We start from the raw sequence: 288358 nt of genomic DNA, 5'->3' as shown, positions 1-288358 counted from the left end.
GTGGGAACTTTGCCATTCATGTCAGCATTATTAGAATGTCACCTATGCATCCATCTAACCCAGAGATTGAAATATCAGTGTCAAATTTTGCAGGTTTGCCCTTGCACAGCTCTTTGATTTATTTCTGTTTAAACAAATTCTTTGCAGAACTAAGAGCCAGCTTATGTTATTGGAACCATCATCTTGAATGGAAACAAGCACAGCTTTGAGAGGAGTCAGGTAGTATGTGGATAAATACATGAGGGAGATGAAACCTGAAGATGGATTTCACAGGCTGAAAGAGAATAGATCAAATTGAATTACTCATCCAGCTCCAAACATTGATTAAATCCATAGCTGGTGACTGAGGGCTCAAACCAACACAGATTTACAACTGAATAAAATTTGCTACTAGGAATAGTTCCATCTGTAGTGTTTACAAAGCAAGCTACAGTTTCTCCTTGTCTCATATTTGAGATTCATTTAAGGTTTCATTATCTTGCTCATGGAAGGCAAGCGGAGAAGAGGATTTACCTTTTTTCCTAACCTGCAGTTCAAAGACAACATGTGCCTTTTCATTTTTACAAAGAGAAATCTATTTAAAATTGTATTTTTTTGTAATAACAGAAGTAACTAAATTCAAAAATATTTGGAGCTAGATTTTAAAGACAATGTTCCCTAACAATTGGATAGTTTATTGGGTAGATATATGGATAATTTATTTAAATTTTTGAAGCTGTGATAGAAGCAGGCAGAAGTTACTTTCTGTCTTTAACATTTTACAGTGGGCCACACCTTAATAATCACTATTTGCTTTCCTCTGAAATATTAGGTCATGGTCATTGTAGGAAGCAAGATATTTGACTTGATCAGTCAATAGTCTAATGTGATTCAGAAAGTTGTATGTCCCTATCTCCTTTAAAACCCATAGAGATACAAATGTTATACAAGTGGATCTGATAAAATCAGGCTACTTTCATGGTCTATTTCTAATGCACGATGCATGATACTATTGGTGCACCAAGCACAAACTCAATAATACTAAATTGTTCTTGAAAGATACAGCTTATCGTTTATGTTCTGTCTATCAGGAATTTCATTAAGAAAGGCCAGGTACTGATGAAATTGCTTTGCTTTGCACTGCTTTCTGAAGGCTCTTTCTCACAGGCTCCAGCCTGTCAAGCCAGAGGAGTAAGTGGCAGTAGAATGCTCTGCAAAGTGCTGTGATTTCTAGTACAAGCAGGATACATGGATATAACGAATTCATATTGAGATAACATTTGGGGTGCCAAACACTTTCCTGTGTTGTTGATGACAGAAAATAAATCAATAGGAGGCAAATCTATTGTGCATTTTTCAACACAGGCAATACACAGAAAATGTAAGACTTAACATGTGAGACTTTGGAAAGAATAGGGCTTTCCAAAGGATAAGATTTCATCCTCCAGGCTGGTTCTCCTCCTATTTATATTTGGTTTTTACTGGCAGAATTATGTTTGCTCCAGTGGAATCACCCTTTATTTACTCAACTGTGAGAACGAAGCAATCTGACTCCTCCATCTCTTCAAAATCAGCATTGTTGTGATTGAACACTTTTATGATTTTCAAAAAAATACCCTAGTCTTCCAAAAATTAGTCTTTTTAAAGTTATTTTATCTTGGTCGAGTTCCAAGCTTCATGTAATTTGTGTTGCTAATATTATCTCATTTTAAAACAAGGCTTAGTACATTTTTTCAACTCACGACCTTCCTTAATATAATCACTATAGCTGTACTTCAGCAAAAGCACTTGAATGCTTGAGAAAAATATCTTATTAAATCCATGATAAAGTAGGGACTGAGCAATTAACGCTGGAAGGGGAAAAAATCACCAGCAACTGCACATTACAAAGGTTGCAAAGTGCCTAGATGAGCTGACTGTGGCTCTCTGGTTGATGAACAACAGTAGATATGCATAAAAGAGTGTGAGTGCCTCCAGCATGTCTCTGCCTTCAGCGAAGACAGAGAAAAGGGAAACCAAAGTGCTTTACAGAAACCTGCTCTCTTGTCTGCCCTGATAGGCTTGCAAAATAAATAATATACACTAAACATAGGCAACTAGAATGCAGAAAATATATGTCATCATATACTATGCTTCAGCATATTCATTGAAATTCATCTCTTGTGCAATTTCTGTGGACCTATTTAAAAGGGACAAATGTGGCTCTTTAATAAATTATATTCTACTCTGAGCAAAATCAGCCACAATTGTTGTGTGAAAACCTGGGACTGAAATCCAGTCCCTTAATCACATGTGGAAAAGCAGTAAACCTTCATTTGAAAGGGTACCCAAGCCACCCTGCCAGAAGTGAGCAGGGGGATTACTACGAGTAGTAGAAAACAAGTAGTTCCAATGACAGAAGAGACCGAGGCTGAAATACGCTCTCTCCAACTATACTATGTTTGCAGAGGCAAGTACTCCACCTCTTTCCCAGGGTCCACAGGACAATTAGAAGTCTACCCCACATAATGTCTTTCCTCCCACACAACGTCTTTCCTTCCTCAGCCACCACAGGTGTGGAAAAATGTTAATCAAAAGAATTAAACAGGGAAGGAGAGCAGTGAGAAGCTGCAGAGCAGAAGATTCACCCTAAAGTAGTTCTCTCTCTTTGTACTGTTTGTACACACCAGTGCCCACGCTGCAAAACACTTTTGAAGAGCATTCCCTAGAACATGGCATTAGCATCGGCACGGTTTCTAGCAGAGCACCCCAGTATTTGCAACTGGTCTTTTCTAAGGGCTACATAGCAAATACGAATACAATCTTTGCCCAGTATAAAAAAGAGATGCCAGAAATGACAGGATTTCCAGCACAGAAGAACAAATTTTGAAGGCTTAGGTAAATAAGATGTTATATTTAGAATTCTGGAAGGTAATGGGTTTTTGTTTGTTTGTTTTGAGAATGCATAAAATGAGATGATGGAGAATTTATATTTGAACTCATTCATGCTAAACTTCCTTTCAATGTACCCACTGATTTCTTACCTACTTTCTGCTGTGTTTCATACAAATCCCACACCAGCATTATTCAGCTATAACAAGAATATATTTTGGGCTAAATTTTACCCACTACTATAGCAACTAGTCCCCCAGTCTCCCCCCCCCCCCCCAATAACTCCTCCAAAAAGGAATTGTAATTTTTAGCAATGTCCAGTTGTTCTCTAGAGTTACAACTTATGGGTCATGACTCACTACATGCTGCATCAATGGCAAAGCTCCACTGATTGGAAAGGAAACGTAGTAATACTCGAGAAAATCCACATTTCTGTTGGTAAAGAAATAAACAAGTCCATTGTCTGCAGCTCCAATATCTCAGAGAAATTCCTATTAAATTATTTCTGTAGCTTAAAAGTTAAACTCTCTGGTGACTCAAGAATATGGAGGATAAAATTATCACACCTGTTGCATGTCAGCAATGGAAGACCCCTTCCTGCTAGCTATAAGCATCTTTGTACTACTGTCTTCTCTTCAAATGATGAATAATTCCTGTGAAAAATCACACTGTATACTGCCTCCTTTATGATTTTATTATTTGCAAAGCTTTATACCAGATTCATTTCTTTTTAGTCCAAGTTGTTTCAGTATTTAATTGTGATCTGACCTAGCTCTCCCCAAACCTAAGAATAGCTGCTTTTATCAATGCATGGCCATTAAGAAGTATCACACCAAAATAAACAGTTGCTATGCTTTCAATTGCATGCTGCTGTAAAACGCAAGAACCCAAAAAACTTCTAGACTTGATAACTCAGTGGACAACTATTATTGTCTGTCACTCCCTTTTTTCCCTTCATATGATTTCAGTCAAACTTGCAAAAGCAACAAAAAACAATAACTTGCAAAAACAAACATCTGTAACCTTGCAGATGTTCTCACAGTTTTCCTAAAGCAAGTCAATTATCATCTGGGATTTTATAGCTGGAACATGACCCTTTTGTGCATAGATATGGTTCAAGGAGGAGATCAGCAATCTATAGTGTAGCCCGGTAATCTAAGAAGTTCTTCCCTTTGCAGTGAGACTAAAGGTATCTTGGCTTTGACATTTAGAAATCTAGATACTGATTAAAAATCTGGAATACTCTGACAGCAGCTGTTTTAAACAGAAGTTACCAGATGGTAATAGTTGTGTGGGTATCACTTAGTCTGGCAAGGAACAAACTAATGATGCACGAAATGCTTTGATGCACCGTCTTCAAGCAGTAAACTTAGAGTGATATGAGACTTTATAGAAGTACTCACCCATCCTGCTTTGCAATTATGTGTGATACAAATAATTGTTAACAATATAAGTGTATAGAAAAAGAGACAAAGTTATTTGGCAAGTAAATGTTGTTGGGATTAAAATGAGTACCATCCCTCAGGATGATTAATATTTGTGAACTTGTGTGTAAATTTTGCTGAAAGCTATAGATCACATTTTAGATGCACTACACTAAGGTTTCCTGGTGGGCATTTGGAACATAAAAAACCGGCAGTCATATACAGATTAGAATACCAGCCTCTTTCAACCATACTTTGGAAATGGAACAAGACAACAGTCTAAAACCAAAATTCAACTTAGTCAGTCAAGTTTAACACCACAGGAAAGCTCAGGAAATACTATTTATATGGGTATATCACCAACAAAAACAGACTAGAATATTTCCTTACAGAGGTTTTAAAGCAATTGGTATGAATGATGTGACTGACACCAGAAAAACAACAGACACAATAAAAGGATTTCTTGCACTGGTCTTGCAAGGATGTGTGAAGACTCAGAAGGTTCTAGGCACCACCTACATCCTGTTTTTTTTATTTACTGAAGAAATCCACAGAGCTTAGTACATGCAGGAATAAGAGAAGCAGCAGTATCTATTAAACTGTGTGCTGTTTGCAGAAATGTGTGTCTGTTGTCTACCTTTCTGCTCTTCCTCTAAAGCTGATGCACTATATTTATGACCAAACTGGCCAAGCAAAATGCAAAGCTAAAAATAGGCACCCAGATGCACCTCGATTTCACTTTTTCACTCCACCCTTGAGGACCTGCACCATAAAAATAGAAACCTATTTTAAGTACATATTTTTACAGGTCAGGGCTCAGTTGGAATCTCCCTGAAAATAGCATTGTACAGGTACCCTCCTGATTTCAATTGCAATGTGGAAACATTTATCAAAGAACACAAAATAATGCTGAGTGATTAGTTCAACATTTTTGTGTGCTGGAAAGCTCACTGAAATAGCACTGTGTAGATTCTGTTTTTTACTGAAAAGTAAGTGTAGCAGGCTTGTTTTCCCTTAAAAACTCTACTTCTCATAAAATAATTTTTTCATAAATAAGCACAAGTCTGTTGACAAATAACAGATAATCAAAGTCTAACCACGATCAGAGGTATTATGTTCATGAACATATATATCTATGAAGCACAAATATATTACTCATTAATATTATTTGCGCTCTTAGGAGAGAGTCCTTTAAGTATGCATATGCTAAATACCAGACTGTTTAAAATAAAGTGGAACGGAATTCATCATAGATGGCATAAGTTAAAGTAACTGGTCTGTGACTCCAGCGATGACCCTTTGTTCCTCTATCTTGCTATATAGGACTTCTGAGAAAGAAATTATAGTGATAATTATTGTCCCTAGAAATTCAAGACAGAATAATCACATCAAATCATATCAACTTATTTATGTATTTTTTTATTTGTTCTGTTGGATCATTTCTCTAGGACAACTATTACATTCAATATCCTCAGTATATTAGCATCCTGCAGTAATGTATTTAAGTTGGTCATGTTTATTATATTTATTAACCAAAGGACAAAAATAATAGAATAAGATGTAATAGAACGCATACATCTTTTGTGTAGTTAGAAAGCAATATATTTAATTGTTTCTCCTACATGTTTGTTGATTTAAATGTGGGTCAACAACAGGTTCCAAATTCAATGCAATTTACCTAGTACAGACCAAATTCTGTGCCAGGGGTCTGAGCAACCCTGAACTTTAAATGCTGCTGAGACCCTAGAAGTTTCTGCAGCAAAAGTCCTAAGTGCTCACTTAAGAGCATCTCTATGTCTGCACTGGGGAAGGGAGACATCTCCTACACTGCCCTGTGTCCATCAGCAAGAATATAGTCACATAATGGCCTGTCTACTTGTTGTATGTGGCAGTGACATATGAAAAAACCTGGCCAATGTTCTGCCTTCACTTTCCCAGCACCTGAAATGTGAAAACATCAAGAGTGAAAAGCCCTTGTTCAAGAGTGCTCTTGTTCAAGCACTCTTGTTCAAGAGTGCTCTTGTGTCATCTAGAATGAGTTGGGGGACTGAAAGTAAGTAAAAGCTACAAAGCACCCGTAGTGCCTGTGGTAGAAGGCCAAACCTCATCCTCTGTCAGGGGCTTCATGAGGTTAACACCCACTGACGCAACAAGTGTCTGAGACCACTATCACTGGCCACCACTCCTGATGTGAAGCCATCAGGTCAAGGACGTGAAATAGTGGCATGCAGTGTGGCCTAAATGCAGAGTGGAAAGGAAGCAGCTCGTGAACACCTCCACATCAGCCCAGACTAAAGGTCCAGTTAGCTCAGTATCTACCTTTGATGTCAGACATAAGTACACACATGGAAGTCAGTACAAGATCAGGGCAGACACAAAATTCTCTCTCTTGGCATATCCTCCCAGTTTCTTTACAATATAGTTACCTTGTTTTAAATGGATGAGTCATCATTGTTTTACCTTGACCTATTCCCATCAACACTTCTACTTTCCCCAGAGATGTATTTGAGCCACAAATTTGACATGCAGCTCTAAACTCCCCTGAATTTTCAAATGAAGAGATACACCAGGAATTTTAAATTTATTTCCCTGTAGCTGGGAAATTTTTCTTATAAAGCGATAGTTCTCTCCTGTCCAAATTCAGTAAGGGAGCACAAGTTTTATTCTCCTAAACTGTGCACAATTGTACAAATAAGCTGGTCCTATGCTGTTTATTTGTCATGACTTCACTTTGATTGCATATGCATGCTGAACTACCAAGCTGGCAGGACAACTGGCTTTCTTTTTAAATAGTAGATGAAAAGCAAAGAAAGGAAAAGAAAATCCAACATAATGCTCAAATTTAGATACAGGATAAAATACTTAAAATGCTGAAGGACCTTAGGGTCTAAGCGGCTCTCTTGTTTCTTGAATTATCATAGGATTTTTTTGAAATTTAAATGGAGCTGGCGTTTGAGACAACACAAAAAGTCATTTAGACCAGGCCTTTCAGTCTTCAAATAAAATTGTAAAAACTCTGGGGCTTGTCCTACCCTCATTAAAGCAAATTGCAAAATTGTTGCAAGTCAGAGGGAGCAGGAGCCAGCTATCTGATAAGCTAATAAATACTGAGCATTACTTAAAACTTTGCAATTTCTTCCATACTCAGTCTTCAAAGTAATTTGTCATACACTATCCAGTTAATCTTTGTAACATAAGCACTGCTTCTACATTTTGAAAACAGAGTAACTACAGGTAACGTAGTAATCCTTTAGCAAAAATGGGATAACTAAGTCTTGGAACTGTCTCATTCTTTCTGGCGCTGTGTAAATGTCAGTAACTGGATTTAAAAACAGTACCTGGCTCCTCTTCTCAGGACAATATCCAAAATACTATCTTACTTTCTATGCCGCATGAAAACAGAACTAAAATAATACCAGTGTCTTCCACCTTGTACTATGTATATCCCTTTCTTTTAAAAATATCTCATGCAATTATATCCAAGCTAAAACAAAAACACCTACAATCTGAATCAGAAGGTGCCAAGTATAGCATTCTCCAAGGTCACACCCTCGTTAGCTTTATTACATCTGCACTACACCACCTGCTAAAATAGTTACCCTGTAGGTTAACTTTTGGAGGAGTTCCTGCTTTTGCATATCTATTGTTATTAGCATGCAACAATATCAAAGTCATGTAAGCCTTGCCAACCTTTTGATCATCACTTTACACCTTGTGGCCAGACAAGTACAATCAACGCAATTCAATCCCTTAAGTCAAAACTGCTGAGATCCAAGAATTTCATATTTTTCTAATAGTGAATCCATCCTTAACCCACAGTACTGGAACATAAATTGAATATAGAGTAGGCATAACGCCTTAGCAAATATCCTAGATTAACATTTCAATTACTACCTTAATAACAAAGAAATATTAATAAAATACCTGCAGGATTAAGTACTTATTGTCTAATGTTTCTAGTCCTATTATAATTTCACCAAATCCATTACAGTTCTTACAGAAAGAAAATGTAACCCATTTTTGTTCAAACATAATGTATTATAACAGGAAGCATTTCTAGTAATGCATAGGTCCTAACAAAAACAGCATTTGGATAGGAACACAGGCAGTATGTTTCTTAAAGGCATTTAGCAAATGGGATTTTCATGTCAAGCTGAACCTGTCTTTTTTAAGTGACCCTTCCTGTCCCTCTGCAAGAATTAGCAAGTGTCGTTAGTTATTTTCCTGGGCTTATTGACACCAAAGTCTACAGATAAATGTAACAACCCTAAGCATGTTTCTTTTAACAGACCAATGTAAAAATATGATCCTCATTTATTTTCTAAAAATGCTTATAGGGCCTTCCATTTTGCCCATCTCTATTATCAAGATGAAGTATGAATTCAACATCAAAAGGAAGCCACCACAACCATTAAGACAATTACACTAGCCTCCTTTAAATTACTTGTTTCCTTCTCCATTTACAGTAGTAAACTGCATTAAAATGTGGTTTTCTGAGTTGGAGTAATCCATGTTTTGTTAAACACTTTGGATTCTAATATTTATTTTCACTTCAAGATCCCTTTATACCTTCCTGTAGAGGTAAACAAGGTTTAACACAAATGAAAGCCCAGCTCCAAATATAGACAGTTGTGTTTAACATTGCGGTTGTTACCACATTAATTTCCTGCATTCCTGTTCCAACATGAATGCCATTAGCCAGTGCACAGAAGCCTTGGTTGTAGACAGTTCATGAGGATGAGCCCCAGGCCACTAATATTCTGGGCAAAAAAAGTAACTCATTCCTTGGAAACCATGACATCTCTGGATGAAGGAAGATTTGTCAGCAGACAGGTAAGGATGCTAAGCATACTTCTTGCAGCAGGCATTCCTGGAATTTTCCCAGAGATGGCAAAGATTACTCTTTCTGTAGTATGAGTACTGCTATTATGTATCTTCATAAGCAAAGAAATGACTCTGGGGAACTATCAGTTCCTTTCCTTTACTTCCCACTACCACCAATGGTTCCAGACCCCTTTCATTGTTCTCGGCAGGCCGATCCCTTTTATCTCCCTATTTAAAATTGTGAGGGAGGAAAGAGTGTTTTATGGCTTCCAGCCATAGGAGGAGATGCTACACAAGGACTGGGGAAAGAGACAAGAAGGAAGAAAAAAGGTCTGTGGCAGGTTTGTTTTTGGTTCCCTAGTCTACACAATGGTCTGTAAAGATCCATGGCACAGCAGCATCACACAGCACATATTGCCTCATGTACAGTTAAAACATTTTTTAATTTGGAAACTTAACAATCAAGAATGCTTGCTGGCAGTACACAGCACTTCCTTCATCCAAGGAAGGATTCACATCTCCAAGATGGGCATATTCTTTCTGCTGCCAGTGGGCCATACTGTGTCAAGGAGTCTGCAAAAGGTCTGCCAGTCAAAATATATGGTGTATGCTTGACCACGCCATCCCCCCAGGCAGCTGCAAAATAGAGGGAAAACACATAGCAGCTGTGGAGGATGTGAGAGAGAAAAGGTGACCTCGAGTTCACTTGTGTGTGTGAGCATGGAGGAGAAATATGCTGCTTATCCCATCCTGAATGCACCTCACCCTCATGTCCATGTTCACCCATGTCTATACCAGCCAGTGCTGAAACCCACAAAGCAAAACGCTGCACTGCATTGCAGCATTGCATGCAGCCCAGTCTGCTCCTGCTTCCATCCTTCCCATGTTCATTTGGGAAGTGCCTAGAATGGACCCTACACTTCCTCCCTGTTCAGCATCACGCACAGGACTATCCCTCTCTCACGCTATCATTGCTACAGTTCTGGGATTTCCTAAAGTCTCCAGTTTTTCTCAGGTCCTCCATGGAGGAGAGGTCACCGTTGTACCATTGCAACTGTGCTATGGCAGCCATTCTTACCTTCACATCTTGCACCAGGGGCTTCCCCAGCAGCAGGTGACATTGGGGCTCATGTGACTCATGACCACAAGTCACATGTATCAAATGTAGCCCTGGTTTGGTTAAGGAGAAGCTTTACTTGGAAACAGAAGAGTAAAAAGACAAAGACACTCATCTCTCAGATATGTCTGGAGGTAATTGTTGCTGCAAACCAAGATTGTTTTTTTTCAATTTGTTTTCAGTGTTCGGGGTAATTTTTGGCCAAGAATGTTATTCTTTGACTGAGCTTCTCTGGAGGCTTCTTCTTCCTGTGAACCATGGACTGATTCACTGAGCAGCCTCCAAGTCCTGTGTGGTAAGCTATCAGTTCCAAGAAGAATGAGTCAAGTGTTTGCCCACATGAAGTTCATTCCCTGTTATTTTAGGAGGAGGCACAGAGGCTCCAAACTCATTCTCATCATTGCTGGGAAGTAATCACCAGGTCTCTTGCACAATGCAATGAAGTGGGCTTTCACAGTAATTTAGGCAGCATAATATTACAGTGAAGGTAACACATGACACAGCAATGCCATGGAATGTGCCGTTGTAATAAGAACCAAATACTTTACTTCGACAGGGATCACCCATCTGCATGCAGGTAGTGATTTGTTGAAAACATTACAAGCCAGTTATTGCTTTTAATTTTGCTAATTATTTTTAAACTAGTTAACAAAATAGTTAATTGCATTACTAAACAATGACAGTAATAATGTGAATAGCTGCCAGTGAATTAAATCCCACAGATATCTATCAACAACTATGCTGGTCATTTTTCCTTTGAACGAGAAACACTTAGAACCCAGCCAGCCCTGGGTTTCATTTTAGAAAGGTGAGACTCAACCTGCAAAACCAGATTTGATCTTGTCTTTCTCTACAAAAGACCAAATCTATGTCAAACCTTTGTTTAGCTGCACAGATGTGTATTCTGCAATGACCACAGAAAAGCGATACTCAGCAGGCAACAGGGTCCCAGGCTAAAGATGTTAAATTCTCCACTCTAAGCCCTCACAGCCCAACTCAACATGGGGCCTAGAGGTAATCTCTATCAGATTGCAAATGGGGATCTTGAGTGCCACTGCAGAGACTAAATTACTGCAGTGCTCCACATGGCAGGTGGATAGGTTGATCCAGCCTGAGGTATTTAATAACTGTAATGCCTAGTTAATGCATTAATTTCAACACTTCAGGACCTATGGAATCCACCAGGCCTGCTTCCAAACTCTACAATATGAGTAAAGCTACAGAGCCCCCAAACAAGGTTTAGAGTACAAACTTCTTGCCCCAGCTCCCAAATCCTGCCTTCCCTTACAGGGTAGGATTCAGTCCCATGTAGTTTCCTATGAAGAATGGAGGGATAGGGCCTGTTTTACAGGCTGCTGCTCTGCTGACATGGCAAACGATGAGTACAATGCCATAGAGAAAGCGAGTGGCAAGTGGTCACTGTAGCTGAAACTGAGGTTAAACTTATTTCTAAAGCTCCTCTGTCAACAAGCTATTTAAGGCTTGCCTCTATATTTTTATCCTTCCTGCCGGTTTGACTTTTTGGATCATTACTGCAAACTAATGATAAAGATACTAGTAAGATAGACTTCCTTCCAGTGGTTGGAAGCATGTGTTTTAGAAATGTGTTCCTCTACCAGTTTATTGCAGCCAGAAATTAAAGGTTTCCAAGAATCACACCAGGCTATTTATACATTAGATGAGAAACACAAAGGACAGAGATTCCTTCTTAAAATTTCAACAACAAGAGTAACTTTTAATTTTGCCATTAAGACTTTTGAGATAAATGAGCAGATGTAAGTACATTTATAATTACCAATCAGTTTAGATTGGTTATGAGTGAGAATGCAGATTTTGTACATTATGTAGTTTGTACAAAATAAAAAAGATGATGAAAAAAATCTCATCAGCAGCTTAATTCTGCAGTCTTTATGATGTGGTTGAACTTGCAAGGTGCACAGTCTCCACTGATGTTCACAGTAAGTATTGGCAGTTGGCTCGTTCTCTCAAGAGGTAATGCTTTTTCATTAGAGAGCACCCTAAGAGAATGGTCTCCTTTCTAAGGAATAGATTCATATGTGGCAACAACAGACAACAGTATTTTTAAATTCTTGCACTACAAGTAACTTTCACCTAACAGCCTGAATGTCACATTGGTTCAAATTGGATCCTTCACTAATATGGCTACTTCACAATGTAAGAGGTATGCTGGTTAAACCCATGCAATTGTAGTTTCCTGGAAGGAAAATATAGAATAGTAAAGCTACAGAAAACTGCACAGAAAACTTCAAACATATGTCAGTGACTAATTTATGATAATATCCACAGAAAGATACACTGAGGGAAAGAAAGCGTAACACCAAAGAACAAGATGAATTCCTATGAAAATCCCACAGACGCAATAAGATTTCCAAAGGTTTGGAATCCCTACTTATTTCTGGTAGTTATATTTCTGAAAATTGGGCCCTAAAGCCAACTACATTTAAAGTCTTACTCCAGTATTACCTGCCGTGGTTAGAGTAGCCCTATACGCCAAGATGGTGATCTAAGAGCATAGTCAGACAGCTAAAGAAGCTCTTTAGACATCTTTCTTTCCAGTGACTGAGCAGGAGGGAGACTTTCATAGATTGGCCTAGGTTTTAAGAAGGAATGGCATTTACTTTTGCCTTCCTCACCAATTCTTTTGAATGTACCATATGCAAGTAGAGAAAAATAAACATAAAAAAACTAAGTGTATATGCTGTGTTCAAAGCTGCCTGTTCTGCTTGAAGACATTCCTTGGTGTTGATCTGCTTGTGCTTTTAAGATATTAAGAGAGAGAAAAAAAGGGCAAGCTGCTTAATGTTTTTCTTTTGGCTTGTTTTTATGAGTCACTCCACTAAGTATTTGCATTAGCAGGTCTCCTGCTGTTGCTAGACCATTCAACTGTTTATTTAGTTGCTCTGCCTCTTGAAAAGTCCAACAACACAGACTTGTACATCTTCTTTATATTTTACTAAATGTTTAAGCCCTTAGAACCAAATAAGTTCCCATCATTGTGATTCCTATTGGAGTACTAGTCCCCCCAAACTCAGTGGTACTACTCACTTGAGTAAAGGTTACAGAATCAGACTGATATTTGTTGTTGCTTTTTCATATGTTGTCTCCTGATCAAGTTGTATTAGAAGGCAAATAACAACACAGCTGAAATGTCACAATAATCAAGTTTAAAGTTCAAAGCTTTTTATTCCCACTTGTGAACCAAAATAAAAAGTTGCTTAATGTTGAGCTACGTCCGCAAGCCCAAACACTGATTATAACTTTGATCAAATCATTTTGAAAGGGTTGTATTTCTCTCTTCAGGTAAGAGACTAATATTGCTCAGAAACATACCAAACTAGAAACCACATATGCACTAAGACTGCCATTGCCTTATTTTTGCCAAATAGGGTCATCAAAATACCTTGTTACTGAATAAACCAAGAGCGGGGCTACAAGCAAAGCTCTTTACCATGGCTAGCATCAAAAAAAGCAGCTAAGTCCAAGGAAAGCAAGCAAGAAAGAGCAACACCCAGCTGCTTCTTTCTTTCTGAGGATAACCAGCAAATCTCTGTTTGACCTCCTTAATCTCTTTTGCTTATTCCTCAACATTCTGAACTTATGAGTTTGCTTTCAAAAGCCTTTTGTTCCTTTTCAAGATTGCCAGCACAAGGGGAAAATACATTAATTAAATACAAGCTAGAAACCTATCCATTAGATTAAAAGGAAATAAAAGCATCAGAACTCACCTGTTCACAGAGAAGGATGGCTCAGACCAGAGATCTGCTCTAAGAGAGAGACTCAAGAGAAGCATTTGTAAGAGAAGCTCTTCAAAATAGCTCTGTATCTTCTCATGAGGTGCGAGATTTGTCTTCCTTCTCTTCAATCAAAGGGATGACCGATAGAAGAAAAGCGAGTGTTTAAAAGCTTAGCCCCAGCTCTAAAAGAATCAGCACATTTAAGAACAACTTTTCTTGATTGCAGACTTATCAGCTACGCAACTTTCTCTTAAGCATAGTTCAGCCCCAAATAGCAAGGGTGTACAAATGGTATCTTCTTACTTAGCACATCTGTTCCCTGTGTGAATCCAGAGATGCATGTGCTGACTTCAGGAACAAAAATACTTTTTTTTAAGGTTAGTTGTTATTCTTGCTACACCAGCATAACTAAGGGAATACGAACTACAGCTCTTGTGCATCATCAACACAACTATGGGATAATTAAAGGATTAATCAGTTATATGTATGCAAATTAACTGGCTAGGTGAAATTTAAAACATAGCTTGTCCTTCAGAACATTTCTCACTGTAGTGAAATCTGTCAGAAGTAGTGATCTGTCAGAAGACAAGAAACTCAAAGATAAAAAGTGTTTAGTTGCCTGATTTAGTCTGAAGACTTTTAGGGAGAATAATTATTGTTTCCACTTGCCACCTGGGTATATTTTAGTTTAAAGTTGCTGGAAAGATTAAAGGAAATTTTCTAAAGCTGCAAGTTTAAGCTTCTTCCTGTATAGCTGTTGCGTTCTTCTATATATATTCTTGTCCTATATGACACTTAGGCTCAAGACAGATTTCAGAGAGGGAGTGTCAGTCAGATGACTCTGGAACAGCAGTGTTACCCTCTATTTAAAACTCATAGTAAGACACTGCTTTAAATTGTGTTCTGCAATTTACACTATTTTTGAGAGTATGCTATAGATATTTAAGTGCCTTTAAGTGTACACAAGTAATATCACTGATAAGTATGTTTTACTCAGAGTGTCTTCCTCATCTCTTATTTAACAGCAGGTCTAACTTACTAGCTAACACTGAGATGTTCCTGTACAGTGGCTAGTACACAGTGGATAAGAGTGTATAACCAGCAGCAAATTAAAATATTCCTTTAGGTTAAGTGGTAAGAAACTATCTGGTCTCTGAAAAAGATAGATTTAATCCCTGCTAATAACCTAAGGAAGTATTTACTTCAAAATTACATGAGGCTATGCATTTGTTTGGCCTATGGTACCTGAACCTTTCTCCTTAATACTGCTGACTGTAATTCTTTCACTGCAGCTTCTTCGGTTTCAGTTTAGCTCTATGAAATAGCTTATTAACAGCTTCTTTTGGAGCTACATAATCTGAAAGGCAGGAGACACTGCAATATGGATAAACACATTTTTAAAGGAACTGCAGAAAACATCATAGGGTTTGAGTTCACAAAAAATCTAATTTACCCTTTGGTCACTTTTTCTGAGATGCACATAATGGGCCCCAGTGATGGAATGTGCATGCCCTGGGCCTTGCGCTGCTTCATTAAGCGCATACAGCTCCCTTTACGTTTAATGGGAATTTAGCATACCAGAGGAAGGGAGGGCATACCCTTCAGAGTGAATGCACATCCTCCGACAAAGCTAATGAACTTCTACAATAATGTCTGTTTCTAAAATAATGTTAAAGATTGGATATTGACCACTAAACATTTTTATGACTGACATATCTTCTTCCATTGTTCATATCCTGATCAATAACATATTATTCTGATGGCACAGAAATACGCTTTTCTACTATTTCCTTACTCAGCCAATCTCATCGTTAATATTAAATGTGTGGAGTGCGTGACTGTTTTCCAAATCTTGTAACACTTCTAAAGAGAAGCACAGTTAGGAAACATTAAAACACACATTTCTAGGCACCTTGCGCTGACCTGATCGTAAATATTGCCATTGCTGGTTGTTTTATCTTTCTTCTATAGCAAACCTTTCACTGAGGTTTCTGCCTGCAGTTCGCTGAAGCCTGAGCCGCAGATGGCAGGAACACGATGTTTGCTAGCAGCCCCACAGCCACTCTGAAGCTCTAAATTTTTAATCTGATGAACTGACAGGTTTTATCGCTCTTTCTTTACTGACCATATCCCTGACAGCACTCGGAGCCCCCTCCTGAAGAGGCGCGATCGGGAGGGCAGGCGGCTCCCCGCCGGCCGGCCACTCCCCTGTGCACCCGGCCAACCTTTTCTGCCGAAACTCAGGCTCAACTCTAAAAATAAAGAAGGCGATCTATAAATAGGAGTCGCTTCAAAAGCTTTCAAAAGGCCCTATAAACACCACCGCTTTGAAAAAGAGGCAGCGTATTGATGAGGCGCCCTGCGGAGACATGCAAGGCAGGGCAGGGCGCCAGGCCGGCACAGGCCCGGACATGCCCAACAGCTGCTGCTGCCAGGGAGGCCGGCGAGGTGCCACACCGGCGCAGGGCGGGCGGTTGGTTGCCAGGCAGAGCCCCACGGGCCCCAGGCTCACATCTTGGCCCCGGCGTGCTCCCTGCCTCTGCCTGCAAGGTAACTGCCGCCCCGGGGGACCGGGAGGGCTGCCACTGGCGTCACCCCTGGCTGTGGGCAGCCGTGTGCCGGGGGCCTCCTTCCCGGGGCCTCCTCTGCCACCTGGGCATCTAAACAAGGCCCTGGGGGCAGGAGGGAGGGAGGCAAGACGAAATATATGCGGTGAGTTAATAGCTAACGGGCCTTCAACGAGGCCTGAAGGGGACCTGGAGAGCCCCATGGGGAATTTGGTTGCGGCAAAACCGCGCAGAGGCTCGCCTGGGGATGGCAGGCTGGGGTTGCTGGGGATCCTCCCTGCAAGGGCTTTCAGGGTCACCCCTAAATTCAGCAAACGGTTTGTAGTTCGCTGCTGCTGCTTATCATCCTATGCCGGAGAAGGTCTCTTAGGGCAAACGTTGATTGCAACTCGCAGACCTCCAGTAGAGAGCTGCCTGTGCCTGAGGAGAGCGAGCGGCAGGGAATTGCATTTAATGCGTCCTTTTTTCAGTTCCGGCCTTCTTTCGGCAAGTATCAGCAGGGCTCCCCTACTTTGCTGTGTGATCTTGCTCTGCTAGCTAATTTCTCCTTGTAGCAGAAATGCCTTTACTTGTACAATGAAACAGAAATGAGTGCTTGTAAAGTCTGTCAATTTAACAGCGCTATAGTTTTAAACAATGTTGTTTTGTCCTGCTGCGTGCTCTGCTTGGGTTGTGATCTGACCTGTGTCTTGTATCGTCTAAAAAAGAAGAAAAAACAAGGAAACAAGACATGTTGGGGAACTTTCCTACTTCACCATAAGTCTTTCTTTGCGAGGAAGAGTAGCTGAGTATCCGTGATGAAGACTGCCAGCGTTCTTCACCCAGCAATAGTTTCCTGGCAAACTAGTGCGCTTTAAAAAACAAACACAACAAAAGCTAAAAAGGTGGTTGCATAGCCAATAGTACACTCTAAATGCTCATGCGTGTGAAGTTTCTCGGTCCCTCTTCAGAGAGATTCATAAGAATTAGGTACATTTTTTTATGTTGAACTACTAGCAGAAAGTTGCTTTTTTCAGAAGATGGAAATTTTATTTGCAATATTCTAGTTTAGCTATACACTTTGGAGGCATTATTTTGTAATGTCTTTATTTATCAGTAGTCTTTTTCAACTAAGCCCTGATAAAATTTGAAGAAACTGGTGGAGTACCTAGTTTCTCAGTATAAGAAGGAAGCACGGCCTCTGTCATGCAAACACACACATACCTGCCACACTTCTGCATGCCTCTTGCTTGAAAAACACCTATGAGCTTCCAGAGGCAATGTGTGCAAAGAGGATCAAATTGTGGCCTTGTTGAAGGCAATGTCAAAATCATTGACTTTGCTGGGGCTGGAACTGCAAGCAAGCCACAACAGTGATTGAAAACCAATATTAAAATCTTCTTCCTTATTACAGTAGTCATAAATGTGTTAATTATTTTACTGGGCCATTAATGGCCATTTCTTCCTAGAAATTTTTTAAAGGATAGAGATGATAACAGATTTTAATTTTTTTCCTACCTTTCTTTTTCTAATGAATTGTCGAGAATGAAAATATATAGAAAGGTGCCCTGATGTTTTCTTGACCAGTGTAATATGAGAAACATCAAGAAATCACAATAAAATTAAAATGTTCCTGTCCAAATAAAAGGAGTGTTTGCATATGTTGGGTTATGGAAACATGTTCATTCATGTAAGAATAGCTGTCAGTTGCCCCAGAATGTGGAGGCCTGAGACCTTTTCAGAGAAGCACCAAGGAATATAAAGATGCAGGTATGTGAATAAACACTTACAAAATCTGGCCTGAGATGGCAATCTGATCCTTCAATAGACTGAGAACTCTTAACTCTCTTTTAGTTATTTACAGTTACTTATGTTTGTGCACATTCTGCGTGTGAAATAAATTCTCACTGAAAGCTTTTATGCCTGTCACTCAAAGAAGCATTATAGTATCATTTTTTTCGTCCTGCAGTATCTTATTAGTCAAGTCAAAAATATACAAACACGTCATACCAACTTAACAACTAATAGTTTTCATTGGTCTCAATCTTGGCTGACGGCATCGTTAATATCTAAGAGCATATTTTTCCCTGTCTCTCAATACCACAATAAGCTGACAGTGTAACTTTAGATAAATTGAATATAAATCATGGGTTTCATTTTGTCTCAGTAGATTTAGATATCAATAGCTGTCTTTAATTATTTAATTTAAAATTTGGAAGTTTTTAATTTGGCCTCATTAGTTGAAGTATCACAGTATGCAGCTAGTAGAAGGATTATTTGGAGTATTTGCAAATGTTAAGTTAATATTACTTTGTGATTTAAAGCAATTGAAATGCTTTCAAGCAACTGCTGAAGTGATCGCTAATACTACGGATTATTGATGAATACCAAGATCTGCTTACTCATCCTTTTAATTGTGTATAGACAAGACACAAACTGTCATGTGTCAGCTGTTCTGTAATGAATTATAATAGATTTATTGGGAAGAATAATCAATGTCTTCCTTCACTCTGAAGGCAACTTCTAGATTTGAGACAGAAGGCCCAATATGAGGACAAGATTAGATTATTTTATATATATCGAATGAGGGGCTCTTTCAGCTTCCTGTGAAGTAGTGGCCATAAATGGAGGCCGTATGCTGAACTAGATGAACTGCAGTTCTGATACAAAAGAGCAATCATTTTATTGCCATATGTCACCAAAAAGCTACAGAAAGCTCAGTCTGTTGAACTAGCTATGTTCGTACCCTCAGTGATTTATGTTGTCTCTAGTTATTCACTGTGTTGGACTTGGTACCTTGTCCTTGGATTGTTTTCAGATTTAGAAACAGCCATGTCACTGTTCCTGCTGTCCTTATGCTAGAGGCTTTATGGATAGCTAGAGCAGAGCTGTTTTACAGACTCCTGCCCACTCAGAGCTTTTCGCCTGCCCTGGAGGAATTTCCAGTTTGCTAGCACCCAGTGCTTCATGGTCCCTTTTCACTTGTTGTAGTGTAGAATTAGCCACAGTTACAGCAGATCGTGGGTTTGCTTTGGGACACCTTACAGTGATTATTCCTCCCCAGTAGAGAATGTACTGTAGTAAGTTTCCTGGCAGCCTGGCCAAGTGCACAGCATGCCACTGAAGAAACATTTAAAAAAAGAAAGGTTCTCACATTTTTCTCCTCCCCTTCAACCATCTATCTGTTATTTCTATCTGTGCTGCAGCTGCTACAAGAAGAGACTGCATTACCTTTGTGAACTGTTGAAACTTATACCTAACTGCTGTGAACCAGCAGGTTTCAAATGTGAACTGCAGTTTCTTGTGAAGATCTTATGTTCGAGATGGTCCCCTTTGACCTACCACATGGCACATCGGTGGTGATTCACAGTCCTATGGGCTTAAAATGGAAAATAGAAATAATAGAATAATAGGAAATAGTATAATAATTTAATGGAATGAAATTTTTATGTTACTGAAGTCTTAAAAAAATAGAAATGATAGGTTTATTCATGTAGCTCATTCATGTAACGTTGTGGTTCAACAACTGTACTGAACATTCATTCAGTGGGCAACCCATTACACCTGACAAAAAGGGTGAAAAACTCAGTAATTCCTGAATGTATAGAACAGGAATTGGCTTTAAAATTTCTTGCTTTGTCAAGCAGTAACACATCATTGTCATGTTGTGTTACAAAAAGTAGAAGCATACTTGTTACCTACCAGTGCAAAACGATGAAGCAAAAGCAGAGGAAACCCAGTCAAGCAGAGGAAAAACTTTCTCAAATTCAGGGGAGAAGAGACAGAGAACAATTAGCAGATTCTTAGGTTAAATATTCTTTTCTGTGCTCTTTCTCATCCTTTTGATTTCATTTCTTATTTAATGTACATTGTTATTTTTAAATGAATACAATTAAGTTCAAAGTGAACATTTACTGCCATTCCTTGGCAGCTAGATCCTAGGAGAAAATTAACAGTAAATATTGCTGTATAAAGTACTGTTAGCTACTGGTGCATTTGCTTTTTTGTTTTTTTTTTTTTTTCACTAGGCATTACTTTCAGTTTCAAACCTTATAGACATGAGGAGCCCAAATGGTAAATAAAACATGCAACACCAGTAGAGTTTGTGGTGCTTCTGGGTGGAGGTAAGGAGCCCTGATGCAGTCTGCAGCTTTGTCTTGCTTACAGCAAGGGAGATGAGTTACCAGACCAGTTATACTGATAGAATAAACTGAGGCTGAATAGCTTTTTCTAATTTATAACTTCTTTCGAAACAAAAGTAACGAAGCCTATAAAGTGGCAGAATGTTTTACCAGTGCTGCCCAGCATCTGGCTAGAGGTCGATCGGTCAAATATCTTGTCTCCAATAGTAGATATCAGCAACTGCCTTGGAAAGTGTGAGAACAGGGCAAGAGTACAATAGTTTTGCCTAAGACTGTCCCTCCTCTCTTTCTCCTTTCTCAGCCCTTTGGGGAAAAATGTCTTCAATATTTGGCTAACCAGTGAGGTTGATACATAAACCTCAGAGTTTTCTAACCATCCATCTCGTGTTTCAATGCCGATTAGTACTTAGATAATTTCTCATGCCTTGCTGTTTGACAGTGTTATGTTAGTGTTTGAATCTTCAGCTCAGATCAAGTCTCACTGTGTAAGGCACATATCTACATAGCGTGACAGACAACTATTGCTCTGAGAATGTTTAAACCTGTAGTTTAATTAAACAAGGCAGATGGAGGCGAAAGAAAAGAAGGTATACATCCTGGTCTTCGATGCTCAAAGATATACACTAATTGTAAACATATTCCTGAAGTCATTTCCAGTCTGGTAGAAGAACATTGCTGCAGAGTCAGGGCAGCTGAACCCTTCATTCCAGTTTGAAGCTCAAGGAAATGTTCACTGATGCAGCGCTAGACCCTCCTCACAGGCAATAGTCTTCTGAGAAGACCTCTGCTTGCTCTGGGGGAGAGCTGAGCATGCTGGTTGAATAGGCTGCGCATCCTTGGCTGGATGAAGCTACAAACCTCCCAGCTGATAGAGAAAGGAGATGTTTCCAATCTGTAGACTGTGCCTAAGGTTTCTCTTGGGCACTGGTAGAAGGGAGAGACTATTGCAACTCGTGCCACAGTCAGCCATCTCCTCACTGTAGGGAGGAGAAAAAGGATTTTTGAAGGGGATGGAGGAGAAGTGATTTTAGGGCTTGAATTTTCAAACGAGTCTAAAATAAGTAGTGTGCCAGCAGCAGATTCCTGTCCATCAGAAAAGACAGCATAAACTTATTTATATCTTGCTTTTACTTGCCCAGGATGGGGCCGTATTTTGTGTTCATAAATGCAATGTGAAGTGCTTCACTTACAATGTGCTTATTTTAGAAAGTCAGAAAAGGGTCCCTGCCTTTATTGAAATAAGTTCTTGACTGTGTTGCCCACAGAAATCCTTTGAGCTTCCACAGCATGGCTGCATTGAGAGGTAGTTCAGTTACTCTCTCAGGCAATCAAGTCATTTGTTCTTCTCCAATTAGGGTTTATATATTAATGAATAGACTCCCTACTGGTAAGAAGTTCTCTCATCTGGATACTGTGTAAAGGATCACAATTTTCAGATGAGCTTTGGTCCATGTTCCACAGAAAGCCTGACAAGAGTGTTTCTCTATCCTGCAGGGCATGAGTAAAGGCTAATCAGTACTTGAGCAACCCTCAGCTATTTAATTGGGATAAAAAGACTGATATAATTATGGAGCTCTTTCTATTTATTTAAGATGCTTGAAAGTGGTATTAGGAAATTATGAATCTGTCCTGGACAGAGAAGAAATAATTGATACAAATGTAGCTACGCAGAGCTGACATGCAGAAGCGAGTGAAAAATGGTTAAGCTCTTGTAAAGAGAAAGGCAGCCTTCTAAAATATATTGCTAGTTAAATGGTGTTCTTTTAATGAAAAGAGATGAAGAATAAAGATCAGTCAGCCTCTACAGTTAATTTTCCCCCATCCTTTCATGGTTTCCTTATTATTTGTCTTCTGTTCTTATTTTTCTGCCTATACAGATACCCAAACTATAACATCTCTCCTTTACATCAAAGGGGTTTGATAAAGGACTGCCCTGATCTTTCTTCCTTTCATCCGTCTCTCTATGCTTCCCCATGTTTTCTCTGTAGCTACAAGTGGATACCACCCAGTGATAGCAAAGGCATTTGAAAAAAAATACCTTTGCTCCACTGAGGGGCCTTACAACTGACAAGCACACTGCTAAAATTGGATCCTGCTGATCAGTGGGAGTATGGCCTGGGTATGGGTTCATACATATCTTCAGATGGGCTCTCCAGGGTATCACTTATGTAACTGGAACAGTTGCTTATTTTGCCTCAAGTTCTTAATAGTTAATTGTACAGTCAAAAATACCAGATAAATAAATACCACAGATTCCAAGCATCTGACTGTTCATGTAATAGAAGTATGGCAGGTTTAGTAGAGTTAGTCCAATAACAGAATTTCTGTTCCATAGGAAGGTCCAAAATTAAGGAAAATAGATGTCACATTAGAATGTATATAGAATGTAGAATCTTTCATGTATAGGGAAAGAAATGGTAAAAGGTTTTTAAATCCTCAAAATGGTGCTTTTTTTTTTCTTCTTTTTAATAAATTGAGTGTGGAGGATCTGTTTCTTAGGTTCCCAAATCCCAGGGCTTTCACATTTTTTAGCTATTCTTATCAGAGTAGATCCCAGGAAACCCCAAGCAGAGCAGGGTACCCCAAGGTATCTAGGCTTTGAGTTTCACAGCACCTAGGCATAAGCCAAGTTCTCAGAGGTTTTATGTTACTTGCTGCTCAACTGGGAAGCAAAATGTGACATTTAGCTTCCATGTTCACAACAGAGAGAGGATGGCCCTGCTATTTCCGTGAAGCAGGCTGGCCTGGAAGCTACGGGCCCTGGAGTCGCTGCAGGCCTGCAGAGGGGCAGGCTACACCATGGTACTGCTTTGGAGCTGGGTGTCCTGGGAGCCTATGCTCTCCAGCAGCCCGCCAGGTGAATGGGCAGGATTGTTTGCCTGTGCTTTGTCTGCATTTTGATGAAACCCATCTGTTTGAGAAATGTTCCTATTTTGACAAACTGACAAAAAATGCCAAAAAAGTCCTCTTGTGCTGGAAAATTTCCAACCAGTTTGAAAGAGCTGCACACGAACAGTAGAGTTTGGTTAGTTATAGTGTTCTGGATTATGTCTGTGTATGCTGCCTCTGTATGGGGTACTTGACTAGGGACTCAGGCTAATTATTCACATATCAACCCAGGGTGATTCCAGTCCACCAAGAAATTAATGTGGATTTTAGTATGCTGACAAATATTGTGTATCTAATAATCAGTCCTGAGTGCCAAATACTGTATGTACATCTCAGGTGCTATGATTCTGTATTCCTATAAATGAAGATCCACTCTTTTCTACCCAAGCTAATTCTATAAATAGAAAAAATATAAATTCCATTGTTAAATACGTATTATTAGATCTGTTTCTGTTTCAGTGCTATATTAAACTTTGCAAATTTCCAGCAATAGGAAGAGCCTAATATGTGGCTAATTTGTAACCACAGCATAGTATGCACTGATAAATCTTTTAAGTGTAAATATGTGAAACAGGATACTCTGTCACTAGTGAATAGTACAAGAGACTAGGCTGATGATGAAACCAGATTAAAAATTACATTTGTCACTAACTTCTGCACTGAGAGCTAAATAGTGCAACACACATGGCACTGTAAGTTCCTGCTGATGCTGATATATATCCTGCTGATGCTTGAGAGCTGATGCTGCTCAGCAGCTTAAGGGAGGCAAGGACCAAGGTACAGAATCAAACCCCTTGTCCCTGGAGAATGATCTTCTCGCAGCAGCAGTTGCGTAGCCGTACATTTTAATCTATTTCTCTGTAGATCATTCAAAATATTCAAAAAGAGTCTGTCTCATCTCTTCTGTGAATGCCATTAGCAATGTCATGTTGTTCCTGTGCATTATTATTATATAGAATGTTAAAAGAGCACATCTTCTTTCTGTAACTTCTGTTCAGCACTTCTTCTGTCACCTTTTTAGGTTTGCTTTGTTTTATATTCAGTAGAAACAATTCCCTATGTAGCATTTTAGTATCTACCTGTCAGCTGTAAAAAAGACCCTATTTTTCTTCCATATAATTTATAGGCTGAATTTCCAGTTAAAAGAACTGTGCATTGATGTGAAATAGCAAAGTATCACACTTATTGATTGAATTGTTTTGTTATAATCCAGTAAAATTGAGGAAGTTTGGCACAGATGTGAGCAATTGCTACGGCATTTGCGTAGGGAGAGAGGTTCAGGTATTACAGAAATGCAGAAAACACAAAGAAACCAAACAGAGCAAGCTGACAACAAACCACATCATTAAATAAAAATGAGCCTCTGCTAGATCTGGGACATATTATCCCCTTATCTATTGACTGCAAAGATCGAGGCTTCGTAGTTTGGTTTCCAGATGGGTAAGTTAGCTATTGAGTATGCAATATAGATTCTCTAGTGTGCCTTATGCAGGTACACTAATTAACAGAGGTAGGTAGCAGATTCAGGGAAGTCCTCCTTTCTGAAATTATCACAAAACACAGCCATTCCTGTTACCACACTTGAGTTTAAGTAGAGACAAGGTAGCAGTTTTGCTGTTTCACAGTTTGCTACAGTTCAAATGAAAAGCTTCAGAAAAATTAACAGCATTCCTTCAAAAGCTATATATTATTTGTTTTCATTCTAAGAAAAGACAAGAACAGTTGCATCTGAATAGCTGCTGAATTATTTAGCAATGGTACTAAAATACGGTTTTACAGTCTGTGTAAAGTCAACACTATAAGCTTATGCTAAGGAGCATTATCAAATTATTGCTTTTAAGAGACTACCATTCTGATTTAGAAACTGTATATCAGACACTTTGTTGTTTCACTGTCAGAAACTGTTATGGAAAAGGATGTTCTTCTAATATCATTCGAGGCCTGATCTTGAAGTTAATTGGAGTATTGATAGTGGCATCACCTTGGATAGGCTCTGCCTCTGTTTGATGTTGTATCCCCACAATGAATCATTGAAACTGGAACACAATAGGTTTTATTAATTTCTATCTCTCTAGTTTTCAAGAGTGCCTCTTGCCAAAATCATTTCCTTTTTGTGTGGCTTTCTAAGGGAAACATAACATTCCTAGAAGCTTTTAGGACTTGTTAAGTCAGAAATGATTACAGCTACTGAAACTAGACTGTTCTTCTCATGAGAAAAAAGAATATTGCATATTAGATTTTTAAAATAAAGACATATGAAGGAAAAATGTCCTGTGGTTTAGGCATTGGTCTGGTACTCAAGAAATCTAGTATTCATTTCTCTGCCACTAACTTTCGTGACCTTGTTACAATGAACAAATCACTTAATTCTTTTTTAACCTCTAAAATGAAGATAATGCTTTTTCCCCACCTACTGTTTATGTATCTGGTTTGCGTACTTAAACTGTAAACTCTTCGACTGACTGTTTATTTGTACAGAGCCTGGGACAGTGAGCTGATTGAGACCTCAAGAAGTCACCAGAGTTCAAACAGCAACAGCAACATGATTGCATAAGTACATTAAATGCACAGGCACATGACTAGTTACTTAAAGGTCTGCCATTATTGTGACTGTATTCAATCATAACAATTGTTTATTGCCTAAGTCATATATTATACATCACATGCAGATATAAAATTAATTGTATTAGAGTCAAACAATTACGACTTCTGATCTATGTTTGTTCCATTTTCATCTAGTCCTCACTCAGAGAAGTTTCCCATGATGTGTTTGCACTTGAAATCGTGCTGTATTAATTGTGGAGCAAAGACGGTAGGATTGGACACAAGAAGATTCAGAATTTCCTTCCATTCCAAAATTGCACATTATTAAGCATTTTCTTCAGTATAATATCCTTTTATCTGTTATATCTTTCACAGATAGTGATATAAAAAATATATAAAATATATAAAAATATATATAAAATATATAAAATATATATTTTATTAAAAATATAAGCCAAAAGACGTGAAGATTTAGCCAGAGATAATGCATTTCGAAAGAAATCAAGAAGTCCAAATGATTATTAGTAATCCACAGTGACATGCAACTAAAATCACATGTTTTTAAGCCTTAACAGTATGTGAAGGTATGATCTATTTGTTCTACTAATTTCCAAAAAAAAAGAATAAAAATATTTAAGGAATATATCTAAATTAAAAAATCAAACATTTTGGTGTGTTACCTGGGATTTGAAAGAGGTAACCTCCTTTGTCTATATCCTGTTGTGACTACAAAGAGATGTTTTCATAAGATTAAAAAAAAAAAAAACTGACCTTTTGATGATTCTATTAACTTAGGTACACATGACAATTAGAAATATGAGCACAGAGGAAAAGCAATAAAATTTAATCATATAGCTCCCGTTTATTTCAAAGTGTGTTTGTTTTAGGCCTGTGGTTTAAGGTGGCAGAATTTGATCTAAAAAAGTACTTCTCATATCCTTTCTAGCTTTTGTTTTCTGAGAACACTATTATGATACTCTCTGCCTCTTTTATCAGTAAGAAGGCTAACCAAGACAGGTCATTTTGCCTAAAACTAAGTTACCAATGGCGGGGCCTGAACTTCAGAAAAGATTGAGAATGCACTCACTGAAAAAATGGCTCTTTTTCAGTTGCCACCAAATCGAGATCTGAAACCCATAGTCACTTTCTAAAGTTTTGCCCTGTAAGTTTTGGTTGTAGCTGTACAACACAAGGTTAGTGAAGTCGTGGCAATGCCTTTGAAAGCCAAAAGTTGCCTTCAAATGTGTGTATGTGTGTATGAGAACACACATGTGTCTAAGACTCTTAACATAGGAACTTTTACTTTTGAAATTGAGACTTGGCCCCTTAAGCTGTTAAGGCACACTGTAAAATTTATCCTGTAGCTCTTCTGAGATGAATTCAACTATCAGCAGTGGGACATACCTTCATAATACTGATGGAATTGAGTGTATTTGGAATTTCTGTACTTGCAGCTTGACCTTTATTTGAAGTTAGGGGGGACTAGTTTGCTTACTTTACTGAGTTGTGTCTGGCTTTTCTAGGTCTGACTTCTGTGCCTATATTATTTTGTAAAATATCTTTAGAAAATCTTTTTATGCTGTGTTTTTTTCCCCTGCTACTTCCCTTGGGCACAAGCAGCATAGTAGCATGCTGAGCTGCTCCTTCTTTTGCCTGAAAGATTCGTGTTTAGCAAAGGCGAGCTACCAGATTGCAAAATATGTGTCATTTGCACAATGTCGTGGCTCATTTTTGTGGCCTGCACAAAATTGCCCTGTAGGTGCTGTTGTAACAGGGAATTTTCTCTATAGTGTCTGGTCAAAAAAGTCATACTAATTGGTAGGGATCAAAACGGACAAAAATCATTTGACAGGGAAAGTAAACTCAAAAGTGCCAGCCTTTTAATACCTGCATCAGTTATAGCAGAGCATTCTGGCCGGGAGAGGACTCTTCTGTAATCCTCACAGAGCCAGGAGATAGATTAATCATACTTCCTAATACTTCCTTAATATATAACCAAGATGTTTTCTTTCCCTGCCAGGGGTAGCCATGATAGCCATGGTGCCTACATATTCCATGACGGGGCCTTTCAGAGGACACATGAGTCTCAAAAGTAGCCGTAAGTATTCAAATTATTACTTGAGAGGTGCCTGCATGCTCCAATGTTGGAATCGCAACTTAAATTTTATGCGTTTATTACAGATACAAATTTTATCATTGAAACAATATAAAGTGGATAAGTACTTATAATACCTGTTACTACAAAAATCTTATCTGCTTAATTCAGGCAACCAGCTTTCCCATTCAGGATCTTTGCTAAGCACCTGTAGAAGAGCCACTAAAAAGTCATTCCGCTGCCTGAAACTTCCCTTCTCAGAAATACTGTTCTACCATGCCTTCTCCAGATCCTTACAGTGTCAATTCTTGCTTAGAAGCAGGCAAAAAAACTCCCTCATTTTTGTCTTTTTGTACAAAGTCCAGGCACAGGCAGAGGCATTTCACTCTCTGAGTGTAAAGTGCTGCGTTTCAGGACCCACAGGGCATTATCCTGCCTTCCTCCTCTCCTCACCATGTCAAAGGATCCCAGAAGGACAGAGACAAGGACAGCTACTGTGTTCCCACCACAGTAGTCTGTTGTGCTGGTTACCTGTAAAAAGTGATATATATGTATTCTCTGAAGTCAGCAGAAACAGAGACACACCTCTTAGATGTTCAAAGCAGAAGCTAAAGCTCAATGCCTGCCAGTGCTTCCTCTAGCTGAAAATACGGAGATATACTTACCGTAGGAGAACAGCTTGGGATAATTATGATAAGCTGAACAAACCAAAGAAGAGGATCTACAACACAGTTGTCGGCCATTGACTAGGCCACTCCACTAAGAGATTGTCTCATTGGTTCTGTTTATTATCTGTACTGAAGCAGGGACCTGGAATCATAGCCATGGGCAAATGTTCTACCTTATGAAGCATGAAACATGCAGAGTGAAGAGGTGGTCCCTCTCCCCTCCAAATTTAGGCTCTACACACAAGATGGATACCAACAAACAGATGTGAACTACTGCTTATGATACTAGATAGCTGTTTCCTTGCTTTGCTAGAGGATATTTCGCTTCTATCAATTTACAAAAGGCAAAGCCAAGCCCATTGCAGAGCTGGTTTCCATTTACTAGTAATGTGACAGGTGGATAAGAATTTCATATTTCCAAGCTTCAGAGGCTCACAGTAGATGAGGTGTTGATCATCACTAAACATTATTTTTATATGTTGATTATATAAACATGTAATTTTGTCTACCATGTTCTGAAGTTTCCACTTGTAAGAATGAGCAGTTGGTGATGGTATAAAGATAAGCTATTTGCAGGATAGCAACACTGCAGTTACAGTTGTCTTTTAAAGAGTAAACTAGTTGACATGTTCTTGACTTGTATAAGAAGCCAGAAATAGGGGCTTTCAATTAACAGTCTGGTGAGGAGCAAAGTCACCTCTTGTGTTTTTCAAAACATATTCTTGTTTTTCAGCTACATGGAAAAGACATGTTTTATCACTGTCATTGTGTATCAGTCAAACTTTAATACCGCTACTACAGGATTTATGATATGAGATTATATCTCTGGACATGATATATCCTCCAGACATGATTTGCAGAAATAATCTGTTGCAATTCAATCAGTGGAAACTAGGTAAATTAGTCATCACACAACTACACATTCAAGACTATAATAAATTACTGGGAAGTCATTACAAAATAGGAAATAAAAAGAGTCAGTGTTGAGAGAGTTGTCACTGTTCTTTATAGCTCATTTGTGGATATGTGTTTCCTGGAGATCTTTCCTGATATGTAGAAGCATGAAGTAGAAGCAAGATGTAAACAACATCTTGAAGATACAATAGTACTCAAAGTTATAGAAAGATTTAGCAGAAGCAGGAAGCTTTCTATTAGAATTCCTGTATGTAAATCTGCACTCATACACAGAAAATGCTGAAATTCTTAAACGTTGAAAGCCTTGGGTAAAGCAATGAGCTGAATGTTGCATAAAGTCAGTCCTATACTGGACATCAGAAAATTCAGAGATTTGATTCTGTTCAAACATGAGCTTGAGAAATCTGCTTATCTGTATAGCACACAAAAGGGTTGTTCCAATTTGAACTGAAATATCTTTGACCCATACGGTATTGACAAAGCCTCATACAGAGTTAGTAAAATTCCTAGGGTATTTCTAACAGTTTCCCTCATTTTAATATGTTATGCAAAGATGTAAAATAAAACAAAAAACTGTTAAAAAGTGGGAACTTCTCAGTGTGCTCAAATAAGACACTCTCTCTACAGTCTTTTTTGTGGTATTTAGATGACCCCCTCATTTTAATGTTTTTTTATCCTCACAGCATCTCCTTTGAGATACAGAAGTGTTCTTATGTCCTCTTTTCAGAGGAGAGATTGAGACACAGAGAGAGGCTAAATGACTTGCCAAGGATCAACAAAAAGTCTCTGGCAAAGAAAAGAGCTTGACTTTTTTTTTCTTACATAGTTTTTCTTACATAAACCACAACATAGTTTATTGCACAATGTTAGCAATTTTCTGGACCCAAGACAGAGTTAGATTTTATGAAAGACAAAAAATTAAATTAAACTACTACTGCCTTGTATATCTTCAGCATTTCAAATTCAGGGCTGTAATTCATTTTGAGAAGAATGTTCTTTTTATAAATGGATTTTCCATCCAGTTTTAATCCTCTGATATTGTTTGGATTATCGCATTATTCTGTCACGCTCTCTTTTTCACTGCATATATTGAAATCATCCTGTCATTGCAGATCAGGGAAGGATTTGGGGCATTTCCCAAAATATTATTTTCTTCTCCTTAGAGAGAAGACTCTCTAGTTGTGATTCAGGGTATTGCTATTATTTGAACTCGACAGAGCTGCCACACTTTACACCAGCTAGGAATGTTGCTGGAAATTTACTAAAGGGCTTGGGCCAGTTACTTCTGCCAGCTGGAGTTTACAGAAGAATTGGCAAATCTCATGAAAAAAAAGTTTTCAACATTTTGGGAAATGATTAACTACCCCCAGTCTCAAGCACATAAAATCTTTTAAACAGAATAGAACTATTTTAACTATTTGATTTCTTTTGTATAGTACTGACACTTGTGCATGGTTTTACTGATTGAAATTGGACTCATCATAAATGCTCATGATTATAAGGTTTATGAGCTTTATGTTTGTCTGCTTCAAATATTGGATCCTGTTCTACTCATACTAAATTTCATTGTGACAAGTGAGAAATGCAGTTTGGTCAGCATTTTGCACTTTCTCCATTGTTTTTTAACAAACATACAGTCATTATTTCTCTTGATGTTTCTGCATGTGTTTGCTTGGTGGTGTAAGCACTCTGTCTGAGCTTACATGCTCCATGAACAGGCAGAACTGATGGCCCAGGAGGTGAGTTAGCACCATCTTTCTGCAGCTGATCATCCTGGGATGTGATGTTGCACCTGGACAGCCTGTTGAAAGCAGGGCTTCATGCTGATGCCCCTCTAGGAGACCTTTAGCTACTTGCAGGAACACATTGCTACCTAATACTAAACAAAGCAAAGAAATACGGCATTAGGTCTTTTGTGCCACTCTTTCTTACTGTGATTGTCCAAAAGATGACACAATAAATTGAATGCAATCACACTCCCTGGCAGTGAAAAATAGTTTGTAGCACTTTGCCACTTGGTAGGCAAGAGATTTGACAAGAAAAAACAACACAGCAAGAAAGTGGTTGAACCAAGGTTAGAAGGAATAATTCCCAGCCTCTCAGCCCGATGCCTCCTCTTCTTTCAAAATTCAATATAAAGTTTGAAACTAAGGCATTAACTAAAATTGTATGTTGGGGACATGAAGGATGAAACACTCAGTCATTTACTTCATTCTGTCACAAAGCCAAATCAATAGTTTGGACTGACTGTCTCGGTGTAAGGACTGTCCTACCTGTGTGGATGAAAGGCCAAAAGCAAGTTAGATTTCTAGTCTCCATTATTCTTTTTATTTTTTAATATTACTTGCTAACTTTCCATCTACAAGTGCTGTCTGATGATTTGAGAAGGAATCCAGAAATTATATTTTTGTTCAGAAACAGGTTGAAATAGAATGATGTATCTCAGCCTCACTACCAGTTTAAAATTTAAAAGAAATAAATGCTTATGTTTTTCTTGACTTTTTTGCCGGGTTAATGAACTCTCTGAACTCATATAATGACACTTCAGTCAGATATAGAGACAAATTTCTCACAAATATCAAAGTCTTCTAGGTTACAGATTCAGAGGAGTGTCATATTCAGTTTGTGCATAATACTTTCCTGTTCTACATTCTGGCTTCTTTTCTGGGCCCAGCTCTGTCTTTGTTTATATTCAGTCCATTTTTTTTCATGATAGAGTGGTAGAAATAGGCCTGGTGTTACCAAGATGTAAGATATTCATATACAGTTTTTACTTAGTTATATCATATGTTGTGTTACTTACTTTTTGAAAGAAATGAAAGAACATTGACTTCATTTTACTGCACGCAGGGGAGGATAAATATTTAAAAGCTTTTAGAGCCATTATTGCCTGTGACATTTTTTCCCATTGAATGAAATAAGTTTTTTCCCTCTCACAGCTTTTTCTCCTGGATCTTCCTGCAAACTCTCAAACCAGTACATCATTCAAGATCACATGGCTGCTCATTACAAGAAACTGATGTGTGCCAAAGGCATGTAAAATCTTTAATGATGACAATATCCATGTAGCTGGTAGATGAAATCATAGTCAAAGCTATGTTGGTTGCCCTCACTTTTGCCTGGCTGCTGAATTTCTCCTCCTTTCTTTCCCCACTCTCCTGTTCATTAACTGAAGAGGTGTAGTAGAATTTAAAATTGAAGCATAATATAGTATGTTCTAAAGGAGGAAATATGGAGAACACTTGATTGGAACGGTAACCTTGTCTTGGGAAAAGCAATCCTAGTTGTTGAGAGACATAAAGTCTACAGGGTCAAACTGTTTCACAGAATGAAATATTCCTGTCAGGAACGGAAATACTAATTAATTCCTTACCTTATTTTATAGTGGTTTCCTGGTGTTTACATGTGTATGACATTTGACTAATAAGAAAGGTAAAATTAGAGCTAGCCCAGGTTTGTGTTCATACACAGGGGAGAGCCCTGCGGAAGAATAGCAGTGAGGATACTGTTTTAGAAATCTAGAAGGTTACAGGAATGGTACTAAATAACCTAGAGGAAAATTCCCTTAGCATGCAAACTCAAAGTTATTTTTGAGAGAGATCTTCAAACTCTGTCTCTTCTGTAAATAGCTGCAAACTGCTAGGAGGAGAACTTGGGATTAAGAAATTTCCTCTAATTGTTTTCCGGTCTTGTCTGGAGCTATCTAAAGTTCCTGATGCTTCGGGTGCAGATGGGAACAACTGGAGTGAATGGCCATAGCCATAGTTACGTTACAGCAAGTCCTTGGGCTCCCAGGCTTCCTAAACAAACAATTCACTGGTAACGTGCAGTGAGCCTTATAATAGCACATACCTGTTGGACAATAGATCAGATTGCTGTTGCTACCATCTTTTCACAGGAGCCCAACCCTTTCAGCACTTTCCAATGCCAAGTGCTCTGCCTTAAACTACCTGGCTCAAATCCAGTGCATCATTTTATCATGGTATCAGAACCACCAAGCATGCTGCTTGCTATAGTTCGCTACCATCCCACGCATTTCGAGGCTTGTGGCTGGATTGCTGGCATATACAGTTGTACTTCAGTGACTTTTGCTCTTGCATGACTAATGTCCCAGAAACAGTGAACACTCAGGACTGTAGAATTCAAATCCTAGTACTTTGCTCTTAAATATACAGATACAATATATAAATATAATTGATATAAATATAGTTGAAGATCTTTTTATTATCAACTGGTGAAGCTGGACATCTTGGTTTAGCGATGTCTAAGGGAGTAAGTTCCAAAAGTAAAAGGAAGAAAAAAAACTCAAAGATGTTTTTAAATCTTTTTATCTATTATATTTTAAAGATCAAAAGAAAATATACTGAAGAAATTCTTGGCATAAAAGGAGCCACATGCTTTGTTTCTGAGCAGATTTCAATTTTCTTTTTTCAAATGTCAGTCCTGCTTGTCTGTAGCAGAATTCAGTCAAGGTGGAAAGATTTTTCATACAGTGATTGCTAATGAAAATTTCCAATAGCCAAAATTTCTAATTCTCAGGTGTTTCACTGTCTGAAGTAATAGTTCTCAAAAATCAGATTTGGAGTATATTAGAGCAGGAACTTATAATATTAGAACACATACTCTACTTATTATAATGCTTCATCATTCCTTACAGGTTTTCCTTGTGGAGCTAAACTTTCAGAGAAATGTTAAAAACTGTAATACTATACTCACACAGCTACTTTCATGATACCAGTTCTCAAGGGCCCACTTCCAAGTGATGATAAAACATCCAGGTTCTCTTCTGTATGTCTTGATGCTCAGAAGAGTGGAGCTGCCACATGCTCCAGACATCCTTGGAGGAGATAATAGGATTTTGTGCCTCTGAAAAATCCAACCAGAGTTGTCTAAAGGCCTTCTCCAGTAGCCTTCTAAACACTCTCAAATCTTTTTGAAATACAATCTATTTGGCCTCACTCTAGTCAGTAGCTAGAAGGCAAAAACCCCTACAAGTCTGAAACATCATTTGGAGCACTTGCACAAGCTCAGATTTGCTGTGACATTTAGCAATAGTCACCCAAGTGTCTTGGATGAAAATGTAGCCACTGCCCTTCAAATGGAACGGGAATATTGAACTTCCCCTAAGTGATTACTTTTTCCTCAACAGTCAGAAATAGTATTTCCCCACATACTGCAGCTATTTTCAGGTGTATTGAATCATGAATACAGCTCCATCAAGGTCCATACCATCTTCTGTATCGACTTACTGAAGAGTGTGCAGGAGTAGAGTGATGGGGCTTGGTTCCTTGAAGCTCACCAGATTTAACCTTTTAAAATGAAAAACGAATTACCAAATAGCAGAAAATGCAGTGTGCCAAACTATGTAATCATATAATCAAAAAACTTGTATTGCTAGAAAGGTGATAAAGAACTGATGACCTTGAGCTTAGGGACAACCTGAATCTTCCAGTTACAGCATACCATTTCCCCTGACTGATAGCTGCTGTACCATTCAGCCCTGAAATACAAGCTTTCTGGGTAGCGATAGATTCTGATACAAAATACATACAGCTTTCCTTAGCTTGAAAACTAAAAAGAAAGTTAGTAAAGCTAGCTTTACTAGCTCTTATTTCTATACCTAGGTAAAGAAGGGCTAAAGTCACAAAATTAATGTCCAGATTTGAGAATGAAACAGCAACAGCACAGCAGAGGCACTTATCCTAAGCTTTTACCTGGCTGAAGACAGGCTGTCAAATCCTCAGTTGGTGTAATATAGCATAACTCAGCTGATTTCACCACATTTCACTACAATTAAGGTAGCTTATGAGAGCTGACTGTTTGCCAAGAAAATGGCAGAGAACAGGGAGAAAATAGTATAGATCAGCAGGGAAAAAAATAGGATTTGGTTGTTTGTAAATATGCATTATGAATAACACTGACATTATGCAGAATGGTACCACATTTCCACAGTGAATTCAGCGCTGAGATGGCCAGTTTTCATCCCTATCCATTTTAGTAAAATTATTTGTGATGTCACTGTTTCACTGGACTGAACCATTTTTTTTTGTTGTTAATACAGCTGCTGTTGATTCATCTGCAGCAAAGAGCTTGCATACCAGTGTTAAATGTGAGTATAGTTTTATTTTGTTTTCAAAACATGTCTGGCTTCATTTGTTTGGTTTGGAAATATTTGTCTTCTTTTTTTAATGAAGGTGTTTTGAAGCAGCATATGTGTGTCAAAAATACGCATCATTCCAAGTGTGGTTAAGATAATAGTACATCTGTAACTAACAGTTGATTCATGTTTGCACAAATACATGCTAACTACCAGACCTTGGGACTCTTTAATATATATATAACCTTATATCTTTAGTATATATAACCTTAAGCAGCATGGTTGTTTGGAACAAATTGCTTGTTTAGTTTTCCAGCCTAAACTCAGAAATATTTTCTATGTGTATACTCCAGAAGCCATTGGACCTTTGAATTCCTTGATAATCGGCATTGTATTTTTCATTTCCTTCAGTGCTTCATGTATCCCTGGGCACCAGGCATACCACAGCTGAAATAGTTTTTGGTAAATCAGTGATTTTTTTGTTAAGGTGCCGTGCAATGTTCTCTTACGCCACCTGTTGGCTGAAGCCTGTAATAGCCAATGTGTAGGCGGATTCTTTCCCGTCTCTCTTGAAAGGAAGAAATGTTGATGGAAAGCAATAAATTAATCCTTTTCCTTGGAAACAGAGTATTTGCTGTGGAATGAACCTTGATTTCTTCATTCACCAGGTTGAGAGGCATATTCTGCTCCTCTGTTTTATAGTTATCTACATAGGAGCAAACACACTTTCTACACAGAAGACTTCTATTTTAAATCAAATTTTACAAGCTGGAAAAAAAGAAATCTTCTATTTTTCCACAGTGAATGCATTTACGCATATTATATATTAGAATTCTGCAGTAGGATACCATTCTAAGTGCGCTATAATGTGTTTGGAAGCCAGGACAGTCAGAACTGCTGGCCATGGTGAGACACAGGTGTTTGAGCAAGATACACACAAGAAGAAAAACAACTCTTTTCTGTAGAGTTCAGAATACTGAATCATAAGAGATTTCCACTATGGAAGAGCAAGAGAAAGGTTCAGGATTATAACACGTTGAAGTCCAAATTCAATTTTTTTTGTTTTTTAACTCCTCATTTTGGATTGTATATTTTTTCAATGCTGTCTTTCATATTATCATTTTAAGCTTAATATTTTTGATTAATCACTTTATTAAAATAGTGCTGCAGTAACAGAATGAAATACTGCAGAAAGCTTCTTAAGAATTTTAATGTTTGCCAGAGATGATACTGACGCAGAAGTGTGAGAAGAGTAGAATCTCATTTGTTTGAGAAGATCAAGAGGACATAGAATTTGTTCAACTACCTGTGATAGCTATAATAACAAGTTTTCCTAGAAGATGATGTTTCAGAAGGAAAAATCATCTATGTTACTTATAAAGGTTTCTTATGAAAGTATTATACCACTTTTATACTGCTAAGTAGTAACTGTATTGTTGTGTTTGGATTTTGTTACATTTAGAAGCCTACTTGAGTGCAAGGCTCCTGGTACAAACAGAAGCCATAATGTAAGATTCTCAGCTGGAGAAAGTGAGGACTGAAAATTACTGTTATCATTTTTGTCTTTTAACTATTACTATGTCACTAGGGAAATGTCAATCACCTTTGTAATTTAATATTTATCTTTACTGATGGATATCGTGTATCAGCTAAGCCCTTTTTCTGACAGGTTAGCTTCTGTTTAACATTTGCATATTCAAAGATACAAAATAAATGAAAGATGTTTTGCCAGTCTAGTAGAACAATATGAGGACAAAACTAATTTTCTGCTTAGTAGAAGATTACAGTGTTTTCTTCTTTTCATGTAAAATTCTCCCCCAGGACCATCTCCATCACTATTGGTTCTACTAGCTACTAAGTACAGTGCGCTTTTAAAACCTTGTTATTTATCAGAATGCACAAGAACTTTGACAAATGCACATTTTGATAAAATTTCTTACCAGTTCTCAATGCATGCACTCTTGTAAGTATATTCTTGCTTTCCAAATGTATGATCTATGTTGGATACCACCTGTTTCACCAGTGGGCTGCAGGAAGAAAATTCAGGTCATTCAATAATGATGCAGGCATGTGCAAACCTATTAAAGATAAAAATTCAAACAGCTGCTCAGATTAATTCTGAAAAGACAGAAATAATACAGTATACAGTGCTTTTTTTCATTTTCAGAATAAGTGCACTGCAGATAAAGCCCTGTGTCAGTAATTAGACAGTCTGAAAATTTACAAGATGTCTGTATTGTTGCACTTTAGATTAAGAACTGTATAGACAAGGTGGAAAACCTGCAATGTATAAGACTTCCTCCTGAATGCCTTCAAGTATATCTTGCTGAAATTGCATGGTCTTGTAACAAAAGTTAAAGAGAAACAACTGACACAAGGTCTCCTGAAGAATCATCTCTCTCCAGCATATAACTGGCTTTGTTATAACAATAAGACTGCCTCACTGGTGCTTTCATGCTATACTAGCTCCCCATTTTTCAGTTCTTATCAAAGGATGGAAACGTGTTATCTGTCCTGTGCCTTAAGCCTGGAAGTGTTAGCTGGAGATACATCAGAGATCAGGAATATGGGAGATACAGATCATCATCATAAGCATTCTTGTGGAGATGAAGTTAAGCAGAGCTGTTTAAAAGTCATGAAAGTGGCATGACTTAAAAACTACTGTGAAAACAGTGATTCAGTGACCAGCCCAGTATCGAAAATATCTGATGAGGAGGACATTTACTCTTCTCACTCTCAGCAGAAGCTATGTTTGCTATAAAAAGCATCTGATGTATGGAAAGAACATAAACTGTGTCACTGAACCCACCAGTGATCAGGTTTCATAAGAGTGTCTGAGTGATGAAAAATAAGAATTTTTGTTGCAGAGGAAATGCGAAAGTCCTGAAGGAAATCTAATTCCATTATAAGGCATTTGTTTTATGCCAATGAAAGGGAAAATCTAAAATCATTTTGTTTGAAATCAAATTTTTTTTTCAAAGCAAAATTGAATTTGAGAGTTAAACTTCTCTGTGACCCCTAGGAAGTCCTACAGATTCCTCAGTTATTAGGAATTAAGAGCTACAGCTGAATTACATTCTTGGAGCTTGGAAGCGTGAGGCAGAGTTCCCATGGCTTATAAATGCCAGAAGTCTCTTCCAACCAATATTTCTATGATATTACACTTCTGTGTCCCAGAACCTAAAATCCACAGATCTCAAGTTTGAGTCAGATGTCCTGAGGTTGACCAGCTCAGTTAGAAGGGCAGAAACCTTAGCTGGCCTGCACATGAAGCTGTCCCATATGAGCTGGCCGGAAACTAGCAAAAACTTAACACTTTGTGACAGATTGATTGAAACCATTCCTAAACTGGGGAGTCCATAAAGGTAAACTCACTGTTCATATAGGACAATGAACCACCCAAATCATTAGTTGATTAGTCCTGCAGTTCTGAAAATCCCTCACTGAAGCTCAGCTCTTTGGTTCCATCACAGACTCAGACCACCTGTCCCAGGAAGTGTGGATGTCCTGGACACCCTGCCCTAATTCTCTTCCTGCTCTTTCATTCCAGGACAGGAATGAGAGCATCTACACCAAGGCCTGCTCTGATGTATGGTTTCTGTCTGTTTTGCAGCATCTGCTGTGCTGTCATCAGCCATATTGGATGGCAGTCCAGCAAAATAAGATCACCAGCACTGCCAGTGGTGGAAAGCCTTGGTATGAAGTGGTCAGGTGCTTCAGGCTCACTCTGCACAACTTAATCTCCTGATTGAAAACCTAGAGTAAATCTGGCTCTCTGGGCACACTCTCGAGTCACCAAGTCCTTGGCATTAGGACAAAGCAATTCCCTCTCCTCTCTGTTGAGGTAGGATTTCATTGCCAAGCCAAGGTCTACTACTCATAATGTGAAGATGAGCTACTCACACCATTGTGTGTTCTGCACCATTCCCTTGCCCTTCCAGGAGTACAGTGTATACATTTCACCCAAAATGAATTATGAACAATATTATATTTAAGTAAATGAAGCTAGATATGGCACACTGTTTCTCCTTCATACATTTAATGGGTGTTGATTATATAATCAGGCTAATGTTGTGACTCATTTTTATAAATATGAAACCCAAACATGCATATAAGTGTGTGCAGATATACGTACATGCTTTAGTAACTGGAAAAAGAAATGAAGATTTCTTGAAGATGTCTTATTTCTCTGTCTGCCAATAGAGTACTTTAGTTTTTAGATATGGCACACTGTTCTTTTTACAAACTGTGTTTTTCCATTTCTAACTTTCTGCATGAGACAGACATTAGTCAAAATAATGATTTCCATTTGGGTTTTTAAACAGTTTAAAACTAAGTTTCCATGTCACTTTTGAGACAATAACACATGTAAAAAAAGAACAAGTTGTTTCTCCAAACAGTTCAAAGAAATATGAAATTGCAGCATTTTATCTCAGGAAAGTTATAGTTTGTGTGAATAATCTATACAATCAATTATGTAAACATAATTTTATCCTTATATGATGTACAAATTTTAGTTGCCACTAATCTTGGGCAATTGAATGGATCATTTAGCAATCAGTGAAAATTAATGTGTTTATATATGCAAACATCAATTTTCTATCATTGCAAGTTTATGGAGCATTAGTGAGATGGTTTTTAATACTAAATTTTGCAAACTGTAAAAAAGAAATGTGCATCAGTATTAAAAGGGGGCTGCAATGAAGAGATGAGATTTAGTCAAATGTATGACTCCACTGCATCATTCAGCTATTAATGATTAACCAACTTGTCTGGTTCATAAATTATTCTGCTCCCATTTCAAATTCTGTGCTAGTACTAGAGGCTCCGTTTGGGATCCGAGTTCCTTTGTGGTAGCCCCTGCACAGTCTAAAGACTATCTTTTGGGGATTTCTGCCTAAAGTTATGCATCAGATAGAGCAGAAGCAAGCATGTGTTATTATACTCTTTTACAGAGAGGAAATTGAGGCATAAGAGATTAATTAACACACCTGTGATCACACTGGAGCCTGTTATAGAGCTGGGAATTAAACCATGGTTTTCTGAGTCCTACTTCAGTGCTTTAAACACAAAACCATCCTTCCCATCTGTAACCACAAGGCAGGAAAGGGAGGGTCAGATACTGGTGTAGGGAGACACTCAAGGTTCATGAAGGGATAAACAGGATAGATTTAATAAAGGACTTACACTCCAAGCTGCGCAGGGGGCCCCAGGAACAGCACGAAGGGGTTGCTGATGGGAGGCTGCTGGATGCACAGGTCGAACACCCAGGCGGGACTCAACTTATTGTGTCCTAAGGGCCCCTTAAATCTACTATAACCATTTCCTTATCTCAGCTGTGCTAACCTTGGGTAGTTACTGGTTGCAAAGCAGCAAGACATATTGAGAAAACAGAATATGTATGTCCAGCCTTGATGGGTTTCAGTCAGCATGTAGAGACCCCACTCTGGGGCTGCTATCACGTACTCTGCCAGGCACCTGGCTCCTCGCCAGATCTTCCACAGGTGTTCTCACTGCACCATCAATTTCAGAGTCAGGGATGTTCAAAGAAGTATTTGTAACTGGGGAGGGAAAAGGTATTGGGAATGACTGGAGTATGCAAAGAGCAGGAGCCTTGTCATAACCATTGTGTATCAATGCTATTTTAATTTTGTGTTCTTACTCTGCTGCCAAAGGGGAAAGCAGCATACTTCAGCAAACAGTCGGTAGTTTAAAAAGGGATGAAGGAACCCTGGTATTTCTCTGGTACTCCAGCTTTTAGAATTCCATTCCGCCTTGCACACCACAACTACAATGCTGGTATAAAGTCACTGCCAACCCGTAAAGAACTGCCCTTATCTCTAATAGCTCTAATGTTCCTGTCAGTGATCTGCAGATAAAAGTAAGACTTCTACTTCAGTCTTGCCAGCTACGAGGAATGTTTTTTAATCACAAGATATATAGAATTAGTTCAATTAACAAGTGACTTAGCTATATGAAATTTTGTTCACCAAAACAATAAAAATTCTAGAATAAAATCTTTATTGCTCTTTGGCATACAGCAGGACTGGCAACTGAGTACCCCTTCACCCACTCCCTTTTGGCCTCAATTAAGTGATGAAAATCTGTATCTTGGTTAAAAGAGATTTTACCGATTTTTAGTTACTTAGGAGATCAGAATCTTGAAAAATGAAGAGCAGTGACACTAGATTTATTATTCTGTTGGACCAGCTTTTCACAGGTGTACACTATCATCGTAAATGTGTGCTCATACCTGAGGAAGGAAGATCTGGCTTCTCATATCAGAAATATGCTAAGCTATGCTTCAGACAAGAAATAGGCTGAAAAAATAGGAGGTGCTCTGCGTGTCAGAGTCTGCTCTTATTTGTTTACATGGGTGGTTGTGAATACCTACACGTTAAGAGGGGGTGGTAGTAACAGAGTGGTAAACCTCATATTTTGAATATGTCTAATTTATGTTGGTTGAAAGGTTAAGAAAAATGAACTACTTTCCCTGCACAAGTAAAACAAATGCCAAATCAAGTCATCACGTGCTAGAATGAGAGAAGGGGGTGTGTTCTTCCTTTATTTTGGTACAGCCTGTGAAGGAATTGTGTCATGTGCTGTCAGCTCCATTGATGTCAATGTTACTAAGTTGTTAGTAAGGCAGAACCAGTTGCAGCAGACATGGGTTATGGCTGAAGATTGCAAGGGGTTTAGAATTCACGGACTGAATGGTCTGTTACTGAGAGCTGCTTCTTTCTTGCCTTCCCCCCAGGGAAATTCCTGCTAATGCCTCTGTGAGCACTTGTATTACTAAAATGAGCAGAATTTGGCATGGAATTAGAAAACAACATGGTGAACAGCAACATTCAGTGTCACTTTGGAGCATTTACTGGGTATATCTGGCATTTTAGAGGCTTTTCTTCCCCTGCAGAATCATTGTTTCCACTCACTTTATACTATTGCAGCATTTAAATATAGATGAAAACAAGTAAGGCTGAACCAGAGCTTTGGACTTAAAAATCACCTACGCACTGTAGATTAATGTGCCAACACAGGCTTTTCACAATGATAGCTAATGTGGCAAAGAGCATCTGAAATCAAATCTAAGCATCACAGTCTAACTTGCCACTGCTTTCTGCTGAAGGAAATGGTCTTGTTTGCTCTGAAATGTGAAATTATGCAATCTCTACACCAGACAAACTACTGCCTGTGCAGGACGGCAGCATTTGGCCCATAGCCGTGAACATGAGTAACTGTACTTGTATGCCTTTGTATTGCACTGCCCCCAAATCAGAGATATCAGTTAACAATAGCTGTAAAAATTGAGGAAAATGAAATTTCTTGTAAGTTGATTGATAGGCAGTCCATAACAACTTACGTATGTTTCAGAGTTTCATAGATACAGTAAGAATATACTGTTGCAGTTATCTAGCCTGGTTTTTACCCTAAGTCTTCCTTGCCTTCATTCCTGTTTTACAGAGTTTTGGAGATTTTTAGAAATATATCTCAGCCTTATTTATTTTCCTCTCACTTCTCATTAAACTGTTCCAAAGGCTAATTTACCTCACTATGAGGAATGTATGCCTTACTTTTAGTATGAATTTTTCCAGCCTTGTTAAATCTTTGCTTGACAGACTGTATAGTTAAATTTCTGTTCTGTCTGTAGGTGCTTATAAGGAATCAAGTTACTTCTTAACCATCCTTTTGGGGAACTGCAAATATTAAGCTCCTTAAATCTTTCACCATGAAGCATGTTTTCCAGGCTTCATCACGCTTATGGATCTTCTCTGCATCTTTCCCAGTTTATAAATGCTTCTTTAATAGTAGAGTTTTAGAGGAGGACATACAATTCTAGCAGTAGTCATCCACTTGTCAAATGAAACAGCAGTAAAGGCTCACTGTACTTACACTTGATATTTCCACTGTTTATGGGCAATGATACTATAACAGTTTTGACTGCAGCAGCACTGTGGGAGATCGCAGGCAGCTGTTCATCTACTAGAACATACAGGTGTTTTTCAGCAATGTGACACTGATTCTCAGGTCAGACTCACTTCCTGTAAATAATAGTCTGGATTCTCTGAACTGAGATGTTTGGTTATCTATGCTGAAACACATACTGCTTCCCTATATCTACCTGACTGAGTGATGCAAATCGCTTTGTTACAGTAAACCATTCCTTTGCTATTCACAAATTCCCCAGTTGTAATTGTTCAGGCTTTATCAGAAATGATCTTATGTTTTCTTTCCAATAACTGAAGGAAATAATTTAACAAAGTAATATCAAAAATGATCCTTGCGTTAGAAGCACCTGCCTTGCAAGGAGTCCTCATTTCTAATTACCTTGTCACACCTGCCGGTTAGGCATTTTTTAAACATGTCTAATTTTGTAGCATTCTGATTTCTTGGTCCAAGTGTCATGCAGAGCAAAGCCAAATGGCTTACAGAAGTCTTTTAAGTAAATACTTTCTCTCACCCAACCACAACTAAGATCTGATTTTTTTTATCAAGTTAGCATGATGATTATTCATAAACCTTTTTTGATTGGCATTGTTTATATTATTTACCTTAGCTGAGTCTTATAACAGTCATTCAGTCATTATGCTCAGGACAGATGTCGGGCTGACACGCCTAGCAGGCATTTGCAACTTTTGCTATTATTTTTCCCCCTCAGTTGTTTGAAACTTCCCTTTTGTTTCAAAACTCATTAAAAGTTAAGCATCAGCCAACTCTTTTGTAACACTTGGTAGGAAGCTAGCCAGAACGCCTACCGGGGCCAAAAACGAAGACAGGAGCCAAGGTGTGGATACTGTTTATAACTATAATCACCGAGTTTTGTAACATCTGGTAAACAACTTGGGGGAAGCCTGTTCTGGCATTATTATCCCAGGTTCATGCCTAGGCCATAATGTTCTGACTTAGACCTGAATATCACCTGCTTTTCGAGGGCGGCTGTGGAATCACTCTAAGGTGTTTGCCTGCTCTTCTTGCAATTTAAAATTAAGATAAGTAGGACTGGAAAAGGCTAGGTTAAAAAAAAAGTGGTTTAGTTCATTTTGCTCTGATAGAACTTTATTATCTGCTAAACTGTTTCTACTATGCAGAGTAAATTAGTGTTGGCTTATTTTGTACACGGGCCTTTCACACAGCAGCAAGGGAGAGACAAGATATTTCTGTTAAGTGTAAAGCAACAAGAGTTGCCAGGAAAACAGAGTGGGAGCTACAACACATGAATCTTACCGTGCTTTTAAAAGGACCAGATTTCAACTAAATCCCTTTTATTTCTAATTTCTTGTTGCATTCACAAGTACCAGATACCAGTACAAGTACCAGTGAAATTGTACAATAAATGATAAATTAGCAAATAAACGAGCTTACCAGGAAGACTCTTGAATACATTTGCCTAAATAACTGCTGCACTGGCCATACCACGTGCTTGTATTCACTGAGAGGCAACAAACAGGTAGCCAAGAGATCCTTGCCATTGCTGGGATAAAAACAGTCACATCCCGTCAGGGGAGTTGGGGAAAAATGCTGAATCATGGTACTCTTCTACGAGTGAACTCTCCCCCCCCCCCCCCCCCAAATTAACGTTTCCAGGTTTGAGTTTAACCATGTGGTACAGCCAGTCCTTACACACTTCACCTAAGACATGGGATCAGAAAGCAAGGGATGTCTAATTTTTGCTCTTCCAAAAGAGGAAAAAAGACAGCTATATTTTGACATACAGAATTTGCATGTCAGTCTCTTTTTCATTTTTGGGCATTGCTAGTTATTGTAAGAAAGTATTTGGTGAAGGGAAGAGTGAGGAGGTGACCCTTTTTTCCCTGCGTAATTTGTGTTTATGAGCAACACATAAAACTGGCCCAAGCTGCTCAGTGTGATATGGTAACAACCAACTTTCATGCAGAACTTTAAGGAGCACATGTGAAAAGAAAAAACATGTCCTGGAAAAGTAATCATCTAAAAGCAAACCTGGATGTGCCGCAGGACCCCTCAGTCTGCTTCATGCTACCGAGGCACATGTAAAACCTAACAGTCTGGGAAACGAAACCTGTTGCCTATTAGGGAAGGGGAGAGAGAGTTGCTAAGAGACAGTCTGACCCAGGAGTTTTTGCTGACTTCCAAAAAAATAAAACTATAATGCAGTGGAATGGTAGTTGTTTGAATAGGCTTAATGCCAGGTGGCATATTTATAACATGTATTTATAGTAAAAATATCAGTGAAATACTGAATGAAGTCTGTTTAAAAGTTGTGGCTCTTTGACCTGGAACATAGGATTTTTCTTGTCCTTGGTAAGGTCTGGTGAAGGCTCAGCCATGCCTAGACTAGACAGTTGTTGTCCGGCCTCACCTGCACACAAAGCAGACACCCCATGCAGAAGAACAGAGAGGCATTGAAGTGAGTTTTTCCTAGGGCCTCACAACAAATCATTGGCACAGCCATGAAATAAGCCAGGTCTCCTTATTGTCAGTACTGTTGCTTAGACACAGAAGTGAGCTGCTTTGTCTATTATATTTTTATGATGACAGAATGCAAAGTCTTTAATCAGAATTGGGGTCCACTTTGACTGGGCACTGCACAAACATAGATAAAAGGTGGAGGTATTAATCTCTGCATGAAAGCTACTGAGTAAGTACATTTTGTTATTTGTTCCAGTGAGTTGTATAATCCTGCTTCCCAGTCATCCAAATAGGATTTAGCATTGTCAACATGTTTTTCTTAATAGGATGATGCTATGTCCATGCAAGCCTGGAAAGCCAGATTATATGCCCGGGAGACTGTATTTCCCCTGTTTTAGCTATTACTGAAATGTCTGTTTTCTCAATGGCCAGGCCATAGCTTTGAGGCCACCTTACAGGGAAAATGTCAAAAGATGGTGTGCCCCATACAAAAGCTATCACAAACTTCTGAGACAAACTGTCTAGTGCAGTATCTAGGTGCTTTAAAAAAAAAATTAAAAGGCGTATTTCCTTGCCACAGGGCAAGGAAATACTGAAGGAACTTCATTTTCAACACAAAAGAGCCATATGCAGCTTGCAGAACTTCAGGTGTCAACAGAGGTTGACACCCCTCTATGTAAGCTTTGTATGTGGATTGTTAGTTTTAGCTAGAACTGCTGCAGCAATTGTAATTTAAACAACATTTACAAAAAGACAGGTTTTGCTACACATCACAAAGAATTCCTATCCCTTTTCTCTAGAGCTGTGCTCGGAAGGAACATGGAGGGTGTAAAGGGTTGAAAGTTTTGGTCATGCACGATTCTTGTTTGCATCGCTAAAAGTAAGGTCCTGCCATGGGATGGAGAGTTCTGAGGCCTTGCATTATCCATGAGAATGCTTCCCTGAACCTCTGTGATCTTGGGTAGCTCATATCCTCTTCTTACTCCTATGTTTCTTCTTGGCTTGCATATTTTTCCTTTAGATTATAGGATCCAAAGGACTGGGTCTGTTTCTTTCCTTTTTGTGTGTGAAGTGCTAGCAAAAGTGTTGCCCTTCTCTTTTCAGCCTGTGTTTGACTAGTGCAGAAAACACATTTTCTTGGCGTTACGGTCTGCGCAGATTGCAGTGGCAGCCTGACTTTGGTCACTCAGCTCTTAATACTTAGACTTGAATCCTTATTTGATTACCTCTGCTTTTCTTCTGTTTTGACCTGCGTCAGTTCCTGTCCTCCTGTCTATGTCCTATGATCTTTTCGGATAGAGGAAAGAGAGTGGACAGGAGGCAGGAGCAAAATGTCATATTCTATTATCCTCCAATGACTCATTAGTTACTGTGTGAATGACTTAGGCGAGTCCTGGATTGAATTTCATTTCCAATAAGGATGTGTACTTCTGAGAAGCAGGAAGGACTTGCTCATGCCAACCATAAAAAGCAGAATAATTGCCATATTTGTATGCTACTTGGTATTAAGAGGAGGAGACAGCAGAGTCTTTAGAGGGCAAAAGAATGAAAAGTAATACTCTACTACTTGACCATTGTTTTAATCTTGTAAGGGTTGTGTTTACAGTCTTACATGTGCAGACAATGATCAGCAGAAAAGAGACAGACTAATTCGAGCCCTTGAAAACTATAAGAAAGATCATGCACGTAGTCTTTCTGCTTCACCATTCAACTCTAGAAGTGTTTCTCCAGGTCAGCAGAAGGTAAGTGATATTCTGAAAGGGAGGGACCTGTGACATAGGTAGCACAGAGTGACATCAAAGAAACCCATTTCCCCTTAGCTGTAGTCTGAAGCACTGGGGAATGCTTCTAACACAGCAGTAAGTGCAGGTTTATTCAAGGTGGCTTTTTATGTTCTAGTCAAATGGAGATAATATTTGACTCACAGTTTTGTCACCAATATAGGGTGGAAAGACATCAAAAAAACACTTTGTTCCTCTCACTATCTTATAACTAATCAACATATGTATCCTGAATGACCCACTGAGCTTGAAGGTTTTACCTAAGCTGCAATGACTTAATCATACTTGTTGCTAGCTATGGTAGCTATCCTCTCATTTAACTGTTATTATTCCTACATGGCTTCTCCAGTGAGAGCATGCATGTACACATACACTCAAAACCACACACATCCTCATTGTTCCTTTGACAAATGGAGATTGGACTTTAAGTTGAACTAACATTACTAATATGTTAATACTTAATTAGTATTACACTACATGGAGCATTACACCATTACATTAATGCCTAGAAAACAAAAACTGAGTGATTTCATATTAAATAATTTATTGAAATAATTTCATGAGGTGTATGATGTGTATTTTATGACATTCTTATTAAGAATATTTCTTGAAACAGCATGTGCAAAAGAACTAAATCCCAAAGATTTTCATAATATTCCCACTCAAATAACACAATGCAAAAACTTTACATTGTTTTACAGTATCCTCTAAATTTCATAATTGCATTTATTGAAAAAACAAAACACTAGAATAATTAATCCTCATTCTGTATACTCTGCCAGATATGCTTTATAACCTCATGCTAATGTGAGTAGGCCTGTTCTTCACCAAATTCTGCCAATGGACTTCAGTTTGCAAAGGCTTGCAAAATATTTCTATTCTGTCATAGTCCAGATTCTCTTTGCGGCAAAATTTCTTCACCATTTTAGATTTAGATCATATGGGGGGTTTTGTTTAGAGGTTTGGGGTTTCTTTTTTTTACATTTAGATCTCCGGGGAAGGGGGTTTAATGGCATTTTATTTTGTTTTGTTTACTAGGAACTGAATGAGGCTAGGTAACTTTACAGAAGCTATGCATTAGTATCAGTTACTGGGCTGGATACAGAAGGGCTCGATTAGGTTTCTTTATTCTCTGGGACACAAAAGGTCAGACAAGATGACCATGAGTCTTTTCCAAAATTAAATCTATGATCACACAGATTTTTCAGAAAGAGGAGGAAGATCAGTATAAGCTACTGTACCAGCATTCCCAGTCCTCCTTTAATTTGAAAGAGTATTTATTGATTGTAAAACTTTGTATTTTTTGAGAACTACAGTGGGTTTACCACTTGATTACCATCAGCAGTGTTTATAAAGTATGTCATCCAATTCAAACATCTGCATTATTTTGATTTATAAAATCTTGTTCCTGGTGAGATAAACAGTAAAATGATAGGCAAGGATTTCACCTACATTATTTATAACTATGAGGATAAGAGTGCTTCCCTGTTTGAAGTCAAATGCTTGAGATGTAGTTATGCTCTTACCTGCATGGGTATACGAGGAAGGAGAGTTGAAGACGCCATCCCAATTCTTTTGAAGAGCACTGTAAGGTTGCCATTGAGGCATCAGTTCCATAAATGAGAATGCACAAAATCCAAGAAAGGAGAAATCTGCAGTTCTCCCTCCTTGAGCCTTCCAAAACATAATGGAATTTCTGTAATTCCCCAAGACTACTTGTCATTAGCAAACTCAACCTTGTAAAGAGAAAGAAGGAAAAAGAAACTAGACAAGGGACAGGGTAGCTTTGCTCCTACTGCAGTGCCTAATGCTCTAGGAGTCATTTAGACTGCCTGAGACAAGGACACTTGCAGGGTTCCAGCTAAGGCACTGAGTCTGATGGCAGGTTCTTCAACTTCCTCCTGAGTGAATCAATTTTTAGAAGATGCTCTCTTCAGAAAATTGCTTTTGTGATTTTGCTATAAGTTATTTTTTTCTTTATCTGAGAGGGAAGTAGGTCACTGTTGGAAAAGAGTCATCTGTATTTGCAATCTGATCAGAACAACGGCTCCCTGACAAAGAGAGAGCAGCTCCCCTTTGTGCCTTTTCAGAAGGTCACTTCGAGAACTCTGTCACCAGCTTTTACTGCAAGAAAGACTATGCAAAATGCTGCTCAGGATGCATTGTCTCAAACTCATGTTCATGAAGCTAATACAGGCAGATTATCTGCTTCACCACTCCTGCAGTCTCATATGCATATGAGCAGTTGCAGCAGGAAGAAGACATTTCAAAACTCTTTTAATAAAACCTACTCTGGAGACCTCCTGGACAAACATTCCGTTTGCTTCACAGAAAAAACCCAACATTTTACCCCTCGAATCTTAAAGACATCACACCAATCTGTTCTTGTAAAACACAGATATTCTAATACTCCTCACAAAAAAAAAAACTTGTCACCTGGCAGACCACTACTGAGATCAGTGGATGTCTACATTGAAAAGAAAGGAGATTTACACAGGTACTTACTCAGTTTGTTTATACATCAATGCTGAAAGTTAAGTAATACAACTTTAGTGATTTCACTTTCAAAAACATCATTTTAAACTGAAATAATTGGCTTTCATTTTGCTTTTAATCTTTCAGGTTTTTAGAAGATGCACTTGTGAGACCATATTCAGATCACTTTTGTGAGAAGCCAGTTGAGGTTGGTGCACCCAGTTTGCTATAAAGAAAAAGAATGGAGATAATTATTTGTGTTCAAAAGTTGTCCTGGTTCTGTGGATAAGAGAAGGATAGTCTAATGGGCTTTGGGGAATATAGGTAAAGAACAAAAACAAAAACTTAAATCATGTTGTGAGAAGTCACTAAAATTGCAACAGAGGAATCTAGTATGTGTGGCTAGATAGGCTCAACAGACTTCAATGAATAAAATGGGAAGTAAAGTAGCTGGTCTCCCTGAAAAACACAAATAAGCATTATGATATATGAAAAAAAGTATATTCTAACACAAATCTAGTCTTCTGAAAGCAGAGTTTTTTCCTACCTGACTAACATCTTGCTGCACTTCAAGCAATCATATAAGCTTGTGGCTGATTTACTGACTTTTCACTCCATCCAAATAATAACTTAGTACGCAGGCAAACTTCCAGGCAAAGTGGTAAGCACTCAGCGTACAGTCAATACAGTAGTATGCCATACATGATTTTGCCTGAAAATTGCACTCCATTAGTTATCTGGATATTTAAAATGAAGGGAGATTCATTTAGTAAATTTTAGTGCTTTTAAAAATAAAATGGGTAGCAGTAGCCAAAGCCATGCATGACAGAGAGGTTCTGTGTGATTTTTTTTTTTTTTTTTTTTTTTTTTTTTTGGTCTGCTAAACCCCTTACAGGGCCTATGTTGGATCTCTACACAGCTTGACCAAGGCACTGTAGGCCTGATTTGTGCTAGCCCTATGCTACCTGGCTCTATTCCATACATTAATCCAACCTCCAAGATCTTCATTTTACAACATTAATAACAGAACCTCCTAAATTCAGTCCGATTCCCATCTGCTAATCCTCATGTACCTTGCATTGAAAGATAACTTCAATATCAATGTTTTGTATCTTTGTATCTTCCTTTACAAAGATAAAGATGTATTTTGCATATCCTTTGAAAGAAAAAAATCTTATTAATGAACTCTGCAAATATTTCCCCTTAGAATCTCATTTCCTTTATAATGTTTACATGATTTTTCTGAGATTATATATCTTGTTTCTGTTCCTGCTAACATGAATCCACCTAATAATAATGCTTTTTCTTTGTTCATACAAGTGATTGACACTCGAGACATTCATTTCAAATGAGCTGGCCTGTCACTTCAGTATGATGTTGTTGTGATTGCTGATATGTTATGGAATCAGATCATTGACCCCTAGAGCTCTGAAGGGAAATATAAAATACTAATAAAAATATAATAAAGGATCTACTTTTCCTCTTTACTTGTTTGTAGCAGAACCATGAATTATGGTTTACAGATTCTGACATGCCACTTTCTCCAAGATCACTTCAAGAAAAGTAAGTTAAATGTTTGTTTTTCCCTTTTAGCTATTTCCAAGTTTTATATCAAAATACTGAAGTCAGAACCTGACAGAAAATTGGAAACATGGCACAAGAGCCGATTAATTACAGACTGTATAAGGTGAACAAAAGTGACACTGTCAAGTTCAGCTACTTGCCCAAGAAGAGTGGGATCAGAAAGCTGGAAGAGATTTCTGAGTCATGCCATCCAGTCCCCAACTACTGTTGGCAAACTAAATAGGAGTCATTTCTTTCATTAACCAAAAAGTTAGTAATGGTTTGTCTCATGATACCTATGCTTTCTGTCCACTGCAACTATTTTTCTTGAATTGATTATTCATAAAAGACACAGGTATTCTTAATTAATAAAATTGATTGATTAATAAGTAATTATTAAGCTGACCAATAGGGCTGTGAAAATCGGTCATTTAAAAGAGTATAATCCTGGATAGTGAAAAATACAGACTAGTGAAGAGATTCCTCACTTTTGAATATATTGACAAAATTCTTTATTTGAATTAGTTTAGTTACTATAAAACTGCACTCCAGTGAAAATCCTCCTGGGATGGTTTTAGATATTTAAACCTTATTTGTATTATGTGAATGTTAAAGAAAGATGCTGACAGCTTGTGTATTTCTACAGAGCAGACTATCTTTGTTTTCTTGAAGATCTTACAAATGATATTTTGATTAGAAGTTGCTATCACAATGCGTAAGTACTTGGCATTTCTTATTATTTGAGTAAAGAATTTTTGGCCAGTCATTCCATTAGTGTAAAGAACTGGTGGTTTTAATGAGATTAAAGTGAAACTTGAAATCAGTCTAACCTGGTGCATACTTTTGTGATTGCACTTTATAGTAGTTATGATTTAAGCTGTGTAGCTGAACAGAAAATATTTTCAGTGAGCCTTATATTTCCCAATACCTTCTAGCAGAAGCATAGAAACATTATGTTCTCTTGCACTCTTCTCAAGCTGATTCCTTTACGGTGATATATATTATTGTTGCAATAGTCTGATTCCAGTTCTTATCTGAGTCAGTCCTGAGCTAACATATCATGGAGCAGCAAGGAGTCTTCCTTAGCAAAGTGCATCACAGCAAAAGATTTTGTCTTGAGATTTCTTTTTCCCTAATGTAAGAGCAAAATAAAACAAATCATAGTTCTTTATTGTAAGATATAGGTGTAAAGACTAGAGTCAAATATACTTGATAGTGCTGGTGTCTAACTACAGCATCTTTTAATGTTCTTGCGTTCTATATGTAAAATCCTGTCTTTCATACACCCACGTAACACCATGCACTCCTGTTCTGTCACATTTCTAATAAGTAATATTTAGAGGGCTGTGATAAACCACAGGTCTGTTTGTAGCCCCACTAAAAGCTACAATATTGCATCTTCCCTTTTCTATAGCACTTCCTGGCCTGCATCTTGAGTGGGAGACACTTTTCCTTTAAGAGATAATTTAACCCCAGTGTACAAGACTTAGTCTTCATCAAGTGCTATGCTTTGAGGCTGCAGAGTGCTAAACCCTGAAATCAATCATCAGACTCATTCTGACATCAGATTGAGATATTTCCCTTTCAATCTAGAGAAATCCAGTTAAAATCCTTAAGGCTCTTTTACATTTTTTGTTAAGAGCTGTAAACATGAGTGGTTGGGTTTTTTTTTTTTCTTTTTTTTCTGAGCAATCAGTTAAAGATACTGATTTTCTTTTTTCCTTCTAGGTATAGCAATTTTCAGACTAATTTAAAGTCTCATGTTAGAAGTAGATATACCAGGTTTCATTTTTAATTTTCTGCTTACACTGGGAGGAACATTACTGGCTTTTAAAAATACTGACTTACTGCACATTTAAGAGGTTGCTAAGTATCATGCACGCCCGTAGCTACAATTATAAGTAAGATAGCATTAAAATAAAATCTCAAAAAGCTTCAGAAAATATTTTTTTTTCTCTATACATAGTGAAAATGAAATGAGAGGAGAAGAACACAAACTTTTACCTTTATGATGTGATGGCAGCAGGGATCATGTGTGTGCTCCCATATTGTGCCCAACACAGAACACTGCTGGGAATGAACGTGCCCAGGCTGCAGTCTTGTCAGATGAAAGGACCTCTCAGATGATTTTAAATGGAGGTTGTTTAGATACTCTACACTTTTAACTCAAAAAATAAAGATTACTAAAAATACATGAATAATGATCCATTGTTTTCTTGGGCAGGCTCTAATAACAGAACTTAGTTTCTCTGCAGAAAAAAAAGAAAAAGAACAATAAATAGTGGTCTTTTATTTTAAATCCAGAATTTAATTTCTAATAGATTTTAGGGACAGACTATGAAAGGCACAACTGGTAGCTGTAGCTAATGTGTTGCAGGATTAAGACCTCCATTTATTTAGACCACATTCTCTACAGATAAAGCCTGAAATAGCCTCCCAATTCAAATATGCCATATACAGCTGAAACAGTCCTGCTGAGACCTCCAGTTCATTGCAGACTGTCTGAAAACACAATCATTGGGTTAGATTTGACAAAATTATGATAGTTGAACCTGGAGAACTAATCTCCCTAGTCAGTTAGGTCTTTATTTTTTTTACAGATGCTCATCACAATTAGTGCATCTTTTGCTTGCAGCTTATGCAACCATCATGAAAAATATTCTGAGAGCACTTTTTGAAGGCATGTCTTTCTCTAGCACACCTATTTAACAAAAATATGACCATGAAAGTTCAACCTTCAATGTTTCCGTGAAAAGTTACTGAAAAGGAGGCCTGAGTACAAACAGACTGTGCAGATGACCTTTAGAGATCTAAAGGTGTTGGCTAGAGGCAATTTCAAAAGTTCTTTTTGAGTAGTGAATTATGATGGAAAAGGAACTACAGCCACAAATGAGTCTTGGAAGCTACATACAGTAGTGCCCAGTGCCCTCAACAGTTTCCCCCGGTTAACGTGTGGTGGAATGACACTCACAGATGCATGTGGCAACAGAGGGACTTGGCCCCACCAAAACACAGAGAGGGACTACTGCACTGTGATGGAGAGCACCGACACTCTTGTATTTGAAGGAAAGCACACTATATTAAAGGTGGAAGAGTAGTTTGGAATACCAGACATGAGAGATTGTCCCCATCACTGTTCCTGCTCAACAGCATGCACTTGGAATGAGGCTATTCAACAACTTTACAAATACTTAAGACTTTATTTTTTAAATCCATTTACAGCTATGGTAGGGAAGTGGGGAAATGGAGCAAAAGTAAAGAGCTGGGGTGTCTTTTAAGTGATCTGAAAGACAGACTGAGTGGTATTTTTCATTTGGAAGTAAATGGGCTTTGAATAGTCTCTTTTTGCATAATGATGTTCCTTTTTATTCTTTTTAAGGGCATTAGAAGAGGTATTTCAAATGCACATTAAAAGTAAGAGGCATAACCTTGATGAGGTGAGCAAAAAAATGTCCATTATTAAATTCTCTGTCACCTACAGGAGAAATGTTGTATATCATTGCTGAGTAACAATTTATGGCAGATTGACTGCTACACAATTTAAATACAAGGTGAGAAGAAACTAATTCTATAAAAGCAGCAGGAGGAGTGTTTTCTATGGAGACTTGCTAGAGAGAGATTTTTCTGTATGTTTCTATATATTTTTCTAATAGGGCTTCCAAAAGATGGATAAGGTACTTAGTGTGCAGAATGGCTTTAATTACATAAAACCTATTTGTGAAGAATATTTGTTGCTGCACTCTTTTGCTGCAACTGCTCTTTTCTGGAGTAGAACAACAAGAGAGATTTGTAGTCTGTGGCTAGATCCAGTAGGAAAACCTCGCTCTGTAGTAACTCGCTTTTAGGAATTTGGTCCCAGAGCAGAATATAAAACTCCAGAGTTCAACACTAAAGCTCCCCAGGTGGTGCCTGCCAAGAGTTATACACCTTGCAACACTTATCTAAAAATCTCACATGATAAGAGAGGAGCAGTCTTGGGAAAGACAATAGGGAATGCCAGGCATGAATATGTGTCCTCATTCCTGTCTCTCGTCTGCAGATTTGGCATCATATTTAGGATGAATGAAAGCACCTCTGCCTGTTTTAATCCAGATCGTAGAGCCCTCTCCTGGGAGTAGGGCTTAAAACTGCTCTTTGAAAGATCTCTGTAGGACACAATGTTTTCCTTTTAAAAGTCATTCACAGAGAAAATGGTGTTAGCAGTGTGTCTTTGCTGTTATCTTTTCTCTAGCCCAGTATGGTTGAAACATTTGCCCATGAATTGCGGGAGTCAGGTTCAAATGCCTCCCCCAGACTGGAGAGGCCCAAATCCAACCCCACACCCTATGAGGAAGTACCCCAAATGGGCTTTTTGCTTTCCAGCTTTTGAAACTGTTCCACTGGGTAACATAAAAAGATCAAAAAGGGAGATACCAGCATTGTAAGTTGGGGCTGCAGCACTCATTTAAAAGGTACTGGTTTTTCCTCCTCCTCCATGACTATCAAATATGAATTTCTTTTTCTTTGCGTTCTCTATATTAAAAACAAAAAGAAAGACAAAAGAATCCCAAGAGCCTGGGGCAGAACTGTGAGCTCCACCGAGGGCACAGGCCTTAAGTCACGTTCTTCCGCTTTGCACTGCCTGCCAGCTGCTGGTAGGTGGGTTTCTGCTTAGCGCACAGAGTTTGGGTTTCGGTGCTTTTTCATCCCACAGTTCTGCCATGTCCTGTAGGGAGTGAGATTGCTAATTCTAGCCTTTAGGGATTTGACGCTTGAGTCCTTCCTCTGGTTCTGTCTCTTAGTGCCTCTGTACAGGGCAGTTTCATTAGGTTCAATGATCAAGAGGAATTAATGGCCAGAGGTTTGGACTAAAGCTCCTACTGCTGCAGCAGAGCGAGAGGGGAGCCTTTCTGAGGGACTGACAGCGTGGCATTTAAACAGGCTACCTTGGCTTGTTTGTTTCTGAAAGGTAACACTGCTATTTGGTATTGTACTTTCTTCAACAGTAGGCATGTGGGAGTTATGCATACGCTTTGCACAATGAATAAATAACAATCAAAGGAATTATAAAATAACTAGAATGAAGAAGGTTATTTTGTCTTTCAGAGTGCCTCAATCAGGATAGAAATGGTGTTTTGGTATCTGTTTAAGATGCTAGTCTGACTGACAGTCAGTAGGTAGCAAAAGTTTCTGAGGAACAATCTGAGCTGAAATTAGTGAATTTTAAGTCAGTTTCATGGAAAAAAAGTATTCAGAAGCAGTACCTCAACTTGAGAGGATTTGTAATTTACATCTGTCTAGCGAATGTTGAGCATGTATCTAAGGTCGACTCCTGCAAGCTGCTGAGTACCTTACAGATGCACCTGAGAATCCTTTAGTAGGAGACTGAAAGTACCTGATTCTTCCCAGAAGGATCTCAGCGCTTCTAAAAGATGAGTTATTAAGCAGCAGTGGATTTTGAGTATATCCTGCTGTAATATATTTGATATCTAGCTATATGTTGTTCTGCACTTGTGTAGATTTAAACCTGGAATCTCCATCTTCGAAAACTGAAGAAATTTGGAGAAATTTAGAAAAGAGGAGTAAGATAATTAGTGGAGAATGAATTGATCAATAGGATTTTTAGTCACATATTCAGCCGTACAGCAATGAAAGGGAAAAGACCAAAGCTGCCTTTATATGTTAGAAGGATGTAGCATGCAAAGGAGCATGAGGGATTCTTTGGAAGGATAATATGTATTATAAGTAAAGATTAAGTGAGAAAGGTGAGCATAATGTACATCAGGACAAGCTTGCTGGTAGTGAGGCTTATTAGAAAGGGAACAGTTCCACAGACGGAAGCTGAATTGTTCCATAGTGGGTGGACTTGAATGTCCTGCAAAATATTTTTCTTTTTTAGTTTCTATTTGTCTTCAAACCAAAGCCTTTTTGTTCATTATCACTGTTTTTTGGACCAGGTAGACAAAATAGTAACACGGAAACATTTTTCAAGGTCATTGCAGTGCTTTTTTTTTTTTTTTTTTTTTTACCCACACTAGATGTCTGCCAATGTGTTATTTGTCTAGTTGGGTACTTGCTTCCCTGCGCTGTGCTCTTCTAGGTACTTGCTATCCAAAACCAGTGCGCTCTCCAAGTCCCCGCTGGCATTTATTTATGCAGAATAGTGTCTGAGATCTGTTCACAAAGACAACCTCTACTCTGGCCTACTGCTCATTCATGCACCGTTGGGATGCATAAACCCAACTGGCTGCATTGCCCAACTCCATGTCTCTTCCGTGTACTTGTGCTTGGCCATGCCATGCGCCAGCCAGCAGCCCCCAGCAATCCCCCCTGCTGACTGGGAAATGTGCCTCGGTTGGACTTGTAGCCTCTTCTCCAGCTCTCAGGAAAAGAGAATAGCACCATCTCTCTTTGAGAGACAATACACATTGAAAGGGATTTTACACTGGGGATGGAGGGGGAGAAGGAAGAGAGTGATTGTGTAATTAGGTTAGAAAAGAAAGATGGTAATTGCATGGCTGCGAAGGAGAGTGTGAAGAAAGAGTATAGGAAAATACATATGAGGAGGAAAGGAAGACAGTCTCAAACACAAGCAGCTATACTTTTAAAACAAAAAATATTTAGCACCCTCCCGCTTATATTATTCTCGAGATACACAGATTGTATAGTTATTGGTGTAAAGTGAGGGCACAGAGGGCAGTTCTTTCACCAGACTCCAGCCCAAGGCAGCTTTCAATCTAGTTCGAGATATATCTGAGAAGCAATTTTCTTTGCTTTAGAACATGTAATTTCAAACTTTGCCCAGGAGAAGGCATGCACCGCTCCTCCCTGACAAGATTTATTTTTGCCTTTCATGCTGTTTTACTGCCTCTGAAGACTGCATTTTGCGGTCTGCTTGGAAATCTTCAGCTGAGGGTGCTTTTTACCTACCCAGCCCTGGAGGTTCATACATATTTCTTTATCTTTTAAAACTATATTTTTTCTCTCTAACATTTATTAAGAAACTAGAGAATTCTTCTAACAGATTTTTACAGAGAGAAAAAGTTTCCCCATTTTTTATACCAATGAAATGGTCTCTAATCAGGAACACCTGTAAGAGATTTTTTATCTGGCCATTTGCTCAAGAGCAGCATTAAGCAGGTTTTCACCTCCGGAAATACATGGATAATGTTTCAGCTGCAGAGTACTGGTCTCAGAAATCTCTTCTATACTCAGATTCAATTTGAGAAGCCATAAATTCCATGAAAAATATTTTCTTAAAAAAAAAAAATTACTGTTTCTTGCTAGCAGGTGCAGGTAAAAGAGTAGTTCTTAGAATCCAGGAGAGCAGAAAATGTCCCTCTTGGGCTGGAAATAACCCCTGAAATGGGTCTGTAAGTGTATCCCGTCAGGAAATTGATGAGAAGCTGCCATGGCATCTGCAGGGGTTGGGGGCGACACTGCTGCTCTGTCTGCCACAAAACTCTGCAAAGTAACTTATTTCCTGGAATTTTATCATATAAAGCCTAAAGCTGCTGTAGACACGAAGTGGTATCTCACACTTATTTTACGCCTTTACTTTTAGGTGGATCATAAAGTGTTCTGTCTCAAAAAAATGTATTGTAAAGGCACCACAGGAGTTACTTCTGGAGAGGGGGAGGTGAAACACAGCTGTTAAACAGCATCTAGCAGTGTTACCAAACATTTTATGACAAGATATGTGGAACAGCATAGGCAGCTGCATGCCACGTTGGTGTGAAAGTTGAGGAGCCATCTCCCTAGACCAAATAGAATGATTTACTTTGGTTACTGTATGAGTACAACGTCGATAATAAGACCTGGCAGGAAGTGGCATGGGCTCTTTGAGAGCCGCTAGTGGAAAGGATCTATTTTTACATTTCTTACGCAAAAACTCCTTTAGATTTACCAGACCCCAGCACTATCCTGGGTCACACCCAGAAGCTGATGAAAGCAACCTCTGTTTAATCCCTGACACCATCTCCTACATGTTCTTTGCCCATCCCTTCTTCAAGTGCTGTACCCTTTCTACTTAGCCCATCACATCTCTTGGGATTGCCTTAAAAGGAGATGTATCAGCAGATGAGTGCGGTTTGGGATGCTAATGCCGTAATTATGGGCTTAATCATCAAAGTGAATAAGCAATTTACCAACACAGTCACTTTCAACATTGTGCACTGTTACCATTGAAATCCACATTTTTGCAATATACCATAATTAGATACTGCACATGGGAAAGTTTTAAATGTAAACCAGTAAAAAATAAAATCACTGCTATGAGATTAGCACAGGACCTGAGTTTATCATTCTCACAGCAGCAAATGTCAGCCATCCAGTAAGTGGAAACTTCCCTCCAAACCAATACTGACCTGGTGGCCCAATCACAACTAGAAGGGAAATGTTCTGTGAGACTTGTTATCTTCTGCATAGGACTTAAAGTAGGAATCTTGCATGTTGGCAGAGTGGCATGGCTAATATTTTTAGAAATTCTAACATGAATAGTTTCATTTCAATTTCTTAAATTTCTTCTGAAGTTTCAATTGGACATAGTTATTTCACTGACTGCTGTGGCACTATATACTGCCTAGCTGGGTATGCTAAAATGTTGCTCCAGTTCTTCAGATTTCATACGCACATGCAATTGTGACTCTGCAGTGGCAAATACTGATTTCTTCAAGTACACAGATATCTGTCTGTATAAATCAGGGTTTGTGTATGTGGAGACAATTGAAAAATATGTGAAAATATAAACAGTTATGAATATCACTGAACTTTGTCTCTCTCACAGCCACAGGATACATGTACAATAAGATCTTCACTCTTGAGTGGCTAACAGCTTTGATTACTTCAGCCTCTAAAACTAAACATAACCTGTTCTCTGGATGATACTTTAATTATATGTCATCAAGCTTCAAAATCAGATTTAGAAGGGAAAAGAGAGGACAAAGTCACGTTCACATAGTTAAAACATAGGATCAAATCTGTGTGAAACAGAACTGGTGAGACCTGCACCATGCAGGGTCTAGGCCCAGGCTCTCACAGTCCTCAGGCTTCCATAGCCTTCACCGCCTTACTGAATTTTTTCCTTTTGTTGAAGTTTCCCTTTAGCAATCAGCTCAGCAAAACAAAATATGTAAGATATAAAATTACCATTTAATATCTACAAAGAGCAGTTTGTAGGATAGGTTTTAATTACTTTTACATTAATTCAAAAATTATGATAAGAATAGCTTCAGAGACAAGGAGGAGGTTTTAAAGTTACTCTTTTTGCTGTTCTTAATGCCTATCAAAGCCATAAACCTGTCAAAAGGAAAACAAATCTCTTGACGTTAAAGACTGCAAATGTCATCTGTCTGTTTGAAAATGCGTGTGCACAGAGAGATCCATTGGATCTCTTTCACTGGAGTTAGGATCACTCCATAGTTCTTAAGCCAACATGCTAAGCTAGAAGTGTGAGTTACTTCTGAAGCCCTGGATATTTTCCAGTCTTTCTATCTCATGGAGAGTGGATTATCCATCATCCTTAATCCATTTCAATGTGAAGAATTAGTTTTCTGTTAAAGTGCCTAAGATTCAGTGCCCACCACAATGACTTTCAATTTGAACTTGAATCTTACAGTGTTCCCAGTAAATTCCTTGGGATCTGCTGAACAGCTAATTCCCCCCATATTTTTTCCCTTTCTACATGACATGTTCTAGACTCCATTTTTTGTCACAAATTCCCAGAGGTCTATTTCCACAGGCCAAAAAGAGATGACGTGACAGGGCAATCATAGATATTATCTCTCATTAAAGGAAAATTCTTTGGGGATGCTCTAGTAATCCTAATCGATTAACCCATAATCCATTTTCCACTTGACTCATTCTTACTGTAATATTAATAATTTTTTCAGCCTTCAGCAAGTCAAACCTCATTGGACAGGGCCTCTTGGACCATTCTGCAATTATGTGCCATTCAGAATTTAGCCTTGTATTTTTCAAGACAGTTAGCAGTCAAAAAGTTCACCTCGCTGGCTGGAATCCAAACTGTGGGTCACATATTTCATCACTTGATCTGTTTTCCCTTCTTCTCCTATTACCATTATACTGGATCACAGATGTATTTAGCTCAACCCTCTTGCTTCTTTGTAAGGCTGAAATAGATAAGCATGAGGGTTACAGAAAAATGTGCGAAAAAAACTGTTTTTCCCCAGTGAATTTTAGAATTTCAAGCTTGTGTCTTACCTCCGAGGAATCTGTGCGCTTGCCAGAAATAACCTTGGATGATGTGGAGTCCTAAGGTGTGATTTAGTAGTAATGTTCTACATTATCCTTAAAAAAAAAAAAAAAAAAAAAATCCTGTCCCTCTGCTCAGCCCATCCCATGAGCTCCTTTTAACTTCCATCACCAACCTTCTGTTCACCTCCCTGAAGCAGGAGAACACCCGTTTCCCCAGCTTTACTGTGACTAGCACAGATTGCTGAACATGAGCTGCAAGCTGCTACTTCATGCAACAACGTTTCCTGGAGCTGCAGCTCCTCAACAGCTTACTGTATGCAAGCTCTTATCTTCCCGTGGGCACTTACCACACATCAGCTCACATAGAGGGTAGGGGGAGAAAGGTATGCGTCAATAAGTTTCAAGCAGTTACTTGCATTATAGGTGCCTAGACATTCCTGTACATATGCAGAAGTACCCCAATGTTGCTCAAGCATTGCTAGAAGTGTCACATTTGCAAGTGTGTAGGGCAGTGCTTTTGCTTCTAATGTTGTCTCATACATGGCATAGATTCAAACTGCACTTGCAACGGTAAAACCAGCCTCTTTGCTGCAGTTACAAGAATATTCCTGTAATATGTTGTGACCCCTGACTAACTGAAGTCTCTTGCTGAGTTACTGCAGCTTCTGTATTTCAGGCACGTGGCTTTTTGCCATGGTCCATTGAACAGTGTTCTCACATGACCAGTGGCGTTTTGCTTACTTACGCTCACTGCAGTTTTGGGTTGATACTGAGTTGCTTTTCACCACCTCTTCAGCAGTCTCGCCTTTCTGCTTCACCGCAGCACTGGCTGCAGTTTGTTCGGGACTTAGCTATAAAGAGAGAACCTGGACTGCAAAATTTCTTGCAAATAAAAGATAAAATCTCTGAGACTTCTTTAGTGAGCTAAAGGAAATAAATGAATGAGATAGTGGGGACAAAAGTGAAACACACACTTAACTGAAACTTCATTTCAATCTATTTTTTTTTTGCAGTTAATTAAGTATGGAGGAAAATGGATGTAGAAAGCACATTTTAAAGCAATCAAGCACTGCCAGAAATCAAACCAACAATTTGAAAAAAGAACAACACTGCTCTCTGGCATCTGATAAAATATTTGACAGGAAACAGTATGTGCAGCACTGGCTAATTGAGAGGCAAGGGGAAGAACAATCATAGCTGTATTACTGACTTTACAGAAACATCTCCTGCATATCACAGGGACAGTAAGAATTTTTGGAACCCTCCTGCCTTGCTACAGCAAGCCAGCAGTTGCTTACTTTCCCATCAACATTTTTAGAATGTACCCTAGGCAGCAATACAGAAATAGGAGCTGTAGTGACTGAAATGCAGAGAATTTTCCTTTAAACTGAGTTTAATCACACCCTTTCCTCTGCTGGTGAAGAGATGTGGGATAAAAAACAAACAGGCAAGAAATCTTCATTGAAGTTTGCTCTGCTCACAGCATCCTTTGTTGTAGCTCATCAATGCATCTTACGACCCTATACCAATTTACATGGAATGGAATAGGTCTATTCCAGTGTCAGGTTTGCTACAGATCAGGCTGATTGTGTGTTTTTTCAAAGTGTCAGTATTAGAGCAAGGGCTAGACTTCAGTTTCACTGCCTCCTAATTTTGAGCTGTAGCCAAATACAGTGTCAACTCTGTGCATGAACATGTTTACACCTTAGAAGCTCTGGCAGAAGTTTGGTGGCTGTAGTCTATTCAGGGTAGGTGATTCACGATCATTTTTTATGTAATTTTAGCAAATTAAAATGATCCTTACTACACAGGCAGCATGCTGCTTCGTCAGGTACCCAGGCAATTCTAGCAATGTGCCTCCACCCCAGCTTGCAACATTTCTATTGTTTGTTTTATACATACTCTAGAGGCAAAATCAGGCATTTGTATCAAAGTGAAGGAAATCCCTTTTTTTCCAATGATGACTGTGATTCCAAAGGTTAGAAGGACTGAGAAAGAAGTTTTGTGTGGATAATAAGAATATCCAATTATAACAAGCCAAAGTAGTAAAAACTCAGTACTTTAAAACTCCAGTGTTTTACATTTTTGCCAGCGTTCATTAAGACAGGAAGACCACTTCCTTGTGAAGTCTACAACTGCTTAAGTTTCTTGCACTTTTCATTGAAGAATCTGGAACTATACAGTCTTGAAAGCAAGGAACTAAGCCATGGAGTGGTGGGCTGCCTCAGCACACCAGTTCCTGCCTTCCTGGCTGTGGCATAGCTTCTTGCTTGCTGGTACTCCTGACATTTGCACTGTTCACATTTTCCAGTGAAGGCAGCAGTGGGGACTAAGACACCTGAACAAGCTTCCCATTCATACAAAAAAGGCTATGTAGCGGATGTGTGGTTAATTGAAAATGGTCACTTAAATGCTTTGATACTAGCCAGTCCTTCCACTTGTAACAGCCTAACTCAGTAGATCTGCTGAGCTGAAGATAATACCAGTAACCAGACAGCCAATGCTTAACTTAAAAACCAATCAAAGAGCAAGTAACAAAACTGAACAAGGAGTTAAGCAAGCAGGAGATAGGAAGGGCTGCAAGTCACAAAACAGATTCTTTCCTGCTGTAATTGCTCACAAGAAATTGGCAAGAAAAAAATCCAAAAGGATGGAGTATCAGTCTTCCTCATCACTGCCTGTAGCCTCCATAATTTGAATCTAAGTTAATTAAAAAGGATCCAAACTGTGCTTCTTAGGAGTTCGAATATCTGCAAATCACTCAATGCCAGGCAATGACTAAAGCCACATACATCTTTAAAAAATAGACAATAAAACTGAAAATGGAATATTTTTCCACAGGGAGTCAAATGAACATAGAACATTTATTTTTTTGTATGTGAAAAATCAAAGCAGTCCCTAGCCACAATTAATAGTTTCCAGCTCCCCTGTTTTGCCCCTAAAAGAAAGCAGTGATGTGATGGGGATCTTTCCTCACAATTCATGTGCTACTCGGCAGGGTTTCTAATGAAGGAACTCCAAAACACTACCCAATACCGGGAACAGATTCTCACTAAGCTTTCATCTACTTAATTTATGAAGCATGGTAGTAGAAAAGCAAAATATTGAAAGCTGATTTTTCTGTGCACCCATCAATCATCAGTGCATTCGCCTAAGTATCTGAATAGCTGAATTGTGAATACAGATCATGATTTTTCTGTTAAAAAAGCTTCCAGGAAGACAAAGCAATGCAAAAAGCTGAACAGATTTAGCTATTTTACAGCCGCATCCTGTTTTTCTAAGTTCTATAATAGCTTCTGAACTATATACACTGAAATAAGCACTTGGGTGTGCATATATGCACTACTGTTTTTTGCAGAAAATTATTGGTAGTCATAATGTAATTTGTGGCTATTCAGGACAAGGTGTTAAAAGCACAGGGAAGCAGAGCCATTTTAAAGAGGAGACTGCTTAAGTCCCAAACAGCAGGAGCTGAAACCAGTTCTGGGACAAATTTGGAGTGTTCCAACCAAAAAGAGGTGGCATCTGAACTATGGAGTGATACTACTTTCCCAGTTGTATGGAGTGTTTATGTTGTTCAGCTTTATTTCCATGTCTAAAAGGAACTCATTTGCAATGTATAGTACAAAAAATCCCCATTAGATATATGTTGCACTTCTCTCTGGCATCACCATCTAGATTTTAGGGTAGTATAATATTACATGCACGTCTGAGACTAGACAGATTTGGATTTGCAACAGCTCCACCTGGTATTTTTATTCTTCTATTTAAAGTATATTAATTAACATCAATTGTAGGGAGCATCAGTATATTAAGCAGGATAGTGAGAATGTGTTTCTTCTTTCAGCTCCCTCCTTCCCTCTCACCAGTTGTTCCCAGACTGGCAAGCTCCTCACAGCGAGCCTGCTGGGAGCCGACAAGCATTAATGACAGCAGTGCTGTACCCAACAGTGCAACTGCAGCGCAGTGCAGGGCACCCTCTGAATGCCAACTCCTCAGAAAGGAGCACAGACTGACGTTCAGTAAATGGCACTTACTCCTACTGAGGGAGGGTTTTTTTTTTTTTGGAAAAAAATATTATATAAACTCTGCCCAAATAGTAGTTGATTAGACTGCAGGTATGCCATGGAAAGTGCAGGGCTGGCTCAGGCCTGCCACTGCCATACTGCTCCTGCGCAGCCCATTTGAGGCCTGGGCAATTCCTATTCATCTCAGCAGTTCAGTAAGCTGCAGAAGTCAGGGCAGGATCTGACCTGGGAACATTTTAAATTCTGAAGTATGAGAAATCGATTTAAACATTTGCTCTCAATAACAATCCCAAAAGAGCAGCAGCCAAACAAATCTCATTTTATGTTTTTCTTTCATTACTAGGTAAAAATGAGAAGGATAGTTCAAAGCCTGATGAAAGAGCTGAACATCACAAATCAACCAGACCTTCCCATCAGCTGTAACAGCACATGACAAAATGATACCAGCATTGCTGCAGCATGCTTTTAGCCTACAATTTTTGGTATTTCAGGGAGCATTCAAAATTAGTTAGGACAGCAAACTAGATTACAAAAACACCAACTACAACATAAAACTTGGGCAAAGAGGCAAATAAGGAAGAAATGCATCTTCTGTGACATAACATAATATCACTATGGCAACAATCAGGTTAACATGCTAAGAACAATACCAGAGCACCAAAGATGGCATTTTTACAAGGCCTTTCTCAAATTAAAATAAAAGGCCAGATGCAAGTATTCTCTCATTTGTTACTGATAGCTGGCACTAACAAAATGCTTTCTATGCAACCTTCTTACTGTGAATTCTGATTAGACATTTTTATGTTATCCTGCCACACACTTGATTTACAGATAGGTTGGAAATTAAGTTTTAGATACAGCTTTCAGAAACCTAAATGAATTGTGACCCAAAGTCTCACTGGTTTGCAACAAGATTTAGAATACTAAGCCTCATTTTCAAGTCATTTAGGTATTAACCTAAGTAATTCAAGATTTCTTGAATATCTTATCTTTATTAACTGGTATGCCAAAAACTAAGATTAGACAGTACTACAGTACATACAAGTAACTGAAAATAATAAATATTGCTTGATCTTTCCAATACCTGGCTGGGGTAGGCAAGCATGAGCCATATGAATTATTGGAAAAGTAGTTTCTATTCAGTTGGATAACAGCTAATTTAGTTGATGTAACCCTTTTCTCTCACATAGAATATCTCTGGGCCACTAAGCAAGCCCAGTTAGACCTTTTAAATGAACATGTACAAGCTTGTCATGGTGAGCTTATTTGTAATGAATCATCCTAAATTCAAGTGCACAGTCATGAACTAGACAGAGTTATTTATTTATACTGATGATACCATAATTTTAGATGCTATTTCCAGGTGAGTCATTGCTATCCCTACTTTCTTTTGGGATCTCAAATAGCCTCTTTTCATCCAAGAAAAACCCTAATTCGAGACTTCATACCCAGAATTTTCTTGACACCTGACCATTTCTCTAACATACTCACTCTTGTTGTATCAGTTGTAAGTCAGTTATCTGCAATGAATTTCATATAAAGTGTCAAGTTTGAGGCCAAGAATTGTCAGGATGAAGGAGAAGACTTCCTGTAGAGAATCAACAAAAAGCCATTATTGATAGAGCTGGCACTGTTTGTCGTTATGGTATACTTTCCAGCCAGGTACCCTGGTTGCCAGCCTCAGCTTGCTGGGGATTACTAGCTCACCAAGGGCCATTTTGAAGAGGTAAAGATTAAAGTTTTAAGACCTTAAGCTATGCCCAAAGGGAGTGCATACCAGGAAGTACCAAGAGATGGATTGACAGATGCTTAGTTTCAGGGAAAAAAGTGGTCATCTCTGGATTTATATGGACCAGGTCTCCTCCCTCTTTGCACAATATTATTCCATCTGGGGAAAAAAAAGGACACCAAGACAGAGTGCACTATACCTATACACTGGATGCAATTTATATCTGGTTATATATTTGTTTTTACAGTTTCAGATAAAGTTGGTTTCTATCATTCAACAGTGTTCGCTTAATATTATTTTTTACAGATATACAAGTAGATTTCATTTTCCATCTGTAGATCATCTTTTGTGCGGCAAACTGAGAATCATTTATGTTGGAAATGTAATGGAGTATCTGTACACAGAAGGTATGGCAACAATGCAATATGTAGTTTACTTTTTCTCCTGGTTCAATTTTTCAACATGTTTTTGAAGAATTATTTACAGAAAATTCTACAGAAAATTAATTATATTACTTAACTGTTCCTTAAGTATCATTCCACAAGTTTTAGTGATCAGTAAACATTCAAGAAGATTTGCAGAACTAATACTTTGTTAATCATTTGATTAGAGAAAATGGTGCCCACTATAGTTTTGATATTTATTTGACAAACCAGTTTTTGACCTTCAGTTATTTTGGGTTGAGGTTAAGTCCACACACATTTACTGCACCTTACAGTTTTCCTGTTCATGTTGCTCAGGTAGTGTTTGTGCATTTAGGGAATTTTTGGCTTTGTGCACCATATGACTCTCACTAGTATTATCAGAAACATTTTTTGTGCATTGCTTATATGTGCAAAGCGGTGATCTTGAAGTGGACTTCATTAGTGGAAGAACTGTTCCTCCTGGTGACTGCTGCTCATCATTTACCTGTAACACAAACATCCTATTGGTTACCTGGTAATGCAAAACCTTGTTAGCTTTCTGCAGTAGGTCAAAAGACTCACTGCAAAAGACTTAGCATTGTGAATTTGCAAAAATTAAAAACAAAGGATTTTGAAGACATTTATCGCTTTGACTGTACAATACAGTGTTGGGCACAGAATAAGATCGAATATATGCTACACAGTTGGCAAGCTATTAGCTAGGAGCAGGAAAAAGCTAAACCAAGAACAGACAGTACTCTTAGTCTGCTTACTAATATATTAGGTATTGCATATTGAGATCTGCGTTTAATTTTGCTACTTCATAATGAAATGCCCTGTACATATTTTGCAAACATAAAACATAGTTCTCACTTTTTTGCTGACAACTGGACAGAAGCCACTGCTTTCACATTTTAAATGATGCGCAGTCAAAGCACTCAATTTAAATTCTACAGATCACATACGAAAGAGAATAAATTTGCATATGAAAATGACAGAGGGCACATTTTAAACATCTTAAAAAATGTTCAACAGTTTGAAACTGGCTGTCTTAAATGAAGTGCATACAAGTAGCTGTCAGGGAAGAGGAGGAAGCAAAGCTTATTTTACTTTTAAAATAAGACACACAATATACTGTTTTAATATAAAGCATGAAACAACATTTTTGATGGTTTCAACAAACGATGAAACAATACTATAAACAGTTCCTCCAAAGACTGTCAGATGTACATCTTCTAGAAATAAAACAAACAGTCATATTTAGTAATGTCCAAAAGAGAAGAAGGGTACAAATTCCTGGAACTGAAGACTTCTGCATGTTTACAGCTGGGGGGAAAAAAAAAAGCTCTGAAACCTTTATTTCTACTATATTCTCCTTCAGTGACTACAGTTTATATTTGAAGGTAAGGAGTAGCCTGTTCTTAGGCCTAGACAATACAAGCTCAGGCAAAGAGAAAAACTATTTGGGAAATCTCTCCCCCAGTTGTATTAAAAACAATGTATTACTGACTACTTGTTATCTGCTGTAACCTTGACTATGGTCACTGGGAGCCTACAATAAGCCTGCATGCTGGCAGATGGTTACATAGTAACTTTATGGGGCTAAGGCTTCCTTTTTCCACGACCCAGTTTCTTTACAAGCAACATACTCTATTTGTTTCTAAAGTTACAGCAAAACTTATATAAATGAGTGTAAATAAAATTTATAGGCACCACTTAATGAAACAATAATAAAACACAGACCTCCAATCACTGTCTGTAAGAAGCAGCAAATTTTGACAAGTTGGGGTAATTAATTAACCCTTGAAGCAACATGCATGGATGTAGTGGATTCAATATCACTTTAAAAATACGGATTTCCTAATGCTGTATCTCAAAAATAATAAGCTGTGATCCAACCGGTCATTAAATCGTGCTGTCTGGCCTCAGAATCTATAAATCCATGAAACTATGTGGATCTTGTTGACAGTCAAGAGCATACTCCATGTGCTAACCCAAAATACTTCATTAATACTCAAAACAACAGAATTAGTACTCTGTTACTCTCCATTACTTAATGGCTTCTCTTTTGGCTCTGTGGTAGACTACCCTGATCACCAATGGAATGCTTTTGGGTAACCTGGCAAAGTGGCAACCACTGGCAACCCTCATGTAAAGAGGTATCAATATATGATAAACACTCTCAAATTCATATTGTACAGCTTGAAACAATGTGGATAAAAACTTTCGAAAAGATATCAGACAACAAAAGCTTTATTTCTATCCTGAAGTTGGAGAAGTTTTCTATAGCCTGGGAAGTATTTGCATTGGCTTAGAAAGAATGTCTTGTTCTGATGTACTGTGAAATATTCAGCAGTGTGTCATGTGACTGAAAACACTTGCAAAGTTAACACAAGCTTCCTTAACCAACCTTTTTAAATAAAAATCAGCCTTCAAGACCTAATTCAGCAGTATTTTATTTATATTATTTGTTTGATATATTTATTTTATTTTAGCCTCAAAATTTGGTAACCAGTAACATTAAAGTCTAGTTCCTTCACCATCTAAATGTTCCCAATTTAGATGTTCAACAGCCTCTCAAATATCTATAAATGTAAACATTTAGAATCTGGAATTCCAAAAAAAGTTGTTAGTAGAAAACTTTTAGCCTCAACTCTGATTTCCAGAGGTTGCTTTTTTGCTTTTTACCACTTCTGAAACCTAAGAAACTACAGTATAAAGAATATCTGCTCTTTAATATCAATTACCTAAATTTTAAAATATACCTGTATTTCATTTACATTTCCAAATGGGTTACACTGTGAAGTCACAGATTACATCACAGGAACAATTTGTAGGTTTCTAGTATAATCCAGACCTCTGCTATTTTTAGTTATTCAGTATTTATGATCTCATCTTCACTATACTTCTGAGAAATTTAAAGAATGATGATATATCCTCAAACCTACTTGGCAAGATGAATCATATAGTACATTTCCTTATGGTTTTCATACACAGATAAATTTTTTAAAAGTCACCTTTTGTGATTTGCTGCCACCAGCTGTTGAATGAGAGAGCTCACCAAGATAATCTGATTTTTTTACATCTTGTGTAGGCAAAGACAATTTCTCGCTTTGGGAAGGCAGACGAAAATCTGTCCTTACATTTAGGGTTGTTCTACATAAAATATAAGGGCTAACCTTTTCGGCAGGAATATCAGCAAACCCTGAAAAATAAACAGCTTCTATTAAAAACAGCTCATTAAATTACACCGTTTCTCAAATAAGCATATGTCTTCTCTCTTCCCCCCCCCCCCCCCAAAACAGGGATTAAAAATAGCTGATTAAAATAATTTATTGAAGAAAATGAATCAAAAAGATTATTGTGCATATCTTGTGTATTTCAAAATTCATATGCATGCTCAAAGATGATAGAGTACAATAGTAATTATATACCAAAGTTTTTCAAATAAAAGTTTGGTTTTTTTTTTCTTTAAAGGTACACAACTATCTGGAGAATAATTTCTGTTTAAAAACATATCTACTTTTTTACTAGCATTCAATCAGAACACAATTCTGTTATATGATATTTTTGATTTTTCTTATTTTTCTCTGTGTAGAAGTATACTAACTGGTTTAGATTCTATTATCTCTATATGCAGCCTAGATCTCAAACATTAACTAGCAAATAAGTCCTCAGAATAGATAAATTTCCAGAAAAGATTTAGCGGTGACAAGAACAGGAAATGCGAATAATATGTATGCTAAAAAATCCTGACTTCTGGGAATGATCATTAAAGTTGAGGAGATTCAGTACCTCCACGTCTGGTCCCTGAATAATTGCAATTGTATTTATTACAAAGAGTCACTTAATGGGCATTTGAACATACAGTATATTGTTCAAGTCCTGATTTGTGCAACCTCCTCAATAACTTCTTGCTTCAGTGAATCTTTACTTGGAATACCAGGCTACCTAATTTCACTGCATTAATAGCAGAATGAAACTAAACTTTCATGAAGATGTGAATATACTATTAACATCCTCTTTGAACTAGTAAGGAATAATATTGAAGAAACTCAAGGACTAGGAGATGAACAAATGTGACTCCATCACAGCATGGTCTTTTAGTATTCCTATCTTTTGACTTTTTAAGAGTAAATCTACTCCATAGCTGTTCTCCTTTAAGTTTCAATTACTAGTTCAAAGAATATTTTTAAATGACTACAGCAAGTCTTGATCTAGCAACCAACTTTGTTGCTGGTACTTATCATGTGCTTTAGTGTTTAATGCATACATCACAAGAAACTACAAAGTTTTTACTGCCAATACCATTTGAATCTTTGCAAAATGATACTTACTAAACCAATGTAAATGTATCACAAAAGACTACCAGCACCGTTCCACAAACACTAAATTGGCATACACTAAATTGGCATAAACTAGCACTACCGTGGAAAGAGGGGAGTGCGCTCACTCCTACTGCCTGCTCCCATCTTTGTCACCACAAATGTTTGCATAGTCAAAAACTGACCCAGAGTAAAACTAATCTGGCAAAACAAAACAAGAAAAAAAAATCCATGCTCAGAAAACATTCTCCTTTATAAAAAATTATAAATACCTTTTTTCACCACTTCTGGAAGTCCAGCTAGCGCATAGTCCATGTTCTCCTGCACGAGCAAATTTTGATAGAGATCATCCTTCCTTTTCTTTTTTGATAAAGCCTCTGGCATAGGGGATCTTGGTTCTCCATTAGCTTTCCTGGTGTCTCCACATCTCTGCCTTTTACTTGAAAGCTTAGTAGTATCTTCATCTGACTTCATCCCCTTGACTGATTGATCATTAACTGTTACTGAGTTATCTGAATTCAGCAAAGGAGCGCTCACAGCATCACTTGTTGGCTGTTTCAGCTGACCACTCAACAAAGTGACTTGTGTTTTTAACATCTCATTTGCTTCTTCTAGCTTATAATATTTAACAATTAGAGAGCAGTATTTCTCCAAGTTCTCATCTGCCTCTCTGGTTTTCACTTCTACAGATTCCTGTAATTCTTCCAGTTTCAGCCTAGTTTCTTCTGTAATGGCATTCTCATCAGCACCTTTAAAGCAAAGTTATCATTACTCGTATAAGTTACTTAAAAGAAGATGTATATACAGGAATTTATAATGCAAAGATCAAACAACTGTTAATTAATTATATGTTCTATAACTGTGCAACCATAATAAATAAATAACTGGTAATGTAAAACAAAATCAGTAGTATGTTACCTATAATAATATATTTACTAAATAGGATACAAACATACAAAATTTGGAAAGAGTCATTGACCAGCGCACAGGCAAACGTTTTCTCTGTCATTTTTAAAATTCTGAATGCTCAACTTTGGATCTTTAAGTATATTTTACAATATATTAACAGACCTCCTGGACAGTGCATTTTGTCTCATGAGATGACTCACAAAAGAAACAGCAAAGCATGAGTCACACAGATCTTGAGGGAACGTGACAAAAAAAGTACATAAACATTTGTTATTATAAAAAATTCCACTTCTTCCTGAAGTCACTTTTAGCCACAAAGATGTAACATTAAAATATATATATTGACAACCTAGAGCTGCCTCTGATATTTAAGAAGAAAGAAGTGGCATTACATTCTCAAAAGGTCTGACTGACACATATTTGTAGTTGTACATTTTTATACCAGTTAAGAATCTCTCCCCTCTGTTTTAGAGCTGGATACACAAATGTACATTTTAGGGAAAAATTTCTTTTTACAAATTAATATATTCTTAAGAAAGCACTAAGATTCAGTTACAGTGACAACCTCTGTAACTGAATCAAGATTCAATTACATTTTTTATTATACTTTGACATACTTAGATTTTTCTTCTTTAATAGCTCATCACGTTCCACTATTTGTTTCTGCAACATTTCCTTTTCCTCTTCCATCTGTTTACAAGATTTCATCCACAGCTGCACTTTACTACGAGCAAATTCATTTTCTTTCTTTAGTTCAACTATACTGTTAATATTGTCAGCCTACAAAATCAAAGATGCAGTTATAACACTGGAAACGTAATTCTTCTGTCTAAGCATTACACTGTCTAATGGAACTCTGTTATGCAATATTAGTTGTAGACCACAGTTGTAATGTATACTCATTTGCTTGTTTCTGTACAACTTAATTTTAGCAGCTTCTTACCTGGAGGAGCATTGAAGTCATCTTCCTAGAAAGGTATATACATGTTGATTAACTTAGTAGAGAAAAACAAGAATTCAAATATCAATAGGGAGACTGTTATTCCCTACAGTTACAGACAGCAAATTATGAATGTTCAGATTACTGATGTCAAAATTAGCATCCTACCCATGAGAGTGCTCTGAGGTCTGAAACAGCAGTCTCTTTCACTTGCTACCACTTTGTTGACATGGCATAAGAAAGCATTGCTTTCCAGACAACAAATTTCAAAGCGGTACTCTAAGTTTTAAAGTATTCTCTCACAGTCTGAGATTCACTAGTCCTTATGTCCCTAATGAATTCTAGTATCACAGAGGCAACCCAGGCCTGCTCTGAACTCTAAACTGCAGCATAAAAATACTCTTCTGAGCAGCAGCAGATCACTCCTTTCTATCCACTGCCACTATTCTGGGCTGCTCCCTGCTCACCAGGTTTGGTGCCAACCTGTGTGCAAATACCACATGGCAAGCACAGCTGGAAGCCCTGCGTTCTGCATCTGCAGTACAACAGGTACTGTGTTCTGTCCCTGGCACACATCCTGGCACACATCATGGGACTGTTGATATTATACAGAATAATATAATACCACAATGTAGAGCATGCTGGAATAAAAAAACTTCAGATGTGCCAGGAGAATGTATTGCAATTCAAAGTTTACTTGACGATATATTGAAACTATCACGTTTCTTCAAGAGTGCTTCTGGTGAAGCACTTATCCCCAAAGCGAGAGCACAGAACTGGAGCTAGCAATCAATCACAGACAGATGCAGGACAAAAAAATGTAGATGAGAAAAATGTAGAGAAAATTAATAAACAGAAATTCAGTTACATGGACAGTTAAACTTTCCCTCTGCTGCTAGAGCACACCTAAGTTGTTCTGAGCTATCAGTTGTTCACAGTATGCAAAGCTCATATTCTATTAGTGAGAATACTTTTGACAAATAGAGAATTGCACTAGTTAATAATTTTGAGGAGAATTCTACATAAGATGGAATTTATAAACTCTCGAGAATCAAAAGCAAAGTATCAAGACTAATGCTAGAGACAGAACATGATATCTTTGATCTTCAAAGTAATTTACAAAAAGAAAATACAGGCACGGCAAAGTCACTTTGAGTGCATTCTAACGACATTGTAATGAAGTTGCAATATTCAGTGTAGACACTAGGCTACTGTGTTTAGTATCACATAAACCAATTATAGGCGATCTTGGTCATAGCATGCATAACAGAATTTTTCTAATGTAGATCAATAGTAACAGGGTTTTCTGTATGCTCTACGTTTTCATCAGTGAAATAAAAGCCAATGCAAAGTCAAACCAAAGCTTTGGAGCACTGGTTCCCAATCCTGCATTTATTTTGCTGCACTGTACCTTGTATCTGATGTAATTAGCAATACTTGTAGGAATTTTTCTTACCTTAATTTTTTGGAGTTCTCCTAAGGTCTGATTAGCTTCTTTAAGAAAATTATTTAATTCCTCTTTATTTGACTTCAAATGCTCAATTTCCAATTTTTGTGAACTGATAAAGTGCTCCAATGAATTCATTTTATCTTGACAAGTCTGAATTTCTACTTCCTTCTAGAGAAAGAAAATGTGCCTAACTACTGTGATACTAAAAAGGGACACAATTATATTTTGAAGATATACTTAAGATCATATTACTGCCTACAGGAATTCCATAGCAAATTTGCTTGATATGCTTTGAGGAGTAACTTAAGTATAACCTTAAGTTAACCTTAAGTATACATTTTGTGTACAAGAACATTGCTTCTAAGAGTTCTACCATTAGAAAGCCCTTATATTTTACTATAACTTGCTTTTAAATACACTTTAAATAATGAAAATTATTAAGATACAATTATAGCAAATTGCTTATCTGTGTCCTTCTGGTTCCAGTACATATTCATAGAGGCATACAACTTTTCTGTAGCAGATTATGGCTCTTTATATACAGCCTGGCTGAAGCAAATGCATTTCGAACATATTTGATCTTATATTCTTTAGCGGTTAATCTTTCCTCACCATTCCCACTTAACTAGCCTTTTCCTTGACTAGGAAACTGCCTATTGAAACATACTGTTGCTCTCCCTTCTTCATGTGTATAGTCCTAGTAAAACTATATGTACTTAACACTGACCAAGTTCTGTGGTAAATTCACCTTTTCCATATAGCAAATAGTAAAAGATGAATTTATTTCATAATTCAGTGTTTACATTTTGGAAATACTGATACCAAAGATATTTTCCTTTGCAATTTTATCTGCAAAAGTTTTGTAAAATACACAAACATTAAAAATTGAGGTGGAAGAGATGCACAGCACCATTCATCCCATTGTCTGATTTACCTTTCGGTTTACTTCTGTCAGAGCAGCCTGGTGATCTTTCTCTGCTTGATGAAGTTTGTCTTGATATTCTGATATTTCTCTTATCATTTCACTCTCTTTTTCTTGTAACTCTTTCTGAACCATCCCCAAACTCTTACTTAGTTCATTTTTTTCTGACATAGTCAGATGCAGCTGAATCTATGAAGAGAGACAGCACATTCTTTGGTATTTAAAATTTTATAAACAGAGAATTAGTTTACCTATTAAACTGCTTGACTTTACATCTGAAATATCTTTGAATGCAAAAAAACAACTCTGTAAGAAAAATGGTATTTAACAGTGGGTAAATAGACCATAATCGCAGCTGAACACAAAAAAGCAGGACAGGATGCAAACATGGGTCTTCTAAAAATAAACATTTCAATGTGAGGGATATGATGAGTGTAAGCCTGCCAACACTGTTAAACCATACCACATTGCTAAAACCAAAATTTATCTTTCTGAATGTATGTTTGTTTCCTCTGAGAGTGATTTCAGAGATTAAGAGTCACCTCTCTTACAATCTTAATGATGACGAAACTTTCTAAGCATTTTCATTTCTATCCACTTTTATGACTGTACATTTTGGATAGCTGGGCAAAAAAAAAAAAAAGAAATCCGTATAGAATTTCTGAAAGTTGCAGAAATCTTGCTTCTTTTCCCACTCAAAATCCTCAATGCTGCAACAGAAACAAAGACATGGTTGTAAATTTTTGTAAGTAACATTAGTAGGTAAGAAGCCCACTTAAACTGATACAAATGTAGTATTTTACACAAATAAACAAGACACCTAGATGGTAAGACAACCTTTGAGAACTAAATATAAACAACTTAAAAATAGTCATAATTTTTTTTCTTTGACTTTTCCCTGAAATTTTACTTTTTAAAAAGAACTTGAGAAATGTTACATTTTTATCCAGTATCCTCAGTATGATGATGGAATACCTGCAGCAAAGAACTCTTGTCACTAAAAGCTTTCTAGAGGAGCTGCAGCCTCTACTCCTCAAGAAATCAGCATTTCAGTAGACGCTAAGAGGAAAAAAGGATTTACTAATCATCATTCTATCTCAGACAGAATATTAAATTTTGTGAAACTTGGAAGTGAGAACCTCAGATACTGCACATTAGTACAGCTCTGTTGACCTCCACACATTTACAATAGTTGAGAATCTGGCCTTGAACACAGAAATATCTATTACTCATGCAGTAACTAACTTTGTTGTTTTCTGACTGTTCTTGAAGAAGTTGTATTTGTTCAGCAAGCTTGTTCCTTTCCATGGTAAATTCTTCCTGTAATTCGGAAATCTTCTGTTCAGTATTACTTAGTTTGACTTCCAACTCAGTACAACTTTCAGTCAATCCATTTACCTGAAATTAAATTTTCCATAATTATTTTTTTAAAAAATGTGTGACCTCTAAAGAATTTTATAAGTAACATGCAGATTTTAAGCTGGGTTATCTTATTCTGATAACTGGTCCAAGCACAACCAAGGGCCACAACAGATTAATGCTACTTTCTCATGGCAGTGTTCAATTGCTATTTCACTTCCTGTTGAGCTCCCTAACTGCTTCTTCTTAATATAAAAGCTCATTCTCTAGTTACTAGTTTGTCTTTCCTCCTTTTCTTCTCTAGGAAAGAGAAAGGTATTCTGCACTATACTCTATTACGTAAAGTTTTATCCCTACTTTCAAGCAACCTTTCCATTCATCCTACACAAAACATCCTTGTGAGTGCTTTCCAGCTCTGTAACTTTGCAATGAACTCTTAATTGCACTGAAAATAGTGTTCTAAAAATAGGATACTTATTGTAAAGATCTCAGATTAAAGTTATTTTAAGATACAATTTATTAAGGAAGTGGTAAGCCCAGAGGACATTTTATCCTCACTCCTAAAAAGGGAACTTTACAACAATGGAAAGGGTATTACCTTTTTACACAAAGTGGACTTTTCAGAAAGTGTAGATTCCAGTTCCTTTTCAAGGTCTTTATAAGATATTTTTAGAGTATTCAGGATATCCTGAAAAGTTTCATTATCAGAAAAACGTTTCACCTTCAGCTTCAATTCAGTGATCAAATTCTGCAGCGCTTTTTTTTCCTGGTGCCAACATTCATGCTCATGTTCCATATGTGTCAGCTGCACAGAAAGCTGCTCTGTATCTTTCACTTGCTTTTGAAGAGCATCATTTTCTTGAATCTTTTCATCCAGTTTTTGCTTACAATCCATAAATTGTTCAACAAGTATTTCCTTTGAAAGATCCAATTTGATATTTTCACTTTTTATTTCCTGGCATTGTTGTAATAATATTGTTCTATCTTGTTCAAGATGAGCAACCTGATTCATTAAGTCTTTTTCTTTTGCTCTAGCAACTGCTTGCTCCTTGCAGGAAAATTCTAATTTTTCACTTATATCTTTGAGTTCAGATTTCAGCAATATTACAGCATTTTCAAGCTCACCCTTGATTTGCATCTTTTCTTCCTCCTTTTCTTCTAACATTTTTACTGTAGCCAAATTTGAAGACTCTAGTTCAAGGATTCTTTCTTGCTTTTCCTTTAAATCTTTAGCCAAACACTCTTTTTGTGAGCTGAGGACATCAGTTTCTAATTCTAAACATTTTAACTTTTCAGCCATCTCTTCCATCTCAATTTTTAATGTTTCTGCTTCTGCTTTGGCAGTCTCTGATTGAACAAATGCATCTTCTAGATTTTCTTCTGACATCTGCAATTCTCTTTCAAGCTTCTCAATTTTGTCCAGAAGAGAATCAGCTTTCCTTTCACTTTCTCTCAGCTTTTCAGCAACATGACATTTTTTCTTCTCATCAGATTCAATTTTTACTTTCAGCTTCTCAATTCCTTGTCTCATTTGATGTACTTCTTTCTGTGCTGAGTTTAATCTGGCAGCAAGTTCGCCTTTTTCAATTAACAAGCATTCCAAAGATTTGGAGAGCTTGGAATTTTCCATTTCTAAAGCACTTAATTTACTCTGCATTATTTCAGATTCTCTTGCAACCAGTTCTTTTTCCTTGTTCAAATCTGCTGCTTGGTTTTGGAACTCTTCTCTTTCTAAGGTGAAAGACTCTACATCCGTTTCCAAATTTTGCAACTTTTGCAGATGATCTTTTTCATTTGATAACTGATTTACATCAGATTTTACAATCTCTAACAGATTTGTTTTTGTCATCACTTCATCCTCTAACCTTCTAATGAATTCAGTACAATTCATTTTATCTGACTCTAGGTCTTTTAATTTCTCTTGTAGTTTCTGATACATTTTATGCAATTCTTTTTTATTTTCAGACAAAGTATTTAGTTCTTGACCAATATGATTTCTCTCAGTTGTGACTGCAACAAGGTGCTCTTGAAGGCTACAAATAGTTTGCAGTTTAGCTTCTCTGTCCCTTTCTAACTGCTGATATTTTGTCTGAAGCATTTCAAAATCATTCTCTATGGACAAGGCACGGTTTTCAATATTTCCTTTATCAGATTTTGTCCTCTTCAGTTCATTTTCAGCTTCAATAAATCGTTCATGCCAGTCTTTGTTGGTCATTTCTACATCATCTAGTGTCTCTGTTTCTGTTACATTAGACAATCTAACTTTATATATTTCCAGCTCAGACTTTACGCTGTCAAATTCTTTTTCTAAAGACATTACTCTAAGAGATAATTGCTGCTTATTGACAGAAACTGGATCCAGTTTTTCTTTTATGTCACAGTTTATTTTTTTAAGCACTACCGCAGTTTCTTCTAGTTCTGCAAAAGCTGAACTCTTAGGAGTTAACTGTGTATGCTGAAAGTCCAACTGCAAGTTTGATTCCTTGACTTTCATTAATAAATCAACATTTTTACTGCTTTCCTCTGTCTCACAGATCAAATTCAGATTTTCAGCAGTTTGCTGTTTTGTTTCTTCCTGAAGAGTTTCAGTGCTTATTTGATTTTCAAAAAAATCCCCTACACTCACATAACTATTACTGCTGGAAAATGATAATACACCGACACGGTCCGAAGAGTCAGTGATTTCTTCTGACATGTTTCTACAGTCTTGTTCTCCACACAACTTCTCAGTACAGTCTTCTAGTAATCTTCCTTCAATGGTCTCAGTTACATTTTTACACACAGATTTCACTCCTATAGCCAGTTTCTCACAGGGGCTTAGTTCAGGTTTGCCATTTTTCTGTGCTGTGTTTCCAGTAGGCACTCCAAACTCATAAAAGCTGTTGTTTTCTTGTTGAGTGTTCTGCAATGGTTAAGAATCAGTAAATAACAAAAAACACAAACAAAAAAATGAGAATTAAAAGATTTTTTCAAAGCAGTAAAGCTCCTCTTTTTATGCAAAATAAATGGACTCTCAACTTTGTAATCTGCTTTCTAATGGAAATAATTTATGTTATTTATGCATGCATGCATCTTTGCCCAAAAAGTTTTAAAGATACTGGGGAGAAATTTCAGTCAAATTTACTGAAAGACCGAGTGCAAAGATATCACATGCCTCCAAATTTTGGGAAAATAGCTGTCCCTGTGACAAAGTGACAAACTGCTATTATCACTGATGAGGGAAATGTTTACTGCTCAGCTCTTATTAGACATCAGAGAACCTTCAAGGGAGACAAGCCCAAATCCTCAAAGAATCCCTTTTTCAATTACCACTGTCTGTGAGAGCTGGACTTACACTTAGTGCTGCCTCATGCTGTCATCTGAGACAATAAAAATGAATGACTCAGAAACCTAAATCTCCAAAAAAGACTAGGACTGAAGGCAGGAACTGAATGATCTGTATTGGATACTTAATCTCGAAAAAGCTACAGCTATGTAACATAAGGAACTACTTTAAAAAAAAAAAGTACTATGTATCAGTGTGGATACTGTAAGTGAATCCTGAGCAACACGTGGATACTGTAAGTGAATCCTGAGCAACATGTGGATACTGTAAGTGAATCCTGAGCAACACATATACGTGAAAGGTTTTCTTCTCTGCAAGGAGCAGTTTCTCAGTGCTGCAGAGTCAGCCAAAATGGAGAGCTTTGGTTGCTATGACTGAGAGCTATGTTAAATTATCATTTCCGAGTCTCTGTTGACATCACGCTGGAAGCCACTTGCAGAAGATCTAATGGCCAAAACTAGAACTCTTACAAGCAGAAAAGAACATTACATGACTCTGGCAGGCCATGCCTGTTTTTTTTTTTTTTTTTTTTTTTTTTCCCTCTCATCATTTGCTATTTCTAATGCTCCCTATGATGCATAGGACAGAAATCAAGGATGGGATTTTTTCTCTCTCTAAAGAACTACACTGCTTATGTGTGATGCAGTTTCAACAAAAATTCATTTCAAATGCGTAATATTCATGTTTGGCTTTACTATAGAGCAAATAGTTAACATAAAACTGATTTGCATGAGAGCAATTACTTACAGTTTCAATATCAGTGCACAGCAGTGAACGAGAACTCAAATCAAGGACTTGTAGTTGGATTCTTGCTGCTTCTAGCTCCAAAGACAGATTTTCAGATTGTTTCCTCTCTGCTGCCAGTTTGCACTCCATTTCCATACTCAGGTTACTCACTTTCTGCTGCCATTCTTCCTTGTCAGATATATTTCGCTGTTTGAGATGATCTATTTCTTTTCTTTCAGAAAGTTTAATTTGTTTCAGCTCCTGTATTTCTTCCTTTTTCCTATCTTCCTGAAGGCGAAATTGGTCTTCAAGCACCTTGATGGACTTCTCATATGTCTGACACAGCATTTGAAGTTCTTCAACTCTACTCTCGAGGTTAGATTTTCTAGGGGTAATGGTCTTTTGCTCTTTAGCAGAGGCCAGTGTCGGATCATTACAAGGATCTTCCACTAAAACTTTTCCTGTACCTTCTGGAATTATTTCTTCTGAACTATTCAACTGATTAATTTCCTCTGGCCATTTGTATGTACTGCTGTTAAAAGAATTATCAGCCTGACTTAACTCTATAAAAGAGAGGCTTTCACAAAGATCTGAAAAAGAAATAGTAGACTTAAGTTCGACTAATTCCAACTGTTCATCCTTTTGTCTAGAAGATAGTGGCATTCTCACTGAATCTATATTAACATTGCTCAGACTTGTTGACAATGAAGAATTTTCTGCCTTCAGTGTTTTAATACAAGACTGTAGTTCAGTTATTTTTGAGCTCATAGTGCAGTGTTGTTCATATAATACTTTATGCTCATTCCGTAAAGAGAAAAACTTCTCTTTTATTTCAGCAAAGTGCATTTTAACTTCTTTGCTGGACAATTTTAGGTCTTCATAGTCAGAACTGTGTCCAGTACTGCATTCTTTAAATATGAAGGGTGCTTTCTTATTATTAAAATATATTCCCCTATCACTATTATCACTCTGATCCATAAGTTCATCAGGAAAAATGGCTTTTTCGTCTTTTAAATTTTTATCTGCATTCATTATTTTCTCTTCCTCTTCAGCCATTTTATTAATAACTGTGATGCCATCAGTTTTTGAGTCATTAAATACAGAGGTTAATACTAGGTTTTCAGTCTGCAATCTTTCACACATTTTCTCCAGCTCATTCAGTTTGTTTATTGTTACCTGCAAAGATGATGCCAGCTGGTCATGATAATTTTCTCCTGAGGTCAAATCAGGGAAGACCAATGAATAACTTTCATTCATTCCTTTTCTATCATAATTCTGGGTAACAGTACCATAATTATACTCCAATGAGTGGCCATCTTCATCTAACCCTGTAAGCTGAGAATCTGAAGTTTCCAATTCTTTAACAGACAAGAGTTCTTGCTGCATTCTGTCTTTTTCCCTCTCACTTTTCTCAAGTTCTACTTCCATTGTTTTTAAAGCAGTCTCCAACTGCATCACTTGTACCCTGTAGTTTTCTACAGAAAGTTCTCTGTCCTCAAAGTCCATTTGAAGAAGCTCAAGTTTAAATTGGTATTTATTTAGCAGAGTGTCCTTTTCTTCCATGGGCTTCCTCAACTGTTCGGAATTGAGTCTCCTTTCATAACTGAAGTCACACGTTACAGGTTCACTTTTCCTTTCTAGTCCCATGACCAATTGCTCCTTCTCTTGAAATAAGGTATCATATTGCTTTTGCATTTTATTCTGTTTTGCCCTGACATTTAATATTTCCTGTCTTAAACAGTCAAGTTCAACAGAAGGTACATTTTGGATATGGGAAAATTCTGACTGTAGTTGATGAAGTTCTTGAATCAAATGCTTTTTTTTTTCTTCTGAGGCTATTAGTTTACATAAGATGTCTTTATTCTCACTAAATACCTGTTTCCCTTGTTCTAATTCTGCTTTCTTCTCCTCAAATTCATTTGTCTGCTCTCTTAAAACGCACATCATGTTCACATTTTTTTCTTCCATCAATTTGTACTTTGCTTGCAGAACAGTAAGCTCCTTTTCAGTTTCTTCAGATCTTGCTTCAATACATTCTCTTTCCTCTCTATGTTTTCTAGACATTTCAGAAATGATTTCTTCTTTTTCCTTTATACTATTAGAAATATTCTTATTTGCTTCAAGTAAAGTTATTTGTTCTTGCTCTAAAGCTCTGCTTAAATCCCTAAGGGTTGAATTTTCTTCAGTAAGTTCCTCAATTTCTTTTTTATACGTGCAAATCATTGAAGACATGTCTTTTTTCTCTGACCTCCATGTTTCAGACATGAGCTTTAGCTGTCTTACTGAATCCTCAAGCAATTTGTTATTGATCTTTAAATCCTGAATCTCTGCTTGCCCATTCTCTAATTTTTCATTCAATGTTTGCAGTTGCACATCCTTTTCCTCAAGAATAGCTAATGTTTTTTCAACAAAATCCTGACGTGCTGAAATATCCACCTGCAAATTACTAATATGCTGTTTAGTTTCTGTCACAAAGCTTTCATGCATTTTTTCCACATTAACTAACCTTTTTTCTGTTTCATCCTTGATTTGCAGTAAGTCTTCATACTGCTTCTTTTGTTCTGAATTCAGCTGCTTTTGAGCCACCAATGAAATTTCAAGAGAAGACACCTGATCTTGTAAGATGGTCAGATCCTTGTTTTTTTCTATTCCTAGAACAGCTTTTGCACATCTGTGATCCTCAGTGATGGAGTTATTCACTGTGAGTTGTTTATCATCTAAAACAGTTTTATCCTGATTGTTTTGTAGAAGAACTCCTCCATCTTCCGTCATTTCTGAAGTACCCTTTGCTTTTACAAGACAACAGATTTTCTCATGTTCACCAAGTAGATCATGGTAACACTGATCCCTTTGCAGTCCTTCACTTGCTGCTAATTGCAACTTTTCTTCTAGTTCACCAACTTGGTTGGTGAGCTGAAATATTTTACAGGACATAATTTCTATTTCTTTCAGGTAGTTTTTATCAGAAAATTCTGCTTTCTGTTGAAGTTCATCATATGCGTTTTCCTGTGCTTCTAATTGTGCACTTTTACGTTCTAGCATGTCTCTAAGTTCTTTAATCTCTATACTATTCCTTTCTTTTTCAGTTTCCATTATTTTGAGTTTCTCACTATGTTCATTATTTTTGATTTGCTCACTTTGGAGGGAACCCTCCAAGTCATTAATATGAGTCAGCATGCCTTCCTTTTCAGACTTAAGTTTATTTAGAAGAAGATCACTTTCATTTTTCCATTGAGAAAAAGCAGTAGACTCCTTTTTTAATTCTTCACATTCTCTCTCCTTGAATCCAAGGATCTTCTGAAAAGCTCCTGATTCTTCCTCCATTTTACTTATTTTACACTTTTGTTCTTTAATATAATTTTCTTTTTCCTTGAGCAGGTCTTGAGCAGAAGCTTGCTGCTTTTCCATGTCAGCTAAAGCTAACTTCAGCTTCTCCAAACAAAGGGAGTTATCCTGCTTTTTAAATTTCTCTTCTAGTAATTTTAATTCTGCTTCCTGAAATATATTCTTATCTGTAACAGAAAACATCATTAAATGTTTGATTTATTCAAATAAATGATGCAGCTAAATATAAAATATTTACTTTTAGGGAAACTGCAGTAAAGACAGTCAATCTTGGCAATTCTACTGACAATTTTCTAGATGAAATGTTACCATTTACTTTTACTATTTTGAGTTTTCATCATATTTCAAAGCATTATTCTCAAGTTATTACACTGTATAAATGAATTTTTTTTTAAAAACACCTGAGGCTGTCAGAAACTGGATACTCATAGACATTGTTAACTTTCAGTTCTGCAGTCTCATATAAGCCTGCACTTCAAGCCAGTCCGTCCAACAATAGTCCTTTCTCTAAATTCAAATATGCAACTCACTTCTCATTTCTTCAGCAAAATTCTGGCTCTGCTTTAGAGACTGCTTGATGGTTTTTAGCTCTTCTTCAAGTTGGTGGATCTTTTGCAATTTTTTTTCAAATTGACAGTCAAGAAGGTTTTTCTCCTTCTTCAATTCCTAAAAAAGTCCAAACAAGACCATGTTTCAAATGAATTTCCAAGGAGATCAAAGAATTCAGTTCATTTAATCAAAAGAAAGATATTCCACTACGTCTCACTACATCTCTGGGAAACTGGGCTTGATTCCTAAACACTGCTTGAGAACGCAAGCTGAACTATTCTTAACTAGCTGACAGCGTCTGTGAGATACTGCCAGTTGACATAATTTCCCTCGCATATCACAGAGAAAACAGCTCCACATGACGTGTCTCAACCAGATCAAGACAGGACAGAATGTAGCCTAGGATGTCTGAGTTGAAGTTATGCTACCTTCTCAAAGCCACAAAGGAAAAGAATCTCTGAAATGGCATCGAAACTCAAAGAAACAGATCAAATTTTGCCTGTCTACTGGGGTAGAAAGAACCTTTCCTCCCACAGAATAACATCCTTGTGGCAATACTGGTCAAGTTTTATTTAGAAATGCTTACTATTTCAGAGGGTTATTTCACCATTAAGAGTATTTTTTCCAAATAAATTGAGTTAAAAACAACAACAACAACAGAAAAAACTATGCAACTACATTACATCTAGGAAGTTAAATAAAAGTTATTTTAAGGAAAACTAATCCTTTCGTCCAGCACAGGAGTTTGGAGAGACAGATGGCATGGCACTGGCATGGCCCAATTGGAAACAGGCTGTCAATTATTCATCCGTTTACTACTAGCAGATGGGCAGCAGTTCACAGGAGCCAAGTTCAAGAAAAGGAAAGGTCTGGATGAAAAAAAATTAAAAGCTTGCTGGCAGGGCAGGCTTGCTTTTGCAGCGACATAAATAAATCACCCTGAGAACATGATTAAAATCATCACTGTCACTAACAGTTACCTTTCCTTCTACTCATAGCCTCCCCTACACACATTTTCAAAAATCCATTCATTCCATAATGTATAAGTTCCAAGGAACAAAGTTTTCTAGTAATCTTGATACATAATCATTTTTCAAAGAAGTACAAGTGGCTGAACTTCCTGCATTTAAAGCACCATACGCAGATGCAATACGAGTACATGAACTAAACAAGCCTGTTCATCAGAAAATCTGTAATGACCTATAGACAGAAAAACAACTAAATGTAAGGAATTAAATAGCTGAAAGGTACAAAGATTCAAAGATTACAAACAAGCAGCATTCAGCAAAAATGAACCCATAATTTAATAAACTAAGTATCTGATAACAACCAGCTATCTCCACATTTCCAAAGCATGAACAGAATCTCTTTGTTTTAAATCCACTTACAGATTCTACTTGGTATATTGTTTTACTTAATTTAGGCATTCTGTGATTATCCCTTAAAAAAGCAAAAGCCAAACCAAGGCAAACCCCAGAACCTACGTACACAGTCAGTACTATCATCGAGGAGAAAATCTTCAGGGAGCATATGAGCCATATGTTTGTGAGCAGTTTGGGGCCAGACTGACCATTTTTCCAGGAGCAGTATTGGACTTACTTGCACCATCAAAATGAATTACCATATACTAAGATGTCAGAATTGCTAAGCTACTGAGATGCCACCATTGGAAACCTTAGAAGTCCTTGCACTAAACATATCCAGTATGTCTCATAAGTCTATCTGTTTTCTGACTTTTTTAGGACACCAACCTTATCATACTGTAATGACTGAAGGCAACAGTGAATTAACCACTGCAAAGCAACTTTATTCTCCACTGGGTAGTTAGACCATTATGATAAAAGACTACAACAATTTTCCTTTAGTAAAGGAAATGTCCAACGTCACTATCCTTTTCTTTCACTATAAACAAAACCTACTGTGAACAAAATCTGCAAGACTTCTAAGCAATAGATGCAATTTTTTGCAACATATACATTTATGATATTGGGGAAGGCAAGCCAGGATCTAAGCTCTGCTAACATACACAACATTTTATCACATGTGAGACATAATATAGAGAGAAAACTGGTAGCAGTTTCTTCAAATATCACAATTTCCCCCAGATTCATCTTCTTTATAAATTTATTGCTTGTGTTCTAACACATCATCACTGTCACCAGCTGTCCAACTCTCTGGCCAAGACAAACAAGAAGAAAAAAACTGGCTATAATTACAGCTTAGTAAGATGGCAACAACTTTGACAGATAAAATAAAGAAAATAAAGCACTTCCAACTATTTACAGCAAAAAAAGGTATCTCCACCAATGGGATGCTCTCTGACAGTGGGATCTCACAAAACTATATCAAATCAAATCTTACTCTAATATGACAGCTAGAAAGGCATAAGCCCACACTATTTGATAATATCTCACTCTTTTTGCCTAAAAATGTGAAAGATTACATTGACAATGTGCAGAAGCTAGATAGACTACACCTGGCAAGCCACACATAAGAAAATGTAGAATTTATTAGCTAAGACTTTCTTTATATTACATATAAGTTGTTAAAAATATGGCTTTCCTCCTTTGGGATACATTTTAAAAAACAAAAATTATCTGGATTAGCCTTATTGGTGGAAGGCATTGGTTACATTTATTTAGTAAATTAAATGTGCCAAGGACCATTAGCTGGCACTGAGGCCAAGTGGCATGGAACAGCCCATATCTGTACCATTAAAATCTTCCATCTTCCAAAACAGGTGGCTTTAACCAAACTGCTTGCTGGGAATGGTCCCAGGCTCATGCTAACTCCCAAACTGTGCCTGGGAATTGTTTGAAAGAGTGCTAGTCAGCTGGGCCAAAGCCCAGTACTATTCTAACAATTTAACAGTATAAATGGTCACATTAAAATACCTGCGAATGTCCCCTGACACTGCAATTTACCAGTATATATGTAGCTGCTGAGACTAAACTTTCATATGCTAGAGTATATGAAAGCTGTATCAAGGGCTGCTAGCTCTGAATCAAAATTATTGTGGCCAAATAATACACGTGCTGATCTGGTCAAAAAACACTATGCTAGTTTAAATTATATTGGCAGAAATTATACCAGATTATTTTATATCCGTCCATGCCAACAGGCAACAAGTAAAGTAAGAGCATTTTAAGTAAAAAAAAAAAAAAAAAATCTGTGACATGGCTTCCATATCTATGGAGCCCTCTTTCTTTTCTACCTCTGCTTCTAAATAAAGGAAAAAAGTTTCATTGAGAGAGGTTTTCTAGTAACGTAACTGTAATGATTTCAAGCAGGGCTGATTTGATTGCTACCAACGCAAAACAAATATAACTGAGAAGACAAAGGAGACATTAAAGTGGAAAAGATTTATCCATGAGTGAATATGAGGTAGTATATCAGTATCCAAAGACACATCTGATTTTTTCTTCATTTTGTGGGAGGCTTTTAGAGTGGTATATATTTATTGGACTGTATTGCTTCTGAGAAAAAAGCAAAGTTTTCAAAACCAGGATATGGTAAGTCTCTGAATAAAATCTTTGAGTTTGGCAATGTGCACTGAAAAAGTAGTCAATGGTTCTAGAATTTTCTTTTAAAACCAGACAAGCACTTAGGTATTTTTATTTTAGGACTAAAAGCAAAAATGTCTTGAAATAAAAATCTATATTTGATAAGTCCAATATGAACTAGAACTGTATTAGTAGCATTACAACAATGAATCCCAGTCCTGTAGCCAATTCTGCAAACTGTGTTAGCCTACATGAAGTCAGTGAAAACCTTATTTCATGTGACAACTAAGATATATTATTAAGATAGTCCCTAAAAGTGTTTAAAGACAACTTGTGGGGGATATTCATTATTTGAGTAAATATTGGATGGTACTAGTGTTTACAGATTGCCAATATAGGTTATTAATTATATCAGTTAGGCCTCTAAATTGTTTACCTCAAAGCTTCTTGTCAAATCAGTATCCTTAGCCTGGGTTGCTAATAAAGCCTGCTCTGCTCTGCACAGCTTCTGGGTGAGATCATTGGTATCATGTTCCAAGCATTGTTTCACTGCCATTACCTGTAAGAATATTGAAAATTCAAATTTTATTCACAGTCACATACCTCTTTTTGCATTTTAAATTTCTGTGCATCAACTCCAAAATGCTATTACAATATGTAAGAAAACCAAATTATTTTATCCCATCGTGAACCTAAAATTGCTGTACTGTCTTTTAGAAAATAGCTTATTATTGCCTATCCTCTCTTCTATCTCTGAAGAGAAAAGCAGTATCTCTAACAACACATACATTTCTACTAATGGTCTGAAATTTTGGACTAATGCATCCAACTTTTAGCTACATCAACACAGTAATATCTGTAGGTTATAAATGAGATTTGCAGTATAATATCCTTTTTGGTAAGATACATGAATCCAAAAGTAAAGATCATACCTGTAACTATTGCTCCATTGACATACTCTTTTAGCTCTGTCAAACTAGTTCTATAATTCTCCAGATTAAACAGGAAGGAAATCCTATTATCAACCCAAAAGAGAAAATATATATATCTAGTCTGATATCATTAGGCAATAGATTAGCTTTCTTGTAGAGAAAACTAGAAGACACCTGTTTTCTATATGAAATCAATTTCTTCAAGTGAGCACATGCAAAAGAATGTGCATATAAAGAAACCTTCACTGAAAACATTTGATTGAAGGTATTCACACAGCTAAACTGTTAAAATAAAACAAGCCTGCAAGAAAGCTGTTGTCCGTTTTAGAAATTCTGTTTTATTTCAGCACAGGCTCAGTATTCCTAATCATTAGAATAAAAAGCAATTTCTCAATAAAAAATGCTGTGTAGAGAAACAATGCTTTAATTGGAACAATGGTAAAAGCGCACTTTGATGAGGCTAATTATCCAGCCTGTTTTCAGGTTCTTCTGCCACCTGTTTACTTTTCTTCTTTCATCAAGCCATACAATTTGGTATTATCATACTAATGCTCCCTGCTAATGGGGCTTCTTAATGCAATGTTCAAAACCTTGTGGCCCTGTTTATGAATTCAATTAGCTCTGCTGCTTTATAATAGCTCTCAGATTTTTTGAGGCTTTTTCACATTCCTCTTTTCTGGTCATCTTCTCTTTAGGCTTGTGCTGCTTTGCAGCTTCCCCCAAAACATGGTTGATACAACTAATCTCATCTAATGGCTAGCTCCTGGCAAAACAGGGGAAGACCTCCCTCATACACATGTCCTCCATTACACAATCCCTGCTGCTCTTCTGATTTTGTGGAAAGCCAGTTCAGGCAGTTAGACTGATGCAAAACTCTTCTGCTTGTGCATATACAATATTTTTATACAGGTGTGTGTGTGTGCATAAATAACTAATTTTTTTTTCTGTTTTAGCTCCTTCACCAGCTCTCTGCAGGATCATATGAGTGGCAGTGTTGCTACAAAGGAAGGAACAGGAGTACAAGGCCACAGGCTATGGAATGGGGCTGTCCTTACTATAGGCAGCTGTTTTTTGGATCAGCTTACCTCTACCATCAAACTGCACCTCTGCTAGCAGAGTCAGCCCTACTGTAAGGTCTCCGAGATGGATTTTCCTCCTCAGCCGCCTTTACTCCTTGAAGTATGATTTTCCAGAGCTGTCTATGAAAGACACTTTCTACCTTCCTAGCAAGTAGCAGGTTATAATTTGAGGCAGGTAATTGCTATCTGTCCTTCCACCACTGGCTCCCAGCCTCTCCAGGCTTTCTGTGTAAAGTGTCTCCTGTGATCAACCATAGCTACTCCTCACTCTTCCAACAGATTTATTTTAGTTACACTGTTCTGCATTTATATTTCCTTCCCTGTGGGAAGTGGACTAGGCCCAATGCTTTTATGCCCTGTAATTCACATCTAAATACATAGTAATTCAGTGAGAAATGGCAAAAACAAAACAGTTAATACAAACTGTACAAAACATTAATGCAAGTCCCCACATTGATTTTACATAAAGCAGATAATAATTAAATTAAGGCAGTACTGATCAGACCACTAAATCATAAACCTAGAAAGGATTTTAATACAAAAGGCCTACTTTGTCAAATTCTGCCTGCAGAATGCTGAAGTCATTTTTGGCTTGCTGGAGCTCCTGATTCAGTTTGTTTTTTATCTGGTTGCACTGCTGATCCAGTGTTTGTAAGGAACGTTGCTGACAAGATAGTTCCTAGAAAACGGTGGTATGTTAGAACAGAAATAAACATGTAACTGTAATATCTATTTTGGTTACTGTAGCTGTAACAAATCAAATTCATTAGCTAATACTGACTGCTCAGAGAAACCTGTCTTATATAATTAAGTTTAAAGCAACATTGATGGACACTGTAAATTTGATGCTGGTAAGAACGGTCCTAACCCAGTTTAAGTCATCTCTTTAAAAATCCATCACAGCAACACTCTTATCACAGAAGGGGAAAAAATGTAAAGCTAGTCAGTAATGAAATTAACATTTTTCAGCTCAAGGATAAGCTTTCATATATGAAAAAAATTGACAAATTCATTTCTTCTTTGCTGTTCCTTACCATAATTTACAGTTGATTTTTTTTCAAGAAAAAACAACAAAAACATTTTGAACTAATATACAGCTTGGGACTGAGCAACAAGAGAATCTTAAAGGGGCATTCATGAAATCCACGTCAAAAAAATAGCATCTCCAAAGCACACTTGAAATCTGTAGAAGGATGTGGATCTTACGACATGCCACATAAGCATACCAGCTGTACTTGGCATTTCTCATGAGGCTTGTTCCCATGCCTTTGGATCTTATAGTTGTGATTCCGTACGGACTGAAGAGGAGGTTTATGACAGGATATAGAACAGTAAGAGTCATGAGGATACTTAAAAGCAATAAATGAGAAAAAAAAAGGGAGGGGGATATCTATCAACAATAATTTCTTTGCAAAAGCTGCAGAATGCCCTACTAACACATTCTATGATGCTTGTGAAGGAGGAAAGGCCATAAAGTGCTAGTGCTTCTCTTTGGTATTTTCCTTCTGGTTACCTCATGTTCTTCAGAACACGCATTCACTTCTGTCCCCACCATTTCCTCCAGTGAGAGGTTCTAAGAAGCTCCAGGAGATCCATTTGTATGAATATCAGTATCCCCTTATATAACCAAGTTTGTTGTCTCTTTCTAGAGATCTACCTGGTCTGCCAGAAAAGGAAGTCTGGGTAGGAACAACATCTCCCCAAAGCAGCTGAAACAGTCAGTAACAATTTCTGCACCCCTGCCTTCCTAATCTCACTTGATAAATTTCTAGTGAACAAGCTAGCAACCCGAATCCCCTGTTGTGGTGCATGTAACACATCAGCCTCCTTTTCACCAGCCGCTGACTGCCGCAACAACATTACAGCAGTTAAGGAATATAAACGATAGCCATGCATACAAATACATACATCACTTCAACTCATGGAACACAGGCAAATTGCTTCACTGAAGAAACAGAACCACACTGCAACCAGTGAAATTAAAAAAAGGAGAGAGGAAAAAAATACAAAAGGAAGAAAAGGTGCAGAGTGAAAGGAAGTAGAACTGGCATTTTTTGCAATGTAGGTCTGGCAGCCAGGTGCACGCACCCTCTGCACTTAAGTCCAGTGTACTTTAGTCAGTCATATTTGTGAAATGATGCCAGCACCACTTACATTCTGGTATGTTCTGCTCAAGAGCAAAACCAGCAGGAGAGGCCTGAGCATTTCCTATTTCTTACACCAGAAACAGCCTGTAAACAAACAGATCCTAAGTATCAAGGAAAAAAGGGATAAGTGTGGAACCCATGCAAACAGAATAGCCTAAAAAAAAAAAATCATAGTTAATATTTTAAAAAGGAAAGATGTGACACCAACCAGCTGTAGCTGAAACTAGTAACTAATGCTGAGTAAAGTACATAGTAGCTCCATAGGGCTCTTCTGCAAAACTCTGGTCAGGAACTTGACCTGAGTGCATGCAAGGAAGTCCTTTGGAGCCTCATACACTGCTTATTAATGAAATGATGAATTCATTGTATTTATGTTCCAAAGCACTCCAATAATTACTTCTAAAGTTTAGGGACTGATCCTGCCTTCTAAGCCTTAAGTGCTATATACTACAGAAAATATTTTTTCTGTAGATGAGTCCTCAGGACAAAAGAAAAAAAAAAAAAAAAAGTGCTTCATCTAATTTCTTATGTTCAAAAATGAGCTATCCACATCTAGGCTAATAGTGGAGGCTCTTTCCACTACTAGCGCACAGACACACAGCTCCAGAGTGAAGACTAGTATCTAAGATAGCTGGAATAACCTGCCTTTCAAAGGAGCCTATCTCTCCACAGACTAGAGTCCTAAGTAACTAGCTTTAGCTGACACCTACATTTCAAACATCTGAAGTAAGGTAGAATGAATCCCACCTTCCGAATTTGAAGTTTGCATGGAGAAATTTAAACAAATATTTGATACAACAGTGGGGCAATCTCCAACCCAACCTCCAAAACAAAAAACACTTAAAATACCCCTCTGAAATGGTATTATCAATTCCAAATCTGAGCAATGTCTCATATTTCCTAAACACTGATATTTTATACAGCTTAAGGAAAAAAAATGAAGTGTTTAGATATAGCTTTGATTAGTGTGAATGCTAAACCTAACTCCACTAGAGAAAAGTACCTGAGATGCTACTTTGTCTCTGCTATATCTGGCAAGAAGAAACAAAAATACACATAAGCTATTCCCAAATTTCATGATCTTCTTTGCATGATCCAGAATGGGAAGAATAGAGATAAAATCCAGAAGACATTATTTTTTCATGTGAGATAGACATGCAAATTCTAATCAGACTCCACATGAACAAATCTGAGTAGAGTCAGGAAGTTTAAAACCATGTATAAGTAATTCTGTGAACAATGAAGCCAATGAAGTCTGGTTTATTACGGATTTGTATCTCAACTACCATGTCTAACAAGTACTAAAATAATTCTACATCTCCCTGACAGCCTCTCTCCTCTATTGGGATGTTTGTTTTCAGTTTTTCAATTACGTTTGAGATCTTAACCGCTCTGTCCAATTTGGTTGCAATTAATTGAAAAGCAGATACACAAAACAGGCCATTCAATTTTACCTCCCCAGGAAATCAAAATAAAAAAATGTTGTTCTTGCCTTACCTCTTGGTATTCCTTTTCCTTTGCTTTTATTTTCTGTTCTAAAGAGCAACGAGTACTTTCAGCATTTTGTCTTTGACAATTCAGTTCTTCTGACAATTTTTTCACCTTTTGCTCCATCATTTTGACCTATAATAATTTAGTTATCAGTCAAAAGTATTAAAAATGCAAGACTTGTTTTATTTATACTTGTATGCATTCATATAAAAAGCACTGATTTTCCCTATTACAATTGCTTTGGCATTCAAATAACCTACACTATAACTTTGCCTGGCAACACACAAATTCTTAGCAATCCACAGTAATAAACACATACTTGCTTATGATTTTAATGTTAAACATCTTCATAAAATCAGTGTCTTTGATGATAACAGTTTGGGGGCAGAGACAGTAATTTCTTAAAGATCATACTATATACAACTTTTTTTCCCCAGAATTACTCTATCTGCTTGACATTCTACAAAAATGTACTGTATCTGACACTAAAACTAAATTGTTTTCAGTATCTCAGGTTGTTAAGAACTAAAGAATGTCCCCTGACTGCTAAACAACTAAATATTTAGACCTGGAATATAACTGCATATTACATGGAATTTCAGAGTGATTCAGCACATTGATTCTGACAGGAAAAAAATATGTAGCTATCTTTGTCTACTTGAACAACAATGAGGGAGTATTTTTCACAATTTAAACTTTAATTAAAAAATCAGTAGCCTATGTTCTGGTTTAACCTCTGTGTTAGGAGTATGTCAGTTTGTTATCTAATTCAGTTTATTAAATTAGTATTAGGCTAAACAAGGGAGTGAAGCAATGTCCAATTAATTCCATGAAGATAAAAACGTATTTTTATTCCAAAAACAATCTATGAAAGCAAAGTATTCTCTATAAAGTTGCACAAAAATATTTAAAATATTTTTTTCCAGAAGATGAGAAAAACTGGCCAAGAGCAAACAGGACTGTTTTTTTCCTGGTGGCAAAGGCAGCTCATGAACTTAATGAAACAGTAACCCATCTATGTAATAAGAAAATAAGAAGCAGATAGTAGTAATGGGTATGTAGCAGATAACAGGGTTTGTGAGGTCCTACATGAAAACTTACTTGCCAATCAGAAAGGTAGTGAATCCTGCATGATGTTAAATAGGACACTTAACACAGAGGAAATGCTATGGTCATGGGTCCATGATCATGCCATTGACACAGCGAGAAGTGCGGAAGGGAGGCACTAATTAAATTTAAATTTAGGCTGCTAGGTTGGAAAATAAAGTCCAGAAACTCAATGCAGTTCTATATACAAAGAATTAGGGGCAGGCAGAAGATCCCCATTTCAGTGCAAGAATGAGAAAGTCAAATAGAAAGGAGCATCTTTTAGATGTTATGAGCAAAGCAGCCTTCTGGGACAAGACAATGCTGTGCTATACATAAAGGGGATGGACTACATCTTAATTAAAATGGAGCCAGTCAATCCCATTCATCCTTGTCTTCTCCTATTTATATGCTTAGCTATACAATCTTGCCCCTTCCCTTGTCCTGGATTTAATGCCCATTTGATTCCCCAGTAAGACAGTACGGCTGTCTTAAACTGGTAGGAAAATTAACCAGGCAAAATTAAGCAAATAGTATTCAATGGATTTAGGAAGCTGAATCAGGTCAGGGGATCAAATAAATGAAAAGAAACATTTTCAGAGCACCTGAGCTTTTAACTTGGGTCAGCTATCTTCCCACAAACTCACCATGATAAGAGTGCCTTCATATATTCAATGGATTATGTCAAAAACATGATTTTACCTTGCTCCCAGCCATAACCTCCCTAAACCTCACAGAGACAGCAAAGACAGAATGTTACTGTCTCTCTTAAAAGGCACACTGATTAATCCTCAACATGCAAACGGGTTATTTTTAATGACCAATACAGAACTTGTAGGAAATAGCATAATTTTCCAATATATGTAGGTAGCAGGTAGAAACTTGCTGACAGATAACAACTATTACACTTGGAGAAGCTACCCACAGAAACATGTTTTTTCCTTTCTTGTAGATGACTGAAAGTAAATGAAGAACAACATGGAAATATGAAGACTGAAGGAATTACGACTTCTGTGCACTATTTTCAAGTTTGCAAAATGCTGTGAAAAAGGACTCTAGAAAGGTATTGCAACTGGACTAACTAGGAAAAAAAATTACTAATGGTTATGTCACACAGTTTGAATTCAGTGATCATGAATAGTGGCACTCTCTTTCATTGCATAGTTATAAGCAAAAATCAGAACCATTTCACATATACGTATACATACACACAGACATATATATATGTGTATATATAACACTCTTAAAATTCTTGGCTAAGCAAATTGTACTACCCTTTTGTTCCTTATTAGTTAGTATATCTATGTATGCAAACTGCTTAAGATTAGGTCATGAAATCCCATTAAAAACTACATAAATTCTCCATCTTTAATGGCATTTTAACTTAGATTTTATTTTACAGAAGCAACTTAAAATCTAAAGGCTATCTCCATGAAATACTGCAGTTTAAGAAACAGATACTGATTTTCCACCTAGGTTACATGGCAGAATCTATTTAAGGTCAGAATTTGCCACCAGATGTCATTGTTGCTCTACGCAACTGTATCAGAAAATATTTTCCAGAATTTCAGCAAACCTTGCCTGAGGGCTAGACCTGGAAGATTAAAAAAAAAAAAAAAAAAAAAAAAAAAAAAAAAAAAAAAAAGTCTTCAGAGGTAGTAAGAACCTTCCAGAAAATGGGCAACTGCTTAGGAATATCTACATTTTTGCAAGTAATATACATCAAACTAACATGTTTATCCAAACTCAGTCCTCAGCAAATGCTCAAGAAACTTATCCGAGTACCTTGGTTCTTAATTCAATGGCTGAAAATGACGCACATTAGTATTGGGAATGAATTGTAACAACAGCCAGAAGATGCATGATGCAACACTTTACCTGTGCAGTAGTTTGGTCAAGTTGCGTTCTCAGTCTAGTCAATTCATCTTTGTTTTTGTTCAGAATGTTATCCTTCTCTGTTAATTCCAACTTCATTCTATCCAGCTGGAGTTGAATCTCTTGATGTTTATTCATATGGGTTTTCTTCTCTTTTTCTAGAACTTGCAGGTCTTGTTCTAGGTCTTTAACTTTAGAATTTAGCTCTGAATTTTAAAAACAGTTAAGATAAATGATACCTTCTGCTTTGAAAGGTATTTCTTCCAGGTGCTGAAATTTCAAGGGGTCTATACATATTCTAATATACTGAGGATGTTTGATAAGAACACAAGCCTCTGACAAAGGCAGATACATTGTAAATTGTTCAGCAAGACAAAACCAAAATTTTTAATTTTCTCTTCCACTACTACTATCATAACAACTGAAATTGTCAAGACTGAAAGACAGTTGATAACTCTAAATCAATCAGGTTCACTTTGTAATATATGAGAACACAGCAAAAATAGAATTCAAACACAAATGCTGCAAAGGCGAAGACAATTTGTTCCTGGGGGTTTATGAAAAACTTTTAAGAAAATACGCAGAAACGTAAGTCACTCAATAGATAAAATTTTTGAAGTAGAGAACACCACTACAAACATATATTTGGAGCAAAAGTGAGCCTCTGCATGGAAGAGGCTTTTCAGCTATTAGGTATCTGCAAATACAGTAGTTAAATCTTTTTCCTGTCCCGAAAGCAGCATACACACAAAGCAAAACCAAATGATGTTGTCATGATATATATCAGTAAAAGTTTGCTTTCCAAAAATCACAAGAAAATTTTACAGTAGAAAACAGTGGTCATTTATAGGAGTGTTATCAAGAATTACTATTATCCGGTAATTGTTTTTTATAAAAAACTATTCCATTGGTGCTGAATTTATACAGCTATGTACAAGCTACAAAAATGTAAATCAGTCTTCCAAACTGAAAACTCAGCTTAGGTTTAAATTTTACATGTAGTGAGTACCGGAACTGGTAAGACAATCCTACAAGAAACAGTTAGTGGAAAAGCTCGTCCAATGCTAGCTTTAAGTAAACATTCACTAAATCCATAACAGATGAACTATTTTTTCTCCTTTGACTATCAAATCTGAGACAAAAATATTTCTGGATGTCGATATACATGAAATAAGAAGGTATTTCACTTTATCATTGTATTTTTAATGTTATACTTCATCCTGGGCCTTCCTGTAACATCCTTTATGGACAGAACTCAGTTATGCATTAAGTGAGTTTCAATCAAGTAATATTTAATACATATATTGCTCAGCCATAAATCTCAAGAGTCATACAAAATTAAGGAAGCAATATAGTATAATTTAACAGTGAGATGTAATGAAATCCTAAACATTTTTAAGGGAATTGTTCCATGAGCAATGGAATTAATGAAGCTCATTTCCCTAAAATTTATTTATATGATGATTAATTATCCCACCCCCAAAATACAAACTCCCCCTATTCTATCTCTCATACCCTTATGTAAATGATAGTGGATAGTCTCCATGTACTGGCTGGTCATTGAGAATACACACACTAGCAGCCAACTGGGCTAGTCGCCAAAGGAAACAGCAGATAATCTTTCTCATTTCCTCACTAAAGCACTGATATTCATACCTCTTTTCTGTCCAGACACCAGTTTTCATGGAACTATATAGGAGATTGCCTTTGAGTTTTAAAGAAATATGTAAGGTACCTTGGTTCTGTGCTCTTAGCTGGTTGATGAGTGAAGAACTACTACAATTCTCAGCAAAACTGTTGTTGAGCTCTTTCTTCTCTAATACTATAATAGAATTTGTTTCTCTTTCCCATGGAAAACAGGATGTTGCAGAACTTCTCCTTGCAGGGGTTTCTTGATTTCTAGATGGTGTCTTTTCTTGTTGCCATGAAAACACAGATGAGGAAGCCTGATGCCGAGCAATCTCCCTGTGACTCAAATTGCTTTGAGGATAAAGCTGATTAATTTTCTGTGACCAAGAAAAAAAAGTATCTACCTTTACACAGCTCTGTATCTGACAAATAACAAAATAATTCATTTATTAATAAAGTTGAAAATAGGTCATGTGGTCAATTCACATTTTTATGACAACACGCATCATCCATCAGTGCAATTACTGATTCATACCATTGATTTCTATACACCATAAGTTAACTTTAATTTAAAGCTAGGCATCCAAGAATAATTGGTAAAGCTAAATTTATCCATGATGGTCAGAATCTCAAAGACAAGAGGTTTTATCTGTTTCTTTATAGTTAGCCTACCCAGAATTTTTGTCTGTTTTGAGAGTTCTCCCATTATTTACTCCTGCTATCCTCCTTCTACAGTTTTAAAAATCAAAGCCTAAGTTTTCACAGGCAATTCCTGACACAATCAAACTGCAAGAGATACACAGCTCTAGACTAATATATCTGGTATGTGGTCCAGTTGTTTTGGACAAGTACAGGTAAGTTGAGAGAACAAACCCATTTATTTAAATTGCCACATACATAGTACCTAAAAATTACAATAATAAAATATGCCAGGTATCGGTTTTCAACCTCTTCCTAGAGAAAAATTAAATAGAACGAAAACACTGAATATTTTTTACACTACCAAACCTTTTCAAAATGAAAACACTCAAGCACTGAAGGTTCTATTGTATTCTTATACTTGATTTCCAAATGCTAACCATTTGAATTGACTTTTTTTTTTTTTTTTTTTTAAACTAATGCCCTAAACCAGGTAGTACCCAGCCTGACTTCTCAGTCCAACCTGAGAATATGCTGTCACGTAGGAAGGGCTATGCTAGGACCAAACGTCTGTCTAGCCCAGGACACACTCTTCAGTCATATGAAGCAACCCATTTAGAGAAAGAGCCTAAGAATCCACCATACATATAGCAATCCTTCCCCTGATATGCCATTTAAATTTTGAGTTCCCAAGCTAAAGTCCAAAAAAGTTTGAATCCAGAAAATTAAGGGAGTTAATAATCACTTTTACTGAAACATTTTACATGAACTTTCTGTTTGTATCTGTTTAGGTTTTTGTTTTCCACAATATTCTGTGACAAAGAGTTCTACCATTTAATAAAGTACATTGTGAAAAACTAGGTTTTGTTCTAAGCCTGCTGACTCCTAATGTAATTGTGCCTTATGAAAAATTGGAAAATAACCATTCCATGTTTCCTCTCTCCATCCCCAATCATCTTTGTACCAGTTCCAGTTCAACATATCTGTTTTGACGACCAGAATTGCAAGCAATATTCAAGATGTGAGTGCCATATGGTTTTGTATAGGCAGCAAAAAATATTTTCTCCTTAGTTCTTAATTCTTTTCCTAAAAATTTCTTTTTGATCATTGCTGAACATGAAACTGAAGTTTTCAGAGAAATAGACACAATAATTCCAGAATTGCTTTCTAAAATATTTTCACCAAATTAGGAGCCTGGATGTATTGAGTATGCATTGTTAGGATTATGTTTTCCAGGTGTGTCACTTCACATTTTTTGACACTGAATTTTATTTGCTGTCTTATTGCAATTATTCAGTATTGTGCAATCCTGCATAGACTTCAGCCGTGTCATTCATCTGTCTTTCAGATCATCAATGAATATGCTGAACAGCAGTTCCCTGCACAGGTCCTTCCAGGACTTCACTGCTGAATTCTCCAACTGTAAAAACTAACTATTTATTCCTAACCTTCAATCTTTACTTTTAAATTATTGAGAAGACCTCTCCCTTATCAAAATAGTTTCATTTTCTTTGAGCTTTTTGGAAATCCATTGACATTATATGACTAAGTGTGATTCAGACAATATGTTCTCTGACTTGTTAAAAACAAAAATTCTGAAATATGTGGGGCATGATGTCCTTTTACAAATAAGAATAGCTGACATTTTCTCAGTATATCATATCTATGCATGTATCAACAAATGTAATGCATGTATCAACAAACGCATTAATTTATTTCAGTTGCTAACAATTTGCCCAGTATAAAAAAAATCAACCTTTTTAAGCTACAGTTCCAGGAAACAGCACTGTAAGCCTTTTTAAAAACTGGCACCATCCTTGTCACCTAGTGCCAAGAGGAGATTGAAATAAGTTACACATCATAGTGATTCCGCAATGCCACATTGAAGTACCTTATAAATCCATGGGTAAATGTTATCTGTATCTGGTGATTTATTATTACTCATTTTATCAAGCTATTTTAAGAATTCCATTGACTTTTCAAATTTGAGCCTGTGCCACAGATTCAACCCCCATAAAGGAAGGCACTGATATAGAAAAATTTTAAAGCTTTCAACTAGTAAATACCTAGCAAAAACTGATTTCAGCTTTTTTTCTACAGCCTTTTGTTTCTTGAGGGCTCCTTTCACATTTTAATCATCTACTGGCCTCTAAGATTCTCTGATAAAGTTCCCACTCCTGATGCATTTCAAAAATTTACTAGTTTTTATTTGCTTGGGAAGTTATTTCTCATAATCTTTTCAAGGCTATTTGATCATCCTTTTACATTTAATTTCCCCAAACTAGAACTCTGTTCTATTATCCTTGCTTGGACAACATTTCCAGTTTTTGGAAGATGCGTTTTCATTCTTAATGTCCTTCTTTACTTTGCTGTTCAATTAGGCTGGCTTTTTTTGGATTCTCTAAGATTATTTTTGAATGGTGGTATACACTGATTAATTATCTTCTTTTTAATTGTAACTTAAGCGATGTGAAATATATTTTACTAGAGTTCTCTAGAAAATTGTATAGTAAATTCTGAACAACTGTATCCTTCTCCATTTTCCAACTTGGGTCAAATTTCTTCGCTATCCCATATACCATTTCAAAAAATACTTACTGTAACCTGCATGGTTCTCAGTTCCATTTCTAGCTTTTTTCTTTCTTCTACTTCTTTATTGTATTTTTCTTCTAATTCTTCAAACTTAGCATCTACAAAAACATAATGAATATTTCATAATAATCTAGCTTAGTACATAGGTAAATTTTTCTACTCTAATCCTCCTTACAGAAATATAGGAGTAATAAAAATCAACAGCTATCAGAAATGTCAGATACTGAATAGGAAAAAACTGTATATGAATTATTTTCAGTACTTTGGGGGCTCAAGTACACTGATGGGAAAATTTGGAACTTGACATTAGACTGAAAACATAACTGTTAAAATTAAGGAGCCAATACCAGAGTTTATATATTTAAATAAATAAATATATATACACACACACACACACATTCACACACATATATATATAAAATATTTTTCCCACCAGTAACCCACTAGCATTAATATGACTAAGAAACTTCCAAAAATTTAGACTGGGACTTTTCCTTGAGTTCTTTTCAAATGCAATAGAAATTGGACAAGAATTCATTTAGGATTCTTCTGCTGGAATTTTAAGAGGAACACACTACACCAAAAAATGTCTTGCTTCCCTTTTCTTGAATTTGTATATAATCACACAACTCTCTCAATTCTAGAGCTAGAACGTTTTGTACCATCTGAAAGCATTTAATAATCCAACTTTTAATGAAAACAACTCAGCAACAATACTATTTTAAATATCGTTATTTTAATTTAATCCTTATTTCAGGAGGACCACACTTACAAATTCTGAATTCTTGACATTGTGAGTACTGCACCCCTTTTCACATATATATAAGGAAATAGAAAGGAACAATAGTGCAAAAAAGCATCTCAGATTTCCCAGAATAAGATTTAGATGCTAAAACACATAGAATATTTGATCACAGCAAAGAAATAGCACCTTGCTCAATACTGAACCCATGAAAGTTCTTCAATATAGACAGCATAAGGGTGTCTGCCTACAGAATAGTTCTCCAGTTAAGGAATTTTCCTCTCACCTTTTTAGTTCATTCAAATATTGTAAATCTGATGTCTAAATTAGGATAGAAGAAATACTATGAAGTAGGCAGAGAGGGTTTGCTTTAATTATGTAGATTAACATGCAGAATAACAATCTAATTCAAAAACAATCTTTTAGAGAAATAACAAAAACAATTGTTTACTGAGCTTTAAGTACTTGTAGGCAAAATAGAAGGAAATTTGCTCTTCCCTATATGAAGACAGGAACTGACACTTGGAACAGGCATTTCATTTCAAAAAAATTGTTATTGTCTGTTGATTAATATTCCTATTACTATTCCATGCCCATCAACGTAGTGCTAAAAAGATGAAATATTTGTCATAAATGTTAAATCTTTGCTAATAATTTTTAAACTTAGAACCTATGGCATTACGAACCAGATACTGATAACAAACTTTGTAGTCAGGACTAGGCAACATAGTGAAAGTGTAATATTCAAAATTCTCCTACCACCTTCCAAGAAAACAGACATTTTAGTTAACTATCTGTTCTAGATGAAAAAATTAATTTACCTTTATGACTTTGAACTGGTGTAAAAGGAGCAGTAAAACTCTTCTGTGGAGTGCCACTGAATGATATATCTCCTGTAACCAGTGTTTGCTGACTTTTCTCAAGCTCACATTTGTATCTGTTTAGGGAAAGAAGTAGTGGCAGGAATTAGTCATGGAAACGAAGATTTCAATTATCTGTTTTAAAAACCTGAACCACACCAATACAGGAATTCTAAGAACTTGATTTAAAGATCAATTTAGGATTAGACCTTCATACTTATAGGAAGTCAAGATATTTTCACAGATAATTTTTAGTTATTATAACACAGAAATATGAATAAAGAAAACATAAACTGTATTTATAATTTCTACATATTTAATCAGTTACATAGGACTCAAACCAAAAAAAAACCATGTAGATGAACACTTAGAACTGTATACAATCTCACTATATGAAGTCATAGTCCAATTAAATACACTGAAATCCCTGTAAAAAGTGATTAAGACTCTTACTTCTTCAGCAAATGTCATTCATAGAAAACATACTACACATTATTAGTGTTGATATTGCTCACTGTGAAAAACATAGTTATATCTCATGAAAATGGAAAAGCATACCCTCCACCCAGCAGTATCTTTTTCTTGTATACCATTTACAATGTTACTACCAAAACCACCACAGTCCGCTCTGATATATGGATAGAGTAGCTATTCCCATGGAGAGTTATGTGCTCATCCAAGGAATCCACATAAGTCGTTTGAAGATTATACAATAACTGCAGTCAACGGCATGGCCGCTTTGGTTTGTGCCAAACGAGCACCAACTGACAAGACTGTTACAAGCTGAAGACTACTGTTAATGACTTCACAGCTTTCCATTCCATTCTACCCTCCCTTTTACAGAGTAAAACCCATAAGAGCATCTCATATGGTGAACTGTTAATTGCTATAATCAGTTATCATTATGCAACCAAAACAAAGCAAAACATAAAAGCAAGGTGACTGTCAAAATCAAGTTATATGTAAAAACTGATGTTCTTTGGTACCGGATAGCTATGCAAGGTAATATAAAGGAAATAAGAGAATTCAGTAAACCGGACTTCCTACGGTTTTGGGACTGATAAACACATAGCCCTAGCCTGCAGCCTTTCTGACCCAGTCTTAGAGAGCAGAAATAGAAAAGGTCACGGTGGGTGCATCGACCTTGTTGAATCACACACGGATCTCACCGATTCCTTGCACAAAGTTGGTATTTCTAAATGTCATAAGCTTGGGTTGATCTTGAGAAGATTCTCACAACAGCCAAATACCTGGTCTAATCACGATTCCCAGAAACTCAACTACCATTAGATCGATAATGAATGGGGGGAGGTGAGGACTATAGACCAGCAAGCACAATAGAGCTCCCTCTTTATTTGCTTCTGTTAGCATGTATACAAGGTACAACTTCCAAAGGTTAAAGGAAATGGACACAGTTGAGGCCCCAACAAAAAAACATTGAGAAATTTGATACCTAGGACAGATGTCTGTCTCTCTAATTACTAGCACAACAGTTAATTGCAGGGGCAGGACAACTTCATTGAAACTTTGTGTATTTCAAGAATGGAAGGCTTCTTTAATATAAAAATAAATATGCAAGACATTAATATTCACTTTATTACAGACAATTACTTCAGTAGCATTTTCAGGTGAATCAGGTGAGATGCCTCCACTATGGAAGTTGTTTTTATTGTAAAAAAAAGCACCCCACATCTATAAACAGCACACAGATATTGTTATTAGTGGTGTAACACCTCAGTCTTTAGACATGGACTTAAATATAACATATCATGCATCAAGAAACAGCAATTCAAAGAACTTTAACTGTAACCAAAACAATATATTGAGTACAGTTGCACAGACCACATATCAGTGCAAAGGTGATGTTTTATAAAATCAAAGATATTTTTATTTCTCCATCAACTTTTGTCCAGAAGAGTTCAGCAAGAACTGCTGAAGCATGGAGGAGCAGAAGTGTCCTATTCTTAACACCTGTATTTCAGTATTCGGGGAGCAGGAAGAACTGTCATGAAAGTTAAAGTTCTTATGCTACCACATCACTTTTTTGCCTAAGCAACTGGATGCAGTAATTCAGTCACAGCACTATTTTTTTTGGCCTCTTCATCCTCTACTCCAATAGATGTTCACACCTCCTTCTTCCAGTTGCCATATTGTGTTGGTAGACTTGATCTTAAAGACTGAATTCTTTGTGCACTTTTCTTTTGATTCCAAATACTTTGGGAGCCCTATTGATACCTGCTAAGATGTATCCTCCTGAGGTCATCTTTAATCAAAGGCAGTGTATTTTTTCAAAGGAGGTGGTGGGGAGAGCAGGGCAGCAGAAAGCAACGTGCCAAAGGAAGATTTCCATATTGAGGAGTGATGCTATGAAAACATGGTAGCCCAGTCAGTTCTCTCAAACACACAAGGCGGGGCGGGGGGAGAAAGAAAGAAAACTACCACCACACACACTTATCCTGCATGGTCTCACTACAAGAGGACAGACAAAGCGCCACACCTCTTTAAAGATGGTCAGTCTTTGATGACTTGGGCATCAGCTGGATCTCAAAATGACAGCCAAATGAATCTTCTCAGAGGTTAAGGCTGCCCAGGGATGCAGTCATATGGCCAAGTCATGTTCTGTGAAGAACCAGTCCTTGCCCTGGTGTGTCTTGTCTCATCAACCCTTTCACATAGCATCCAGGAAACTAGTGTGCAAACAGCACCACCAAACAGGTCAAGAGCACTTCATCATTCCTAACATCAACTTGCAGCAACAGAGAAGTGGATTTTTCTTCCTTTCTCCATTCTGACATGGGATTTTTTCCCCTCCAACAGGATGCAGAATTTTTACAATGAGGATGGTTAGACATTGTAAGAAACATCAAAGAAGTGGATGTAACAGTGTTTAAGCTCTTCAATTTCTTGGCACTAAGCTCCTCTGGTAAATTTAAGTTTTCATTTCACCAACATGATTCTAGCTATATCTATCTTTTGTCAATACAGTAAGAATCTCTTTTCTTTACATCTTACACTGCTGCTTGATCCAAGAAATTGGTCAGACTATCAACACAGTTTAGTAGGATAAAGTACATCTGTAAGAACCACCTTGTTAATCAAAAGGCATAAGCCTTCTGTCAAGGTGGTGGGGGGGGGGAAAGGGGGAGAGAGAGAAGGAGAGAGACATTGATTCAACAATCACATCAAGTAAGTCATTCGTGAAGAGACATTAGCCTTACATACATCAGGAGTCTTAGCTACATCTTGCAATACACAAATGCATATTCTGTGTAACATTGGTAGTAAAGTTATACTGATGGGGGCTTATATAATACTACAAGAGAGAAAGATATGCTATAAGAAACAATTTTGTCAAGAGAAGACAAAACTAAGTATGACCATAAACTATGTTAAAACTAGGAGTTTTACCAGCAAACTTTTTCTACTTAAAATCAGACCCTATTAAGGCAATTGAATAAAGGCTTTGACTTCACAAACAGAAGAGGTCTATTTTTTTAATTATACTGAAGTAATTCAGTTGTGCTAACTCATTTTTTTGTAGAGATGAGTGGATCCCTTTTCACATAGCACTGCAAAATTCCCCAAAATTAAACAAGAACTACAGGTGCTTACTATTTCAGATGATACACAGGTTTTATACAGAAGACCACATACACGTGTGTATCTAAGAACAGGCCAGTGTTTTGAAATTTGTCACAAAATTTGTTTGAAATGTGGAAAGAAGAAAAATTTAAAAAACAATAGAAATGAGAGGAGTAAAATATGAGAAAGAAAAATTGTTAACATATGAGTTAGAGATATACAGGTGCAAGTCCTCACCTTTTAAGTTCTTGCTCTAGTCTTTCAATTTGTTTCTTGCTCGAATTCAGCTGCCCTGATTGAAAGTTGACTTGAGATTCTTTCACTTGAAGATCATGTGAAATTTTCTGCTTTGCTTTCTCAAGACTATCACACAACTCCATCAAGCTCTGGTTCTCTCGTTTTAGTGTTGCACCTTCATTTTTTTCATTTTCAACCTATTTGAAATATAGACCATTTTGGAAACATCTTTAGACCCCTCAACTTCTATGCAATTAATTTTTAAAATAACACAGAGAAAGTTAACTTACTGTTATTTTCTTCCCAGCATTTCAAAAGCTAACAGCACTGAACATCTCAGATATACACAAAATTGTTTAAATATCCTCGGGTGTGAAAAATGGTAACAATAAGTGTTATAGAAGTACAAACTGTTTATCAGGTTAGTCAGTGAAGGGAATTAAAAAAATTAAATTAAGAAAATTCACATAATAAAGCTTTATAGTTATATTTTGGCTTGGATAATGGCATTCCAGGGAAAGAAGACTGCAGTACCTACATTACCTTCTGTTTCTGCTTTTGCAAAGCTGCCTCCAAAGACTCTAACTGGAATTGTCTTTGCTGTCGCTCCTTTTTAAGCTTGTCGACTTGACTTTCAAGCTCTTGAATCTTCTGAAGGACTCTGGTAGAGAGGCCTTCTTTCCACTCCTCCACAGCCCAGCTCATAGTGACTTTTATTCTTTAACACAAAAAGGATAGTACTAGGCCTGAAATACAAAACAAATAAAAATAGACTCTTAAGGAGATTGAGTAAGCCTCCCTTCTAAATACACTGTCTTTTTAAGCTTAATAGTGATTAGAATAGAGTATCTTAAAACTTTGAATTGAAAGCCTCCTGATCCAAGCACCAGCTTTTAACATTAGGTCCCATTAAGACATTTTTCTGCCTGCCTGAATTGGGGGAGGAAGGGGGGATTAATCTCATTTTAACCTAACAAGAATACTTTTACATATTCTTATAATTGCATTTAACAGATGTTTCAGAAATAGAATCTCTTTCATTTTGATGCTCATGCTGGAGAAATTCCTTAACACTTACAACTGCATTGTAAGCCTAGTCATCTTGCTTTTATGATGCTTACCCTAGAAGACTTGCCTTGTGTTGTGAAAGCCAATGGTGCCAGGTGGCAGCCGTGCTTTCTTTACAGAAGTTTTTGAAAATGATACTGCTGAGTTGGAGGCACTGAGAATTGCTCTATACTGGCAGAAACAAACATAGAGCATTTAGTTTTTAAACCTGCAAGATCAGGTTTCCTTTGTAATGACACTGCAAGGAACGGGCATTGGCTTATTTCCTCGAGACACCAAAATAGAGATAGTTTACCATAATAAAGCTCAGCTGCCGATAGACAGAGCCCATCCAAGCCTGAATGCGCCGCAGCGTAGCACCAGCCTCGCCGGCCTCCCTCAGCCCGGGAAAGGGCTGCGGTCGGCTCTGACACACGGCACCGCACAGCCGCGCCGCGGAGCGCCGGCACAGGCCGGCCCCGCTGCACATCCCCATCTCCCGCCGGTCAGCCATTACTCACCCGGCGCACCGAGCCGCTGTTCCCCAGCTGACACCCTCCCTTCGGCCCGTGGTGGCCAGCAGCCGCCGGTGCCGGGGGAGCCCGCCCGCCCGCTGCGCACTCACCGCAACCCGCGCCCGGCAGCCGCCGCCGCTCAAAGCGACCGCTGTCGCTCCCGCCGCGCCGGTTGCTTCGTTCCCGAACAGCGGAGCGCGCGCGGATTGGTCCCCCAGCGACGCCGCTCGCCACGCGGGCCTGGCCGCGTGAGCAATGAGCGCGCGGCGCCGAGTCGGCGGCCCTCGCGATTGGCTGGTTCGGAACCATTCAAACTCCATTGGTAGGCGGCGGTGCGCGTGTGAGGGGAGGTGGCTCGCCATTGGCCCCCGGGCTGCGGCGGGCCCGGCAGCCGTTGGGCGGGGGGGCGAAGCCTCCCGAGTGACGCCTTCCCCAGAGCAGGCCGGGCCCGCTGCTCGGCGGCTCACCGGCGGCGTCACGGAGCAGCCCCGTGGCGCGGAGAGGTCGGGCAGTGAGGCGACGGGCGGCGCAGGCCGGGCAGCGGGGCTGTCACGGGTGCTCGAGGGAAGGGTCTGCGAAACTAGGCCTTTTATCCAGAATCCGTATCCTCCAGCGAGCCTGAGCTTTGAAAGAGGAAAAAAGCACCCCACTAGTATTCTGATGAAAGCCAGTTAACTGAAAAAGAAATCTACAGAAGCATTACTAAATGGCTTAGTATTCGGTTTTACCCAAATTGCTGCTGGCTTTCTTTTGTTTGTGCGTGTGCGTGTGTGTGTGTGGGGGGGGGGGCAACATTGCACATTTTCTACCCTAAAATAGCAATACAGAGGAAAATCAGAACATTTGTCCTCGGAGGAGACAACACAGATCTTTGAGTGCAAATGCAACACTGAAGGTTTAAAGATTGTAAAGCAAAAGCTTGAGCGATGCAGATTGCAAACTTTTCTGGGTGCTGGTGACTGGGAATACTAAATAGTTCCTTTGGTATTTCTCTCCCTGCCCTTCCCCTGAGCACCACTGTGAGGGTTTTTTGTTTGAAATGTGTTGAAACAAAATATACTTTTCATCAGAAGAGTTACTGTCTTGCCTGTGACACTTATTCTGAACCACTGTTTTTTAACCACATCTAGGCAATTGACTGAAGTCTTTGATAAGTTAAATAAGGTAGCCAGTCAGCTCACATGAGATATAATTACATATAAATACAACTGGCATGTAAACTTACATAGTTATAACACTTTTCTCTTGTGGCAACACTGACTCCCAGGCTACCATTTGCAGAGCAAATGGCTGTTTTGAGTCCTGGAAACAATTCTAATAGCCTATTTCCCAGTGATTGCCCATGCTTTAGCTTCTCTCAAAACAATATAGTTTTCTGATCCTTCTTGCAAATATCATGGAATCCTGTTATGTCTTCAAAGATTTCCATGATCCAAATCCATGAACTTGAGATCTGACCACAAGAAAAGAAAATTCTTCTAAGCAGGCACTTGAATGCCAGGGCCAATTATATGTAACTTGACTGACCTGTCTTAACTGGCTCACCCACAAGGTGAAGCATTTTTTTTTTAATCTGCAGCCAAATGGCACTCCGAAAGGTGTGAAATTATTTTCTCCATTTCAAAACACCAAAGAACTGACTTTCTCTCTGATCCTTATAAATAAATACCTTTGCTAATCAGTATTGTAAGTAAATAATGTAAGTGCAACAAACTCACTAGCACACTTGTAAGATCTGTAAACTAGCCCCAGAATAAAACAACAAACCACTGAACTGATGGAACTGATCCATCTTAAATAATTCTTAACAAATAACTAAAAAAATCAAAGCTAAACAGTTCTGCGATCAGTCTCATGCACTCTCAGAGACAACTGTGCAGGCATTATTGAGGGGGTAGCACAGCACAGCAGAGAAGTAGGAAGAGCGGGAATTCCCTAATGCAGTACTGGCAAACACTTCGATTCATGAAATACAAGATCAGTCTAAATTGAAGGTGATCTCTCACTTGGTGGACAAGGAACAAATGTTCTATAAGAAGTAAATATTCATGATATGTTATACTCAGTGTTTCTCACTTGACAGTGACAGTTTAATCAATTGTACAAGTCTAAAGAGTTTTCAATTACTGCAGATGCAACAGTGGGAACACTGATGGACAGGGAACACTAGCATTTTAACTAGTGCATCACGACAAATCTCCCAGGGGTGGCTTATGCAAAATAGTTTAAAATGCTAAGTCCAGTGGCATATTTTTTCAGAAGGGGAGAAAAAGAACAACCAGAGACAGCCTTAAGGGTTCTTATGAGACCTGGCGGGGGGGGAACAGATGATGTATGCAGAGCTTGCAAGATACTCTCTGGAGAATGCCCATTCATCTGAGGCAAAAGAAAAAGAAAACACACCCAACTGCTGTTGTAAACTTAAACATGAGAGAAGAGTTTTTCTCAAGCCTGTTTCTAAGAATGGTGAGAATCGTTCTATGCTTCTGTTGATAATGATTACAATTGAATTTTTTTCATATTTGGTATCCCGTATTTGACTATTGAAACAATTACACTAAACATGAGAGAAGAGTTTTTCTCAAGCCTGTTTCTAAGAATGGTGAGAATCGTTCTATGCTTCTGTTGATAATGATTACAATTGAATTTTTTTCATATTTGGTATCCCGTATTTGACTATTGAAACAATTACACTAATTATTATGAAAGAGAAAAGGACTCATGGAAAGTACAGAAACTTGCTTTCCTTTTGCCATATCAAGCTTATTTTGCACAATATCTTCCTCACTGATATATAATATATATTGGTAGACATAAGTAAATATACAAAAATATTACTAAATATAGGATAGAAATATAAGATATAAAAATAAGGTCAAATAATATGGACATGTAATAACAAGTTATGAAGGGTGTTAATAGTAACCATCAGTCTGCCTTACACTTTCAATTACTTTTATTACTCAGTATTAGCTAGAATTCTTGAGACCTTTCTTTCTAAGAGGCTCTCAAAACTCCACGATGCCAAGCACCCCATGATTTTGAGCAGAGAGAACTAGCTTCGCTTTGTGAAGTGGCTTTTCTTTGTCCTTGAAATTCCATTCAGTTCTTACCAAATGTTTAAAATCACCGTTTACTTTTTCTCACCTGCATTCCTTACTTGTAATTTTGGTAAAAGGCCAAAACAATAAGTAAAATACACAAACATTAAAGGCTGTATTCATATCACAGCACCATATGTCAGAGTACATGAGGAACAAAAATGGAAAGGAAAGAGAGGGAAAGATTTTTGATGAGAAAATCCTACCCTGCATGGGCACTGCAAGAAGCAAAAACAGATAGAGCTTTTCCCCCCTATTCTACCTGCCCAGACTCAGAATCTGTCAGCTAAAGCCTATTTCATGTAAATATACATCAAAGAGCACATGTGGAGCTGGAGCAATCCCATTCACCCTGAAACACAGAGAAAGAGAGAGATGGGCCAGGCCCTCTGCACCTGACATGGTTCTCGCTTCCCAGTTTCTCCACTGTGGCACTAAAGGAGCAGAAGCTCTGCCAAGTTTGGGGGCAAAAGCAAAAAGCTGGATCCTTTCCTTCAGCTACACCCAAACCCCTCTCTGTACTAACTGATCCTGCTTCTGGAAAAGAGAATTCTCCATCTCTGCCAGGGCGATTAGACCTGTAACTGAAACGGTAGCAGCCTAGGCGATAGGGATTCTTACATTTCATAAGTGTCTAGTCTTACATTCTTAAAAAAAGGCTGATCTGCACAAGCTTTCTAGAATTCTGGAACAAAATCAGACATCACGTCATATCCTGAATGATCAGCTATAACTTTGCTCACAAAGGAAACGGTGTTTCTCTACTTGAGTCTTACAGTATTTCTTACCTGCCGATGGAAATTGCTGCAGCAGTGCTCACACTGATACCAGTGCGAGGGTGGACTGGGTGAACATATTGGCAGATAAAATACCTGCAACTGTTGTATTGTAATAAATAGTTTGGTGATCACGTCATCTAGCATGGCCTACTAAACACCAGCGTGTAGGTTTCCTTTTACTGAAAAGGTTACTGGGGTTAGCTGGCTTGTCTAAGGTGACGCAGTGAATCACGTGCAGATGCTGGACGGGAACACCGGGCTGCAGCGCCGTGGCCATTTAAAGCGCCCCAAGCCAGTGCTGCCACATTGCCACTCGCTGCCTGTACCCCCGCTGCCTCCTGCCACCCACTCCCCTACCGTGACTTGGTGCTCCTCTGAATTGCAAGGTGAGATGGCTAACACTGATGAAGCGTGTTACGCTAGCTAAAAGCCTTTCAGGTAGCATCAGTTTGTGTGCAGCTTAGGTCTCCGAACTGCTACACTGCGGGGTCAGATAGGTGTCTCTGATCCAGCTCAGCAGATGGAGCAAGGATATGCAGCTGAGGGCAGACAGCACTGTGGCGACACCAACTTTTAATCAGTCAAAATCCTATGTAACGCCACCCTAAATCCCACGCTCTAATCCCCAACACCAATCTGTCATAAACGGCAGTATGGTACTACACCGTAAGGAACTATACCCACAGTAGACGTGCTCTTGAGATTTAGAACTTACTTGTTTTACAGGATAAAAATATCTTACGGCTTCTGCTTTCATTTATGTTTCTCTTTTATATATTAAGTGCAGTGGCTGAATAATTATGATCAGAGGAAAATATTCTCTGATCTTTGTATAAAGTGTAATATTATTGTCACTTTTTAAAATCTACAAACCTGCAGAAGCATTAAACTTTGAATTTAAAGCTGCTGAGCAGTTACACAGATATACTAAGTAGCACAAATGACAGTAAAATTATTTAACAAAAGAAACAAAAAGAAGGGAGGTTTTTTGTTTAGTTGTTTAACATTTGTGAATATTCTGGAGGTGTGGAGGAAGAAAGTAAACAAATAGAAATGCTTGTTATTTAAGGGCACACATACTGTCTTTATCTGAAGAACTTTGCAAGATTTGCAACCATAGCAATGCTGCTACAGCAGTGAAGAAATATTATATTTATGCTTTTCATGCCTATTCTAAATTATTTGTAAAAGACTGAATATACCCATTAGCATAACACTCACAGAACTAACATGCAAGTATGTGAAGAAAATGATAAATAATTATGGTGATTACATTATGATATGACACATTAAGTCCTTATTGTGTAGGCCTCAAATTACCAGTTACTGAGCTGTAAATAAAATTGGAACACTTTTTTTTTTAAATTGTGAATTGCCTCCTTTAGCTCCCAGCTAAAAATGGCAATACCAAGTGAATCTTTCATAGTACAGATACCAACACCAAAAAAAAAAAAAAAAAAGAAAGAAAGGTCATGATACTACCGAATGCTGCTATATCTTATAAGCAAGAAGTAATCAGGTTCCAGGGTGCATTTGGTAAGGCAGTAATCTATTTCCTCTGTGGCCCACTCCTCAATGACTTTGATGGTTCTATAGTTTGCATCTCCTTTGCCCACCCCAAAGGTTTGTATTCTTAACTGCAGGTGGATACGTCTAGTCTGAGTATCCCTCTGCTCAAGAGGGACAGAAAAGTAGTTCAGAAGCGAGCGTACTGTATACAGACTAACTACTTTTCATAGCTATCTCTGCCTCTCTAATCTTTACCACTAACCTTTTTTTATGGGGGCATGTAGAAAGCGTCCACTAGTAAGTGCATTTTCTCTTTCTCATATTGTGATTCTCTAGGTCTAGTTTTTCTTAGTTTATCTTCAGTAATTTATTCCCTGCATCACTTTTTACTCTTTTATTATTATTATTTTTAAACCACCTTTTAATCTCTCTTTTCCTCTAGGTCCAGCCCTCCCAGTGGTTTGTGGCTGTCATGTGTACAACTGTCTTCAAAAGTTTGAGTTTTGCTTCTTCATTGACTTCTCTGTTCTTCTAAGTTCTTGAACATTTGTCATGGCTGTCCTTGCTGTGCCAAATCTCCATTTAAACATTCCATTCCCATGAGCTGCCTAAATTAAAGTCTGAACCTATATATTGTTTCTCTTTTCTTATGGCATATATATAAATATATATACGTATATAAAAAATTGTATTAGGTATTATCAGAGAATCTATACTTGCTTCCTATTGTGTCCACCTACTAATCAAATCTGTCATTTCATCCATCAGTAAAATAATGTCACCTACACAGTCGATGACAAACTAATGAAATGACTTACTAACTTTTATCGATCTTAATGCTGTCTCTAAAGTCTTGCAGTGTTTTTCTGTTAAAAGCTTGAATAGGTAAGACAAAAGTATGCACCCTTACCTTACACACATCTGAATCACCTCATCATTACTTCTGATGCTTTTACACTCAAGTTCTCAAGTGAGAGTTTTCAGTCACCCAACTAAATGCAGTGAGAAACCCATCTCCATACATAGTTTATGTACCACTAACTGAAATGGTCTAATAAATAAGTATGCAAGGAGAAAATGACTGCTCCAAATTCTACATCTTTATGACTTTGATTATCACTTGATCTCCTTGCCTCTCCCAGGTCTGAATTCCAACAGTTTGATTGCTATTTCTAATGCTATTTTTATTTTAACACTTTCCAGAAAAATGTTTGCATGCATTTTAAATCTTTCCAGGGCATCTAGTGTACCATGAAAATTAAAGTCGGCACAGAAAATAACAATCAATTTTTAGATACATGTCTCAGCATTCCAAAATTAACAGGAAACTATATGATGTTTTTCTGAGTTAACTCTACCAAAAAGTATATGTAAAATTCTTTATATACAGCAGATGAAGAAACTCTAGCAATAATCACGACTCTGTTAAAAACAACACGCGCACTTCAAAAAGCTGACATACATATTGCTAAGGCTTTATTCATTTATAGAGGCCTTCATTTGTTGATTTCAGAAAGTATTAAAATTGTGGAGTTTTACAGTACTTATTTATCCAAGTATGGTATTATGCCCATTTCACAGATAAGCAAACTTTATACACTCTGTTCAAGTTACACAAGTTTGTGACAGTCACAAAAACAAATGTTAGATTATGACATTAGCTCTTTGTTTTCTCAAGAAACCATTCATCTCTGAGTGGCAATGAAATATTTTCAAACCTGGGTGCCCAAAGTCAGACACCTAAATCCATGCCGAGACACATAAATAAAGATTATGATCATCAGAAGTGAGGAGCAGCTAAAATGTCTACAAATCAGTAGTGCATGCTGACTTGCAGGCATGCTGTTAAGTCACGTTGGCTCAAGGAGAATTGAAGCACAGGCTAAAAGCTAAACTTGTAATAAATTACTTTGACGAACTGGGTCCTTAAAGCTACAGCTTGAGAATTTTTGAAACTGAAGTTGCTTTTACTTATATGTGCTGTAGACTTGCTACCCTGTCATTCAGGCAGATGGTATACACAGATACATAATGTATCTATATCACTGAACAGCAAATTATGAACCTAGCTCTTCAGATTTCGCAAAACATTGATTTCTTGAACAAAAAATTCACTAGCTTTTAACAGAAGTTAATTTAGCTAATCTAGGATTAGGGTAATAAACTTAATAATTGTGCTAAATGATACATTTAAAAATACTCTAATTGTTAACCTAAGAAAATGGCAAAACATGATTCTGTCTTGTCCTAAAATTTTGACTATTCTAGCTTGGATAGCAGTAACAGTTACATACAGAGGTATATTGCTATTAAAAGCACATTTTGAGCGCTTACAACTGTGGAATCAAAAGTTCACCATTATACTCACAAATAATAAAAAGTTTGTGATCTTAACTCTTACAGAAGACAAGAGGCTCATCTACTCAGTGAGTCCTCAGGCAGAATGTAAGTCTAAGCAAACTAGAATATTCAACACAGCATAGTTTATTTGCACAGTTAATCACCCAAGAGTTTTTCTGGTCTACAAGACTGGGTGCTGGCTTACTTATGATAAGCTGTAGAGTACTATAACATGTTAGCTCATGCTTGGTGGCAACAGGTTTGTTTTCCAAGATTGTGTAATCCAAATTCCTTTTCTAAGAGACGATTTTGAAAAGCACTATTAAATGAAATAATTAATGAGAACACAGAATACTACAGAAGTAAACTTTTTCTCGCTTGTGGTAAGCTGCGACCATTAGAAGTACCAATTTATAAAGAACAAATTGATTTTAGAAATGGGAATTCCTGCTACTGCATCAAGTTTTTGCTTACATTACAATCAGGTCAGTGTACCCAGCTGTAGCACATGACAGAGATTTTAGGAACACAGTTAGGGTCACATTTACAATACAAATCGGGAATGTGTTGCAACTGCATTCTTTGATTTGATTGTAATGTAGATGACTGTAAGGCTAATTAAACATCATCTACTATTCACAGAAGAAACCACCAGCTGTTGCTTAAGCAGAGTTTAAAGACAGTTTTATTCAATACAGGTTATGACATGGTTTTACCAACCAACAAGGACTGAGATTTTTCCATGTTATGACAAGACTCTAAAACTGCAGTTGCCTAGGTTTAAACACACTCAAAATATGTTTAATACAAGTCTTACAAGCAAGGTCCCAAGATACGTCAAAATTTATTGCACTTGGCTCTTCAGATAATGCATTAAAAGTCTGCTGTATTTTCACCCAGATAAAATCAGTATTCCTCTACTAATATTAAGCATTTGGTCAGCCTGAATGGTGTTGGGCTTTTATTTTCATGAGGTTTTTAAGACAATATTCAAGTCTGTCTAATCCATGATTTGGGAATTTTTTTTAAATAGCATCTAGCTCCTATGCAGTGCTTTCATCTTTAAATCAAAAAGCACCTTACTAAGACGATTATCATTATCTCAGTTTTCAGAGAAGAAAACTGAGGCACAGAGATGTGCTGCTACTTGCCCAAGACACACCAAAGACCAGCAGCTAAGGTAACTGAGGTACAATCCTATGTCAATCATTTAATTCTGGTCTATGCTACTCCTCCATAGAGCATCTTAATGTAATAATCCTGATGGAGTTGCAGAAGGAGCTAATAAAAAAATAATTCATACCAGTGCAGAGGGAATATTTTAGAGTTAAATTCCACAAATCATTATAGCAAGTCATTAACGTCTCTAAACATTATGTAGAATTGTTACTTTTCAGCAAAAAAAAGTTGTAACGTGACTCCCTAGTGGAATAGAAAGATAATGCATAAATCCAGCCCACATATTACTGAAAGAATATTAAAGTTTTCTGGACAAATTTGAACCAGCACAGAGGTTTGGAATCAAACCAATGATTTGTATCATTTTAACACCACATTTTTGAAACACCCCTAGGAACCTCTAATACATCTTTTGTATATTATGAAATCACACCCCAAGAAGCAGGTAGGAACTCTTGGTTTTAATCTCAGGGTCCTATAATCCTAGCAGCTCTGTGGGAACAAAGATATATCTAAAGGTGCAAGGTTTCACCAGTCTTAGTGGAAGTACCACCAACACAACAGATTTCCTCATGGAAGACACTGCAGTAACTGGCTATGATCTCTGTGAAGCTCTGTATTTCTAAAGCACCTATTGCTGCAGTTTCTAAGAGTCTAATACGGATATTAATCATTGTATTAAGGATTCTCATGAATAAGTAATCTTCACCATTCCCAATTTCAGACATGTCCCTTGTTTGGATTAGTTTGAAATATATTTCATTTTGCAGATTTTGTTCTGCTTACCTTTTTGCAAAAGTTGTTCAGCTTACCTTTTTGCAAAAGCTCTTGCTGACAAGTAGTCTGTTTTTACTTCTTCTAGGGAACTGTGCCGGGGGTAGCAACTATAGAGAAGTTCCCCTCTAAAAACTTTATCAATCAGCATGCTTATGCTTCTTCTTGCAACATTATTTCATCTGCACTTATGGTCATTGAACAAGTTTTCCTCAAATGCAGAGAGACCTAGGAAAGTAAAAGCAATCACCTGCAAACCAGGAATTCAACTGAAAGACTTAGGTTACCAACACACCACATTGAAGCATGTATGTGAAAGTCAATCTTCACCGCGTTAAAAAGCAAGTCTTTACACCTCCCCCAGCATGGGGAGAATTTGACAGAAATCTAAAAACATAAACATTAGTTTAAATGCATATAACCCTCTCACGTATCTTTGCACTCACTACAGGGAAACTTTTTTTGGCACAAAGTTGAACTGTACGAACTCAGGGCACAGGACCTCTATGCTCCGTTTTATCATCTCATTGTGACACCTTATGTCACTTTCAGATTGGGATTAAAAGCTCTATATCTATATGCGGTCAAGTATAATACAAGTTAAAATCTTGAATGTTGTCACTTAATGCCTCAGTGTAACCATATGTAAAATGGGGATAATTACTTTCTTCATTAAGGTGTGGTGTTTGTAAAATGTTTGAGAGTCTCAGATGAAAAGGACTTTCCTTGCAAAATGTAATTAGAATAATATTATGCCAGAGGTAAGGCATAGGCCTGTGATTCCACATACAGTATTTAAATACAATTACTTATCTATCAAAATCAAGAATCTCTGCTATTTCTCCTTCTCTCAGCACCTGATCCTCTTACCATTATTAATCTGAGTAATCCTCACAGACTCCAGTGTATCTGCTCACGTAGTCCTTCACTAAGGTGTGCAAGTGTACAAATAGCAAAAATGCACTGCAACTTAAAAATGAGTATCAGTTCTCAATTATCATTTTCTTAATGTTCCTCTGTTTGTAAGATTCTTTAAGTTCTGGGATCACAGTTTTAGAGGGATACCTCCTCTTGACTTTTCTGCAGGTGCCCACTGGCATCAGAAGTACTTGCATATACTTTTTGGAATATGCATAATTTTAAATAAACTTAGTCTAGGGCAAAAATAGTTTTGCAAATCGACCATCAGCTGTGACACTCAAGAACATCTACAAATAATTTCTAAGACTTGCATGACCTTAAAACCACTCACTGGTCTTGTCTGATTCATTTTTCTTCTCTAGGTAGTTCCGGCCTTCCTGATGGTTCTCCTTACTTCCTACAGCGTGGGGTGCCCCAGGCCCCTTCTCTTTCTTAAAGCAGCCATCAGAAGGGCCTTTCCACATCTGCCACGCACCACGTGCCCTGGAAATTTCATACAGTTGCCAGCCACCACATTTCAAAGCAACTTTGAGTTTTCTCCTGCTCCTTCTCCAGCGAGGCACCTGCCACACGATGACTGCAGCACCCCGAGTCTTTCTCCTGAACATCTCCCACAGCAGCCCAACACGCAGCTGGACAAGGAGAGATGCCCATCCTTTAAGAAATGAGGATGACACCATGAGCGAGAGGCGAAAACAGCTGAAATGCCAAAAGCTGGAGAAAAGGGGGCTGAAGAAAGGGAAGGCAGGAGCAGAAAAGATGTTCTGATGCAAGACCGAGAGGGATTAGCAGGGCACTTCTGCAGGGGCAGGAGAGGGCGAGTGGGGAAGCGGGGCGGCACCCTGCCAGCGCGGCGAGGAGGGGGAAAGCAGGGGGCGCGAGGGCCCTCTCCCCCGGCTCCTCCCCACCGCCCGCATTGCTGGGGTGTCTCCCCTCCGCTCTGGGGCCACTCCCGCGCCCCCTTCCCCGCCTCGCCCGCCCGGCGCCGGGCTCGCCCCCCGCGGGCGGGGAAGGGGAGGGCTCGCGGGCGGCTTCCACCAGCGGCAAGGGCGGGGGGGAGACGGGGGGGAGACGGGACGGGACGGGACGGGACGGGGAGGCAGCCCGGCTCTGCCCCAAACTCGGCGGCTCTGCCCTCCTTGTGAGAGTTGCACCAGGCACCCGCCCGGATTGGCAGGAGCCTGTGCCCTCCTCTTCCTCCCTCCTTTTCCCTCCTCCTTTGGGTGGGTTTCATCCCTCCTCTTTCGCGAGCAGGGGTGGCGGGGGAAGGAATAGTAAAAGAAAAAAAAAAGAAGAAAAAAAGAAGAAGAAGAAGAGAAGAAATCCCAAGTCAAGTCCCCGACGTCTCCGGGCCCGCGGCCGCAGCGGCCGCCCCACATTCCTGGCATTCCTGGGCCGTGACTCCCCGCGCCGCCCCGGCCCCGGCCCCGGCCCCAGCCCCGGCCCCGGCCCCGCCGCCGCCTCCGGCTCGACCGCCGCCGGCCCCGCTCGCCCCCGCGGGCCGCAGTCCCCTCCCTCCCGCCCGGCCTCCCTCCTGCCCGCACCCGCGGGCGGCAGCAGGAGCCCCGGCCCCGCCGGCGGCCCCAGCCCCCGGCCGCCCGCCGACGCTCCCCGCCGTGGCCGGGCCGGGGCGGCGGCAGCGGCTCCCGCCACCGGGACCGGCCCGCCCCGCCGCGCTCCCCCGCCTCGGTGCCGTCGGCGGCCGCCTGCCGGGCCGGGCGCCGCCTCCCGCGGAGCCGCGGCCGGGACCGGAGCCGGAGGCGGCCGCGCTCCCCGGCCCGGCGGCCGCGCAGCAGGTAAGGACCGGCCGCGGCCGCGGAGTTTGCTCGAGTTTGCCCGGCTTGTCCCGGCTCCGACGTGTCCCGGCTCCGGCGGGCTGGCGCTGACCGTGGAGCAAGCTTGGTGCTGCGTTTTACGGCGTGTGTGGGGGAGAGAGGCAGTATCTGCGCAAGGCTTGCTATCCCTTATAATGTGCAGCGACGTATACGTGCCTGCTCGCAAGTTATGAAAGTAGCTAAGCTTGGGTTGCGCGTACCAATCAGTGACCTGCGACAAACACAGTCTGAACAGCCCTTCCAGCTTATAAATTTGACCTAATAGGTGTCTAGATTACATAGCATCTCCGTAACCGGTAGGTATTTGTAAGTAGGTAGGAGCAGGCTGGGCTCTCGGCGGAGCTGCCCATATTTACACTGCGGCGTGACTGTGTTCAGCTTCCAGCTCCCCCCGGGTTTACCTTGGTCTTTGTTAGGTACGTGGAGCCTGCGCTGGCCGCTCGTCTTCAGCAAGCCCTGTGTAGCACCGAGTGGTGCAGCAAGAATTGCACCAGGCAGGGGAGGGTGACATCTGCTCTCCTTTCTGATGTGGCAAAGTCAATGAATTTTTAAGATCCCAAACTGGCTCTCTTTACTGGAGTGTATTTGGGACAAGTCTTACATAATGCATGTGTGGCATGTGCGTGTAATGTGTGCTGGAGCTTTCCTATTGAGAGCACTTCATCTGTTATTTGCATAAAATCTTATGTGTCCATTAGAAGCTGTTTGTAACTTTAACAAGGTGGAAACAAATGGTGGCTGGTAAAGGCTCTGATTCACTATGTTGTTGTCCAAAAAGTTTTCTGGGGTTTTTGGCACGTGGCCTGAAACTGTAGTTGAAAGAACTACTTTTCCCAGAAACCACTTTTTTTCCTTAAACTCTATGTAGATGCTCACTATTAGTTTTGTTTTTTTTCTAAAAACACTGTTGTATGCTGAAATTATTTAGAGTTTGGAAAATCTATGTATAAAATGGCTCCCCCAAATCAGAAATCGAAGCCACCTGCCAGCCTGCAAATGGCTCCCCCAAATCAGAAATCAAAGCCACCTGCCAGCCTCCACATCATGGGTGAAGTGGGTGAAGACAGCTCTTTTGGGGAGAAATGTGAGGGGAGACAACCTGAGCAGGGGCTAGTGCCTAGTTATCTGGCCAAGACCATCCTATCAAATATGAGTGACAAAATACAGATTATACAGCTTTTGCCCTTGCCCTCTGGGGGGTCCGTAGCTGACATCTAGTACTCATTACATGGTGTAAAGCATGCATTGATGTTATAGTTATGCAAATAAGCTTTAGGCCCTGATCTATTATTGGCAGCACTCTCTTGAACTTCTCCTGGTTTCTTTAGGAGGCTATGCCAGAGCTGCTCACAGGCAGAGGGCACTTGTGTGTATCTAATGGGTCATGATACAAAAGTTGGGGAGTTTTTCATACTTCTGGTTTGAAGCCCAGTCCATCAGTCGTCATTTAGGGTAGTCTCCTAAATCCGTGGGAGAGCTTGTGGCCATCAATTCTGCCATTGCATTTGTGTGGGAAAAGTTTTAAAGCGCCACGGACTTGATACGATCTCGGAGGATCTGGTAGTGCAGATCGAGGCCTGAGTAATGACAGCATGCAGTATTGATCAAATCAGGATCTGCTGGGACTGAGCAAACTGAGCTGTTGTATGTACATTATACTATAGTTTTAAACATGTCTTTTAAATGCTTCTGTAATTGTAGCAGAATTAACTTTGGTACAGTGTTGCTCATGAGGGTTAATTAGCAGCCAATGTTGTTACTATTAATGACTGATTAAGTACTTCTGTACTGGTCCTTCTTGTCCAGCAGATGCCTGGGAGTCAGTTATCATAGTTTAGGTATGGAACAGCTTTCTATGAAACAAATCTGCTTCTGTGTGTACTTATGCAAATTGTCTGGGCTACCAGAGGCCACTTCAGTCTTGGAGAAAGTACTCAATCTAAACAGAGTTTCCTACGCGCTTTTCAAAACTACGCTGTTTCCTTTTTCTATGTTTTTTTTTCCTGGTACCACCACAGCCAAGGGGGCAAAGAAGACTGCTCTTCGTTCTATTTCTCTTCATATCCAGTGAGGCTGCATTTGATTACATGCTACTTCAGTGAAGTATATCACTTTAATCTGGATTTAAACTTAGCATACATATAATATATGCAGCGTGAAAGGTGCACTTTAACTCCAGCTCCCGATCTGGAAGCAAGTCTTTATTTGTTGCAAAGTTAGTTTGCTGAGGGTTTTTTTTTTATGAACTGCTGGTAATATGCAAATTGTAAAAAGTTTTCAGCAGACATTGCTCCCACTAGAGTATGTATGGATCTTAGTCCTGCAAGGATTTACCCACATGCTTAAATTCTTGTTCATGAGTAGTGCTTGTGAAACCGTGGAATTTCTTTTATATACATAACATTAAACATGTATACAAGTCTTTGCAAGAACCAGGCTATAACATTTAGTATGCAATATATGAGTGCATATGTATCCAGCTCAATTACAAGACGTTTTAGATAAATGGACAAATTTTATGCTGAACAGCTGCCATAAAAGTCTTTTTTTAATGTCTAAGTTCATCGTGAAGTGCAGCAAGCCTTAGCGTATTATCCTCTAGGGAGTTCCACAGAGGATATGTGAGAGCAGCTTTTGATATCTGGAAACAAACCGTTACACTGTAGATTTTGTTCTTCCTTTGAGGAATCTGCCCATGCACAAGAGTCTCTGAAATCTGATGTGAAAAAATCTAGGTCTGTTTTTTAAGTCTATTGGTATATTTTAAGAATTTTAATCCTTATTGGCTGTGTATTCAGAGAATCTGTGGAAATTACCAGATCCATTTCTTAAATTTCTGTTTTAAAAACCCCTGCATCCTAAAGGAACTGGGGTAGAGCTGATTCAAGTCTAAGCTGGTGATAAAAGTGCACCTTTGGTGCCATGGTCCCCTCTTCCTCCCGTGCCTAGCGGCAGAGGCCTCCACGCTCACGGGGCAGTCGTTGCGCCCAAGGCTCTGCCTCGGTGCGTGTCCGGGGCGGCTCTAGCGCCCCGCTGCTCGTGTCCTGCGCCTGGGTGTCCGTCTTCTGCTGCAGGCAGAGGCCCTCTGGTTTGCAGATTGCTCTGACCTGAAAAGGTGATGTGTAAGAGGGCGTCTCGCCTATCTGATGGGTTAGGGCTCCTCACAAATGTGGAAGTAGCCCTGGGAGCAGGAATTGCAACCCATGACTTTTCCCTGTCCTCTCTCTTTTGGGCTGGGTGAGGGGATGAGAACAACTTTGGGGTCTGAGAGGGTTAATGAGCTGAATATTCAGGTGTCCAGAAGCTGCTGCTTTACCAGGTTGTGGGGTTTTTGGCGACTTGGGCTTCATCTATTTGTGAAATTGTGTGAGTTGATTTTGAGGGGATAACACCACATCTTTATTTTCTGTTTTCCTCACTCTTGATTGTATTTGGTTTGATTATCCATCCTTTTGGGACAGGGTTATATTTTTCTCTCTCTTTGTAGCTGTCTGACAAAATGGAGCTTATAACTGGAATGTCTAGATGGTTTGGTAATGATAAGCAACGAGAACAAAACATCGGAGCTCGCAGAAGTTTTTTAAACAAAATGATGTAACAAGGTGCAGCTTCCATAAATATACAGGGAACTTATCAAACTTGTTATGGGAATTATTATGTGTAGATGAAAATCAGATTTGGCTTTCCTCGTTAAATATATATTCACCATTCTTTTATTCTGCTTGCACCTCTTCTGTTTAAATACCTTTAGGTAATTTTAATCTGTTTATTCTCAGTTGATGCTTTGGTAAGCAAGAAATATTACTATTGATTTCATTGATTCCTTTAAGATAGCACAGTTGAGCTACCTTTCTTTTGAAATAATGAGAATGGTTTTCACTAACTAAATCTGGTGTTATTTTTACTTGATAACTTGATTTTTTTTTTTTTTTTTTTTTTTTTTTTTAGCATACTCCTTGAATTCAAGGCTGGCTTTATGCAAAGGACTGAGGGTTTCAGAGCATTAAAATTTCATTTCCTTCAACTTTCCATGTCAGTGGATAATATAATGAAATTTGGCCTACTGTTAGGGAATTAGTAAGATTAGACGGTGGTGAAATAAAGCTAATGTAACTATGTAAATGCAATGGCCTGCCTTCTAAACAATGTTGGTATTGGATTGGTATTTTTGGCCTTTAATGCAGAGGAAAGTGAAGGAGACGTCAGGATTCCTGCTCTCTGAAGTAATTCTCAAGGTCGGTTTGATCAATTATAAAAGTGTCATCTAGAATTAAGGGCACAAGACCATGACACAGCACAAAGCCTATGAAAGAAACACATATATTTAAAATATATTTTCCCCCCATCATTGCTGTCCTAACAAGCAGTTGTACATATTATAATCAACCATATAAACAGCTTATGAAAATACTTAAGAGGCAATAAATTTAGGCATTGCTAATGTTAAGAGAGATCTCTAAACGAACAAAGGTGTCTGAAATGCTGCATTGGTGAAATCCTAAGAAAAGGGCAATGCCATCATATAACCCCACTCTGATGTTCTGTAACATCTAGGACGTTCTTGTGTTTTGCTAATGTGACGAGTTTAGACGGAAAACTTTGTTCCACACCACGCAAGTCCTTCAGAAACTGCATACTGCAGCTCTTCTTCCTAATTTTTGGAAGAATGAGCTTTTGCTAGTGACTGCTGAACTGGTCCCCTTTAAGAATGCTTCTTTTTTAAAAATCATTTGGTAACAATGTAAACTTTAAATTACCATGTGATGTAGAAAGACCTCTCAAAAGAGGGCGGTGAAAATGTGTGTTGGTGATCTAATAAACTAGATGAATGATGGTGTGCCAAAACTTGCTAATGATGCAAAAGTATTTGGATTAGGCAAGACTGAAGCAGACTGAGAAATTGTAAAGGGAATCCAAGAAAGCTGGGTAAAAGGGAAGCATAGCAGATGATGTTGATAAATTCAAGAATATGCATGTTAGAAGGAATAATCAAATTACTCATTCATGTTACTGAATTGTAAATTAACTGTTTGGCAATGTTTTATTAGAACTTGTGCATCTCTTTAATCTTTAGCATCAAGCAAAAAAAGCTGCCACAGCTGTGAAATGCTATGTTAATAACACAGAGGAGATTCTTAAATTGGTGCTTAAATTCACCTGGAATGCTTGATTTGTGATATCCTATCAGAGAAGAGGGATTGGAAAATTTTCATATGAAGTTCAACTGAAAACGCTAACGTAGTTTTGTTCTGAGAAGATCAACTAGAAAAGGTAGATTACATATATGTAGAATAAAGATTAGTCATTATTAAGTAATCAATATGTTACTCTTTGGTATAATACATTGACTATGTATAAGGAATAAATTGAAAGATATTTAAAGCTCCTAGATCACTCTTTTCTTTTTTTTTTTTTTTTTTTTTTTTTTTTTTTTTTTTTGTACAAGTAGTCGTAATACTTATTGCCGAAGGAGATCACATCATCCAAGAGCCTAGTAGGATGAAAAAGAAAAGTGAACCATCTCTATGGATAGCAGGAACATTCACAGTTATATTTGAAGAGATCTTAACCATTATGCTCCAGAACCTAGATCAGCCGCTATCTGGCAGAGGTTAAGAAATTTCCCTTAGGACAGATTATGCCGTAACTATCTGCCGTGACATTCCCTGTGCTTTCTTCTGGAGGATGTAGGGTAAGCTGCTGTTAGAGGGCTGCTGATTTGACCCAGTGTAACAATTTCTGTATTCTACTGTGTATGAGAATGATTTTAATTAAATATTAATGGAGGTGGAATTGAAAGATTGTGTGTTTATACATGTTTAGGCTTCATAGAAAGTGTATTTGGGACTTGCAGCTCTTAAATGTAACAAAGTATGATAATATTTTAACTTACTAAGGCATGCTGTGTTGGGATATGGACTAGCTTAGAGAAGAACAAAAATGGCATTTAGGTTTCATTTAAAAGACAGCATTGGTATCTGTTGTTAATCAGTTTGGTTATGATGATCAATAATTTCTAGTATGAGTTTTAATGAATGAAGAATGCTTAATAATTTCTCTGCAGTTAAATATTTCTGAATTCTGTAACAGAATGATGATTGTCTGTATGGCTATGACAAATATAAGGACCAATTTTTGGAGGTAAGAACTAGATCTTCTGTAACTTAGCGGGTCTTTCAAAGGAGTTATAGTCAAAGCAATAGTGTAGCAACTACCATAGAATTCTTGCACATCTACGGACTATAAGCATTAATCTGTCACAGAAGAGAAAATGGAAAAAATGTTTTGATTTATTAGCACACAGTGTGACTGATTTAATAATAAATACCTTCTGGTAACATGTTCATGTCTATATGGTAAAAGGTGACTTTGTCTATAGAAGTATGGTAAAGCCATAGTGCAACTGTAACTCAAAGTATTAAAAGCAGTCTTTTGCAACTTTTAGGTGGTCTGACCAACCACAGCGAGTTGTCATAAAGTCTAACAGCTATCTACAAAATAAAACATGAATTAGTTTTCTGACTTCCTCTTCAAAAGGCTGAAGCTATTTTGAAGGCAGTCTTGCACTGCTTTTCAGAACTCGGGAAATAAGGTCAATGGAAAGGCCCACATTTGTGAAGATACATAAAAGTGATGTTGTCGTTTGAGACTCCAGCCTTTGAAAGCTGGGACTGATCCAAAGCATAGCTACTCAGAGCGTATTGAATAGGGCCTTAGCCCAGGATAAGCTGGCTATATAGGAGAAGAGTGAGGTTAGCAGTAGTTGTTTTAACTTGTGTTTGTGCAATTCTTTCTTGTTTTTACAACTGAGAAAATAGTTTACATTCCTCAGGTTTTTTTAGATTAGCTCTTATCATGGAACTCCCTCTTTGGAGAAAAGGCATTCACTACCTTGTAGATAAAGTGTCTTTAGCCTTTATTGATGATGATAATTAAGCTAGGTTTTTGGACAAGCCTGGGCAAAATCAGGGGACTTTGCCAATCAGAGTTTCAACTAATAGAAGCCAGATCCTATGTTTGATGTCTACTACCACATGGCACTTTCCTATAGATCCCTTCCCTCAGCAGTCTCATTTATTCTTTCAATGCAAAACTATATCTTCTTTGTAGTGGAAACTCTGTGTTTTCTAAGTATGTGATACACAGTGCTTATCTCAGATGCTTTAAAAGCAAGACAATGTTTAATGACATTTCTACACAAAACTTTGGTCCTGTGTGTGGGTTTTTTTTTTTTTTTTTTTTTTTTTTTTTTGCCAGGATGGAGGGAGAGGAGAGAAAATAACATACCCAGTGGCCTTCGATGTGCAGGTTGAAGCTGAGTAAAACTTCTGATGCCTTCAGTGGGAGCAGGCCTTGAAAGTCCCACCCCAAGTATAGACAAGATAGATCTCTTAGAAAATCCGGCGCCTGCCTTAAGAGCTTTCTGAGATGCTCGAAGTGGATGGAGCTGCCTCAGGGGGAAGAATCCTGAGGAGCCTTGGGGGTCATGGGAGATTATTTCGAAGGTCCTTAAAAACAGGCATCTGAAATGATCATAACCTTTTTTTCTTGTTTGGCACACTTTGTTTAGGAGTTTGGAGCTACTGAGTAGGATTGGTGTCTGTATACCTTCTTCATAGTGTTCTGAAGATTCATTCTGTTTAGGAAAATATTTTGGTCAGCTTGCTTGCACCAGAAAGGAAGTTGGCTTCTAACTTAAGGGAATGGCTAATTCAGTCCTTTGTTGATAGACAGAAATACTAACAGAGACTCAGAGCTCTGGTAGTTTCAGATCCTCTAGGAGAACGGACAGGGCAAGTTTCTGCTTGTAAATAAAAGAACTCATGCAGACATATCTAAGTATAGGTCCTGTGATTCCTTGCATCTTTGCCAGGATGTGTTGTGGGACTCCGTGATAGCAGAGGAAGCTAAATCACAGTATTGGTACTTATGTCCTACTGCTGCCTCTTTGTTGTGGTTCTTTCTGAGAACAGAGAAAAACATTGACAAGGTTATCTTGCAAGTTTTCTTTCATGTTTCCATGTTTCCCTTGGTAGCTTGGTGCACAAAAATCCATTTGTGTATAGTATGAAATCTTGTTCGTAATGGCAAAAGAACGAGAATATTGCATGTGAGCATTACTGAGACGGGCTAGCATTTAGCATCCAGATATTAAGTATGTTCATTGCTAATGGTTTCACTTCAAAAAATTCTTTATTAATTTTCTTTCTGACATTCAGGAAATAAAAGTTGCCATTTAAAGCTGAAAGTTAACTTTACCTGTTACGTACATGTAACGTTTTGATATGTAGTTTAATGTTTCATACTAGATGCTATGCAGAGATGATGTTTAAATAAATACAGTGCTGTATATGGAGAGTCAGATTTCATTTAATAATTAACATTCTTTAATTCCTTTCTGTGTTGTAGAATGTGCTGGGGGCTGTACAAATAGCAAAAAACACGATGTGTGTCTTGAATTACCATCTAAAGAAGAGGGAAAGCAATGCTTTGGTGCAATAGGCAAATGATGTGTTGGGGGGAGCTGGCATGTATCACTTAGGATATTTGCTTTGTTCGATCGTACCCTGCCCTACTTAGCAGCTGGCTCATTTCTTGGCGTTTTTCTGGTTTCTGCATTTAAATGATAAATTGTCTTAGATGTGCATTTAAACATACACATTCAGGTATGCACATTTCCTCTAAATTTAAAGTTCAGTAATTAGGAGACAGTTGATTCAGAAGAGAATTATTGATCCCACCTCAGGACCTGACCTTATGACATGATGGTCGCTTCCTTGGAACTGAAATGGAGGGTGTCTGGCATGCTTATGGATATTGTAACTTGGAATATGAGATATTTTCTACCTGCTATATGTTGGCTTTGCTCTAGTTCTTTTTCCTGTTTTGTTGCTGATATAGTAGCCTAAAATATATTTGTCTTGCTTACAGAGTGACTCTGTGCTTTTGTAACATATATTTGTATATAACTCGTCACTGCTGAAAGGGTAGCTGGTTAATCTGGGTAGGATGTGCTCTCAAAAAACATTGAACATTGCCTAATGATGGCACTGTTGTTTTTTCTGATGTACAAGTGGGTTTATCCAGAGAAACAGATACGTTCTTACAGTTTCCTCTAGGATCTGATATAGGTATGAGGATTGTCACCTAAGTGCTAATTAATCTGTCAAAACATCTGACAAGGTGTTGGTACACACTGGAGACAGTTATTGTTGTAGTAGTCAGTAATGTCAGCTTCTGCTGATATAATATAAAGTTTCTTTCCCACTTTTGTAATTTCAGCTTGTGTTGCAGTAGAAGTTTGTTATCTTGTAGCTTAACTTTCTTGCCAGCCTGATGTGTTTAGCATACTTGACAACTGCCACTAACTCTCTGCATGTTGCTGTGAAACTTTGCACTTCCTTTTTTCTGCCCAGGGTAATACATTGCCATATTCATGTGCAGCAAGACTGTAAGCTTGTGATGGTACAGTAAGCTCCACACAAGTAAATCTCTTATACAAACAGGTGGTTCAGCTAACTTTAGGAAAGACTGTCCACTGTTAAATTCCACTCAATTTTGCCCTCTCTATTCTGCTTGGTAACCTTGATTATAATGTAATTATTATTATTTTTTTTTAGTTTGGATGGAATCAAAGCATGTCTCAGTCTCTTCGTGTTGTACATTGCAGTCAAACAGGGCTATGGAGGATATCAAAATAACAGTGAAGGATAGCCTCAATTATTCTAATATATTCTTAGCATGAAAAAATGGCTGTGCTTGTGTTTGGGGGAAGGGGAAGCGGAGAGAGAGAGAGACTTATAAAATGAATTATTATTTTGTCTGTCTACAAGCGTGAGGGTTATTTTGGTGTTAAGTGACAGTGAAGGATGGAGGCGAATGGTAGGCAGAAGAACACTGGGCTTGCTGTTCTTTCAGAAGATTAGGAAAGCATCCTTGGGCCTCTTTTCAGTGCGGGAAACTGAAGACTGAGGTTGGACTTGTGGATGGTCACCTTAGGAAGGCTGCTCAGCACAGCCCATGAGGGACTGGGCAGCAGCTTGGAGAACTGAACCCGCATCCGTCTCACGGAGTGCCTTCTCCAGAAGTTACAGTATGGGAAAAAAAATGAAACAAAATTTAAAACCGTGGTGTTGAAAAGGACTTTCTGGTAATACAACGAATAAAAGCATTTTATAAGATTAAGACAGAACCTAGGTTGTTTATCGGGCAGAACTTCTTGAGAATGAGCTCTATGATTTATTGCATTAATTTCATAAGAATAGTAGCTCTGTGGGGGACACCTTAAAATGGGACTAGAGAATCCACTGGAGCATTCAGTGAAGGGACTAAGCCTCTGCTGGCAGAAACATGGACAAGGTCTGGCTTTGTAATCAGGTCTCTTTCTTGATACTGGCTTGAAATAATAAATTACTTTTAAAATGAGACACCTGTGGTCATCAGCTCTGGTAACTTTTACCTTCTTTAACTCTATTAAGGATGAAGAATATTTGTGTTACTGAACTTAGGAAAAAGTCCAGGGTGGGAAGGCAGGGGGTGTTGCTTGTGTATTTTATGTATGTTTTATTTAGCAGAGAATCTAGTAAAATAGTGGTATAGAAACAACCTAGAGATTCTTTATGTAAACAGTTTTGGCAGGATAGTTTTGGGGAGCCTTAATGAGGCGACTGATGTCCTTTGCAACATTTCATACTTTTGTAGTTACCCTCTGTTGGCTTGCACTTCACTATTTGCTTCATGCTGCGGTATTTGCCAGGCCATATATGCGTTCACCCGTTCCTATTCCTGCCCCAGCTGTGACTGTCTCGTGGTGCGATGCCCAAGCCAGTTTCATACGAGCTGCCCTGGGGGCTCGTAACATTGGTCTGTCAGTACGGTATGAATTTAGACCTGCTCACCACAGTGCACTCCAAGCAAGGTGCTGAACTCATCGGATGGAGAACCAGTGCAGACAGGAACAGCTTGTGCAATGACTTAGATGTAGGTATGCCTCCACTGCTGTCTCGGTAAGTTATTTCACTGACCTGTGTGGCTCCCTTTGTGTGTGGGGGGTCAAGCTGAACAGAATAGGATCCGTATATCACACTGATAGTGTGGGCTGTCGGGTACTAACTGCAGTGTAAGGGATGGTGCAAAGTGCCGAGCAATAAAGAAGCAGTTCCTGAATAATGTTGTCAATGTCAGGTGTTTTATTAAGTGTTTAAGTAGTGTATCCTCCTCTAATTAGGAAAAGATGTTATAGGAGAACTTGAAATGTTTAAAAAAAAAAAAAAAAGAAAAAGGGTAACATATCTCTTGCTCCCATAATGGTAGAGAAAAACGGGGACATCTGTAACATGATTTGGAAACTAAAATGCAAATAAGGTTTTTAAAATGTTAATGGTATATGGCTTAAGAGTAGTTCTGTCAGCCAATGAAAACCATTAATCTGTAATCTCCTAATAGTGGTGTGTTGTTTTATTACAGGCAGTGGATGATTACATTGTGTGCTGCCCACCACCATACCATTGTTGCATTTTGCACTGGAAAAAGTGATGTCTAGACATGGCCATAAAATTTATCTCTGCAGCTTGTGTCTCTCAGGAGTTCCAAATGTGTCAGACAATGAAATGGTCACTTTGTGTATAGGAAACTTTGAAATGTTGAAACCAATTACAGTATTTTACTACAGTATTTGTCCATATATGCCTTCTTTAAAGACTATGTGTTTAACTTTATAGAAATTACTGACAATATAGATACTACTTTCATCTCTTCTTGGCATAAAAAGGATATCTAAGAAATTGGTAGAAGTGTGAACAGAAGACACTATCAAGTATGTGGAAACAGTTGGTGTACAGAGTTGTTTTAAACATGGATGTGTTAGCAGATGAACAGTGGAAAGTTTACAAGGATAAACTGTAAGGTCAAAGGAAACTAAAAGAAAAAATGCCTGATTGCCCTGTCTGGTAAGACTGAGTGCTGATTATTCTATCCTTGTTCTGCCACGATCATGATGACGACAGCTGTGTTTTGTTTCCTCTGAACAGTCAGAATGTAAGGCATATTTAGTTGAAACTTGGTTAGATTCAGTTCAGACCTTTTTCCTGCGATAATTATGGAGCAGCCTAACTAGATAGAAGGGGTTCAAAGTCTTGTGCAAGAGAAACCAATACAGTCCAAACTGATTCTAATATGTGCAAGAGAAACCAATACAGTCCAAATTGATATTAATATATGAAAGGTTAAGTGTTACAGCTGTTTTTACATACTGGCATTGCAAGACACATCATTATATTACATGCTGGGAAAGTGAAAAAGTACAATTCAGTTATTTGAAACTTAAATCTTTTTAGTGGCTCAGACTTCTGACAGTTCTGTGTGTCATGATTATTTATTTACCTTGGTATGGAAAGTGCCAAGAAGGAAGCCTAGTCAGCACTGCATCCAAAAGCCTCTTACCAACACTAATAGGCCCTGCTTTTGCAGGAGTAACCTGCAGCTCTGTGGACCAAACTAGGGTGTTCCTCTGGGCAAAGGTGTGCAGGATGAGGACATCAATTTGCAACAGGAAATTGCATTTCCAAAGGTGAGTGCATGAAATGGGTCAGTAACTCCTGACAGCTGGTTGCAAAGTACCTTCTGTTGTATTAAGCATGCAGGATTGTTACTTACAAAGTAAATTGCTATGATTTGATTTTAAAACAGAAAGTCGTAGCAATAAGATTCATGTACCCAACCTGAGGTCATTTAGCACACTTTTTAGCCAGGCCTGGGAATGAGTAAACACTTTAAATAATCTAAAATAATCTCTGGTTTTGTCATCTGTTTGGTAGTGTGCTTGCTTCCTGTGTTACAAAAGACATCATTAGATTAGCTGTGTTAAAGCTTCCTGTTTTACCAGGGTTTTTTCCATTATTTTTACAATAGTTTCAGGAAGTACTGATACCTTATTTCTGTAATAAAAGTTTTACTTAAATTATGGTTTTTCTGTTTGGAATCTCTATTATTTTTTTTCTCAACTTCTTTTACTTTGTGTAAGATAGCTTTCTACCTCTCTAATATTTTCTCAGATTTTTTTTTGAATGGCAGATGCTAGAGTAATAACATGAAGGCTAAGAAAACAGTACTACTTTTCTCTGGAAATTGATGCTCTTTTTGTATAAACAGCTGAACAGCTTGTTGAGCTATATTGCTTGTTGTTCTTGCGCTGTGAGCTATTGCAGGCTTTCCAAAGCACTTTTGAAGAGGGGTGTATATGCTGTGAAAGCCATGTCCTTCATTGTGTCAGATATTGATGACTCTAGTTTCCACGAGTCGAAAGAGAGCTGCTCCTCAGCATATGGCACTGTGGTGTGGATGTTTTGGTTGATTGGTTTTGGTTTGTTAAGTGTTTGTGTGGCAAGGAGAGGGGTAAACTCACCTGCGTGATGTCCCAGCTGGGACAATTAAGAATTGCCTGAAATCTGTTGTTTGCCTTCTCCAACCCACAATTACGCTTGTCCTTTTGTGGGGAATGTACCGTTGTTTAATAGATGACCCTTCATCTGTGAACTTTGGCTGAACAAATTGAGTATCTGAGATGCACGGATTCATGTCTGGCCTAAATCTGGGTACAACTTTAGAATCTTTCTGTCCTTTTTTAGTAAAACGAGCAGGAGGTTTTGTTAGTTACTGTGAAAGCAGCAAATCTGACTTTAAAAGGTGAGCATTTTTTGATGACATTTTCTTTTTAGAGTGTCTCTCCATGTGAGGGACAAAGTGTGAAGCTGGTTTTCCTTTTAATCTTGAAACTATAGGTTTTAGCATATTCTCGTACCATTAAGCATAGAAATGCTGGGGGCTGAAAATAATAGACATGCTGGATTTCAGGTGTAGTCATTTACTCATCAGAACAAAAGGTAAATCTAGATAGGAGGTTTTAAAGCAAAAAGCAGAGCTTAGCTTTCAGAATGCTGGAACTCTTCCGGGTCCCGCTTTATTCAGCCCACAGGCAAAAGTTTTGCCATTGCTGCCTATCCTGCTCGGCCTTTTGCAGACCCTTTACGGTGCAGTCTCACTTGCCCTGGGCAAGCACTGTTCCTGCTGGGCTTCCTTGGGTCGGTATCCCTCGCTGCCAAGGCGGACTCTGACTCCAGTCTTACGGCATGCTACAAAGACTTTCTTTGTCTTTTTTGGAATAATTTTGGAGATAAGATGATCTTGATTTCTAATGAACCTCTGTATTTGTGTATAGGCCCATTTCTATTAATAGATGTAATTTGCTTGCCAGGGTGTTTGTATTTGCCTATAATTTTGGTGAGTTTGCAACATCTTGTGTAAGTAAAGATTGAAGTAACATTTGAATGTGAAGGTCTTTAGGCTTGTCTTTAGCTTTTACACCTCTGATTAAGCTTGTTTGGTTTGGCAAATGCAGTTGCTGCCTTGTCAGTTGATGTTTCTTTGTGGATTTCATACCAGTTCTTGTGCTGTTGCTATAGAGAATGAATTAACTCCTTTTGTGTTCTTCTGCCTTCAGATATAATACTGAATTTGGGAGTTATCAGGGTAATCTTTAGATTTTGTTTGCCATAATTTATTTTGGGGATGCCAGGTAGTTTCTTGATCTTTGCATGCTAACTGTCACTTAAAATTTTCCATGAGATTTATTTCTTCTTGTGTGCTGTCATTAATTCTTGTATTGAATCAGTCTATGCTCTCTCTAAATATGAAGTCTGTGGCAGAGTTAAACACAGGAGAGTTTGTACCAAGTTGACACCAGTATCCACTAACTCAATTCTGTGTTTTCCTGAACTGTGCTGACTGCACTGTGATATAAAACCTTGATCTTGTTTCATGATGATGCTTCTCCTTTGTAGTTACTAAATGTCACTTAATTAATTAATTATATTTATTTACTGCTTAGAGCTATGCACTTTCTAAAAAAGTGGCAGCTTTATAACGTTTTATTTCTAGTCTACGGCCACATTTGCAATTACCCTCTTCCTTTCCCTTTAAAGACAACTTCAAGGTCATCCTAATTGATTGCATTCACTGAGTTGCCTGTGTTGTGTTCTTCATTTCAGCATCACTGTCTTGATAGTAATGAAACAAAAGCCCAATTACGCAGCATAAAGCCTCGCGCTATATCCAGGAAGCAGCTTGCCAGAATTTGACAGTTGGACAAAGGAAGCTTCATTGACAAAGTTCTTCAGAAGAAAACATCTCAGTGGAGGTCTGTAAAACAGTGCACATGATTTTAGCCACTTACCAGCTGTCACTTTTAAATTATTTTAAATTTGTGGCTGAGTCTTCTGCTCTGTTCTGAAACTCTGAAGCAGAATGTTACTTGTGCTGGACAGCTGATTTGCATCTACCAACAGTGTGAATACCTCTCCAAATTTAATCTCCCCAAAGTAGGCGAGATGAGAGAGACAGCACACAATCTCCTAAGTTCTTGAAATACTACAGCAGAGTAGTATATGATAAAAAGACAGGATTAGAAATTTTTCTTTTTTACACAAAATACAACTCTGTAAATCCCACCTAACCGAAGCCATTATTATTATTGCTCTTCATATTTTCATTTTAAAAGCTGTAAAGAGGAGCTTCAGTAGCAAAAGAGGAGAATGATTTAGAACAATGAGTTTCCAAATTGTGGTTTACATGGCCCTTGGCATTCATCCTGTTGAATAAAATGTTTCGAGGAAGAAGGAGAAGGAACACTTGAGAAGGAAAATGGTCCAGGAAAAGAGCCTGCTTTAACAGAACTCTTTAGAAGAGCTGTAGAACCACGGTATTATTGCGTGAAAACTTGTAAAATGTAAGAAGAGAATTGCAATTTGGTCCCCAGCTTTCTCTCTCTTTTGCCATTAACTTTTTCTAAAGGCCATAGCTCTGTATCACTGTATATCAAAATGAAGATGATATTTGTCAACAGTTCCAAGTATGTGTGTACATTACGTTTGATTTCCACTGAGCCATAAACACTCTTTGTCCTTTGCCTTTTTCTAACTATTAGCTTGGGTATTCCTTGCGGACAGGAAAGCTGTGTTTAATGCTTTGTAAAGTGGCCATCGGTTCCTTGCTTTTATCTCTATTCAGCATAAATTATTTTCAGCAAAGCCATAGAACTGTTTTGGCCAAGATTTGCAGGTGTCCCTTGTGGAGAGCTATTTCAGGATAAAGGCTTAATCTTACTGTTTCTCTCCTCCCTTTTTCTATTTCATTTCTCCTTGAAGAACACTAATCCTGAATGATAGGAGCCCGTAGTTGTTCTCCTCCCTCCTCCATAGCTCAAATGAATTATTTTTTTCTTTGTTGTTTTCTGCATTAACCCTCAGCTGGGTAGGCTGAAGCATATTCTTTTACCCTGAAGCTTGGAAACTTGGTGCAGGCTGCCATTTCAATATTTCTAAGGGGAAGTTCAGCCCCTAATTATCAAATTAGATGCACATTCTGGTTCTTTGGCATGACTTCACTTCTGCCCATCTGTTAGGTTGGCGCTCTGCCCTCTCGGAGAGTAGTCTACCAGTTTTAGCTGAGCAGAGAAGCCAACCAAAGATGGGTTAAGAGAGGCAGGCTGCAGAACACTTTATGTGCGATTTCTCTTGCCAAAAGCTCTTCCTGTTTGCAAGCAATGTCAGCTTAAGCCCATATGCTTCATTACATGAGATGACATCTGTGAAGACAGATGCAGGCATTGCAATACAAATGACATTTGATAAGGAAGGGCATGTGTTATGAAACCAGACACCACTACAAGTTTAACACCCTGTCTATATGGCACACATGTACACAGAAACATCGACGGCCTATGCATTTTGCTATGTGAGTGTCTTCGCCGGTCACGGTTGGCCCTTTGAACTGCATCCATGTTTAAGGTTTGTGTTAGGTGTGACAGCAGTCATACAATTCAGTTGTTGCAAACTGTTAGCCTAGATCAGTATTTTGCTTCAGTACTCTTTTAATGATAACCTTCATTAAAGGCCCTGTAGTTAGCACTGTGTACTGAAACGTATTTGGATGATGCCAGTGGGAGAGGATTTTGTTGTGGGTAGGGACGATCTTCATGAAGGATTTCAGTGATTCTTCCAAAAATGTCTTTTAGGAAATTCACTGTCTTCAGTATTTAGAAATACATTATTTGGATGTGAATTTTACATCTCTGGGTGCAAGAGGTGTAAAAAATTGATTTTGAAGCAAACTTTTTGTCCCTTTGCTACTTTATGCTGCCTTTTCACCACGGGTCTGGTTTCTGTCTAAAGCTACTTTTCTCAAGGACCGCTGCTTTTTTTGGATTTACAATGTGAAAATACATCTGAAAAACAGAAGTTAATTTAAGCTATTGGAGACTTTAAAGAGTTATCATCAAATTAAGATCTAGTTAGCTCTTTTAAAATGACTTTTACATTCTAAGCCTGAGTCATATTCTTCTACTTCAAAACGTTTTCTGTTGTTGCTGTGTGCATGGCACAGCAAGATATGAACAAATGTCAAGGGACTTTGGGTTGTACTTGGAGCCTTCCACACCAGTGATTTCAAATAAGTGATAGAAAAGTATGCTGCAAAATAACCTGTATTGAAATTTCGTCTAGTCTGGTCATCTATCAGACTCACCTTTTGCAGCTACTAAGTCAGTTTCAGAATGAAATAGGGAAATATTTATTTGTATCTTGCTGATGGAGGCACTTCAAGGAAATAGGTATTACTCAAGCTGCACTCATTAACTAACACTGGCAGGAGATCTTTTTTACTGTGGTGATGGAGGACTTCAGACCTTCCCCCCCCCCCCCCCCCAAAAAAAAAAAAACCCTCACCCTTGAATATTAATGGTGTATTAAAAGCAAAACAACTAAGATGCATAAGAGGTGGAAATGAGTTACTCAAAGTTTCTTAAAAATAACCCTAACCAAACAGAGAAACCGACCCTCCTTAGTGCTTTGGAGAATTTCTTGGTCTACTCCAAACTGGAAGTGAAACTGTCCTTCTGGAAGCACAGAAAAAAGCTCTGTAGAGAAAATGATTGTGCCGGTATGATTAAGGAAATCCTCTCCCCCCAGACAGTTTCCCTACCACAATGCTGCAAATTCAACAGTCCACATTAAGTCCAAGCATTAATAGCTATATGCGCTCAGGAGCGCTCTTAGTTAGCAAACGTGACCTTAAGTGACTGAGCGATGAGTGTCATCACTCCAAGAAATGCTCCAAAAATAAAAGCCAATGAATCAAACATTAGAAATCATCTGCCCTCCAAAATTACCAGACCTGAAGATTAGATTTGGAAAATGCAGAAAGTTCCTCAGAGATGGCTAAAAAATTTTGAAGTATGATTTGATAAGAACTGTAAAAACAACAGCTTGTTAGAGAAATGAGGACAATTTCTGCAACTATTCATTATAGTCTGACATATCTAAACATATAAATACACTATATCACTTGGATAAATGCTTTTCAATAGAAAGCAAGAGAAAAATCACTCTCAGTTTTATGAAGACCAAATATTAAGCTCATTAAAGTGATAAGGAAAGCATATGCATACATAAAATAGTTTTTTTTTTTTAATGGAAGGAGTCACTTTTCCAGTAATAGTTCATCTTTCTTGAAAAATGTATCCTCCATTCACCCAAACACTAAAAAAAGCTGGTTTTCAAGTATGGCTGTTAAGTCATGTACCCCAAATACCACAGATGGCTTTTTGTTTGTGCTGCTGTATACTGGCATTTCTCTTCTTACTGTATTAAGCTGCTCAAAATGATACCTGTTTCTGAAATTTGCAAATTTAGTTTAAATAGTCTATTTTTTTTCCAGGATTACAGTGCTTCTGGTACATTTAATGTCAGTGTTTTACATACAGTTTGCAGAAAAGTTGGCTTTATTTTGCATGAGGTCAAGGATATCCTTAATGACAGCTGTGCTTATTATTATTGGTATATAAAGCCTTGTTTACATCTGCAGTGCTGTCAGTTATCAATAGATCTCTATGCAAATACATACACGTGCTTTTTCCTACTGAAGGATCTTAAAAGTTTTTTTTTTTTAATTTTTTTTTTGGTTACAAGATGAATTGGTTTAAATTGTTGCGTAGACAAAGTAGCTGGTTGGAGAGGATTTGACTCTGGTTGGTCTGCACAGTATTTTAATCACAGCATTGCTAGAGGCAACAGGAACTAACTACTAAAATGGAAGAAACTTGCTGTACCTTTATGAGTTCTTAGCAGGTAGTATGTTTGATTTTAGGGAGAATTACTTACCTGTTGTTTTTTCCTCAGTGCACTGGTTTTCATTGTTACTCTGCCTTCTGTATTTACATGTTCTCACAGAGAGATAGTCTGCGTATTGTTGTTTTTAGGTCAGCTTGAGTTGGTGGTGCTGGAACGGGACTGCTAATCGTATGAGGCACGGCACAAAGCGCTTTAATAATGGCAGTCCTCTTTCCATTGCTGTTTACTTTTAGAGATTTGCTCTTCTTGCCTCCTTATGTTGCTGTTAAGTGTTTTCCATGTGTTGATTTCCCAAGCAAGCTCCGGGGTTCTGCCAGCTGTGGTATCAGGCTCTCCAGTCCAAGCCAACCATGTAGGCCATTTGTTGTGATTTTGAGCATCAGTGCTTAGAGAACTCTGATGAAATGCATTGCTTGGTGCTACCAGGCCAGCAGCCATATGACATTTCAGGGCTGTAATCTGACACGCAGGAGAAAGTCTTACTTTACAAAAGCTCTTCTGTCGGTGCTTTTTAGAACATCTGGATGTTAGGAGCTTCCGTGGGTGTTTCACCTCCAGTAGTGAGGGCTTGCTTTGAAAATCCCGTTTGCTCATTCCTTTTATACAGTAGTGGCAGCGGACTAGAGAGGAGGAGTGGGACAACGCTTAGCTACCATCTGGACCAACTTGGAGATCAAAACAATTTTCTTTAAGAGAAGCACTGAAAGAAATTCCTACAGTTGGAGGCTGCCATGTCTTAGCTAAATGGATGCTAATATGACTGCTAAATACACTGACACCTGTGGAAAATAGTGAGGTCTATATGACTTGCTACTTTTTTGAAGCTTCTGAAATTAAAATGATAGATTTACTTTAAATAGGTTGTAACACTGAATGTATTAAAAAATGAAGATGGGGCCTGCATTGTGCTGACCGAAGAGCAGACGAGGAGAACGTCAGCGTGAAAAAGGGGTGTCCTAATGATCTAGGAAATTCCACTCCCTTCATTATTTACTTCTCAGAGGCAACTGCTAGCTTAGCTCATGTTTGTTACAAGACTCAGAGTGTCTGCAACATCACAGATTTCTCATCTAACCTAAAGATATGAATCTTCTGACTCAAAACCTTTCCCCTACTGTCATCATTTGTGCATGGCACTTTGAGAGGGTGGGGGAGGGAAATGCCAGCACCTAGGTGGTTACTTGAGGAACATGTGGAGTTAAACACCCAGCACCTGATGAGTCATCATCAAAGTATGGGTGACTGAATGATAGTGAACTGATTACCACGGCTGATTAAGACCAAATGTATCTGGAATATGGAACACCTTATTTTTGAAGGTAATAAGAAGTACATTGTAAAGACCTATAGATTACAGTCCTTAGTGCAATATATCTGACTGTGGCTGCAAGAAAATCAGTTACCTGCAAGAAAGGTTTGTCTGTTAAGCATGTGTGTTTGTTTTTACTTATCAAGTATTTCTAACATATTTTTGGTATGCTTTGAAGTTGTTGTTAATTGTTTTCTAATCATAATGAGACTCAATGAGAATTGCTTCATTTGGGTGTCTTCTGGTTGATTCCCTCTAAGTGGAGTGGCTTGCCTCTTCAGAAGTTTCCAGGTTATTTTGACTTAAAACTGCATCCGGGCTGTAATTGTCAGAACGATGTACAAACGTTGAATCAAGATTTTGCATATGATCAAGTTGCCCCCATGTTCAGCAGATCAAACTATATATATAGTATACTATAGCAGTATACTAGCGTAGACACTGTGCCAGTAAAATATGTGTAAGTCGTGGTGAGATATGTTCTGTAATATACTTGTGTTGGGAACACAGAGGATAGAGGTTAAAGTAGTTTTGACCCATCCTATACAAGAGAGAAAGACAGAGATTGTTGTTCATCCCAGTTTCATTTGGCTTTAAGAGAGAATAGGACATCACCTAATAAGCCTGGAACAACTGTTGTAAATAATGAATCATTTCAAAACATGATAACATTTGCAGTCCTGCAGCATTTAGGTTGGGCCTGATCATTGACCTACAAGCCTGTTTGAGAGGCAGAATGCCACTTCGCCTCCTGAATCTGCGTTGTCGCTGACCAGTAGCTCTACAAGCAGCTGATTATTCAAGTGCTTAAATATAGATTGAGGTGCTTAATAATAAATAGTTATTTAAACAATCAATGTTTCTAGTACAGTACTCAAGCCAAGATCTACTGTTCCAAAAGATCTCTGAACAAACACTGATGGTATTCTGGATTAAAAAACAAATCAATAAAAATACAAACAGGGAAATTTTGTGATAGCAATGACTTGTCCCCTGAATGTGAAACAGTAGTCCAAAATTAGTTAAAGTGTTTGTAGATGGATCATTAAAATTATGAAGCTGATTGGAATGTGGAATTTTGAAACAACTAATCCTGCACTCTGCTTGTGTTTGGGTAGTTTTGTAGATGCTTTTGTGTCTTTGGAAGGAGTTGGTATGACCATTGTTTCTGGTATTGTGTACACTTAATGCACGGGCTTTTAGTAAATTACCACTGTAGACTTGCATGTTGTTAAACAAACATAGATTGAAACGGATTCCATGCTGTAAAAACAACCGCATGCGAGCCAACTTCTTTGTGCATGTGGGTTATGTATCATTTCCCCTCAGGAATTAACAACATACCTTGAACTTCACTTTTTAGTGTGATTGAAAGAGAGAACCTTGCACACAGAAGAATAAAAACTCCTGGACTTTAATCTCTTAATCTCCATAAAATGCTTGAATGTTTAGCTTTGATAATATATGAAACAAATCTGGTGGTCCGTAACATTTCTGAGGCGCATTCCCTTTTTTGTAGCAAGAAGAAATCAAAGCTGACGTAAAACAATGTCTGACAGATGGGTTGATGTTGGTAAGAGTTAGCCCTCAAGCATGTCGAAATTCCATACCTCTAACTCTGCCTTCTAATATCTTAGTGGAAAGTCATTTCGGTGTCCTGATGATGATTTGTCTGCCAGTGGAACATAGTTTTCTTCCAGTGTGATCACCATGCGCTTTGCAGACTTTTATACCAGGCCTTTTGATGTTAGAGAAGAGACTATTCAGAAGTAATGTTAAAAAATGGAACTTTGTGCTTTACGAGATTTTGCACTTGGAGACCTTCTGAAAAACTTGTGACGTCTCTTCGTCATTCTTGGGATCAGGAACTGGTTGAGATTCAAAATTAGGCAATTGAAATGAAAAGATGCACGTAGTAGTCTCAGCTCTAGGACAGCTTTTATGGTCAAAATAAACAGCTTAATTGTTCTCGTTGCAGAAATAATCTATGCAAGGGGAGGGAAATGGTTTTAACCCAGTATCCAACATATATATTCCAAAAGGAGGTAGTTTTGGGGTCCTGTTGGATCCAAAATGGAACTTTCTTTCTTCCCGCCTTCCTTCGGAGAGAACTGAGCCTTATTTTTGGCACAAATTCATAGGTGAGGTGATCTCCAAACATGTTGCAACTACTCTGAAATAATTAGTACTGGTGGAAGGAGGTTCAGCTCTGGTTTTTAAGTCTCTAGGGCTGGAAGAGCTCAGATTTTTTACCAGGTGCAGTGTTTTGATCTTTCCATTTTAAGTATCTTCTACAACTACCATATCCTCTATGTCTAAACACAGATGAAATATATGCATTTTAGAAACAATTTTAGCACTTAAAGTAGATATCTGTCCTTCCTATTGAAACACTTGGTGATATTTTTCCAGCCTGTGCTGATCTTGCGGTTTGATTAAAGGGGAGAGGAGGATTCAGAGCAGAACTGCCTGCCTGCAAATGCTTCTTCCAGAAATGCTCTTATGACCTAATTAGAATAAGAAAAAAATAAAATACTAACGTTAAGTGTTGTGCAGGTTACATTGGCAGGAAACTGAACCATGGTTAGCTTCACTCCTGCATACTAAAAACAAACAGAACCCCCCACCCACACTGTTGGTCTTAGATTTTAAAGTTTTGTTGGCAAAGCTCTGTCTTTTCAGAGTGGGAAAACGAGTCATACCCACAATAGATGCAGCTATGCTGGCCAAAAGCTCAGTGTAATCTCTGCCAGTTTAATGAAATCCTTTGGCTTATGTATTTTATTCCATTCAAGGAAGAGGCTTGGCTACCCCTTCCCTGCCCCCCCGTTCCCTTTTCTCTAGCCCAGCAGTAGCTGTGTCCCCTCTGGTGGGATTGACGGAGATAATGCTGCTGGGGCACTCCCTTTTAAGTGTTAGTAAGCCATTAGAAGAAGCTGCTGTCATCTTAGATCTTAATTTGTTTTAGTAGATAAAGAGAAAAATGCTATCAGAGGAGATAGAGATATCATTTGGGTGCAGAAATTGCATGAAAAGAATATGCAAGTTCTGTCAGAAGTGCCAAAACCTCTGATTAGATTCCTTGGGACTTGTCAGTTTTAGTGCACTGACTTAACTTTCTCCGTGACATGTTTTTGCCTGGAGGCAGCAGTAAACCATCAAAATATAACAGGATATCCTGCCATGACAGAGAGAAGATCTTAGGGATCTAGGTCTCCCAAGGCTGTGACTGGTTGATGGAAGCTGTTATCAAGTGGAAGTTCCAGTTTTGGGGTGGTTTTTTTTTTTTATTGCTTGTTTTGTTTTTTAGAAAGAAAAAGTTAGATGGTTTCTGGCACACTAACAACTGCTCATCGAAGATAAGAAATTGCAGCAGCCAAAGCTTTAGATTTATTGCTATGGTCAATTTCCTGTTATTTTTAATAGGATATGGTCCCTCTGCTTTCTAAACTACTGAGCTGTATCAAAGAGTGAGGATCGTGTTTCAAACTACCATGCCTGTCAGGTTTTGAATATGTGCCTATGACCCGGGTTCAGGCTTCCTAAGCAGTGTTATATCTGGTTTAACATTGTTGTTTGTTCACAGACACGTTTTGGCTGCCTGTTGCAGGGATTTTAGGAGCCTTTGTTTGGTCCACTTTAAAGCAGCATTGTTGGTAAAGAAAAATTTGTGTCAAGGTTTGCTTCGTGTAAACAGAAGAGAAGCAGTGGAAAAGGAGGCCCACCTGATTATCATAGCCCCTCCAGCCTGGTTCACTACGTAGTTTGTAAGTTAGGGAGTTCTTGGCTGACGGCTGAGAGAGATCCAGGCACTCTGCGGTGGCTGAAGCAGGGGCAGGGAGTCTGGCTGGTAAACTTTTAGCAGATAAAATTTGGGTTAGAAAGTGAGGTTTTTTAACGGAGAAAAGTGTCATGTATCCTTCCCCCCCCCCCCCCCCCCCTTACTTGATTAATTTTATTTGGATTCTTTTGAGTATCTTCTTTCAAAAGCATTTTGAACATTAGATATAAATGGTCAAAATAGCCCAGCCTTCTGATGTGTGATTAAAAATAAGAAAACAGCAAGCTGAGCCAGGCATTAACAAAGAGCCACAGAGAGAGTTAGAGGAGGGAAATCAGTTGGTCTGTGATTTATATGGCCTCGGTAGGACTTTGAGGTTCGGAGGGGGCGGGTTAGTGCCCTGCATGGGCTCCAGCATACCTCGCCGAAATCCTTCTGCATTGCGTAATGCAGTGGTCGTTCTGCAAGCTACATTTGTAATTGTAATTGCTCAGTGGCTATTTCTAGGCTTGATAGTAGATTTCAAAACTGCCATTTTAGAAATATTTTGTTATCTATTTAGTTTTTCATTCGGCCTTTCTACGGGCCTTTTGGTTTTGGAGGACTTAGGTGGTTTCTTTGGCCTCAGGCTGTCTATTTAAATGTCAGTAGTGTTAATGAGTAATGCAGTTTAGTTTAGTTGTGTATACTTTGATGTTTTTATTAATTAAGCCAGCCAGAGTTTTAAATTGACATGTTCATAAGCTAATTAACCCCCAAATCGCATTGAACAGAAGGCACGTCTCCGACCAGTAATTCAGAGTACTTAAGGCTAGAGATTCATATCTCTTGGGATTTAGCGTTAGAGCAGTTCAGACAATGAATTCTCAGTGTCCATCCTTAGAAAGTCATGAGGCCTGTCATGATTTTGAGATCAGGATAATCCGATTATTTTTCTGTTCTCTCTTTCTGGATAAGATCCTTGGGCTTTCTATAATGATATTGGCAAGAAGTAAAAACAAGCACTTAGGATCATTTTAAGACTACTAACTTGATCTCTCATGATAAATATTTGTGATTTCTAGTCATGTGGGAATTTTTATGTGTGAAAGATGGAGAAGCAAAATAAATACAATTTTCAAGTTCAAATGACTTGAAAAGCTTAGGGTGGAGTTCAATGTGCTCTAAGAATTGGTAAACTTCTGCCTGCTGATTCTGGACAACAGATCAGAAATGCAACACAGGTTTAATTTCTACAGGTGAGATAGCAATTCTTGTTTTCAAGAATTTAGTTAATAGTGCATTTAAAGAATGAAAGTGCTTTATAAATTGCATGACACTACCTGAAGATATGCATGAAATTATAACGCTTGCTCATAATTGAAACTAGCTCTACTGCTCATTAGGCAGTTTGTAATTCTGCTCAATGTACTTAGGAAGAACTGTATTATGTTGACAGAATTTTGCTAGTAGTGAACACTAGCCTTTACAAAGGTGAGTGTTACTACCTTTAACAAAGTTTTTAGGTAAACATAAAGGCCTTTTCATGTCTTAGTTTTTCTTCTAAGGTTTTAATAAGTTTATGGCAATCCCTGAAACTAAAGTGGAAAAACTTTAAAATTTAGGCATGCATGATTTGTTTTTACAATTAGAATATGAAAAATATGTGCTTAGTTTCCAAACTATTTTAAAACAGTGCATCTCAAAAAGCTTTCTGTAGCTTCGTGCCGATAGAAGATGCATTCTCCACAGAAGGTGTTGTGTTGGTAGTTATTAAAAAAGAAACAACACTATTTTTTAATTTCAGAAAACTCTACCAGTAGTGGTGAAAGGGCGGTACTGGATTGTTTGCAATATAGTTGTACTTATCTTCAAGAAGGGCTCAACTGAGGTTGCAGTTTCATGTGTGCTTTAAGCCAGTGTAACTTGGTGGTGCTGCCAGAAGAAAAGACCTTGCTTTTCCTGTCCAGTTATTCCTGTCTCCATGCGGATTTTTCCTGTAATGGTGAGCTGGACCAGAGAGCAGACCCAGCTGAAAACTGTTCTTGGAAAATAAGGAAAATGGAATGAATAAGAGAAATGATGGCTGTTGTGTGGCTGCAGAAACGCTCATGCAGGCGAGAGGCTCTGAGGTAGGACTGATGGCCACGGGCTGGCTGAAGCACAGCCTGCCCTGCTGGCAGGGGCGCCTTATGCCGCCTTCCAGTGCTTTAGCAATGTGTAATCAGATCAGCATCTTGTTTTAAGATGGAAAGGTGTATTCTTACCTTTACTTGAATAAGTCAGTTTATCTACCAGTTTCAGTCTGGAGATACTGGTGTTCTTCTTGTGACAGACTTAGATACAGCTGCAACTTTCTTTTCCTCTAGCGGTTTCATGAAGGACCTGAATTAAACTTGTTTTCCATTTTAACTAGCAATAGGATGTGCTGTGTTTTCTGGGAATACTGTTTGCTCAAGCAGATTTGTTGGTTGCTTATAATGTTCCAAACCATCTAGGTTTTTATCCAGGTATTTGTTTTGGGGACTGTGTTTTGTTTTTTTTTTTGTTTTTGTTTTTTCCCCTCCTCAGAAAAGAAACAAGTTTCAGTTAATTGAGTTTTGGATTTTTTGTTTTGTTCTTCAGTCAGTCAGTATTCCCTTTGAGGTGTTCGCAGTATATATCAGATACTGGATTTTATTCCCTTTTTGTTGCAAGAACTGTAATGATATTTGATAAAGATGTTTTTGCATGCAATAAAGCTATCTAGTTGCTCTGTGCTTCTGATTCTAGATGTGAAAATCTCCCAGCTAAGTTTGTTAAGACTCATGTCCAAATTCTGTAAGCCAAAACCACAATAATATTGGGGGAAAAAATGTGTCTAAATTACATGCAGACATTAAAGTTCCTTTCATGGACACAGTAATGCCAGTCTTGGTGCTTATAAGCGTGGGATAGGACTTGAGAGTGGCTGCAAGGACTCTAAAAGCATTATCCTTCTCAAAGCTCTTCCAGTTTAGAAAAATTCACTTGACAAGCTGGCAATCAGATGTGATGACCTTGACTGCAGTTAGTCCATTTTAGGTGCAGAGCTCACAGAATCCTTTTTTCGAACAAGGGCACTTGCCCGACTCAGTCCCTACTGCTTCTTGTGCACATCATATACCATCCCAGTTCCCTTCTGTATGACTTGTAATAACTATTTGTTTCTTTCCATCTTTTTTCCTCCCACTGCAGCAGGAGAGCTGTTTGTCTTTCTAAATTTAGATATCCATGGATACATACAATATTTTTCTCTGTTTAAACTTGGCAGTTTAAATTGCATATGGAAAAGAAAAGTACATTCCACTACAGGAAGTCTGCATGCTGTATTCTTGATTTACAGAAGAATAAAATGTTACATGGAATATTTCACTCTTTGTTCTGTAGAAGGAAAACAATACTTATAAAAGTGGGTTTGTATTAATGTCTATAGCCAGACTCTTCCTCTGTTTTTATTGTGCAGTATTCAAGGTACCACCCTATGAAAGGGAGCTAACTATATATGGGATGCTGCTAAGGCATGTAAGTGTAATGCTGCTTGAGATTTTTTTTTTTTTTTTTTTTTTTTTGTCATTCCTGTCGTATCTCTCTGGTTGAAAGAGGGTGTTCAAACCTTCTTAGTTGTGTGGACCATGCTTTGCTGCAAGTGTTCTTGCCTGAACATCTCCCTTCTGTTCTCAAGATCCTGGACTATCTTTTCTCCTGCTTATAGGCTTCTTAAGAGCCCACAGGTAGCTATGACTATTGAAAATGCCGTAGTAGGAAATTATATAATGTATTATTACTTTTTTAGTTATAAAAACAGTTCCTTTTATTTTCTAGAACACCTAAGAAGCATAAAGACTGTTCCAAGGAAAAAAATCTTGAGAAATCTGGAGGCTATTTGACATACAGTGCGGCAGGCTTTCTTGATTCCAGAATGAAGCAGTTTGCCTTGTTAACTTTCTTATTGAAATTACTGTATCATTTTTCGCACCTGTATACAAATACATCATTGCTGCCACTGTGAGGCATTGGATGAACAGAAGTGAATCTTTGGGAGCTGATAGGAGCAATACGTTAATGTGAAGTTATTTTCCTGGAGTGGCATATTGCTCTCTTCTGGTCTCTGATTAATAACCCGGACAAATGAATTAACCTGACTGTTGAAGAGGGTAATGACTCATTATGTTGGACCTCTGTACTGGAGGAACTAAAAGAAAAACTAGGGTTGAAGTGGTATCCAGCTTTGTTTTTCATCACTGATATGAATTCCATTTTTTTGTGTATTTCTTCTTTAGAAAACCAGTTAAATGATTTGGAGTAAAATTTTACTAGGTCTACATATAAAGTAGATGAATTTTGGCTGCAGTGGGAAAAAAAGTTTGAACAGGTGAAGGAGTTCAGGAGAAGAATCTCATCTTCTAGATTATGTGAATCACATGGATTTTGTGCTACCTGCTGTTTTATTTTTTCAGAGTACTTTTGAAACTTGTACAAATCAGCCAAGATTTGGTAAGTATTTTTTGTCCTTTCCTATTTGCGCTAAATCCTTTTCACTTAGTTTCTTCTTTTTTGCTTATCTTTGCCAAGCTTTTCCTTTTCATGATCTCTCTTTCTATTTAGGGTAATCTTGTCTTTTAAAACTAACTTCTGTACCTCTGAAAACAACAATAGCATCATGAAAATTATAAATGGGAAAACACTTTTAAGGAAGGCCTATGGAGATAAACTGTGTTATCTCAAAGTGAAAATAAAAATTCCTTTTAAGCTTTGCTAATGCTAAACAACAAAACGCTAAAGCAATATGTGTCATAATGTAGCTCTACAAATGCTTGGGCAGCTCTTTTCTGTACCACGGGCATAGCCACATAAGCTGCTGTAACGTCACATAGTTTTGTCTGTGTGGCACTCTTGAGTATGACATTTGCAATAATTTTTGGCTGATCTGAATGTGCTAGACAAGGTGGTGTTTTTTCCCCTCAGCAAGCTAAATACTTGCTTTAATTAAAAAACAAACACCCCCCCCCCCCAAAAACCTCCACTCCTGTAAAGCTGAATACTTTCATATCTCATGGAGAGGAGAGGGTGCTCTCTGAGTCTTACTAGCAGCAAAAAGTTATCTAGCCCAGTGGCCTGAAGGAGGATCATACAGTATGAACTTGATCTTGTGGCTCTATTTATTCATTTATTTTAATTTTGTTTATGGAAAGTATAGAAAAAGATTTTTTGCTGCCCTTTGCTGCCCTTATCACTACCAGGTCATGTGTATTTGCCAGTGCATACATCCTACTGCTGATTGCAATTGTTTAAATTAATTGGTTTGCTCAGTGTTTAGAGCTAGTGACAACAGATTGCCGAATTCACCCGTCATGAATAGCAGGTGTGTGGACACTACGTCTTACATGGCAGCAGGCACTTGCTCCAGTAAGAACTCGGGATACTTATCACTTAAGAGTGTTAACTCACTACCAATTATTTATGTTGCAGCTGGATTACTGCTCTCAACAGCAGTGAACAGCTAATGCTGTGTCTTACAGTAGCTGCTTGTTCAGATGGGATAACATGGTTAAAATGAGGAGCAAACAAATGCTTTCTGTACTTTTATGGCATGGTGGTTAGTGGTCCCAGTAACACGCTCTTTGGAAATTAATACTTACTGTTTTCTGCTATTGGAACAGCTGATGGAGTAGGAGGATCGAAACAAGAAGTAGAGTTCTTGGACTGTCTTCCAAGTGTTCTCTTTGACCTTTTGGGGAGTCCCTTGCAGTCCCCCCCCCCCCCTTTAATCTATTTGGTTTTCTCTTCAAAACTCCACCTCTTTTTTTCTCACTTTGTCTGGATACAATTGTGCTGTTTTAAGCTTGGAGATTTTTGCGGTGATCTCTTTGCAACTGGAAATACTTTGTCCTTTTTGTTGAATTCTAGGCTTTGCGATTCTAATAAATTCTATTATTTTTGGCACAAACTCTATCATTAAAGGCCAGCTATATTTTGCTCTGGCAAGTTCATATCCCAAAGTTTAGAAAAAAAAGACTGAACAGCAGCTTGATTTTGGGGCATGTAATCAAGAGTTGCCAATGAAAACTGGTATTTCGAAATCACGTAAGGGTATGACAGTATTCCATCATATCTTCTTGGTTTGTGAGTGAAGAAAACACAAAGCTATAAGGGTAGTCATTTATGCAGATTTCGTGTTCTTCGCTTCTAGAAACTTTATAAAAATAGCTGGGTACGATAACAATAAATTCATTATTCTTGCAAGGATATCCTGAATTTGACACGCCAGTATATGACTTTGAACTTTAGACTGACTTAAAAATGGAGGTTGTTTTGAAGATGTCCCTCCAGAAGGATTCTCCTACTTCTGCTATGTGAATGCCTGTGTTATATTTAGGCACTGAAAATACTTTTGGACTGACTGTCCTGTGGTCTGCAGCGAGGGGGAGTGGCTGAGGAAGATACGAGCTGTGCTTTCGTTCACTCGGATACTTAAAACTCTTTCCGGTGATCCTGTTCCCTCTCTGAGAGTCTAAGCTGCACTCTGCTGCCTTTAGTCCCCCTCCCACAAGAGCAGATTATAAACACTCCTTACACTGAGATGTAATACAGGCTTTGGACTGAATCTTAGCCTTTGTTTATCTAAAAAGGAAAATTTTAACTCTGTTGCAAGTGAGCTGAGTATCTTTCCAAATCTCAGTAAAGCAAGGCATCGTCCCTTCTCCGTAATGTCAGCGTGTGGTGGGCTTGATTTCTTCTGTCTGCTTCTGGGGTAGATCCAGGGTGAACCTGGAAATGTAGAACTCAAAGTCTTGATTCAAATTTCATATTTTCATTAGAGTCCATCAGTAACAAGAGAGGAAAAGCAGAAAAGAGCCAGGGCTCCCTCTGGGGTGAATCACACCTCGCAGGGTCCGCGAACGGGCACGGGGAGTTTCTCTTGCCTTGCTCTGTACGCTCTGCATGATGGCTTTCTCCATCACTTCATCCCTAGCTTCATCACTTCTGTAAATAATTACCCTCTGGCCCTTCGGCCCTTAGTAACCCTTTCAAAAGTACAGCTAATCATTTTAGAAGTTAGTCAAAGCACTTTGATAGTAGTGAAAGGCTGGGGTGCAGCTGCAGCCAGCCAGACGCTCAGTGGGGAGCGTTTCTGCTTTCCTGCGGTGGACGCTGTTGCCTCGTACGCGGTAGATGTCACAGTAAGACAGCATCGCGCGCTGTTTTGCTTGCTGTGCTTTTTCATCATTATATGGTGACAACAGCAAGTTATTACTCCTTGATAATAGCAAAAGTAATATATACTTTGGCCTGTGATACAGCAGTTTGTATTTATTACAGATGTGTCTTTGCGATAAACTGTTGAATCAAATGTGTGTCAGTATCGCGTCGCGGTCTGCTGCTTGATTTCTGTTCAACCCATCGCCCCTTTGCGCTAATTCTTGAAGCTGCACTCCCATGCAGCATGGGTACACGCTAATTGATTTCATGGACATGGCAGCGCCGCTTAACGCAGCACTCTGATAGGCAGGAGCATCTTCATAACTGCCAAGGGTAGTGCAGGACAGCTTTTACTTTCTTTAATACCGCTAGTACATCTATATGGCATTGCCTGCTTCTGTGGTAGAACTAGAAGTTGACATTTAATTTCCTTTTTCCTCAAAGTGAGCACAAACTTAAGGCTTCCTGCTGTCCATCTCGTAGCTTGTGGGCTTGCTGCGCTTGCTGTGCTAGCTCACTTGGCCCCGTGAGGACATGGATATGTGCTGTTGTCCGTGTCCATGTCAAGCCACAGAAGAATCTGAGCATGGGCTCCAGTTGAGCTGCTTCCCATTAGCTAACCAGAAACAGAACTGCAGGAGGCACCATGTCACATGGGTTTTCTCCACTTGCTTTGTTTTTGTTTCTTTCTCCTCTTGCTTCTCTCCGAGTTCCCATTAACATTGAGTAAAAATGATAGGGATCCTTTGTTTCCTTAGACTTCTACAAGTCCAATTATGCAATGCCAACCAAGAGAACACACTTGGTACCGAGAGATTGTGTAATTGATTTTTCTTTTACTCCACCTTCTTCAAACAATATCATCAAAAAAAATGGTTCTGGTGTTTGGAATTTGTACTCATTTTTATATATATATATATATATATATATATATATATATATATATATATATATATAAATAACATAGTATAGCATTAAGTAGCACTTCAGTGGCCACTACAGTGAGTCAAAGGCCTATTTGTGCCATTTCAATGCACACATGCAATAAATATACCTACCTGTGTTCATGAGAAGAGCTTTTGATTTTGTGCAAGCTGTGTTTAAATCTAAGCCTATTTTATAAATTGTACAGCTCAAATTCTCAGCAACCTTACTGTTTTTCATGTGGGAACTAGCAGTGAGACTAACTTCTCTGTTTTAAATCTGGATTGCTTGTAAAGAACAGCAAAATAGGAAAGTGTTAATGTTAGATGTTAAGTTTTGTGTCTCTCCATTTTAATATCTAAAATTTATTTTTTGAGCCAAGAAGGGCCAGAAAGTTATGGGTCAGTTTTGGCCCAGTGTTGCTCCAGTCATATGCCAGAATATTAACATAAAAATAGATTAAACTGTGCAAGGAATAAAACTTTTCTATTTTAAAGAAGAATTTCTTTCCATCCCATGACCCAGTAAAAGTTTCTGCAAAGCATTTTTCCCCCACACGTGATCTAAAACAACTACTTTCTTTAATAGAGTCAGTTAAAAAGAATTAATCTTTAATCTCATTAAAAGCCAGTAACCTCAAGTATGACTCCAATTAAAGCTATCATCATATGTAAAGGGTGAACACTGTGCCCAAACACACTTACAGGTGACAGCTGTAAAGCATTTATTGAATAACTATTACGAAATCTGAGAAAAGAATGATATGTCAAAGTTTTTAGAATTTATTTCAGTGGTTTTGTGTATAGAGCTGTAACTCATATTTTGCCCTGCAAATACAATATAATTTTACGGGCCTTCAGTGGAAAACTCTTCTCTTAAGTGGGATTAATGATGAATAATATGTTAAAGAAAATAAGCAACTGTATTATAATGGATAAGTTATTTAGATCAGCTATAATTAAATGAGAAAATTACACTTTTGTACCAAGAAACAGCATGGGATTAGAATTCATGCAGTTGCTTCTGCTGTAGATGGGGACAGCAGCACTTACAGAAACACTGTGGAAGTAAATCCATTACTTTTTTTTTCCTAAGGGCCTTTGAAAGCCTTTGAATATATGTTAGTGCTGAAGGATTTGTATTGATTACATGGTGCTAAAGGCATACCAGTTTCTCTGTTTAAAATTATTAGAAATGACATCTGCTATTAATAATATATCAGTTCCTATGTGCCATCCAGCTCCATGATTTCCATGTAATTGTTTTCAAATACTGTTTATCAGTGCGATACACAGCAGAGATGAAGGAAAATCGTAGCGAGCTGCTCCCAGAAAGTAGTCCTTTTGAAGCCTTGTAATTCTGAGACACCAGTCAAAGAAGGCAGTCACTTCAAAGAAAGTTCCCCCCCCCCCCCCCATTTGAGCTATAAATCTTCCTTCTAAGTATTTTGACTGTTTCAGGCTAGTGTTTAAGCCCACACAGTGGGCACTGGAAAATAATCCTTTAATGCAGAGAGAAAAGTACCATTAGCTCATTTCCGGCAGCTATTCTGCGCTTCACATGAGGTGTTTTTCTGTTTTGCTGTTGAAACAAATGCAGTTATTCATAGACTGTGGCTGCATGATTTACATCAAGGCTTATATTCAGTAAAGACAACAGATTTACTTTCTTCATGCATGTGCCCACAATATAAGCCTTCTTTGATAGAAGTTGAAGGAGTTTTTTCAGCGTTTTGTAGCACTGGCATTTTAACGCATTGAGTAGCGGAGGCAAACTTTCCATGCGAGTTCAAAAGTTCATGTTATGATCTGGCATCAAATATCTACTTATATAACTAAATGTGCCCAATTGTGGGTTAGAAGGCATAGGGCGCGTGCTTTTCCTCATTTTTTCTCTCCCCCCTTCCTCCCCCACCCCGTCAGATCTGGCTCTTGTTGCTTGTTTGCAGCTCCTTTCCTCTCCCCTCACATTACTCCAGTTCATTATCTAATATCTGAACGGGATCCATTAAGCCTCTCCTGGGAAGGAGACCATTGCCCTGAACATCGAGAAGCCGGACAAAGCTTTATTCTTGCCATAAACCTGCAGATAAACACCACGGTGTTTACATCTCATTGCAAACTGAGTGGATTTTGCTGAGCTTCCCCCTCTCCCCCAATTATGCATATGATTCTTCATGTTTTGAAAGACGAATTTTAAGGACAGATTTTCTTTCCTGGTGGCCAAAGAATCTGGTATGTTGGGACCTCAATATATTGAATAGGTACCTTTTTGACTTTCACATTCTTTAAAGGGAGTCCGATGCGCTTTAGAAACCCATATTTATCACCCAAGTTTCCCCAGTTCCCATTCATTGGAGAGACTTTATAATCTTCCATAAATATGTGTTAAAGGGAACAAAGGAGAATGGGAGGTACACAAGCATGTGACTCCTGCTTTTTCCTCTGCCAGCCTATAACTCTCAGAAACTCAGTTGTATAATCTCTATTAAAAGCAGAAGAAAGGGAGGAGCATAAATATCACACCTCTATTAAGTGCATGCACAGGACCATAGTCTCTCCTCATTTAGAGCCAGGCAGTGGTCTGAGAAAGAAACATGGGGAGCCAGTAAGGCGCTAGGTTCAAGAAATGAAGACCGTGTGTTCATGGACTGCCATCTGACTCCTGCACTTCCATCCTGGACCGGGGAGCCCAGTGTGGAGGGCTGTGAGCTCGCCCCGCAGTCGGAAATGCTGGGGGCTGTGCTGTGGAGAGATGTGAAGCCCACCTGGGACCAGCAACAGCCCAGCAGTGTTGGCGTAACGCTGTGCCAGAGCGGATGCGCCTTCCCAGCAGGATCGGTGATGGAGCGCAGCGCTGCATGGAGGCGGCGAGATGCCTTCCCTCTCCATCGGGCTCAGGAGGGCAGAGCGGGGATACCGAAGCAGGAGCTGCAGGAGGATCTTGCACAGCCTCACGGATGGCGTGGCTGTCACGCGTCTCAGTCTTGAAATGCTGTCTGTTATAGTCCCTTAACAAAATGCTAATATCAAAGTGAATCTGCAGCTAGGTCTTTAAAGTGGATATTTTTTGTCTATTCATCAAAGCAGGATAGCCGATGTTTGAAGTTTTTTGTTTTCATACTTTTAATTAACTCTTTATTGAGTTGTTTGAAATCATTAAATGGGCATCAGTTAGTACTAGTACACATATAACCAGTGTAAACATACTAGTGTGTGTGATTTTCTTTAACTTCATATCTGATTCATTTACTTGCTTCTATTAGAATTATTGCTTCTACTGTTCTCGTTATCATGTGTTTGAAACTTTTATTTGTGGTTTTACTCATGTCCTTGTAACATGAGAGAATAATGAAAACGCACTTAAGAAGCTTTTCTGTGGTTTTCATTAAGTATATCCTTTGCTGTTTCTGTAATGTTTTTGCATGCCTATCAATAACATTTAGCAGGAAATGTAATCTCTTATAATCACTATAACTCTGGTGAGCCTGGAGGAGTTGAAAACCCTTCACAAAGGTAACGAACTGCAAGAAAAGAATATGGTGCAGACACAGTGTTGCTTCTGAATGTAATCACTGGGGTAAAATGGACAAAAATTGAAGAATTCAGTCAAAATCTTAGGAGAGACTTTGAGCCAATAGAAAATAATTCATTTTAAATGGTTAACCCTACCAACAGCAGTTAGGTTTCCTGTTCTCTAATTGCTAGGCAGTAATTAAGAAAAATTTAGGACTTAAGACCTATCTTTTCTGAAAGGTAGCTCTTTGAGGAGAATAACAGTATAGCAACAGGTCTGGAAGAACAGTATGCCAAAATACAGAAATGCCTGGCTCGCTTCTGTTTTTCTGAATGGTTTGTTTATATAGAAAACATAATCCATTAAGTATTAGATTTTGCAATATTAACTTTTCTTATGGACATTCAGTTCCAGAATAAACTGCGTAATTTTGGAAAAACTAGGACATTTTGAATAAACTTACTATTTCAGGAGAAAGTAACTTTTATTCTAATGTAGCTGGCTGTGCAAGGGAAAATGGCAGTCTCTTCTGGGGAGTTTCCCTGCCTATGGAGACTGTAAGCGTTCCTTGGGCTGTGATTTCACAAACTGCTTGGCTGATCTGACAGACTGTTGTCAATTAAAGGGAGGATTGCTCTCATTCTTCCTTTTCTGAGCTGTGCAGTTCAGCTCCCTTCCCTGCGCCAGGTCAGGTACTCATGCTGGACTCAACCGTGAGCTGTTTTAACTCACTAACCAAGCTGAAAATGATTTTTTTTTTTTTTTTTTTTTTTTTTTAAAGCTAAGTTAGGGAGTTAAAGTGGCTCACCAGGGGGAGGTCCCAGAAGATTTCCAGAGCTGGCACCAGACAAGCTGTGGCCACACGCTCTGGAATGAAGGAGGGCAAAAATAAAGGAGAAGGATCTCCCTCACATGTCTGGCAGTAGCGAGCTGTTGGATGAGCCTACCTTATGCATGAAGTGGCATCCTTGGAGAGGTGCCATCCAGGCACTGATCATTCTTGGCTGTATCTAATTTGAGGTCTTGCAACAACACAGCCAAGGTGAGAAGGTTGTGAATGGTTAACTGCTGTACCCTGCGGAGCCATGGCAAAGGGGTGGAGTTGCAAGCTCCTGGCATGGACAGATAGGCAGATATACCTGCTCAGGAAGGGAAACAGCTGGGGTTGTTAGTTTTCTATATTATTTATTTATTACTTAAGAGACATAGTTCTGCAAAGTGCATGTGTGAGGGGTAAAAATTCCGGCTTCTATACTGATGCTGTAATGGTTCAAAACTGTCTACAGTGGCAACTCATGTCACTTAGGTATGTTACTTTATGCAGATATTACTCCTAATGTGAATGCTGAGACAAACTCAGGAAGAGTCATGAAAATTTACATTAGATTGTTCGGGGTATTCTGGAGCAATGAGCAAGAAACTAAAAATTTAGGATAAGGCATTAATTTGCTATTTGGGAAACTCAAATCATTTATTTGACAGAGACTGTTTGTATGATACTGACTTAGCAAGAGCTACAAAAATACTTGGTACGTGTGCCTCCTGACACTCGAGAGTAATTAGGGATCTGCCTAATGGAGTTGTACCCCAAAACTCCAGAGGTCTGTTCTGTGGATGAACAAGAAAGGTGTTTTTACCCAAAAGGGGTTTGGCAGAGGAGGAGGGGGAAACTGAGAACTCTTGGTATACCAAAGGAATTAGTTGCATCCTTTGTGAATTGCTTAATAACATTTATGCACTTGAAAATCAGTGAATACATATTCTCATGAGTATTTGATTATAAGAGAAGACAGAAAGGACAGAATGTTAACTATTTCAAATTCACTTGGCTGCAGCTGAACCTTTGTAGGCATTATATTGGGACTGCTGAAAGCAGGATCTGACCAAAATGGGATACAGTGAAAACACAAGACAATTTAGATATAGAAAATCTGTTACAGCAAAGATGGATTTGAAGGAAAGTTGAAATTTTCCTTGAGCTTGGAAGGGAGAGCTCTGATGGAAATGGAAAAGTAGAAATGCTAACTGAGAACATTTGTGATCTTTGGCTACTGTGTGCTGGTGTTACTTCGTGGTGTCTGATCAGGCACAGTAGTGGTAACAGAAGCTGTTGTGTTTCTGCTTTGAGTGTCCTAGGGAGTCCTGGGCATCTGTTCAACCACACGGGTATGGGATCTCTAGATGCCTGGAGACTTTCAAAGTTTTGCATAGGATATTATTTGAGTTATAAAAATGAAATGAAAGTGTAATTTGATTCTTTGCCAGAAATGTAGAAGTGGGAATGTTGTTGTTATTACTATTTGGATGATGATAACAAATCTCCCCAAGAATTTTTAAAGATCTTAAAATGCTTGAGGATGAGGCCCCTGTCTTGCCAGGAACCATATAAACAAGTTATTGAGAGCAGTGGCTTTGCAGTAGAAGGCTTGTATTCCTAGATTTTTAAAACCCTTTCGCTTATCTGCAGATGAATTTGGCTCCTGACCATTTATTAGACCTTAGAGAATTCCACCTAGAACTGAGTATTCAGGTTCCTCAGTAGGTACAGAAACACTCCTTGCCATATTTACCAGCATGAAATTTCATTTAAAAATTCTGGATGAAACTCTCACATGAAAATAAGCAAGAGAATACAATCTGTTTCACTGGGAGAGATTTTTTTTCCTGTTGCTAGAATTCAGCTACGTGGAGATGGATTGTATCACATGCCTCGTCTCCCATACGCTCTGTTATTTTTATTCTTCCCTAAAACTGTAGACTTGCATACCATTTGCAACTTGCATCAAATACTCCCCTCTCCCACCCAGCCCAGGGTTACATAGTTTTGTTAGGTGTGCTGCTGTTTCTGTAAGATTTGGAATGCTGGAAGGGTTCCAGGCACTGTTGGTAAATACAGGCTGCAGTTTGACAGTAATTGCTTTCTTCCTTGAGTTTCAGAAACTACGTACAAAAGCAAATGAAGTAAAAGAAGGCATTCTGTTTTAAATGTATTTCATATCTGATGCTATTTTTTTTTCCTTCTTTGAATGTAGTACAGAAAATATTTGAAGTCTGTAAGAGAGGAGCAAAACGCATATTTAGAAATGTCCTGGGAGTTATCTTGGCCTTAATTATTTATAAGCCTTTCTCCTCTCCTGGCTTTTAAATAAATTTAAGGAAGCAAGAGAATGCTCTGTGGTTGGAGCAGTGCCCTTCACCATACAAAGGAGCTTCTGCATGTGACCTCTTCCTCGTCAAATACTTTTCAGAGATCCATTTGTCCTTTCAATCTGTCTTTAAAAAAAAAAAAAAAAAAAAAAAAAAAAAAAAAAAGACCAGCCTCAACTGACCTGGGAGAACAAAAGAAGGATTTTTCATGTTCCTGACTTCTTTTATTTTTAGTTTTGGAAAAGGTGTAAGATATTCATCTATTTGCTCTTTTTGTGTACAAGTGATTTGACCTCACTTCACTGTAACATCTCATAAAGGAAAGAAAAAAACTACTTTGGAAAGGCACAGATTTTCATCTACACCAGGTAATTCAAACCCCTAATGTGATTATATATTTTATAAAAAGGCCAATTAAGTTTCCTCGAAAGCCGTGTCAAAATCAGAAACAATTCTGAGTTACAGGTCACACTGTAAAACGTTGACCCAGTTCTTCATGGAGGACTGATCAATGAGGAAGCGCAGTTGCTAATATATAGCAGTTCTGCTCCAAGTGACAAGTACCTTTTTTGTCCTAAATCGCTAAAGTTGTGCCATCTCTGGCTAGATGGAAGGTGCTTTAATGCTTCCAACATCATGCTTAGAAGCCATTATTATCCAAGATATGTGTGATGTTTTCGTACCTATATGTGGATGTGAGCAACAGTTTCCTGTTGCCCAAATGATAGGGGAGTGGTATCTCCAAAACCTCTTTTATACAAGGAAGGAATTCTTGCAAGAATGTGCATTGATTCCTCCCCTTTCTTCTTTGCAAGGTGGAACGGTGTTGTGGAGGAATCAAATAGCGTTGAAGAGATATTATAGCAATGTAATGTTTTCGGTAATACGCATCCGTATTTGCTGTCCTTGCATAGACAGTATACTGACAACACTGTTAGGTGTAGTAGTAAGGGAGGTAAGCAAGCTTGTTTTGAGCTGAGACATAGGTGTTTTATATAAGGCTCCATCTTCAAGCTGCTTTTTAGTAAAAACAAACAAACAAACAAAAAAGCTGTTAAAGAACTTATGTTGGGGTTGGAATGAGTTGGGAGGGTAAAGGGTTTTGCTTTATACTCCATCAAATCTGCTTTCACTCTTTATTCTCTTTTGCCACCTTTGGTCTTCCCTACGTTCCACACCATTTTACCTGTATAGCTTTTCCAAGTAGATAACGTAACATAACAAATCTGATTCCTATGTGCATGATAGCAAATGGATTGGCTTGTCGTTCAATTTTTTCTTGGTTCTGCTGAAATAGGAGAATATTAAACTTTACTGAGGATCAACTTAGTAAGGGTCTTACTACAGTGCCTCCTCCTCTTTGTACTGAAGAAACTGCATTTAGGTTAGATACTATATAGGAAAGCTATTTTGATTTTACTGTTTGCACACAATGCTTGTCATCCAAATGTTTCAGAGGGAATAGTTTGGAGAACACTTCAAATGAGCATGCTCTGAGAAGTGTGAAAGGTTTAAAATGCAAGCAGGCACTGACCAGCCTCACCTGGGCCCCCTCTGCCCTTGGGGGACCCTCGGCCCCAGCCTTGCCCCGAGCTCAGCTGTGGTGGCCCTGTCTCCTGCTGTTTCTGCCCGGTCCTGCGATGGCCCCGGGACCTGGTTCACCCTGGCCGTGCCCCGGACTGTCGTAGACCCCGTTACCAGCACCCGGCTCTGTTCCTCCATCAGACCCCCTCGGTGAGGGCACTGCCGTGCTGGGGTCGCTCCCGGCTCGGCCCCTCGTGGGGCAGCCCGGCTCCCGCTGCTCCCCAGCACTGTGTGTGCCGCTGGACGGCACCTCCATCAGCTCACTCCCATCTGCGCATTAAATCATTCTTCATCTCTCGGACACTATTACGGTCTCAGATACCTGAGTACTTCAGTGTCTTGCTTTTGCTCTTTAGGAGGACCTTATTTCAACTTCTGTTCTTGAGGTTTCACTTCTGAATTGGCACTCGTGTCAGGTGCTGGTGATGTCTTGCTGAGAGGTGAGTGGTTAGATGGGCATGTTTGTACTTCTCTGGGCATGCGGTTGAGGGGCATTAGATTTGTGTGTTTTATATGTCTATAAAAGATGTGTTCTTTAGGCATAGGAAAACTTCCAGTCAGTAGCATGCTTAAATTCCCAAGCTTTCTCTCTAATTAAAAAAAAATTGTTTTAATTCAGCATGCTCGTTAAAGTGAATTTAACTCACAGCGCGCAATTCATACATAAATTCAAAGTATGGCAATGGGAAGAAAGAATCAAAAGCTGGAACAAAAACAGAAAAAGAAGAAAAAACATTCTTCAAGAGCTCAGTTTAGTTTCTTTTCAGAAAAATAAAATCTTAGTTAGGGGATATCCATTTAAAAAATGACAAGTCTGTCTCTTTCACACCTGAAATACTCTTAGGAAAATAAATCCTTTATAAAAACAGAATGAGTACATGCTTATGATGCACTGTTATGAAGAGCTGTTTCTAGGCTTGCTTTGGTTGCACCTTTTTTCGTTTTTCCTTCCTGGTAAGCGAAAGCTTTTTCATTTTGAGGGTGAGGTTGTTGCCAAAGCCTGCGCAGTTTCAGCTGACTTGGCTGGGAATGCTGTCCCTCCCTGGCAACCCTTTAACCAGCGCAGGTGATCCTGTAACAGAACGATCAGGAGGATATTAAAAGTGGGTCTTGTTGTACGTCTGTCTCTTAATGCCGCCCTGTAAATGGTTCAGATTCGGCGTGTTGCGTGGTGGGCTCGGTGCCACGGCTCCGGGTGCTGGGAAATGGCTGAGCCCAGCGCGCTGGGTGGGATGGGGCATCCTGCGGCAGCAGCACGCCGCTGCCCGGGTTTGGTGGTCCCTGAAGCACCTCCTCACTCATATCCATCTACTCCTGGGTTTTTCCACTGGCCCCAGACCACTTGATAAAAGATTTGGCAGAATAATGCTTGCTGCAAGAGCGTTTCCCCCTTCCTCTCCCAGGTAGGAGCCCAGGCCTGGGGGCCACCTGGGGCCCCCATGGGGCCAGAGCACCGTATGCCATGAGAAAATAAAATTTTGAGCAAGGGGCATATTTTCAATGGGTGTTTGCAAAAGAGGGAGACGAGGCACAAATCCTGTCTGGTGCCCGGAAACTTGGTCACAGTAGGGATGATTATTTTCTGTTGAGAAGGCACAGTTGTCTGTATGAGTGTTTTGAAGAGCTGTGGGTGCTTGTTAACTTGATTTAAGCAGCTGGTCAGCTCTTGGGAGGAGAGCTCTTTTCATCCAAAAATGCAACACTCCTTTGGAAGGATAAAAATCTTCTCTCTTCAGTCCTCTCCTTTTTGGAGAGGTCTACAAAATACTGTGAGTAAAAATGGATACTCCTGATGCTTTTAAGATTCTACAACATAATGAGGCCAAAAACCTGTTTGCTTTAAGGACCTGTAAGTGACCAGGGCCATTGAGATCTTATGTAGAAAGTTTTATTTAAATATATGAAGTGTCAGCTTAACAGAAAACCAAAGCATAAAGTTGGTCAAGCATCCCAAAGACACGTAAACAGAGGAGTTAGATGTGTACATTGAATTGAGCGTTACTAGTTTATTATAGTCTGGGCCAACCAGAACCAGTTTAATCTGTTCCAGCCTCGCACTTCCAATTCGTTCTTTATTGGAAACTAATTTAAGTGTGATATTTTTGTGCGAAGAGGTATCATCAGGCATTCATGTATTGCTGCGTGAAGTGAAAATGTAACCAAAACTGCTGTTACATAAAGTACATCCATTAATCCATTTGTATGTTTGCTTCATTAGAAAATGGTGCAGGCTGATCACCCTTGTTAGAATTGGGGAGAAACTCCTGTTACTTCACTGCTTCTTGGAAACTGGAGGAAATACTGGCCTTGTTTACCTAAGCAAATCAGTTGATATAATGTAGAGTAGCTCATTTGCGATTCATGTCCACGTTTCCATTATAGTGGAATTGGTGCATTTTATTCCAGATTAACATGTCCGCACGTAAGTGTTCAGGGACAGTTTATCCTGCAATAGCTGCGTCATTCACCTTTCCTAGTGAACAAGGCCAATAGCAATTGTCTGCTAACATTGATTTCATCTTTAGGCTGCTATAAATATACAATTACTATACAGGGGATGGCTTATATTCTTCAAGGAAATGTGTATAACTAACTCTAATGCAAGATAAGGGTTCCTTAAAATTGAATAGGCTAGCAAGAACTCTCCATGCATCCTGCTTTAAATAGTCTGCAAAGCCAGGGACTGAACAGAAGTACTGCTCTTGATAAGACATAGTCCTCCACCCCCTTCCTTGTTCGCAACTTCCTTCCATTCTTCCCACTTTTCAACCTCATGTTGTTGTTTTGTATAGGTTAGTAGGAAAGATAATTGTCAGATGGTTGACTAGGGGTTAAAGCTAGCCTGACCCGTGTTTTAATTCGTGGAGCTGCTGCCATTCACCTGAGTGATCTTGGACAAGCTGGTTAATGTTTGTCTCAATTCCTCTTCTGTGAATCATAGGTAATACGTGCCTCCCTCGTCAGATTGTTGCGAGGATATATTCATCTATGTTTGATGGCTTCTGGTATTACAGTGATGCAAGGTATAAGAGCTCTCTCGTGCAGTCATCTGAAAGTAATATATTGTTATGTCTGTATGCACAAAAGTTAGAAATGGGAGATGAAGCTACAGAACCTAATTTGATAGGTTTGTTTGCACTTTGCTCAAATAGTATGTGTTCCTTTGCTCAAATTCTCCAGGCTTTTCTGTGGCAAAGCTTGTACACTGCCAAGGTAGCTCCACAACTAACCATGGAAAAGTTGTTTGCATTTTTCTGTTTGTTTTTTATGTTTTGTGTTGCTTTAACCCCTTAACAAATGCCAAGATATACTGGGTTGGAAAATATACTTAATCAAATGTGTGGTAGTTATGTTTCTAGTGTAATGATAATCACTGTAGTCAATTGGGTTGCTTCTAATAATCACCATAGCAACTACATTCAGTAAAAACTGAAAATAACTGATTTGTGCATTTTATGCCAAATGATACATGTGGGCAATGTACTATCTATTTGAAATGTCACATTCAGCTAAATGATGCATACTCTGCTGGCAGTGCTTTCCATTGCTTCTCTTGAGCAGAAAGAAAACAGGAGCTAGTTTTTCTTCTCAGTATTGTTTGTTAAGAGAAATTGACTTTTACTTTCAAATGCCAGCCTTAGTGCCCCCTCCACCTCTTGCTCCAGAACATGCAAACAAAAAAACAGGAAGGCTTGGTAGCAAGTAGTTTCCTTTTTTTATTTCATTCCTCTCTGTATGTGGAAAGTGCACGTTTTAAAACGGTTATGCTGGTGCCAATGCTTTATTTTGGTTTAGCTTGAACCTGTTCCTCACTAAACTTAAAAAATATGTGTGTGTGTGTATATGTGTGTATATATCTTTATTCTGTATCTCTACTTCTTCTGTCTGTGTTGTATTTTGGCTCAACAGTCGCATGCATCCCTCATAAAATTTAAGAGTAGTAATTAGAAACAGTATCTAGAGTATGTGTTGTCTTCCTCCCACGTGGCTTTACCCTTGTCTCTGACAGCTGTTATTGCAGTTACTCATTCTGCCTAAAAGGGTGAAACACAGAACTGTTTTGGAGCTGGAAGTGAGCAAAATGTCAGAAATTGCCTCAGAGGAGACTTCTCTCTAATGTCTCAGATGCTTCTTGCCTTTCACATGCATACTTTGGGTTTGATTTTTCAGAGGTGCTGAGCACCCGCATTTCCTGCTGACTGCAGCCAGCCTTTCTTCTTTCAAAATCACACCTCTTTTAAATGCCTCTATTTCTTAGCTTTTTAAGCTAGCTTTCAAAGCTGGCCTGAGGGCACCAAAAGTTACCTTCAAGATTATGTTATAGACCCCTGTGGTGGGGGTAATGATGGGAGAATTAACACCTCTGGATATGTGCCCTGTTGAGTTGCTGTTTGTATTTAACTTCTCAAAGAGTGGCTTTGCAATTAAATTCATGCTTTAAACTCGACGTTGAAACAGAATTTTGAAAGATCTGTTGTATAACTTTTTCTTTTGGGAGATGTTGAAGGTGCCTTGCAATCCTGTGTGTGTGGAGGTGTTTGTTTTATGGGTCTAAGTGTGACTCTTCGTTTCAGCTTTCTTTTTTTTCCACTGATCTTTAGGAACCTCGTCACTCTACTTATTTGTATGTATTTTGCAGGGATCCCTTGAAGCTTGCCCTGGGAATGGACAGCTACCTCCATTTCTGGGGGAGAGTAGTGCCTAGTGAAGAAGCCTCCAAGGCAAGTTGTGGAGTGTGCTGATACTCTCTGAAGAGCAAAGGGAAGGGGCGACCTTCCAGGCCAGCAGCCATGCCTTTCGGGCTGAAACTGCGACGGACCAGGCGCTACAACGTCTTGAGCAAGAACTGCTTTGTGACACGGATCCGTCTGCTGGACAGCAATGTGATCGAGTGCACCCTCTCCGTGGAGAGCACGGGGCAGGAGTGCTTGGAAGCTGTTGCTCAGAGGCTGGAATTACGAGAGGTAAGAGTAACTCGGGAAAGACCATCTGTCACTTTATAATTTGACACATTTTTAGTCCAGGCAGTCTGTTCATTTGAATCGTGTTATTCTTAGAGCTGGCCTGATACGATCAGCAGCTGGAGCTTGGACAAACATATTCTGGTTGCATGAAAACTGAGGACAGAATGGCACTCGGGGTTTTTTGCTGTTGCTCATTCATCCCTACTTTGAGAGCTTGTTGTAATACAAAGAGGAGGTTTCTTCTTTTCTTAGGAAAACTTGGGTGTTAACTTTTCGAGCTGGGATGTCAGTCGGCCAAGTTACACTAATTTTTATCTGAGTGTAACCCTGATTTCACTGACCCTGTTAGCTGAATTATTCCACTGGGAAGGAGACCACTGGCTTTCAAACATCCATCTCGATAAAGTATGTCCTTGTTATTAACCTTCTGAAACAGGCAGTAGTTGCATTACCAGCCTGAGTAACTAGTAAAAATTTGAGGGTGGAGGTTTTTTCTTCTTCTTCTTCTTTTTTTTTTCTTCCTTTTGTTTAACTGAAATACTGGAATATTGTTCCTCCTTTAGTTTAACAGAAATACTTCACAGACGAAACTCTGAAGAGCTTCCTTGCCAATACTTCCCAAAAGGCTTAAGAAGCCTGGTCTTACCTCATTAAAGACACACAACCTTTTATTTCGTAATTCTTTCTGTAGACTTCTGTGGGTTTTTTTTTTAGATGTGTCGAGGCCTTTTAAGAAATCTCTCCTGCAACTTTTGTGACACAAATAAACTGTCTTTTCTTACCTTCTGCAGACTCCTTACAAGTAGACTGTATGTTCCTAGGCTTTTGCAAATCACAAATTGAAAGCCATTGCCTGGAAATTGCTGCATGTCGTCCTGCTGTCCTGGCTGATGCTTTCTGTAAGCACAGCTGGGAAATCTAATCATCCTGCAGTGTCTTATGTTTGTTGCTGTAGGGCCCTTTATAATAGTGACACCTGGAAGATAGCATAGAAATAGCTAGTTTTTGTGAGCTATCAATAATGATAAAGAATGAGGAAAGAATTTCACTGCGTGTGTGCAGAACAAGCAGAGGAATGTGCAGGCAGGAATAGGGCAGAAAATCAGAATGCTGGATAGTGATTTTCATACTTGTTTTTTTAGCATGTAGATTTTAGTAGCAGCATGCTCCCCCTCCCAATAATTTTTTTTTTCTTCCTTCCCCGCTCTCCCTGTTGGTGACACATTAGCCTGTCCTTACAGAGGCAAGGTCTTTCCCTCCCAGTGCAGAAATGAGTCCAGTTTTGGAACGATTCTCTTCATATTCCTTGGCAGATGATCTGGTTGGCCCAGCAAAAGTGTGGTGCTGGATGATTCTTTCTCTGCAGGTCCACCTGCATTTGGGAACAGCTCTGTCAGTGGGTTAGCATTCTTTTTCACAAAGCATTTTGTCATTTCAGAACTTGTTTTATTCCACTTTGGAACAAAGCCCAAAGTTTCAAAATTTTCCCAAAAAAAGACAGTGGAGAGATCAGACAGTGGAGTAGCAAAGGAAGTTACTTGGTCAGTGTTCAATTAGATGGAGTTTTTGTATTGTTTGGAGTTTCTTTTTCCCCACTTTATGGAATTGTGTGTCATGCAAAAAGAAATATGTCAGCACAAAAAGTTTGTGTTTCAAGACGAAAAATATTTTAACAACACAGAAGAGAATACTTTGATGTTGTTGGACCACTTTCCCCTTCTTTCATCACCCTCTCTGCTTCTTTTCTAAACAAAGTTTTGGCAAAGTTGTCCCAATTTTGCAAAGTTCAGATTTCAACAGTACAGCATATTTTGGCAGAAGTCTTTTCTGTCAAGATTTTTTCTGACTGATTCTAGTAGCATGCATTCCTGCTTTAAATATTTAGGAGAGAAGAGAATTACATGCCTCTTCATCCCGGATAGGCTCTCCCGGTACCCTCTTCAGCTTCTCTCGTGAGAAATAATTGAAACACAAGCCTAGAGGTGTCTGTGCCTGCACCGATCCTGTGTGTTGTCCTTTCTCGCTAATCCTGACTTCCACTGTTATTCTGCCACTCTAGTCTTCCTGCCGTGGTTTGCAGGGAAACAAGGCTATTGCAGTCATGCTGTGACTGTCCCCTTCCCTCGTTAGGCTTCCCATAATTTTTGAACTTGCCAACTGATCAAGTTTTACAGTAGGGTCAAGGATATTTTGACAAAGTTTAAATTTCTACAAGATTTGTGCAACCTATGTATCTGGGTAGAGGAAAGAAACCCAGCAAGTGTACCAGTTGAAGGGGGGGAAGAAGCTTTGTGAGAATCAATATTGGAGAGAGACTTTATGAATTCCCCAAATGCAGCAAAAATCTTCAGCTGGGATATGCACTTTCTTAGCAATCTAGCTGAGTCAGCTATGATGGACAAGTCAGTAAAAAAAAACAAGTTTAAGTCCTGCACTCACAAAACAGTTATTAAAATCCTGTTTCAGACTCTTTCATACAGTCTTAAGTAAAAACATTTGTTCTTTTAAAAATAGACATCAATTTGTGTTGGATGCTTTCATTTGTTCTCATGTTTAAATAAATTCCAGGTGTACCCCAACTTTTACTTTCATGTTAGGAATATACCCATGTTTCACTCAAATGGATTTCTTGGAAAGTTTCTGCGTATTTATTTCTAAAAAAAAAAAACCCTGCTAGAAAACAAACCTGTTTGAGATGACTGTATGTATTGTTGTGAAGGTCTGTCAATCATTATACCACACATGACTGAAAAACAGTATCTAATGGATTATGCATATTTCTATTTGATCTCTGGGGAATATAACTCCCTCCCTAACTGAGTCAGGGTTCAGGAATAGGTCAGTAGAAAGTGTAGCCATATAACTACTGTAAAATCTGTTTTTATCCTTTCCAGCAAAGCGCTTGAAAAAGTATCAGGTCTTCTAGTTAACAGTCATCAGTTCTAATAAAATGACCTCTTAGGTTAGCATTATTAAATGAAAAGGAGGAGGGGGAAGGAGGGAAAAGAGAGGAAAAAGATGAGATCAAAAAAGTCATTTTTAATCCTGTATGCATGTGCAGAGATTAGAAGAAGGATTTTTTCAATATAATGGGATTTTTTTCCTTCAAATGAGACCAAGTGAACCTGCTCAAAATAACAGAGTAATCTGTACTAGTCTGTTGTGAGACTTCATGCCTGTTTTTTCTTTTCTGTTGTCCTTAATTCACTTTGTAAAATGATAAAAAGTTTAAAGAGCTTAGGATGTTCTGATACATTTTAAGTTTTTCCAGTGAGAGCTTGGACAAGAAGGCCCAATGCAAAGTTGCATTTCTGCAAATGGTCCCTCTGGCACTACGATGTCCCAGCAAAGCAGGCGGCCGGCAGGCCGAGCACTGCAGGCGGCTGCTCTCGGCTGCTGCGGTTCCCTGCCCTTTCCTCCTGGAAGGTGTCCCTCCTAGTAGGGCACGACCAGAGACCGGTGCTCAGCACCGCGTTGCCTCACGCTTGGTTTGGCTTGACTCATCTCACCAGCTAAGCTGGGACTGGGTTCAGGCCATGCTTGGACAAGAGACCTTCTAGGAGCAATCGGCTGCAATAAATAGTGCCTTTCCCTCTGTGCTAGCGCCCCAGGACAGGAGCATTAATGCTTTTATGCCCTGAGGAGCTGGAACTCTGACCTTTCTCAGAGAGAAATGTTTAGTTGGCTGCTTAACCAGATGCCTTAATAAACATTGAGCCTATCTCACTGGATACTTTTGAGTGAGATTTGCTAATTTAGCAAGTGTCTGTAGTCTTGCTGTTGTTGACAATTCTACTGTTTTTGCCTGACGTGCAAGAAAGTGTAGCTCTAGGCTGGGGAATATAGCTAAGACTGAGTACAAAATTACTACGTTGCCTCCTGAACATACAGCTATAATGTTTTTTTTAAGACTTTTCAGCACAGTTTTTGTTAGAATATCTTTATCCAATTTTATTTTCTGACTCATCGTATTTCAAATATGACCTTTTCTACTTTGTGTCGTTAGTCTGCACAGGTTCTCTGATTCCTGTCTGCTGCTTTGACAGAGAACAAGCAGTCTCCCAGAAAGTATAAGCCAGAATATTTAGTACCATGTACTAAGTGATGTATTGCAAGTGAGGCAATTTTAAAAAACTTGAGAGGAAATTCATATAACCTCTTTTCTTACAGAACTCTTGGTATATTTGCAGATCAGGCAGATCAAAAGCACTAGCAACTGGAGCTCTTTGTGCACAAAGTGAATGTGCGTGCGTATGTTTGGTGTGATGAAAAGCTTTCCTTCAATGCTCTCACCGGAGTGTGTCAACCCTGGCTAGGAGAAGGATGCTTTGCAAAGTGAAGACGTCATTTGTTTTCTGTGGTACTTTGACTGCTAGTCTACCTACTAAAACAGCCAGGTGTAGGTATAGGTATTTACTCTGTGAAAACAGGAATGAAAGTGGTTTACTTTGTTCAGATGACCAAACTGCTGGCTTTGGAAACAAATTAGTTTTGAATCAGCTGTTTATAGAGAAAAAAATTCCATTTTTTATATATCCCATCACCTAATTCATGTTTTGCCTGTACTGTAAAAATGTCCTGACGACTGGAACATACGGCAACACACGACTCAGATCCCGTAAGCCCCTCTGGACTTGGTATGCCTGGTCGTGACTGTAGCATACTGAACTTCATGATCCAGCCATTTTCTATCCCATGTTCCTTTGTTCCCTGTCTGTGAATTACTCATGTTTCTGGAGGAGAGAGTTTCTTTAGGCCTTTACAGTAGTGATTATTTAAGTTCTTTAGCAGTGTGGAGTTATTTGAAAACACTAACATTTTCAAGAAGTAGAATTCATGGTGATGGGGAGCTTGATATTCAGATAAGTGGGTTGGTTGTCCCTTTCCAGGGCTTTTGTTTCTGACTTAAGATCCAGCTCTGCAATCCCTGTGCTTCATCTATAATTACTCGATCTTCTCCAGGCTCCCTTCCAAGAAAAGCGTCATCCTCTAGTAGTGTGGGACGCGTGCCGCAGTGGGTCAGCCCGCTGCATCTGCAGTAGGCTAGCAGCTTAGCTGCTATGTTCTCTTACCTTCGTATTCCTTGAAAGTGAGTCAGACAGTACGTGTTTTTTTCTGCATTTAGTACTTGAAGAGTTTTTCTACTGTAGCAAATCTAAATTTTTGTGCCCTCTCCATTGCCCATGGAGGGACTGTGCTCATTCGAGCTGTTTAGTTGCAATACCCTTAATCCTTTGATTAATTGATTTAGACTTAAGACTGCAAATCGTCTTAGCTGCTAGATGTTTTAAAAATACTTGACACTGAAAACTTAGTGCTTGGTGATGTGAATGTTTACTGTCTTTTTAGTAACATGGAAGATGTGTTTTCACAGATCTGCACTGTTTCTTGCTGAGGGCAAGTTGCCCTGCAGTGAATTTCAAGAGTTCATGTATTAAAGGATTTCCCCTACGAGGTGGTGAAATCACTGTGCTTTTTCCTGCCCTCACATGCATTCCTTTCCTTAGCTGTCTCCACTCTCCCTCCCACCTTCATTTTAATCTAATTACTATCACAATGAGCTAGTCAGAAAGAAAGAACTTTTTTACAGTGCTGCCTACGCAGAGAGGGTAGACATGTATCAGTGGATTGGTTACTAAATTTTTGTTTATCCTATGGGAGAAACTGCCTTCTTTATTTGTGCCCTGGACTGATTATTTTATTGAAGATGCCTTTAAATTCCAGAAGGAAATCCTACACTGATTCCCTTCAAAAGAATAGGTTGTTTCACTGTACCAAACTAAAGGTTAAAGAGAAAGGACTAAGCAGGGCTGAAGTTGTATTGCAGGCTTGTCAGGCTTAATTGATGAATCAACTTGAATTAGTTATCACCTTAGTTAAATGCAAGTCTGGACATTCCCCAAACTTTTGAAAATATGTACGTAAAGAGACGCTAAAGTAAATACACCTGCATTCTGGCTTAGAATTTTAGCATATGATTCTTGCTTGCATGATTTCAGCTATAAAACAGTTAGCAGTGTTGCCCCTGCTGGTTTGTTGTCATTTCTAAGCATTTTATCTTTTCAAAATTGCATTAGCTGTCCTTGTGTCGTATGCTAAATCATAGTAGGTGCAATGATTTTAAGATACATATCCTCACCAGAGAGGACAGAGAACAACACAGAGAAAGAACAATGGAGAAACCAACTGTTTCATGGTGGCTTTTGCAAGGAGTAATGATTGAAATTTGTCTGCTACTTTTGAAGATAAATTTTTTTGAAAGTATGAATGTCTGGGAAATCCAGTTGATGGTTGATTTCTAGGCCAAACTCTCTGAATGTATTGAAAATCATTTCAAATGAAAGCTTTATAACACAGCAAATAGTTTTTTGTTTTTCAATTCTTTGTCTCTAGTATCTTTATTTAAAATGAGGTGCTATGCATAAAGGATTGTGACCGTGGAATCACTGGTGCCCAAGTAAGTTATCCTATAACAACAAAACAAGTATATATATATATATAAAATTTTTTTTAGGGTAAATATAAAGTAATGGAAACTAGTGGAAAGTTTCCATTGAATAGGAGGTCAGTGGGATTGAACCCCAAGAAAGTTTACTGAAAGTAAAGAGACAAAAATATGTAGAAATAGTAATGCTCCTACTTCCAAATTCTAAATCTGCTCAGGTGCTACTAAAGATCCTCTCGTTGCTTCTGTTTCATTCATTTTGGTGTTACAACAGAGTAGAATTTTATATTGAGGGCATTACTGGAAATCTCCAGATGCTGTCAGCTGCAATATTGCAGAAAAAGGAGCGGGTACAAACTTCATAAGGCTACAGTCAGATTTCCAGGCAGGAGAGGGATTAGTTCCTATGTTGAACATGAAAACATTATTTCTCCATTTCTGTGGATCTGTAATGACACTACTTGCTGTTGATTGTAAGATGCATTTGCCTGCAGTCGTAGATTAGATGTTTAATATGGTGATTTAAGGGCTTTTTGCTAGAATCCTTCATGATAGGATTGGATATTCCTTCAGCTGTTTGTTGCCAATTTGTAATATTTAAGGTCCTAGTTCTGACCGCTGTTCCTTGCAGGTACCTCTCCAGCAGCAATAGTCCCCTGTGCTTACAGTAGCTACTGTAGCCATTGAGATTTAAACAGCTTGGGAAATAACTTGGGAAATGAAGTTTTCAACCTGGTATTTCTTGAAGAGCTTAGAGCAAACCACTTGTGCTTGTGCAAGTGTTAAGTGTAATACTTGCATTAATATATCATAAAACCTTGTGAACACATTTTTTAAATATAATCATGTTCCATATGGGGGAAATGGCACTGATGTTAGTAGATGTATTTCAACGTATTTATTTGGGTCTGCATTCTTTTAATAGCTGGAAGAATCATATTGCCTTTTGCATACAGTGGGCCTGATCCAACGTCTCACAAAGCCTCTGTGCTCTGATTCAGACTTACTGTTTGCTGTCTGTTCACAAGGCACAGACATAAACATATCATCACATGTGATGACATAACATGTCAAATAAGAAAACTAAAAGAGCCAGACATTCGAAGGTTTTTAATTCTTTTCTGTAGAACATGTGTCACCTGTACCATAATCCCAAAGAGAGCCCTTTAATGTGCATTTGGGAGAGACAGTAAGAAGAAGATTGATAGCACTCTATGAAGGGTATTGTAGTGCAATATTAATTCATCATTGTCTTCAAAATAGTCCTAAAAAGCAAAAAGACGGTAAAAAAAATACTCTGCATATGAGAATGGAAAAATTGACACAATGCCATCTGTTCTTACTTGCATTCAAGTCATTGGTTGTGTGTGTGGTCTTGCTAAAGAGGATAAACTGACACATTTTGCTTCTTTATGTAGACGCACTACTTTGGCCTTGGGTTTCTCAGCAAGAGCCAGCAAGCTCGATGGGTGGAACTGGAAAAACCTCTGAAGAAGCAGCTGGACAAATTTGCCAATGAGCCTTTGCTTTTCTTTGGGGTAATGTTCTATGTGCCCAGTGTTTCCCGATTGCAGCAGGAGGTAACAAGGTATGTGGGATTCCCTCTGTTCACATTCTTGGGATATAGCTGGGAGGGAATGGACAATTACTCTGTTTTTGGAGCTCAGTATTTGTTCAGGTATCATCTGGTTCTTTATTTTCCTGTCTGTTCTCCAAATGGGAAAAAGTGAGAGAAGCCACCACTTGACTCTATCTGTCTGGAAAAAAATAGCAATATTGGGGAATGATTATACATAGCCATCTGCAGAAATAAAAGAGAATAACAGATACATGTTTAAAAACCTGAAGTCAATTTAAAAATGGACCATGGTGACCATACTCTTTTTCCATAACCTTCTGCTGATTAATAGAAAACCATAGACAGATTACCTCTGTATACAGTTTTAGTTTATTATTTTTATGTCTGCCTCTTTTGCTGAAAGTAGGCTTTGGAGTTTTTTCTGTTTTTTTTTCCCATGCCATTGCTGTTTTTCTCCCCTCATAGCTCACAAAAGGCTTTAAATCATTAGAGGGTATTAGTTCTTTAATTATAATCAGAGCGCACCTTCACAAACAAATTCTGTAGGAATTGCTCTTTTATTCAGGGTCCTGTGCTGCAGTTGTAACAACGCAAGTGGTTTGAGCGTCCGTTCTGCAAACCACATCACTGTGGGGTTTGCGCGTCTGTGTTGTATTAAAAAAACAAGAAAAAGAAAAAGCCCACCTCACCCCAAAAGAGGTGGGCTTGCTTTCTTTTTAACCAAAATTACTTCATTTGTCTGGTGTAGAGCAAAGTTGCATCAGCACAACTGTAAACTGCAGGGCAGAGCATGGAGCAAGTGGTTGGGGCATGCAGGGCGGCAGAAACTCCCTAAACCGGCCTTGTGACTGAAAAAAATGTTCTGTTGCTGCAAACCTGAAATTCGCCACATGGGCATCATACTTGAAAATGAGGTATAAATAGTTGAGAAAAAGCATCTTCGTTCTGGAAAGTGTAAGACGTGAAGCATTGTCATTTTTGCAGATTGTATATTTTAAATGATCCTTTTTAAGACTTAACTGGGGAAATAATTTTGGTAGGATGCAAAAGATTTAATTTTTAAAATGAAAGCTGTCAAGCAGTCTTTTGACTACTGCATATGTAGTATTCGTGCCAAACGGTGGGCTGAAAGCATGGCAAAACTTGCATGTCCCTGGGAATAGACTTGAGATTGAAGGTTGATTCGTGTCTGTTTCTCTGTGTGCCCATTCTGTAAGCCTTGGGAGAGGGAAGCCTTGTACTTTTGCTGCAGAATTAATTAATGTGCAGTGGGAATGTCTGAAACTTTCTGTTCTGCATTTCTGCCAACCCAATCCTGGTCTAATTGTCTGCAAGGAAGAATGACAGCCACTTGGATGCTATTATCTCTTTGAGCTGCAGCCTGCTGTGCTGATTGCTCATTCTTAGCTTACCTGCAGAGGTATACTTGCACATTTTGCTCTGGTTGGTAATAAGAAAACATTTTGGTGACTATTGAACTTCACAGCACTCTGAATTTGAGTTGCTGCTGAATTTTTTTCTCTCTGGTGTGATTGATAACATTAGCTGCAGAGTCTTATAAGTGCCTCTTACCTTTCTCTGAACATCTGTAGCAAAAACAGCAGCTTACTAATGGATCTCAGATACAGAATAGACTGCTAAGCTTTTTTTTGTTTGTTTTGGTCTCTTGAGTCAGAATTGCTTCACTCTGGATCATGTGATGACAGCAAACATTCAACTGTGCAATTCTAGGTAGATGCAGTAAATCTCACATTCAAAATGATGAGCGGCGAGGATATGGAGAACTCCTCTTCTGAAACAAATGGTGGAGGAAGTCTTAGTCTGAAGTATGATTAGATGGACAGAGATGGTTGGCTTTTTAGGGTTTTTTGGTTTTGTTTGCTCTTGGTAAACCAATAAACAGTTGTTTTGAAGTGGAGACCAACTATTTTTAGGATTAGACTTCATCATGGTAGTGAGGTACAAACTACACTTGCCCATTCAGTTCCTGTATGTTTGACTTTTCTGTGTTGTATACAAGTGACAAATCTGTCTTGAATGCAAAACTCCTGACCAAGCACTCCATCCCCTTCTGGGAAGCTGCAGAACTACCACAAATAAATAAACCCAACCCCAAAACAAAACCCAAGGCCAAAGCAAAATGTCACCAAAAGCTGAATCTGCAAAGTTTGTGACAGAACACTGCTAGTGGTGAACCCGTTACCTGTGGAATCTTCTCTTGGTGAAGACATCACCAGTCCTAAGCTTGCCTGGCCACGTTTGAAGCCCGAGGTGAAATCCATCTCTCAGTCTGGGTTTTCAGTTAATTGCAGGCTCTAGAATTGCCAGCGTTGATCAGTCTTCCTAGATAATTACCAAAAGTCTTTTGAGAACGCTTAAGCCAATGCTTGCATAACTCACAAGTATACCCCAAAAAAAGGGATTAGTTTACTAATATGGTTTACTCTGCTTCTAATCTATAGAATTATAGACTGTGGCTTGATAGATGGTTATGAGAGATTTGTCCTCTGACATGAATATTCTGCCCTGCTTCCAGGGCCTGCAGCCCCCTGTGTCTCACGTACTGTCATTGAGAAGACAGAAAATGATCCGAGGCTTCTGGGGTTTTGTTGGTTGAGAGGAGCTCTACTTATGGGGCTGGTCATGGGCTCTGAAGTAGTGTTCTCCAGTCCCTTTTATTTGAAGAACCATCTGACTCTTCAAAACAATCCATGGACCATTTTGTTTTGCTGTTTTGCTGATTGGGGCTGACGGGTGATCCTTGTACAAATAAGATAATTCATATTTAAGTAAAGCTACAGAAGCTAATTTATAAAATTGTAACTTCTGTGCATCTTATCATCATTATTAGAAGTTCTAAAATACTTATGCCTGCAGGCTCCTGGATTTTAGCTGCCTGCAAATATTGATGGAGATCAGGAGCTATTCATAGTTTTGCTGGTAACCTTCTATATTCTATAAAACAAATGTGGATGCAGATATGAGGCTGAGTAATGCTGCTCCAAGCACTGTCCCTCTGTAGCCAACAGATTCTAGGGGAACTTGTTTATATGTGGTGAATGGAAGAATAGTCTCATTAGAAGTCAGTACTATCATTTTAGAGGTAAAATGTGATCGAGAGTGTCAGTTGTCACTGAAGCTAACACAAGCAGCAGTGCTAACCACAGAATCACTGAATGATAGAGGTTTGAAGGGACCGCTGGAGATCATCCAGTGCAACCCCCCTGCTCAAGCAGGATCACCTGGAGCATGTTGCCTAGAACCCTGTCCAGACAGATTTTAAATATCTCCAAAGATGGAGACTCCACAGTCTCTCTGGGCAACCTGCTCCAGTTTTCAACCACTGTTGAAAGTGAGAATGTTTTTTCTTGTGCTTAAACAGAATTTCTGGTATTTTAATTTGTGTCCAAATGGTCTCATCATTCCAAAAGTGTAGATGGGTTTGGAGTGACTGCATGGGTGAATGTTTGACTTGGGTGGGCCACTAGTGACTAGTTACTGAGGGTTTATCGGGTTGGTGGTGCCTGTCATGTTAGCACAAGTGCAGCCATCACTCAGTGTGGAATGTGTGTAGCTAGGTTGTAACAGGTATTTCTGATAACATGAAAGAAAACGGTCTGTGGGATCTTTGGGAAAGAAAGTGAAAAGACAAGACTGCCACAGCTGATCATTCAGCTAACAACTCTTTGATTTCAACCTCTGAGGTCTGCAGGAAAGGATGTGACGAAGAGTAGTGTGGGGGATGCATTAATTGTTTTAGTAGGCCAGATCTGACTCTATGGCTTGGAGTTCCTCACTTCTCTTTTCAAGAATCAACACTTGGTTAAACATGCAAACATTAGAGGGTTTTTTGTTTTGTTTTGTTTTGCACAGACAAGATTAAGTGGAGCACAGCGACAGGGAGAAGAAGCAGCAGGACTTGGTCACTCTCGTTCAGTTAGCAAATGTTGAGGCTTCTCAGGAAAGCTGTGTTTCTTGAGCTATGATAAAAGCTTCCTGCACATAACCTAGAGAAATGTGCAAAAAGCATCCACCAGTTGTAGAGTACCCCTCTTTCTGGTAAAGAGAATGAAAGAAATGTTTTTGCCATGCCTTCCTCTCAACATCAGCCTTGTACTCACCGCATTGGGTCTTCTCTTAGGAAAGCTAATTCCTACCCCTAGTCCTCTTATTTCCCTTCTCTTTCTACTCTACCGTTTCTTTTGTCTTGGGCCTATGACCCCATTTGTACATACCTCCTGATCCTGCTCTGTCTCCTCCAAGCTCCTGGTGACTCCAGCATCTCTCCCACCTCCAGTCCCCGTGTTTTGCCTGCACTCAGTCCCACAGATATCTTCCAGTGGAAATCGTGAATTGTAGCCCCATGACCATTTTCTAAGGCATCAGTAGTAGTTTCACCATTTTATGATTCCTATAACTTGAAACATTCTAGGAGAATTTGTGCATAGAGCAAAAGGAAAAAAAAAAGACTCTCGGCTTGATGGCAGCTACAGCAGAAGCCATTTGGGTGGGAGTATGGGGGGTTGGCACATTAGCAAAAGGAATTTTTCATGGAGGGCTCTACAGACTAGTCAGAAAACCTCTTTTTAGTCATCCAGCTGTTCTTAGAGTGAGCAGACATCACAGGTGGAGATGCTGTGCCTGCTTTTGGCATATTAAACACCTGGGATTTGCATACTGTCTGATATAAAGCAGTCTTTGTGATGCCCTGTAGAGTAGATATTTGCATAGATTAGAAATATAAGTCTGCCTTTTATTTTCTGCTAATTCCTCAGAGGAGGCATCCTTTCAATCATTTATGCTAAAAAAAAAAAAAAAAAAAAAAAAAAGTAAGTCTTTGTACAGTGTCTAGAGTAAACAAACTTGCTTTCACTGTGCTCTTGTTCCAAAAACAGAGAACCCACACACTCTTGTGGCTTTTTGAAAATGTGGGTGCAACTCTGCTTTCTGCACAAGTATCAGACAATCCACGTCCTTTTCTCTCTCTCTCTCTCTCTCTCTCTCTCTCTCTCTTTTTTTTTTTTTTTTTTTTTTTAACAGTTCAAAGAAATGACTAAAGTTACAGCTTAGTCCACAGTGAAAAAATGAGGGTCTGTTTTGGTCCTTTTTTTTTTTCCTTTCATGGAAGAAGCTGTCAGTATCTTACTCTGTACTAGTAATATCTGATGCAGTTTGTGCTGTTGCAGATTATGGCATAATACTGCAAAATACTACTACTTCACATGTAGATTTGGTATGCTGGTGTGAGTAGTATTCCAGCATTTGCACCGTGCTATGCTGGCCACAGTCTTCAACTGAGTTCAACTGTCAGGTCTGCATTTTTCTTGGAGTCTGCACTGTACAGCTTTTCTGTGAAAGAAAACACTGAAGGGCTATATTTGGAATGGGATGACTGCACCTGCAAAGTGTGGGAATGAATGTGCTTGCAGGTGGAAAAAGAGTGTCTGTGGCTGCCAGCCCATTTTTGGAGGGCCTGTGAAAAATCAGCCTTGGACCTATCCTTCTTTAACTGGATGAACGTGCACTTCTTATATTTTGCTGCCTTACCCCTTTCTCTGCTATTTCTTGTAGCTGTTTTTTCTGTTTATCTTCTAAGCAAATATGTCTTCTACACCACGCCCTCTTTCCCTTTCTTTATTTTTCTTCAAGTGTTAGGGGAAGAATTTTTAAACAGATGTTCTTTTAAAATACACATAGCAACAGACTATTATGACTATGAGTTTTTTAATCACTAGAGAATAAAGTAAAGGGGAAAATTCTGCTTCATATTTACAGGGAAAAATATTCTGGCAAATCCAATTTCTTTTAAACTCTGGACTTTTTTTGCTTCCCTTCTGTCTTCAAGTTTTTGTTTTTGTTTTTGTTTTTTTCCTCAAAAAGTCCTTCTTAAATGTCTTACCTGCTTGATCTGTACTTTTAGTCTATTTTGTTTTACTTTTTGACTAAGCTAAAGTTTCACATCCTCATACATTGCTAACTTTTAATACAACACAGTTGGATAGGTGTTTTGCACTTAGTCACTGCAGTGCTTTTAATTGCACTGTTAAGGTTGGAGAACATATCCTCATATTCCAGTCTGGTTTTGTGGCAAGCCTAGTGATGTGGAACTATTTTGACTGTTAAGGTGGTAAAGTACCTCAGACTGCTTTGCTTTTTATGCTTGGTCACACCTTCAGCTTGTGGCCACCTGAGGAGGGAGGGAGGGAGTGTGTGTGTGTGTGTGTGTATGTGTGTGTACACCCTAGAGCTCAGAGTAGCTGATTTGAGCACTATGGCAGCTTTATTGTCAAAAACCAGTATTTAATATATCATAATTTGTCAGAAAAAACAGCAAGATGTGTACCATATGATGTGCTCTGGACAACCACAGCTGTGCTTGCCTGAAGTGATGGGACGTGATAGGTTGTGTGGCAATACTTGTTAATACGTATTTGTGGTAGAGCTTGGAATTTTTTAATAACAATCTTTCTTAAAAATTCAGCAACCTTTAAAAAAGATTCTATTAAAATATAGAGCAGTATCATGGAGGGTGGGAGGAGAAAACAGATGTGTGTTTAAGTTGGATGGGTAGGCAAATGAGTGAGAAGTAGGGTTTGTACAGCAAATGGGACGGTTGAGTGCTTAAAAACAAAAGACCAGAATCTGATCTCTCACACCTGGAGATTTAAGTCTGGATTTAACCCTTCATTCCATATTACTGGTGTAATTGAGCTGAAAAGTCTGCTGTTAAAGTGTGGTTTTGAAACAGTGGAAGTCTTACTACCTTGTCCAAATCTGTCTCTCCCCAGGAGCCTTTGCCATTTCACGTTTACTGCGTGCTTCTTCCCCAGCGGGTGTTTCAAGAGTATGCCTGCTCTCGTGGAAAGACAGTATCCAGGAGCGGGCTGTCTTGCTTCCAGAGAAATTAATTCGACCAGTTTCTAGTTGCCCTCTTTTCCAGGAAATGTCGCAACTACTGTGCTTGTGCTGATCAGCGGTGCCATGCTTACGCAGCTTATGGTCATATGTGGGAAAGGCCACGGCACGTAGCCCTCCCTTGGCACTAGAATGAGCTATGTGGCCCACACAGCTGGAGAGATGAGGCACCTCTTTGCTAAGAAAAAAGACTATTCACTTCAACATGTGTATGACACTAATGATCAGCACAGCTCTGTGTTTTTAACTATTTCTAGATAAAATGCTTCTGTTGTTTCCCTTTTTTAATTTTTATATTAGGCCGGATCCTTGTGTAGTGTAAATCGGTATAGCTCATTTCTTTTACCAGAATGTTTCCAACTATATATTTATATGTGTGTGTGTGTGCTTGCATATTTATATAATATATATATAATTTTTAAAATATTTTGTATAGATCCACTGACCGTAATTTTAAATTACTTGCATGAATTAAGGCAATCACTTCTATACATTGAAATCATGTCAAATGAGCAGAAAAGGACAGAATGTCCTGGAGGAATGGCAGAGCTTAGAAATGGAAGATAGTAACTGCACTCATCTATTCTTTATTGCTCAACCTTTGTGGTCTTAGAAGTTCCTCGCGAAGAGGCATTCACCACTTCTCCATGGAAAGCTATTCCACACTCCAATATACCATACCAAAAGATCTTTCTGACCTTGAGAGGTTTGTATTTTCCTTCAGGTTCACCACTTGTTTTCTGTCAAACTTTTTGTTCTAGGCTGAATGATTTGGAGGGCCAAATTGCCAGAAAATTTTTACATAGGAGTGGTGGGGAACAGCTATTAAGTGGCACAGGGTAACAACTGGCCTACATCTGGCAATTCGAAGTCTGTCTTTTTAACTGAAGAACTAATGCCTGGTGCTGTAGCTAGGTGCTGTGTCATGAGACAGAGTAAAAGAAAAGTTACAGCCAGTGCCAAGATAGATGTCTTATTCATGAGACTGCAGCATAATGGAGTCTCCCAGAGGAAGCAGCAGGAACTCTAGAGCTGGAATTTTGTAAATCCACGGAAGGCGAAGAAATTTATGCTGGAATAGAATCCTGTTTTGGTTTAGACTGAGGTTGCCAGCCCATCTGACCATGCAGGGCCCAGGTCTGGATTGTCTTGTGGCTGGAATTACACCATATCTCCGAAGGCTGTGAGGAAAGCAAGCTGGGAATCGCTTGGAGGTGGAGTCCCCAGGGGTCCCAGCTCTCCTTTGCTGGACAAGGTAGTGGATGGGTCCTTAAGTGACTTGGCAGTGTTGGCCTTAGCCAGCCCTGTTTTTCTTATTCCTGCTGCAGAAATTCAGCTTAGACAGCAACCCCTTCAGCCACCCCAACCTCTGTCCAGAGAGCTGCTGTAGCCTTAGCGGGGAAACAGCACCAGACTGTTGGCAAGCTGGATGAGCCTGTGGAGCCAAGGGTGGCCACCCAGGCTTAGGCTGAGGTATTTGCATTTTGGTGCTTCTTTGAAGTGTTCTTTTTTTTTTTTTTAATTATTAGACTTTTTAAAAATTAGTGGCTACTGCGGCATACAAAACACGCATCAGGCTTGTAGCCTGCCTTGTTAGCAAGCTGATATTTAATTAGCTTTAATGTTGTTTTTAGAGGATGAAGACAGCAACAACGAGTAATGTGCAGTATCTGCTTGGTGGGTTTTTTTGTTGTGCTTATATTATTGCAGCATATGTATTGTTTTGCTTTTCAGTAATATTTTTTTTTTGGATGTGTTATTTTAGTGGATGTTTAAACTTTGGCTTAAAAACAAGAGTTCCTTCAAGGCAGACCGAAGATTCAACATTCATTCCCTGTTTATAAAATAATTTGCTGAGGAGGGCAAACCCTTCTCCCTGCTGACTTTCTTCAGTGAATGGGAAGCTTGTTCTCTGTGTGTGTTGATTACTGAAAGCTGAGCTCTTTGTGCCAGATATTTTAAGAAGCTGTTGATGCTTAGATCTAATCTATTGCATTATACTGTGCTTTTAGAGCAGTAAGTGAGTGTGTTTTCATGTGAGTGGTTGTGCATTACATATGTAGCAATTCTAAAAAATAGTGTTGCATAACTATAAATACCCAGTCTTGGATACTTCAGCCTTCATTCTTGCTTTTGTGTGTTTTAAAGGCAGTGGCTGTGATGGTTAGAAATGTTGTAACAGGAATGGCTTGGCATTAGAGAGTATAACGTTTTCATCTGATCATGAGGAAATAATAGCTATTTTATGTTCTGGAGCTTAGTCGCATGTTCTTACATATCTCTCTCCTGATGGGAGTTATTTGTGTTTAATTTTAGTAGAACTGATACTTTTGAAGTGGTCTGGACTTTTTAGTGTCCCTTTTAAACAGTAGCAATGGTAAAATTTTGAGTTTCTACTTTTCTTAAATGATAAAGGTATGCGATTTACACCGAGTGACAGAGTTTCCTCTGTGGTCCTAGATAGAGCCACCTGAATCCCTCCATGCCAGCCATGCTGGTGGAAGCATTTGCACTTGGGAGAAGACACTTGGTATCTTCCTTTTTTGTCTACCTGGGCATGCATGCTCTTGGAGACATTTGCTGAATCTGTACACTGCTTGGGTGGCCTGAGCTTGCACTCAATACTGAGCCACTCTTGCTTACTCTTGCAGGAGGATGAGGAGTATGGATGGCTTTTTACCATACCTGGAGACCAGAAATGATTCAGAGTCTTAAGAAAAATTATGCGTTTGAGTAGAATGGTGTAACAATTTTATTATCAGTGCTTGTGATTCATATTGAGTATTTGAGGATTTTCTTAAACTTTGCAGCTCTTGAAATGATAGAATTATATGAATTTCAGTATGAGCGAGGTTTTTTGTTTTTCTGTTTTTGTTGTTTTAGATGTTCAAAACCAAAGTCAAACTAGATCTGTTACACAGCAAGGAAATCAAAACAAGGCATGAAAAGTATGACTCTGAGTACTCCACAACTTTCAAAAACAAGTGAAAACACCTAACTTTACCAAACAGAAAAAGTATTATTTTAAAATAATACCATGATTTTGAGGGGCCTGTGAAACTTTAGAGTTGACAATACTTTAACTGTGTAGCCAGTTCAGAAGTGCAGAGGGAGCCAGATGGAGCAAAAAGGTAGATATGTGCAGCAGGACAGATGAAGAAGTGACTGTTCATGGTTAGGACATGACCGCAAACCACCATGTTAAAAATGTGTCTTGAATTGCATAGAACAGTCTGGATTAAATCTTAATTTCAGCAAGAAGAGCTGAAGTGCCACGAGACCAAACCTAATCTGTAGAGTATTCTGTGATCCTTAAAGAGAAGGAAATCAATGAAGTATTCTGACACTTGTTCTGCGGGGGGAGCTAACCAGCTTCTGACCCAGGAGAGACCGCCTTTTGCGTTCCTCAAAGAAAATGAAAGCTTTTTGAGTCTTTTGTGGCCTATATATTTTTTATGAGAGTTCTGACAGTTGGGACTGTGTTGAGGCTAGATGTATGAGGTTTCGTCCTTACTGGTGAATAGTTTCCTGTGGGTAGGAAGCCCTGTGGTTAGATGCATCAAACGTACTACTTTTTGTTTCTGGACCTGTGAAGTAGCTGTCCTCTGCGTTGTTGGTGATAGACATTTACGTTGTGTGGATCACTAGCAGAAGCTGGAATATCAGTTCTTGTCTTCTGTTTAAATCCCATCCTCGATGACTTTTCTTTTCTCTGCTAGATCTTCCAGTGCCACACAAACCTGTATGCATAATTTTAGCTAGATTTTCAGTAGTATCCATTTCATGTGGATACTTTCCATTTCCTGTGTGTTTATGGCAGACCACTCCGGTTGAAAGCCTGCTTGTGTGATTTGAATGCATCCCCCTGTTCTTGCTTTATACTTGCAACAGATTACCTTAAATAGTGCTAAAATGTGATTTTAAATCTCGCTGTAATCTGCAGTAGAACAACCTTGTGAAAACCACCACTTATTTCCCTTTTGAAATGAAGGGGAAAATTGAGTCTTCTTTGCAGACTACCTTAAGGAGAGAGGATGCTGTTATGGATAGTGAACTTCAATCTACACAGCTTGAGGATTTGTTGGAGGAAGTGTTATTTAACAGCATGGCCTAGCTAGATCTACCAAAAGTTGAAACACACTGCAAGAAACCTTCAGTGAGATATTTACTCCCAAAAACTTTGTTGTGACACAGGTTTTAAGGTAGGTTGTAAAACGACAAGCAAAAAACAAACTTGTTTCATTATAGTTTCAATTCTGAAGGGAAATAATTTGCACTACTGGGCAAAAGCACAATGCCATCACCACAAGGGATAGTGGGTTCCCTGCTGCCTTTATTGCGTTCCCTCTAAAGCAAGCACTGGGCTGAGATACTTCAGTAAAGAAACTTGTGCTGCTGTGGCCTTTGGAAGAACTCTCAATAGCTTACGGGTTTTGTTCCCTGAATGTTGTCAATGTGTTGTCTTTCCTGTTACTAATGCAGATAGAAAGAAGCAAATATAATAGCAAATAGGTTTGTTTCCTTTCCTATAACATAGAATTGTTCCTTTCAGTTAGACTTTGTGACTTTCTCTGTTGCATGAAGCAGAAGGATAATTTGAACTAAATTACTAGTCACTGACTTTGGGCGAGGGGGAAGTATGCATCTCTTGGTGCACATACATCAAGAGTAAACTGTTTGGCTTCGGGGGTTTTTTGTTCCTTTCTTTGGGGGGGGGGGGTGTTGAGTTAAGGTACCTTTTTGCAAATCTTTTCTCTTTGTTGCTTCATTTAGTACTGGAATCAGGAAAAGCACTGAGAAGTGGTAATAGTAGTTGACAAGGTTTTTCTAAACCTTAAAAAATGGACCAGCAGCAGAGGTAGGAGAAATGTAGTTCCTTGGCTTTACTCTGTAACAGTTAGAACATTTAAAAATTCATAAGGACAATATTGTTTTTAAAAGGGAGTACTATTATCTGCTGGAAAAAACCCAAAGCATTTCAGGGTATCTGTTATATTGACTTTTCACTGTTTCCTGTGTTCTCAATCTGCACTGAAGGGTGCAATTCTCAGAGCTGCCAAGTGTTGTTAATCATGTCTCCCGTTGGGACAGGCCGCAGGTAAGAGTGCTTTGGGCCTGGAAGCACTTTGTAAATGTGATAATGAATGCAATTCAATTTTGTGGGTGTGTTGTTATATTACATCAATATGTATGTTGTATATACAGGCATCCCTCTGAGCTGGCAGTGAGCACGGAGCAGAGGACGTGGTTTGTAGTAGTCTTGCATGGAATAGATGCAAGAAGTAATTTGCTAGCGTAAAAATAGCCCATATTTTAATATGCTTTTATGAAAATAAACGAGCCTGTGGAGTCCTAGTATCAAACAGGTGACATGCTGGAACTAGAACTGTTTCCTTTTGTTTCCTTAATTGAGAAGAAGAAAAAGAAAAAGAAAATAAACTCTTGTTGCCCATAAAATAAAAGAAAACATTTGCATTAAACGAGCCACTTTCAAAGCAAGACCAAATGATGCTTGGTTACTTCTAAAAAGGACAGTTTATCATCCACTTAATTTATGATTGCTCTACCAAGGCCTTGCCCAGCTTTTCAGAGCTTGATCTGACCTGTAACATTAATGTTTTATTAAGCCAAGCTTGTTTGGGAGGAAGGCATTGTGCATGTTCATGAATCTATTCATCGTATTTTTAGGCAGAAGAAAGGAGGAAGTTAATTCAACAAATATGTATTTCTGATTTCTCCCTTGTGGCTAACAGTGAGTGGTTTGATCAGAGTTATCCTGAGAATTACTTTGTGTTACGTCCATTCTGTTCCTCTTCTGTGAAATTTTTAGCATAACCACTATAGAGATAGTTATTGTAATGGAGTCATTCTGTTTTTTCTAGAAAAATAGATTTTTATTTAATTTTTCCGTTTACAGAAGGAGGACAGGGAAAGTGGACACCTGTCATCCCTAAAGGCTTAAGTCACAGAATTGTCCATCAGCCTTTATGCGCTTCTCACGTAAAGATGAAAGAGCTCATTCCTCTTATAATCCGAGAACTGTGTCACCCATTGCCTTTGTCATCTAGGCTATTGGAAAGTGCTTGGCTGGCTTTTTTTCCCCTTAAGGTGTGGTAGGAGCGTGTATTGCTGCAGAATGGGGTTGCCCATTCATTAAGCATTGCTGTATATACAGTGAATATTATGGTGTACCTCATAGATTAGTATGCTGCCTCTGACTTGTCTCCTGGTGCAGTTTCAGGCACTATTTTCGACACATAGCTACATTGGGGCTAGTACTCTCCCGTTTCTCTTCCCAGGTGATGCAGGAGTGGAGACTAGCGGCCTCTCCTTAGTGAAGTGCGGACTGCTACAGGATGTGCCGCTTAAGTCTCAGTGACGCTCACTGGTCCTGCTTTAGTTGTGCAGTTTACTCTTGGTGCTTCAGTCAGGAGAAAGCTCAGTCTAGACATCCTGTGGAATCTATGAGGAGAAACAGGCATTTCCAGAAAATGATTCAGGATTTCTCCATTCTTTCATCCATCACTTTCTTGAGGTGATTCATTGTCTCTTTTTTCCTACTGCATGTGTTGAAAAGCCAGCCAAGGCTCACTGGTCTTCTAAATAGGAGGTCTCAGGCAGATGACTAAAATTTAGCTACAGAGGTAGAGGGGGACCCAGGGGCAGTAACCTGCAAATGAAGAGACGTGCATTTTGGATTGGGGTTATTAGTTGCTTTTTAAATGTCAAGAATTTAACAGGCAGTTAAATTACAGTAGCATTGGTTACAGTAGCATTGCTAGTCTTCATTATTTCATTTATTGAATTTTGATGGTTATACTGCAGGGTGGAGCAACGTCTTTTCCTCTTCTCTGTGGCTGAGGCACAAAACATGAAATTAGTGCTCTAGACGTAGCCTTTTTCAGGGAGCCTGATACTTTAAATGTTTTTTCCCTTACTGGCAGGGTATAAAGCTAAAGGAGCTGCAATTGGATGTCTGTACAGTCCTGAGGTCTCTGAATGTGTTTAAAAGAAGCATTTGTGTGGAGGCCCTTGTGCAGTTGAAAGTCTCAACAAGAATTTGGCAGAAATCTCTGTGTCAGAAGATGGCAGATTCCTGCGGAGTGAGATGTTTACTGGTTCACTGTTTTATCTTTGGCAGCTGCTTTTGCACTTGATATCTTCAGCTGTTTTTGAATCTTTTACAAAGAATAATTATTCATTTCATAAAATGAATCTACTTTACCCACCCAACAGGGCACCGATTCACACATTTCTCTGGCAACATCCTGTTGTTACCAGAGCCGTGTTCACTTCTGCAGGGTTGTGTTCACTGAGACGTTAGAAATTCCTTGGCCGTGGTTTTCTTGGATTATCTGCTCACTTGTGGGGTGATTATTTTACACTAACCCTGTGCAAACAGTGAGGCTACCAAGGTCTTGGTCCCTGTTTTCTGCTAGGTGGCGGTGAGCACACCAGAGGCACTCTAGCGTAGGTGCTTCACTAATCTTTTCACAGGAATGCAAGCTGCTGTACTGAGGACCCAGTAGATAAGTGGCAACTTCGTTATGTCTCATTTCAAGCAGTGTTTTCTTATTACCAGGGCAGGCATCTGTAAAAGGCAGTGGTGCCTGGACTGGACTTTAACTCCTTACAAGGTAAAATTCCACTAAACGCAACAGAGCTTTCTTGGGTTTTGATTTTGTGAGACTAGAATAGTACCTGAAGGGTTTTACTGATGATTTTTCTAATGAGTTTCGTAAATCCTGAACGAGGTTCCACTACAGGCAACCAGAGCCTTATTTTTTTTTTTTTTAAGTTCAAGTTAAGCATGTTTTCCGTGAGTTTGAAAGTGTTCACTTGCTCTTTGAATAAAGTAACACTTGAATACACTTGCATGCCAGTCTGCACCCACAAAGTGATTATTTTGTGGTGTGCATTTGGATACTTACGTATGCATGCCAGTTGTTCGCTGGTATATGCTTTATTCATCTTCAGCAGCAATGCATAGAAGTACACTTACTCAGAAAAAGAGTAGCTGACTTTTGTCATAGAGTTTAGAGCTCCACTATAGGAGAATATTTCTTTAGAATATATATTTAGATATGAGGTAGGGTTTATGAGGTAGGTACAATGTCTTTTATTAAACTAACTGATATAATGGAGGGAGGAGCATGGAGCATATGGAGCTTTTCACATTTGTTTTGTGTCTTAGGAATATTTTAGAGTTATATCTGTACTTAACGCAATTTTTAAAAGATTTGTCTCTATATTTATTTTCAGTGTTCCAGGGTGTGAGCTGGAGTATACGTATGTTCTGGTTAGCTCACCACATTTTTTTAGCATGATATTCTAACCTGCTTGACCATTAACCTGGCTGGCTACCAGGAGAATTTTCAAACTGTTGACTCATGTTGCTTCCATATGTAACTTAAGCCACCTTTTCCCACAGTGGAGACAGCTAGAAGGTTAGCTGCATATACTTTTCAGGGCAGGCAACAGCATATTTTGAACTGAGTCAATGCATATGAGTAAAGGAAGTAAATCTAAGCTATTATAATTTTTTATCTAATCTGATTTCTGCCACAACCTTTACTGCACTTCCAAGTTGGGGAAAAACAACAGGATTTTTTGTGCTCCTGTTCCTAATGAAGTTTAGTAGTCTTCAGTGTACATAGACATGGCTCATCTTTTCATTTTTGCATCTTTGTGAGGATGGATCTTCCCAGTTGCCATTACTTTCGTGCCCCCTAACGGTTTGGGGACATGGGTCTGCTGTTTTGAGGATGAGACTAACTGGGATTTAACACACAAGCTGCATGCCAGGTCATATGTTTGAGCACCTATAAATAGGTAGAGCCTATATGTAGTTGGAAGTCCTATACCTAGTTGGAGCACATGCCTAACGTCATGCAGCAAAGGAGGGGCAGTAGCCCAAGACTGTGGCAGTCCCAGGGGTGATGGCTAGTTGTACCCGGCTCTGCAAAGCGGCCTCTTCTTGGGAGCGTGCTCCCCGCTCCCTGGAGCGCAGCACGGCTCCTGCCCTTTCTGCTCCCGAGCTGGATGGTGGCACTGCACGTGAAAGCCCTGGCTCCTCACAGGGTCCCACGTCAGGGCACTCAGCTGCTGCTGGTGTGCAGGAGTCCAGGGTGGGAGGAAAGAGCCCTGGGGCCCTGTATTACAAATGAGAGAGGCCCCCTTAGTAGAAGGCTGAATGTGGCAGTGGTGATGAGGGGAGTTGTGTGAGACTTCATAGGTTTGCATTGATAACAAAACCTGTTGGGTACTGGTGTTTTTTTTATTGCAGACCACACAAAAAGGTTGAAGGAGGTTTAGCAAGAGGAATTTTTCCTGTAGGCTTTGATATCCTTTTGACACATGCACACTACTGGTTGAGAGTAGATTTGGGTTCAGTTCCAATGTCACCACTGTTACAGGTGGTTGCATCCTTCCTTAGCCCCCTGTTTTCTCACTGTATGTGTTTTTTGGTTTGTTTGTATTTTTTTTAGGGAAGTAAGGTGGAAGAATGAGAATACTAATCCTTCCTTATGTACAGTATTCAAGATCTGTACATGAAAAGCTGTATGAGGCATTACTACAGTTGGTCTCTCATGTAATCCAGCTACCTGAATCAGTCCTGCTTTATGATCAAAACCAAAGTCAAACTAATAAGTGTTTCTTGTTTTGTAATCTTTGGACCTCTGTAGCTGAACTCACGTATCTGTCTCAGGAGACATGAGCATATATAGTTAAGCTTAACTATATAGAAAGCCTGAAGTCAATGGGATTGTCATAGTGAAAAATAAAAGTTTAAGCATGTGCTTAAAACCTAGAACAGATGGATACGTGGCATGTTCTCAAAGAAGCGTGGCTAATGAACCCTTTGCTCCCAAATGTTTTGTTCTAATGTTTCGGTATATTTATATTTGCATTTTCAGCTGAAAACTCACTAAAATACAGATTTATTTTCACTCTATGATTTTGATTGTTTTGTTTTATTTTTACAATTGCACTCCAGCCTTTACAAGGATAAATAATATGGTGTTGGCACTAGGATTTGCCTTTGCTGAACTCCAGCTTGAAGAGATCAAATTTAGCCTTTGCTGAGAGGGCTTGAAAGACAAGAGAATATGTCTTCCCAAAATTTTTACTCTAAAAGGCATGTTGGAGTACTGTATTGTATAATTCTTTAGGTATTTGGATTAACCCTGATAAAATTATAGGTGGTTATAAGGGAGTTTATTGTGCTTATAAATTGTAGTGGGGCTCCCTGTAATTTGTTATAATTAATTCAAGAGTTCAAGGGCAGAAAATCAGGATCAGGTTGTGGCATGCCTTCTGCTCTTGCTAAAGCATGCTATTACTGGCCTTTATGAAATATGAAGGTTTAACTTCGTATTTGTGGGTTTATTTGAACTTAGAGTATCCAAAAAGTATAACATGCTGTTAAGAAAAAGTACAGATCCAGGGATGGAGGTTGGACATGTTGTGGTTGGGGAGAGGGGAGGCTCCTTTTTAAATATGGAGGAGCTGATGGATACTGCATGACTGAATCTGCTGGCTAAGCCTTTCAAGAAAGGAAAACGTGTTTTGGACAGCCTGTGTCATGTCTGCAGGCCTCAACAAGGCCTGGATGCATGTAAGTGCTTGTGGTCCATAAGAAATGGCAGGAAAACCAAAAGCCTTGCAGAGTGTTTCTTTAAAATCTGAGATTCCTTCTTGCAAAAAGCTTTACTTCTGGTGCAGAGATGACAGCTGGAGGCAAAAGGTGCCCACAGAAAAGGCACAGCAAGTCTGCATGCTGGCATGCAGACTCACGGGTCTGCCCAAGTCCCTCAACTCTGACCGGGAGGGAAAAATTCCAGGGCTGAATGAATCTCCAGATTTATTCAGTCCTTTGCCTTTCAATGAAATGTCAAGAAGAATGCTGAATGTGATGCTCTTATCTGTATTTCACTGCTTAGAATTTAACTAGCCATTCCTATAACACTGGCTGTCAAAGACCCACAACATTTTGATAGCAAGCTATACTGGAAGCAGCTGTTTATATGTGAGAGGTTATAAACCATGTGCTCCTCCATTTTCAATTTGCATATTCTTTTCTTTTTGAGTGATTGATTTCCCTGCAGGCATTTGACTTCATTGATTGATTCACACAAGGAGGAAAGTTTATCACTCTTAAAACACATGCACTTGTTTGAAAACTTCTGCCAGTTGTGTAAAGCATTGGCGGTGGGGAAGAGATCTGAAATTTTAATAGTCTGTCTTCTGGAGAATACATACAAAGCAATAACGTCGAAGTAGTGAACTAATGAAATGAGGATGGTAAATAACACGTAGGAAATGCACATTTCTGATCAGGCTGTTTTTAGGTGGGTAAAGGCTTTGCTGTTTCAGTACCCTCAGCAATGAGGTTTTTTTTAATTTTATTTATTTGTTTATTTTAGCTGGACCTTTGGAAGATACTGGCTTTTGGTAGGACCTTAAACTGGTTAGATCTGCTAGCTTACCTTTCTATGTACTCCTCATTGTTCCTCATAGGACAAGTGAGTCAGCAAGGCTATGTATTATTTGTGCTTATGCTTGCAAAATGTATAGCAAAACAAATGGAAAGTGACTGTCATTGTGAAATTAGTCTCTTTTATCCAAATCGCCTTCTACCCCTTCAGCTATAAGCTATTATCTTTAAAGAGTGAGATTGAGAGATGTGGGAGTAGATGATATGAACTGTGCTTTAATCTGTCCTTCCTTTTCAATCCTATGAACCAAAGACATGAAAATAATGCTAACCTAGCATTGTTCTGTCTCATTAGGAAGGGGAAAAGAAATGACACAAATCTTTCCATGTATTTCATTTACTTTATTTTGTTTCACGGTCATCTTTTCCACCCAGCTGTTGAAGGAAACCAGGATGTAGACAGCTGGATTCTGCTTTTGAACAATCTCATTCCTCAGTTACCTGAGGTTAACCTTGACTTGCCTTATAAGATTGTTATGATCAAGGAGTTTCTACCCTCGAAACTGTTATGACTGTGTTTTGCTATTGGCATTGACAGCTTGAGCTTCTGAAGGAAGTTTTGCCTGTGTGTGACATCAGCTCTTTCGTCTCCTTCCCTTCTTTTCCTGGCAAGTCTACTGATCTTTCTGAAGGTCTGATACAGGGTGTGGTAGACTGGTTCTCAGTAATACCCTTCCAAAAATATTACTCCTTAGTAGTGAAGCATAGCCATTGTTTTTTATATTCTACCACAAATCCCAGATAAATGGTTATTGTCTAGCACCATGAAACATCAGACTTCCGCTAGGAGATTAGCTGGTGAAATTCCAGAGGAGTGAGCTAGAGACGTGCTGTTTATCAGCACCATCTAAGTTTTTTCCAAAGGCAAAGAGAAGACCTTAGCACTGTGTTGCTGACAATGACGTCATCAATGTATGTATATCTTTTCTGTTGTTAAAACCTTTAAATTAAAATGTGCTGATTGAATTCTTGCCCCTAAAATGAGTTTCAACATGCTCAAACCCAGAAATCGTAACACCATCTTTGCCAATATACTGAACACTGATTCTGAAAAGACCAGTCTTGCCTCATTCTTTCTTGCCATATAAAACGCAGCCCCAGTTTGCAGTAAGTTTTGTTGCTGTATCTTGACCCACATGAAATAAGCACTGTCTAGTAAGTGGAAGCCTGACTGAGACTTGGGGAAAAAAATTCAGCTCTCCCAAGTCTGCCATTGGTTTCCTGCCTCAGCTTAGACGGGTAATGTCACAGGGCTAATGATCATGAACTCTGTTTAAAGCACATTACTCTCAGAAAAGCAACCAGTAAGAGCTAAGTAATACTATGATTGTCTCAAATGGCTGAAAAAATAACATTTTGGTCATTATCAATCAGTTCCTTTGCTTGTTCTCTGAATAGCTGAGTCATTGGCTTATCTAGCTCAAAGGCTGAAAATATGAAAGCCACTGTTTAATATAAAAAATAGCTTTCTCTTTAAATCACAATATGTAAGTATCTGTGGAATCCTGTCACTAAATGGTATTGAAACCAAATCATGGATGATTTTAAGATGTTAGCTGAACAATAGATGCATCAATATCACAGCTAAGGCTTAAAATAATTTTAGTAAGTGATAGAAGTCTTCTGTTCGGAAGAAATTGCTTCCCCTATGGGCAGATTATTGCATAACTGTACATCACAGTGTCTCTTCGGAAGTACATTACCACTCTGAGATAAAACCAAATGAGCTTAGTTGGACTACTGTTGTGATTCAATATGACTTTTATTGTGTTCCTAATTTTACAAGATCATCTTGTACTCTAATTGCAATTTTTTTTAAGTTGGAAAAGAGCAGCAGGACTTGAGCTAAACCACTTGTGGGACAGCCTCTCTCTCCTTTGAGTATTAAAGACTTATTATTTTGAACATATGGAAACAGTAAAGCAGTTTTCTTTCCTCAAGAAAAGAAGTTAAACTACATAGCAATGCAGTTATCCAATAGATAGGCTTGGCGCCAGAAAGGTACCTAATGAGTTATAAAAAGTTAGTCAAGCCAATAATTGCATCATTAGAAACAATTTTAAAGAAATTGTACCTCTTGGGTAACTAATACATTTTTTTCTATGGTACTAACACATGTTTTCTACAGATTATGTGTGTTTTCAGATACACTTAAGGTATATAAGTTTATTTGTGTTGAAACTGTAATGGATTTATTCATGCTAGTTTGAAATTTCCAGCAAAATGATATTAATGGATTGAAAAATAATTTAAAAAAGTCTTTCCTGCTGCTCTAAAACCAATGTGTATTTTCTTAATCCTTCCTGTCCATGATGCACAGAAAAGGAAAGTAAAAACAGGGAAGAATAACTAAAATCCAGATGGATCACAGTACAACATGCAAACAATATTAATCCTACCTATCTCTGTCCTGTCTACGTTTACATATACATCTATGTAAATATATGTGTGTGTATGTATGTAAAATATTTATATACATTTGGATTGTAAATCCCTCGGGAAATAAGCTTTTTTTGTTTTGTTCTTGTACATTTCCTAGCAGATTTGGGTGCTGCTTGATTTTTTATGAATAATTATTAATGAAGTGTTTGCCTTGTGACTCTCTATGGAAGTCTGTAGTAGGAAAAGTGTGAAGATGCAGTGCACTCTGCAGAACTAACTCGTATTCTTGCTTTTGTAGGTACCCTTTAATTTTTTCCACAAAAATCTCACTTCCAACATTGTTCATGCCAGGTTCTGGATGGGTTGTGATATTTCAAAAATTTGCTGCCCAAGAGAAGGGAAACCAGTAAAGTGGTTGGTGAACTGAATTATCTTCTGTATATTTAAAACAACAGTAGAGATTATACATCAGAGAAAAAGTGATGATTGAAGAGTACAGTGAATTCAATGACATCTATACAAACACAGCCTGATGTCGTAAGGTCTATGCAGAACTGTATGGGCAAATGGAGTTACTCTAGATTTACACAGCTATAGCTAAGTCTGAATATAAATCTTATAATTAAATTTTAAACAAGCACCCTTGTCTCCTGTTTCCTAGTACCATTTGGGTTTTCTTCTCTGATGTAATATTGATTGCTAAAATGCAGATGTTGATAGCAGAGTTCAAATGTTGTCTTATAACTGTCCAGTTGCAGCAGCTTTACTTTATAAAGTGTGCTTTTTGATGCAGTAGATGCAAATATACTCTTAATGTTTTCTGTGTTGGCGAAATAGAGTTGTGGGAAATGATATCCTTGTAATTATGGCTTTGTTCAGACTTGTTGTCCACTCCCATTCCCCTTGGAATTAGCTACAGGCTGGCAAAGTCTAGTAGCCTTTATTATATTGAACACACAAAGGCTCTGCTAAAAAAATTTTAACCCAAAATGAGCACAAGAGAAACAAGGCTAGATTTCAGCTCTCAGCCCACTTGTCTATGCTGTGGTCTGTCTTCTGCCCTGCACTCCCCTAGTATGCCATACAGGCCCTGGCAATAAAGTTTTGTAAGTCCTAATTTTGAATTTCTTGGCTTTTATTATTTTGGGGTACAGTTTGCAGACTTCTCTTTTGTTTGGTTCCATCTGCTTTCCCAACTAAACCACCTAATCGGAGGCTTATGAAATGCATGTTTTTGTCTGCTGTTCTGGAACAGCTTCCCTCAGTGAATCTATAGATGAATCGTTTTTAAAATGTTTGATTTCCTTCAAATTATAGACACACTTTTGCAATCCAAACAAACAAAGAGTAGTCTCAGCTAGTGACATAATAACAACATTTAACTTAATTTCAGACAGAGGAGCCTCAAACCCTTGATGGAATACAGGCCAATTTCTGTTCTCTCTGCCGAATGGGCAGAAAGCCTGACCACAGTTTTGCAGCACAGCTCAGCCATGAATCTGTGTCTCATAGAGTTGTTATAGCCTTTAGCAGATCTTCTTCCAGGTTATTTAGTGACAACCCAGCTCCTCTTCCTGGAAAGTGGAATTCATGATTCCAGTTCGTGCCTTACGCTGCCATAATTAAAGGATATGCCAGGGACACCTTATGTGGGTGACCACTGTCACTCTTAATCCAAGAATAAAGATGGAGCTGTTACTGACCATAGTTTTCTGTCCCAGTCTTCTTCAATTTATCTTGCCACTTCCATGGAAAAAAGATGTCAGAGACATACTAGGTGATTGGTTTTCCATGCACTTGCCTCTGAAAGCTGCCAGCTTTCTCCATAGGTGTTCTCTGTTGGAAACACTAGTTGATGTGGCAGAACAAGCTGTATGCATCTCTTGAACTCTCTTTGCGTGGCGATCCATAATATACAATAAATCCTAAACTTTTAATCTTCTACAATGTTAGTAGATGCGATGCTGTACTGTCATACAGTAGAATATTCCTGCTATGTTTTTGAAATTTGACTTGTTTCTGACATTCAGGGTAGAACACCTTTAAATGGGCTTCTTTCTCATACAGTGGGTGCTGAGTGCTTTCTTAAAAACAGATTTTTCTGAAGTATCAGCAAACTGAAATTGGAAATACCCAACATCACTATTCCTTTTGAAAGCTTTGATCATAGCATTTGATATTACAGTGACTGCATTAATGTCCTATATTTGGTGATGCTTATATAGATAATCCTCACTGTGGTTCATCTATGTTTTTGTGGGCAGTGTGGTTGAAATCCGAACTCCTCTAAAGCTGATGGCACTCTCGATTTCAATACAGCTAGGATTTCACTGTGAGATTTTACACTTCTTGACTTTTGTGTAATCTCTTAACTTTGTGTTCATTTTAGCAATAGAGTTTAATTTTTGTTCTGTTGGAACAGAACATACATAACTCATGCATGTAAATACCCACATCCACCCCCCCCCCCCCCGCCCTGTAACAGAAATATACAACCTGCTTTGGGATTACAAGTCTCTAAAACCAGATTCAGTAAACACTTATTCATGTGCATATTTGACAAAGCAGCTTATGTGAAGCTTGTGTGAAAGCATGAATATTTGCAGAATTGAGATTTAGTCACTGCACAGAACTGGAAGGACACTGATTTTGTCCCCAGGACTAAGCAAGTGTGAAACCTGGGGCTGAAGCACAAGGATCAAGCTGAGAAGCAGTATGCTTTTTACACTTCCTTCCTCAATAAAATTTCAAAACCCGCTGATGTCTTTAGCTTTCACATAGACTAATGAAGATTAATCTAAACATTTTAAATGAGATTTTTTTTCCTGTTTGAAAATGTCTCCTTTTCGAGGAGATAGAGGGAGAGGGAACCTAAAGCTAGTAACCTAACAATTACCTTTTAAGCGCACATGAAAATTGTCAGCTCAAAAGGGACCTACTCGATGTGAAGGATCATGTACACAGGCCTTCCACTGAGAAGGTTTCTCTGTGCTGAAAATGCTTGCAGCCTTGTCACAGTGCTGTTACCTTGTGAGTACAGGCCTGGTCAGAGCATTGGTGCTGTCTAGTGGCAAGTTATTGCATCTCACATCGCTGGCCGAAGAGTTAACTGAAGAGAAATGTAAAATGCCATATTTGATTAATATTGCGCAAAGAATGACTTTGGTTTTTTTTTTTCTTTTGAAGCACACAGGTCGTTTCTACTACCTCCGCACAGAGTTAAATGGTAACGTTTGTGAGTATAGTTTGACTATGTGGCATAGTATAGATTGTAGACAATAGTATAGAATATAGACTGTATAGTGTAGAAACTGTATTTGTTCTACAGTGTAGTCCTTGTAGCGTGGATGATGTAACTGTGGTTCTCTTCCAAGAAGGAAAGGTTAATTGCCTTGTTTATTGCCCAGGAACGCAATAAAAACAAAACCAAAAAAAAAAGAAAAAAAGAAAAAACCCCAACAAGACACACACGCGCGCACACCCGCCCCCCCCCCCCCCCCCCCCCCCGGTCTGAAGTCATTAAAACAGGACAAGTGTTTATTTGCTAATCTCAAAGGTTCAAGGTTAAGGCCAGATGTTGTGTGCTGGCTGCAGCTGAGTCCAGCTCAGAGTTTACTGCCCCCAGTCTTTTTCTGACCGCTCTTCACTGTCCTCCTTGCAGAGGTTTCAGACCGGCTGACACGCTTGTGTATGGTTTATTTCTAACCCAGTTCTGTCAGAATGATCTGGTTTAGCTCAAGCAATTATTTTTATTTTTAAATCCCTGCTGCTTTGAGGGGATGCCCTTTGTGTGAGGGGGTGAGCACGCGTGCCGCTGAAGGGAGCGGTGACCTGTGGCAGCGCGCAGTGCTGAGCAGCTGAAGCAGTAACCTCACAGCCTGGTTCAGCTGCAGCCAGAGTGACGTGTCTGGTCACTGCCTGAGAAACCCCTTTTCTGTGTTTGTTGGCATTTGGTTTTTCTTAACTTCGGTCACCCAGACCCATCATTTACTATTGGTAGGTCTGGGGGTTGGACACGTAAGGCTGTGAGTGCACACGCGAGCTGTGGCTACACTGGTACAATGTCTTTGGGCTCAGATTTGATGAGTTTTTGCATGTCAGCTGAGGAAGAAACTGTTTTATGTCAGTTGGGATGGGTTACGTACGTGTGCACCAAAAGTTTAAGCAGATGAACACTAGATCATTATATTGTAACTCAACTGTGTTTGATTAGTGGCACATCAGTGGCTGACGTGGTGATCTTGCAGTGGTGGCTGCCTGTCTTGCCCCCTGCCGATTTTACCCTCCATGCCCTCGAGCTTGCTCAAGGGAACATGCATTGGTGCCTGCAGAATAAAATGTTATGGCCTAGTAATGAAGCTGTCTCTGTTGGACTTTAGCCTGCTAATGCTGGACAGATTGGTCCATATCCCTGCTGCCTCGGCCATCTCTGCTGTGTGCCTAGTACAGTTCGGTGGATGGGAGGGATGCAAGACCAGCAACACTGTAATTTGTACGACTTTTATGGAAAGCTCCTTGTTTGTCCTCAGCTGCTCTGCTGCAAATGCAAGGTGAAATGTGTAGTTTCTGTTACTGTGGTTTAAACCAAACATAGTTTATCGTGTGATGAGTTTCTGGAGATCATCAGGTGCATGGTGCTATTAGTTGTTTCTGTTTGATTTGTGTGTCTAAGTCATCCTTACGGATAAGGGATGCCAATATAAAGAATTTCTGTGTGGCCCCCAGTTAAAATTACATCAGTCAGCCAAAGCGTTTTGCTAAAATTCCGTTTCTCCCATCAAAATGGTGACCCTGGAGCGAAAACCAAAGCAGAAATATGGGACAGCCTCTTTCTATATTGGAGAATGCGTGGTAACCTCTGGAGGAGGTAATCCAGGCAGATGTTACTCCCCTGTGTGGTCTTGGGAATACAAACTAGAACAACTTCTTTTCCTTTTTGTACACCTGGAAATGTTGTCCCCATAGCAGTCTTATTGACTTATTTTGGTAACGTCCATGCGCCTGGCAGATAATGTGGAACTTCGCAGTTCAGGCATGGGCTGCTGTTCTAACTACACAACCTGTTCGTGATGAATTTTTCTTACTTTCAACAGTCTCTTGTTCTGTAGAAAATATGCAAGTATATAGACTTTGTAATTTGTTCTCTTTTCTTGTTTGTAGATACCAGTATTACCTACAAGTGAAAAAGGATGTTCTTGATGGCCGATTACGTTCTTCGCTGGAGCAGGGAATTCGGCTAGCTGGTTTGGCAGTGCAAGGTAAGATAATGTTACCTGCTAGCCCATTTTCAACTTTCCCTTTTTTTTGGTTTGATCCAGATGTTGACTGGGCATTAGTATGACTCCTGTTCATAACAGTTGAGTTTCCTATTGATTTAGAAGTGCGTAGCTGGACTGTCATTGATGAATGACTGGCACCCTCAGGGTGGGAATGATGGACTGCATCGTAGTGTTCAGCATTACCATTTGTAAAATTGATTTGGTACTGAATCTGAACAAAGCTCTATTTCTTCCAACTGCAGCCATGGAGTACTTTGTAGTAATGAATTTACTTCACGTTCTTTGGTTTGAAATGGAATTACATCAAAGAGTGTAGCAGCAGCTTTAATTTTGCCTTTAATTAAAAACTCATTTTGCTGTATATTGCCATCCGAAGTATGGAAGAACACATGACTGTAGTTGTTATGTGAGTTATAAATTAATAATAAACTAGTTCTTACAGTGTGATTTTTACTCTGAGCCTCCTTTAGGACATCAGTAAAGGTGGGATTGTAAAATATATATGGGCAGAAGAGGAGGCTGTCTATTTGAAGACAGTATATTTCAGTGCATCCATGAGTATGAGAACCTAAGGCAGAATTTCAACAACTATGTCCTGGGCATGCCTTCTGATGGGGGGCAGGCAAGGAGTGAGTACACATATATTAAAGGAACATGTAGTTTTGATCCTTGAAAATTAAAGATTCTGTGGTATAGCCTGTCCTAGTAATATTTTTAAATTTGCGAATTTGAATTTAAAATGCAGTACTTCAATCCTGGCTTCTCTGGTTCGTGGAGTGCTTTGTTGTCAATATGAAACTTTTTAGGACTCCATTTGTGACTTTCTAAAACATCCTTCTCCATTTTGACCAAGTCTAGCAGTTGCAGGAGGGAATTGTATGTAGGGAACATGTTCTGTTTCTGACTGCCACTGGTAATCTGTAAGGCTCTTTGCAGCTGTCTTAAAGAATGGATTTTCACAGGAGTTAAACATCTTCCTATTTCTGACGTTGAGGGGAACAGTAGGTACTCATGAGGTTGAAACGCAGGTCATTAGGCACTGGCGGCACCAGCTTCCCCCACAGTGCTCTAGAGAGGTACCAGCAACCACATTTTTAAGTACACTAAAATTATATTGTAAAATACTAATACCTTAAGTGAAATGCTAATTGCAATTAAAAGTAATGTTAATATGATCTTTCTTAGGGCAATGGAAGTTCTATTACAGTGTCTTATATTTTGCATAAAAATTGAAGGGAAAGTGTCTCCTGTCAAATCTTAAAATGTTTTCTGAAAAATCGAAAGGATGTGTCCTTACTGAATTTTGCAGTCTGAGTCAATGAAGTTTTGTCAGTATGTAAGTTATTGATAAATAGATACTGAATATGTCACACTGGTCTCATGTCTCTGGAGCTTTTTGCTAGCTTCGGGAGCTAGTCAGTCTCACTGTAAGCAGTTTGCAATAATCAGTTTTATTGTGAATTTTTCTATGTAATCTGTTATCTTTCAAAGACCATTGCATCAGAATGCTGCACCTAATCTTATTTGCTTTATTCATGACCTTGTATTACTTTCTTTGTCCTTTGCGTGTGATGCAACCGAGGATATTTGAAATACTTACTTCTTTTAAACTTAGACTCTGTGTTTCATGTTCATTTTGATTTCTTTCTGTTTATGTTAAAACATAACTCTGAGGTGAAAACAAAATGAAACTGCGTTTTTGGCATCCTGCAATATGTGAAATTGTCTAGAAGCTTTGAAAGAATGTTTAGCTAATATGATTTATGGTGGGGATTTCCAACTTCTATAATATGAGAATCTTGTAGATGGCATTTGATCCAGTTCAATTAAAATAAAATGAAAACCTCCCGGCAAGATATTCTTTTGATATAAGCTGTTGTGTATTTAACAGATAGATAAGTATAGGCTTTATTTTGGTTTTAAAGTAGTTTAGCCTTTAGGAAGCATTTTCAAAACTCCATGGTTTCAAAGACATTTAGACAAGAATCCTCAGCTGGTTGTATGAGTGGATGTGAGCATGCAGATGAGTAGCTCTTAAAGAGATATGGAGGGAGAAGAGGCAAGTAGAAAGGTGTGGAAGGCCAATCAGTTGAAGAAAAATGACTCCGTGCCTGGGCTGTTATAATGGCTGAAGAAAGATAAGATGTCTATTAAAATTGTGCTGTTTATTGACAATTTATTTTTAATAGAATTGGCTGGTGGATTTCAGCCTCCCAGGCTGTAAAATTAAGCATCTTTCATACAATTATGTTGAAATATAGCAGAGAGAGATTAAATTTTTTTTTGCTTGGTCTGAGTTGGGAATGTTGGAGAAACACAAGTGTGCACCATCTGGGCAACCCCAGGCTTGTTGATATTAGTTCGTGAAGACCACAAGAAAGAAGCTCTTGCACTCCTAATAGTTAAGTACTGCAAATGCCCATAAAGGAACAAAAGAGAGAAATTACTTGTTGCCTGTTACTTGATTGCTAGTAATTGCACTATTATTTTCAGACCTCCATGTTAAAAGCTAAAGTACAAGCAGAAATCTTTGCACTGGGTTGTGACTTCAGAGAGAACTCACCCACTTGAAGTTAAGCATCTGTGCAAAGGTTGAGTGAGGTCTTAACGTGTGGAAAGCGCTGAAATGAGTAATTGTGTTGTTTTTTCCAGCGGATTTTGGAGATTATAATCAATTTGAGTCTCATGACTTCCTCCGAGAATATGTCCTGTTTCCTATGGTGAGTTACATTTCCCCATCTTTTGTGGTCTTTTATGAATAATTCCTCCATGCCTCAGAGATGGCTTTGTTGATAATAGAGTAAAAGCACCAGTGTTAAACTGTAAATGGCTGAAATGAACTTTGCTTCCCAAAAACTGCAATATATTTAATTGTAGCTGAAGATTTAGCCCTTTTTCAGTCCTTGTTAAGCCTCTGCTGGGAACAGATGTCAACAAAAGAAATGTATTTAATTGAATCAACTAAGAATTTGCATTTATCTAGCAGGGTGTATATCAGCAGTACTGTAGTATTAGTAATACTACATAACCAGGGGGTATGAGGGCAGCTGATGTTAGTAAATGTTTTATCACAGGAGAAGTCATCCAATCTTTGCTCAAGAGAATGCAAACTTAAATCAATTGACTGTTAGACTGAAATGAAGCATGAATCAGGACTTCTGAAAATGCCTTGCAGGGACTGTGCTGTAAACTTATTGTTTTAAATTTAAATTGGAAACTAGCAAATAATTGAACGCTGAGGGAAGTGTTTTCGGTCACCGATTACATTAGACTGTGGTGATAGATGCCAGGCACTTGCAGCCCATGACATTGAGCCCCTCTGGGAGCATAGTTTACTGCAAAAAAATGCTGAGATTAAGGCTGGCTTTATTTCTCATAAACTCCAGCAGCACAGAACGTGAGTGTGAGCTTCATAAAATGTAAAAGAACTTGAAATTCTTTGCGAGTGAAAGCAAAATTTGAAGGTGAGGTGGGGTTCCCCTGTCCTAAAAATGAGGCATCTGGTTTCTCCCTGCAGTTAGTGGGGAGGCAGAGGTATCTCCAGAAGATGATTCATTGTAACCTGAATGTCTGAGAAAGGCACTTCCAGAAGCAGCTCTTCTCATTTACCTTGGCTCTTCAGCTATATAGGGTATATGCAGCCTTCTGAAAGCTGGAAGTGTATTCTAAACTTCAAAGGTAATTGTTGTGCAGTGTCTTGAAGCGAAAGTGCCATTTTGGGCTGGTAAGTAGTTCAATGCCAGCTGAAAGTGAAATCCAGTAGGAAGAAGAGGAATTAATGAATATATAGAAATATGAGTATGCCTTGCATAGCTAGAACACAGCTTCAGTATTTTCCTTCCACTAAGAAACTGCAATTAGCCAGGCTAGTGGAGGGGATTTCTATGTTAGGTCTTCTTTATTTATTAATAGGTAATTGATCAATCTTGCATATAGCTGATAGTTTATCAAGTGATGTATTACAGCCTAAGTGGGAAAGATGATGGCTGCAATATAGACAGAGAAATGTGTAGTCAGGCTATCACTGCAAATTACTGTATTTTTGCAAAGTCCCTTCAATATAGATACATATTTTGACCCATTTTGGGGTCAGCTGTCCTTTGTTGTTTTATAGTTGCCTCTCTTCTGTTTTGGACCCACGAGTGGGTCACCATTTCATGGTGTCTTGCCATTCATCCATGCTACTACTGCTAAATTTAATGAGATCTGCAAAGTGTCAGCTTCCTATTCTTAAACCAACTGGTTCTCTAGGCACTTTTTAAAACCTGTTGTCTTTTCTCCTCTGGGAGGAGTGTATAACGTAATAGTAATATTTCACTGCAAGTACTGTGACAGTTGCTAATTGCTGTAGATACAGACTAGTCCTAAAGCAAGCGGGAGGATCTGAACGAATTTCAGACATAGAAAGAGCCTCCAACAAGAACATTGCTATAAATTCATTAGTGAAGTGAGCTGGTGAATGAAGGAGGGGCAGCTACGTTTGTACCGTTTGATCTTGTGAGGCTACAATGTATGTCAAATGGCATTTCTTCAGCAGTGAAAAGAACAAAGTTATGTACACGGTACACCCCACAGCTGTGTAGCTGTGTATAGGCATGTACTATGCCATTTTTCATTAGCACGCTACCACTTTCACATTTTTCTGTGGCAGAAGCAAATATCAGAGGGAGGGCCCCACTGAGCAAGAAACAGGCAGTGATTTAAGTATAATACCTGCAGCCTTAAGGCTTCTTTTTAAATAAAAGAAAGAACTTTGAGGTTTTGCTAGTAAGTTTTTCAACTTTTTTTTTTGGCCTTGAATTTATGACCAGATTTCCTTTATTAACTTGCTCTTGATTATTTCAGAATTATTTCTATCACATGTTACTAAATTTGTGGAAGATAGAAATTTCTACTCAGAAATGTGTCGAAATCATAAGAGGAGTTTTGTTGCATATTTAAAGGAATGGTGAAGTTTTGATTTCTTTAAACATGGGCAAGGAAGTACCTGCAGTTTGCAGGACAGGAAAGACCCATGACTTCATTTTGTTTGGTCTATGTCTGTGCTATTTTGCTTGCATTATTTTTGGCTGATTTGAAAGGTACGTATTCATTTTTAGCCTTCCAAGTGTTTTTAAAGGCTTATTTGAGCCTTATCCAGAAAAAAAATCCCTTATCCATGCTCTATATACTGTTGTGTATTTGGGGAAAATGTCCACTCCCACTGCATTCTCCCCCCACCCCCCTTTTTTTAATCAGTATCTTTTTACAACAAACAAAAAACCCAGACCCTTGTGGTTTTCTTGCAAATTTTCAGCACGCTGTGGTCAAGCATGTGCACTGGCTTTTCATTGCAGTTGATGCTAGGTTCTCTCAATGTAGCTGTCTGCAAGAGTATGAACAGCAAACAACCCCAGAACATGTGCCATCATAATTTTTGTCTTGCATTTTGTTGTCTCTCTTTCTGTATGATTAGTCTTTGAAACTCCTTCATATTCTTACAGGACTGGACCCAGGATGAAGCTGTCTTGGAGGAGCTGACTCAAAAGGTTGCTCAGGAACACCGAACTCACAGGTGAGCTTGGCATGTTAAGATTCAGGATTTTTGTTATTTTTATTGTCATCCCTGTACTCCCCTTCCTCACCTTCTGGCTGTGGTAAACTAGCCCATCTTCATGTTATTTTCATGCTATGTTTAGTTGGATTTTTAATTAGTCTGTAACAAAAGATTATCTGCCTCTTGCAACCATAAAATGGCCAAGGAACTTAATCCTGAATAGATGGGCATTGCCACCATAAGGTTTAATGACTATGTGCAGCTCTACTTGCATTGTGTGGTAGATTCCTTTCTCTTTAAGGCTTCATTTAAATCCTCATGATGAAGAGACCGCATGACTTGATCAGAGGTGGTCCAAGTGTCTATTTCATTCAAGAGAGACATACACTAAGCAGTTACCTTCTTTCAATGGAGTAAAAATGAAAATAACAGCAGATGGGATCTTGTCATGTTGGGCTTTAAGTCTCATCATGAAAAAGATGCACTGTCACTAGTTAATGATCTACGAATGTACATGTTAGTGCTTCAGTACAAATACCCTTTTTGTAAGCAAACTTCTTTGGTGCCATGTAGGTATACTGGTGGTAGAAGTATTCAAACCTCTAGAGTGCTGTTCTTAGAAAAACGGTAGTGCCTGTACATCATTGGAAATAATCTTTTGAATTATGTTAAGAATCTGCATTTAAAGCTTTATTATATAAAATGAAATAGGAATATTATGTCAAAGGTGCAGCATTCTTCACTATATAACAGAAAATCGTTGTAAAGGGGCAAATGGCAGTCTGTGAGTTGTAGGCCATTCTCAGTGTGAGATTTAATGCAGACTTGGGCCTTTGATGCAACCGAAGGGGTAGCTTCCAGACTGGCCATCAATAGGCCTGAGTCTGTTCTTCTGTCTCTCTGCCATGAGCTGCTTGTGTGATCTTGGTTAACTCGCAGACTTAGAAGGGAAGATTTCCATCCCCTGCTGTGCTCTTTTGTGCTATCTCAGCAACAAAAGAACAAACACTTTTCCTCACTTCAGCAGGTAGATCAAATTCCATCGCCTTTCTCTCCCTCTTTCCCTCAAGTATTATCTGGTTCCTGCCTTTCCATGTTTGTAACCTGTGGTAAGGAGGAGCAAAAAGGAGAACCATTAATAGTGGCCTTCTTTTGGTGCAACCTACAATCAATTCTGACCTGCTTTTGCTAACTGAAATTTGTCCAAATTCCTGAGCTGTGACAGAAGCATGTGTAGACAAGTGTCTGTATAAATTTTCAGACAGCTCATTCTCTATTATGGAAGAGAATCTGTGCAAAATATGGATTTAGTGCCTGTTTTTGAATAACCAACATGAAAATGTAGGTCTTCCCTTTTAAGTCATTTTATGCAACTTCGGTGGACTTGTGTACTATTTATGCACATTAGGGTCCATATGGGTCAAATTGGCCATCCAAAACTAGACTTATCCTGATGCAATGACCTGATATATTAATGCAGCCTGGAAAACATTTGATGTGTGCAGAAGAAAGTGAGTAATATGATCAATTCAGTTTGTTACTCCTGTAATTTGAGCTGTGCTTTGTACCATCCCTTAGCAACATATAGTAAAATTCCTCCTCTTCCTGATTATGATCCTAATGTTGAAAGTTAGATTTGTGTTGTATGTTTCTAGGCAGGATATCTGAAGTTTCATCTAAAGTGGTTTGTGAAGCTGCCGTTTTTTCACGAGTAATTTCTCTGTGCTTATAATATTCAATTACGTTTTGCCTTTTGTTACTATAATTGCAGTGGCATTACAGCAGCAGAAGCTGAGCTGATGTACATCAATGAAGTGGAACGCCTGGAAGGGTTTGGGCAGGAAAGTTTCCCTGTGAAGGTACGTTAGCACTATTGGTATATATTATAAAGCAGCCTCTGCATTAAGTGATACAGTGTCCTTTGGAATGCATAGAAGTTGTATATGTCCAAAAGAGACAGTTGTGTTTTGCTGTTCCAGAAGATGAAGTGATTCTGGTAGTTTGAAGGGAGTTTTTTGCAGGAGGATATCTTAGGCCCCTAGTGGACCCTGTTGCTTCTCTTCCACCAAAATCCTTTCCACACAAGAGGTCGAATGTGCCAGGGCTGCTCAAAGTCCCTGCTCATTTGGGAAGGTGAGATGCTCCTTGCTTTCCTTTCTGAGTGCTGTCTGAAGGAGGATGGCTGGGACAAATGAACCTCTGCTCTGATCTTATTTAGCAGGATAGGAAATTAAGGTGGGTGGTCTTCTGTCTTCTTCAGATGCTATTTACCAAACATCAGCTTTACCTCTACTTAGTTTCTTATATGTCCACACCTGTTCTCCTCACTTTTTAAAATTGAGGATTTTTTTTCCAAGGTTTGCTTTGAATTTGTAGTCAATGGAAGCCCTTTTCTGCCATGTATGGTCTTCCTGGCTTTAGAGAGCACACGCTACAGTGAAAAGCTTGTGCTGAAAAACTGGAAATTACTGGTCCTTCTTGCCAGCGTGCCCCGTTTCACTTTGCCAACCCACTCAGTCACTGTTAGTGTTGGACTGCCTAGCAATTCTCTGCTAGTTAAAGATGGCTCTTTAGCAAACAAAAAGCCTTTCTACTTTTACTGAAGTCAAAAGTGAAAAGATCCTTCCCTTCAGCCAATTTTGGGAGTCGAATGGCCAAAAAAAAACCCAAGAAAACAATTAAAAAAACCAGCAAAACCCCAACAAACCCCCAAATTATGGAACCGTAACCGTCATTGAAAGAAATCAAAGTTTTCCTCAAATTAATTCATTCTAATGCTGTGTGCTGCTGTAGTGTAGTGGGTTTCTGTGTTGGAATAGTCATTAGATATTATTGCGTATTAGTGAGGTACATATGAGCAGTGGAGTGGGTGCTCTCCAAAATGCAGGAAGACGTTATCCTTGTATCAAAAAGCAGCAGGCTGGCATTGTGGACAAATAGAAATGCATCTGAAGGGACAGATTAAAGATTTCTTTTTCTGTTCCTGTTACAAAATTCTATTAGAAATCTATTTCTTTTGCAAATACACACACACACACACACACACAGACACACACACGTGTGTACATGTGTATAGGTACAAATATGTAGTTTTCCCCCAACATTTTCCCAGTCTCTTTGCTTATTAAAGCTGTGTCTGGGACAAAACAGAAGAATGTTTATTCCTTTAAAGAGACTAAACTTGAGGCCTGTCAGCTGTCGAACCACACCTGACTTTGAGTAGAGGTGGAAGAGTCCTGGCATGTGCAACACTGAGAACCAGCACATAGGCAGGGGCTTGAAAACTGGTGTCCGTCATCTGTTTGCCAGAGCACTAACCCTTAGGAGCTAGAAACAGGTGCAGATACTCCATTCTTGCCTTCTAGGGATAAAATACAAGAAGGCCAGGAGAATGGCTCAAATCTGATCTATTAAAATGCAGGGGCTCATGTGTAGCTTTTCTCATATCCTTTCTTTTAGCGGTTCTTTTTAACCACACTGTTTGTGTTATCATGATTTGTATTTACCACTCAAAAGTGTGACTCAATTATTGTGTATGCAGTTTGGGGGGAGTGGCTTTTGTTGGTAAACGTACAAAAACCTCTTTGTCAAGCTTTTCTTAAGCTTTTGTTGCAGTATGAAAAAGCATTTTTAAGAAAACAAGCATGTGGAAAGTGGAGCAGGAGCACGTGTTTCCCAAACAGGAGGCTGCAGGGAGACATGGCCAGGCACAAAAACGATAGAATTTCTGAAAAACAGTGCAAGGATAGTGGACGTTACAGAGTGAAGTGTGTGTAGATGAATATTTAACCGATAGCCTGAGAAACAATGGAGAACGTACCTGTACAGAAATACAACGAGTGCTTTTTTGGGTGCCAAGTCATGAGCTTCTACACAAAGTCCTCCAAAGGACTGTGTGAAGGGTGTAGATTTTGAGGGATTCCATCTCCAGGTGTGGTTTCCTGAAATCGCTACCTGTTTCACCAGATGACAGGAGTAATACTGTGAGTAGGAAAGAAGAATGTTGCTTTTGGAAGGCATATGGGTTCTCGATGCCTATAATTCCAATTATAGGGAATGTGGGGTATTATATAATGTATGCTAGTCTGTGGCGTTCCTGTTGTTTCACGAAATTGAACCATGGGCTCATTTAACCTTCATCTGTTCTCACTAATCAGCAGACCGAATCCACTTAAGTGTTAACTACTTTGAAATAATGAAAAGCAGAGTGAAACAGAACAACAAAATAGTGGTTAGTCACTGTCCTGCATTACGTCTTAAAGAATGGCTTTCGTTTGATATTTCTACTTGTGTTTTTTTGTGTTCTTTGGCCAATTTCTTTATTAAACTAAATATATATGCTTTTCGTGTAGGATAATCATGGAAATGACATACACCTTGGTATTTTCTTCATGGGAATCTTCTTAAAAAACAGAATTGGAAGGACAACTGTGATCTATAGGTAAAAACCTAGGGACTTCTGTATTTAAAGTGAGTTTTTTTGTCAGAGCAACGTGTGTGGGGTTTTTTCCTTACTTACATATGACTTCAATAGTGCCAATCCTCTAACTGAGGAGTACTCACCTCACTGTTTTCAGGATTGGCCTCTTGGCCGTAAGAGATGTGATAAAGAATAATTTTTGATGTCTGCAAATGGGTTTGACGGCAAGAAAGACGTAGTTTTCTGTCATGTATCTTGTTCTGCTTACGAGGCTTTGATCCCTTTTCTTTCTTGCCTTTGTGTCTGCCCCTTTGATGCATCTGAATGCAAATCTGTTCAGCCTCACTGTTGGCAGCCCAGGTGTTCAACATTTCTGAAAATCTGATTGCCATATTTAGGTGCCCCAGTAAAAAGCTGAACTTTCTCATCCCATAATTTTGAAAATCCTGGCTGTGTCACTTATTTGTCTGTACTACTGTTTATTTTGACGGTTAGGGATCATTTAAAGCTTTCCGTTAACCATAATTTGCGGCATTTGTTACTTCTTAAAAAATCCTGTCCCGTAAGAAAATGCTGCCGGAAACCTCCATGATTCCAGGGAAGCTAGGGATTTACTCATTCTTTTTATTATTTGCTACTCTTCTGTGGGCTATTTCTGTTAATATCCTTGTTAACTTGGAATGGATTTTTCCTGGTCCCTGTTATGGGAATATGAACATTTGTGTAGCCAAACAGATTGTTTTTGATGAGGTACAGTAATATATAGTCAGTAGCTAAGGCTTGAATCAGGCTTGAGCAGGGAGGTTTTTTTCGTTTTGGGGTTTTTTTTGCCTTAAGAGGACTTTGGTCTGACATTTTCCCTGTGTAATTTTGCAAAGAAATTAGCTGTTCCTTTTAACTGTGGCATTCTGAAGACCTGTTCAAAATGTAGATGACAAACACAAGAAGTTTCTTAAATGTAGAAATGATAGTTGGTGCTGGGATCCTTACTCTTAGGAAATATGCACTTCAGCCGCCTGCCATGACATGAAGAGGAATGCGTGCTGCAAACAGAACAAACAAGTCCTTTCCATCCCCGTGGATTGCATGCAATGTACGCAAATGTGTCTGTCAGCTATTTGTAAGAAGATTATAACTCTGAGCTTGGGTAACCTGACAATTACTTGAAAAAAAAGATTGGGAACATAAAACAGAGTATTAACGTGGTATGCATAGCCTACGTAACCATGTTGTCAGGTTAACCTTCTTTAGGAAGAATTGGCTCTGTAGGGAAGCTGGAAGCAACATTTGGAGAGGAATGGCACTGCAGAACCAAATATTTCTTTTCCATCTGGCTAAAGTCAGTCAGTGCAAAGATGCTACAATTCAGCATAAAGTTTATCATTAATGTACTTTCAGTTTATCTTTTATTGTGATTCTTCAACTCAGTATTTTGAGAGATAACTTTTCACTCACCTGTTTTGGATTGGGGAGGCAAATTCTTTATTTTCCTGACCATGTTTATTCACCAAACAGCTACTGAGAAGTTTTCCCATAAAACGAGACTGATGTTGACTAAGGGACTCTTAATGTGTTTGTGAAATGTTTGAATGTATGTGTTGGCAAATGTTCCAACATTTTTTTTTCTTCTCCAGGTGGAATGACATTGGGAATATAGCACATAACAAGTCTTCAATTGTTCTAGAGTTGATCAACAAAGAAGAGAATGTGCTCTTTCACACAGTAAGAAAAATATCTAATCAGGGTCATCAAGAAACCTGCTTATATAAAAAATAAACTTTTAAAATTCCACTGTCCCAAAGGGACTTACTCACCACAAAACCTCCACCCCAAAGTTCACATTCTTTTTTATGTGGAGAGTGAAAATAATTTTGTTTCGCTATCGATAATTGCACTCTCTTCGAAGCACCCTAAATTATACTATGCTGGGAAGTTTGCAAAAAACTGAAGTGCTTGTTGGATGAAACATCCACAGTGCCGTACTACATTTTATGCTGGCATAAATTTGACTGTAGAAACTGTGCATAGGCTCCCATACATGCATATACTGGACCTCAAGGAGCGGTGCAGTGCTGTTCTGCACCATTTAAAATCTCTCCATGTCTCCTTGAACCAAGGCCAGTATGGAAACTGGACCAGCAAGCATGAGCCATTTTTCTTCGTTGTCCCTCCTCCCTTCCCACTGTGACTTAGCAGTGAAGTGACAGCGTGTAAAGGCATGCCACTGCATTTCAGTAATTCAATGCCTTGAACACTTTTGAGGGCAGTAGACATGCTCTTGGCAGCCACTTCTGTACATGACAAACCTTACCAAGCATTGCTGCAATTGGATTTTTAGAACTCTTCTTTGTTCCTTCTTGGTAAGAATAACAAAATGAATAAGTAGATTTTTTTTTCTGATTTTTCTTGTGTTTAAAGGATGATCTTGAAAATGCCAAGTATATTTCGCGACTGTTTGCAGCAAGACATAAGTTTTACAAACAGAACAAAATCTGCACAGAGTGAGTACTCTTTCTTCCGAATTATGTTCTGACACACTGCTTTGGAAGCTCTCTGAGTTTTGGCGTGTCTGTTTTTGTTTGTTTTTCTAGTCACTTGTGCCAGTTATTCTTTCTCCCTTCCTTTTCTTTTTTAACCACCAATTGGAACACAAGAATGAGAATGAAATTTAATTCTGAGCCTTGTGAGACCTGATGCATGACCCCAGCTGGATGTTGCTCCCCATGCAGCCGAATATGAGAGAGAATTGTGAATTTAAGCCCTTCGTCTCTGCCATTCATGACCCAGAATATTAGAATAAAATGAAGGGAAAGGTCAAATATTCTAATATCCCAAAACGTGAATTGTAGCCTTTTGAGGATGCCATCTAGCACCTAAAGTCAATGGAAACCACAGTTTTCCTCTTCTAATTTGGGCAATATAATTTATCTGCTGCTTATACCCATCAAACAAGTGAGCTACTGGGGAGGACACCTGGGAATGTTAATGTATGTAGCCATCCTAGCATGACTCAAAAAAGCCTATAAATCAGAGCTCTAAGTCTCTCTTTTAAGCTCTGCTTTGAGCACTTGACTGGCCTTGAGTTAGCTCTCTCACACAGGTGAATCCATCCTAATGGAGGGAGGAATTCTTGAGGTGTTGGTTATAAGACAAAAGTCAGTTTGTTAGCTGAGGATACTTCATGCATACCAGTATGCAGCCAATTTTAGTTTGAGATAAATTGAGTGAATTTAGAGTTTGAGGACTTTTTGTAATATGCCAGGTATGTGTAGCAATGAGAATGTGAATCTCTTGCAAAATATCTAGCATATCAGCTAGGTAGCTGGAAAGCTGTGAAGAAGTCTCATCTCCGTCACAGCTCTAGTTAGAGCTGGACATCCCATCTGTTCAGCTGGGCAATGCCATCTGTTTGAAAATAAAGCCAAAATAGTGAATGGAAGACTGGAAAGTCTAACTCTCTAATATTACACATGTATACAGTATAAAAACTTACATTGAGTGTTGGGGAGACTGGTAAGGTGAACTGCATACAGTACTTGCAAGAAAAAGATATTGATCAGATTTCAGATGGCATTTACTGTTCAGAGCTGAGTGGAAGACCAGAAAAGACATTTCATAGCAGAGTATATTGTATTTTTATAGTCCAAACCAAATTTAATTCTTACAGGTTCAGAGAAACTGAGTTCAAAGGAAGCTCCCGATTCCCTCTCCTGAAAAAACAAAGGCAGTCAGAAAAGAAAACACAAATCCATAGTCCATTGGCTTAGACTGTTTCCTCTTTGAAGTGTTATGTTGGGATCAACAGATAGGACTATTCTGTTACAGATTATAACTGAGACTGCAAAAGCAATAGCTTTTGATCATATTTATTTCTAAACACTGAGCAATAGGTATGTGGATATCATAGACTGGCTATGTAGCGACTTCACATACAACTTGCAAATGTTTGGAATAATAAAAATAGGGGACATCACGAAGTCACTGAGTGAAATGAAATAACTGGAGTTTAAAGAGATTTTTGCCATCTGAGCTGGTTCCTTCCGTAACAGTCACCCCCATGGTACCAGCTTCTATGTTAGGGTCACATGTATTGATGACAGCGTATTCCAATATGTGTTTTCTGGCCAAATAATTTTCCTGACCTCTGTGTTATAATGATAGTTGTTTGTTTTCCTCTGTGTGCATTTCCTCTAATTGCACATAAAATCATTCACCAGATCAGAAACTGTAAGAGGAGAAATTCTACCTTTCCTCTCTTCACGTAAGCACTGTACTTCTGCCTCCTTCAACTTTTTTTCTTCCCCTTCCTCATTTTTTTGTTTCCATTGTGGTTTCTTCCATTGCAACTGGCTACTCTAACATTGTATCTGGCTCTGCTAGTATTATCTAACCAGTGACTTTTTTTCCTCCCAATCTGTGTGCATTGCTTTGGAGTGATTGCTATGAATTTTGTAAAATTTTCATTATTCAATGTTCACTTTAAGTCATCTGAGACTGTGCCTGTGTGACATGTTCAGTTTTTATTGCTTGAGAGATTTTTTTGTTGTTGTTAGATTTATTTTTAAACCAGAGTTTTTCTTTCCTGTGTTTCCAAGTAAGCCAATGCAATAATGAATGGAAGGCATGTGTATTTTGGAATCGGAATACTTTCTGCATTTAGAGGAGGACCTGAATTATTTTCATCTATTCATGTTTTTTTGAATCTCATTAATGAGCAGTACTTGCAGATTCTTCATCTCTTGTTTTCCTCATTCGCTCTTGAATTGGAATTGTAATATTGTAGTTCCTGATGTTTCTCTTCACTTTTTGCCCCACAGACAATCAAGTTCTCCTCCCCCTATCAGACGGCGGCCCACTTGGAGCAGGTCATCCTTGGTATGTACCATGGTGGGATCTTTATGTTTATACCATTTCTAATGGGATGGGGCATTGTGTAAGATGGGATGCTTTATAAATTTCAAATAAGCACATTAACTCCTTTCTTGTAGGCAGTATGATTGGAATTAGTTTCAAGGGCATGGCTGCCTAGGTTGATTAATTTACCTGGGTAATATCACCACTGAGTATTAAAAATTACAGTCTTCAAGGCATTATATTTTTATTCGCCCTGCTGAAACTGAGCATCTTTTCTACAGGAGTGAGGTTATGTTCAATGTGGGAAAGGAAAGGAAAATAATCCTTTATAGCCTGGGAAGAATTTGAAGTGTCTTGTGCTCTACACATAAAAACCTAGTCATTACATAATTTTACATCTTATCATTTGTATTTCTTCTATTCCTCTTGTTTTTGCATCAAGCCTACTTCTAATTCACCTGTTTCTGGGATTAAGAGCCTATTCTCCATGTGAAGTTACTGTAATTTTAAGTAAAACTTTTATAATCAGTCCCAGATCCTGATTCTGAGCTTTTTATTAGATGGTATTTGTTTCTTTTTAACAAATCTCTATAAATGCTATAAATCTGACAAAATTGGACAACTGTTTCATGGAATCTTTACAAGATAATCTGTGGGAATCGTTTTTTCCAGTCAGTTCTGAGCGCAGTCTTTTTATTGATCCAGCTTTAACATCTAGCATGTCATTGTTTCTTACAACAGTTCAGAATGCCTTGGATGAGATTAGCAACAGCACTGCTGATCCCTTAGGCAGAGGGCAGTATTATCTGTATGAAAGTTGCCAGTTTTCATTTGTGACATGGGTTATGCTTGCTTTAGTCCTTCTCAGAGTGATAACTCTGTTAGCCTATTGCTGTATGATGGAGAGCTAATGTGGGCAGGAGTGTTTTCTTGACATATCCCCAAGATGTGATCACAGCTTGTGAAAATGTTCCAAAATTAAGCTTAAGGTGGTACTGGTATTGGGTTAACGTTATCTTTGCAGATTTCAGCACAGGTTACTTTCTTAATGCTTACACGCGGTATAGCAGATTTAAAAGTTGCATTCTGTGTTTCGCAGACATTGGCAGGAAACCTGTTTTAGCTGGTTTCATATTTCTTTAACCTTACATTTTTAGCTTGTTTCTAGGGCATCATAATACACAGAGGTTGTGTAACATTGTCTGAGGCATTCTTACAGTATTTTTGCTATCTACTAGTTTGGTCCTTGAAGTCTACTGTGAAAAATTTAGGGTGAGGAGAGGAAGCATGGTTTGCATTCTTATGCTATTGCCTCAGCTATATCACAAGGAAAAGAACAATCTTCCTCTAATAGATATGGAAAATGGACATCTACCTTTTAACAGGAAAAGTGAATCCTGCTGCCTGTTTGTTTTGAACATAAGCATGCAAAAAGTTTAAAAACAAACAAACAAAAAAGTGGCCTAGGAGGATCAAGAGAATGAATGTATGCTCATCAGTTAAAAAGTGAACCTGGCTGCTTACTGTTCATGTTGAACTTTCAAGTGTTTTTTTCATAATTGTCTTCCTAACTTGTTGGAACAGTCCTCTCTTAAAAAAACAAACAAACAAACAAACAAAAAAAACCCAAAACCCCCCAGCCTTTATACACCTACCTATTCATTCGTACACACCTTCATACACCTACCTGTTCATTTGTCTTGTACAGTAATAAATCAGTAGACATAAATGGGAAGTGAAGGAGAATCTTTGAAGGGGAGGCTTTGCCACTTAACTGAGAATCATGTTGATTACTCTCAGATTAAGACCCTTTGCATGGTTTCAGCAACATGGTGAGCCTGTATTTTATTAACAGTTACTCTAAGGCCATTCTACACTGTGTTTCTTATTCCTGTCAGACTACCGAGTGATGCTGGTTTTCCAGCAAAACCTCCTCCATGCAGGAGATTTTAATATGGTGATATATTTAATTAATGGATTTTTTAAAATATGAAGTTGTCCCTAAATTGGACATTGAAGTTCTGCAGACCTCAAGCTTCTCTCCTGTTTCCTCGGAAGAGATAATTCCCCCTGGGCCCTCAAAAAAAGACAAAAGGCCTTGCCCACAGATAATAACTCCTACTTTCTTGAAGACAGTTTTCATAACCTCTATCATAAAGAAAACTGTCTGCTTCAGATCAGTACCCTACATTTCCGGTAGACATTACTTTCTCCTTCCTTGCAGGTTTCCTCTGCCCCCATCCCTTAGGCTTTCAAACTGTTTGGTTTTCCCAGGCTTGTCTGCTGCTTGGACTGTCAGTGACAGCCTCCTTTGCCCAAGTTGTTCAGCAAGAGTAGTGTTTTATACCCTTAGAAGTAATTGATCTAGCAAAGGTATTTCCTGTCCTCTTCCAGCTCTGGCTTAACATCCACTACGTATGCAAGAATTCGTATGTGCACTCAGTTTCTTTCATTCTTCTTCCCTCTCCCCATTTACATAGAAAATGGAAATTTAACCCTTTTTTCCCCTCTAATCAGTGGCTAATTGTTGCTTGGTGATGGTTGTGTGCATATGCATGTGGAGGTAAATTGTTTGGTGTTTCTTTTTCTGCCTTGGGCACCCACAGTCTTTGCTCATAGTTTGCACTACTTGATTCCGCCTAGATGAAAAGCCCTTATTCCATTGTTAAGGAAGAGATAATTCACGAGACAAGAGCATCTTCCTTCTCTGCTTAATTCATGTGTCGGCACATGCTTGCTTTATCTTTGCTCAGTGGCACCAGCCAAGAGAGTACAGTGCAGGTGCTAAAATGCTGTTGCAAAACACATCAATTTATCAAAGGACAAAGCTGGTGAATATGGCATCAGCTGTGCTTTATTTCTGTGTAAGTCATCTCACTGATTTAATGCTGAATTGCCCCCTGTGATATTCATTTTGTTAAAATGCTTGTTGCAGTGCAGATCATTGGAGGAAATGGCAATTCATTGTTGAGGACATCCAGTATTCAGGTTACGCATAAAGTTATTCTAAGTCCATATGTACTCCTCTTGCTTGTATGACAGTATTCCACCTACAGGTCCTTGAATTTGTTCCATCACCTGCTTTTGTCCTGATTAGTGTGTGGTTTTTTTGTTCTTTTGTTTTCCCTGTGGGTTTTCTTTTTCGTTTTTAATTTTTGAAGGGCAAGGGCTTTTTATAAACTTTTGAAAAGTTCTAGGTGAGTTGGGAGCCTGATTGTTGTTTTCTGAACTGACTGAATTTAAAAGAGCCGAGCCAGTCAGCCTTGGGCTCCTTAACAAAACTTAACAACAGTTAACAAAATGTTATTGTCTGTTTTATACGGAAATGCCAAGCACATTTGTTCAGCTGGGTGAGAAAGAGCAGTATTCAGGGGAAAGGGTATAGAATAATTTTTCCTCTGTTTCATCTGCAAAAATTGTAGCAAACTATTTTGCTGAAGTTCCTCATGCTTTTTTTTTTTCTCCCTTGTGCTTTCATTTCAGCCAAGACAACACCCATTTATACTGCCTCCTATGCATGTCCAGTGTGGAGAGCACTACACGGAAACACATAATTCACAAGGTACTTACAGTATACATGTTCCCTTTAATGGACTTATGTGTATGCAAGGAAGCTCCTGCCCCTTATGTCTAGATTTCTAATGCCATCATGGTCACATGGGAGTTGTTGCTGGAGGAGAACTAGCAGTTTTATAGTTAATGTTGCAGAAAGGCTTCTGTTTAAAGTCCAATTTCAGTTTTCAAATTTCCCTAAAATATCTGTGCATGGTTATATGGACCTGAAACTTGGCATTCCAGTCCAGTGAACCGAAAAATGATTTCTAAGGAAAGTATGATGGCTGTACTCAAAGGCTGTGCCAGCTGGGGGCAGGGAGAGAAATAAAGTGAGGGAAAAGGAGGCAGAAAATATTTTTCACTGTAGGGGAAATCAATGTCTTGGTCTTTTCTGCTGATTTTCATCAGCATCTCACTGCATTACTATACTTAAGGAGAGTTGCCTACTTTTACCCCCCTCTTTGACGAATAAATTGTCTAAGAGGTTGTACCAGGTTACTTTGATCAAGGCTGGGAATAGAGCTGAGCCTCTGAACAGCTCGAGTTTCACACCCTTAGCCACACCATCTTTTGAAATACCTGTAGCCAAATCTGTAGGCTATGTTCTCTGCCCTTCATGAGAGGTAGAGCTGAAGTGCTCTCACCAGCAGAGGAGCTCTTAGCCATACCTGATAGCATTTTAGAGTAGTGGCTGTGTGACTAATTTTAAGGTGGAGTTTGATAAATTTTGCAAGAAGCCATTCAGTATTGTTCCTTGCATACAGTAGAAGATTTGGTGGCTAGCACTATTTTGCTATGAAACAGAGGCTGTGATGGGGAATATTCTCAATTTTAGGAGAACTGGAAAGTTCCCTTAGTTTTACCACAGACTTCTCTGTATTGTTAAATAACAAACTGGTGTCAGAGTTCTCGGAGCTGCTATTCTTTTCTTAAAAGGTTGTTGACATGGACAGTCTTGCGATAAAGTCATTCAGTGTGAGCCAAGATGATATCTTTGCCCTCTTGATTCCCCCTCAGACAACCTTTGTTGAATCATTTATTTTTCTTTCAGCACATCTGCAGAATTTTTTTCTGAGTTTTGATCACCTGCTGTATTGTACAAAACTCTGTTGATTAGTCTGAAGTAGGATTTCCAATTTCAGTCTTCTACTACTTTGTGTAATAGAGAGCAGAGTTATCAACAGAAAACACAAGAGAAATTTTAGGATTACCATGGGCTAGCAGTGCTAGATTCTTAAGGCAGCAGTGGTGAATCCTTCCAGGATGCTGAGGAAGAAGATGCCTTTGCTCTGTCTTGTTCTTTCCTCAGGCAAAAACACTTCCTCTCTTTCCCCTTTCATGTCTCCCACAAGGATCTGAGCTACCATATTTTGCTAACTGTCAGGAGTGTTTATGTCAGCAGTTTTGTTTTAGTTCAGTATCAGTGACTCAAGGATGCTCCCAAGACCAAATGTTCCTTGCAGTTGTACGCTAAGCTCCCTCTTTAATCATTGGTGCAGAATGCATTTGAAGTTTTGATAACATTGAATGAGTCCTTGTATGTTACATTGTCTTCATCTTTATCTCCGCTCTACGCAGATAGCATTTTCCATGGAAATGAAGAAACTTTCTATGGTAGGTCTCAGACTAGTCTGGACAGGTGTCCAGTGGACTTCAGCTACCTGAATGGTAATGGACCCAATGGGAGCGTATGCAGTGCCCACAGCATGAACTCCCTTAATCGCTCCCAGAACTTCATTCAGGCATCTCCAATGTCCTCCAACCTGAGCATCCCTGGAAGTGACATCATGAGAGCAGACTACATCCCCAGCCACAGACATAGTGCAATCATAGTACCATCTTACCGGCCAACTCCAGATTATGAAACTGTCATGAGGCAAATGAAGAGAGGAGTGATCCAGATGGACAGCCAAAGTCAGTCTTTGAGGAATCTCAATATTGGAAACACACATGCTTACAACCAGCCAGAAGACCTAGTTTACAGTCAGCCTGAGATTCGAGAGAGACATCCTTACACCATGACTTATGGTCCCCAGAGTGGTGGTGGCAGCTATAACAAACCTGTTGCCCCCTCTGACCAAATGAACCCTAATCACACTATGCAAAATAAGACAGCAGCCAGTAACATCTCACACACGGTTAGCACACCAGAACTGGCTAATATGCAGCTGCAAAGCAGCCAGAATTACAACACTGCTCATATGTTAAAGAACTATCTGTTCAGACCCCCACCTCCATATCCACGTCCACGTCCTGCCACCAGCACGCCTGACCTGGCCAGCCACCGGCATAAATATGTCAGTGGGAGCAGTCCTGACCTGGTCACTCGGAAGGTCCAGCTCTCGGTAAAGACATTCCAAGAGGACAGCTCGCCGGTCGTCCGCCAGTCGCTGCAGGAGGTCAGTGAGCCCCTCATGGCAGTGAAGCATCACGCAGCTGTGAACAAGCGCCATAGCTTGGAGGTCATCAGCAACATGGTACGTGGTATAGAAGCCATGGCATTAAAAACTTTAAACGCCCCTCTGCCACGCAGGAATACTTTGCGAGAGCAGGTGCAGCCAGAAGAGGCAGTTCAGATGGGACATGAAGTTCAGCAGGTTCCTCATTATCATCATAAAAAGACATTCTCCGATGCCACAATGCTGATACATAGCAGCGAAAGCGAAGAGGAAGAAGAAACTGCAGAATCTGTGTCACAGATAACAGCTCTTCATGAGAACATGGAATATAGTGCTCAGTTGCAAGCTGCCTTGGCTAGAATACCAAATAAACCTCCTCCAGAATATCCTGGGCCTCGTAAAAGTGTCAGCAATGGAGCTCTGAGGCAGGACCACGTTAGTGTTTCTGTGGCTGCTGCCAGGGCCAAGGCCATGAGGCCAGGGCCGTCCAAGGCCATTAGTGTATCTCGAACTGATCAAGTGGCAATAAATGGGTCTTCACTTGGGCCCTCTATCTCAGAGCCTGACCTCACAAGTGTGAAGGAGAGGGTCAAGAAGGAGCCCGTCAAGGAAAGGCCTGTGTCTGAAATGTTTTCTATTGAAGACAGCATTATAGAAAGAGAAATCATGATGAGGGTAAGTGCCTTCCTTTATTGCAGTGGCTTCTTGAAACTTGGTAATCATACAGGGCTTTTTTTGTGTACCAAAAAACTTCTGGGTCAGTAAAGTAGGGGTAGCATGCAAGTGGGAAAGCATTGATTTGCTTAAGGTTAGGAAATGCAGTATGAAGTGCCACTTACAATTTGATTTCAGGGGTCCGTATGGCCACTGAAGGGGTTTATCCCATGCACTCCCACTGTGCTTTTTCATTGCCTCCCTGTGATTATCACTCACATGTCTTTGCTGCTGGCTGGATCAGGGGCTGAACCAGGTGATCTTGCAGCCGTGCTGGCAGAAATGCCAGCAAAAGGGAGAGTGGCAGATCACACAGCTGGGTGAAGAGGGGCTGATCACAGATCATCCGCTGAAGGTCTGCTCCCTTTCCACTTCAGTGGATTTGAGGGCAGAGTGAGTCTGAAATGTATGTGCTGGAAAATGGAGAACTCTGGTTTGGTAGTAGCATTTTATCCCTTCTTTCCAGGGATGTAGAATTAAGTATTACATAATAGATAGCATAATGGAGACTGTGATTTTTTTTGTTTTTGTTTTGAATTATCTTTTTGATTGCCTTTCCTGCTGCTTTCTGTAACATACCTATCTGAATAAAACACTGGTGGCAATAGAGTATAGATTGATGGTTTTGCCAGTAACTAAACAAGTGACCCAATATCTAATTATGGAAGCAGGAAGCAGACACTGGGTGGTTGAAGATCTGTTTTGTGGGTTTGTTTGTTTTTTTTCTTCCTGCTTGTTCACATACTTTACGTATGAGAAATAGGGTCCTTTTAATCCCACAGTGAATTTAGAATAAAAAGGATTCAAGACTTCAGTGCCACTGCATGCAACAGAAGGAACATGAAGGACACTTGCATTGCAGTGACTTATTTCTGTGCTTGATGTTACGTGCTGGGAAGTGCAACCGCCATCACAGGAAGTCAAGCATGTGTCATGATTCTTTTTTCAGAATTTAGGCCTTAAACAATACTATTGCTGAAAATTATAATGAAACATCCAAATGATCCAGACCAGAAAAGAAAAAATTTGCAGTATGTTAGATTACTGACTACTAGATTTAAATACCACTTGATATTCAAAGAGATTTTTCTAAATTATGTGTAATGCCTCTCATTCATTGTTGATTCTTGCACTGATATAATGGTTGGGGAATCAAACTTGTGCCATTGAGTTATGTTGTGGCAAACTGAATTTGATCCCTACAGAATCTTAAACTTTAAACATAAAATAGATGTCTGACTGTAAAACGTAATCTTTCATGTATGAATTCTGCAGAGATACGGTGTAACAACAAGCGTATATATGGTCTTTTGACCTTTTGGGGAGTGAAAGCACATTGAGCAGCAGGATCCTAAAGGATTTTAGGAAGCAAGTCAAGGTGAGAAGAGAGCTTAGAGATGTTGTTTGAGTACTCCTCTTCTGGATAATCATTCAGAATCAGCCTTTGCTCATTCTTTCAGTATGTACAATTTGGTGAAGTTTTTTTGGAAAGCAGATGGGTGTTCTTAGCATTAAGCTTTTAAAGTGGTTTCAGGCTAGTTCAGGAATCTTAAGACATATGAACCTTTCTCTTACCACAGGAATTGCATATTATACCACCTGTAATTCAGTGAGCTTGATTTTTTTAAACACAAGCTTTCTATTTTACCTTTCAAAATAAAAATTTTTAAAAATCCTGAAACAAAGGAAATATTCTTGCTTTCTCTGCTTTTTGAAAACCTAATATGTATTAAAAAAACCCCAGTGTTTGGGGATTTTTATTTGCTTTTTTGTTTTCTTTTGGTTTTGGTTTTTGGTTTTTTTCATGTTGTGCTTTGGAGGAACACAGTGGTGATGAAAAAGCTCACAGACTTTTGAAAAATCCATCCATTTGCATATGTCTGAGGGCATTCAGGTTCGGTAGTGTGTTTCCAGGAGCCGAGTGTGGCCTGCGTGGTAACCACAGCTTTCATATGCATGCTGTGAACCAGGCCTCCCTTGTGCACAGCTTTCCCTCCAAAGCAGGCAGGAAAAACTGTCAAGGAAATAGAATAAAATATTTCTCATTCTGTTCCTTCTGGAGATTGTCTCTTTTCTTGATGTTTCAGCTCCCAGTGGCATAAGGAGGGCAGCAGGATGAATTTAAAATCCATGCTCAGATTCTCTGTGTTGCGATGTATATGATGCATGCATACGATAAACAATATCCCTCCTTGGCTGCTGTTGCACTCTGTTTCTAGGATTTGCGAGCTCAATTTTTAGTGTGAAATATAGAGTGAGTGCTATTTGAATCACCCTAATGAGTATATCAGAACACTTCTCATTTTAAGTATTAACATTGCAGAAGAGAAATAACTATCCTGCATTTTTCCCATTGTTGCAATAGATTGATACTATTCCTTTTTAAAAGATGCCCCAGATATCTTGGCTATGGTAGTGCTACTTTAACGTAACAGGGTGAAGCTTTGTGTGTCCTACATTCAGAATAATGTTTACAGGAAGATGCTCAAGATTGTATTTGTATGTCTTTTGATAGCATGTAAACTGTATCATACTCTGGGATTGCTTCTTTGAAATTAAAATTCTGTGCTCATGTAGGAGCAGGCCTTTGAGGAATAACAGGAAGAATAGAGGTTGTATTTGAATTTACGATGCTAATGGTGATCATCTGCATTCCTTGGCCAGAGAGTTGCAGATTTTGGAGATTAAAAAAACATTCCAGCATTTTACTGGCATTATAAATAATCACACAGAGATGAAAACGTGCCTTTTCTTGCCAAAAGAATCTAGAAAAGCAGAAGATGGCAGGCCTGGAGGCCCAGAAGAGGCCCTTGATGTTGGCAGCACTGAATGGGCTCTCGGTTGCTAGGGTTCGTGTGCCGGAGGACAGCCAGGATGAAGTAGCCAAGGTGCCAATGGATGAGAGGGTAAGATGGAGGCTTCTGAAAAGTTCCTCATTCCTTTTGTTCCTAGCAGCATAAAGTTTCCAAGATATTAAAATTTCATTTAAAGTGTGAAACCATTTCTCATATAACTGTCCTCAGAGCCATTAGTGGCAAAGGTCTGCGGTTAACACTGATGCATCTTCGGATGTTAAACAAAATGTTAAATGGCTTTAACATTTACTGAAGTCAGTGAAAGTCGAGGCTGTTCAGCATTTCACATGACTGTTCAATGTCATGCGAGATCAGGCTGCAAATATAATATTTTGCACATTTTTTACTTGATCAGGGAGTCTTTCCATAGTGGTTCTCATTCAATGGTATTCTTCATTTTTTGATACAACTAAGAAGTTCAGACAATGTCTCTAGATAAAAAAAAATCGTGTGTCTTAATGGTTGCACATCTGCATGTATATGGAATTTCAGAAATTAAAAACAGTTACTGGCATTAAGATTTGAGAGACATTTGCAAGGAATCTTTCTTTCTGGCTTTCTGAAGTGAATTTTGCAGGCTTACATTGTCTGGTATGCAGGTGACGGAATTTACCCTTAGTTTGTACGTATGTGGGGTTTTATACAACCACAGAAATTACATGCATGCAAGTTAGGCAGTGTGGACCACGCTACACTTCCCACAGTGGAATGGTCGTCTTCATATAAAGAGAAATTTAAAATATTTTTACAAATATTTATTGTGGTAAAATGATGTACAAATTTATGCTGAATCAGGATTATATTTAGCATGCTTTTGCTTTTTCTGACATCAAAGTGTTAAAAATATGAAGGCGCCTAATAGAAATGTAAAATTTGCTGATGGTTTCAGTCATGTTTCCTTAGATAACTGCAAATGACAAAAGAAGAGCGTAAGAGAATATTATGGTTATGTATTGAAATTTATTGAACTGATACACGTGGTCTACTGGTAAACATTCTTCTAGGAAGAGCTGAGCGACTGGTATTCCTTTCTGTTCAATCTTAGTGCAAAATCTTGAAGAGGAAGTTGGAAGAGGGGATGGTGTTTACAGAATACGAGCAGATTCCAAAGAAAAAGGCAGATGGGATCTTCACCACTGCTGCCTTGCCTGAAAACACTGAGCGCAACCGTATCAGGGAGGTTGTTCCTTATGAAGAGAACCGAGTAGAGCTGGTGCCAACCAAAGAAAATAATTCAGGCTACATCAATGCTTCACACATAAAGGTAAAAGCTTCCTTGGACTTTGCATTGCAAATGGAGGTATGCAAGGGCTTTGTGTATGTGGAGGCACAGCAGAGTTTTCTGTAATGCTGGAACTTACAGAGAGGTAACTTAATCAAAGCAGAATGTGTCACCGTGCCTTTGTGTCAACATATGCATCTCTAAATTCCCACATCAATTAACATGTGTGAGTTGATTTATTTGCCAGAGACTTGGAAGTCGTTTTAGGGAGGCATCCTTCTTCTTTGTGCCTGTCCCTGCCAGCTGCTTATGAAATGTTTCTCTCAGTTAATGTAGGAAGATGCCCCATTTCTTAAATCTCATGAAAATGATTGAGATCAGCCCCAGTGCCTGCAATGTAATACAGTTGGCATGACCCTATACCTGAAAGAAAGAACAGCAAAAAGCGGGGACAAGAGGGTCTTTCTCCCAGAGAGGAGTATATTCAGGGTATCCACTAGTGGAAGTTTTTGATAGAGATATACAGGTGGTGGGAAAGTTTGTGTGCCCGGACAGTACGTGTTGTGATTTATCAATCCCTGTAGCCTTGCGGGTCATTGTGGGACTACAGCAATCAGTCTGGTTCCTAGACAGGACAGGTCCTTGCCACTGACTGGTACAGCCTAACAGAAGTACTGTACCAGGTTTGTCTGCAAGATTTTCCCCATTGCTAGCATGTAGGATTTATTTTTAAAAATCAGAGATGCAGTTCCATGCATGCAGTGCCATGTGCAAAACAACATATGCAGCCCTGTGAGTAATGCATGTTCACATAGATATTGCAGTTGTACATGTAGATAACAGATTTCTTCCTGATATCGTGGGGGTTGAGTGTCTATTTATTTAGCCTCCACAAAGAGAACACCATATAACTGAGACCCCTATAATTCTGTTTGGCTTACAACATTTGACTGTTACGTTTCAAAATAAGTTTCTGTCAAAATGCCTCAGGCTTCTGTTTGGTAATTCAACATAGGAACAATTTAAGGTATTATCTGACTCTGTTACTTACAGACATGGCTAGTTTTACTGGTGAACTATCTTGGAGCAGCTGCAGATGCTTGTTTTTCTTTAAGCTTCAAATAACTATTTGTCAAATAAATACTGTTTGTCAAATACTATCGAATAACTATCCTTTACTGGCTTCTGCTCTGCCCTGAGAGACCTAACAGCACCCCTCTCCCTTAGATGACGGATTCTGTTGTTGTCAGGACTATCTGCCTTTTCTCATTGTCAAAATCTAAATTAAAAAGAAATAATTCAAAAAATAATAAATAAAACATCCTGTTAATTTATATTTTCTGGAAAAAAAGTCCTTTTAAGTTTAAAGAGAATTGCTGGCCTCCTTGGTTGTGATTTGCAGTATTAAATCCTGTTGATTTGAAGCAGTTTTCTAAACCAGGATCCTGGCAGGTTATCACTTTTCTACCATAGCTTGGTAGGTTGTAGATACTGAGTTTTTGCATAATCAGGCATGGCTAGGATGATGAATTTCTGAACGCAGAATTTTTTATCTACTTTGTGGGAGGACGAAAAAAAGAGATTCCTAACATAAATTGTGCCCACAAGGCCGTACTAGCCAGCAAAGAATTTTCCCTGGCCAGTTACAAGTCCACATTTTACCTTGTGTGTAAGTGCACTCATTTTGCATCCACAGAGCACCCAGGAATATGTACAAATGTTTTTGGTGTATGACAGTGGCTCTTGCCAGTATTTTCCTCTCCCGCTCCAAGCGGCAGATACGGAAGCCAAGCAGATGTTCTTTTGCTTAGAAGGTGAAATCGCATCTGTGAAATTTACCTCAGTAGCACAGTGTGTGTGTTTGCAGCACAATATTCAATTTTTAATATCCTGCAGTCAGGGCATCAGAATGCAGTAAACATTCCAGGCATCGCATTCCCTCCAGACTATTTATGGTTCTTTCATATCGTGTGCCAGGAGGCTGGATATTTGGACCAGAAGTCAGTAGACAAAGAAAACTCCTATATCATCCTGATAAGATCCATGCCTGGAGGATTCCAGCTCCCACCACTCAGTCTGCAAGCCCCACAGCTTCAGTATTTCTCTGCTTATTCACCACCAAACTTTGCTGTTACGATACTAAGGTTGTCGTCTACACCGGACACAGGAACCATAATTGAATTTATGGACTATGGAAGAAAGAGAGTTTTTAAGACTATAACCTCTGATTGAGTCAGACCAGTACTAACATAAAACGCTCAGTAATACTATACCAGCACACATGACTGTACAGCACTATGCAAGTGCAAGACCAGATCCAGATCAGTGCTACGCAGCTTGTATTTCCATACAAGAACTTCAGGAATTTACCTGCATTGGTCGTGGACTTTTTAACAGTCAGTCACAAAGGAGAATAACATATAGTATGAAATAAGAAAATGAGCTAGATGTAAAGGGTTGAAAACCTTTCTCAATGCAGTGAAAAATTGATTATCATTCAAATGCTGCACTAATTACAGGTGCAAAATCAGGCAGCTCAGTTTAATGAACAGCTGCTTGAATAACAAATTAATTGATTCTATTTCTGCAAATGTATTCAAAGACCTCTACCTCAAACATAGTATATGCTTAAACCTGTCAGAATTATTGATTGCTCCTTATAGCATTGTCCGCCAGCACCTTGATATTTATGGATGTGTTAGTACCTTTGTTGTAAATCTTTTTCTCTGGGATTTATAACTTTGTTGTGAAAAGCGGCTCTGGGCTAACATGTAGAATTAGAAGGTCTTAGTCTGAGAGAAAAAATATTTCAACTTTTTAAAATAATTACTTCATCTAGTCTTACTTTTAACTGGTAAGCATATTTTTAAATGATATTTAGTATCTCTAAAAGTGTTGTGGTACGTTAAGCTTTAAAAAATGAATGTTTATATAAACCTTTCCTGATGTTTAGCAAGTAATTGATCATAAAATAACTGACTTTTACAAACAAAAGTGATTTTTTTTTTAGCTATCTAAATGTGAAGATCTGCCTCAGTCAGGTAAATGATGTAGTGTTTTACATGAGTTAACTCCAAGGTAATGCTGAGTCTATTCAAGGTGTTACATAATCTATAGTATGTCAATCATTGTTTCAGTGCTTTAAAAATTATTTCTTCAAATGTTGTCGTGCAAATACACAGGTATTTCTGCAAGGTGTGTTTGGGTCAGTTATGTGACCGTGACCATAGCTTTAGATAATTCTGAATTTCATCTGGCGTTTCAAAGCCGTTCAATGTGCTCGATTCACTCTATAGTAGATTGCAGCATCTAAACTGAGAAAACCCTGAGGTGAGTGAGGAAGAGAAACTTGAAACGTAGCCTGACAGTCTGTCTTGATTTCATCAGGAGCCAGGGACAGGCCTATCGGATCTCTGTGTTCTGTGCAATGCGTGGGCATAACGGCGTGAGCTGGGGGCAGCTTTGGCCGTGTCTTTAATGGTGATCGGCATAGTAAGATTCTGTTTAAGAAATTATTTTTTGCCTGAGTAGAAAATAGAGTGAGGCCCTAATCAGCAGAGACTTTAGCTTTCCTAGTGCAAAATGCTGTTGACATTCAGGTTTTCTACACAACTGTGTATTATTTTGCAGGCATGCAATGCCTTTTAAATGCATATAGACATTTCCTCTGGTGCTCAATTTTTATTTCATTGTGGGTCTGTCACAAAGCCCAAGGAAGTCAGTCAGCTGCTTGTTTGTACTTAAGCAACTTAAGTCCTCTCAGAAACAGAGCCGTAAATGTTTCTCTTTCATTTGTGTGATCCAGATGCAATGGCAAGAAAAATGGGTGACATTTTACTCAAAGCGTTATGTTCATGGGCATCAGAAAAGGACTTGGAAACACCGAAGATTGTGTTTTATCAGATTTGCTATTATCAAAAGGATGGTTCTTCTTCAAAATTTTGAGCTACAGTAAAGGAATAAGAGTTAAAGGTTTCATTACGGTCTCTTTTGCTTAAAGGGCAGTTCTGGCACAGACACTACTGACAATTGGGGCACTGACTGTATCTTTTCTCTCCCTTACTCCCAGGTTACTGTAGGTGGGGAGGAGTGGCACTACGTTGCCACCCAAGGACCTCTGCCACACACATGCCATGACTTCTGGCAGATGGTGTGGGAACAGGGGGTGAATGTTATAGCCATGGTCACTGCTGAAGAGGTACGTGAAATCACAGAATGCAGTTCTTTCTGATGTGAACAAATCTCCTGTTATCATCACTTCCCACTCCAGTAGCCTGTTTTTCTATCAACAGCCCTTCTTCCTTTTATTCTCTATCAATCAACATTTGCTTATACTACTATAATGTTGTATTTTGTAGCTTTCTAATATTCAGTTTGGCAAGTACTAAAGTGAGATGAGAAGAGCACCCCTTTTCCTTCCTCCCTCTTCGTTCCAGTTTGGTCAAACAAAGCAAAGATATTTCCATTGGAATCTGAGAGCCCTGAACTGCTCCTGGTTAAAATGACACAGATTTCCACCCCGTCCAAGGCCAGCTCTGCATACCATCACTCTTATCAGCTGAAAAGAGACCAGAAGCTGTTGTTTCCGTAGAAGTATCCATTAGAAAAAATCTTTTTATTCGTATGCCAAGCAAAACAGTTATTTCTATTGTAATCCAAGAACGATTTGCTATGTTATAAAACCTGGCACATGTTGCTAACATCGCTTTCAGCTTTATGCCTGGTTAATTTTTACAAACACGGGGGTGCCATACCACATCAAGTCACTATCCAATTCCTGAGAGTGATCAACAACAGATACTTAAGAGTTGCTGAAAAGCATCTCTCTTGCTATTGAAAGGGGAGGCTTCCCAAGGAGGAGAGTAGTTCCTGAGCTGCTGTAGGCAGTAGTTTGCTTTTGCCCTGAGGCAAGAGTTTGTTCTTCCTGTTTCTAATGAGTCTGTGTTACCTATGTAAATATTAATATTAATTTTCTCATTCCCAGTTCTTAGACCTGGAAATAAATTATGGCTGAGAGTTTTAGTGGGTGCTTTCTTTACTTCATGGGGTGTTGCTTGCTCTTCCTGTTGTTTGGGAGAAGACAAATAAGAGAACTTGGCTTATCCACAGAGTTTTATGCCCTGTCTGTAGAGAACTATAACTGCAACAGTTAAAGGCTATTTTATTCATGTTCTCTCATTTTGTTTTGTTTAAGGAGGGAGGAAGAAGTAAGAGTCATCGTTATTGGCCTAAGCTGGGCTCTAAGCACAGCTCAGCCACTTACGGGAAGTTCAAGGTGACAACCAAGTTCCGCACTGACTCCGGCTGCTACGCGACCACGGGTCTGAAGGTCAAGCACCTTCTGTCTGGACAGGAGAGGACTGTGTGGCACTTGCAGTATACCGACTGGCCAGACCACGGATGTCCAGAAGAAGTCCAAGGCTTTTTATGTAAGACTTCTTAACTTGCATGAGGAAAGACATAAAAGAAAAGTTTGCTCCCACTGAATTCAGTTCACTGCACCTAGTTAGAACTGAGCTTGATATTGAATAGTTACTGCTGTGACATATAGAGGCTTAAAATTGGTCAGGCTTTACTGTAATTTGGAAAAAGAGGTGGGAGATAAGATGATTGAGGATCACAGTCCTGAAAGATCTGGCATAACAGGAGGAAAAAACTGTTGTCCACAGTGCTAAAGCCTCGTGAAATTTTAAATAGCAGGATACCTCCAGTGGCTGATCTGTCAGCGTAAGTTATTGCTACTTTCCAGCTATCTAACGAGCGTATGAGATACTAGGCTGCATGCAGATGTGATTAGGGAGGCCTGGGTAAGATAGTCTCAAACACTAGTGAAATATGGCGTAGCTCCACAGTTTCAGAGGAGGCCCTAAGAGCTAACAGCCAGTATTTGGTAACCCAGCTGCTTTGGACTTGCTGCACAGGAGCAGAGGCCTCCATCACATGCACAGTAAGTCTGAACTTGCTGCCAAGGCAGCATGGAGTCTTAACCATGTGTTACCCAGGCAATGCTAAGTGCCTTCCCAATTAAATACTGGTCCTAGTTCGTGCATTTCTGAAAATACAACCGTTCACCTCTAATGACCTAATAGTATTTCCTACTCCTTACCAAATGATAAACACTACTGTATTAAGTAACAGCAATTCAACCATTATTTAACCAAAGCCACATCTGTGGTGCTGCAGTGGTGTGTAATGCAGAGAGATCCTTAGGTTATCAGTGAAAGAGAGTGTATGTGGTCTCCAGCACTGATGTGCTGGAGATACCATCTTAGTTCCTGTGAAAGGTCTATAGCCACAGCAGCGTGGCTCTGGTGGAGCTAAGCCCTCTCTCAGAAAGGCCCATTAGTTTCACTTCACTGTAGCCATAGCTATGTTGCTTTAATGCCCCACTCTTCTTTGCGTGGTATAAGCTTGAGGTAAATCACATATGCTTCCTTTTCCCACCTTCTTTTTCTCCAGGGCAGAAAATAGAAATAACATTTCAGCTTTGGCAAAGGAGTGCAAAGGGATCAGCCTTGAAGGCAAAGCTATTCAGTTTGTTCTCACTGCCCAAATTCTAGTTTGTTTTTTGCTTTGTTTCTCTTACCAAACCCTGTAGCTGTGGTTGAACACAGCAGTAATTGGAACAGGATTGTCCCCATTTCCCCTGCACATTGTTTGCCACCAAGTACAACTCCATTTCATAGTGTGCTTTAAAACGATGCTTTTCTGGTGCTGGTAGGATTCTAGACACAGCCTGGCTGTGTCACAAGGACTATTCGGGCTGCAATGCCATGCTGTAAGGAGTCAAGGCAGGAGAGTTTGGCTCAGATCTCGGTGCCCGACTTCCCACTGAGACTGGTGGGAAGTTAAATGTCTAAATAAGAGTTATGTATCTGGATATACCTCTCTGGATCAGGTCTGTCATCTCTGAGGTACTTCTAGACTATGCTGGCATAATATTTAGAGGTCACAACCTGAGTTACAGTTTGTAGTGTATTTATCTAACATGGTGGGCTTCCAGCAGATAAGATACTCCATGCAGTTTGATGGTAGAATACGTTGTTATGGGCAATGCCAGAACAGTTGCACAAGATAGCTGTTCTTGATTGTTGCACTTTCTAGACTGCATGGAAAACAGCGAGCTCTCAGAAGGGCTCATAACTGTAGAGAAACAAAGTCGAAGCAGAGATGGGTGATTCTGACTCCTCCCTGAAAGAAAAAGGGGGGAAAAAAGGGCAGATGGATGCTCACTTCCCATCTGATATTGGCTTTGACAGGCAGTAGTTTCAAAGGGACTTAGCTGTTGTTTTGATCCCAGCTTGCTAATAGCAGGAATTGCTGTAAGTAATGTCTAGAATCATCTGCTTAGGGGACCTGGAGATTTGCAGAGGGGAAAACTGAGCTGAATTTTTTAGAAGAACTCTTTAATGTGAAGGAGCAAACTCCCAAGTAATAATTGACACCCAGCTGGTACTTGCTGGATTCGGCATTGTTCAGTGTACACAAGACAAAATAATTAGTATGTTGTAAAAAATGTAAATTATTGCCATTCTGACAAAGAGTGATTTTTTCCCATATTTTTTCCAATTTTTGTGTTTAGCTGTATAGATTTCTGCAACCTTGTCTGCAATTTATCTTGCAGCTTACTTGGAGGAGATACAGTCGGTGCGTCGCCATACCAACAGTGTGTTGGACAGCAGCAACAATTGCAACCCTCCTATTGTGGTTCACTGCAGTGCAGGGGTTGGAAGGACCGGCGTGGTTATCCTAACAGAACTGATGATTGGGTGTTTGGAGCATAATGAAGTAAGTGAGCTTTTCCCTCATGACCAACCCTGACTTCATTCCTTAACTAACTAGCTATGCTTTTGAGGTTAAAATTAAAAGGCATTGGAAGTGCTTTCTTTCTATTGCTTTTGTGAAACAAGGGCCTTAAATGCAACAGGCAGAGATTTCCCATGGCGAGTTACTTGTTGCAGGTTGCTGTTGGGTTGATTTTATACATTTTTATTAATATTAATTTAATGCATTCAAAATAAGGGCTTCTTTCTCTCTTTTGAGAATTCAGTCTAATTCGTACCTGTGTTTAATTAATAGTCTAGAGACAGCATGTCCACAAGGACGTTTTGAAAGAGGCTGAAGAATGCCAGCTTCCAAGCTCTTTAGTTCTGTTCTCTAGATTTACTATGTAGGCTCCTTTCTCTCTCTCTCTCTGTCTCATACTGTCTCTAATCTCATTTGGAACAAAACTCAGCTGTGGCTTTAAAAAAAGGTGTGTGTATGTAGGAGGGTGAGCGCTGAAGAGCTACAGCCAGTATATAGGATTAGCTTTACAGTCTGGAGCAATGTTAAGAAGAACATTGTGTCCTTTGTCACTGGGGAACTGTCCAGTAAAACCACCACATCCTCAATAACAGTGCGCCATGCAGTTCCAACCTGGGCAAAACAGCTATTGAAACAGAGGGGTTTCTATTGCCAAAGGAACTACTCAAATACCAAAACCTCTTGTACAGATAAGAATACAGCAAGAGCCACAAATAGACACATATTATCTGTCCTTCCCAGTAATCATCCGCTGGATGAGTCGCTTGCAGTGCAGGGACCACTGGATGTACATACCTGAAGGAGCAGAAATGCTCACTTATTTTCTGTGATACCATAAAGTTATGGACTGGGGCCTTTCTGTGCAAGGCGCTGTACAAAGTGCAACTTTATTGCTCATTCAAAAATGTGAGTCCTAAAGGAGACACATACCAGTGAACTTTCCTTTTCATCAACATTTTTTAAAAAGTGATGCAGAGCTTCGTTTATCCCATTCCAGTTTCTTCTTGTTCTTTGCTCAGTGAGAAATATTAAATGCAAGATTGATCTGTGTCACAAAGAAGCACCAGATTGTAGTTGCAAGTGATCTGAAGATACTGGGCCCATTTCAGCCGTGATTAACCTCCTCCGACTTTGGTTGAGCTTCATTAGGGCTGAAGCTGGCCTGGACAGCTGTGTCACAATTTAAGTGTGGCTTCTTATTTTTTTCATGCTCTTATTTCTTCTTTTTAGCCTTCGTTTTCTTTTTCACACAATTCCTTTTTTGAGGACAAGGAGGTGGCAAGGACAGAAAGGACCCACACACACATGGTTTGGGAGTTGTGCAGCTTTCATGTATCGGTTGAGGTTTAGTAACTGCTCCTGTGTGAGAGTATCTGACTCTCAAGCCTGCTTGACTTATTTCCATACGCACTGGCATCTGGAAATGGCTGCTACTGTTGTTCACACAGCAGCCATGAATTTTCTGCACTCCAGAGGAAATCTGGATAGTTATAAGATCTGTACTTAAATCACTTGTAAGCAATGTTTAGCTGTGGCTGCTTTATAGCAACCTCTGTATGCTAACGGTGTGCCAGAAATGAATACTAAACAGTTGTGCAACTCTCTTTGGCCACCTGAGTCTGTCTGCGGTTCACAGAAGACACCTATTCAGCCAAAAATAGCTGAGTAGCAACTGAAAATAAAGGAGGTACCTAGACATTTGAGCATGGGAGTGGGCCTTTACGTTCAGAGGAATTCTCATCAGCTTCACTGGGAGCTGATGGTAGTGCTCACTAATAAGGGAATTCTCTGATGTCTTTAAGTAAAACATTCCTTTGTCTTGATTAATAGTGGAAATCAATATTAAAGACAATTTTCCTAAAGGGCTTTGTTGCTCAAGGTTGTACTAAGTTAATATTTTTGATTTGTTAAAACCAAAAATTAAAAATAAATAAAACTTAACATTTCATTATAGTTAAGCAGTATGTTTTCAGCTTGTGACAGGCACCACACTTTGCACGGAGGATTCTTTCTCATGCAGCAGTTTTACTGCTTTATTTTGAAGTAGGGTTACTTGTTGTTGCTTTTTTTCCTGAAATAAAATTGCTTATTACTTAAAATGCTTTACAGTCTTACAAATTAGCCGATTTTCTCAAAAGACTCTTAGTAAGTAGATGTATTAATATTAACATTTTAGTGAAGAAGAAAAAAAGGGAAGAACGTTGAAAATCCTGATGCAGATCTTCTCAGAAAGTCTGCAGCAGTGCTGGAACTAGAACCGAATCTCTTGATTTTGAGGGTTTCAGGTTTAGGTAAAAAGCCATTTTTAGTCAGCTATTGTACAGCTTCAGTCACTGTGGCTTCTGGGCACTTGCTGGTTGAATCTCAACCTATAGATCTCATTGCAGGAATATATTTTCAGCAGCTTGCTATATAGCAAGTAATATGTCACATCATTACATCCTTATTGCTGTAGACATGTACAACAGCAACAAATTAGCTGAGGCTCTACAGACTTTTAGTTCTGACTTGTCACTTGTACATGAAATAGTGATTGCAGATATAGTCATCTTCATAGGGAAGATATTTTAGTTTGGATATCAAAAAGAGTAACATTTTTGTACTTTCTTTTTGCAAATGCCACTTTAGCAAAGTATTGCTTACCTTTCATTGACATATAATTGTGATGAATCTAAATTTCAAGATTCTGCCTTCCTGGAGTAAAATGATTTGCAAGGTTGAATACAAATAGGAAGGTCCAACAGGCAAGATGGGCCTGTGTTTCATTTCCGAGATAAATCAAAGCCTGAGCCGTTATGAGAAGGTGCCAGTAGTCACTGATTAGCATGTACTACAGGCCTAGTAAAAACCAACGAACTGTCAAATACTGAGCCACTGAGATGGGAACTTGGCCATGCAGGTCGAAGCTGGCCTGCATTTTTGCTGTAGCTCTTCAGGTGCGATCGAGTTCTGCGCGACTCTGCTCAGCGAGAACCGAGTGCCTCTTGTAATCACCACGTTCCCCGGCGAGGCATTCTCCAAGTTAGCTGAGTAAACTGAAAAGAGCTTATGTTTTCCCCTGCACCCATTTGAAAATAATACGACATTACTCATCACAGCTTACACATCTTTATGCTTGTTGACTCTCTAGAACTGTCCTGTTGGAACGGCTTGTGTTGGGATGTGGTAGAGTATTTAGCTGTGCTTTCAGAAATTGATAGTACATTAGTTTGGGCTTGTTTACATAGAACGAGATTCTTAATTTCATAAAAATGTACAGAAATGGATATGCGGTGTGATTTCTTTATTTATATTTTACTTTAAACTTTCCAGAAAATTTCCACTGTGCATGGAAATAGACTCCATGTGCCTCCCGTAGCTAGCAGGAATCTTAACTTACTTCTCTGTCCTTTTGTCCAGGCATTATCCTTGTACCATTTCTCATCTCAGCCAGAAGACTTGCTAGGTTCCCTTTTGTGTTTCTAGAAGGCCACACTGGCATTACAAAGTGTAGTTTGTGTTGCTTGATAGGATAACTATTCTTCAGTTTTATCTCTTACAACACGTAAGAAACAACACACAATTGTTACTCCAAAGCAGAGGAGGCGGAGGACAAATTCTCCATTGTATCGCTCATCCCAAGAGTTGTTACCCATCTTCTTCCTATAGCTTTACCCTGTAGAAATGTATCCCCCCCCCACGCACTTTTTTACAGTCAATTATTTCCATCAGAAATAAATAATAAAAAAAAATCACTGAACTAAAATAATGGCGAAAGTAGTGGTATAATGATTTAAAAGGAAAAAAAAACTTCATCAAAGGAGTACATATCTTAGTGTTTGCATTTACTGCTGGAATAGTAAATTTGTACTCCTCATCTTGGGTTGCACTGGACACTCTGAGTTCGAACCTGACAGGCTGAGCTTTATGGTTTAGTGATTTCTGAATAGCTCCTCATGTACCTGTTCTAACAAATGAAACACGGTAACATCAGAGTTCTTTTGCTCCCTAAATGCTGGAAATATGATGGTAATACCTAATGAATTTTCCAGTGAATGATGCTTTACCTCACAAGCCCCTCTGTTGCACCCAGCTCATTTTTCGATTCAGACCATTATAAGCGTGCACGTGCATCCGTGTGCCAGTTGGGATGACGGGTGCGTTTTTACAGTGGATTGCCTCATCTGTCCTCACTTAATGCGTTTTGGTTCCTGTTGCAAGGTGGTCTCAGAGCACAGGAATGAGTTTCTTTTTGCTGAAACTAAACTGGAAGACGTGTGCTAAGGGGGCACCTAATGTGTCCCGGCTGCTAATAGACTTTCAGTGCATGAGAACAGACTAACGCTGGTTTGAATTCAACCTCCTGCAAAATGTGTATTGTGCATATTAGTTCCTCCATGCCAACTATTTCACTTTATGGATGTGTTTCTTTTGGAGCATTATTTGCTCGGGTAAACTCAGCTGTGAGAGGTCAGGTACCAGGGTTTCTAGATCTTTTGGTGGTAGACAGTGACTTCCATCCTCTTTTAGTGGAAGGATTAGTATATTTGCCTGCACTTGAATTTTGTTTGAAGATCCTTTGTTCTTACAGTCCTGATGCACGTTTGTCACTTGTAAAATATCTCGGATCCTCCCTCTATGAATGAGTTTGACCACAGATCAGGGAGCAGTATGCAAGTCGCTACAGTGTTTATTGATGCATTGAACAGCAGAGTAGCAACTGAGCTATTTAGTGTTGGCTTTGTAAATTTTGTACTACACTTTCCTGATATATCTAACCTTTAACTTGAGGTAATACTATACACAAGGTTTATTTTACTGAGTTGAAAATGGATGTATTGAACCAGAAAGCTCCAAAGAGGAGACAACCTTTACTAGGTGTTCAGTTGATGGTTTGCTGAGAAGTTGGTGGTACACAACTGGAAGACAGAGTGTTTAGTCATTTGCCCATTTAGATCCGTTCAGAAATTCCCATAAACTTCACTGGGAAAAGGATTAGATATGCATATATAATACTGTTTTAGTCCTTTAAGCCATTCAAAAGTTTGTGCAAAAAAATTGTAATACTTCACTATGGTTGGTTATAATTCATTATATTATCTAACTATAATATAGTTCCTTCTGCCAGCTATGTTCTTGTCTTTAAATCAGATAACCGATGTTTGAAGTGGTGCTTGCTGGATTTAATGAGACTACATCCTTATGTCTTTTTGCCTTCACTTTACAGAAAGTGGATGTGCCTGTGATGCTGAGACACCTGCGGGAGCAGAGAATGTTTATGATTCAGACCATAGCCCAGTACAAATTTGTCTATCAAGTGCTCATCCAGTTCCTGCAAAACTCCAGACTTATTTAATCTCTTTAAAGATCCCAGACATAGCTTTCTGGATTTGACTGAACCTTGCTGATAAGAGGGCAACTGTCTTGATAACGTGTGCATATATTTTACTTACTCAAGTTGTCTTGAAAGTAAGCAGTGATTATTCTTTACTAGAGTCTCCCATGGATTATTTTATACAAGATATAATTTATTTTTCTTGGAATAACTTGAGAATTACTTTAATAACTTGTGAAACTTATGGTGACTTTTTAATTGAACCACATTTGATATGACCGATCTGCATTGTAACATGTTCATAGGGAAAGCAATCCTTTCTAAAGGTGTAGTATATTGGCTTTTAACTTGCCACATAGTTTATGAAATGAACAGGTATTTGGCAGTAGGCTTTTTCTCAGATAAGAATATTGTGGAGCAAGATATGTGGCTTCCATGGTAAAAGTGAGACCTGCTACATGTCAGCTAGGGTTCTGTAAGAGTAGAGTCTGAGGATGCAAAATCCTAAGGTACAGAGACCTGTGCCTCTGCACAAGCAGCAGGGAGAGTTACAGAGGGCTCAAACACAGGCAGTTGTGAGGGCAGAGAGCTGTGGGTGCTAAAATTGTTCAAATTTCACAGGAATTACAGTTTCAGTTTAGTCTGTGAAAGTAAAACTGGATCTTTTAAACAAGGCCTTTACCATCCTTTGGAGGGATTCTTAAGAGATGAAGTGTTAGGAAAACGACCCAGAACAAGATGAGGTCAATCGGAGTCTTTCCTGTAACTGTAGTGGGCTGTGGATTCAACGGCAGAGGCATTTCAGCTTAAATAGCACTCCCTTCCTCCTGCCCACCCCCACGTACACTTTAGCAAGTTGTGGTGGAATTCCCACACTATTATTTCTGGTTAAGAGATAGAAAGAAAAGTTCCTGCACTGAGGCTGCTCCCTCCTTGCACGACTCCCCTGTTTCTCATCTCTGTAAGCTGCCATCCTCCTGCCAGCAGTCCTGCTCTTGGCTGAACTTGCTCGGACTCGGTGGTCCTGTAGGATTGCTAGAAAACAGACCAGGCTGGAAGGGAGCCCTGGAGGTCTCTGGTCCCAGCCCTGCTCACAGCTGGGCCAACTTCAAAGTTGGATCAGGCGCCCAAGGTCGTGTCCAGTCAAGTTTCAGAAATCTCTAAGGGTGGAGGTTCCACAGCCTTGCTGGGCCCCTGTACCAATGCTTAGCCATTGTTGTGGTGAAATTGTTTTTCCTGAAATCCATCCCTTTCCCAGATACATTTAATCTTTTAGTCCTGCATTCCTTTTGCTTCGCATGCCTACCTGCTAACCCTTGGCCCTCCATCGTCATCTCTGACCCTTTCCTCTCTGACAGCTAGTCCCACCCAACTGTGTCTTCTCTTCTTCTAGGGGATTCCCACTCTCTCCAATGTTTTGTCCTCCTTCTGCCTCTAGTTTTGCATCCCCTTAATCACCCTACTGGCTGGTGCTTCTGTCTTTATACTGTCTGTACAGCCTGAGCAGATAAACCATCTGATGTCCTGTTTTTTTATCTCCCAGTTTCCTACTGTGTTTCTCTTTGCTGGATGAGAGTGTTTATTTCTTCTGAGGATACAGCTGTTATGCCATGGCATTATGGGAAATGCAGTCATTGCCCTTTCTGCAAAGAAAAGCTTCAGCAGTAGCAGATGGGATAGGTCAGGTTAAGTATTATTGGAGGCTGTGGACCAGGAGTTCCCAATTCCCAAACAAGTCACAGGGTCACAGAATTGTTGGGGTTGGAAGGGACCTCTGGAGATCAGCTAGTCCAACCCCCCTGCTTAAGCAGGGTCACCTACAGCAGGTTGCCTGGGACTGTGTCCAGTTGGGTTTTGAATATTTCCAAGGATGGAGACTCCACAGCCTCTGTGGGCAACCTGTTCCAATGTTCAACCACCTTCACAATGAAGTGTTTTCTTGTGTTCAGAAGGAATTTCCCATACTTCAGTTTGTGCCTGTTGCCTCTTGTCCTGTCCCTGGGCACCACTGAGAAGAGTCTGGCTCTGGCTTCGTTACACTCTCCCATCAGTTATTTATACACATTTTTCAGATCCCCTGAGCTGTCTCTTCTCCAGGCTAAACAGTCCCAGCTCTCTCAGCCTTTTCTCATATGACAGATGCACCAGTCCCTTAATCATATTAGTAGCCCTTCACTGGACTTGCTCCTGTAGCTCTATCTCTCTCTTCTACTGTGGAGCCCAACACTGGACCCTGTACACTGAAAATGTTCTCACTGGTGCTGAGCAGAGGGGGAAGAATCACCTCCCTCGACCTGCTGGCAATGCTCTGCCCAATGCAGCCCATAGGGCTTCTTTGTCGCAAGGGCACGTTGCTGGCTCATGGTCAATTTGTTGTCCACCAGGACCCCCAGGGCCTTCTCTGCAAAGCTGGTCTCCAGTTGGCCCCCAGCCTGTTCTGCTGCATGGGATTATTCCTCCTTGGGGACAGGATGTGGCACTTCCCTTTGCTGAGCTTCAAGTTCCTCTCTGCCCATCTCTCCAGCCTGGTAAGGTCCCTCTGAACAGCAGTGCAACCATCTAGTTCAACCATGTAGTTGGTATATCAGCCACTCCTCCTAGTTCTGTATCATCTGTGTTAAAAAAAAAAAAAAAAAAAAAAAAAAAATCAGGTGTGTCCTAAAACCTACTGTGGAAACACAGATCATAATCCAGAAAGTTTGCAATGCAGTTACTGTTTAAAAGATTCAGAAATACTATGCTTATTTGTCGCATCTCATGAGGCTGCTTTTCTAAAATTCCCCTCCTTCTGCTTGGCAACAAAAGTCAAACTTGTTGTTCTTGTTTTAAATGTGCATAATCAAGCCATAATAGCTTGAAGTCAATGCATAAAGGCCTAAGCCTACATGCAGCCTCGGCTTCGGTAGGATCGCTAAAGGGACCTGTGCACCTACCTTTCCCTAAAATCAGTGGGAGCTTAATCTACATTTCAGTACTTGAATGCTTCTCAAAATGCATTTAAAACTCCACTGTGTTTTTACTTGGCTCTATGCAATACAGGCCTAATGATATGAGAAGAATTCTGGTGGAAACTGCTAGTTACCAGCAAATGCTTATGAGTTATTTAGCTCTAATATCTTGACCGTGTTCCTTTTAAGGATCACTTGAGTTTTCAGTCAGCTTCAGTTCTCCTCTAACTTCTTCTGCCAATGCCAACATATCTCTTGTTAAATTAGCAGCAACCATTTAAAGTCTCTTCAGCAGCATCTGCATGATAATTGCATAGAGATGCTTTATATCTGGGAAACAAGCCAAGGAATAAACCTTAAAGCAAAGTGTATTAAATTAGTTATCTCGTTATAGCTTTTGGAATAATTTCCTAATGATGAATTAAGTTTGAACTCAGAGCTGTCAAGTCCCATTGCTCCACTTGGGATTGAGAGGCAGAAAATCAGAAGGGAAAATAATCTGTTCCTGTGTCTTACAATTCAGTTATTTTTGGTTGAAATGTATACTAGTATTTCCACAGTAAGTAGAAATAGTGATTTCGTAAGAGAAAGTAAAGAGCTGTGTTTAAAAGGAAGAAATTAGGCTAATGTTGTCTTTTTTGCAAAGACACATCTAGACGTCTTAGAAAAATATTAATTACAAAATGGCACCAAAAAGCCTTTCCAAATTAAGTCAGTGCCTATTAATGAGGCAAATAAATGGCCATGCAGTAAACAAGAGTTTCCGATTAATTCCTAACGTGGCTGGTATGGTAGATAGAGGCCAGTGTGACTCACTTTTTCTCTTTAATTGTGAAAGAATAGTAATTTCAAACTTTTCCTTTCATCTGACTTCAATGTATTTTTCCTGCTAGATTTTATCTTGACTAGATCTGCTAATATCATAGGTGAATTGGGTTGGGGCACGTCTTCAGAGGTTCCTTTCCACCTCAGCTTGCAACCAAACTTCAGCATGCCAAGGTTTTATGATTGAAACGTGATACAGTTTTGCAGGGGAAAAACTGAACCTTCTGACTTTGAACCTGTTGTAGTTTTATCAGACCTAAATGCTTGGGCAGTATTTCCTAACCTTTAGGGAGTGACAGGAAAATGCATTTTGTATCCAGTTTCATTAGTCATAGCAGGAATGAAACCAGGAGACTTAAAGAAACAGGACTGTTTAATTTTTGTCCCGCACACTTAATAGTAGTGCTTAAACAGAAAAGGAGGACAGTTTTGCACTGCCGTTTGTGGGTTGCGTACTTCCTAACATCAAAGCATGGCGATGGGTTGGTTACAAGAAACCGTATTCATCCATTTGGAGCAGAGTTTGGATTGAAAATCTTACAAAAAATGCATCAATTTTCTAAGAATGGAGCTGCATCTTGAGAGTTTATGAAACAAACAGGCTTCTCCAAGTCTTGCCAGTTGCACTCTGGCGAGTTTAGCTTCCTTCATTACTTTGTAAGAGAGCACTTGGAGTGGTTGAATAAGCACTTTTCATACACTTTTTATCTATATTTAATGTTGCCATTTAACAGCGTATTTCTTTTTTCCTTAACAGTGGTGGTATTAAGATTGCTGGCATCAAATTTTTGGTTATTGTGTGTAGTTTATGGTCTGAGCATTTCATGATTAACAGTATCTGGATCAGGGATGGGAGAGCTGACTGCTGAATGTGGACGCTGCTCACAAATGGTCTGCTCAGTGCTGTAGATGTCCTGTATGCGTCCTCCACATGCTGCAGTGGATGGTGGAGGTTGGCCCAGTGCCTGCACGTTAGCCCTGCTTTGAGACCACTTGTCCTTGATCAGCTTGGGAAAGATGAAGCTTGATCCCACAAACTTTTTCCTATATGGCTGTATAGTGACCCTAAATACTCAGCTTTATTGGAAATACCTTTTCCCTAAAATAGTGTTTCAACTGAAGTGAGACACACCTGTGAAAATTTATTAAACCTATTGTTAACACAGTCATTTTTAAGGCTATTTCTCTTCCACTTATTTAAATCAGCTGCCTTAACTACAAATAATATTAAATATTTGCATGACTTTGAAAGCTTTTTTTTTAATTATTCCTTTCTTGTAAACAGCCAGAAATGCAAATGGTAGAACACAGTTTGGAAATGAATGAGTAAGTCTCAGTGCTTCAATCGAGAAGATCATTTTAAGCTAATAATACTTAGTTTTTGACCCAATATTTGCTATGTCACTGTAGCCCACAGGTGACCCTAAAGCAAGTGCTCATAGGAAAGCTCTTACCGGGATACAGCTGGAAAATCTTCTGGGGTAAATTCAGCAGTTACTGACCACACTGCATTCTCAACAGCCGACTTCCCAAGGGTCTCTTGGGATGAGATGATGACTGAATTAGCTGTTGCCAGTCTTGCTAACGATTTGTGAATTGTGTGCTTGAAAAGGGTAAGCACCAGTATGGCTGGTATTTGCTCTAGCAGCTCTTCTGCATCAGTGAGAGGCTAGAACTAAATTTTGCTGCCTGTCTTTTTGGAAAAGAATGCTTTACATCCAGAGAACCAGGGTGGCTCCCGTTTCATGAAATAAAGGCTGCATCTTGTTGAAGGAGCAAGTAGCCAAAGCTGATCTTGAAAGAGAAGTACTGCTTAAAAATGTAATTTGTCCAATACTCTATAAAACTGGATATAAATCTGCGAATGTATGACCACAGTGAGGTGGAGTTTGAGTGTAGATTTTGATGCCAACAGGAGAAAGGTTACAGGGTCAAAATCCTGAAAGCAGTAGTGCCCAGTTCATTCTTAGCCTTGCCTAGAGCTTTTTCTTGTAGAATCTGGTGCTATGGGAACTACAAATGCAGTTCTTGCCATGTGAGTCTTTAGAGAGGAGAGGAGGACATTATACATGCAGCCACTTGTAACCTTGACTTGCAGGGATTTGAAGGGCTGTAATTTGAGGAAGGGAACAGCTGGCTGCTTGGGCTGTTGGGCAAACAAGAGAAGATGGAGTTCTTAGCCATAGACAAACCACTGTTAAATGGTGAAACAAAACACTGGTGCACAGGTCAAAAAATAGCAGTGTTTATATATTTTTAAAGGTAACTAAACATTTTTGTTATTGTAAGATACTCTAAAAACAGTGAATTTCCCCAGTTCCTCTTGGCCATTTTTCAAGATGGTTCTTCAGTGTTTCAAGGTTTTGATGCCTGTGATGTGTGTGTACCCTTACTGAGAGTTTCCCACATGCTACTATTACAGGACTTTGCCTCTGCAGGGTGAACTAGAAGTCAGCAGTAAAATGGCAGCTTTCACTGAACAATCCTAGCACTATTTAACAGTAATGGAAAGACTGATACTTTAGCAGAACCCTGAAATGAATACAGTGCTTAGTGGTTTATTCTTCCAAATACTTCGGTAGCAGTCTTCCCTGATACGCAAACAAGAGCAAATGAGGAAAGTTTCCTACAACATACTTCCATGACATCCTGTCTTTGATAGTGGTTGGTAGCTGACACTGAGGTAAGAAATGTAAGAACCAGCTATAGCATATTCTGTTCAGCCCCTCTAGCATCATGCCTGGCAATCAGTGATTTAGGGGCTTCCTGAGGTTTAAGTTATATCTTACTCATCATGTTTAATTAAATGCTGATGGATCAATCTTCCATGAATTGCATAATTTTTTTTAAACCCACTTATTCTTCTGGCCATCACAACATCCTGTGTTAGTGAGTTCCACAACTTAATTATACATTATTATGAACAAGAACTTCTTTGTGTATGTTAAATAAAAGTATTTTTTGCTGCTACTCAGAATCTTTAAAAGAATATAAATTTTTATTGCCAAAAACATTGTTAGTAGTATGATTATCCTGTTGAGATTGCTCCCTATGGAAAACACACTTTCCTCATTAGTGAAGTACCTTTCTTTGGATATTTTACAAAGGAAAAAAGTTTACACATGCAGATGACTGTACTATTCCCATATATAACTGTGTGGGATGTGTTAAATGAAATAACATGTTTAAATAAGTTTTACATCACTGGATTTTACTGTCCTGTTTTACTTCAGTATTTTGATGATTCCTGTTGTATTTGCTCTGTAACTCTGTACATGACAGTTTAGTGCAAAGCAGTGATTTAACAATCTCACGATCTCGTTGTATGTACACGTTTTGCAGACAAGTGAGATATCAGTTATATGCTCTTCCTCTCACCCCACTCCCTCTTGTTCGGGCTGAACAGCATAACTATTTTATACTATTGAAAGCCTTTAAAAAAAAATCTATGCATGCTATTTTATATTCTAATGTATTATTCATATCAGTACATAAGCTTATGCTTGTCAGTTTTATCTTGTGTATAGAACTGATTACTTTTGACAGTATTTTTGCACTGTTTCTTTTCTTTCTCTTTTTATAAAGTTCTGTTCAGCATTAATTGACTGCAATAATTTTTTACCTCTTTCACTGCCTTTGTGTAAATAGTTTCTTACATGCCTTTTCAAATATGAGAATATCTTCAGTCACTAAGGTTTTTTTGGTAAGGCTGTCCTTCATATTCACAGTATACAATAAACCATTTTTTTCAAGGAAAGCTATGCTTGTGTTCTTTTCTCTACAAGCTTAAGGTTTTACATTTGCACCGATCTTGCTTCTGTTAGTTTTCTTTGGCACAATCAGAGCTACAGTGAATTTCAAAGAACCTTCTGTAAACAGTAATCCAGTTTTATAGGGGCAAGACTTGTACTGGGCTAATCTGATTTTTGGAAGCTGGAATACAGCTGGGCCATGTCCAGAGCCCAGCCTTCCCTTTTCTAAAATAGAGGTGGTATTCTCTTGGAAAATGGGCTGTTTGACAAGATAAAGTTTGACAAAAATAGTCAGCTGTGGTACACTATTCCTAAGGCTTGGGGCTGTGGCAAGTGGCCTTGGCTCTCTGGAATCATAAGCTTTATTTACTCCACAAACAATTGCTTGCTAGAGCAGTAAAAGCTTTCAGGAAAACAATCTAACAAACCCCCATTCTATAGCAATTTTATTTTCAGAGCAGCACTTACAAGAAAAAATGTATGATGGAGTTCTTGAAAGAGTGATGTGCTCTCCCTCACCCAACTTTATAAAGGGTAAGGAATGGTCATGTAGTTTCAATCTACAACATGCATCAACTGTGTATGGTGCTGAAAGTATACAGCTGTCTCTCCCTCCCTTTCCTCCCCCACCATTAAAAGCAATCGCCTGTTGATCTAAATTGAAGAAAAAAAAAAGCTACAGTGTCTTACTTAGATATGTGCAGAGAAAGCCATTCCTTTAGATTTTTCCCCCAGAAGAAGCTCCTGTTGTCTTTGTTAGCAGTTAAGAGTAATTGCTAACAAACTAATAGAATAGTTTTAATTCACTGCTGTAAGGAAATATGAGCTTTCCTCTAATAAATTCAGTCTAACTTGCAAAAGGGATTAAAAAGGCAGATGTTACACAGTTTATGCCTTGTGCAATCCTTCTGAGTTAGGTGCTGGCATTCTCTGTTCAATGCATACTGAGCTCTAGGTCCTTAGAGAGATGAATTCCCACCTGCCAGAAGCAGTGATGGGCCTGCAGATTAACTGGCTGAGAGAAAGGTGGTGGCTTTCTTGCACAGGGCATGGAATTCATCACCCCCACTTTCTCCTTCTGAGCTAAGCCATTGCAAACAGACATGGATACTTGATACTTAGCAAAAGCTGCAGGCTTTTTTTTTTTTTTTTTAATAATTAGCCAGAATAAAACAAAACATCTTGGGAAAAGTAGATGTCACAAAACTACTGCATTCATGTAAATATATAACTAAAGGCAAGAGGGGATCAGACCATTTTATTTACTTTACACAAATAAGATAGCTACACATTAAAATTCATAAAGAAAAAATAGTCATTTTTGCACATGATCTGTCAAAATGCATATCTTATATGAAACCATGATGTTTCCTTTAAGAGGCAATCACAGACTTGTGGAAGCTAGAAACATTTTGCAAGGCCTAAGTGTGTTTGTCATTCCAATTATAGGACAGAAACATGTTCATACGCTACCAAATTTTCAAAGCACTCCTGAAGGCTTCCATAACAAGGCTTTTTAAATAAAGGTTTGAAGGACTGCATAGATTCAAAGGCTCAGTGGTCCTCTAATTCCTGTTTGATCTCTGAAATGTATGGATGATCTTTCCCATGTGCTACTTCCATGATAGCAATTGCCTATGAAAAGAAAAAAAATATTCACACAATTGATTCATATATAACACCAGGCTATAAATACTCTTTTCAGAGGTTTGAAACAGTCTGACACCTCTAGCTACTTTTTGTCCCCTTGTAGTCATAAACCCAGTAGGAAATAAAATGAAATTCAAAACTAAGTAATAAAGGTTTTTACATTCATAGAATGCATCTTTCATCTTAAAGGATCCCAAAGCACCTTTCAAAATGACATTCCTGACAAAACTACTTTGAATGCAACCAGCTCTAGGACAGAAAACTTGCAAGTGGGGCGGGGAATATTCTGGCACAGGACTTAACCAGTATCAGATACAGCTTTGTTCCTGCCAATTTATCCTTCAGCTATCAGACTGATGAGCAGAGCTCTCACTAAAGTTACTTTAAGGGGTTTCAGACTTGATTCTATTATAAACCCTTCACCTCTTCCAGGAGCTACCAATGCTTTAAGGAGGAAGTGACTGCTTGTGTAACCACTGCAGTGAATGCGAGATCTTGTCAGATTTCTGAATCTCCGCTGTGCTGGGCTCCCCGACGTGTTACCCAGAGACAGCTCTGGTCCTAGGAGTGAATATTTCAGACAGCCAAACCCACTTTATTGCTGTTTCCTGCCAATATCCACAATGCATTAGAGAGCGGGTTTTACAGGCAAGCTTTCCACTTGAGAAAAGGACAGCAATGGTCCCAAACAGATGTAAGAAAAGGCATGGATAGAACTAAAAGTAGTAAATTAGGAATATGTCTGAGAACATTTAAAGACCAAAGCACTAAAGTGAAGTGAGGAACTGCAGCATCCTCACAGTCAGAACACTTAGTTACTCTCTTCTCAGCAAGCATTAACAGAATTACTCCCTATGTTTGTTAGCAAGTACAGCATGAGCCCTAGCTTCTACCTGAGCAGCAGTGAGCAATGACTCCATTCCCCTCTTGCCCAGAAGGCATGACAGCCTTCTGGATGAGCTGCTTGCAAACTGACAGAGAACAATGGTTTTGTTTTTCCACTAAATCCCAAACATCAAGGACTGGGACAACTTTGGGCAGTTCCTGTAGGCAGCTTTTGGAAATGAGTCATTAGAAAATGTTTGTGTTCAGAAGCTAACTATGCCAACAAAACCTACCTACAGTTTCCCTCCACCTCCCCATCCCACGTTCTCACTGGCACAAATCCCAGTTTTAGTCAAAGCTTTAACACTAAAGCAAAGGGAAAAAAATCTATGCTAATTTTAAACGAGGTATTGGTTACATTTTAGAGCATATAGTCTTGTAGTATCTTTCACAATGGCTGGATGGGTCTGTTACTGCTGGCTAAAAACTTGCCAGCATCAGGAAAGGAAAAATACCATGACATTCCAGACCAAGTCATTATATACTACAGTAGTCAGTGACATTTGAGAAACTAAAATAAACTTTTGTCCAACAACAATAGGGGAAGAAAGTCATGAAACATGTACAGACTAATAAAAAAAAAAAAAGCTAAAGAATAAAGAACAGACTAATAAGGAGGGGTGAGGAAAAAAACTAAACCCAAATGCTGTATTTGCCAATGTCAGCATTACCACATGCATTGAATTCTCTTCAGCTATTTAAAAATCAATTGGTTCCAGAACAAATAACCACCAAAAGCATGCCTAGTTTAACTTGGATACAGAAATCATAGACATCAATGAAACACTATGTGCCTTTTATAAGAGCCAAATGTTTTTTCTATCCTTATCTAGCAAGTAAGAGAAGTTAAGAGTTCTGCTTCATTTACACTAGTACAGCTCTAACACAGTGAAGAATATATGACAGAAGTGATGTAACCATAATACTCATTCCAAATGCTGCAGGAGAGGTTCACTGTGGAAAGACAAGATGCTTTTTGTGTGAGAGAACAGACCTATACCGCATCTTAGGAAAAGAAAAATAAAAACTGAGCCAAAACTCCAGTAACCAAATATATTAACACATGTTGCATTATCTACCAAGCTAGGTTTACTGACAGAGGCGCACTTAGTGTTTCAATGATTCCATGCCCAAATTGGTATTACAAATGAAGAAACCAGGACATACCTTCTTTAGGGCTTTGACTCCAGCTGTTCTGTTCTCCAGCACCATATACAGCCTCCCTAATTTCAGCCACATGGAGGCAACATTCAGCGAGTAGGAAGGATAATGCTTACTGCAAGAGAGAAGAAAAATCAGCTTTATCAAACCCTGCAGTTTCATAGTATTTCCCCAGGCTGTCCCCTCTTGAGGGGCACGAAGCTGGCTCTTCCTGCCCCTACCCATTCAGTGCTCATCCCCTGTGCTCTGACTGCCAAGAGCCAGGGCCAATTGTTTCTGTGATGGGGATGCCTGTCAACTGGGAATTGAACCGAAACTACCATATGCCTCTGAACAGCTGTCAGATGGCAATGACTTTCTGTCACTAGTTTTAATCCAGCCAACTAGAGAAAGAGGCTGCATTGTTACTAGTTTTCTGAGCCACCCTACAACCTGCAGAAATAACTTTGCTTATTCCACAACAGTCAGCCTTTAATGGAAAGCAAAGGGCTCTCAGTGGCATGCAGAGCACACATATTATTCTGTACTGGCAGCACACTGAACTAACAGAGTCCAGTTCAGCAGAGCCGACCTGGAATGCCAGGCTCAGAGCCAGAGTTGCTGGGCAAGGCCTGGGGATGATAAATAGCACTGAGCTCCCAGGGGGAACGTGTTGGCACATTCTCTGTATCACCGCTCTCTGCCAAGTGATCTGTGACTTTACGTTGGCATCCGCTCTAAAGGGAGAGCTTTCCTTTTGCTTCCACCCACCCCGTCTGTAAAGAAAGTCATGTCTCAAGATGAGAACTTGCTCCGGAGTGTCACAGCACGATCGGATACAGTGAATAACCAGCTGGCTTTAACAAACAAGATCACTACTTTAAAGACACACAAAAAAAAAAAAAAATCAGAGAATACTAATTTTCTCCTGTGGAGGCTGTGTGCTACCTTGCCCCATGTGAGGGCTTCGGCCTGCGCACTCTCCCACGCCTCGAGCTCTAGGACAGTGGAGATTCAGGACACCAGGGCACCAACAGACATAGTCTCTGAGCGCAGTAGCGGCGCTCAGCTCCAGCTCCCTCTGCTGCTCAGCCCCAGCCCTGGGACAGGGCTCTGCTTCCCTGCAATGACTGCTGTGTTACTGCAGAGACAGGACAGGGTGGGGGATTGATGGCAACACCTAGGCTTTGCCTCACTACATTATACAAAATACTGACAGGAGATGCACTTCAAAGCTCTGCTTTAGAAAATTATTAGGAGGATATTAAAAAAATAATATTTACCTAGCTAAGCAGAACTCTCAGAGTATGTGTGATGGTATAAACTTATTTTGAGAGCTCAAGGCAAGAATTGCAGAGAGTCATCTTTTGCTAGGCATTGCAGGCCACATTCTGATGGTAACAAAATCCGTCCCAGTGTTAGATGTTCCCTTCTGAGTAGTGATGTCATGGACAGCAAGTTTCTACAATACGTACCCAGAGAAGTGATCTCTGCCCAAACATGTCTTAGTTATTCAGATTACTGAATTATAGCAGTAAAAGTCTTATATTTACCTGTATGGTCTGATAATTTTTTGCCCATAACACAGTGCACCTTCCCAGTCCTGCATGTAGAGACAGACACCCATGGCTTGGTACATCATATGCAACATATAAACATTACTGTCTTCAAATACTGCACCCATCTTGTCCAGGCTAAGCTCACAAATCTCCAGTAATTCAGTAGGAGGTAAGAAGAAGTCAAGGAATGCAATAAATGGATGGTCTTTGGTTAAACAGCTATGTGGTACTGCCAAAGAAGAACTGCCTTATACTTGTTCAGAATGGTCTTGAAAAGTCCTCTTCTCTCAGACGGCATCAATTCTTCTATGCTACAACAACTCCGGAGCTAAGGTATTCTGTTCTACAAACCTAGCTTGCAAATTAAAAAAAAAAAAAAAAAATCCTGAATTGCTGCTGGTCCAGTGATGTCAGAAGAAGGGGGAGCAAAACTCTGCACGCAGTGGCTACAGAATCAGCCATGAGATAGCCCGGTCTAATCCTGGCCCAGTGAATCTTACATTTTTTTCCTGCATTGCACCACTGTTATGACAAGTAGGGTTGTGACCATCAGTTGTTGCCACAGCCTTGCATGCAGTCTCTTAAAAACAGGCAATATTACCGTACCCTAATGCACACACACACACACCCATGCTCATACTTGTCTCTGGCTTGTCCTGTGAAGATAGTAATCAGCCTTACTGATAAAAATTTAAAACTAAACAAGAAGGAACAAACCCAGGGTCTCACCATCCCACAACACTGGCAATGGTAAAGTGCCACTTGTTCGCAGGGAAAACTCCGCAGACACAAAAGGGACAGAGGCAAATTCCAAATTCTAATGGTCATAACATTTAACCTGCAGGTACTTTTGGTGCAAGTCACCAGATAAGATTTTTAGATCACGCAGCAAGCCACTGGAGTCAGGGCGAGACAAAGGATATATTTGTAGTGTTTGGCTCTCCTGAATTCTTCAATCACATTCCTGGCATATTTGATCATGTCCCATACTGCCTCTGCTGATGGAGGATCATTCAGCTTGCGGATTTCCAGTTTTTCTTTATCCTGAAGGAAACACAATGCTAAAATGTTATAAAGTTATAAATGCAGGTTGCAGGTCCTACAAATAAAGATGTACCTGCTACACAAAATCACTCTAATAAAAAGACATAGATGGGAACTTCAAATCCTTATGGACTGTGAGAACAAACATGGAACGTGCACCTGCAATTTTTCTCTAAAGGTTTGGTTGGAAATCCTAAAATGCTCTGACTTCCAGTTTGTTTGCCATTCTCTAGTTTCATGAAGTCCCTTGCTCATGGAAGGTCCAAGAGCTTTCCAATTTTGTGATGAAAGCAGTTTTATATAGGAAGTTTCACTGCTTCCAGGAAATCAGGGATTAAAATAAATTTAATTTTAAGACTAGAAAAACCCAAATACTTTAGGCCTACCAACAAATGATACCTCAGTGGAAAATGGGAAGATATTAAAGACAGAATAGTATCCTTCATATCTAAAGACAAAACATCATTTCCACACCTTTCTTTATTATACACTGACTTTCTGCTGGACAGCTCCATTTATCTTTCCATCTAACTTACTACTTCATGAAGAGTCGGCTGCAATCTGGAAACAATCTTTTGCTGTTTAAGCCTCAATTTGTGGATAGATTTCTTTCATCCTGTGTTAATTATTTCAACTGTCAGCTGAGAGGGCTATAGGGATATCTGTGCAGAACTGAAGGAGGCTGAGTGACAGGTGATTCCATGAGTAGCACATTGTTAGAATGAAATCCTTGCTTCATTAAACTCAGTGGCAAAATTATCAAGGCAACTGTGGGGAAAAACATGACTACAAGATCAATAGAATGGCTTCAAACAAGAATACTGGATACCATTTGGAAAAAAAAATTACAAAAGATGACACTCATTTAGAGGAAGGAGAGGCTGTCTGGCCAGTTTGGGAAGCAGCTTTTAAAAAGAGGCCCTCTGTGAAAATGGGGGAAAAAATGACCTGGAACTTCAGGATCAGGATTATGCCAGCCAGACCCATCTTAACTGAAAGGGCAGAAGAGCCACATGAAGCTCAGTTCTACTAAGATCTCCAGCAGAGGATAACTAAACAACTGGTAGGACAGGCACAGCTGTTTCAGTATCTGCTGGGTTTGTGTGCTTAAAGTCTGGTCTGCTGATCACGAGTGGCTGTCGCCCAGGACTGTTCTGAGTGAGACGTATGACATGATAAAGGAATGTGCTTTTTTTCCCCCCACAGAAAATCCTGTTTCACAGATCCTGCTGGCTTTCTGAATCATCCAGCAGTATCATACAACATCACTTAGCACTGACTGAGATGCCCCAATCAGGGACTGCAGCAGGACTCTATCCCAGACCAGGACACCCAAAAGGCCCCAAGCAAGATTCACTAGCTGAAAAGAGGAAGAAAACATGCAGTTACAAAAACTGAGTTCTGAGCTAAATTCTTTTAGCCAAGTAATGCAGACACAAAGTATAATTATCTAGTTATAACAAAGTCTTCATCTTCACTTTGTAGCTCAACTTCACATAAGTGTCTACCAGAAAATTTCCTGATGTGTCATGATAACAGTGGAAAGGATGTGTAACAGAAAGTCTTCTAGACAGAAAAACAAAAGCAAAACCCTATTACCTTGCTTTCTGAAAATTAGTTAAACCAGACAGAATGATGTATCTAAGGACCTATGTAAATACCTTGATAATTAGAAGAAAAAAATTAACACCATTTTTATTACCTTTTCTTTTGTGATGCACTCCCTGCAATCACAATTAAAGAAATAAGAGTCTCTTAACCGGTCATTTCTATCTTCTGTGGGATACAAGAGGTCAATATAGCTGGTAAAAACCTAGATGAGAAAAACACAGCAGTCTATGAAAATCAGTGTAAATATACATATTTATCACAAGTTATGTGGAATTCATATTTAGTATAATCAAGTCCTCTCATGTGCTTCACACGACTTGCGAATGAATCCCTACAGCCACATCACCTGCCTATTCCCTCACATTCCAAACCTCGCAGCAGCACCAGAAGCAGCAGCAGTTGCCACTTGTGAATGCAATCTGACAGAGAAGTGTTTCCTTTTCCATTAATTACGGAATTTCCCTCAAATATTACCCTGGCTTAAACCCAGGACAGCAAGATTCAGGTGTAGATAACAAAACATCACAGCATAAATCTCAGGCTGCTGTCAGACTACAAAGAGGTGCCTACATTTTTAGATGATAATGATTTCAGGTGTCCAGCCTAGGATAAATTACAATGGCCTGGTTTTTCAGAGGCTGCAATCTTAAGTTTTTCTTTTTGAAAACCTACAGAAATTGGAGCAACAGCAGCCACTAGTAGCTTTGGAAACTTTAAGACAAGAGCTTTAGATCTCTGAAAAGAAGAGAGGTCCAGTGCTCCAATTCTAGGAGAATGAATATCAGATTTACTTCAGTGACAATATTTTTTAAGCAAAGAAAACCTGCTTTTGATCATTCCAAAGGTCCTTTCCATATACTATTTTTAAGTTTTCCTCTACTTCAACAGTCTTCAAAAAAGAACACCTGCAATTAGCTTTAATGGTGTATTTTTAAAACAACATCTCCCTGAAGAAACATGCCATGCACAAAGCACAGCTGGCCATTTTGCAGACAAAAAACCCCCCAACTTTAGCTGCATTTCCTTATTTGTAGTCATCGGAAATGTTTTGCTCAGTCTTAACACTTTTTTTATTTTCTTTTTAAAATAAAGTGTATGTAATTTCATGCAACAGATGTTCATATTCTTCCTCTGTGTGGCCTCATACTTTACCCCACACTCCTCTCCTCCCTTCCCTATTTTCAAAGTATGCAAAATGCAGAAACTGCATTTACAGCACTTTAAATCTTTTCTGATGCAATGGCTACACTGAACCTGAAGAGGGAGACACAGGCCATAAGACTGTACAAAGCCTGAGCAAAATTCCAAGTCCACATTTATACAATTCTTAAATGCTGCTGCACAAAAACAATGAGATCCTGTAAAACTAATGCAGCTTCTAAACCACAATTCAATCAAAAGAAAATTTCAAGCAAGGCAGAATATTCCTCATTTCCATCCCTCACAGCAAGTCCCCCCCAAAATGCTGAAAGTGTCTGCAGGATTCCACAGCAAAATTCTGAAACTGAGATTAAGTCCTTGTTCATGACCATAGCGCATTTGCAGTGACTACCAATGTCAGAATCACATAAAATTTAGTAAACGGAATAAGGAGAAGTTGCTCACCCGAGTCATTCACCCTTTGCTCCAGCAAGTAAACCATCTTTATTCAAATGGTGAGCAACTGCAATCCCAGGAAAACAACCCCTTTTCCCTTCTCCAGAACCGGTATCACATACTTCAGAAATCAGTAGGAATTACCAAAACTAACTTTGAACTTATTTTATCAGCATTAAGCTTGTCCATTATATCAGCCTTAATCAATGTACCACAATGAAATTCTATGCAAACTCCATCCCCAAAGAGAACGCAGATTCTAGACAGATGCACGCAGGTCCAGAGAGGTGAACATCCTCCCCAACTCTGCCTTTTAAAGAAAAAAGAAGTTCTTTGCTGCTCAAAACTCCTTGCCAAATTCAGCACATGTTTGAGAAAGGTTCAGGGTAAGACCAGAGCCTTATTCTATTTCAGTGAATTTTATCCATCACTGTCCAGTTTTGCTCCACCTAAATACACACTCTTATTCTTCTGTCACTTCACAGTCAAACTCTGCTGAGGTGATATGACTGAGCTTCATGTTTTGTGGATGCTCTGTCCAAACAAAAGTTAGAGGATTTATCTGCACCCACTTACCTTGTTTATTCTGGCTCCCATTTCATTACCCTACTATTATACTGTGAATTATTACAGCAGTAATGATTTCCTTTGATCTTGGAATTTCAAAGCACCAGCCAAACATCAGAAAACTAAACCTCATTTTACAGATGGGTAAACTGAGACACTAAGGCTAGCAGATACACAGCGACTGCTGCCCTTCCCTTTTTTTTAAACACACAGGAGGACACCGTCTCCTAGGATCACTTAATTCTCTCGAGCCAACCCAACTCTTTCCAAAGCAAGATCTTAGGCTTCACTGAGAAACAAGAGATCCTTCCCCTCCATGATTAAATTGTCACCTAATTGGAATCAAACCTGAAAAGCAGGGTGGATCCCACTTCTGGGATGTGAGGGTACACAGCATTGCAGTACATTCAAACACAGTGCATTTTACCTCTTCTCCAGGCTCAATCTCTTTAACAGCTCTGACTTCAGCCAAGGTCCCTTTGTAAGTTACGATCACATTTGGGCAACAGCTATGGTTCATCAGTGCAACACTGTAAAAGCAGAAAAGTAAACCTTTTCTTCCCCCGCCACCAAAAGTGACAGGCAAAAAGTTAAGCACCACTTCACAAAAAAAACAAGTCTAAAAGACTGAGTCAGTTTCTCTCTCTACAAAATGTTTTATTCTGAGGCTTAACATGAAAGTAACCTTGGGAAAACTGGTTGTACGGTCACTTATTCTAATGTATGGAGAATGGCTGTGCTAATGAATCATTACAATTTTAATATTGTATTGTTACAGGTCCAGGCAAGTTATTATTTTCCCATTTTTTCAGCTGAGAGGGGTATTTGTACAGCTTAACTATCAGCATCTTATGATAGACTATTTTCCCCAGACACAGAAGAAAGAAAAATGCCTTTAACCTAAAGGAAACAGGTGAAAATACAGGAAACCAAAAGACACTTGCTGCATTGCAAACTATGATCAGTGTTAAAATTTTAGTTAGCTTCTGTACCAAAAAAACCCCCAGCCTCCAAGTTTAAAGCAGGAAGGAGGATATTTCTGTGTGTTTGTTATATAAGCACAGGAATTATGCAAAAACCTTGCCTGCTAGAGAAACGTACCAAGCTCAAAGGAAGTGCAATTTGTGCATTATTTAAGATAAAATGTATAATTTTCATTATTTTGATAGATTGGAGGAAAAAGAATAATTGCCTCTTCAGTCTTCTTAGCTCACAGGCATGTAAGCTTTCCCACTTTTAAGCAGGAAAGACACGGCTCTCTGTTGCTGAGCATTTACAAACAACGGAAGGTGCTGGACATGTTTCCAGGAGATGCTGGTTTAATATTCTCCTCTCCCACCATGTCCCTGATCCTGGGCATTTCAAGGCCTTCATTTCCAATCTGCAGGTGAGGGATAAGGAACACAGACCTGCCTAAAGAAGGAGAGTCTTTGAAACAAGGACTAGCTACTACTGTCTATAGACAGCACTTATCAACATCAGATCCTGCTCTAACTGGGCATCTGTAATCTTCAGATTACTCCAGCATGGACAACATACTAGCAATCCATGCCTCCCAAGGAAGCCAATCTAAGCACAGAGTGATACTGCTTTCAATATGGGGCGTGTGAAGAACAGGGGTAGAAACTATCCTCCTTTGCTACAATGTTAAAATGGGAAGGACAGAATTACCTGGAAGAAACTTTCCTCATTCTCAGCCTTAGGGAGAGCTGTGCTCCCCAGCCCACAAACTGAAGTTAACACTTACCATCTGCAATTTATTTGTAAAGCTGAAGCACTTGTACATATTTTTTCCACTGTCATAGCAACAGAAAACATCATAATTTTGAAAACATCTGAGGAGGCGGAAAGAATTTATGAAAGGGATTTACTGTTAGCAAAGGAACAAAGGTAGAAGGGATGTTGTTCAGAGAACACCAGGTGAAGGATTATACACAGCCGAAACAGAAAGTTGTGAGTAGACCAGATCACCTGCAATCCTTTTCATTTTGCTTTGATCATTACATGACGTCCCTGTCCAGAACCTGCCAGCTGAGTAAGTCATTGTTTCCTACCAGCCTGCGTATAGTTCATAATCTAAGTTTTAGGACTTCAAAGCAAATTCCAAGTGCAATTCCACTAAAATCACCAGATTTTTCAGCAAAGCTGGTGCAAATCATGAGATGTATTCTGGAGTATTTTATTAGGGGACAATACAGAAAGATAATTAAAACAAGACAAATTAATATTAAATGTTTGATTAAATTTCTTTCAATACAGGTCTACATCCATACACGCATAGTTTTTATTTGTTTATAAATAAGTTATTTTTTAAAATACTATACTCAGCCTACTCAGGAAATATGGCTGATCCCAAATGAGAGAGTTCTTCATCTTCAATTGTGAAGCCATTACAGTTAACCTAAGGAAAAAGGGAGAGACACTAACTCAGCTTCTGGTCAGCCTTCTACTCCACACTCATGTGTCACGTTCTCACACTTCAAAGTCAACTGCAGTAATTTGCTTACAGTTTTGTTTACACCTCACCAGTACAGAACTACATGACATCTCAGAAAGAGAAGGGAGGATAAAGTCCCTAACCCAAGGAACATGCAGGACCGTAAGGGACCGACAGTCCAATACCTGCACTTGCTCAGGACACAGCAACTCAGAGAACACTCCTTGGAGGGCCAGTGAAGAGAAATGGGGCTTGAAAAGAGTGCTAGAAAGTGTGTGAGAGAAGCCAGACCATTGCAAATATGAAGCAAGGCCTGATACTGAAGAGGCCAAAGAGGCCGTGATGAGTAAAGGATCTAAATAGCACCACAGGTGCAAGGAACACTGCAGGGGTTAACAGCAAACTCAGCCAGGCTGGGGCAGGGCAGAGCTCACTTTATGCAGACAGGGCACAAGGAAGCTGTCACCTGGTCAAGGGCTGCATGTATCAACTACAACTACGGCACACACAAGAACAACAGTGGGAGTGAGCAAGATCCGAACCTCATATCGACACAGGATAAAAGTATCAAAAGAAACAGAAAAAGGACAGTGTATGAGGAAGTGCAATCCTAATTTAAACACTAGTATAGGATAAAAAGAGCTTGTTTATAAATTTTTATTAAAGAATAGAGTCAAACAGATTTTAAAAACTTTTCCTGTTTTATCTTCAACTAAACTCAAAGGAATCTTGTACGAGTTTCAGCCTTTTTTCATTTGGTTTGTGTGTCTGTAGTGATCAAAATGCACCTCAATCAAAAACTTTATTCAACTTCTACTGCGAGTCACGTTCATGCCAGCACAAAGAAAACTCTCTCCATCCTCACCAACATCTCCCTATAATCATCAGAATAGTCACAGAAGTGCCAGAAAGCATTAAAACATCTATCGTCACACAAGCAAGCTGAAACTATAATGAACACAGGACAGACAATAAAATGCAGTGCAAGTACTTGCTCTGGAAGGGTAAGAGTTGATGACAAACACTATGAACAATTTTATGCTCCACAAGCTGGAATGCAGTTCTGAAATGCCCAGATACTGCCCAAACCCAACCCTCAAGTACGAACTGTTCAGGATGATTTCATAGTTATGAAAAGTGTCCTGTTTCTCTGACTCACTCAGCAGCATCTTCAATATCATTACTTCATCTTTATTCTGCTATTTTTAGCAAGATAGCATCCAAAGGCTTCTTGTCTCTCAAGATGAGCATGCTACTGCACTAGCCAATGTATGAGCACACCTGAACCAAAACCAAAATGTAATTGCTGAATATAAAAACAATAGAAGGGAATGATTATTTCAACAGCAAGTAAGAACATAAGGCTACAAAGGCTGACATGGAGAACAGCTTGATGGTTCTGAATCACAGGAAAATATTTAAAAATATGCAGTGAGTTATCATCAACTCCCCTCCACCAAGCCAGAGACAACCCACTTCTTGAATGCATCATACCAGAAATGACACATAAGGAAGAACTGGAAAGGATGAGACACCTCTGGTTTCACCAGAGAAATGCATGACTAAAAAAGGCAGCATGGAGGAAGTAAAGAGACATAAGTGAGAGAACTAGAGCTTAAGGTTGTTTCCAATAGTGGAACAAAGAAAACGTGCAGAGGGAGGCAAAAAATTACGCAAGCTCTTTAAGGAAGGGATGAGACTGGTTCTTGAGACAAGAGAGAAACTGAATAGTATGACAAGGTGAGACTGAGGCAGAAGAGTGCCCATGTGAAGAGCTATGTTCCATAGAGACAAAAGAGAGCAAAACAATGCAAACAGCCAGGGAAGAGAGCAGTGAAACCCAAGGATGGTTTGGACAAAAATCTTTACTCCATTCAAAAGGACCAGTAACACCTTAGCTATGTCGAGTAAGATGCAACACCATACCCAGACCACACAGAGCAGTAAGCAAGGAATCACAGATGTCTGAGTCCCAAACTATTTCCCTGATCCACAGGGAGAAAGAATGTCAAATGAAGAAGCAAAGTAGGCACCCAGTAGGTCAGAGCAAGTGTTAAAGCAAAACAAAAGAACAATAGCATATCCACGCTATTGTTTTTAGCTCAAGTTAATTAATTATTAGGAAACAAGTCTGTATAAATCAAGTATAGACATGCCTCCCCTTCTTCCAGAAGGGCTTCATGCTGGAGCCAAAACTTCAAAAGGTCGTGTCCTGTAAAAAACTTTTGAGGAGCATCTAGATGACCTTTAGAGATTTTAGTTCAATAAACTGCAACATGCACAGTAATATATTGCTCCCTTATGATCATGATGAGTTTAAGCTGATGTCTAAAAGTGACATTAGAAACCCAGAGGAAAAACTGGGTAGAATATCAGATCTGGGAGTCAGCAGCTCATAGAAGGCAGTTCAGGTACTGTGATATGGTGGAGCTGCTCCAGGACAGGACATAAAGGGAAAGTCATTCTAGGCAAGACAACTTAATCTTTGGGGATTCTGGCTACATTCTAACAAAAATACTCAGAAACACCACAAGAAACTGGATGCCCTGACTTCTTTAAAGTATCCCTTTGACAAATATAAATTGTAAAGTCTTCAAAACAGAAGAATTTTTTATTGAAGGAAAATGTATAATTATGAACTGAACAGATGATGAGCAATGGAACACGCTAAAGAATCATTCACCTACAGCATAACAGATTACATCTGTATTAAGCTAATAGTGACTGTGCCTTCTTGTTGGTAGATGACGGGCTATATGAAAAGGCTGGTGCCATTTCAGCTTATGTCAGAACAGTCAGCATTTACCACATCTCAAAAAAAGTTAACCAACTGAACTTTTTATTCAGAAGCTCAAGTTTAAAATTAGCTTATTTTGAAATACAGAAGAAAAAGAAGGGAATGTAACTTTTAGCATTCCAGTGTACTATTCCATCCATTACAATATATTCATGTGTATGTTTCAGATGTGTACATACAGATGTGCATGAAAATCAGGTGAGAGAAAGAGATGACACATTTCAGAAGTTATATAACAAGAAATCCTGCCCCTCACCTCTCCAGACTACCTGATTGCATTTAAAAGTCACAGATTAGATAAAGATTCAGACTGCTCTTCCCAATTCTCTGAAGTTTTCTATCTGTGAAGAAGGTTGAACCTAATCACCATCTGACCACCAAGGATTTCCACAAGCTTAAAGCCTGAAAGAAGAGTTCTGCTTTCACAAGAGTCTCATACCAGCAGCCTGTTGTATACAAAGCCAGTCCTACCACCACTGCTCTACGCTTGGCCCACAAGAAGCCTAACTTCAACAGAGCTGTTTCCTCTTCTTTAATGTTTGAGAAGCACCTCATCAAAAGTCTGCAGACAAGAGTCTCTCTCCTCATTACTGAAATAGGGCATGACCAGCCACTTCTGGCCAAGGAAGCACATCCTCTCCATCAAGTACACTCAGCGCTCCCTACAATAAGCAAAGAGCTACCGTTTCCATTGCTGTTAATATTTTGCTTCTTTCACAAAGGCTAAACTCCTACAGCACCATCCACCTAAGCGGATTGTGTTCTAGCCAACTTACTTGTGCAAAGAGAACTACAAGGGCAGCATTGTCAGGGAACTCCATGTGCTTTGAATAAAAGTGATGAAGAGCAGCAATGTCGTTCTGAATCAGCTCTCTCTTTTCATTGTCTAGTTTGTCAAGGTCTGTGGACAAAGAAGACATTCCATTTCAGTAACAGCAATAGTCCCCCATGAACCGCGGCTAGATCTAGGTTAGAACAGGCCTGCGCTTAGGCAGAAACCCCTCAAAGGCCAGCTACTTGGAAGTGCTGCAAGAAGTCTCTGTTCTTCAGTAAAAGTAATGCTCTTCTGCCAAGGCCACGCATACGCTACAAGAACATGCAGGATTAAAAAGCCTTTTCTAACATCTTTACCTTAACAGAAAATTAGACAACATTTTCCTCTGCTGGCCCTGGTTACCTCTAGCAGCATATCAACTGTGGGTAACTTATGAGCTACCTGGTCCCATTTACTGTGGTATGAAGTCACATTCAACATCACACTTCTTGACACATGCTTTACATAGCGAAACTTCCTCATATGGACCCACTCCGCATCAGTACAAACCAGCCCAGACTCCTTCTAAGAAAGACAGCTTATCCCTGCTTTCAAAAGACGTGGTCTTTCCTAGTAGTACTGGCCTTAACTACTTCTGGCCATCCATCATGGGGACCTAAAAAAGGTTGACATGAACACTGCGGCTAGTCACCAGGGTTTCCCCTGACAGTAAAAGATAACATGAGGGTGCCTAGGAGTGCAATCCACGTGACCTGTTGCAGGCACCTGCCTCAGGATGCAACGAAGAGTGCCTGAGAATGCCTGTATCTCCATGGGCTGGAGGGCGATAACCAATAGATGTGTGTTTAACCTGCGGATGTCTGAAGATAAAAAGTAATGACAGGAACATCAGTGGAAATGTTACCCTGCTCTGGTCCACAACAAGCTCTAGCCAAAGCGGTGGCCCACAGAACATTCTGACGCCTGGGCCATGCAGAGAGAGCTAGAAGATGGATTATATACTCCTGGCCCCTTCTTGCTCTTAGGCCCTTTTGCCTCAGAAGCAGAGTGTTCAAAGTTTTTCCTAATCCTCTTTCGCACAGCAGCAGCATCACCACCTCTCTGGTAGTCTAAGAGAGCCAGCAACTCACCATTTTCCTTTCCCCGACTCAATGTAACAGCAGAAAGAAAAACAGGTGATCCAAGAAAAGGCTGCACAACAGTAGAAGAGGGGGGAAAGGATTTATAAGAGCAGATATGAATGAGAGGAGAATCCCAGAACACAGGGCGAACTGAAATGGGACAGTTTCATGAGAATTAGGGCAAGCCAGAAATAAGAAGTTTTGAGCTTCCAAATGACAGCCAGGTGTTTTTCATCACCTACCCACCCAGGAAGTTAAAGAATGAGGCAACTTTTGAAGATGCCAAAGATGTGGTAAAAGATGAGGAGGCAGAAAAAGTACAGGGTTCTTACTAACAAAATTACACACAAAAGAAGGGCTCTAGAGGACGAGGGGGACATGGCAACAGAAAAAACATTTCAGCCTCTTAGCTCCCAAATTTATAAATTATTTACACTGAAGATAAGCTGCAATGCAGAAGAATATTCAGAAGTTACTTCAGCACCTACACTTCCTCCTCAAGCTCACACCTATTAACCTACTTACAGAAATTATACTTGTATTAGGCAAAGTCAAATGTTGGCATTTTTCCCCCTTATTTCCCCTGTAGCCCAAACAGCTGTGATAGCAGCTTTTGTCCAGGAAGCAAGTAAGACTATGAAATCTTGCTGTGTTTGGTTACTCTGCTACCTCAAATTCTAGAAATGACTATATTTATTCAGCATTTTTTAAAGGTACTTGGAAACCATCAGAGCAAGAAGCATGAACATACAAACCTATTGTCTCCTTGAGTATTACCTCCAGGACCAAGAAAGAGAAATGACAGATCAGTGAAAATTATGCCAGGACAGTTACTAGTCCTTTAGCTGCTCAATTTCTAACTCTGCCTCATTGGATGTAAAGAGTAGCCTTCCAGTTAAAAGCAAGCCATTGCCTCATCTCTTTCCTTGGATTATTTTGGAGCATTTAGGACATGGAATTTCAACACAATCACATAAAACATGTCAGATTTGACTGGCAGTGACAGATACTGAAGCATAGTCCAGAGGGTTCTGCAATTAGCCCCTTAGTCACTGTCACCATCAAGCAACTGTGCTGTCTCTGATTTTATGCCTCCTGGTAACAAATACCAGCTATTTTAATTTTACAACATTACAATTCTCAAAAGACACCAGATTACCAGAAAAGCCATGAGATGGATGTATGCTACATAATTAATTCTGTCTAGCTTTTCACTCTTGTTTCACAACCCCCACAAGCTACCAAGCAAAAAAATAAAACAAAAAAAACAAACGAAAAAGAGCACTGCACTTTCCAAAAATGTAGGAACCACAATTCTCTTTGTTTAGCCCTTCCTCCAACAGGAGTGGGATGCTCAGAAAAGTTTTGTTGGAGAGGGGCCAAACGGTAAAGCAAATCCTGAACACAGAAAACTGCCTTTGTTTACCTGCAAGCCTTTTTTACTTACGTGATTCAAACTCTTTTACAGCAAGCAACTTCTCTGATTCTGTCCTTTCAGGATGAGCTTTCTAGCAATAAGGGGAAAAAGAAGGAACAACAAGAAAGTGTTTTAATGCTTTTAAGTAGGCAGTTTTGTCTATTGCTTACCTGTAAAACATACAAACCCAAATCCACACTGTGTGGAAGTCAATGGATAGCAATGAGTTAAATCGACTAACCTTTCTAAAGCCACAGAAATATTCTCTCTGCCCCAAATTAGGCAACCAAAGATTAACTCCTATCAAATTTATATACATAAACTGAACTGTATTTTAAATATGTCATTTGCTTTGTTCTAGACACCCAGAAAGCTGCTAACAATAGCAAGCAGCCAGGAGACAGGCTTCGCTTTGAGGAAAGTGAATAAACTGACTGTTGACAGAGTTCAAAAGCAATGCTCCATTGTTGGCCTAAGGCCACTTCTTTGTAATCTTGGCCATTAAATATGGCTTTGCAGGTGGCCCAGCAGCTGAGGTTCAGGGACTATGGTTTGCATATTTAGCTTTTATATGACATGTAGGGTTCTCCCCCCTCCCTGTAAGCGATAAAAGCACAAATTTATTCCAATGACTTTTTGTCATTAAACATCCGATTTTGTTTGTGGATCACCATTAAACCATGCTTTAATTGAGATACACACACATGCATGCACACACATCTACACACACAGGGAGTATGCAGCCACCTTCCTAGCAGGTCATCAAAATCCTGACTACACACAGTATCCAGGTTGCTCTTGTCACGTAAGCAGACCTCAATCACACAAATACGCTTCAAAGAGGATTTGTTTTTGCAGAGAGAATTTAGAGCTCTGCAAAGATATCCAGTGTAATAACCTTGAAACTTATGGATCCTGCCCCTCTCTGTAAGCACTGGCACTGTCCTCAGTTTCCATACAGTAAGGAACACTGAAATGGTGGTTGACTCTGCATTATTATTTCCTTATTAATTACGTTCCCTTTTTCCAAAGACCAAGCATCTGAGATTTCTCTCTCAAGCTCTGTCTTTCACCAGGTAACACCAGTAATCATAAACACTTATGCTCAAATACCTCAGAAATGTTCCAGTCTCATATATGCATTGGGAGTTATACAGTGCACAATGCTGTACTGTTTCTTTCAGCCGTAACTGCACAACAGGGCAACTACTTCATAAACATATCAGTGCCTGCTGACAGATAGCACAAGGAACATTCCTCAGAATTTAACAATATATACCAAGTCTAATTCTTCTTTCTCTTCCACAGACTTGGCCTTACTGTTAGTCCAGATGTGTAATGGAGAGCTCCAAGCTATCAGAACAGAGGATGAAACCCCATGCACATCGTGACAGTATCGGTAAAATTATTCCATTTCTGGACTCTATTCGACACTACCTTGGTCATAGGTGATAGATATATAGCTCAAAAGCACATCAGCCCTTTGCTGTCTTCCCCCAAAGTCTCCGGCCGGACCATCATGGCCCTCACGCTGCTGCAGTGGTTGGATTGTCAGTTCATTCAGCTGCTCATGCTCTGTACTACACCCATCTGTACACAGGAAGCTGGCATGTATGTGTTTTGCAGGGACAGTTACTGTAGGTCAATCTTCATTTTCCTGCCTTCCCTGGCACCCAGAGCAGGAACATACCTCCCAAGCCCAGTCTTCTGCTCACCTGTTTGGCAAGGATCCTTGCCGTCAGCCTCACGGTCTCTGAGGGATTCCAGTTCTGCCCAAAAGCGCACATGGCGGAACACTCCAGCTTGTGCATTGGCCAGTCTTCCTTCTGAAAACACAGAAAAATATTTTAAAAAAATTAAGCCATGAAGATAAAGGGATGAAAAAGAGGATGCAGCAAGTCCTGCCAGATCCTAGAGGTCAAGTGAAATGTGTTTCCTTTGAAAGAATAAGATGACGTTCACTAAATCTGAACAAAAGCTTGAGCCACATTTAAGGGGTACAGCTATCCTGCTGTGTTTTCAAACAGATTCACAAGGGACGAGTTAAGGTCAGAACATCTTCATTTATTCAGTGGAAAAAAAGAATTAAATGGTGAAGAAGCAAACAGACAACATGATTTATAAATAACCAGTTCTTATTGTTCAGATCAAACATGTGAGGACAGAACAGGTCTAAGCCTGATGGCTTTATTGGGTTCATTTCCATTTAATACCTTGGTCCCTCATTATGACATGACCCTGGTATAAACAGGAGTAATGTGTCTGTAGTCCATGCATTCACAATCACGACAAGAGTCAGTGAATGTAAGGTCAGAAACAGACCTATTGAATAGAATTATCAAATTCTTTTCCTTAAATGTTGTAAAATAAGACTACAGCTAGTCAGCAAAAACACTGTATGACAAATAAAAACAAACATATTTTAGTTAAGAATGTATATTATATTCCTAGCTCAGCATACATCAAAACTTGGAGTGATGGCTCAAGTCACTGATTTTTCTGCACTCTACAGACTCCCTCCAAAGCAACAGAAACTCTCAAATATTAGCACAGAATCACAGATCAACACTGTGGCGGCACTCAGAGCCTGGCACAGGCCTTTGCCAGACTGCATCAAGTTTCATTTTTTTTTTTATTCAAATACAGAAATATTCTTATTTCTGTAATGAACCACTGCACAATTATTTATTTTGTATCTCAACCCAGACACACATTTAAAGTGATGTGTTATAACAAACCTATATCTTTTCTTCCTGTAAAAGGAACATCAGGTTGTGTTTTCAGATGAGATTTAATCTGGTGGAAAATGGCAGCAGTGGAAAGAAATCACAACAAATCCCACAAATTTAGAACTGATTGGAAGTGAAACCTGAAGCACCTTTTGCAGCCTCCAGAAAGCTCTTAATTCCCCTTACTATGACTCGCACAGTATCACAAACCCTGTGTTAGCCCACGCAAAAAAAAAAAAAAAAGAAAAGAAAAAAACAATAGCCCAGCTGAGTGACAGGAACAGAAGAAACACAGCGTTTCACTCAGCTGCTTAACCATAGATGTCTAGTGCCATTTGAGACATCCTAAGCTATCTAAAACAGCTACGTGGGACCAGCAGATATGATACAGGACTTCTGGGAGATCCATTCACTGCTGGAGCAGTAGCTGGAGGCCACATAGGACAAGCTAAGGCACCTCGATGAGCCAGCTGAATCAGCCCCCACCCCAGTGTCTCCTGGCTCAGCAGGCCCAATTATTTAACGGTTTTGTAGATCAAAATAAAAGCTGAAAACCCTAATCTCAGACTTCGTACACCACAAGATTCTTCCATTGCAAATGGTCATTTTAACCGCCCTAACCACAGACAGTTTATGAGTTTACCCAACTAGGAAAAGAAACCTGAAAACTTGCCCCAGCCTTACATGCAATTTGAAGCAGTGCAACACTGCAAGGGCATTCAAGCCCTGACAAGGTCACATTCATCGTCCTTAATATCTCAACATGTTACTTCCAAAAAATCCTATGCACAGGCTGCATGAAATAAGCTCAAGCGTAAAAGTTCTAAGAGGACACAGCAATACAGACCAAGAGAACTAAAATAGTATATTACACAGTAATCATGTCATGTGAAATAACACTCTTAACTGTCCTACAGCTGTCACACTACAAAATGTGTCCCCAGAGATGCCTACTTCCTATGCACTGAGACCTCTCGTTGGAAAATTCCCATTAGCCTTTGGTTAGGAATCCACAAGCTAAAGACTAGGAGAGATGGACGAAGGCCTCATCCCTCACCCGCTGCGCACCCACAATGCCCACCAGCTTCCATGTGAATTCCCAGCGTGCAAGGAGGGAAGGAACAGAACCTGAAGTTTTACACTCTTCACACACACTTTGCTTGAATAAACAAGAGAGATTATCTAATAAAACAAAACCAAGATACAAAATCACGTGTCTGTCTCAAAGCAGCGTTTTAAAAATCCGTTTGTTCCCTTTATTCTTTAAACATTGTTAATTAAAATCTTTCCTGAGGCAGAATCATACTGAGTTATATGAACTAGTAGGGAGGTTAAAGGGACAAGACACGGCTGAATTGTGCAAAATGAGATAAAAGCCCAAAACGCTCCAAGAATAGAGAGTAGTGATGACTGAGTAGTACCTGCGATGGAAACATTGCAACAGCAGTTTCCCCCGCTATCACAGCAGGACTGCATTTTGCATTCTTTTCCACGTCTTCTCTAAGTAGTTTGAATTACAGCAGGTAGCATTGTTCTAGCTGAATCCCTAATGCTACATTAATGATATTGTCTTCCTATTTTCATTATATCCACAGTATTTTTCCCTTCATTTGAGTGACAACATTTTTGGAACGGGAGTTCTCTAAAGCTTACACTTTTCACATCAAAGCATGGAAACAATCTTCTCCACCAGTTCTTCAAAATGATTTCATCATCCAGGACTACTGGATTAATTTCCAGAACACTCACATATAGTTCAGCATTAAAAAACAAAACAAAACAAAAAACCCACAATACTCAAGCAGTAAGACTTAATGCCAAACAAATGTCCTGACTACTCCTTTCTCACATGGAATTTTTCAGTGCCGTGTAAAATTACTGTTGTGTTTCACTTGATCAAGATGACACACAGGCACAAATACTAGAAAGAAATGCTCCCTAAATGTATTTCAGTGAGGCCACTTCTGATGTCTGGTATTATTCAGTAGAGTACTCTGATATAGTCCTTCATCAGGCAGCGAAGCTAAGAGTTTCATGTGCCTTCACATCCTTCCCATTTACACAATGCTGGGCTAAACAGGATATTTGACTTCTGTGGGTTAATGTTCAAAAAGTTCACAGAAGCCATTTTTCAAAGAAAATTACACAGAGAAAGAGTTTGGGGATAGATCTTTCCCCAAGGCAGGCTCAGAGACTTGCAGTGTTCCAGATCCCTCTCATGCAAAACCCTTACAGCAAAAATTTTAGTATTTCTTCTACAAGTCACTGAAGAGGACTGAATAAAAGCTGATTTCTGCAAGGCCCCACTTAAAACATCTGCTTGATGCTGATTCTGGGTCTACAGCTACATGTGGAGACTTACTAGCTGGCTAAAAATGTTTCCCTCACTGCAGAAATGCTAACTACAACACTCTTTAATATGACACATTAAGAACCACCCCTAAATATTTTGTTTGAAAATACATTTCAAACAAGGAAAGTGGGTACAAAAACATTTCCTTCTGCACTTTGGCTGGCTGATCTCCACAGGATAACAGGCTGGCTGATCTCTCTAGGATAAACAACAGTAATGTGTAACAAGAGAAAGAGGAGCTCCAGTAGCTGGTTCAAGTCCACCAGTTCCACAGTTGTAACCATGTAACCCTCTTAAAACATTTCTCTTCAGAGCTGTTTCAGCAGATAATTTCTGAGTAGAAAAAATAAGCACAGGTCTCCTGCTGTTTGACTAAAATTATTATAATTTAAGAAGTCAAGAGCTGAACAGCTGCGGATGGGGTCTGAAAGGCACTAGTGTAACAACAGGCCTGTGCTTTGAGGAGGCAGTAGTGAACAGCAGAGCGGTACAAATTAGCTGGAACTCACAAACCCTTTTAAAAGGAGAACTGGCTTGGGGGCTGGGAAAGGAAAGCCACAAACTAGGGCTACATCCTCAGCTCTGTCCAATCAACCCACAAATCATCAAGGCAGCAACTTTTACTGGAAGTAAAGACAACGTTCACTTTCACACATCCCGTGTCTGACACTGACTCTGTGCTTATGCAACTGTCCAGCTTAATGGAGAACAGACTTGAAGTTATATATCTTAGAAGCAAAATAATAGATCAAAACAGCACCAGGACACCAAGTAGGGGAACTAAGGCAGGCCTGGAGAGTGAGTGTGTGCATATATAGAGACTGACCCCTATATAAACTAGCCACTATATCACTGCAAGACTGTCTTCCATCAAGTGAACTCTCCCAGTAAGTGTGACCTTGCAGCACCACCTGTCCCCGGTAACCCGGGCAAAGAGACTACACTGCAACACAGGGCTTGGTCTGTGTATCAAACACCTGGCCACAGAGAAGCTGCATTCCATTCCCATTCGCGTGACCTTCAGCAAGTCAATACATCTTTGTGCATCTATACCCCCATTTGCAAACACAGAAATGCCCCAAAAGAGTGCTGTGAGGCTTGATTCATTAAATGTTTGAAAGGTATTCTCAGAACCGCCAAAGGATACAGCTCAATACAGCAGACCAAATGCTGCTTTCAAGGAAGACTATGCAGTGTCGCTGACTTGATTTTCAATAACCACATTTTTCTGACAGAAGGAAAAATACCCCATTCAACTGAAATGTACTCTAGCGAGAGGAAGATGTGTGCGGTTATAAAATCCATAATTCTGAAAAAAAATTCAAAACATTTATTTACCGCTGCACATTTTCACCCCCTTCTCTTGTCTCTTTCTTCTGATCCGTCTCTCCCCACTACTAAAAAGAATTCCTTTGAATCAACTGTGTTACAGCAGCTCTTTTAGTAAGAAAGGAGTAAGCTGGAAAGAAACTGGTTTTCCATCCCAAGCAACACACTCAATGTGATGAACACCTGTCAAACTGAACTATATTGAGCTTTATTAGAGTAACAAGGTATTAGCCAACACTAAATTCATTTCATGTTCCTGGTGGATACATGTATTTTTTAGCTGAATTGAGCAAAGAAAACATAGATTTACAGAGATAATTAACTTAAAAAAAATTAAATGAACGATGCTGTAAGGGCTTTTAAGTACAGCCCAACACTTTTATTAGTGTGGCATGACCAAGACCAGAGCATTAAGTCTCACATCAGTGTAGGTGAAAGACAAGCATTTATTGTACATCCCAGGGTTACAAGTTCAGTATCAAGGCACAAATGTCCTTTTTGGCTTTGACAAAGAATTGCTGAACTGCTGAAAATTGCCTTTGAATAAGACAAGGATGAAGATGCAGCGCGGATTGTCTGTGCAGCACGTACAGTCAGCGGAGACTGGTTTCTACAGAATACTATGCTTGAAGGTAACTTTGAAAGAATGTCAAAGAATTCGATCTCAACAACATTCATAAGTTTCATCAGACTGACTCGGAAAGGCCCAAAACATGGAAGACAGTGTTATATGAACTGGAAAGTCAAAAGCCCTATGCAAATCGTTAGGAGTCAAACGCTAGTTCCTGTGCTTGTCATATTACTGTCTAAACAATGCAGCATCATCAAATGCCTTTCTATCTAAAACTTTGTACTATATAGTAACAGGCAGAAAAGATGTTAGTTCATTAACTTATCAGACAGTCAGCAGTTCTGCTAAGTGTTCTTCCTGCAGCTTTAAGGATACTCAGTTTGAACAGTTAAGAATTTTTCTTCTTGGAAGATGCTCCACTATAAGAAAGAGTATTCTGTCTGAAGGAGGAAAAAAAAAAACAAAAAAAAAAGAAAGCAAAACATGGACAAGACTTTATCCAGGGGAAAGAGAGGGAAAAAAAAATCATTGTTCTTACAGCGTGAACTTCGTTAAGTCTGCAGGACAGAAGTCAGGACACTGAGTAGGAAAGGAAGGACTTAGAGGTAAAAGCAAAGGACTGCAGACCAGCAGAAGTAAATTCTACCACTTCCACCACGGTATCTACTTGCTACTTATCTGGTGCAAGTCACTGAACTTTCTTACTTCAGTTAATCTGGCAATGACAGTTACCTGCTTCATAAAACATTGTGAGCTTTATGTTGTAAGAGAAGAAGCTCAGAAGCTCAGATGAAAAGCAATGAAGAGCCAATAAACTGCTTTGCTCAATTGTTTCCTTCTTTCACACAGTTAAGAGCTCACTAAAAGTAACATCATATGGAAGCACTTCTTATTTGTAAGTGTTTCTCATGAAGGGATCATGGGTTTTAGCTATGCTGTCTTTAAAACTCTTCCAGCTTTCTTTCAAGAGCCTTAAGCATACTCACACAGTAAGCACTCACTTTCTTCCCAGTACAACTGCTGTGCTGTCAGTCTTTCAATATTCTGTAAACTATTACAAATCTCATAAAAAATGCATTTATTAGCATTTTGAAACCTACTGGTGCTTCAAAACGAGAAGGCCCTTTGACTCATCCATGATTCACCAAGACACTGCAAAAAAGCTGGAACCTGGGGAGGCAAAAGAAGGATCCTGAACTAGTAGAGGCCAGGCTAAGTTTGCAGCTCACGTAATGGAAGAATAAGATACATCCTTGAAATAAAAGCAGTGGCCATCTCCAAAGCATCTGGGAACTGAGCAGCACAAACTGCAACACCTCAGATCAGATAATGAGAATGGGGAATATTTTGCACCCAACCCACACATGCACAGCATGCTACCATGCAAGAGAAGGTTTGGATTATTTATGGCTAACACACAGTTGCATGTCAAGCCTTTGGTTACTTAAATCCTTCATAAGCACTATTCCATACTCCATCAACAGCACCACAGATTTTAAACAGTCAGAATAACTGACTGCATAATTCCTTATGTAGCTGGCAATCCTGCCAAGTTTTTCACATGTAAACAGCATGATTCTTACACGTTGGTTTGACTGCATACAAAGGCTAGGAACTAGATCTGGCAAGAATTAAACTAAAATAACATCTTTCAGAACAATGAAATAAAAATGGAATGACAATTGCATGCAAGTGTTTTGGATGCCATCATATTGCTCTACTTTGGAGCATGCTTGTATTTTATTGTTTTGAGGCTTTTAAAAAACAGAGTATATGAAAGAATAAGAGTGACCAGAACAAGTGAGTTAGGGAAAAAGCATGGTAAGTTTCAAATGACAACTATTGTCAGCTGCAGCCATCCAAAATATTTGTGAAGAATCTAAAACAAACAAACATACCCCCAAAATAGCTATTTAGTGATTTGATTTTTCCATTAGACAGAGATTCTCACACCAGTTTACTGAGGTTATGTTAAATTATCTGGTTTGTGCTTAAAGAAAGAAATAATACAGACATAATTAGTGGGCTGACAGGCAGCTCTAATCAAAGTCTCAGTGGTACCAAGCCCCGGAGCTACTGATCTTTAAAGATTCATGCAGACCATGTCCAATTCCTGTAACTGTCCAATGTACAACTCCATGGTCAGCATCCGGGGGATGTTGAAACCAACTGGCCTACTATTAACCACAGTAATGATTAGAGACTATCAATGCCATAGCAGCAATAAACGGAGTTTAGCAACCCAGCCTCCACTCTTATAAACTGTATCACACGTACCTGACATTCCACATTGCAGTAAAAGGCCTGTTTACATCTTCCACACTTGGACAATCCTTCTTTCCTTAAAAAGAAAACAGAAGTTATATCTCCTCTGTAATGCTGAATGAAGCACACACGTATCTCATTTAACTTTAACAGAGACACATCTCCTACTGGCGGCTAGCTTAACACACTCATCTGAGAAGCTTTGCACAGTATTTTGCATTTCATAATAAAATTACATTTTCTTCAGAACACTGTAACTACAGCTTGAACCCCATCTTCAGATAGTAGATGCTATCTTTATTTGTTTAGAATTTCAAAAGCAAGTTTCTCCTAACAACTGTTATAATGCAAGAGCACTCTACTGTCCTGATAAATTGCTGGGCTTGGAAACATGTTATTCTATGCCGCTAGACAGTATCATCTTTTCCACTATACACTGCACATTGGTAGCTTACTTTTCCTTGTTTTAAAACTTCTCAGTTGCTCAGTATATTTGCTCACTAATAGTAGCCTTTTGCTTCTCTTCTTTCAGTCACACTTCTCTCTCTGCTCACAGCAAGTGTGCTCAAACACTGTTTTGTGAGTAATCACCTCCTAACAGCAAGAAAAAATGTTTCATTCTTAAATACTCTGATTGACATCCTGTCACCACACAGCCTCTTGCTGTCCTGCTGTCTATAACATCTGCTCAGATATCAGTGTATTCTAAGCCCACCTAAGGCTTGCACTCTCTTTTTAATATTTGCATGCATCCCAACACGGGGAACTGCCAAAAGGAAGGTCCTTTTCTTCTTTGAGGTGCATGGCATTGCAGCAGATCCTACCAAAAATACAGCATGTGTTACATAACACATGACATTTTGGTGCACCATTTTAGGGATTTCTCAGTGGTCTTACAATACTATAAAACACCTACAGACTTTCCCCAGTACAAGTTGCAAAAAATCCTCATTTTAAACCGAGGTTTAAAAGGTGTTCACTGAATTAAAACAAGGGCAAGTGTCCTCCATACAATATGGCATTTCACAGAGGTCACCAGTATTCAGAGTCCACAAAGCCTAGCAAGTCTTGGCATCCTCTTACTGTTCTTGCAAAGTAAAAAGTGAAACATGAATGTCAGGCTGACATAAATGTTTTGCCTGCTGACAGTATGCAGCTCCAGTATAGCTGTATATTTAAAATAACTGAAATATTACTGGATGCAAATACATCTTTCTAGTCTTATTTTGTTTGTTTTACTACAACAGTTTTACAATAGCATAGCAAAGTATCTCTTTCTGAGACTAGGCCTGACCCAAAACTTTCCTCCTAACACTACTTGCAAGTCAGATGAATGCATTTTAGAGCCAGGCCCTTCTTCCTAACATGCAGAAGTTCAGTGCTAGCACAATGGGGAACAGAGATATGAAACACTTCTGAGCTCTCACAGATCAAGTTACCTCACTGATGCATCCTTTCTTTTAGGGGAACCCCATCACTGTGATGTGAAATAGGTTTCAGACTACCCCATTGCAACTACTATGGGTACTGCACTCAGCAGAAGATTGATATTCCTTGAGTACTGTGGTCCTTCAGTCACGGGAGAAGCTGGCACGGAGAACAAGCAGCATTTAAACAGGTCGCTCCTGAAACTGATTGCAGAAGCTATTCCACAAGTACTAAATAGTCTCAGATATATCACTACAATACTATTTCATATTAATGGAGCATGAAACGTATTCCTTGGTCCTTCTACAGAGGGAAATGTTTTGGATGTAGGGATATCTTAAAAAACTGACTTCTTAAAAACTGTGAGCAATAAGCAACATAAAACAAGAAAGTCTCATGCCAAAAACTTGATGAAGAAAAACAGTAACACCTTTATCAATAGCAAACTTGTAACAGGTGAAAATATTTGGATTGAAGTATAGCACTACCTTGCTTGAGTATAACACATACACAGCATATAATCTTCTGTCCATGAGTAGGTGCATTCAGTTTATATGTCCCTTTTTTATGTGGTAAATACATTTTGTCATTAATTCAAATTATAACATTCTAAGTAGCAATCCAGTAACTGTTTTTTTTAAGCACCTGCACTAACAGACAAATTTTGAAGAAACAATTTTGACCTTAACTTCTCATTTCAGAAGCTGTCCCTCCACTTCTAGGTGACCTTTTGATTTTGGTGCAATCAAAACAGATTACCAAAACTTATTCTGAACTGTTTTATTTATGAAGTTACAGCTAGCTGCAGTTTTCTTACTCACATTATTCCACAAAACCCTAGTCAAGTCAACTCACAGAATGAAACATCTAGAATTTAACATGGCAGGGAGTAGCATATAGTAGTAGTGTTGATAAATACGAAGTTCAGCATTAACCTCCCATTGAAACCAGTAGAAATTCAGTCATTATTGTTGCTAACGTGGCTACTGCCTGACCCTGCATGTGGTTTGAGCAAAACTCTGCACTCAAGCTGCTGCACAAACATATATCGTGTATCCAATGGTCTTAAGGTCAGCTGTTCTAGTCCTGTATAAATATACATAGGGTCTGAAGAGTTTTTTATTTTTTTTAAAAAAAAAGGCACCAAAAGGACTAGCATAAAGATAATAAAATAGTCTCCTGGTAACTCCACCACATTCTTTTCTGGGAAACAGAAAACACAGCGGTAGCTGCGGACTCAATCTGAGTGGGCATCGTGCAAGCAGCAGCACACCTGATACCAGGCCGTGCTGACAGTATGCTTGCCCTCCTCCTTCCCCAGTAAATCTGAGCCACCAGTGCAAGATGTAAATTATACACCACGCAGACCCTAGTTTAAATGTTAATGACAGTTACAGACTTTAAGAACACATTAACAAAAGGCAACACCAACAACGCAGCTCTTTTTCTGAGAACACAGGGCCCGTTGTTAAGATCAATGCCTGAAAAAAAAATCCCTAAGTATTTCAACTTATTTTGCTTTGCGTGCTTGGCCTCACTAGGCGCCCACCTCCCCAGGCACGTGCTGGGAGGTGCAGCGCTGTGACAGCGTGCCTCAGCCACAGGAAAAGAAAGGCTGGCAAGCGCTGTATGCTTCTCTACATCTTGCTGAACGGGTGAAGCTGATCCTGCCCAAAACGCTCACTTCAGCGCCCAAGCAGGCCTCTGGCTGGATACACTCCATACACTTCACTGCAACTTCTTAGGCACATTCGTGACTTTATTCACATGCTTGGGCCTGTTGGATTCAATTAAATTTGTCCATGAGAGTACAGCTATGCACTCACCTACACAGCTATAAAATCAGAAAACACATATGTATGTATAAAGCACATTATATATATATATTTATATATGTAGATATATATAATTGATATATTTTTAACGCTTGGCTGTTTGAGAAGTAAGCGAGGAAAACCAGTGCCAAGCGAGGAGCTGGGCGGCCAGGGCGCTGTTTCCCGGGGACGCCGGAGGAGGGGAGCGGAGGCCGCGGGGCAGCGCCGCCCCCACCGCAAGGCCGCGGCGAGGCAGCCCCGCGGGCGGCGCCGCCGGGAGGAGGCCCCGCCGCCGGCCCTACCTGGCGAAGCAGCCGTCGCAGTGGCCGCCCCTCTCGCTGACGGTGAGCACGGCCGTGTAGGCCGGGCAGCTGAAGAGCAGCTCCCCCACGCCGTAGCGCCGCCGCGCCCGCAGCCCCCGGCCCTTGCCAATGCTGGCGAACCGCTCCAGGCCGCCGGGCTGCGCCGGCGCCGCCTCCGCGCGCATCCCGCGGCTCCCCGCTGGCCGGGCCGCCGCCGCGCCGCGCCGCGCCGCGCCACGGCCGGACGCGCCGGGTCCTAGCGCGCTCCGGGCCGCCGCGGGCCGCGCCGCGCCCGGGGAGCGGCGCCTGGCGGCGCCGCGGTCCGTCACACCGAGCGGCGGCGAGGGGGCCGCGCGGAATCCCTCCCCTGCCCCGCCCAAGCACGGCCTGCCGCAGGGCCGGCTGCAAAGGCGGGTTGGGCTGTGCAGGCCTCGCCCGGCCAGGCCTGGCTTCGCCTTCGCTTCTGTTGGATTTCTTGAGGTCGCCGTCACCTGCGGGAGTCCTCGGGCCGAGCCGACATCCCCAGCCTGCGGCATGGGGCTGCCACCACCTTCCACCCCCCCAAACCCGAGGCGGCTCGTCTGCGCGAAGCCCACCACTGCTCTCGGATCTGATGTCTGTGGGGTGTTAGGATAACGCACCACAGCCTGAGGAACAAACAAACAAAAAAACCCATAAAATTAATAAAGATTTCTCATAAGCAGCTAGCATGAAGGGTTAAGCCTTCTCTCACTTCCAAGGAAATCAAGAAACAAACCACAAGAAGTCCAAACATAGCGGTAACAGCCACGTCATGCGTGTAACAAAACCCCCAAGAGCTAGGAAATACTGAGTTTATTCAGAGTAAGAATTACTACCTTAGGATTATTAAGCATAATAAATCTATTACTGAAGTTTAATTTATTGTGAGGCACAATCCCAGAGAAACCCATAAGGCTGTCTTCACTAATAGAAGTTTTACAGCTATGTGCCCAAGTGTTTTGCATATAATTATTAGTTGTACAACACCCTAATATAACATTGAGAGAATATTCTTTTCAGAAATACGAGTAAAGCATGTAAGTGAACATAAATATTTTTGGTGCCGCTTGTAGTTCATGAGCAGTGTAGATTGATGTTAGCATCCAGAGGATATAATCTCTGCTGTAAGTATCTGTGTATTTTCTGTTAAATATTTTGTACAATAAATCACTTGCAAGCTCCCATTTGACTAAACGCACCAGTTGAAGCTTGAGCTCAAGATTTCGACAAAAAAGTAGAACACTCAAGTGAAAAGGAAAAGGGAAAACCGAGGAAGCAAACTTGAAATTAGAAATTAGTTTGCAAAAGGACTTTTGCAATCTCCCGAAATAAAAATAAAATAAACATTGATTCAGTAGGCTCAAAACCAAAAGACTAGATTTTAATCTTATTAACACTGTAGTACTTGACAGAGCTATTCATTTTGCTAAAGCTGCTCTTGCGTCACTGAGCAGAGAGTTAGTCCTAACAGACACAGTAGCCTATAGCTTTTCAATATCCATATTCCAATCCAGTCTGCTACGCCAGAAAATTCCAAATAAGTAGAAGCACTAAAATATATGATGAGAACATGCAAAATTCCCTTTGCAAAAATGTAACACATCCCATGCTGCCTGCTTGCAGACCCAGGAGCCGAGAGCCTCCATGCAGGTGAACAAGCAAGCCTAAGGGAGCCCAAGGCAGTTTACCCAGCTTCTCGGGCATTCGCTGAGCTTCATGGTGCTGTTCCTCCTCTGCTGTCAGTACCTACACTAGCCAGTTTACAGTTAATGCAGTACAGTGGAGGCATATACACATCTGCCCTAGCCCTGTTGCGTTCTCTGCTGTGAAACACCTCCCCAGCTGTGTAAGCACAGCTATTTCTAGGAACACCCATATGCAAACAACCACACCCCACAGATTTTGGAAGTACACTTGAGAGAAAGGGTGTGCAAAGAAACTCCATCCCATTTTGAAGGAAGGTTTTGAAGCAGTTTCCTGAAGCCAGTTAGCCGTGAAGCCCCACAAGTAGCTGCCCCCACGCGGCAGAGGCGGCAGCACGTCATGGCAGCAGCGAGCACCTGCAGGGATCCCTCCAACCCAAGCTGCCTTCAAACGCTGCACAGCCAGGAGTCCAACATTAGGTGCTTTGACTTCAGCCTTTTAGTTGACCCAGCCTCAGCTGGTTAGTATCCATATAGAGCAGAGTGACCTCAGTTAGCTTTACCCCTTTGGCTTAGCGCATTGAGGGTCTTACAGACAGCAGAAGCAACCAGGTATCTCGCTCACCTGCATGTGTGAAATAAGTGCAGACACCTAGCACTAGCACCCAGTGGTCCTAAGCTGGACCAGCCCTGTGGTGTAAGCACCCAGGAGCAGGGCTGCCCTGTGAGAGGGCCAACCTGGGGCAACTCCAGCACTGACAGGCCCCAGCTGGAGGAGCAGAGCCAGGTGCTGGTAACAGGGTCCCTCAACAGCCCCAGGCACAGCCAGGGTAAACCAGGTCTTAGGGCCACCACAGGGACCTGTGCAGGAGCAGCAGGAGACAAGTCTGGGGGCTGGAAGCCCAGGCCTGACCTTAAATGCAGCGCCTGGGCCTTGGGCAGTGGGGCTGGGTGGGAGTCCCAGGTGAGGCTGGTCAGGGAAATTAAGGCCTATTAGTGCCCTCAGGGCCCTGAAATTAGACTATTCCACGTAACAGACGTAATGTGTATCCAGCTGTATATCTTTGACAGCTCTGAAGTTATCATCCATCGTAATGTGATGAAACAATTAGAGTCTTGGCAAGAATAGTGTATCTTTCTGGGCTGGCGTTATTTGAATTAGCTAAAACATCACCTTTTTACAAGGAAAATGTGAAAAGTGGAAATAGGTTCAGTAACTGAAAAATGTGCTATCATTCTGTACCACTAAGCTAAATGTTAATCTTGACCCACTGTGGATTTACGAACATCAGGCATGGCACTACTGTATCCAGTTAGAATAATAAAAGCAGTATCTAATTAATTAACCAACTGCGGAATCTTGCAGGCCAGGACTGCCATTTAGTGTCTGTACCCCAATTCAGTGCAGCCCATGGTTGTCTAGCTCAAAGGTCTAGACTCGTAACTGTAGTCATTTCTACAATTAGATATAGTTTAAAATAATAATCAATAATATATTAACTCTATAAATGGAGTAGCATTAACTGGAAACTGCCCTTATGTTCAATCCACTTTGATTAATAGATGGGTCAATTATAGATAGACAAATAGAGCCATATATTATAAAACCATCTACTCTGACTTCTTGTGCTAAAAAACTATTGAATTTCTTTAATTAATTCCGGTCTGAAGCAGAGCAAAAGTTTCAGGAAAAATCCAGTCTTGGTTTTAAAATGTCATTAATAAGTGGTTTTATCAGTCTACACTTTCATTTTCAGCTGCTGGATCTTGTTATAACATTGCAAACTATTTTGACAAGTTCTCAGATTTTTTGTCACTACATTAGTACTTGCAGACACTAGTAAGATGAAATGGTGAAAATATAACATTGTGTACTCCAGTAGTGAAATCCTGGTCACACTGAAGTCAGTGGCAAATTCCTCTCTCCCTTAGTGAAGTCAGGATTTAATTTCTGTTTCAAATAATGTCATATCCAAATAGAAGAGGTCTAACAACTCATATACAGTATCAGATTACTTCTAAATGATACCTTTGCTAGGTCATAGGCTTCTCTAAAATCTTGTAGGTTCAGTGATTAGAAGCTTGTGAGGAGTTATCTTTTTTGGGGCACCAGCTGGGATGATGGAAAATGTTATCACACTCCTGTTCCACATTATCACCCTTGTTGAACAGCTGACGATTTGATTATGCCTCAGGTAATGGGGAAAAATTTGAATTTCGGTAGCTCTCTTTTTTAATAAACAGTCATTTAGTTTTAAAAACAAAAATAATAATTTACTAAATAGGCTGTATTCCACCCTGAAAAACCTAGCTTTCCAAGAGTTAATGCATGAATTTATTCACAAGAGTGAAATTCAGCAGCGGCCTGCAGCCCCATTCAAACCCTCAAGGAGAAATTCAACCAGCTGCCTGCATAGCTTCTAACTTACTTTCGATGTTTTCAAGAAATGAAAGTGGTTTGATAAGTTATTAATGAAAACAGTTTTATAAATCCTTTGTTAGTATATTTATCCTTTCCCCCTTTTGCTATATTTATACAACACCTTTAAATAAACCATACCTTTTTGGCTCTGCCTATTTTATCTGTGTTTTCATAGCATGTTCATCAGAGAATCTGAACATGGATTTTTGTGAATCCGTTTGTATGCCTGAAAAAATAGTGTTTACTGAAAAACACAGACTTGTTAATCAATTTATGTAGATACTATAGGCTTTACCATATAAATATGCATGTAATAACTGAATAAAGAGCCAATACCAGGAAATTTTAAGCAACAAGAATAAGAACGAAGTGCTCTTAGTTCCTATGGCTCACGAGAAAAGTGGAGGATTCTGTGCCCTGCAGGATGTGTAAAGGACCTAGTAGGATTGAGTGATAAAGTGATAAATTACTAAATTATATCTTACATCTGCAGAGACTTATACTTCTCATCCCCTCTGTCTTTTTTTTTAACTTCCATTATATGTGTTTTAGATATGAAAGATGATAGCTCATGAAAGGATCTGAAGTAGGGTATAGGTTTAAGAAAGTCAAAGAACAAAGTGTCGTGTCTGCTCTTTGAATTTCTTAAAATTATGGAGTCTTTAGAAGCAGAGCTGTTCACCTTCACTCACAACCTTGGAACTGCTCTGTGGAAAACTGAACATTTTATAAGAAAAGATCTATGTATGTTAGTCAGTTTTAGTTACGTTTAATTACTTAACCTTCCAGAAACTGTACAGCTAAAACACAGATTGCATTCTCCAGGAGCTTCTGAGCACCACACACTGAAAGCTGTCTTTTTGTGTTACATGTCACAGTAGACTCTAACCAGAAAGGTCTGAACTTCAAATTAGCAGGGAGTCGCTCACTAAGTCACAGACCCCCGAGCAAACTGAAGGGTGAGCTAGGAATAAACAATAGAATCAGCTACAGGGTAGGTACAAGAAATGATCCCCATAGGTCATCAGCCTATGGGGAGAGAAAGAACAAAAGAAACCATATATAACCTCTTCTATATTTAATACAACTGTTTCCAGAAAGATCTGGTTTAGTAACCTTGTCTTTTTTTTCAAAATCCTTTGGTACCATCAGCGGCTTTCAACTGCCTAGTGCAGGTACTGAAAACATGATAGCTGGGGCAGCTGAAAGCATGTCCCACATTGTGGTCCAAGCAACAAAAAACTCATCATAAACTTATTTAATAGACTTTGTGGGTGGATTTTGCAGCTTACCCTAGATTCTGTCCTGCTGTAGCTAGGCAGCTGCTCCTGGTATCTTGGCAAGTTAGGTAGTCTGAGTTGGTCTGCTTTACATCAGAGAATTGCACCTTTTCAGCAGGGGAGTGCAAATCTTTATTATTCTTTGCAAATCAGAGATTAAGTGTGAAGGTAAAAACGCAGCAGGAGCTGGAAAATGCTGCCTTTCAAATAGGAAAAGTGCAGTTAATCACTTTTACGGAATAACCTGCAAGGTGGGAGTTCACAGACCAAAATGAGTCCCAGATTCAGTGGAAGCTGTGAGCACGGCGTGTCACCAGTGCATCTTTCAGGCTGGTGTGCTCCCAGCTCCCAACCCTGCAGTGGCCTGGGCTTGACGTTGAAAATCTGCCCTTGTGCTATCTTCAGCATCTATGCCATGACTGTCAACTCATACTTTCCATTGCCTGGTATCGATACACAGACAAAAAGGCTCTAGAAATGCCCTGGCTGTGATGGGAGCCAAGCTGTTTCCAGGCAAAGCGGGCTGGTGGAAATGGAGAAGCCTGGCAGCTCCACAGAGGTGTCTCTTCTCCTCAGAGATCTTCATGAGACTCGAAGACCCAGAGATCTAGAAAGTGGTTCTTCAGCTTTTTCATGAAGGGAACAAACTCTTCTCTGCACTCACCTGTGGGAGACCTCCTACAACTTTATAAGCATTAACATGCCTATCACAAGTCATTACTTTACAGGGGAGAGTGAGGACCTAAAAGAAATAAAGATTCAAGTTTCTGCCTAATATATGGAAGGGATTTGCCTGGGTTAAATATATTTTAATCCACTGATTTGAAGTTTACAAGCATTTTCAGTATGTCATTAGAAAAAGCCTGTACACAAATTTCCAAAGACAAAAAGTGACAGCAGCACAAATGTGGTTTCAGGAACATATCATGATGACAGAACTGCATGACTGTGGGGAACAGGCAAGGGCAGCTGTTAGGTGTGAAAGTGACACTCAACACTCAGATGCTTGCAGTTCACAATTTGCTTTTATCAGAATCAGCAACCTCACAACTGCCATTCTGTGTTAACTCCAGCCTGCCCCTGGCAGACCTGCATTAACCTTTGCTTATGGAGCCACGGCAGGACTCAAGCAAATAAAAAAATATAGTACGTCAGATTCTCCACTGGTGTAAATCGGCCTCTCTCTTCTGACTTTGAAGGAAGTGCAACTGCTCGCTCAAGCTGAGGATCTTACCCAGTGCTACTACAGCCTCATTAAGTTGTCACATTCTTCCCCTGCCTCTCCTTTTGCCGTCTAGCTGCAACTTTCCTGTGTTGAAGACTACAGTAAGGTCTTTGATGCTCTGATAACTCCTTGAGGCTCCCTCTCCCCCTCAGATAATTGCCCGGGACACTGCCTGAGTTATCCAGGGTCATCTTACTGCCCTTTTGCTTGGAGAGAGATTACAAGCAAGAGGAAAGTCTTGGAGCCTTCACAGATGCAGATGACCTACGTGAGTGCTGCCATGTGCCGTAGGTCAGGCATCCCCCCAACATGAGTGACTCCGCATTGCTGCTGGACGATGCTTAACCTCTCCTGCTACCGATGTGGAAACAGAAACCCTTCAGGGTGACCTGGGCCCAAAGGCAAAGCAAGACCGTGTAGGGATGATGGAAAAGGAGAGTGTGAGAGCTACTTTTCTACTTACCAAGGTATTTACACATTATAATCAAGCAATCTCTCAATATTCTTTGAAGTTCTCGTGGTAAGACATTTTCTCTGGTTCATAACAACAGTTTTTGTAGCTATTTTCTAAACCTCTGATTTTTTTCAACTTCATCAAAACATACGGTCACTGAAACTGTGTGGCATTTCAGTAACTCCACCAATGCAGTATAAGAATGTAAAACCACTTCTGTATACATACTGGCTGTTTTGCTAGTTATATGTGCAAAGATTGCATTAATAGTACAATCAACAGTGATTCATATTTACCTCAGCAACAAAAATGTTTGAGTGCCAGACCCAAGACTGACCCCTCTGCAACTTTATTAAAAATATCTTCATTCAGTGATGATTTCCCTCTGATAAGTCATTTTTGAGATCAGCTGCTTAATAAATCCACTGTTCTGCTAGTAGATGTTTTACTGAGAGTGCACAGTATTATTTTTTAATCAGAAAGTTTTGCATAATTAAATCAAATGCCTTACAAATGTCTTAGTGTATTACACTGAAGCAGTTACCTTTTTCAGCCAAATTTGTAATCTAATCAGGTTTGTCTGACAAGACCTATTTTCCATAAAACCATGCTGACTGGCATTAATTACTTCCTGTCCTTTCATTCTTTATCAGTTGAATCCCATATTCCATTACTTTGTGCCCCCCTGTCCCCCACTCTCCCAGTTTGATGTCAAGCTAGCTGGCTTATATTTACCAAGGTCACCATGTTTGTCCTTGCTGAATACCAGCTAGACATCAGTCTTCTTCCAGTCTTCTGGAATTTCTGTATTATTTCAAGACTCATTAAAAATTAATATGTGGAGGCAAGCATCTCCTTCACCAACTGTTTGAGACTCCTTGCATACAAGTTATCTTTGCCTGATGAATTACAGGTTTTTATCACAACTAGATGTTTAACATCCTATTTGGTTACTAATGGACTGAAAAGGCTTCAGCTTCCCAATATGATACTGCTGTCATCCTACTTTTTCCAAATTGTGGAGAGACATGTTTACTGAATTTGGCCTTCTTCATTATTAATGATATTACCACCTTCATCTAGTAACTGGCTAATCCTATTGCTGGGAATTTCTTCTGTATATAATGTACTTCAAAAGCTCTCTTTTTTTTGCTCCTTTTTTTGCTGTGCTGGACATGCTAATGTCTTAAGCTTCACTTTTCTATGTGTCATAATTTCTAAAGTACATCGAGTGATATTTCTTTCCCTTTTTCTTGCTTTTGCTCTAGGCTACTATTACTTCTAGTTTCAGCATCCTACAAAGTGAAGTAATAGCTGGAAGGAGAAAGTAAGGGAAAGAAAGAGTTC

At 39.1% G+C, this 288358-nt stretch overlaps 3 protein-coding genes and 2 long non-coding RNA genes across 16 annotated transcripts; 2 read left to right on the top strand and 3 right to left on the bottom strand.

Moving 5' to 3' along the window:
- Positions 1-68214: 68214 nt before the first annotated feature.
- Positions 68215-110496, bottom strand: CENPF (centromere protein F). Of its 9 annotated transcripts, none has more exons than XM_026102336.2 (20): positions 110346-110496; positions 109217-109419; positions 108674-108870; positions 104816-104931; positions 103259-103350; positions 100128-100398; positions 98396-98598; positions 95438-95563; positions 92344-92472; positions 90219-90341; positions 86261-86396; positions 82407-85897; positions 78933-81236; positions 78221-78373; positions 76988-77164; positions 76060-76221; positions 74281-74443; positions 73027-73503; positions 71447-71634; positions 68215-68934 (listed from the first exon to the last, which is right to left on the bottom strand). In XM_026102336.2, exons 2-20 carry the CDS (start codon positions 109376-109378, stop codon positions 68728-68730), a joined length of 8877 nt encoding a protein of 2958 aa, XP_025958121.2. In that variant the 5' UTR covers positions 109379-109419; positions 110346-110496; the 3' UTR covers positions 68215-68727. The 9 variants fall into 9 exon arrangements, with proteins under 9 accessions (XP_025958121.2, XP_025958123.2, XP_025958125.2 ...); XM_026102338.2 differs by lacking the exon at positions 74281-74443 and adding an exon at positions 74607-74631 and having other exon boundaries at positions 110242-110487; XM_026102340.2 differs by having other exon boundaries at positions 71609-71634; positions 110242-110487.
- Positions 110497-114400: 3904 nt separating this feature from the next.
- On the top strand, positions 114401-116255 carry LOC135327722 (uncharacterized). Its single transcript, XR_010388111.1, has 2 exons — positions 114401-114501; positions 116067-116255. It is a non-coding gene; the product is annotated as an uncharacterized LOC135327722 (long non-coding RNA).
- Positions 116256-117078: 823 nt separating this feature from the next.
- LOC135327934 (uncharacterized) lies at positions 117079-122239 on the bottom strand. Its single transcript, XR_010388573.1, has 2 exons — positions 121170-122239; positions 117079-120145 (listed from the first exon to the last, which is right to left on the bottom strand). It is a non-coding gene; the product is annotated as an uncharacterized LOC135327934 (long non-coding RNA).
- On the top strand, positions 122227-248581 carry PTPN14 (protein tyrosine phosphatase non-receptor type 14). Of its 4 annotated transcripts, none has more exons than XM_064509678.1 (20): positions 122227-122634; positions 137718-137866; positions 167955-168279; positions 176143-176312; positions 202258-202355; positions 205029-205096; positions 207860-207930; positions 209684-209771; positions 212265-212353; positions 213967-214054; positions 214751-214833; positions 217150-217207; positions 220670-220748; positions 222320-223815; positions 226617-226760; positions 227755-227973; positions 232001-232129; positions 233126-233360; positions 235556-235719; positions 240944-248581. In XM_064509678.1, the coding sequence occupies exons 3-20, from the start codon at positions 168106-168108 to the stop codon at positions 241070-241072; spliced, it is 3582 nt and encodes a 1193-aa protein (XP_064365748.1). In that variant the 5' UTR covers positions 122227-122634; positions 137718-137866; positions 167955-168105; the 3' UTR covers positions 241073-248581. The 4 variants fall into 4 exon arrangements, with proteins under 4 accessions (XP_064365748.1, XP_025958130.1, XP_064365750.1 ...); XM_064509677.1 differs by lacking the exon at positions 122227-122634 and adding an exon at positions 135142-135241; XM_026102345.2 differs by lacking the exon at positions 137718-137866.
- Positions 248582-249815: 1234 nt separating this feature from the next.
- SMYD2 (SET and MYND domain containing 2) lies at positions 249816-280338 on the bottom strand. Its single transcript, XM_064509681.1, has 12 exons — positions 279967-280338; positions 276435-276498; positions 268891-269001; positions 267206-267266; positions 264639-264763; positions 260962-261029; positions 259056-259158; positions 256557-256667; positions 254734-254854; positions 253805-253979; positions 252279-252387; positions 249816-250211 (listed from the first exon to the last, which is right to left on the bottom strand). The coding sequence occupies exons 1-12, from the start codon at positions 280149-280151 to the stop codon at positions 250131-250133; spliced, it is 1314 nt and encodes a 437-aa protein (XP_064365751.1). The 5' UTR covers positions 280152-280338; the 3' UTR covers positions 249816-250130.
- Between the last annotated feature and the right edge of the window lie 8020 nt (positions 280339-288358).

The sequence above is a fragment of the Dromaius novaehollandiae genome, chromosome 3 (genome assembly GCF_036370855.1).
Source record: "Dromaius novaehollandiae isolate bDroNov1 chromosome 3, bDroNov1.hap1, whole genome shotgun sequence".
In the NCBI taxonomy this organism is placed as follows: Eukaryota; Metazoa; Chordata; class Aves; order Casuariiformes; family Dromaiidae; genus Dromaius; species Dromaius novaehollandiae.
The sequence above is the reverse complement of the archived record's forward strand: the minus strand, read 5'-3'. Positions and strand labels throughout refer to the sequence as shown.

Excerpts from the sequence above, each read along its gene's own strand:
- CENPF (XM_026102336.2), bottom strand. The coding sequence starts at position 109,378 with ATGAGCTGGGCTGTGGAGGAGTGGAAAGAAGGCCTCTCTACCAGAGTC. Across the intron at positions 73,504-74,280 it reads ATTAAAGAAGAAAAATCTAA|GTGCTGATGAGAATGCCATT; the intron begins GTATGTCAAAGT and ends TTTGCTTTAAAG. Across the intron at positions 68,935-71,446 it reads GTGGCAGCAAATCACAAAAG|GTAAATGATGAGCAGCAGTC; the intron begins GTGACTTTTAAA and ends TTTGTGTTACAG.
- PTPN14 (XM_026102345.2), top strand. The coding sequence starts at position 168,106 with ATGCCTTTCGGGCTGAAACTGCGACGGACCAGGCGCTACAACGTCTTG. Across the intron at positions 205,097-207,859 it reads AATATGTCCTGTTTCCTATG|GACTGGACCCAGGATGAAGC; the intron begins GTGAGTTACATT and ends ATATTCTTACAG. Across the intron at positions 232,130-233,125 it reads CCATGGTCACTGCTGAAGAG|GAGGGAGGAAGAAGTAAGAG; the intron begins GTACGTGAAATC and ends GTTTTGTTTAAG.
- SMYD2 (XM_064509681.1), bottom strand. The coding sequence starts at position 280,151 with ATGCGCGCGGAGGCGGCGCCGGCGCAGCCCGGCGGCCTGGAGCGGTTC. Across the intron at positions 276,499-279,966 it reads TGCGACGGCTGCTTCGCCAG|GAAAGAAGGATTGTCCAAGT; the intron begins GTAGGGCCGGCG and ends TTTCTTTTTAAG. Across the intron at positions 252,388-253,804 it reads AAAATTATCAGACCATACAG|TAAGCATTATCCTTCCTACT; the intron begins GTAAATATAAGA and ends TCTCTCTTGCAG.